General features: G+C 38.6%; 3 protein-coding genes across 6 annotated transcripts; 2 read left to right on the forward strand and 1 right to left on the reverse strand.

Moving 5' to 3' along the window:
• The first annotated feature begins 4,840 nt into the window (after window positions 1-4,840).
• LOC131429046 (uncharacterized) lies at window positions 4,841-9,031 on the forward strand. Its single transcript, XM_058593097.1, has one exon. The coding sequence runs from the start codon at window positions 4,841-4,843 to the stop codon at window positions 9,029-9,031; it is 4,191 nt and encodes a 1,396-aa protein (XP_058449080.1).
• A 62-nt stretch (window positions 9,032-9,093) lies between these two features.
• LOC131429047 (uncharacterized) lies at window positions 9,094-10,629 on the forward strand. Its single transcript, XM_058593098.1, has one exon. It carries the CDS (start codon window positions 9,094-9,096, stop codon window positions 10,627-10,629), a length of 1,536 nt encoding a protein of 511 aa, XP_058449081.1.
• A 26,853-nt stretch (window positions 10,630-37,482) lies between these two features.
• On the reverse strand, window positions 37,483-165,404 carry LOC131432736 (uncharacterized). 4 transcript variants are annotated; one of them, XM_058599217.1, is made up of 4 exons: window positions 165,271-165,404; window positions 164,602-164,889; window positions 92,067-92,267; window positions 37,483-37,817 (listed from the first exon to the last, which is right to left on the reverse strand). In XM_058599217.1, exons 2-4 carry the CDS (start codon window positions 164,779-164,781, stop codon window positions 37,731-37,733), a joined length of 468 nt encoding a protein of 155 aa, XP_058455200.1. In that variant the 5' UTR covers window positions 164,782-164,889; window positions 165,271-165,404; the 3' UTR covers window positions 37,483-37,730. The 4 variants fall into 4 exon arrangements, with proteins under 4 accessions (XP_058455200.1, XP_058455201.1, XP_058455202.1 ...); XM_058599218.1 differs by having other exon boundaries at window positions 165,260-165,360; XM_058599219.1 differs by having other exon boundaries at window positions 164,602-164,846; window positions 165,260-165,357.
• Between the last annotated feature and the right edge of the window lie 122,954 nt (window positions 165,405-288,358).

Consider the following 288,358-nt stretch of genomic DNA (forward strand, 5'->3'; position numbering starts at 1 on the left):
GTTGGTTATAGTAAATTGGAATGCTTGCTCACTCAGGAGCAAAACTGCTGAATTGTCCGACTTTCTTCAAGAGAAGAATGCCGATATTGCTATTTTAACTGAAACTCATCTTAAACCTGAAATTTCTATTTATATTTCCAATTACAGGATTCACAGGCTCGACAGAGCAACTACCAGAAGAGGGGGAGTTGCCATTGCCATTAAACGATCCATTCAGCACAGGCTTCTGTCAGCCTTTAAATTGCAACTCATAGAAGCCATCGGAATTGAGATTACAACGACAATGGGACCCATCATCATCATTGCAGCGTACTGCCCCAAACAAACCAATCTTCGAGATGGTACGTGTGCATCATTGAAGCGAGATCTGGCTATGCTCACTCGACGACAGAACAAATTCATCATTGCTGGGGACCTGAACGCACGGCATGAGCTGTGGGGAAACAAAAGACAGAATCGAAACGGATTCGTACTTGCCGAAGATTACGAAGATGGACAGTACAACATCCTCGCTCCGGATCAACCAACGCGACTTTCCAGATCGGGAGTTAATTCCATGTTGGATATATATATATATATATATATATATATATATATATATATATATATATATATATATATATATATATATATATATATATATATATATATATATATATATATATATATATATATATATATATATATATATATATATATATATATATATATATATATATATATATATATATATATATATATATATATATATATATATCAGCAACATCGCCATAGACAGCTTTCCGGTTGTCTTCAACGAGCTATCTTCCGACCACTTTCCAGTAATATTGACGTTGGGATCTTCACCAGAAACAGTGACTATTCAACCTCGGAGGAACTATTATCGCACCGATTGGGTCCAATTTCAACATATCGCCGACCAACTTATTAATATCGATTTGCCACTTGATTCCCTGATGGAAATCGTTGCAGCCCTATCTTCCTTCCAGCATTCAATCACAGTCGCTCGTGATAGGACGGTGCCAGTACAACATATGCCGAGTTCCTCTCTTCAAATCGACAGTGTCACCAAGAAACTCATCCGACTTCGGAATATCTACCGGAGGCAGTATCAACGAACTGGCATTCTAGATAGGAAGACTACTTATAACAACTTAACTAGGATAATCCAGGAAAGGATATCTGAGCTTCGCAACAGGAACTTCCAGCAAAAGCTTCGAGAAATTCTCCCACATTCAAAGCCTTTCTGGTCCTTAACGAAGGTGCTTAAGAAAAAGCTGAAGATTATTCCTCCTCTGATGTCACCCCAGGACGCAGCTGAAGGAATACCTTTAATCACACCAGTAGAGAAAGCAAATGCGCTAGGCCAGCAGTTTGTGTGTTCTCACAATTTAGGACTTAACATTTTTAGTCCATATGAAAGAGCCGTTGCTGATAGCGTAGCTGAGGTTGACCAATCAGACAGCTTGGTTCCTGAGGAAAGTAGAGTCACTGCAAATGAGCTGATGGCTATTGTGAAAAAATCCAAAAATATGAAGGCCCCCGGTTTCGACAACACATTCAACATTGAGCTGAAACATTTGAGTATTCGCTCATTTGTCTTCTTAGCTGAAATTTTTAACAGGTGCTGGGAGCTTGGTTACTTCCCTTCAATGTAGAAGTTAGCTAAAGTTATCCCAGTTTCAAAACCGGGGAAAGATCCTTCCTTTTCCAAGAGCTATTGGCCCATCAGCTTACTCTCTGCCCTATCCAAGCTGTTTGAAAAGTCAATACAAAGGCGAATTCTTGCTTTCGCAGATGAACAGGATATATTTCTGGAAGAACAGTTTGGGTTCCGGAAAGGAAGATCCACCATCCACCAACTCACAAGGGTTAACAACGTCATCCAGCAAAACAAATCAGTGTCCAAAACGACTGCCATGGCAATATTGGATATTGAAAAGGCAATCGATAATGTGTGGCACGATGGACTGGTGTTCAAACTGCATCGATATAATTTTCCCATGTATCTTATTAAAATTATCAAAAATTATCTTGCAGATAGAGCATTCCAGGTTTGTCTGAATAATGCACTTTCAGAAAGATTTACTATTCCTGCTGGTGTACCCCAGGGAAGTATCCTAGGTCCCATTCTATACAACATTTTCACATCAGACATCCTACCTCTTCCAGGTGGTGGTGTTCTGTCACAATTTGCTGATGATACTGCCATTCTTTACAAAGGTCGTGTCATTAATGCTCTGAAGAATAAACTACAGACAGGTCTGGACGCTTTAACGGAATATTTTACAAGCTGGAAAATTGTGATCAATGCAGCAAAAACTCAGGTCATCTTGTTTCCACATTCAAGATCTCCAAAACTTGTTCCATCAGACGAATGCAGAATACGATTCGGTGATGAGGTCATTCAATGGTCCGATGAATCTATCTATCTAGGACTCACCTTTGACAGACATCTGATATTCAGGTCACATGTTGACAAAATCATTTTTTTTTAATGTGGAACACATTTTTGTTTTCTATATAGCGGTGCGAACTAGAAACTCAAGAAAAATACACGTAGAAATGTGGTCAGGTTTTGAACAATTACAGCTCAGTCAATTTTGTATCAATGATTAATATTATGTCACCATTTGATTGGAAATATTTCTACGTTTTGATTTGAATGTTCATAGCCATGTATTTTTAATTTTATATCATTGAAATGTTGATTAATAGCTAGCAGTGTCCTATTTTGGCTGCAAAAAAATCTCCGGCATACCGGATTTCCCTGCCATAGACGACGGTTTAGAAGGAGTAAGCGATATATCAAAGGGAAAGCAGCGCTCTGATTGGTCAATCGATGCAAAAGTGAAGCTGTTGGAAGCACGCGAAGCTATAAATATAAGCAAAATTATAGCTAACGTTTCAGTCCTACACGTAGCTTGCTAGAGGTAGGTTGTTGCTACACAGCAAGATAAAAAGTGCCATAAACGATTTGAAGCTTCTATTGGTATGCTCTGATCTTGTGTCATGCAAGATTGGATGAAACCCCATGTTATGTCGTTTCGCCTGATAAATTGACAACTACCAGGGTAAATTTTGAGTGCATAAGGTTAATTTCTTATTTATATAAGATGAACTCGATTGAAAATGAGAAAAAGTTTATCGTTTCAACCGAAATCGCAAAATGGTAGTAATGGTAGAGAAACGCTATAAAAATAACTGCTTGCATACAAAACTTGAACACAAGCTTGGTGAAGAGAAGCTTAGAGCTTAGAAGCTTAGAGTCTATATTCTGGGTTCGCGTGTTCGGTGTTGATTCCTAATAAGGATCAATCTAAGCAGACTCTTGTGCATTTGCGGAATCAAGTGTGACGATTAATTGAAAATATCAATCATTGGAAATTTTGGTTGCCATGTTAAACATCAACGGCTCGAACAACCCCATGGGCTGATCCTTGTAGTTTTTTTTTTAATATCGTTTATTTGTTTAAAATACTATTTACATTTCATAATTCATATCTAAGATTGAATTCCAATTCATTAATGTTAATTACAGTATTGGATTTGTTAACAAAATTTATATAAATTGTAAATAATTTCAAGAGTTTTGCTTTCGTTGCATGATTTATTCCGTTTAGCACAGGTACCATCAAGTGGTCGAATTCCAATCGTCTCCAAGCGTATAGTGATGAAAGATGTCGTTGAAGTAATCGCCAGGCTGGTGCAACTCTCGGGCATTCACAAAATTTGTGTCGTAATGTTTCCACTGTCGCGGTGCAATGTAAGCAATTCTCGCTGTCGACGCATTGCATCACTTGTAGCAGTTGTCTGTGCTCGGTTTTCCCATTCACGAATAGGTAAAGATCGCTTCGCTGTTGCGAAGTTAGACCTTTAGTGCAATGTATATTGTTCCATGCCTTATGCCATTCTCGAATCCAGTTCTCTCGTTCTATTCTAGGTTCCTCAGTGTCTTCTATGTAGAAACGGTGTATGAGATCGGACGAAGGATTATGTTGTAGTTGCTCCGGTAGCAGTGGAAAATGTGTGTGTATTAATTTCAGACAGGGACAATTGGTTGGTAGAATTACTTGGTTGGGATTGTTTAGGAATACTAGCGATTTATAGTACGGCATTGAGTCTTTTTCCTGTGCGTGACGGTTGATTAGTAATGCCTTGCATTTCAAAGCGGGTAACTGCAACTTAAGTCCACCTTGGGCTTTATCTCGTGCTAGTTGTTGTATTGGTACTCGCGCTGGTATTCCTCGCCATAGAAAATTACCCATCGTAGATGTTAATTTCGCTATGTGGATACTTGATGGGGGAACAGTAGAGGCTACGTACCATATTCTAGCAGTTATAAATGTGTTGAGTAGTGTGACTTTTTGAAAAAGCGTTAAAGATCTCATCGAGTGTAGCCAGATTAGACGTGTGAATTTCACCACTAAGTTGTCCCAGTTTAGTTTTATCATGTCACGAATAGAATTGGTGAATATTATGCCAAGTACCTTGATCGTTGTTGCTGTCTGTAGCCACGGCACTACTAAGGGGTCCCGATTAATGAATCCAACGTCTATCGATGTTGTTTTAGATAGATTCAAAATCGCCCCGGATACACGTGAGAAACGAGTGAACAAATCGTATATTTACTCGACTTGTGGGTGGGTGGTAGCAATTACACTTATGTCATCAGCATACGCGACGACCAGATCATTCCCGCATACTTGTTCTATTCGTTGTAGCAAAGGATGAATATACAAGCTGAACAGTATACTGGAGATAGGGCTGCCTTGGGGAACCGAACGCTGGATGGGAAAAGCGGCGGATAGGTGTCCGTTTATGAGCAAGCGAGACGAAGATGCGTTCGAGAATCTGCTTGTACTGTAGGCAAGCGGAATCCGATGATGTTGATTGGGTTCAATGCGAAAAATGTCAGCGGTGGGCTCATTTTTCTTGCGCGGGTGTTGATTCGGAAATAGTCAACATCAACTGGTCGTGTCAACGATGCAAAGTGTTGAGCGTTCCAGATACTGCACCGAAAAGGCGTGGAAAGAAATCGGTCTCTAATAGCGATGCAGGTTCCGATCGTGGAGGTAGTTCCGTCCAAGAGCCGACTGAGAAGCAGTTGGAGGAGGAACAGCTTGCGATGGAAATGGAATTCGCGAAGCAGATGGATTTACGGAAAGCGCGTCTTGAAAGACAGCAGGCATGGAACGAGTTTCGTTTGAAGCAAGAGCGGGAGATGCGCAAATTGGAGCACCAAGCACAGCGAAAAATGGAGGAGCAGCAGTTAGAGCATGAGCAGGAAATGCTGGATAGGCAAATGGCGGCAGAGCGAGAATTTCTCCAGAAGCGTGATGCGATTAGGAAGCAATTTGATAACAGTGTTATGAAGGTTAAAGCACTGAAAGATCAAAGTGGTCCTGTTCGCAATTCATCGATGATTAAACCAACGAAAATGGTAAATCAATGGCTCCATGGAGATAATCGGGGTGCTCACCGCAGAATGAATGATGGCGAAGATCCAAAACGAACAGGAATGGGCCCTGTCGACGATGAAGGCGATTCTGAGTGGAATCATGAAGTTAGCGACGGTAGTGATGTGTCGGAAGTTCCCAGGAGTAGAAACAACCGTAGTAGAGTCCGCTTGAGTGAAGGAACAAACGGGTCGGGGTGCAGAGTTGGTCGAATCACGAGAGATCAGCTAGCCGCTAGAAAAGCAGTTTCTCAGAATCTTCCGAAGTTTAAGGGAGAGCCAGAAGTTTGGCCATTGTTCATTAGCAGTTTCGAATTCACCACCGCTGCTTGTGGATTTTCGAATCTGGAAAATCTGAAACGTTTGCAGGATTGCTTACAGGGTGACGCGCTTGAGGCGGTCAGAAGTCGGCTAATTCTTCCAGATTCCGTACCAGATGTGATCGGTGATCTTCGTAATCTTTTTGGAAGACCAGAGAAGTTGTTGAAATCGTTACTGTCGAAGGTAAGAAGCGCTCCAGCTCCGAGAGCTGATCGACTGGAGACATTTTTGCATTTTGGCATCACTGTTAAGCAATTATGTGACCATCTTGAGGCAGCACGGCTTAATGATCATTTAAATAACCCAATGCTAGTACAAGAGTTGGTTGACAAATTGCCACCTAGTTACAAGCTGGATTGGGTCCGGTACAAACGAGGAAAGGTGGATAGTTCTCTGCGAATGTTTACAAATTTTATAAATGACATAGTCTCGGACGTGTCAGAGGTCACAGAGTTTTCTGCTTTGTCAATGAGCGATGCCGGGCATTCTGGAAGAGGAAATCTTCGGAAGAAGGAGTTCGTGCATCTACATGATTCGGATCAGAAAAGGACTGAAGTTCGGAATGACACAGTCAGTAAGCAGTGTTGGATTTGTAAACGAACGGATCACCTCATCAAATTTTGCGAAGATTTCAAGCGGATGAATGTTGCAGAGCGGTTGAGAGAAGTCGAGCGACACCAGTTATGTAGCATTTGCTTGAATAAACATGGTAACAGTTGGTGCACATCGAAGATTCGATGCATGGTGCGGAATTGTAAGGGAAGTCATCACTCTCTGTTGCACAGAGTGAAGGAATCAGTACGGCTGCAGAAGGTTGAGTGCAACACGATCGGAAATCCGGAGAACAATGTAATTTTTCGGATGATGCCAGTGACGTTGTATGTTGGAGAGCGTCAATTCGATACAGTGGCGTTTCTGGATGAAGGGTCATCCGCAACTCTGGTAGACGACGTAGTTGCTAAGCGATTGAAAGCTAGAGGCACAGTAGAGCCGTTGATAGTCACATGGACGGGTAATATTAATCGCTACGAAAACGATTCGATGAAGGTAGAACTAATGATGTCGGCAAAGGGATCGAAGGATAAGTATTCGTTGTTTAATACCCGAACGGTGTCTGAATTAGTGCTACCGAGACAGAACGTACGATTTGCAGAAGTGGTGAAGAGATATTCACATTTGACTGGTGTACCAGTGAAGAATTTTCCGTCGGGCAAACCGAGAATTTTACTTGGGTTAGACAACATCCATCTTTTCGCGCCGCTAGAGTCACGTGTCGGTAAACCGAATGAACCGATTGCCGTGCGGTCAAAGATAGGCTGGACAGTCTATGGAACGGAGAACAGTGCACCGAGTGCTCATACGTACTTGAATCTACATTCAGTCGAACCGATGAGCAATCAGTATCTTCACGATATGTTACGAGAACAATACGTGCTAGATGAGACAGCTGTTACAACCTTTGCGATACCTGAGCCTGTGGAAGATAAACGAGCTCGAGAAATACTCGAATCTACTACGAAGCGTGTAGGTGACCGCTATGAAACGGGGTTGTTGTGGCGTGAAGACGCAAGGCGATTTCCGGATAGCTACTCGATGGCAGTACGACGGATGAAAGCTCTCGACCGAAAGCTAGAGAAAAGTCCAGAACTGAAGCGTAATGTGTGTCTGCAGATCGAAGACTATCAGGTCAAAGGATACACACATAAAGCGACCAAAGCAGAGCTAACCGATACTCCGAGGAATACGGTATGGTATTTGCTGCTAAATGTGGTGGTGAATCCAAGGAAGCCTGGCAAAATACGCCTCGTTTGGGACGCTGCAGCGTCAGTAAATGGGGTCTCCTTGAATTCGGAGTTACTCAAAGGTCCAGATATGTTGGTTCCCCTGCCTCGAGTAATTTGTCATTTCCGGGAACGTCCGGTCGCGTTTGAAGGTGACATACAAGAGATGTATCACCAGATACTGATCAGATCGGAAGATAAGCAAGCACAATGGTTTTTGTTTCATTCAAACGCAGAAGAGTCTCCGCAGGTGTACGTCATGGATGTGGCTACATTTGGTCCCACGTGTTCCCCGTGTTCAGCTCAATACGTAAAAAACTTGAACGCAGAGCGGTTTGTCCACGAGTATCCGGCGGCGGTGGAAGCCATCGTAAGACGTCATTATGTGGACGATTATTACGACAGCGTAGACACGCTCGAAGAAGCAGTGCAACGTGCAAACGAAGTGAAGTATATTCATTCGTGCGGAGGATTTCATATTAGGAATTGGGTGTCGAACTCAGCTAACTTTCTTGAAGAGTTGGGGGAACAAATCGCTGATTCTGCCGTGCATTTCAACCGAAATAAGAGCACCGAACACGAACGTGTGTTGGGGATCACGTGGGATCCGGTTCAGGATGTTTTCTATTTTGCTTCAATATCAAAATCGGAGTACAATCAGGTTCTTCGCGGAGAAGAACACCCGACTAAGAGAGTCGTACTCAGCATTGTGATGGCACAATTCGATCCTGTAGGACTTCTCGTTCCAGTCACTATTCTGGGAAAAATGCTGGTTCAAGATCTTTGGCGAACAGGATGTGAATGGGACGAAACTATCGATGATTTATCGTTCAAGAAGTGGCTACGCTGGACGAACATCTTGTTAGACGTAGAATCATTTAGGCTACCGCGAAGCTATTTCGGAAACGCAAGATCAGAGGAGATCGAAGACGTACAGCTTCACATCTTTGCAGATGCTAGCGAGACTGCATATGGATGCGTGGCGTATTTCCGCGCAATCGTGAGAGGCAAAGTAGTATGCTCGTTAGTGATAAGCCGAGCGAAGGTTGCTCCGTTAAAACAGCTTTCTATTCCGAGGCTAGAGCTTCAAGCAGCAGTGCTTGGAGCCAGACTATCAAAAACAGTGCAGGATAATCACAATTTTTCGATAAGCCGTGTGGTGTTTTGGATCGACGCAGAAGTTGTGTTGTCGTGGATTCGTTCTGATCAGCGCCGCTATAAGCAATTTGTAGGTTTTCGAATCGGAGAAATCCTTAGTCTAACGAAACTGACAGACTGGTACGGTATTCCAACGAGACTTAACATTGCAGATCAGATTACAAAATGGGGTAAAGATCCAGAGATACACCCAAATAGTCCGTGGGTTCGTGGACAACCGTTTTTATACAACGTGGAAGATTGGCCAAAAAAAGCTTACCACCGGGAAACACCACTGAAGAACTACGCTCTCACTTGTTGTTACACGACGTGAAAGTGGCAGATGTTCTTGTGGATACCAATCGTTTCTCTAAATGGACTGTACTCGTGAGAGCGATGGCGTGCGTATTTCGATTCGCTTCAAACTGTCGGCAAAAGGTTAAAGGTCTACCGATTCACACGTTGCGAGCAACATGCAGACAGTTGAAAGTGCTGAAGCCTAGTAAAACCTCAACAGTTCGTATTCCGCTGCAACAAAGCGAATACGAGAAAGCAGAATTGTTTCTGTTCAAAATGGCACAGACCGAGAGCTACATCGATGAGTTGAAAGTGTTGACGAGGAATAAGGATCGTCGAATGAACGAGTGGTTAAAGATCGAGAAGTCTAGTCCGTTGTACAGATTGACACCATTAATCAACGAGAATGGGTTAATTCGAATGGAGGGCCGTGCCGAGAATGCTGAATTTCTATCGTTTGATCTGCGTTTTCCGGTGATTTTGCCACATGACCATAGAATCATGAGGTTGATTGTGCAGCATTACCATGAAAGAAGTGGTCACGGATACCGTCAGGCGGTTAAGAACGAGCTTAAGCAGCAGTTTCATATTCCACATATCGACGCAATTGTCCGAAAGGTATCGTCATCTTGCGTATGGTGTAAGGTTCATCGTTGTCGTCCTGAAGTCCCACGGATGGCTCCACTACCGGTGCAAAGACTTACACCAAATCTACGACCGTTTAGTTATGCTGGCGTAGATTATTTAGGACCATTTGACGTGACAGTTGGACGCCGCTCGGAAAAGCGTTGGATTGCGCTGTTTACTTGCCTAGTAACTCGTGCAGTGCATTTGGAGGTGGCCTGCGGTCTAACTACACAATCGTGCTTAATGGCAATACATCGATTCATTGGACGTCGAGGTTGGCCGAGAGAGTTTTTGTCCGACAACGGAACGAATTTCCAAGGGGCAAGTAAAGAGCTTGCGAGAGCCGTTCAAGCAATAGGAGCTGACTGCGCGGACGAACTCACAAATGCAAGAACGAAATGGACTTTCAATCCGCCTTTAGCTCCTCACATGGGAGGCGTTTGGGAGCGTCTGGTTCGTTCTGTAAAGGAAGCGCTCACTGCACTAGATGACGGAAGAAAGTTAACGGATGAAATCCTGCAGACAGCGATCGTCGAAGCGGAGGACATGATCAATTCGCGTCCTCTTACATACGTATCGGAGCAGTCTAACGAGGCAGAGGCTCTTACCCCGAACCATTTCTTGCGGGGATCTTCACCAAATCAGCCATGTGTACATCTTCCCCCACCTCACCCAGCCGTAGCACTTAGGGACGCCTTTCAGCGTTCCCAGCAGTTGGCTAGTCTGATGTGGGAACGATGGATTAAAGAGTATGTGCCGTCGTTAAGTCAAAGGACCAAGTGGTTCGATGAGTCCAGAGTGCTGAAAGTCGGAGACCTGGTGTACATCGTCGAAGGCAACAACAGAAAGTGTTGGGTCCGCGGGGTAATCGAAGAGATTATACCGTCATCAGACGGCCGAATTCGACAAGCGTGGGTACGCACCAACAGTGGGCGGTACAAGCGAGCAACAGTGAAGCTGGCCGTGATGGAGATTGGTAACTCTACGCTGGATGTAACATCCGGATAGGGTTACGGGTCGGGAATGTTCTGGCACCACTGGCCAACATAATGTTGCGTCGTCATCGGTGAGATGAAGTAGCTGTCAAATGATGTGATAGTGAAAGAGAGAGGGAAAATAGATACAAACGTCAATAGATAGAACATAAAACTGTAAACAAATATGTACGTGAAAGTTGCTAGAGAGTGAATGTTGATAGCGTGGAAAATTCAACTTATATATTTAAAGGTAGAAAGGTCTGGATTGAGTTCAGATTAGAATAGATCTATACAGATAATCGCCAGACGGGTTTAATTTGGAGAGTTCCTGGATAAAAACACAAAGATAGTGTGGTTAGGAGACAATTCAACAATACCAAAACGAATACAACGGGAAGAGAAGGGAAAGATTCGAGCAGAGAAAACAAACAATTGTAAGTAGTAGAAGTAAGAATGAGAAATTTCGAATAATAAAGTGAATTTTATTTAGTTTGATCTGCCAATACAGAATAGCAGATTTCCGAAAATATTGTTTTCAACTGTCGTCCGAACACGTGGTCTAGGTCGAAAGAGATCAGCTTACCTCGTCGACGGTGGTTGATCAGCTGTGCTATTCGATCCTTAAGTGACAGAGTTGCCTGAAAAATATTGTTGTTGGTATTGGCACATTTTTGTGTGTTACTCAAAACCCGATGCCTTTTCATTACGTTCTCTATTCGTGCCTTTAAGATTCGTGATAAGAGCTTATAGTCGAAGTTCAGAAGTGTGATGGGCCTATACGAAAGGGCAGTATTATTTGTTCCCTTCTTTTTTACCAGTACTATCACGCCTTCCACAAATTCGTCAGGAAAGTTTGAATTGAGCGCCTCGTTGATTACAAGATTTAGCTCTCGGTGGATAACATCAAATGTGTGTAGGTAAAACTCCTTCGGGATTCCATCGGTTCCAGGAGATTTTTTCGAAGCGCTAGTTTTAATCGCCTCTTTTATCTCGGCAGTTGTGATTTCACTCGTGCATGCTTCGTTCGATTCGTCGTTCTCGGGTATAGCTCTCTCGCAGGCGAAATATTCATCTCTTTCTTCGGTCGTCTCGTTCGCTGTATAGAGTGTCGTATAGTACTCTAGTAGATGCTGCTCGATGTGTTCAGGTCGATCGATGATTTCGTCTTCCTCACTCCTAAGTTGCGTAATCATAGTTCTTTTTCGTCTTCTTTCGCCTAGTTGGAATGTGGACATTGATTCACCTGCAATGTGTGTTCCGTTAATACGCACAAACATGTGCGTGAACTGTCTTTGGTGGTTTAACATTTCCGCTTTGATGCGATTTATGGTTGTAAGCATACTTTGGTTTTGATAATAGCTATCGTATGCTAGACGTAGTTGCGCGTAGAGTCTTTGATTTTCACGGTGGAAGTCTTCGAAGACTAGTTTAGATTTCCAACGGAAAAAGGATTTTATTTTTGGTTTAGCGTACGCCATCCACCAATTCATCCACGACGAGAAGTTTCGACGTTGTCGGGTCCAATACTGCCAGTTGTATCGGAATTCTTCGATATTGTCAGGAGTGAGCAGATGGGGGCGAAGAGACCAGAAACCTCGTCCCGGCTCCCTACCCAAATGGGGTAAGCAAACTCGGGTGGTCAGCGCTTTGTGATTTGTGAAGGAGCATACATGTATATTCGCATTACGTAGTTTATCACACAGACCTGAGCTCACGTAGATGCGATCAAGCCTAGAAGTGGAGTTGTGAGTAATATACGTGTGGCCTGGCATTTGTGGGTTCAATTTGATCCACACGTCGTGAAGCTGCAGCTGTTGGATGGTTGCTCGGAGAGATGAGCTTGTGTTGTACCCGGTAGCATCACAAGGTCGTAGGACGCAGTTGAAGTCTCCAGCGAGAATCACATGTTCGGTGCTTTGACGAAGATAATACGCGAGAGAATTGTTGAAGAACCTTTCACGCTCAGCGCGCACAGCTGAGCCGGAGGGAGCATATACATTGCACAATGTGGTATTTGATATACGTAACGTCACGAGGCGCCCATCGAGACTTTTTTCGACGTGAGAAAACTGTATGTGTTCTTTTAGGGCTATCGCCGTTCCAAGCCGTGATTGGTCTACATTACAAATTACGTTGTATCCTTGTAGATTGAATTGGTTATTCTCTATCTCTTGCAAGAAAATGATAACAAGATCCATCATTCGGACAAAGGTTTGGAGTGCATTGGTCTTGGTCGGGTTTGTAATCGTATTTATATTAATTGTAGCGATATTGTAGCTGTTGTGCTCCATTAGGTTGCGCAATTTTCTTCCATAGACTCGTCACCGTCTTCTTGTCGTGGCTTCTTTCCTGGAGGCCGGCGGAGCGATCGTCGGCTGCTCGTTGAAGTTGTGGATCTATCCGTGTCATCGCCATCATTTTTCGAATTGGATGGTGCGGGTCTGCGTGTAACATCTCCTCCGGTCAGCAGTGGTTTTTGTGGTTTTTTAAGGGTAGAGTTGCTCGGGTGGCGATCAGGAAGATGTTCGGGCTCTGTATTTTGTTGTGGTGGTTTTTCACTAGACGGTAGTTTTGACTGGTGTAATTGTGTCGTCGGTGTTGCTAACGACGGTGTTTCTGTAGTAGGGGTCTTACTGGGAGTATTCCTTTGTGTAGGTTTGCGTTGAATCGGTTTTTGGTTCGATTGTTTGACGGCGTTCGCGTACGAAGCGTTGCTTTGGTCAGCGTCCAGTTTTTGGACTAGCAGTTTTTTGTTCTGTATGCAAGAAATCCCACTGTGAACGGATTCATGGCAGTGTCGGCAAGTTTGTTGTTGGCCGTAATAGCTCAGAGCTGTGATTTCACCGTCGATAGTGACATATGAAGGAATGTTTGTTTTAACAATCATTTTAGCTACTCGGACACCAGTTGGGATACCACCAAATGCATACTTTTCATCCCATAACATTTCATGGATTGAAAGAACGTCCCCATACGCTTGAAGAAATCGAATTATTTTTTCGTTCGTTACATCTTCGGAGAGATCGAAGAGTTTTACCTCCACTGCCCCATCCTCCAATGTGATCCTCAATTTATAAATCTTATCGTCGATCTCGGTCTCGTGTACATGGTCGTGTTTCTCGACAATTCTTTGTGCCAATTCGAGTTCATTGACCTTGATGAACGCGCATCCCTGACTTCGACTTGGCTGAATTCGTACTACTTGGTGTTTTTGTAACTCAAGAACGGTACTGACAAAGTGGTGAAGCTCTTCGTATGATGGTTTCCGTGGTAGGAACGAAACGTATTCTCGCGACGTTTCATTTTGATACTATCCGCGAGAAAACACTCAGAACTGGGCTGTATCACTGCACCTCGTTAATAGAAAAATTCAATATAAAGTCCGTGCACGACTTCCGATGTCTAGCAGAAACGCGTGTGCTCGACTCGGAGGTTGAGCGCTAACTGAAATCATTCAAAAATGCAGCATACTCATTAGGTCTCTGTATCCGCTGATTTGTAGAACATCTAAACTATGCCTGAAGAATCAGATGGCTGTCTATAAACAAATCATCTACCCCGCAATTGAATACGCAGTCCCTGTTTGGCGGGGCTTTGCACGAACACACAAACTTAGGCTTCAGCGCATTCAAAGTAAGATCTTAAAGATGATTCTAAATCTACCCCCTTGGACAATAACTAGTGAAGTACATGAGATGGCCTCACTGGATATACTAGAACAAAAATTCGAACAATACTGCACGAAATTTGAAGAGAGGTGCTCAATCACTGAAGTACAAATAATTCAAAATTTGTACGTATTAGGTTAGGGATAGTTATAAGTAGGTAGACATTTTATAAATAATTAAAATAAATATTATGATTAAACATTAGTATGTAAAACAAGAGTAACTAAATCACTTAATATTAATAACGAATCGTATGAACAACAAAGATGAAAGGCCAAAGGGTCAAAACACTTGTACTGTAAAATGTTGATGTAATACACAAAAATAAGATTAATAAACAGATATTTATGCAAAAAAAAAAGAAAATGCGAAATTCGATCATTTCTTCTTGCGCGTTGGATGCAAGCACCAGCAGCTTCGGAGAGTGGGACCAGCAGCTTCGGAGAGTGCACCTTCTGCGTGGTTGAACACCTCAAACGCTCAGGTCGCAACTCTCATTTGGACTTCAGTCGTCAGGTGAAGCAGTCGGCAATGAAAGCAGACCATTTGCGTGGTATAAAGCCACAAACGCTTAGGTCGTGCTTCAATTTGGACTTCAATCGTCAGGAGCAGCGGTCGTCAATAATGAGAGCAGACCTTTTGCGTGGTGCCAAACCTCAAACGCTCAGGTCGTACTCTCATTTGGACTTCAATCGTCAGGTGGAGCAGTCGTAATGAAAGCAGACCTTTTGCGTGGTTAAAAATCTCAAACGCTCAGGTCGTAGTTATCATTTACCTTCCGGTCGTCAAGGCGAGAAGACGCATTAGACCAGTTTCGCATCATTTGGCACTGCGAGCGGATGTGTCGATTTGTACGCAAAGCTAAGCTAGTTTCAATTCAAGCAAGAACGATTACATCAGCTATTAGTGCTTTGCATTGAAGAGAAAGAAAACAAGAAACGAAAAGTGGACAACATTATATAAAATCAGCCGTTCTTATGGCTCTAAATGTTATCTAAAGAACTATTAAGATTACTTCTTTGCAAATCGAAGATATAAATCATCAGTTTAGTGAAAATCCGAAATAATTTGATTTGCTTCGTCCACTTTTCGTTGTGCGAAAATCGTTCGTGATAAATGTTCCGAACTGTGCTAAATATCGTAGAGAATTCTACAATTTGGTCCTTCTAAAAGGCAGAAATGAGTCCTGTACAGCATCTTGATAGTTTCTTTAAATGAAATATGCAATTCCGAAAGGAGATAATCGACGTCAAAAATCGTTGAAAACTTTAGCAGTGAAAAGGGGGAAAGTTTCGCAATTCACACAATCGATCAACTATCAATTCGAATTCGAAAGTGTAAAGAAATCGTGGCAGTTTTATTCGTATTCACCACATCCAGTTATGTCTCTGACATTACACACCCGTACTTTTTTTCTGCCTTGTTCACTATTCTCGCTGTAAGAAAGGCTTCGTCGTCTGCTTTGTACACTCTTATGGACAAATTCGACAACCATGTGCTAGAGAAACTAGATGCACCCGCAAACCTTTGGGATTCTGTACTCGTAGAATGTTTGAGTAAACGCCTTGATCAAATAACGTAAAGGAATGGGAAAATACTTGCGAATGTGATGCAAGACCAACTTATCAAAATCTGATTGATTTCGTTCGAAAATCATCCAGAATGCTGCAATCAGTAAAATTACTGCACAGTTGCAATCATACCGCTGACGTTAAACCTGTCAAGCCCAAATCGGTTTCCGCACATGTGACAGCTGAAGTCACGAATAAATGTCAATTATGTAAATATGCCCATCCTCTATTCAAATGCGATCAATTTCTCGGAATGGAAGCCAAACAGCGTTTGTAGCAGCGGTAGTTGCATGAATTGTTCAAAAAAACATCACACGCTGTTGTATTTGCCTCCACTTAATGGGGCCTCTAAAACTTCTACACAAATATCTTTGGCATGTTAAGTAGTATTCAACAACGCGATTCCTTCAGAACAACAGTTGTCGCATGCAAGTTCGTACGCATCGCAATCGTTCCCATCACCACCTCCGCCGCAAATTATCACGCGCTCGTCGGTGCCTTTGTCGGATTATTCGTATTCGGTCGTCGTTGCTCCCTCCCCGTCGCCGGTTGGTGCGTCCGTGTTGTGTTCGATAAAAAGTGATCTCGAATAGGGCTCTACTCCTATGATGTCATGCATATCTCCGAAGAAGGAATCTGTTAACGAGAATGAAATATTTCCGTCCACTGTGGTTGTGAAAGCTCAAGATATTGCTGGTAATTTTCACTTCATTCGTGGAATTTTGGATAGTTGCTCCCAAGCAAATTTTATTTTGGAAGCCTGTGCCAGAAAGCTCTAATTAAAACGCAATAAGACAAACATGGATGTAAGCGGTATTAGACAAGGAGTTGTTCATATTCGGTCGAAAGTGCATATAAAGATTTTCTCGCGCTTCGGAGAATTCGATTACTTTCTCGAATGTTTTGTAATTTCTCATATTATTATAACTCTTCCAAGCAAGCATGTCGACATTTCTCGATGGAATATTCCTAGCAATATACCGTTAGCGGATCCGCGGTTTAACATAAGTGCTGGTGTTGATTTACCTATCGGCGCAAAAATGTTCTATTCGCTGTTGGAAGGTCATAAAGTTCAATTGTCCGAAGGTTACCCGGCACTGCAACGCATAGTCTTTGGATTCGTTGTTGCGGGTAAACTATTACAGTCCTCTCCGATTAGCATCGTGTGCGCTTCAAATGTTTTGGATTCTGCATTGCAACGTTTCTGGGAGGTGGAAAACTTTGACAATGACAAGACCATGACGACTCTGAAGCAAGTCGAACATTCGCAATTTGTCTTGCCGCACCATGCCATCCATCGACCAGAGAGTTCGACAACGAAGACACGAGTAGTATTCGACGCCACATGCAAAGGTACATCTCAGTTGTCTCTAAATGATATTCTACTTGTTGGACCGATTGTTCAACCATCGCTCTAACCCTATAGTGTTAAACTCTCGAGCGCCAAAATTCGTATTTATACCAGATATTTGGATACATCACATGCTTTTCAACGGTACCAGCTCACTACAATTACCTATGGCACCGCAAGTGCTCCGTATTTGGCAACTCGTGTCCTGAACCAACTCGCAGAGGACGAAAATATAAATTTTCCTCTTGGTGCTAGTAACGTTAGAAAGGGATTTTATGTAGACGATGTACTTACCACTATTGACGACATAGACGAATTAATTGCGTCAAGCAAACAACTCTCGCGCCTTTTTTAGTTGGCTGGCATTCGGCTAAGAAAATGGTGTGCTAATAAGCCGCAAATTATAGCTCCCATTCCCAATGAATTGAAGGAATCTTTACCGTTACCGGAGATCGATCATTCCGCCACGTTCAAAACACTGGGTCTTCTGTGGTCGCATGACTCGGATCATTTCGGATTCAAAATTTCGCATCTACCGAAGTTGCAGATTTTAAGCAAGAAAATTGTAGTATTGGAGATGGTGCAGTTATTTGATCCTCTTGGGTTAGTTGGAGCTGTCGTAGTTAGTGCAAAGATATTCTTACAGCAGCTGTGGGCCATGAAACTTTCTTGGGATGAAGAGCTGGCGATGAAACAACGAGACTGGTGGTTTGATTTTCGAAATGAGATTACTAAAGCTGAACTGAAGATACCACGGAGAGTCATAGCGAACACTGAATATCGATTTTCATTGCATAGCTTCTGTGATGCGACACAGCGCGGATACGGCGCTTGCGTTTAAGTTGTATAATCGGATGCTTCGAACGTTTTACACAGCTATTTACTTATATGAAAATCACACGGCGCCCCCCTTCGTGGTCTTACGATACCGAAGCTAGAGTTATGTGCTGCGTTACTTGGAAGCCAGTTTGTTGATCAAATCAGAAAGATAACTCAATTCAACGGGACCGTAACTTTCTGGACCAACTCCAGCAATGTTATACATTGGATAAGATCACCCCAGACATCGTGGAAGGTTTTTGTGACAAATTTTGAATTGCTGAGCTACAAAAATTATCAGAACTCAATAGCTGGCGTCATGTACCAACTCATTCAAACCCAGCTGATTGGCTTTCCAGAGAAATACTACCATCACTCGCAATTAAAGACACTGTATGGTGACATGGACCTGATTAGCTCGAACTACGCTGGATAACGTGGCCTGAAAACTTTGTGAGATTAACTAACACTTATGCACTAACAACAGAAGCAGAAGCTCGGAAGGTGCTAACCGGTGTGGTGTCTCAGGCTGTAAACCCCATTATTTCGTATTATCCTGATCTCGGAAAGCTTTAAAGCATTATTAGCTATTGTCTACGATTTTGTCGAAACAGTAAGCGTCCAAACGAACCTCGTGTAATTGGTCCTCTCCATCCTTTAGAAGTGGACTCCGCATTGAAATCACCTATAAGTTCGGTACAGTCTGTTGAGTTCGCAGAAGAAATTCGATATCTCACTTCAACTCCTCGACGGATTCTTACAAGCAAGATAGAAAACTCAAATCACCAATAAAGGTTTACATTCCGGTTTTTGATCAGACTGGACTACTGCGAATATCGGGACGACTATTCTATTCTATCCCGGAACCTGGTTACTCTGAACAAAAACCCATTATTATTATTATTATTATTATTATTATTATTATTATTATTATTATTATTATTATTATTATTATTAATAATAATAATAATAATAATTATATTAATATTAATAATAATAATATTAATCATAATAGGTTTTTGTTCAGAGTAACCAGGTTCCGGGATAGAATAGAATAGTCGTCCCGATATTCGCAGTAGTCCAGTCTCATCATATTATTATTATTATTATTATTATTATTATTATTATTATTATTATTATTATTATTATTATTATTATTATTATTATTATTATTATTATTATTATTATTATTATTATTATTATTATTATTATTATTATTATTATTATTATCACCATTATCAACCCATAAGTTTTGAACCGATGGAGAGGTCAATCCGACTCACGACTGATTTTTAAAAAGGGCGTATGTATTTTTGCATTTTACAAAAATTGCCTTTTTCAAATCGTTGTAATTCGGTAACCGTTAATTGTACAAAACTGGCGTTCAGGAAAAAGTTGTAGGGAATCGATTGGGCACTTTATAAAAAATATACACTGCAAAAATTTTTTGAATTTTTTTCTCAATAATTACAAAATAATCCGTAAAGTTAAATAAAAAAAATCAGGGTTTTAATTTTTTTGATAAAAAGCTGTTAAAGCTGTTACTAAAACATACAGCTTGATGGCTATCCTATCCATGCCTTCTAAAAATGAAGAAGTTACAGCTAAAACAGTTTACGGGTGCATGCAAATGATCAAGTTCTTCTCGTAGTAATTCGGAAACCGTTCATTGTACAAAAATGGCGTCCAGGAAGAAGTTGTAGGGAATCAAAAGGGTACTCTAAAAAAATATACACTGAAAAAAATTTAATTTTTTTCTCAATAATTTCAAAATGAACCAAAAAAATTAAATAAAAAAAAATCAGGGTTTCGATTTTTTTTGATAATTTTTTATTTTACAGCTCTTATTAAAACCTACAGATTGATGGCTATCCCATCCGTGCCTTTTGAAAAATGAAGAAGTTACAGCTAAAACAATTTACGGAAGTTTTTTTTTGTGTTATACCTTCAAGAATCGAAGAAATCTATTTTAAAGAATACCACAGTATTATATATGATAAGCATGATTGATATGAGAGAGGCATCATTACACCAGTAGGTAGATTAAAGCAGTTTTTCGCCTGTGCGTGTGTGTATGTATGTATGTAACAAAAATATGCACTCACTTTTCTCGGAGATTGCTGAACATCTCAACAATTCATCCGGATTCGACCTTTGCACCAGTGGTTTGAATCGACAAAAACGTGAACATAATTCTCTAGCTGCTAAACCGTTGATCCGATATACATAGTTTCTTTGGAGAACTCATTCACAAAAATATACTTCGTAATTTGATCACAATGAAAATGTGCAAAGCCTACTACGATAAAAGTTCATTTCAACAACTTTTTTCCCTTAAAAGATAGAAAAAAGATGTTTTCTACAAAGTTTTAGAACTTCTAACGAAAAAAAACTTTGCCGAAAAAGCTAAAGGTCTAACGCATATAGTTTCGGATATATGAAGAATTTTCGTTTGAAACCACTTAAAATCAATTTTTTGTACATAACTTTTTTCGCAATTATTTTCAGTGTCTACTATGTTCGAGACAATTACTAAAAACGTAAAATTACACATTTCTGTTGAAGACTGTTCACGGTTTGGCATTTTCCCTAAAAAGGTATTTAACATTTAAACTTATATATACACTAATTTTAACTACTACTAGGAAGCAGGGTCGTAGACCAAAAGGCACATACATATACGTATTGGAAAGCTTAAATCAAGTAATATAAAGTTACGAAGTGTGTAGAGTGGCCTTTTTAAATTGTGTGAAAGAGACAACAAAATATAGAGTGCTTTTTTACCATTTTCTTAGGAAAAACGTACATTAATAAAATTGTTTATCTTCATATCACGCGTTATTTGTGATATCGACCGATAAGTTATCTTTAGGCAAAAACTTTTGCAAGAAATTGCAGTCGAGGTATAAAAAATAGAGCATTAGTTTTAACACCAGACGAAAGAGAAGACTTTTCACTATAGCTTACTATTATGACTTACTCTTAGCGAGTACCGAGTCTTTCGAAATTCCTCTTCAAAGTGAATGTTGATAAGTGTCTTATTAACCGTTATCACAAAAAAACGCGAGATATTACTGACTTCAGTAGAAACCATTTTCTTAGGAAAAACGTACATTAATAAAGTTGTTTATCTTCATATCACGCGTTATTTGTGATATCGACCGATAAGTTACCTTTAGGCAAAAACTTTTGCAAGAAATTGCAGTCGAGGTATAAAAAATAGAGCATTAGTTTTAACACCAGACGAAAGAGAAGACTTTTCACTATAGCTTACTATTATGACTTACTCTTAGCGAGTACCGAGTCTTTCGAAATTCCTCATCAAAGTGAATGTTGATAAGTGTCTTATTAACCGTTATCACAAAAAAAACGCGAGATATTACTGACTTCAGTAGAAAATGTAATAGAATTGCAGTAAGGCAACAGATTAGTTACAAATTCCCTGAAACCAAACAAACTTGATTTCTTCTTCTTCTTCTTCTTCTCCTTTGATGTGACAGCTGTCACATCTGTTTATGGCACAGCTATTTGCTATAACGCCAGTCAGTTAAACTTGTTTTTGTTGGTTATTATTCTTTATTCTTAGTCCGTGCACGTTTTTATACTCGAGTTCAGGCATTTCTCTTAAAAAAAATGTCTAGACTCATAATTTACATAATTTGATTTGATACTTTAACGTGTACGCCTGTATGTAACGTTGAACCATTCACGCATTTTATTGTAATATTATCATCGACCAAATGCTCCAGCATTTGTATTATCAACCAACTCTTTTGTGTTCTTATAAATAATATGCAGCGCTGCTCTCACCAACAGTGCATATTTGGAGCAGGAAATTTAATATACAGTTACTTCACTGTGCTTCATTATTCAATATACTTAAAAAGTAAAACCAATCGTCAATATGAATAAACGGTCATATTCATTGAAATCAATGTATTCCAACTTAGTTTTTCATCGAGGATAGTTTTGAATCAAATTTTTTATTCAAATGATGTTATTTTAATAGTACTATTTATTTAGAAATCGTGTGAATTTAATTTTTTTTTTCAGTGTATGGCTCAATTCATAAGAACGTACTTCGTAGAATGACATGATTTTACAAAAAGGATTCAGCCTTTCAAGCAGGCTACACTTACACATTTCAACACATAAAAATTAATCTCAGAAGACTTAAATTTAAACTATGTTTTGGGCGTACTGGTAATGGTGTAGAATATCATCCTTGAAATGAATGAATTAATTAAATTAATTATCAATCATAACACCATTGCACCAAAGCTACACTAACGACCGATTTCAATTTTTGAACATTTCCTACAAAGCTTTTTAATAAACCAAAAATAGTCGTTTTAGTAAATGTTTTTGCTAAAAAAATGGCCAAAAAAGCTCTCTATATTTCGTTTTCTTATTTACACAATTTTAAAAGGCCACGTTACTCACTTCGTATTTATATATTACTTGATTTAGGCTTTCTAAAATGTATATGTATGTGCCTTTTGTCTGCGACCCTGCTTCCTATTAGTAGTTAAAATTAGTGTATATAAAAGTTTAAATGTTAAATACCTTTTTAAGGAAACTGCCAAACCGTACACAGCCTTCAACTAAAATGTGCAATTTTACATTTTTAGTAATTGGCTCGAACATAATAGACACTGAAAATAATTGTGAAAAAAGTTATGTACAAAAAATTGATTTTAAGTGGTTTCAAACGAAAATGCTTCATATATCCGAAACTATATGGGTTAGACCTTTAGCTTTTTCGGCAAAGTTTTTTCTCGTTAGAAGTTCTAAAACTTTGTAGAAGACATCTTTTTTCTATCTTTTAAGGGAAAAAAGTCACATTCCTTTCGTGACCGCCGTATCGATCGGATGGTAGTTTGCATTAGAGCAGCTGTGCGTTAATCCATTCTAATCCGTTTCAAGGTCATTTGATATCAAATCTTTTGTATTCGTGAGCTTGTGTAGTAGATCAATACAGTATAAACAATAAATACCGTTAGACAGTACCGGGTGTTATTGGATTAAAACAATACGAACAGTGAACGGACGTTTAGTGTGGTGCCGTGAACTGGTGATGTGTGCTTATTAATTCTCAGAGGTCGTTGTAACTAACGCTTGGCCTCAGCGGCCGAGTTGCTACGGATCAATAGCTAAGTATAAAACCCTTCGTGTCCCTTTACCGGAAAAAAACCCTTCGTGTCCCTTTACCGTCAACTTATATTTTGACTCCCTCTATAATTTGCGCGGAACCTCAACCGCGCTATGGCAAGTCCATTCAATTCTCCCCTGCCCCCCGAAAATAAAATGGTAACAGATTCTAAATCTGCTCCAAATAGTAAGACTCACCGGGTTAAACAATATCCCGAAGAGCCTTCACCCTCAGCCGGCCTTTATGTGGTTTATTTTCGGACCAAAGATAAGAATAAACCGCTTAATATTTTAAAAATCTCTAAAGACTTGGCGTCAAAATATACAACCTTGAAATTTATTTCAAAAATTCGTCCCGATAAGCTCAGGGTCTCGTTGACCAGTCTGAAACATGCTAATGAGATCGCTCGAAACGATCACTTTACGCGGGACTACCGCGATTACATACCAGCTCGCGAAGTCGAGATAGACGGAGTGATCACGGATCCAAGTCTGACATGCGAGGACATTCTCAAACATGGGGTCGGATGTTTTGAAGATCCCTTGCTTAAGAATGTCAAGATACTGGACTGCAAACGTTTGCATTCAGTATCGATCGCCGCGGATGGGATATAGTCTTATCCACACTCGGACTCGTATCGGGTGACCTTCTTTGGCTCGGCTTTGCCGAGATTCGTTCTCCTGGACATGGTTCGTCTGCTGTACGACTTTTCGTACCACGGGTAATGAATTGCACTAGTTGTCAACAACTAGGACACACAGCTTCCCATTGTGGAAATCGGCCCCGCTGCTCGAAGTGTGGTGAGAGTCATGTGGATGGCGTTTGCGACAGAGACATTGAAAAGTGTCTTTACTGTGGGGCGGCCCCGCATGACCTCACAGCATGTTCTGCGTATAAATTGCGTGGAGATCATTTGAAACGATCTCTCAAGCACCGATCAAACCGCTCGTTCGCAGAAATGTTGAAAATCGCCACACCACCTGGACAGAACCCCTACACCTGCTTGTCTGCGGACGATTGCGACTCTGACGATCCTCAAGAAGGTACATCTTCAACTGTCCCTTGTAGTTTTAGGAAGAGGAAAAATATATCATCTCCTAAACTCCCTAGCAAGGGTTCGAAGATATCTCTTGAAGGCCCTCCAAAAGTAACAGCAGAAGGAAGTGTTGGTAAAAAAACGAAAAGACGAAGCCAAAAGCTCCTAGTTCCGGAGACTTGAAATCTGAGAAAGAATATCCAACACTTCCGGGGACACCCAAAACCCCGAAAGTCCCCAAGAAACCAGAAAATACATCAAGTGCTGGACTTGTAAAATTCACCGACATTGTGGATTTTATATTTTCCGTCTTCAACATTTCTGACCCCCTAACAGGTATTTTGATGACTTTCCTACCAAAAGTTAAAATGTTTTTGATGCAGCTGACTGCAAAATGGCCCCTCCTCTCAGCAATCGTTTCCTTCGATGGCTAATTTTTCGAACGAGGTCAAGGATTCGATCACTGTTTTACAGTGGAACTGTAGAAGTATCATCCCGAAAATAGATCCTTTTAAATACCTAGTAAATAATCTGAAATGTGACGCATTTGCATTGTGCGAAACTTGGTTAACTTCTGATGTATCACTAAACATCCACGATTTTAACATTATTCGCCTGGATCGAGATAATCCGTACGGAGAAGTACTTTTGGGGATCAAAAAGTGCTATTCCTTCTTTCGAATTAACCTCCCCTCGATACCAGGTATTGAAGTTGTCGCATGTCGTGTCACAATTAAAGGCAAGGACCTTTGTATTGCTTCCATATATATTCCCCCTAGAGCCTGGCTCAGCAGTATCATGCAACTTCTTCCCGCACAGACGTTAGTTTTAGGAGACTTTAACTCTCACGGTGCAGGATGGGGTTGTCTTCATGATGATAACAGATCAGCTATGATCCATGATATTTGCGACAACTTCAATATGACAATCTTGAATACGGGAGAAATGACACGAATTCCCGCACCACCAGCAAGACCAAGTGCGCTGGACTTATCCCTTTGCTCGACATCGCTACGGTTGGATTGCACGTGGAAGGTAATCCCTGATCCCCACGGTAGCGTTCATCTGCCTATCGTAATTGCAATCGCCAGTAGATTAAGATCGTCGGAAACAATCAATGTATTGTATGACCTCACACGAAATATTGATTGGAAATGCTACGCAATATCGATATCTGAGAAACTAGAAACAACACAAGAACTTCCTCCGGAGGAAGAGTATACGTTTATGGCTGGCTTGATTCTCGACACTGCGATTCTAGCTCAGATGAAACGTATACCCGGCGCGAATACTAACATTCGTCCTCTCAACCCGAATACTAACATTCGTCCTCAAATTCCCGAGGGTAATATGGTTCCACACGACTGGAGACAAGAGAGAGTTATCGCCATTCAAAAACCTGGGAAACCAGCCTCCGATCACAATTCGTATCGGCCGGTTGCTATGCTTTCCTGTATCCGGAAGTTGTTCGAAAAAATGATTCTCTTCCGTCTAGACAATTGGGTCGAAAATAATGGCTTGCTTTCAGATACACAATTTTCTTTTCGCAGGGGTAAAGGAACGAACGATTGTCTTGCGTTGCTCTCAACAGAAATTCAAATGGCATTTGCTCGTAAAGAACAAATGGCATCAGTATTTCTAGACATCAAGGGGGCTTTTGATTCAGTTTCCATAAATATCCTATCTAAGAATCTGCACCAGCATGGTCTTTCACCGGTTTTGAACACCTTTTTATATAATCTATTGTCCGACAAACACATGTATTTTGCACATGGTGACTTGTCGACAATACGATTCAGTTACATGGGTCTTCCTCAGGGCTCATGCTTACCCGATCAACAGAGCATAACAGGATTCTATCAAAATTATATATGATCCTGATATTTATATCTCATTATGTTATAAATATGATTCCAAATCAGAAGCAAACATTCAGATTTTATTAAGATTATAGCAAGTCTAGATATTATATTGAGGGCCGTTATATTTCAGATAAAACTATAATAGAGAATTGAGAAAAAGATACACCCAAACCTCCTTTTACGAACCTTATATATGTATGTATGTATGCTTACACACTCACTCGTCTGCATATATGTGTAAATATTTATACATATAAATGATCGCTTTTACTTCACCAATATTTATATGTATTAAGAAATACAAATATTTGCACACATGCGTACGTATATTAATACATATATACATATATAAGTTACGTAAATGGAGGTTTTGGTGTAGTTCAAACACTTTTGTCGATCATGTTTTTGACTTTCAACCCGAAAAATGCTATACTTCAATAAACAGCAGTAACAAACATATTTTCCAATTTCACATTCCTAAAGATGCTTTTGAAAACAATAATTTGATATTTGATTTCAAAATGACGGCCTAAATTTTAAATGTGAGAAAGTTCCTAAGTAATTCCTACTTAAATTGTGTAAAGTTTTTATTCAAATATTAATTTTAAATTGAAAATAAATATTCTTCAAGATGATTTTTCCCTTTTTCTCTCAGGAACAAAGAATGGTAAGGCAAAAGCTCTAAAACTCGACTAAAAACGGACTAAACGGAAAACAAAATCTAAACTAGGCTCAAAACCAAAATCTAAACTCAGACCCTGGCCCCTCCCTAAATCAAAAACAGATATATAATTATTTAGAAGATCTCAGACATGTGTTACACAAATTACAAGACAGTAAACGTAATGAAATGTAATGCAATATCAGTTCAAATGAAAAAGTTTAAAGTTTAACACCCGTAAAAGGCACACCGAGAATTAGGTACATAAGCAATCTTCGGTAAAATTATTTTTAATTATTACCTTCGATTTGAAAAGTTCAATCTATCCATATCTGATAAATTTATGATAGCCTCATTTCGTAGTACTTTGATTACTTCCAATTTGGAACCACGAACTGGGATTCCAAATTTGCCATGAGAGTTTAAAACAACCGCATTATGAGATTTTCCATTTGAATCATTTTTCTGTGAGTCAATCTAAGTAGATATCTCATAATCAAACCGGAATGAAAGCTCAATTTTGGTGGTTTTTGAACATTACTTGCTGGGCTTTTGGCTGCGGATATCGCAAACTAATGTGACTAGGCAATTGGTTGATGATCAATCATAAAAACTTGCTATTCGAATCGATTTTATATACACTTCTTCTGATTTTTCACTGTCTTTCAAACGAATTTTTATTCTAATATAAATTTACGAAAATCGATTCAGCCATCTCCGCGAAAATAGAGTGCACATTTTAATCAAATATGCCCGCCAATACACACATGCACATACGACACACACACCGACAGAAAATTCACTACTTCAACGGAATGAGCGAACTGATTCGAATTTTATTGGAAACTCGGCCCTCTTGGTACAAAGAAGAAAAAGCTGAAAAACTATCTTTCATTAGTTAATTTCCTCAGATTCTATAAGGTAGTTTTGTTTCACTGAATTTAGTCATTTTCGTTCATTCACAACTTTTCTTTAGTACCAAAAGAAAGCTTGCTCATAGTTCTAAAATAGCCCCTTTGTCATTCATATGCCGGTTGGAAGGGAACAACAAAAGAGGGAGTGAGAAGAGCTATATATTATTTTTGTAGTAATATAGACTAGTGTATTATTATATGATGCCAAAATATCCTTCCAACATCAGTTGGTTCTCATGCCCCGATGCAATCGTAGCGTATGTTGACAACTCAAAACTTCCCGGTTCGGAACTAGTTGCTTAACCGTGCATGACTTTTTTTATGGCAAATCAAATCGCCTAAAGGTATGCAATTTCATCTCTCTTCTCGAAATCTATTTTTAGAATTGCACGGTAAAGCCTGTCCCCCCAAAAATGGGTAATAACAGCTGATAATTCGTACTAAATATACAACAAATATAGATATAATATTGATATTTACATATCAAGGTTTGTAACAATTTTGTTATCACCTAGGTTAAATTCAGTTATAATTTTTGTTATTTTAACTATTAACGAGGCCAAGATTATGACTAGTTTAGATAGAAAAAACAAAACAACCCCAGATACAATTTTGTTCTCCCTTGTTGATCGGGTAAACCCCCTTTTATACAACTTTGACGTAAACAACATTGATGAATGTATCAACACATCTTGCACGCTAAGACAACTTGCCGACGACAGCGTTGTGTCCATTATAGGACCCAAAGCTGCCGATCCCCAAGGACCATTACAAGATACCCTCGACAACTTGTCGACATGGGCTCTACAACTTGGTATCGAGTTCTCTACGGAGAAAACTGAGCTGGTTGTATTTTCAAGGAAGCGAGAACCAGCACAACAACAGCTTCAACTAAGGGGTGAAACTATAGCTCAGGTCTTCACATTCAAATATCTCGGGGTCTGGTACGACTCCAAAGGGACGTGGGGATGTCACATTAGGTATCTGAAACAAAATTGCCAGCAGAGAATTAATTTTCCTCGCACAATAACCGGAACTTGGTGGGGTGCCCACCCAGGATATCTGATCAGGCTGTACCAAACAACTATATTGTCCGTAAAGGAATATGGATGCTTCTGCTTCCGATCCGCCGCGAACACCCATTTCATTAAACTGGAAAGAATTCAGTATCGTTGTTTGCGTATTGCCTTAGGTTGCATGCAGTCGACTCATACGATGGGTCTCGAAGTGATAGCGGGTGTCTTACCGTTGAGAAATCGATTCTGGGATCTCTCATTTCGATTGCTAATCCGATGCGATATCTTGAATCCAATGGTGATTGAAAATCTCGAAAGGCTTGGCGAGCTCAATTCTTAGACCCATTTTATGTCCTTGTATTTTGATTACATGGCTCAGAATATTAATCTTTTTTTTTTTTTTTTTTTATTTTTTTTAAATAACTATTTATTGGAATATGAGTTAAAATTAAATTATTAAGATTTAAATTGGGTGTTCAGCCACAAGTGGTGACTTTTCAGCCCTGTTATATATATATATATATATATATATATATATATATATATATATATATATATATATATATATATATATATATATATATATATATATATATATATATATATATATATATATATATATATATATATATATATATATATATATATATATATATATATATATATATATGATTTGGTTATTACCATGGAGACATCATTTGCTTCCGCAATTCTGAGATTTTTGTGTAGGGAAAATTCTAAACCTACTTGTATTGTGTAATGGGGAAAAGGAACTTATATACTAACTTACTAACTAATACAGAGAGCGAATCGATTCAATTGAAGATTGCATCGGTTTTTGTCGGAATTTGCTTATAATATTATGTGACATTACATCTAATGGTTCTATATTTGTGAGTCTGTGTAACTCATTTGTACTAAACCAGGGAGGACGCTTCAGAATCATTTTCAGAATTTTATTCTGAATCCTTTGAAGCGTTTTCTTCCTGGTGGAACAACAGCTTGACCAAATTGGTACCGCATAAAGCATGGCTGGTCTGAAAATTTGTTTATAAATTAACAATTTGTTTTTTAGACAGAGCTTAGAATTTCTGTTTATAAGAGGATATAAACATTTAATATATTTATTACACTTTGCCTGGATTCCTTCAATGTGATCCTTGAAAGTGAGTTTTTTGTCATACGTTAAACCTAAGTATTTAGCTTGATCAGACCATGTCAATTCCAAGCCATTCAATTTGAGAATGTGATTATTGTTTGGTTTAAGAAAAGAAGCTCTTGGCTTGTGAGGAAAGATAATTAATTGCGTTTTTGCTGCATTTGGTTTAATTTTCCATTTTGACAGATAATCACTGAAAATATTCAAACTTCTTTGTAGGCGACTGCAGATCACTCTTAGATTTCTACCTGTGGCTAACAGACTTGTGTCGTCACAGAATAGCGATTTCTGACAACCAACGGGTAGATTTGGAAGTTCAGAAGTGAAAATATTATACAAGATTGGAGCTACACTCGAACCCTGCGGAACACCGGCTCGTACGGGTAGCAATTCAGATTTACAATTCTGATAGCTAACCTGTAGAGTACGATCAGTTAAATCATTTTGATCAAATAAATAGGAAACTGGAAATCAGACATTTTTGCTATTAAACCTTTGTGCCAAACACTGTCGAATGCTTTTTCTATGTCTAGAAGAGCAACTCCAGTGGATAACCCAGAAGATTTATTTGATTTTATCATGTTCGTTACTCTGACAAGTTGATGAGTAGTTGAATGTTCATGACGAAATCCAAACTGCTCTGGTAAAAAAATTGAATTCTCATTTATATGAGTCATCATTCTTAACAAGATAATTTTTTCAAAAAGTTTACTGATAGAAGAAAGTAAGCTAATTGGGCGATAACTTGATGTTTCTGCTGGGTTTTTATCAGGTTTTAGGATAGGAATTACTTTAGCGTTTTTCCATCTTTTTGGGAAGTAAGATAATGAAAAACACTTGTTGAAAATTTTAACCAGGAGTCTCAAGGCAACATCGGGAAGATTTTTAATAAGAATATTAAAAATTCCATCATTACCAGGAGCCTTCATGTTTTTGAGTTTCCTAATAATTGATTTAATTTCATCAAAATTCGTCTCAATAATGTCATCGTGTGATAACACTTGGGTTGAAATATGATCATACTTCAGTGAGACTTCATTTTCAATAGGACTCACAACGTTTAAATTAAAATTGTGGACACTCTCGAACTGCTGAGCTAGCTTTTGAGCTTTTTCACCATTTGTAAGAAGTATTTGATTTCCTTCCTTGAGAGCAGGAATTGGTTTCTGAGGTTTCTTAAGAACCTTAGAAAGTTTCCAGAAAGGTTTAGAATATGGTTTAATTTGTTCAACTTCTTTAGCGAAATTTTCATTTCGCAAAAGAGTAAATCTATGTTTAATTTCTTTTTGTAAATCCTTAACTATGTTTTTCATAGCAGGATCACGAGAACGTTGATATTGTCGTCGACGAACATTCTTCAACCGAATGAGCAGTTGAAGATTGTCATCGATGATAGGAGAATTTAATTTAGTTTGAGCTTTGGGAACTGAAAGATTTCTAGCTTCGATAATATAATGATTCAAATTATCAATTGCTGTGTCGATGTCCGCAGAATTTTCTAAAATAGTTTCATGATCCACATGATTTTCAATGTGAGATCTGTAATCCAACCAATTAGCTCTATGATAGTTGAAAATAGAACTAATTGGATTAATTAAAGCTTCGTTGGAAAGTCTGAATGTTACAGGAAGATGATCTGAGTCAAAATCAGCATGAGTAATCGGTTCACTACAAATGTGACTTTGATCTGTTAGAACCAATTAGAATCAATTGTAGACGGGTTTTTCACGGAAGAGAAACAAGTAGGATTACTGGGATGAAGAACTGTAAAGTAACCAGCTGAGAGTTGATTATGCAGTATTTTACCATTACTGTTATTTTGCCTACAATTCCACTGGACATGCTTAGCATTTAAGTCCCCTATTACGAAAAATTTCGATCGATATCTTGTAAGTTTTTGCAAATCGCCTTTAAAGAAATTTAATAGTTCGCCGGTGCATTGGAATGGCAAATATGCTCCAGCGATGAAATAAATTCCATGAATGGTTTCAACTTCGATTCCCAAGCTTTCAATAACTTTAGTATTGAAAGAAGGTAAAATTCGATGTTTAATTTGCCGTTGGACAAAAATGGCAACTCCACCACCAATTCCAGTAAACCTGTCAAATCGATGAACCACATAATGTGGATTACTTTTCAATTTTACATTTGGTTTAAGAAAAGTTTCTGTCACAATGGCAATATGAATTTTGTGAACTTTGAGAAAATTATAAAATTCATCTTCACTCGATTTCAAAGATCGAGCATTCCAATTTAAAATATTCAAATAATTATTTAACATCACTGTTAAATTTTAAATTCATTATAATATTATTTGCAAATTTCCATCCGATTTGAAATGCTTCAAAAAGTGATGAAGTCGAATTCATTTGGATGATCATTTGAAAAAGTTGATCTTGTAGGTAGATCATTTTATTTTCAGTTATATCGCCTAAATCGACTTCATTTAAAGAAGCGAATGGCATTGAAGGAATATTTGTAGGTAGACTGCCATTAGAAGAAGATGATTTGGCCGGTCTACCTATTAATAAATTGTTTTCGTTAGAAGAAGAACTGCAAGGCGGTCCTGTGTTTTGGTTATTTACATTAGAAGAAATAGGAGATAGATTTCTACCTAATATACCAGCATAACTGACATTAGAAGAAGATGATGACGAGGTCGATCTACCTGTCAATAATTTGTTTTCGTTAGAAGACGAATTGGCAGGTGCCTTAGAAGAATTTTCAGGTATGTTCTGTAAATTTAAGGTCGTTGATTTGACTTGTTGTCTAAGCGAACGAGCGTTTAAAATTTTTTCCCTGACAGGACATTTCAAATAATTGGATTTATGATTTCCATTGCAATTTGAACATGAAAATTTATCAGTGGTTTCATTCATTGGACAAACGTCTTTCGAATGCGATTTACCACAATTCAAACACCGTATATCCATATGACAATTTTTGGTTCCATGACCGAAGCCTTGGCAACGACGACACTGCGTTAAGTTTGCAATACGATTATGCCGTTTATAATGTTCCCAATGAATTTTAATGTGGGAAATGAAACGTACTTTTTCTAAAGTTTTCAAATTGTTTACATCACTTCGATTGAAGTGTATTAGGTAAAGTTCATGGGAAATTCCAGAGCGTGGTTTAGAAGTACCATTCGCTCTTTTTTTTTCATAAGTATTACTTGGGAAGGGGCAAAACCAAGCAATTCTTTTAGTTCATTTTTAATTTCATCAATACTTTGATCATTTGATAATCCTTTCAAGACAGCCTTGAAGGGTCTGTCTGATTTTATATCATATGAATAAAATTTATGAAGTTTTTCGGACAAATATCGAATAAGACGTTCGTAATCTTCCAATCCATCCACCAAGACTCGACATTCTCCTCTTCGTCCGATTTGAAATGAGACTTTTACTTCCGGGAGAAAAGTAGAAAGCTCAGTACGGAATGCTTTGAAGTCGGAAATCATCACCGTCACTGGTGGCATAGATTGATGTTTCTTCCCAGAACGACAAGCGTCCATTTTGGGAATTTTTGAAGAATTTTCTTCTATGTCGCTACAATCGGATTCAGGAAGAATCTCGTAAATATTGTTAGACGGCATAGGATCAACGGAAGGGAAATCCGTCCGTTGTCTTTTATTTTTACATTCAGATTCTATAAGATCGTGAATGTTATTAGAAAAATGTTGAATAACGGATTGTGATTTATTCCGTATTGAATTATTTTCAGCCTTAGGCTTGATGCCTTTCCGGTTGGACGCAGGCATTTTTGAAATTAATGAAATTTTAAATTAAATTAACTAGGCTAAATTAGTCTTCGATTAGACTCCTAGCTAGCCTTAAAAAAGGCTGATTAATTTCTTAGTCACTCTAATATCACTCTTTGTATCACTTAGTCACTCTAAAATCACTCTTTGTATCACTTAGTCACTTAGTTAGTGATTCAGGTAGCCTTGAAAAAGACTGAAGCCTTGAATCAATGAAACTCTAGGTAGCCAGAAAAAAATTCCAGGAGCCAAGAGCTATACGCGTGCGGTGCGAACGACTGTTCAACACCGACTGAATATTAATCCTTCTTCGTTTGTTTCCAACCGTGTTCATTTCTTGGATACTTCTGATTCTACTGTGTTTTTCGACACATCCATGAGAGAAGAAATTCGTGGAATTCCGGAGCACGTGCGCCCTCAAGTGGCCCCAAATATTATTTATAATAAATTCAGAACAGTCAACTGTGAAAAGGTATTTTACACTGACGGATCAAACATCAACAGGTCCACAGGCTTCGGCATCTTCAATCAAAACATCACCGCTTCTTACAAACTCAGTGATCCGGCTTCAGTTTACGTCGCAGAATTAGCTGCTATTCAGTACACCCTCGAGATCATTGAAACCTTGCCCAAAGACCATTACTTCATTGTCACGGACAGTCTAAGCTCAATAAAAGCTCTCCGGGCAATGAAGCCAGGAAAGTATCCCCCATATTTCCTGGGGAAAATACGGGAACACTTGCGAACTTTACTGAACGGTCTTATTTAATATCGTTAGTCTGGGTTCCTTCGCATTGTTCCATTCCGGGAAATGAAAAGGCAGACTCATTGGCTAAGGTGGGCGCATTAGAAGGTGATATTTATGAAAGACCAATCTGCTTCAATGAATTTTTCAGTATCTCTCGTATAAAAACTCTCGAAAGTTGGCAAACTTCATGGAACAATGGCGAACTGGGACGATGGCTGCATTCCATTATCCCTAGGGTATCGACGAAACCTTGGTTCAGGGGGATGAACGTGAGTCGTGACTTCATTCGTGTGAGGTCTCGGCTCATGTCAAACCATTACACATTCAACGCGCATCTCCGCGTCACTAACTTTTCGTTCCCCCTTTCCCCGTCTCTTCACCATCTCGATGGCAACTAATTAGATCTCTGTAGTTTTCAGACATTTTGTTTCCATACCTTCTTTTTACCTCGGTTTCGGTAAATATTGACTTTTTTTTCATTCTCTTCCTAACATCACCATCACCGCCTACGGTCCTACGGTCCAGTCGATGTCCAGCATGCGGGCCACCCGCCGGGCCTTCGTAGCCTGGGGGTGTTTCCCGCGGACCCACACGAACCGAAAGGAAGCGGCCATAGATAGCGTCATCTGGAAGTCATGCAATATTCAATACTGCCGAACGCCAGCTGATCTTCGAAAATTCGAGACGACATAATCTAGTGATACTATTCTAGTTTTAAGTTAGTCGTTAATTAAGATTAGAAAATACCCTTGGCATCTTAGAGCTTAAGCAGTGTGCCTAAAAATATATTATACTATTGAAAAAAAGGGAAAAAAGTTGTTGAAATGAACTTTGATCGTAGTAAGCTTCGCACATTTTTATTGTGATCAAATCACGAGATATATTTTTGTGAATGAGTTCTCCAAAGAAACTATGTATATCGGATCAACGGTTTAGCAGCTAGAGAATTAAGTTCACGTTTTTGTCAATTCAAACCACTGTGCTTTGGTGTCGGAACTAGAGTACAATAAGTGGAAAATTTTCAATTTCATGTGTTTTTGTCGTGAATACGGCTTACTTTACTATGGGGTGCATTTTCAAAATTAGCCATATAGAAAAATAAGCAGAACTTAATCGTGAATATCTCGACTTGTATTAATGACAGCAACATAATTCTTTGACTATTTAATCAAAAATATGATCAGGAATTTAGGATAATATTTTGAACAGTGTGAGATAACCACAAATAACTGAAAAATTAAGTTTTCTGAAAATTTTAAAACTACGCGGAACACTCTTCACTTCTACTTGGGTTTTTCGCGCAAAGACGACGATTTTGAGGTAGTCAGGTAGTTCAACTGAACGTTATTAAAGGGGAACCGTGGTCGAAAATCGATCATTTCTTCTTGTGCGTTGGATGAAAGCAGACGTCGGGGCGAGTAGACACTTTCAAACAGCGGCATCGGAGTGTGGACCTTCTGCGTGGTTAAAAACCTCAAACGCTCAGGTAGTAGTCCTCATTTACCTTCCGGTCGTCAAGGCGAGAAGACGTATTAAACCAGTTTCGCATTATTTGGCACTGCGAGCGGATGTGTCAGTTTGTACGCAAAGCTAGTTTCAATTCAAGCAAGAACGATTGCATCAACTGCTGATGGTTTGCATTGAAGAGAAAGAAAACAAGAATCGAAAAGTGGACAGCATTATATAAAATCAACCGGTCTAATGGCTCTAAATGTTATCTAAAGTACTATTTAGATTACTTCTTTGCAAATCGAAGGTAGAAATCATCAGTTTAGTGAAAATCCAAAATAATTTGATTTGCTTCGTGCACTTTTCGCAGTGCAAAAATCGTTCGAGATAAATGCTCCGAACTGTGCTAAATATCGTAGAGAATTCCACAATTTGATCTTTCTAAATGTTAAAAAATGCTGTACAGCATCTTGATAGTTTCATTCAATGAAATATGCAAATCCGAAATGAGATAATCGACGTCAAAAATCGTTGAAAATTTTAGTAGTGAAAAGGGGCGATTCCGGAACCATCGAAAATAGTGTTTGTATACTCCTGAAACTCAGACTATTCTCTCTAAAATGGTTTGTTCGATTCTCATGAACTTAGGTTTAAGTAGAAGGTGTTATAATCTCAAATAAAATTCCTGATTTTCATCTGGATCCGACTTTCAGTTCTGAAACTATTGGGTTAGGCGTTAAAAATTTTAGCAACGAAGCAAAGAAGGAAAATTTCTTTTCAATTTTCAATTCTTTCGAATATGTTGGAAATAGTGGTCAAAACCTGCAGTAAGGATCTACTTTACTTTTCTGCTAGATGTCCAAATCGATTTTCACAGACTTGTATATTCGAATGAAAAGGCTAACGTTTTCATAAATAATCATTGAATTCGTTGTGGATAAAACATCCAGTTCCGGCACTATAGGGTGTTTTGATTCGTAGATTTTGTTAGATTACGTATGAACAAATTTTCTTGTCCGGATGGCCGAGTGTCATATACCATTCGATTCAGTTCGTCGAGTATGCAAAATGTCTGTGTGTATGTGTGTGTGTGTATGTGTGTGTGTGTGTGTATGTGCGTATGTGTGTATGTAACGTGTTTTAGCACTAACTTTTCTAACACTAACTCCCATACAAAATTCCTGAATATTATTTGGATCCTACTTCCGGTTCCGGAATTATGGGGTAAAATGTTCAAAAAATTGTGAAAACAATTGCATTAACTTTTCTCGGAGATGGCTGAACCGATTTTCACAAACTTAGATTCAAATGTCTTGTGGTCCTATACAAAATTCCTTAATATTATTTATATCCGACTTCCGGTTCCGGAGTTATGGGGTAATATGTGCAAAAAAATCGAAATCTGTTTTAACTTTTCTCATAGATGGCGTGCCCGATTTCCACGAACTTAGGTTCAAATGAAAAGTCCTGACTTCCCATACGTAACTCCTGACTTCCCATACGTAATTTCCGACTTCCGGATCCGGAAATACAGGGTGAAGTGTGTTAAAAATTTTATACCATCACTAAAAAGAGCGAAAACCGTAAAAAGTTTTCTAAGTCGATTCTGATTTCGGTTATTTTTTTAAGAATCGAAGAAAATTAGTTTGTAGAATACCACAGTATTATATATGATAGTATGATTGATATGAGAAAGGTATCATTACACCACTAGGTGGATTAAAACAGGTTTTTTATTTGAAACGATAATAGCTTTCGATTTTTTTTAAGTTCATAGATGAAACAATGACAACTCACTTAATCATTTAGTGTATAGAAATGTCTAAGTACTACATTAGCATACGCAGCAATGGTTAGTTATCCCATAATGTTCGCTTCAATATCATCTTCATTTCCATCTGTTATGTCATACTATAATTGTATCCAGAAATGTGCTGAAATGCAAACATGGGCTCATCCGATGTTATGTAAGCATTTTGAAAAACATGATCGCCAAGGCTATATTTATTATTAACACCAGCACTACGAGCTGTTGCCGGGAGAACCAATCCTGTAAAAAAAAGCACATGATGTTATTTCATATATTGATGTGAATTAATTTAAATATATCCGTGATAATTAGTTTTAAATGGATTCATTTGTATTGCACGGTACTGTTTGTGGCTATAATTATTGAAACCTATCATTTTGTCTTCAAAAGTTTTCGCGAGTTTTTTTATGCGGAAGTATCGCGTGTACGTTCCAGCTACACGGATAAAAATCCACTGCCGGTACCATGATCATAAAAAATTATGAAAATCATGAAAAGTGTTTTCTCATGAGATCATTCCTATTATTAATGATATTATGAGCAAAATCATTTAAATTATAGGAGTTTTATGGGATCATGATTTTCTTGATTTCGGCAAGGGATTTGTATCCGTGTAGATAAGTATAAAAAAGACGTGATATTCGATACAAGTTTGAATTGCGAGGACATTTCTACGAACGGGATGGGTTGTTTTGAAGAAATCTTACTTAAGAAAACTATTGCATCTAGTATTTGTTATCTCAGAACTGTTTCAATTTGTAGGTTGCGTCATTGGCTGTCCATACCAACCGACCTCGACTATACCGGTTCCTAGTTCTCTGCATTTGAATAAAAGTCTATTCACACTATTCCGGGACGGCCGGGACGGGACCATCCGGGACGATCCGGGACGTTTTTTTTCCTCATCAGTGATGACTGAACTGTCGGCGTGTGCATGTATTGGAATACCAGATCCGGCATAAAATCCATTTGATTTCCACAGATATTCCTCACCGATGAGGAAAAAAACGACCAGTATAACTCCGGATCGGCCGTCCCGGTATAGTGCGAATAGACTTTAAGTGGTAAAAAATTGAAAAAACTCATTTGATTATGGATGCTGGATCGGATATTTTCTCAAAGATGGCTGGACTAGTCCTATAATCTCATATGCTAATATTTCAAAATCAGTCTGATTTCCGGTTCCGGAATTACAGGGTGAAATGAGTTGAATGTTTCATACCTAACTTAAACGGACTACACTATTCTACTAAAATTTGTTCAATCCTACAATAATATGAGAAAAGCATCACTACTAGGTTTACTAAAACAGGGGTTTGCATTTGAAAATACTTCAACAGGGTTTTCAACTTGTTAATACATGAGTCGTGATTATTTTTTCACATTTCAATGCTGCACTGTAATCTTCTTTAAGCATTCATCTATAAATTAATTTATTGTGTAAAAATATGTCATGAATTTTTGTGTGTCCTTTACTTTACGTATTTTCAGTTGAATCCACCGAAAAAAAACGAAATAGTTCACAGCTTACGAGATTATTCTTTATGCGGATTATTCATAGATTCATAGAGTATTTTAATTGTGTTTCGATTATACTGGCTCGTGAGTTATCTGATCCAGGTAGTTAAAACTGCTGGTGCTAATCGCAAATGCAATATTCAGGGCGTTTCCAGACTGGAAAGCTAGCAACGAGGGCCATCCCGTTCATACGCACAGAGGTGTAGAGACACAGAGGTGCGAGCGCATAGAAGTGACGAGTCACAGAGGTGCCATCGCATAAAAATACGAAGACGAAGGGGTGCAAAGGCACAGAGGTGCTAAAGAAACCCAGTCCTGATTCACCAGGTACCAGAATTTGTACGCTGCGTAGGATCGAAAGAGACGACATATATCGCGAGGTGCTACACGGTAAGCATCACATTTGATCGCCGCCAAGAGCAATAGCACTATATCTGGGGTCAGGTACAGGCAGGCACACCAAGTTCAGTGATGACCACAACGACGGCAGAGCGACTGAGATAGCAGAAAGCGATACTAAAAGACTGCCAATTGTAAATCGTAAGATGAGCTTTATGTCGTTCTTTACGACAGAGGAACAGAGACAACAGCAACAAGGTAGATTTAATTTAATATAACTATTTTATTTCTCTTATAACTGACATTTTTACTATACATAAGTTTCCATTTTGATATTACCAATTTACAAAAAAAAGGCGGGTGGGCAATGTCAGAGACATAACTGGATGTCGTGAATACGAAAACAACTAACATGTTCCTTAACACTTCCGAGTATCAATTGTATGAATTATGCAAGCATTTCCCTTTTTCACTACTAGAATTTGAAATGATGCACCTGAAATAAAGTACAGATGAGTTACATTGAACATTCTGAAACACAAATATTATGAATTAACCAGTATAGTTCTTTATAATAAAATAATTATGGCTTTGAAAAGAATCTCTTATGGAGGCGTTCGTGTTGGAGAATGATGAGTTGAATTCGAATTTCGGTGGATGCCGCTGACTTCCGTCATCTATTTCTAGGCTGACCTGTTGTCCATGGGTGCGATACTGATATGGTTGGTTACACCTACACAACGTTCACAACCGATTATAATCTTCCAATGAAGAAAACATTAATTCGCTGGATTGATCAATGATACAATAGGCCTGTGATATGTAACTGGACCGCCTGAACGTGCTTCCGAGGGGTGTAAGCGGTGTGATTTATGCGCCACTCTCGATGAGAGACCACTCGCCAGATGTGTGGCTGCCCGGCCTTTTGAGACTTCTCGGGAGAAGGTTCCGGTTCCAAAAGCGCGTCCGAGTCGCGCGTATCATACAAACTACGTCACGCCCGAAAGGTTCAATGCGATCTCAGTCCGAAAACGAAATTCTCACACGATTGATATCATCACGGGCAAAGTTCAACTTGCCAGATTAACCAATCTGCAGAAAACTTGAGCGTTGTTCCGGTTGATTTTCAGGGTCAACCTCCCCAGTAAAAACAAAATTCAACAAAAACTACAATCTGAAAATTGGAGAACTACATTGAATCACAAAAAAACGGTTTTTACAAATTAACAGAATCCATCATTTATTGGCCTTTATCTGTTTTCCCGATCATGTTCTCTGTTCGCTCCATTCTGCGCTAGCTAGCTATTTTCATTCTTTCACCTTTCCCTCATCTATCTTAACTGGCGATTTATTAATTGTCTGCGGTGCGTGCTTTCGGTGTTCATCGTTCATCTCACTCGTGTGCCTCTTATCTCCATTGTGCAAAATCACTTGGCAATTTCTTAATATATTACATGCATATCGATATACAAATTAGACGGTAGGGTGAGGCCGTCAATAGTGACCCCATGCGCATGGACTTCACAACAAATATATATTGTACTCACGACCTAGGATTTACGTGTTGGCGGGAGACGGCGGCTCCTACTGCTGCTGATGATGACGATGATAATGCTGACGATGCGACGCGATGCTACGGCGAGAGCGTTTCCCTCGATCGAGCAGAACGGGCGACACTGGTCTCCCCCGCCGATTTGTGGACTTACGACGACGGGATACTGCCGCCGAGTTTTCCGATCGTTACCAGAAAGCTTAACCGCGTCGATAACTGCGACGATGGTTGTCTACTAACCCTGCCAAGGCGCATGATTGACGGATGCTGCCTTCTTCCGACCCAGTGTATCGCCGGGACCAAATCTTGAGACAGATCGTGGGGTCAAGAGCGGTCTCTTATGTACGGGTGTGATGTGTCGGGTACTTCGACGGTAGCCACAAACCTGTGAAAGAAATTGCCATTGCACAGAAAACGCGTAAGCACGTGCACCTTGGTAGTGTCTACATTTGTGAGTTTACCTTAATTTCTTGGTTTCAACACACACGCGAACCGTCAAATTAAATGATAGGGACTCTAACGGAGTTTATATTCTGTTTAAGAAGGAACAAATTTACATTTTGATGGAGCATTTCAAGTTACATTTAAATTTACCAAATTTAACACAACACGGCGCGAACCACTCTTGCCTCTTCCACTGATAAGTTCCAAGTGATTTATTGGGCTTTGAGAACCCTCAGAATAACCGCGGTTTGTACATCTTCGTTAGCGGATCTGACGTATTTTTCACGAAGTGAGTAATAGCAACAGTTCCGAATTTGCATTGATCATCCCGAACTTCCCCAGTCGCATGATCGTATCTCGTTTCTGCGAACGACCCCAGTCAAATCAACCCACCGCCAGACCAGTCATCAGAGCGAAACAGGGCATTCTCCCGAAAGATTAACGCGATCATGAACGTTGTAAAGGTCATATTGTGGTGATTCGATTTTGTGAATCTCTTTTAATATCGTTTCGTATATTTATTATATTATATTAAATTTCTATACAAGAGTCTATAAACAATACTATTGAAAAACTTAACGGGATTATTCCGACGGAAAAATCGATCTGAATTGCAAAAATATCGATCGAATTAGTGTTGAATTCGCGAAAACAAATGGCGACTGATGGATTGACTGGAGCCCGAATAAGGAGAGTAAAACCATTATTCGTTCCTTATTAGGTGTAAAGTTGTTCTTTTTTTCAGGTTAGACTTTGCAGTCTAGGCAACCCGCTAGCGTGAGTACGAAGCTAAAAGACTGTATACCGCTCCCGACTTATCAACCCCTGCAGTAGACTATATTGTGGATTGATCTGGGTAGGAGGATGTCAAAAACCGATCAGAAAAGGCGTTTGTTTCTATGGGCTGTTGGCTCCGTAAGGAATAGACCACCGGGTAGGACTATTAGAAATCATACGAGAAACGGTTTCCGATCCGGTTGAACGCTAATGCCGTTGCTACGTGGGATACTTGCGCGCTAGATACATGAATCAGATATCTATTTAAAAACGGAAACTAATTTTGTGTTTTGTTTACGCAGGAAACTTTTGCGTGCAAATGCAAGTTTGCATCGATGGACAAGTATCCCCACAGAAGGCTGGGAGTATGCCAGTAAACTGATTGACTCTTCTGCGATTGGCAAACATTCCATTCGAAAAAAAACTGTGTTTGGAGAACCGTGAGTTTTATATGAAACTAACCCTAAAACTAGATACTAGATAGTCATGCTATCGTAAGTGCTAGGAGGCTAAGGACTAATAAACTAAACTACTATTTACAATATATCCTTACAACGATTATTTACATACGTGTCGCGATCTCCTTCGGTTTTCTTTGTTGTCGCGAAGAAAACGGTCTTCCGTGTCGGGGTAATCGCGCATCGCGAGCTCTGTCGGTTTTTCCCAAAATTTGTTAACGCGTTTTAAACCAATCCCGATACACTCAAGAACAGATATGTTCATGTTTCTGTCCGAGTCCTTCGAGATTGTGTCAAAGGAAGTATGACCCTTAATGGTGTTTCTTTTGTCGTGAATACGACTGACTTTAATATGAGATGCCTTTTCAAAATTAGCCATATGGAAGAATGGGTAGAACTTAATCGTGAATATCTCGACTTGTATTAACGGCAGCAACATAATTCTTTCAATATTTCATCAAAAATATGATCAGGAATTTAGGATAATATTTTGAACAGTGTGATATAACCACAAACAAATCAAAAATTAAGTTTTCTCAAACTTTAAAAACTCTTTCCTTTTGCTTGCCTTTTTCGCGCAAGGACGACGAGATAGTCTGACACATATCTTCAACTGACTGGCAATCCATGGTCGAAAATAGATCATCATCTTCCTCAAAAATCCCTCCTGGATGGGGCAATAATTAACCACAAGCGAAGGATGACTCTGGTGATTTATTCTCTGCTGAACAATTGATCGTCATTTTTGAAACAATGACAACGAAACTACGAAACTGCAGAACGCGGTTAGATCAAATCAACGCCTTAGGCAAATTCATCGTCGAATATGCAATATAATGAGTTAGTTGTAGTAAATTGGAATTCGAACTTGCCGAAGATTACGAAGCTGGACAGTACAACATCCTCGCTCCGGATCAACCAACGCGACTTTCCAGATCAGGAGTTCATTCCATTTTGGATATATTTATCAGCAACATCGCCATAGACAGCTCTCCGGTTGTCTTCAACGAGCTCTCTTCCGACCACTTTCCAGTAATATTGACGTTGGGATCTTCACCAGAAACAGTGCCTATTCAACCTCGGAGGAACTATTATCGCTCCGATTGGGTTAAATTTCAACAAATCGCCGACCAATTTATTAACATCGATTTGCCACTTGATTCCCCGATGGAAATCGATGCGGCTCTATCTTCCTTCCACAATTCAATCACAGGAACGGTTCCAGTACAACATATGCCAAGTTCCTCTCTTCAAATTGACAGTGTCACCAAGAAACTCATCCGACTTCGAAATATCTACCGGAGGCAGTATCAACAAACTAGCATCCTAGATAGGAAGACTTCTTATAACAACTTAACTAGGATAATCCAGGAAAGGATATCTGAGCTTCGCAACAGGAACTTCCAGCAAAAGCTTCGAGAAATTCTCCCACATTCAAAGCCCTTCAGGTCCTTAACGAAGGTGCTTAAGAAAAAACCGAAGCCTATTCCTCCTCTGATGTCACCCCAGGACGCAGCTGAAGGAATATCTTTAATCACACCAGTAGAGAAGGCAAATGCGCTAGGCCAGCAGTTTGTGTGTTCTCACAATTTAGGACTCAACATTGTCAGTCCACATGAAAGAGCCGTTGCAGATAGAGTAGCTGAGGTTGACCAATCAGACAGCTTGGTTCCTGAGGAAAGTAGAGTCACTGCGAATGAGCTGATGGCTATTGTGAAAAAATCCAAAAATATGAAGGCCCCCGGTTTCGACAACACATTCAACATTGAGCTGAAACATTTGAATATTCGCTCGTTTGTCTTCTTAGCTAAAATTTTTAACAGGTGCTGGGAGCTTGGTTACTTCCCTTCAAAGTGGAAGTTAGCCGAAGTTATCCCAGTTTTGAAACCGGGGAAAGATCCTTCCTTTTCCAAGAGCTATCGGCCCATCAGCTTACTCTCTGCCCTATCCAAGCTGTTTGAAAAGTCAATACAAAGGCGAATTCTTGCTTTCGCAGATAAACAGGATATATTTCTGGAAGAACAGTTTGGGTTCCGGAAAGGAAGGTCCACCATCCACCAACTCACAAGGGTTAACAACGTCATCCAGCAAAACAAATCAGTGTCCAAAACGACTGCCATGGCAATGTTGGATATTGAAAAGGCATTCGATAATGTGTGGCACGATGGCCTGGTGTTTAAACTGCATCGGTATAATTTTCCCATGTATCTTATTAATATTATCAAAAATTATCTTGCAGATAGAGCATTCTAAGTTTCCCTGAATCATGCACTTTCAGAAAGATTTACTATTCCAGCTGGTGTACCCCAAAGAAGTATCCTAGATCCCGTTCTATACAACATTATTACATCAGACATCTCATCTTTTCCGGGTGGTGGTGTTCTGTCACAAGTTGCTGATGATACTGCAATTCTTTACAAAGGTCGTGTCATTAATACTCTGAAGAATAAACTACAGACAGGTCTGGACGCATTACCGGAATATTTTACAAGCTGGAAAATTGTGATCAATGCAGCAAAAACTCAGGTCATCTTATTTGCACATTCAAGATCTCCGAAACTTGTTCCATCAGACGAATGCCAAATACGATTCGGTGATGAGGTCATCCAATGGTCCGACGAAGTTATCTATCTAGGACTCTCCTTTGACAGACATCTGATATTCAGGTCACATGTTGACAAAATCGTTCAAAAATGCAGCATACTCATTAGGTCTCTGTATCCGCTGATTTGTAGAACATCTAAACTGTGCCTGAAGAATCAGATGGCTGTCTATAAACAAATCATCTACCCCGCAATTGAATACGCAGTCCCTGTTTGGCGGGGTTTTGCACGAACACACAAACTTAGGCTTCGGCGCATTCAAAGTAAGATCTTAAAGATGATTCTAAATCTACCCCCTTAGACTAGGACTAGTGAAGTACATGAGATGGCCTCCCTGGATATACTAGAACAAAAATTCGAACAATACTGCACAAAATTTGAAGAGAGGTGCTCAATCTCTGAAATACAATTAATTTAAAATTCGTACGTATTAGGTTAGTGATAGTTATAAGTAGGTATATATTTTATTAATAATTAAAATAAATATTATGATTAAACATTAGTACGTGAAACAAGAGTAACTAAAACACCTATTATTAATAACGAATCGTATGAACAACAAAGATGAAAGGCCAAAAGGTCAAAACACTTGTACTGTAAAATGTTGATATAATACACAAAAAATAAGATTGATAAACAGATATTTATTCAAAATACGAAAATCGATCATTTCTTCTTGTGCGTTGGATGGAAGCAGACGTCGTGGGAATGATTTAATCAACCAGCAGCTTCGGAGAGTGCACCTTCTGCGTGGTTAAGGAGTGTATCGAAAATAAGCTATCCACATACATTTGTGTTGTACGCATGTATTTGTGATGGTTTTGTCGTGAATACGACTTACTTTACTATGGGGTGCCTTTTCAAAATTACCCGTATGTAAAAATGGGCAGAACTTAATCGTGAATATCTCGACTTGTATTAAAGACAGCAACAGAATTCTTTCACCATTTCATCAAAAATATGATCAGGAATTTAGGATAATATTTTGAACAGTGTGAGATAATCACAGACAACTCAAATATTAGGTTTGCTCAAATTTTGAAAATAACGCGGAAAACTCTTTACTTTTGCTTGGCTTTTCCGCGCAATGACGACGATTTTGAGGTAGTCAGGCACATATCTTCAACTGACTGCGTATAACAGGGGAACCGTGGTCGAAATTCGATAATTTCTTCTTGTGCGTTGGATACAAGCAGACGTCGTGGGACCAGCAGCTTCGGAGAGTGCACCTTCTGCGTGGTTAAAAACCTCAAACGCTCAGGTCGCAACTCTCATTTGTACTTCAGTCGTCAGGTGGAGCAGTCGTCAATGAAAGCAGACCTAGGTCGTGCTTTCATTTGGACTTCAATCGTCAGGTGGAGCAGTCGTCAATGAAAGCAGACCTTTTACGTGGTGCCAAACCTCAAACGCTCAGGTCGTGCTCTCATTTGGACTTCAATCGTCAGGTGGAGCAGTCGTCAATGAAAGCAGAACTTCTGTTCTTGGTTCTAAATATAGTTCTTGAACTCAGGTCTAGTTCCTTATTCTAGAATTCCATTTGGTTCTTTCTAGAACCATGCTTTACTGTACTCTATACAACCCATTTTGATGGTAGAGGTTAAAAATCGTCTTCAAGTTCCAGAGCTTAGTTCCGAAATATGGGTTAAGAATTCAGAACCTGTGTGCTGAACTGGATTCTGGAAAAAGATTTCGGAACTGATTTCAGTTTTGAAATTGTAGTTCTAGAACTAAAATCCAACTGAATTCTGAGTCTGTTCTAAGTTCTGAATTTAGTTCCTGATCTCAGGTCCAGTTCCTAATTCCAGAATTCTTCAAATCGGTTCTTTTTAAAACCATAATAATACTCCCAAAGAATTATGCGAAAATTTACTTTACTGTACTCTATACGGCCATTTTTATTATAAAGAACTAGGGTAACAGAGGTATTTTGGCCCACTTTAGGATTGATTTTATTTTGGCCCACTTTATAAAAATATCCACCAAATATTATAATATCTTTAAAAACCCCTTCCGCAATAGGTAATTTAATGTGATTAGCTTCAAATTGATGCAAAATGAGTTACTTAACATCGATAAAATCCGATGAAATCGATAAAGTTTGTTAGATGGGCCAAAATATATGAAGTGGCCAAAATACCTCTGTTACCCTATCTAGTTATTTCATTATATTTAATTGCGTTTCAGAATGTTTAATGTAACTATTCTGTAATTTAGTCTATGCGCATCGTTTAAAATTCTAGTAGTGAAAAAGGGGAAAGTTGCACACAATCACACAATCGATCAACTACCAATTCGAATTCGGAAGTATAAAGAAAGAAAGTCAGTTTTATTCGTATTCACGACATCCAGTTATGTCTCTGACATTACACACCCGTACTTTTTTATGCTCAGATCGCAGCATGCTGTACGTTTGGCTGGCAGCTTTCGATTTTTTACTTGTTTGTGCGGTTGAAATTCTGCGTTTTCAAAATGTCGCGTATTGAAAAGGAAGTGGAAATTAAAGTTCTGGACACATGGCTAAGTGAGAAGGGTATTACTATGCGAAAATCCTGCGGTTTGGAATTCATCATGCCAGTGTTAAAAACATAATTAATAAGTTTGGAGAGCATTATTCTTAGGATGAGTTACCAGGAAGAGGCAGAAAACAGCAGAAAGTTGTATTTCTAATCATGAAGAACAAATCAATGCCAATACGTGATTTTGCCAAAACAGCAGGAACGAGTGTCGGAATGGTACAGCGTATCAAGAGGCGAAATCACCTAAAGACCTACAAGAAGCAGAAAATCTCGGAACGAAGTGTAAAACAGATGCAGCAAGCTGCAACAAGCGCCCGGAAATTGTATTCGCGTCTTTTGCAGGGTCCGGATGCATGCGTTTTGATGGACGATGAGACTCATGTTAAAGAGGACTCAAAAACCCTTCCAGGTCCACAATACTTTACTACAATACTCTCAATTGGCTTGCGGAAAAGGATATACATTTCATTGAGAAAAAAGGCGGGTGGGTAAAGTCAGAGACATAACTGGATGACGTGAATACGAAAACAACTGACATGTTCCTTAACACTTCCGAATATCAATTAGTTGATCAATTGTATGAAATTATATGTAGACTTTGAAACGATGCACCTAAACAGATTAGTTACATTTAACATTCTGAAACACAAATATTTTTTTTTTATAATTAAATTTTTTTGGGCTCATTTGCGTTAGCTTAACGTGGCCGATTACCTTGTTGTTAGGTAGATAAGAGTGGAAGCCGTATTATGGGGCGACCTGCTCCCCTAGAGTTAGTAAAGGAGTGTCAGGAGGGTGGGACCTATACTGTATTGATTTTGAACATATTTTGATATTACAAATCATTCATTAATAGCTTGCATCTTCTAAACACACTTTGCATTTCCGGGTTCTCGACGTGCTCCAGATTGTAACGAGGAAGAGACTATACTAAACTCGGATGCTTTGTTGGTGTACTTTGATGTTGGTGTGTCATTTATGGATGGTTTCCAGCAATTCAGCTTGACCAGTGTTTAGTTCGTTTGGGGTAGGACCGCTGTAGAAGAAAGAAAGAGAAAGAGAGGGCACTAGATTTGCACGTTTATAGCTTTGAGGAAGTTATAGAGGTAGGTCATGTAACGGAGATCTCGGGTTGGAATCAAGCTTTCGTCGATACCTGCGGTATAACGGAATGTAACCACCGTCCTAGATATCCATAATTCCAGGAGGTTTGCCAGCTGACGAGTGCCTCTTGACGAGAACGACTGAAAAATTCATTGAAGCAGACTGGTCTTTCATAGGTTTCACCTTGTAATGCGCCCACCTTGGCCAGTGAGTCCGCCATCTCATTGCCCCTTACGGAACAATGTGATGGGACCCAAACCAAGGTAATCCGGTATGATTTTTCAGATAAAGCACTCAGTTGTTCCCGTATTTTCCCCAGGAAATACGGCGAGTACTTTCCAGGCTTCACTGAACGAAGAGCCTCGATAGAGCTGAGACTGTCCGATACAATGAAGTAGTGGTCTGTGGGCAACGTTTCAATGATTTCAAGGGTATACTGAATTGCAGCTAGTTCTGCGACGTAAACTGAAGCCGGATCACTGAGTCTATAGGAGGCGGTGAAGTTTTCATTAAAAATACCGAAGCCAGTGGACCCGTCGAGATGTGATCCGTCAGTGTAAAACATTTTACTACAGTCGACTTCTCTAAATTTGTCATTAAAAATATTTGGGATCACTTCAGGGCATACATGATCCGGGATTCCATAAATATCTTCTTTCATGGATGTGTCGAAAAGCACCGTAGAATTAGAAGTATCATGGAAACGAACACTGTGAGGATTGTCGGAAGAAGAATTATTGTTACGTGACATGAAATCAAAGTACAATGTCATAAATCGGGTCTGAGAATTAAGCTCGACCAGCCGTTCAAAGTTATCGATAACCAACGGGGTTAAGACGCTACATCGAATGAGTTGTCGATGTGAGAGGTCCCACAAACGGTTTTTCAACGGGAGAATTCCCGCCAGTACCTCGAGACTCCCCGTATGAGTCGACTGCGTACAACCCAAGGCTATACGCAAGCAACGATACTGGACTCTCTCCAGTATGATAAAGTGTATTTTCGCGGCTCAACGGAAACAGAAACATCCATACTCCATCACAGACAGTATCGTTGTTTGGTACAGCCTTATAAGATCTGTTGGGTGAGCTCCCCACCAAGTCCCGGTCACTGTACGGAGAAAGTTGATTCTTTTTTGGCATTTTCGTTTCAGATACCTAATGTGACATCCCCAGGTACCTTTGGAATCGAACCAGACTCCGAGGTATTTGAATGTGAAGGCCTGAGCTATGGTTTGACCCATTAGTTGAAGCTGTAGTTGTGCAGGTTCACGCTTCCTGGAAAATACTACCAGCTCAGTTTTCTCCTCGGAGATTTCGATACCCAGCTGTAGAGCCCATGTAGACAAAGTGTCTAAGGTAGTTTGTAATGGTCCTTGCAGGTCGGTAGACTTGGATCCTGTAATAGACACCACGCCATCATCTGCAAGTTGCCTTAACGTGCAAGAATTTTCAAGACATTCATCGATGTCATTGACATAAAAGTTATAAAGAAGGGGGCTGAGACATGAGCCCTGGGGAAGGCCCATGTAACTAATTCGTGAGGTCGTCAAGTCTTCATGTGTAAAAAACATGTGCTTTTCCGATAATAAGTTGTTCAAAAAATTGTTGAAACGTGGAGAAACACCATGCTTGTGCAGCTTCTCCGAGAGAATTTTTATGGAAACTGAATCAAAAGCCCCCTTTATGTCCAAGAATACTGATGCCATTTGCTTCTTGTGAGCGAATGCCATTTGAATTTCTGTAGAAAGCAGCGCAAGGCAATCGTTCGTTCCTTTGCCTTTACGGAAGCCAAATTGTGTATCTGAAAGCAAGCCACTTATTTCCATCGATTCATCGAGACGAAACAGAATCATTTTTTCCAGCAGGTTCCGAATACAGGAAAGCATTGCAATCGGCCGATACGAGTTGTGGTTGGAGGCTGGTTTGTCCGGTTTCTGAATAGCGATAATCCTCACTTGTCTCCAGTCTTGAGGAACAAAGTTCTGTTCGACGAACTTGTTGAACAAGTTCAACAGACGTTTTTTCGCGATATCGGGAAGACTTTTAAGCAAGTTGAATTTAATTTTATCACGCAATGGGGCATTGTTGTTGCACGATAAGAGGCAAGAGAAAACTCCGTCATCGTAAAGGGGGTATCGTTTTCAGTGTATCGAAAGGACGCGACGCGATAGGTATTCGATTCCCGAACAAATTCCGGGCAAACTTTCTTGGCGAAGTCAAATATCCAGCGATTTGAATATTCTACGGATTCGTTATTAGTGGTTGCATTTCTCATACGACGGGCTGTATTCCACAGAGTGGTCATCGATGTTTCCCTAGATAGGCCATTGACGAACCGACGCCAGTAACCTTTTTTTTTATTTAATCAGATTTTTCGTGGTCTTTTCTAATGATGCATATTTTTCGTAGTCTTCGCGCTTGCCACTGTTCCCGAATTTTTTATACGCGGATGATTTTGTTTTATATATTTCCGAGCATTCTTTATCCCACCATGGGGTTGAAGGTCGCGTAGTGATTGTAGTTTTGGGTACTCGTTTGGCCTGGGCTTGAATCGCGGCGTTGATGATCAAGTCAGCTAGGGATTTGTATTCTTCTTCTAGCGAATCTGGTTGTTTCGTTTCGAGAGCTTGGGATATCGCGGTCGAGTAGGGATTCCAGTCGACGTTTTTCGTGAGATCATATGTCATATCGACTGATGTCGGTGTTTGTGCACCAGTGGATATTGAAACCAAAATCGGCAAGTGATCACTACCGTGGGGATCAGGGATTACCTTCCACTTGCAATCTAGCTGTAGTGATGTCGAGCAAAGGAATAAGTCCAGCGCACTAGAGCAGGCTGGCGGTATTGGATTGCGTGTCATTTCACCCGTATTTAAAATTGTCATATTGAAGTTGTCGCACAGATCATAAATTAACGAAGAACGGTTATCATCATATAGGCAGCCCCACCCCGTACCATGCGAGTTAAAGTCTCCTAAAACTAACCGCGGGGTGGGAAGAAGCTCAATGATGTCTGCCAGTCGTCGATGCCCTATTCGATAAAATGAATAGCACTTTTGGATCCTTAAATGAGCCCCTCCATAGGAGTCTCCTCGATCCAGGCGTATAATGTTGAAATCGTGGAAGTCAAAGTTTATATTTGAAGTGAGCCATGTTTCACACAATGATAATACGTCGCAGTAACGCGAATTTATCTAATATTTGAAAGAATCTAATTTTGGGATGATACTTCTGCAATTCCACTGCAGTATAGTGATCATATTCTCGATTTCTGTAGGTATTTCAGCCATCGATAGATACGATCGTTGCAAGGAGGGGCCGTTGTTCTGTCAACTGTTTTAAAAATGTTCTTACTGTTGGTAATAAAGCCGTTAGAATACTTTTAAGAGGATCAGTTATATTGAAGGCTGTCAATATCCAGTCCACGATATCAGAAAATTTCAGCATCGCAGAATTTGTTTGACTTTCTGGTTGTGATTTGGGGTTACTTGGGTTTTTCAGTGTCCCTGGAAGTGCTGGAAATTCCTGGTTGTAATTCGATTTTCGAAATCTAGGAGGTATTGGCTTCGGCTCTGTGACATTGTTGTTTTGGTTCCGTTTTGATATTTTAGTTTCTAGTACTTTAAGACCTTTGCGAGGAAGCTTAGGAGAGGACATAATTGGTCGTTTCCTGTTTGTTCCTAGCTGAACAGAAGAAGGTCCTTCGTCGGGGTCATTTGAAACATCAGCGTCATCACTAGGTTTATCATCATCTTCCCTGAGGTTCCCCTCATCGGAAGACATATTTTCTGTGCAGGAGAAACAAAGTCTCCCACACTATCAAGGAAAATAGGAAAAATAGATAGGATAGTGAGAAGTAGGAAAAAATTTGAAATATAAAATGAAAAAACTACTTCACCGGTATGGTTTGTTGAGCTGATGGGTGAGTTGGTCCTTTGCTTGGATTATTTCTCTCGCGTGACCTTGATGATCCAGTCACTCACTGCTGGTGCCGATGCTATTGAAGCGACAGGTAGAAATGGTCACAAGTAAGTGTGTACACCACTGTCTGCTGCCGGTGTCTATCACTCGATCAACCACTAGATCTAAGAGAACAAAAAAATGTTTCCTCCAGCCCTTGCTAGGGAAACACATTCGCACTCGAGGTTTTGTAATCGATACCGTCCCGATACGGAGCGAAAAAATAACAAGTGTATCGCAGACGACTGCTTGGATACGAAAGAAACACAAATATTATGAAATATAGTATAGTTCTTTATAATAAAATAATGGTGATGAAAGCGTTTGTGATGGATAGTGATGAGTTGAATTCGAATTCCGATGGATGCCGCTGACTTCCGTCATCTAATTGCAGGCTGAACTGTTGTACGTGGGTGCGATACTGATATGGTTGGTGTAGGTGTAGCGTTTACAACCGATTATAATCTTTCAATAAAGAAAACATTTATTCGCTGGGTTGATCAAAGATACAATAGGCCTAATTTATTGAACGAAACTATCAATATGCTATAGGGATTCGTTTCTAGCATTCAGAAGGGTCAAATTGCGTAATTCTCTGCGACATTAAACTCTGGAACATTTTTCTCAAAAACAAAGAAAGCTTCACTTGATCTAGATTACTGTGAATTTAACACAGCGAAAATTGCATAAATCTAACCAAGCTGTTCTAGATTTGCACTAAACTGAGGATATTTACCATCGATTTGCGAACAACAAATCCTAATAGTTCTTTGGAAAACTTTTGAGCTATTAGAACGGCTGATTTTGGGTAATGCTCTCCACCGTTGTTTTTTCATCAATGCAAATGACTGCACGGAATGACCGAAATTAGCTCTGCGCCTAATTCGTATTACTGTTTTTGAATTAGTTAATTTTAACAACAAAATTTCCAAAATAACTATAAAATTAGTTAAAATTGAGAATTTACTTTACTAAAAAAAACTCTTATTTTTAGAGAATGTGTTTAGTTGGCGAATATTCTGGACACTAACCACCAATATTTCAATCCAACACGAAATTCTCATTGACAACTAATTTCGTTATTAAAATCAGAACATTTGTTTCTATTTATCTATCACCGACCACCGTCATTACTGAATGACAGGACAAAGAAAACAAAAATGAAATTGGTTTTATTAACAAGTTTATTAGCCAAAAACTCATGAGAAGTGTCAAATCTAAACAATCCATTAAACAGCTAAAAGGGACAGTCTTGTTGAAACTACTTGCAAATTGTTTAGATGTTTTTCGCATGTGTTACGATATATCCATATATAGATTTTTAAACCGATATGTAAAAATGATGTAAACTGTTAGTGGAAAGTGTATTTATTCAGTATTTGTGCGCATTGGAAGCGATTGTGCGCAATGTTTTTACGCGGAACAGTGAAGTGAGTTTCGAATGTTGCACTCTAATTGTACACGTCAAATGATGTTTTTTGTATCTTCTAACATTCCGGGCTACGCCGTCCGGTGTACTACTTGTATTCGGTTTTTGTTTTCCGAGTGTTCAAAGTTTTCAGTGACAGAGTCGATTTCGAATGAAGAAAACAGCGATTTAGAAGTAAATTTTTTAAAAAGAAGTTTATGTTTCGCTTATGTCTTTTTTCCAATACAACATCGTGTTTATACCTACCAATATAGAAAAGATAACCGCGACTGAAATTTTTTTCGGTAGTAGTGTGCCATCAAGTGGCTAGTAGTCATTACGGTGTTAACGTTTTTTCGGTGACAGAGCGCCATATAGCTGCAAATTGCAGAAACCAATTCAACCATTTATGTTGGTTGAAAACAACGTTTTATTTCTCTAATTAAACTAAAAATTAATTGATAAAGGATATAAAGTGTGCCTTAGCTAAGAAATGACAGCACGATTAATTGGTGAATTCAACTAAAAGAAATAGCCATTTCAACAAATATTTTATTATTATCAAGGGAACTAGAATTAAAAAGGTGGGTGGGTAATGTCAGAGACATAACTGGATGTCGTGAATACGAAAAAACTGATACGCTCCCATCACTTTTCCGAATATCAGTTAGTTGATTGATTGTATGAATTGTGCAAGCTTTCCTCTTTTTCACTTATAGAGTTTGAAGCGATGCACCTACATTAAAGTACAGATTAGTTACATTAAACTGCTACTATTCTACAACTATATATTCCAAACTTGAAACAATTCCTTTTCAATTTGCTAATATAGCAGGCTAGGTACGACAAATTTGTAGTTTATTTTTATTGATGCTACAAAGTTCAAAGATATCTGATTCTTCTCGAAATTTCACTACGAGACATGTATCAACGATTTTCGGTATGCAAGAGTCTTTCTAATAATAATAATGATAGTAATAATAATAATAATAATAATAATAATAATAATAATAATAATAATAATAATTATAATAATACAGATTAACCTGTATATATGGCAACCCTGTTTCGCATGGCATATTTTTACACGACCCCATACTAGTATAAAGATGTGTTCAACATTCGCTTTCGCATTGCCGTTCGTAATTGAATGTGTTAGTGACGGTACAAATCTGCTTTTCTACCTGTTTTCGGTGCCATCGTTCTGACGGTTTCTCGTACGTACAGAGTAGCTGCTTTAACTTAAATGACGCTATTTCTCACATCACATTTCATTTTATACTGGTAGCGGTGTACGGACCTCCTCTTCGCAGAACGAGAAACAGTGAGACGATATAAAAAAAGAGTTAGTAGAGCGGCAGTCAGTGATACTGAATTGGCTGTCTAACTGTTAACAGCATTTTGTGGAATTTTTACGAGGAAACACGCACACAGGAGGAACAGTTAAGGGCATAGCAAAGTCCCGCTCGAACCGTGCTGGTCTGCAGTTCCCAGTTGGCAAAATCCATCGTTTGCTCCGGAAGGAAAACTACGCAGAGCGTGTCGGTGCCGGTGCATCGGTCTATCTGGCGGCAGTGATGGAGTACTTGGCTGCCGAAGTGTTGGAATTGGCCGGTAATGCTGCCCGTGACAACAAGAAAACGAAAATCATCCCTCGCCATCTGGAGCTGGCCATCCGTAACGACGAGTAGATGAAAACCCCGTCCTTTTCAGGACGACCACATAGTTATGATAAAGAAATATTTAGGATTGCTTTAAGGTTAGCCAGTTTTGATACGCCTGCAAAGTAGAATGCGCAAATCAAGCAAACATTTGTTCTAACAATTTGTTCATCTCTTTCATTTGTTCAATTTGTTCAACTCTGTTTCGTACGGCATAATTGTATACTAGTATAAAGATGTGTTCATCATCATCACTTCCACTTTCGCATTACCGTTCGTAATTGAATGTGTTAGTGATGGTGCAAATTATTTTAACTCCCATCTTGATGAATCTTTTGGTAGGAAATATTGAGATCTGAGATGGTTCTCGTGTGTGTCTTGTTTCGGCAATGGACCTTGCTGGACTTTTTGGCTACCTTTCTACCGATTTTCGGTGTCGTGCTGACGGTATCTCGTGCATTCATATCGGGAAACAGTGAGACGACAGGTCTTCGATGTTGCTCTCGTGTGTCTTGTTTCAAAAAGAGTTGCTCAGCAAATGGTAGGAAAAATGAACCATTCAACTTTTATATGGATGCTCTTGTGTAGATGACGACATCTCGCGTTCTGATTGGCTGGTGCTGTCATGGGTTAAATCAAACAGGTTTTTCAATAGTGTACTATTGAAAAACTTCAATACTGTTGTAATACACGTCCAAGTTGAAAATTTTCGATTCTATTGGTAGTTAGATTATATAAATCCTTCTACAGATCACTGAGTTATGAGCTTTCAAAATACGAGAAAGGCAAACGCACCTTATGAATTATCTTCTTTGATACTCGTTTAAACCAAACATTTCAGAAAAGTTTAATTTTGAACTATTTGAGAATATGTCACACAACTGAAAGTTTTATCATAAAATTGTGATCATATTTCCGATGGCATGTAGCAAGAATTATGTTGATTCATTAGATATAACAGAAGATATTCACGATCAAAAACTTATCACTTTCTCAGAGAATAAATTTTGAAAAGGCGCCCTATAGTGAAGTAAGTCGTATTCACGACAATAGCCGCATACAGGATTTTAATGTCGTTTATTTCATTTCGGATTTGCATAATTTATTGAAAGAAACTATCAATATGTTGTAGGGATTCGTTTCTAGCATTCAGAAGGAGCAAAATGAGGAACTCACTACGATATTCAACACTTTTCGGAAACTTTTCCTCGCACGATTTGTTGTACAGCATCAGATATTTTGTTCTCTTCCTTAGAATGCGTTCTGATTGGCTGGTGTTGACATGGGTCAAATGAGACAGGTTTTTTAATAGTGTACTATTGAAATACTTCAATGCTTTTGCTATACACGTTTAAGTTGAAAAATTTCGATTCTATTGGTAGTTAGATTATATACATCCTTTCACTTATCAATGAGCTATGAGCTTTAAAAATACGAGCCATATGAATTATCCTCTTTGATACTCGTTTATACCAAACAATTCAGAAAAGTTTTATTTTGAATTATTTGAGATTATGTCACACAACTGATAATTTTATCATAAAATTGTGATCATATTTCCGATGGCGTGTAGCAAAAATTATGTTGATTCGTTAGATACAACAAGAGATATTCACGATCAAAAACTAATCACTCTCTCAGAGGGTAAATTTTGAAAAGGCACCCCATAGTAAAGTAAATCGTATTCACGACAAAATATCAATCCACCAAATTGGCCTCAGCTTCGACCCATCGAACGTTACTGGGCAGTCGTGAAGAGGGTCTTCAAGAAGACTGGTTAGGCAGCTGGGAACATGCAGTAGTTCAAAAAAATTTGGGCTCAAGCGTCTAAAACATGCGATGCAAAACTTGTTCGGAACTTGATGAAGAGCGTTCGATCAAAAGTTCGAAAACTAGTGAAGGAATAACTTAAATTTCATCCGGTTTTCTTTATGATCAAGTTTAACCTCGTACAATAAAGGATCAATTTTAAGTTTGAATAAAATATCGTTTTTCATCATAATTTGAAAGAAAAATTTGTGGATAGCTTATTTTCGATACACTCCTTAAAAACCTCAAACGCTCAGGTCGCAACTCTCATTTGGACTTCAGTCGTCCGGGGCAGCAGTCAGCAATGCTTTCATTTGAACATCGGTCGTTCGGTGGGGCAATCGTTAACCTTTTTCGTGGTATAAAGCAATTTGGCCTTTCTAGGATGCCAGAAATAAATCCCGTACAGCATTTTGATAGTTTATTTTACTGAAATATTGAAATCCGAAATGAAACAATCGACATCAAAATTCTCTACGGTGCCATTCAGAACCATAATTTTATACCCAAAGAATTATGCGAAATTTTGCTTCACTATACTGTATACAGCCCATTTTTCAACCAGTTGTAGTTTGTAGTAAACTTTCTGCTGATTTGCTATATAAAATGCATAACACCGACTCAGAAGCCATTCATTTCGAATTTGGCTGTCGTTGTCATCGTGTTGATTATGGTGCGATCGAGGAATCTCTAAGCGAAATACAAAACTTGTTACCGCAAGCGGAAGAAGCAAGAGACTCCAACAGAACACATATCAGTATCGCATTTACGGACAACTGGAATTAGATGACGGAAGTCAGTGGTATCCATCGGAATTTGAATTCAACTCGTCACTTTCCATCACGAACGCCTTCATAAAAGGTTCTTTTCAGAACCACCATTATTTGATCATAAAGAACTATACTGGTTATTTCGTAATATTGTACTGTAGTTTAGGTGTATCGTTTCAAATTCTAGTAGTGTAAAAGAGCCAAATTTCCACAATTCACACAATCGATCAACTAATTGATATTCGGAAGTATAAATAAAGAGTGTCAGTTTTATTAGTATTCACGATATCCAGTTATGTCTCTGACATTACACACCTGTACTTTTTTTCATCGTAATCTGGTCTTCCCTTTTTAGCAGTACATAGCTGAAAAAAGATACTTTAAAAACCTGCTCAAACCGTTTAATTTTGTTTACCCCAGCTGGACGGGTGAAACTTTTTTAGTTTATTGGCGAAGTAGACCCCAAGTCTTTTCCCCGTTAGATCTTCCACCTCGTAAGTGTGAGAACCCAGCACTTTGCGGACTACTGCTGGTTCATATTTAGGGGACAGCTTTTTGCAATACCCTTTCCCCTTATCTGATAGGTCGAAGACCTGTTTGAGCACCTTCTCTCCGACCGTATAGGTTGCACATTGTGAGTTGGACCTAGCATTTACGTGTTGGCGAGAGACAGCGATTCCTACAGCTGCTGCTGATGATGACGATGATAATGCTGACGATGCGACGCGATGCTACGACGAGTGCGTTTCCCTCGATCGAGCTGAACGGGCGATATATATCTACGGATTTCTACATTGATGTTCCTAGCAAATCCGAGATCAATATATGTGCATCCAAGGGTAGTAGCTTGTGAAGGAGCAGATTTCATATCCAACTTCATGAAATCAATGAATTTAATATTATCTTGTTTTAAGGCATCTGTATTGCAATCCCCCACAACTATCATCGGCGTAATTTTACGTGAATATAAAGATAAATTATGCGTGATGAAAAATTACTTCTCTTTGTAGGTGGAATATATTTAACAACCAACAGTATTTTTATGCATTTAGAGTAATATCAATTGCACATATGTCACCGAAATTGTCAATGAATGAATGAGGAATCGCTATTTTTAGAAAATTTGCATTCAGTTGAGGAGTTCAGCACCATGTATTTTTTTCTCAAGTTAAAAACTTCTCTCTTTCTCTCTCTCTCTCTCTCTCTCTCTCTCTTTTAGAGGGTACATTGCGGTGTTAAGGTGAAATGTAGCGAAATGCGAAAATCGCGTTTTTGATCAATTATTCAAAAACTAGACCGATTTTCGAAAAACCAAAAACACTTAAGTTTTCGAAATCAAATTTATCATAACTAAGTATTCTTAGAATTTTGAAATTTTGCTTTGCCGAGCCGTAATTGGTTTTTGAAATGTATAAACGGTCACTGTTCCGTCCCACGGGGATGATTTTAGAACTGAAAAGTAGTATTTGTAGCAGAATTTCACAAAGAATCTGAAAATGCAACTCAAAATTATAAAATTTTAGCGAAAACAACCGAAAATTGAAAAAGTTTTCATAAACTTTTTTGCATTTTTTTTATTGCTTGCGCGCTGCTGTTTCGTATTGAGGTGGTGTGAGAAATGCACGGTGGGCACGGTGGCATTATATCGTGAGCAAAAAATAGATATGAAATAATGACGCGAATTTATGCAGCATTGGGTTTTTTGTTGAAATAAAAACGACTTGAATACAATAAAATGAGTATTGTAAGAAATCGTTTATTTTCTAAATAGCTGTCATTTATACAAACAATGTGATAAACATTGAGGGCCAGCTTCGAGCCAGTCAGCATGGAAAACTTATTGGAATTCATTGGTTTTTCAATTATTATGAATACAATGAATCAACGCTTGATTTTGCTTTCAAAATCGATTGAATAATAAGGAACTACGAAATAACTTTATATTCAATTTCGTGCCCCAAATATGTGCTTGAGAAAAGATTCACTAAATAATTTTAACTGCATGGTATGATGAACTATTAGTTATAATTGGAATGTATTCCAATAATGTAATCTAAGAAATTATTAAACTATTGATGATTTCTGGCACCGGAGGCCAGAGGCTGTTTGGTCTTCGGTTCGTTATCGTTGAAACAGACATTTCTAGACTCATCATGCTATACAATTCCGAAAGTCACTTCCGAAAAAAAGTTAATGGTGAATACTTTTACGTAAATTCTATCTCATCGGCGGGAAGGGCCTGGTGAACGACTGGCAAAGATATCGAAAATACTTGAATGTTCTCTTGTCTTCAACCGTTCTTTTGAAGGAGAACCGATGCTTGCTACTAAAATCAGGCATATACATGGTTAGCAAGTTAGTCAATACATATACATATAACCTCAAGTTAATCATTCATAATTACTCATGATTTATAGCTCTAGTGTAAGAGTAATCACTAACAATGATGATTGAATCAGCATATATTCAAAGTGTGAAGAATTCTAAAATCCATTACGTCCCGTCTTTTTTACAAGCCAATATAACGAGAGGTAAACCCACTGCGCTCAATCATTGAAAAAAGTTCTTGTTTCTATGTGGCCGTTTTTCTTGGTACGCTTTGTGCGACGGTTCGTTCAACTGAAGCGAATAAAATTTTGCGCGCATTTTATGACGCTACATTTCACCTTAAGGAATTCTTTCTGTTACTCTAGGCAACAAGAGTTCGAGATCAGTATTTCCGAAATTTCAGCAGGCGGCCCTATATGTCCGTTCGGAGCAATAATGGGTAGATTCACTCGATTCACGCCAAACTTTAATTTTCTAATAACAATAATTAAGTTCAATTTGAGTTTTTAATTGAGGTTATAATAATTTCTTACGATTAGTGCCCTTACTCGTCGTTTATACAGGCAAGATTCTGATCGGTATAACGGTCGCGTACCACCTTTGATCACTAAATTAATTTATAGATTAGCATTATAATTCATGAATAGTGGTGAATATTACCTTCGCTTTTAGAGTTCAAGAGACGCACTACTCTTTTGTGAAGATTTAGATTTACGTTAATTGTAAGTGTATCTCTAAACATAGGTTATTACAAATTAAAATTATAGAAAATGCCTGAATCAATTACAAACCTCAACCAAGGAACTGCGGTATAGATTTTTTCGTAAATAAATATATAAAGATTAAATTCGCGCAGCATCAAAACGTGCTTTCAACTGAGAACAATAGTCCTCTCTACTGACGATTGTTTCGTTCTTATACCTGTCTTCGCTGTGTATGGCCGTTATCGTTCGCTATAAATCTAACGGGTAGACTTTCCGAGAAGGATGGCAGTGTTATCAGTTATCTGTGACGAGGGGTTCGATGACACTCCACCCCAGTTCGGCAACTCTGTCCCTGGGTTGGCTAACTCTTCCTTAGACTTTACATCGAGCACCGCGACTTTGACTGCCGGTCTCTCGTACACACCTGTGTTTGTCTGGATCGTTACACTGCGTACCTGGCCACCGCTGTTTACTGTCCTTTTGGCCTGCAGTTTCTCGGAAGATCTGGATCCACAACCAGCACAATGTCGCCTTCTCTTATCGGATTCACCCTTTGATGCCATTTGGAACGATCGGTGATCTCTGGTAGATACTCCTGGATCCATCTGCGCCAGAATCGATTGGCCAATACTTGTGACACGTGCCAACCGCGCCTGAGTGCCACTGAGTTATCGTTTAAGAGTGTTAGCGGTTTGGAACCATTAGAAGCACCTAACAGCCAGTAATTAGGAGTCAACGCGGGAGCTCCCTCATCCTCTATCGGTACGTGAGTTAATGGCCGCGCATTGATAACTCCTTCGATCTCCGGTCGCCGAGATAGATTCAGCTCTGACAGGTTTCGCTTAACGCTTTGAATTAGCCATTCCCAGCTCCCCCCATATGGGGAGATGCTGGAGGATTAAAGCGCCAGGATGTACTTGACGATACCAGCTCTTTTATCATCGCATTTTGGTTGACATCACGCAGAGCTACTTTCAACTCACGGTCTGCGCCAATAATATTGGTCCCCCTGTCACTATAGAAAACAGCCGGAGTTCCACGACGTGACATAAAATTACGTAGTGCCATTATGCACGAAGCGGTATTTAAAGAGCTAGCTACTTCTAGCGGATGTTTGCAAAACGCAAAACGTATGCTGTTACGCGGACCAAGTGTCTTCATTTGGAAAAATTTTCAGCTGGCAACACAGTATAAGAACTCTCAAAATGCGCATGTACACTGGCGCGTAGTTATTCAGACGTACTCCCTATTTTAACAGGCATTTTTGGCCAATCAACTTCAGATGTCCATAAGAACTCGGGACCTTTGTACCACCTACTGTCGCTGGATAAGGTTGGCTGACGTTGCCATTTTGTGCCTTCGTCAGCAACGTTCCATTTCGTTGGAATCCATCTCCAATCGGAGACGTCCGTCAGCGCAAGGATTTCGCTAACTCGCGCTGCCACGAACTGGCTGTATTTGCGGTGTTCCGATCGTAACAAAGATAGCACGTTTCGCGAGTCGGACCAGAAAACACGTCGCTTGATCTCGATTGATAGCCCACGGATTGTAGAGTCCGCGAGTCTTGCCCCGAAAAGAGCCGCTTGGAGCTCTAATCTTGGGATTGATAAATACTTAAGTGGTGCCACGCGGGTTTTGGCACTAACCAGCGTGCATTCGACCGTTGTCCCCTCGACGTAGCGGAGATACACTAGAGCTGCCATACCGTTTTCTCCTGCATCAACGAAGGTGTGAAGCTGGATCTCTGTTTCAGTACGCGTTGAAGTGACCTGTCTATAGCACCTCGGAATGCTAAGAATTTCGATTTGAGGAAGAAGTTTTATCCACATTCGCCATTTTTCAAAGCATGGTAGGCTGATTTTCTCATCCCAGCCGACAGCAATGCGCCAGATTTCCTGAAGTAGCACTTTTAGGAATATCAGATAGTGTGATATTAGGCCAAGCGGATCATAGATGCACATTAGAGTGCGTAAAACCTCGCGCTTAGTGGGGCAACGAGTTCCTTCCAACAGGTCTTGCCCCAGTCTGAACCGATTCAACTTGAATGTAAAACAATCGCTACTGGTGTTCCACCACATGCCAAACACCTTTTCTGTGGCCGAATCCGAAGAAAAGTCAAGGCTTTTATCTGTTGATTCCTTGCCACAAATTGCAGAGAGAACCGTTGGAGAGTTTGTCGAGCAATTTCGGATTTCGAATCCGCCTTGCTCGTTGACGAAGCTGCATAGCATGTCATTAACGTAGGTGTTCTCGATTATTGCTGTCGTAGAAGCTGGAAATAATCCTCTAAAGCGTTCCGCGTTGAGGTTTTTCGTGAATTGTGCATTTGTCGGGGAGCAGCACGCCCCAAAAGTCATGACTTCCATGACGTATACACTTGGTTCATTCTGGTCCTCGTTGTCCCTCCACAGAAATCTCTGACCATGCTGGTCTTCACCGCGAATGCGTACCTGGTGAAACATTTCACGTATGTCACCGGCTATAGTGAAACGATACTCCCGGAATCTATACAGAACCGATGTTAACGGGGTAGGTAAATCGGGTCCTGTTAACAGGACATAATTTACCGAAATTCCATTCGACGTGGCAGCAGCGTCCCATACCAGCCTTATTTTGCCAGGTTTGTTGGGATTAGAAACTGGGAATACTGGCAAATACCAGGAACGTTGATGGCTTTCCGCTAGCTCATCGTTTGTGAGTCTCCGTATATAGCCTTTTACTAGATATTCTGCCATCTACTTCTTCATAACACAAGCCAAGTCACGGTCCTTTTTCATACGGTGTTCCAGATTGTAGAAACGTTTTAGAGCCATTTGCTTGTTATCTGGCAGCCTGATGTCGTCTCGTTCCCAGAGTAATCCGGTTTCGTACCTCTTCCCGTTGAATATGGTGAGATCTTGTAGAAGTTTGACCGCTCGCTCATCATCACAGGAACGAGTTTCCCTTGCAGGGCGTGTTATGCCTAGACTATCGATATTGAAATAGTTTTTCATAGATTGTTGTAAACTATCATCGCTTTCATGGTCACATAGGCATACGTGATACGTGTAGTGAAGCATATTCATTGTCTACTCTGTTGTAGCTCCACCATAAACTGTCCATCCGAGGTTCGTCTTAATCGCGATAGGTTGGCCATACTGTCCTTCACGACTCTTTCTCACGAGGGTGGCATTAGCGTGTTTCACTCCAATCAGAAGTCGTGGTCTAACGTTTTGGTTAGACTGTAAAGGAATATTTTGAAGATAACGATACTCGGCTTGAAGTTGTTCAACGTCGAGTGATTGCGATGGTAACTGAAGGTCCTTGACCGTCCGGACACCTTCAAGCGAAAACCGTCTTCCGTTTTGGCCGGAGATATCGAAACTGACGATATGCGAATCCTCCTCAAGTCGGTGGGTCCCCAGTCCACTTTAAACACAAAGGGCGAGGCCCCCCGGAAAGGTTGAGTTCATTCGCAAGATCTTGATTTAAATGATTTAATGATGATCCATCGTCTAGAAAAGCATAACAATGAACCGATACGCCGTTACCGTAAACTACTATCGGAATATAGCGAAAAAGAACTGAGCTCGATCCACCTCGGTGAGTATTGCATGATTGCTCATCACGTCGTGGATTATATGGTACAGACGGATCCGATGTAGCAATGGGTGGTGCTTAAAGGTACACTGATTCACACCACAGTCGTTAGACTCGCATCCTCCTTTGTGCCTTTTCAAGCATTTACGACATGTTCTTGTTTCACGAATCACCGCCCATCTTCCATCATAGGAAAGATCCAAAAAACGCTTACATTCGGCAAATGATGCACAATTTCCTTTGCATACGACACATGACGTAAAATTGAGCTTAGATGTGGCACCTGGGGTTACTCCGCAGTGTCCACTTTTCAATGATCCGGACGGATTCATTCTCCGTACCTGAAATTCATCATGTGTGTTTACGAAATCTCTCGCACCTTTGCGTATTTCCTTATTTGAGAAATATTTTTGCACTGTAGGGGGGTCGGCAACAATACTAGCGTCCTCCGCCATATCAAAGATCCAATCACTGAATGCTAAGATATTTACCTTTTGTAAGTGTTTACTATGCCTGGCCCAATCTAACTTCATCGATGCTGGTAATTTCTTCACTAAACTATCTACCATTGACATATCCTGCGTGTATTCCTCGTCGCCACAAACGCTAATTGTAACGGAAAGATTTTGAACAGCAAAGGCAAAATCAATCATTTTATTAATTGAATCGGCCTTTAATGGGGGCTGCGACATGATCTTATTCTTCAACACTCGAATTATATATCGCGGATGCCCAAAACGTAGCTTAAGGGCCTTTATCGCTTTGTCGATCGTTGACGGATGTAGTAAGAAATTTCGTACTGCCGTGAGTGCATCTCCACGCAAACAATTTCTCAAACGAAGCATGTTCTCTTCATCTGTTAGACCGCACATCCGCGTCGTGCTCTCATAGGTAACGAAAAACATCGGCCATTGCTCAGTATTCCCATTAAACAGCGGCAGTTCCTTTGGAACAACCTGACGAGCGGCTATCTGGTTACGGGAAAGATTGCAGGCGAGTTGGTTACTGGTAAACCGTTTCTTCGCGGTCTTCGGAGTAGATCGCTTTTTGGGTCGAAATTGGACTTCACTGTACCTGCTTCTTCCTCGCCCACGCGGAATGATTCCCTACCATCTTGACTTGATTGCGCTTCGTCGTCAGATTTTGCATCAGCGGAATAGGGTTGCGAACTATTTACATCAGCGTTGTCTTGCAGCCAATCCGTTACTTTAGTATTTCCATCGATACCGTCATCGTGTTGCTGCTTCTCACTGTCTGCGTTTGGTTCATCGACGTCAGCTAATTCTTCTAAAATTTGATACCGTTTTTCAATTAGCCTTTTCATCTCGACTAACAAGGTCTGTTCCGCTTCTATTTTTTGTAATTTCATTTCCAAACGCATTTTGGAAGAATTTCGCGACACTGATGACATTGCTGAGCCGACTCAGAACGATGTGACAGCACTGTGGAAGATTTTTTCGTGACCGAAGACTTGACCGACGCGGACGTTGCCGATTCCGGCTCAGACGCATTGGACACTGCTTTGGATGATTTATTTAACATCGATGACGTCACTGAGGCTGGCTTCGTTGGTATGATAGCAGTGTTAAGAGGATTCTGCCGCAACATCGAAGGTTTCGATTGTTGGCTCGCCGTGTTTACGGTCTCCTGTTGAACTTTTGTTAATTTAGGTTTCCTTGCCGGTTTATCAGTTTTCATGAACCTTTCGTTAGGCGTTCACCATCATCACTGAATATCATCCCAGCACGAAACTGACTCTTCTTATCACCATTGTGCGAAAGAGCTTTTCTAACGATTTGTCTCGTTTCCAAATTCAGAAGATTTATAAGCACTTGTAGAAGGGGGATCATGGAAGGGGCCTACTGTGCCTGCACATTTAGATTGGATAGCTGAGCTCTTACCTTGTGTGGTTGCGGTGACTGCGGCGATAGCCTTTTTATCGTTAACTTGTTCCGACATCTTGCATATGATAAACGAAATTAAAGATTTGTTACTCTAGGTAACAAGAGTTCGAGATCGGTATTTCCGAAATTTTAGCAGACGGCCCTAGATGTCCGTTCGGAGCAATAATGGGTAGATTCACTCGTTTCACGCCAAACTTTAATTTTCTAATAACAATAATTGAGTTTAATTTGAGTTTTTAATTGAGGTTATAATAATTTCTTATGTTTAGTGCCCTTACTCGTCGTTTATACAGGCAAGATTCTGATCGGTATAACGGTCGCGTACCACCTTTGATCACTACATTAATTTATAGATTAGCATTATAATTCATGAATAGTGGTGAATATTACCTTCGCTTTTAGAGTTCAAGAGACGCACTACTCTTTTGTGAAGATTTAGATTTACGTTAATTGTAAGTGTATCTCTAAACATAGGTTATTACAAATTAGAATTATAGAAAATGCCTGAATCAATTACAAACCTCAACAAAGGAACTGCGGTATAGATTTTTTCGTAAATAAATATATAAAGATTAAATTCGCGCATCATCAAAACGTGCTTTCAACTGAGAACAATAGTCCTCTCTACTGACGATTGTTTCGTTCTTATACCTGTCTTCGCTGTGTATGGCCGTTATCGTTCGCTATAAATCTAACGGGTAGACTTTCCGAGAAGGATGGCAGTGTTATCAGCTATCTGTGACGAGGGGCTCGATGACACTTTCCTTTCGCAACATTTAAGTTTATATTTTTCAGGAGAAGTAAAATGCTGATTAATTTGCATATGTGACAATCTTGTTTCGCACGGCATATTTCGAGGCGACACTCATACTAGTATAAAGATGTGTTCTATATCAATATTTACGCATTGCGTGAGTCGTAATTTAATGTGTTAGTGACGTCTATTTCCACTTTGATAAATCTGATACTTTTGGTACGAAAGCGAAAATTCAACTAATTGTTTATGATGATCTGTAACACTGAAAAGTGCTTTGAATTGTCTTCTTCTTCCTATTCTTCTTCTTATCTCCCTTGGCGATCTTTTCTGGGCCTTGCCGGGCTGCTCATGTACTTCACTAAGTTTGTGCGTTCGTGCACAACTCCGCCAAACGGGGACTGCGTATTCAATTGCGGGGTAGATGTTTTGTTTATAGACAGCCATCTGATTCTTTAGGCACAGTTTAGATGTTCTACAAATCAGCGGATACAGAGACCTGATGAGTATGCGGCATTTTTGAACGATTTTGTCAACATGTGGCCTGAATATCAGATGTCTGTCAAAGGTGAGTCCTAGATAGCTAACTTTTTGCCTTTCTCATATAGAAAGGTCACGCAATCACTTGAAAAACCGACTAGTGAATAGTGTCATATACCATTCGACTCAGTTCATCGAGCTGAGCAATGTGTGTGTGTGAGTATGTGTGTGTATGTGTCAAATAATCTCACTAGGTTTTCTCGAAGATGGCTGAACCGATTTTGACAAACTTAGGTCCCGTGGTTCTATACGGAGTTCCTGAATTTCATGCGGATCCGACTTCCGGTTCCGGAGTTGTAGGGTAAAGTGTGTTCAATATTGTACACCATCACTTAAATCGGCGAAACGAAAAACGTAAAAAAATTTCTTAACTGGACTCTAAACCATTATTCCCAATCTAAGGGTCAATTGAAAGGTCTTATGGTCCTACCAAAAATTACTGCATATTTTCGGATCCAACAAACATTTAAATCGTAATTTAGGGTGCGTACTAGTAGAGTTTGTATATCATGTTAGTTGGTGGCCGTACGAACCGACTTTGATTATACCGGTTCTCGGGTTCAGGAAGTGCATATAACAGTGAACCCACTTCGTTTTCTTAAGGATGACCTACGCAATCAAAGCACTGTTTTATTCTGTATGTTATGCAAAAACAATCTCTTGGTTTCTTTCGAAAATCTAAGAGAATAATATTGAATAGAATACCACAATATTTACATGAGAAAGGCATCATTACACCACTAGGTGGATTAGAACAGGTTTTACCTTTCTCTATAGAAAGGTATTAGAATTGCTGGAAAAACCGATATTCGAACGGAGCCTCAGAGACCCATGGTGTTATATACCATTCGACTCAGTTCGACGAGATCGGAAAATGTCTGTGTGTGTATGTATGTGTGTGTGCATGTGTGTGCACTTTTCGAAGATATTTGAACGCGCTCAATTTTCTCAGAGATGGCTGAATCGATTTTACCAAACTTGGGCTCGTTTGAAAGCTACTATCGGGCCATTGATCAAATGGCTGTGACTGTTGGTTCCGAAGATATGATTGTATAAGTGACGTAACCAACAAAAAGCGTTGTATTTGAACGCGCTCAATTTTCTGAGAGATGGCTGAACCGATTTTAACAAACTTGGGCTCGTTTAAAAGTTACTGATGGGCCATTGATCTAGTTCGAAGATCAAATGGCTGTGACTTTTGGTTCCGGAGATATGATTGTTTAAGTGACGTAACCAACAAAAAGCGTTGTGTTTTAACGCGCTTAATTTTCTCAGAGATGGCTGAACGTATTTTAACAAACTTGGGCTCGTTTGAAAGCTACTGTCGGGCCATTGATCAAGTTCGAAGATCAAATGGTTGTGACTTTTGGTTCCAGATATATGATGGTATATGTGACGTAATCGACAAAACACGTTAATTTTTACCGCTCGTATATATAAGGGTGCCCAAATTTTGGAATCACCTATATTTTTGTTAAGCTCTAGTGCTCAAAAAAAGCCTTCATGCAAAATTTGAGCTAAATCGGACATGCGTAAGGAGTGCTGCCCGGTGGTAAAGATTTGACAATTTTCCGAAACTCTTAAAACTGCATAAAATATCAACATTTAGTGTCATCTAAATCTCGACGTATCATGCAATTCTAAACCTTTTGGCATCAACAATTTTTTTTCGATTTCAAAAATTTCATGTACTATGGTGATTTCCCTATGGTGATTTTTCCATATATATGAAAATTCATTAAGTGGACTGAGAAGGGTTTTTTTTTAGATTAGCATCACTGTTTTCTTACAAATAGGCAACGCAAATGCCAAGCACTGGTTTGGAAAAATGATGCTGACTATGTGACATAAACACTGAAGCATGCTTTTGTGAACTACTCGAATCAATCTGAATCAAATAGTGTCATAACTAGTATCCAAAATTATTTAATAAAAGTATGAAACATATTTTCATGAGACTGTTATGAAAGAAAAGAAAGGCATTATCACACCACTAGGTAGATTAAGAAGGGTTTTTAAGTAACGTTATTGGAATATGAGTTAAAATTAAATTATTAAGACTTAAATTGGGTGTTCAGCCACAAGTAGTGACTTTTCAGTTTTCAGCCCTATTATATACATGATTTAGTTATTACCATGATCCCCGGCGAACGACCGCAACTTGGTTAAAGCCGGGTATAAATAAACGATATAAAAAAAAAGATATATTACCATGAAGACATCATTTGCTTCCGCAATTCTGTGATTTTTATGTAGGGAAAATTCTAAACCTACTTGTATTGTGTAATGGGGAAAAGGAACTTATATACTAACTTACTAACTAATACAGAGAGCGAATCGATTTAACTGAAGATTGCATCGATTTTTGTCGGAATTTGCTTATAATATTATGTGACATTACATCTAATGGTTCTATATTTGTGAGTCTGTGTAACTCATTTGTACTAAACCAGGGAGGACGCTTCAAAATCATTTTCAGAATTTTATTCTGAATCCTTTGAAGCGTTTTCTTCCTGGTGGAACAACAACTTGACCAAATTGGTACTGCATAAAGCATAGCTGGTCTGAAAATTTGTTTATAAATTAATAATTTGGTTTTTAGACAGAGCTTAGAATTTCTGTTTATAACAGGATATAAACATTTAATATATTTATTACTCTTTGCCTGGATTCCTTCAATGTGATCCTTGAAAGTGAGATTTTTGTCATACGTTAAACCTAAGTATTTTGCTTGATCAGACCATGTCAATTCCAAGCCATTCAAATTTCTTTATTTCTTTATTTGGGAGCAGATAAAAGCCCGATGGAGATGAAATTTGGCAATATCTCTCTCTTCAGCAGGCATAAAACCTCCTCATCAGTATCAATATATTACAATGATCCAACAGATACATTTGGACTTAACACTAACAATTAGAACTAACAATAAAAACTAACAATTAAAGCTAACAATTAAATCTAAATCTTTAACCCTATAACTAGTTGATGACACCAAGCATTATATGGCAGTAATAGTGCTCTCAAAGGTGAGAGAGAAGAAAAAAGTGGGTAGGCGAATGGGTACGAGGGTTGGTGGAGGAGGTGGTAAAGAAGCGTGGACTAACGACGATGTTAGAATCGGCATGTAGATCTAATTAGTGATTGAAAGATGGTGGAAGGAAAAGAGAACGACGATGTTAGAATCGGCATATAGATCTAATTAGTGATCGAAGAAAGCATGGTGGAAGACAGAGAAAAAGAGGAAGGGACGACCGGGTTCATTTCTGCGAACAAATCTAGTTAGTGTCCAATGAAGATGGTGGAGAGACGAAGTGGGGGTTGAACGAAAAAACAATCGTTTAATCATATTTCGAGATAAACGAAAGTCGAAAACATTGGAACAGTTGTTGAAAGTTCGGCACATACTGGAGAAAGGTTCGTTGTACCCATAATTTGTTCTTGCAATAGGTAATCTGAGCAAGGGGTGGGAACGTAGATTACGTCGATGAATGTCAAAATTAATTAACTGCAAAAGCTCGGGACAGTCGATATGTGATTGAAGTAAATCAGCAACGAAAGTTGCCTTGGAGATATTTCGACGAACAAAAAACCGATCCAAGTCAATAAGCTAACTGCGATCTATGTAACTAGGAAGATTAGTAGGATCTCTCCAAGGTAGGTTACTCAGGGCAAACCTAACAAATTTATGTTGAATGGCTTCAATCCGCTCTATGTCGATTTGATGATGAGGTGACCAGACAACAGCTGAATATTCAGCTGTGTCGAGCGGGCTAAAGAACAATATAATGCTTTTAGACAGTGTACATTGAAAAAGCTCTTGGTGATGCGGAAAATGAAAAAAAAAGCTGGATGCCTTAGAAATCACATAGTCGATATGACTTTTGAAATATAGCTTTATATCAAAAATGATACCTAGATCTTTAACGATAGACTGACGTTTGAGTGTATTCTGCGAAATGTTATAGTCGTACCTAATTAACGAGTGTTTGCGAGTAAATGACATAACGGAGCATTTCGAGGCATTTAAAACCATTCTATTGCTAATACACCAATTCACGAATATATCAAGCAGTGACTGCAAAAGTATGGTGTCGTCAGGTGATTTTATTGGATATAGTTTAAAATCATCTGCGAAAGATAGTTTGTGGCATTTCAATATAAAATTGAGATCGATGAGGTAGAGCAAGAATAAAAATGGTCCTAAGTGACTCCATTAAGGGACTCCAGAGCAGATTCAATTTGAAAATGTGATTATTGTTTGGTTTAAGAAAAGAAGCTCTTGGCTTATGTGGAAAGAAAAAGATGCTTATGGGCAAAGTTGCGTTTTTGCTGCATTTGGTGTAATTTTCCATTTTGACAGTAATCACTGAAAATATTGAAGCTTCTTTGCAGGCGACTGAAGATCACTCATAAATTTCTACCTGTAGCTAACAGACTTGTGTCATCACAGAATAGCAATTTCTGACAACCAACGGGTAGACTTGGAAGATCAGATGTGAAAATATTATATAAGATTGGAGCTACGCTCGAACCCTGCGGAACACCTGCTCGTACGGGTAACAATTCAGATTTACTATTCTGATAGCTAACCTGAAGAGTGGGACCGGTTAAATAATTTTGAATCATTTTGATCAAATAAATAGGAAACTGGAAATCAGACATTTTTACTATCAAACCTTTGTGCCAAACACTGTCGAATGCTTTTTCTATATCTAGGAGAGCAACTCCAGTGGATAACCCAGAAGATTTATTTGCTTTTGTCGTGAATACGACTTACTTTACTATGGGGAGCCTTTTCAAAAGGGCGACGATTTTGAGTTAGTCAGGCACATATCTTAAACTGGTCGTTATAAAAAAGGAACCGTGGTCGAAAATCGATCATTTCTCGACGCATTCACACAACGGCATCGAAGAGCGCACCTTCTGCGTGGTTGAAAACCTCAAACGCTCAGGTTGTAGTTCTCATTTGCCTTCGGGTCGTCAAGGCGAGAAGACATCTTAAACCAGTTTCGCGTCACTTAGCACTGCTAGCGGATGTCTTGCGCTTTGTACGCAAAGCTAGTTTCAACTCAAACAAGAGCGATTGCATCATGCAACAGAGCGAAAAATGAAAAGTGGACAACATTATATAAAATCAGTCGTTCTAATGGCTCTAAATGCTATTTGAAGAACTATTAAGATTACTTCTTTGCAAATCGAAGGTAAAAATCATAAGTGTAGCGGAAATCCAAAATAATTTGATTCGTTCCGTGTACTTTTCGCTGTGCGAAGATCGTTCGAGAAAAATGTTCTGAACTGTGCTAAATATCGTAGAGCATTCCACAATTTGGTCTTTCTAAAAGGCAGAAATGAATCCGGTAAAGCATCTTGATGGTTTCTTTCAATAAAATATAAAAACTCGAAATACGATAATCGACGTCAAAATATGTGTGGTCGTTGGAACCGCTTATTTGTGAAAAAGCTATAAATGAAATCACGTAAAAAACCTTTAGAGAAAAAGTACGGGTGTGTAATGTCAGAAACATAACTGGATGTCGTGAATACGAATATGACACGCTTTATTTATGCTTCCGCATTCGAATTGGTAGTTGATCGATTGTTTGAATTGTGCAACTTTCCCCTCTTTCATTACTAGAAATTTAAACGATGCGCTTAGACTAAATTACAGATTAGTTACATTAAGCATTCTGAAGCGCAAATAAATATTATGAAATAAGCAGTATAGTTCTTTATAATAAAATAATGGTGGCTCTGAAAAGAACTTTTTATGCAAGCGTTCGTGATGAAGAGTGACGAGTTGAGTTAGTTCAGTACGCAGACTCTGAATTCTAGCCCCATATTCCGGAACTAAGCTCTGAAACTTGAAGACGATTTTTCGCCATGTCTACAAGAATGGGTTGTATAGAGTACAGTAAAGCAAATTTCCGCACAATTCTTTAGGAGTATTATTATGGTTCTAAAAAGAACCGAATAGAAGAAGTCTGGAATAAAGAACTGGATCCTGAGTTCAAGAATTAAATTTAGAACCAATAACAGACTCAGAATCCAGTTTCAATTCCAGAACTCCAATTTCAGTTCCGAAATACAGTTCCAGAATCCAATGGTGGCTCTGAAAAGAACTTTTTATGCAAGCGTTCGTGAAGGAGAGTGACGAGTTGAGTTAGTTCAGCCCGCAGGCTCTGAATTCTAAACCTATATTGCGGAACTAAAATCAGGAACTTGAACTTCTCGTTACGACTACCGAAAAGCAAATAAGAGTTGCGACCTGAGCGTTTGCGGTTTTAACCACGCAGAAGGTGCACTCTCCGTCGCTGCTGGTTGATGGTTTAACTCTCGCGATGGCAATATTCTCGCCTTGATGGCCAGCAAGCGAATGAGAGTTGCGACCTGAGCGTTTGAGGTTTTAACCACACTCTCCGTCGCTGCTGGTTGAAGGTTTAATTCTCACGACGTCTGCTTCCATCGAACGCACGAAAAGAAATGATCGTTTTTCACCACGGTTCCCCTTTTATACGCAATCAGTTGAAGATATGTGACTGACTACCTCAAAATCGTCGTTCTTGCGCGAAAAACTCAAGCGAAAGTAAAGAGTTTTCCACATTGTTTTCAAATTTTGAGAAAACTTAATTTTTGAGTTGTTTGTGGTTATCTCACACTGTTCAAAATATTATCCTGTCCTTGTATTTTGATTACATGGCTTAGAATATTAATTCTTCTTCGTTTGTTTTCAACCTTGCTCATTTCTTGGATATTTCTGATTCTACTGTGTTTTTCGACACTTCTATGAGAGAAGAGATTCGTGGAATTCCGGATCACGTGCGCCCTTAAGTGGCCCCAAATATTTTTTATAATAAATTCATTACAGTCAACTGTGAAAAGGTGTTTTACACTGACGGATCAAACATCAACAGGTCCACAGGCTTCGGCATCTTACAAACTCGGTGATCCAGCTTCAGTTTACGTCGCAGAGTTAGCTGCTATTCAGTACACCCTCGAGATCATTGAAACCTTCATTGTCACGGACAGTCTAAACTCAATAGAAGCTCTCCGGGCAATGAAGCCAGGAAAGTATCCCCCATATTTCCTGGGGAAAATACGGGAACACTTGCGAACTTTATTTGAACGGTATTATTTAATATCGTTAGTCTGGGTCCCTTCGCATTGTTCCATTCCGGGCAATGAAAAGGTAGACTCATTGGCTAAGGTGGGCGCATTGGAAGGTGATATTTATGAAAGACCAATCTGCTTCAATGAATTTTTCAGTATCTCTCGTCAGAAAACTCTCGAAAGTTGGCAAACTTCATGGAGCAATGGCGAACTAGGACGATGGCTACATTCCATTATCCCTATGGTATCGACGAAACCTTGGTTCAGGGGGATGAACGTGAGTCGCGATTTCATTCGTGTTATGTCGCGGCTTATGTCAAATCACCATCCACCTGTCCGCCATCTTCATTGGAACTAACGGGATCTTTTTTTTTGTCACTAACTTTTCGTTCCCCCTTCCCTGTCTCTTCACCATCTCGATGGCAACTAATTAGATCTCTGTCGTTTTCAGACATTTTGTTCCCACATCTCATTTTTACCACGTTTTCCACAATATTTACTTCTCTTTCATTCTCTTCGGCAATATCATCATCACCGCCCACGGAAGACCGTTCCAGTCAAAAACCAGCATACGGGCCACCCGCCGGGCCTTCGTAGCCTGGGGGTGTTTCCCGCGGACCCACACTGACCAACGCCATCTGGAAGACTCATGCAACACTCAATTCATCGACGACTGCCGATCGCCAGCTGAAAGCTGGATTTACGAGAACCCGAGATAACATAGTCTTATGATACTATCCTAGTTTTAGGTTAGTCGTTAATTAAGATTAGAAAATACCCTTGGCATCTTAGAGCTTTAGCAGTGTGCCTCAAAATAATTTGATTTGCTTCGTGCACTTTTCGCTGTGCGAAGATCGTTCGAGAAAAATTTTCTGAACTTCTAAAAGAAATGAATTCTGTACAGCATCTTGATAGTTTCTTTCAATGAAATATGCAAATCCGAAATGAAATCATCGACGTCCAAATTCGTTTAAAATTCTAGCAGTGAAAAGAGAGAAAGTTCCACAATTCACACATTCGATCAACTATCAATTCGAATTTGAAAGTATAAAGAAAACGTGTCAGTTTTATTCGAATTCACGAAATCCAGTTATGTCTCTGACATTACACACTCGTACTTTTTATCATGTTCGTTACTCTGACAAGTTGATGAGTAGTTAAATGTTCATGACGAAATCAAAACTGCTCTGGTAAAAAAATTGAATTCTCATATATATGAGACATCACTCTCAACAAGATATTTTTTTCAAAAAATTTACTGATAGAAGAAAGTATTTGTATCATTTTGGGAAGTAAGCTAAAGAAAAACACTTGTTGAAAATTTTAACCAATAGTCTTAAGGCAACATCGGGAAGAATTTTAAAAAGAATATTAAAAACTCCATCATTACCAGGAACCTTCATGTTTTTAAATTTTCTAATAATTGACTTAATTTCATCAAAACTCGTTTTAATAATGTCATTTCGTAATAACACTTGAGTTGAAATATGATTATATTTCAGTGAGACTTCATTTTCAATAGTACTCACAACGTTCAAATTAAAATTGTGGACACTTTCGAACTGCTGAGCAAGTTCTTGAGCTTTTTCGCCATTTGTAAGAAGTATTTGATTTCCTTCGTTGGGAGCAGGAATTGGTTTCTGAGGTTTCTCAAGAACCTTAGAAAGTTTCCAGAAAGGTTTAGAATAAGGTTTAATTTGTTCAACTTCTTTAGCGAAATTTTCATTTCGCAAAAGAGTAAATCGATGTTTAATTTCTTTTTGTAAATCCTTAACTATGTTTTTCATAGTAGGATCACGAAAACGTTGATATTGTCGTCGAAGACATTCTTCAAGTGAATGAGCGGTTGAAGATTATCATCGATAAATTTAATTTAGTATGAGCTTTGGGAACTGAGAGATTTCTAGCTTCGATAATGTAATGATTCAAATTATCTATTGCTGTGTCGATGTCCGCAGAATTTTCTAAAATAGTTTCATGATCCACATGATTTTCAATGTGAGATCTGTAATCCAACCAATTAGCTCTATGATATAGAACTAATTGGATTAGTTATAGCTTCGTTGGAAAGTCTGAATGTTACAGGAAGAAGATCTGAGTCAAAGTCAGCATGTGTAATCGGTTCACTACAAATGTGATTTTGATCTGTTAGAATCAGATCAATTGTAGAAGGATTTTTCACGGAGTAGAAACAAGTCGGATTACTGGGATGAAGAACTGTGAAGTAACCAGCTGAAAGTTGATTATGAAGTATTTTACCATTAATGTAATTTTGCCTACAATTCCACTGGATATGCTTTGCATTTAAGTCCCCTATTAAGAAAAATTTTGTTCGATATCTTTTGAGTTTTTTGCAAATCGTCTCTAAAGAAAATTAATTGTTCGCCGGTGCATTGGAATAGCAAATATGCTCCAGCGATGAAATAAATTCCATGGATGATTTTAGCATCGATTTCCAAGCTTTCAATAACTTTAGTATTGAAAGAAGGTAAAATTCAATGTTTAATTTGCCGTAGGACAAAAAAGGCAACTCCACCTCCCATTCCAGTAAACCTGTCAAATCGATGAACCACATAATGTGGATTACTTTTCAATTTGACATTTGGTTTAAGAAAAGTTTCTGTCACAATGGCCATATGAATTTTGTGAACTTTGAGAAAATTATAAAATCCATTTTCACTCGATTTTAAAGAACGAGTATTCCAATTTAAAATATGCAAATAATTATTTATCATCACTGTTAAATTTTAAATTCATTATAATATTATTTGCAAATTGCCATCCGATTTGAAATGCCTCAAAAAGTGATGAAGTCGAATTCATTCGGATGATCATTTGAAAAAGTTGATCTTGTAGGTTAGATCATTTTATTTTCCGTTATTTTGCCAAAATCGACTTCGTTTAAGGAAGCGAATGGTATTGAAGGAATCTTGGTAGGTAGAAGTCTACCTTTTACACTAGTGTAACTGCGATATGATTTGGTCGATCTACCTATTAATAAATTGTTTTCGTTAGAAGATGAACTGAAAGGCGTTCCTGTGTTTTGATTATTAACATTAGAAGAATTAGGAGGTAGTTGTCTACCTGTCACCAAAGCGTAACTGTCATTAGAAGAAGATAACGACGAGGTCGTCTTACCTGTCAATAAATTGTTTTCGTTAGAAAATAAATTGGAAGGCGAACCTGTTTTGCCTTTCTCTATAGAAAGGTATTAGAATTGCTGAGAAAAACGACTTCCGAACGGAGCCTCGGAGACCCATAGTGTTCTATACCATTCGACTCAGTTCGACGAGATCGGAAAATGTCTGTGTGTATGTGGGGGTAAGTTAACCGAATGGAATTCAATGCAACCCAAATGTATGTACAATTCTGAATCTGTCTTGCAAGCGGTTTTGAACGCAGTCGATAATAACCCGATCAGCAACACCGGACGACTTCAACATCAACGACACTTGGTCACGAGTAGCTTGGTCAGCAGTTAGATTCTAGAAGTTAGGTTCGATTATGTGAAATAAAACGAACAGCAGTCATTAAGTTCTGAGGTTTTGTAGAGGCGACACGCGTTATCTTTTTTTAAATAGTCCGAAAACAAGTAACCAACTTTAACTGGCGCAGTCGTCCCGGATGTGTTAAGTGCTTTTTAGAGAAAAAAACAAGTGTTTTACCGTGAGTTAGACCATCCACGACGGTTTATCGTGGGCTTGATAATTCCAGGTAAGCAAACTCAAACTTAATCCAGAAACGGAAGATAAGTACCTACTGGATACAAAAGAGGACTTATCCTTCCAATTTACCAATTAACCCTTACTAATTCAGAGACACAATCCCCTACTCTGGTAAGCGGAGGTCTTAATATCACATAAGATAAGAAAAAGCTAACATAATACAAATCAGTTAATCGATGGAAAAATAAAACGACAGAAAATAGTGATTAACTAGTTAAATTTAAAAAAATGGAACATTTTCAATCCCAATTTCAATTTTCAGGAAACTTCTCACCAACATCAAAGGACTCGAAAACTTTCAGCACAATGACGATTACCTTACACTCAAAACTTAGCAGTCTAGTACAAATCAAAATTCAAATACTGATTAACGAAAATAATGAGTAACAGCAAATCAATATACAACTACAGAATAGGATCAATAAAATAATTCTCGAATTAGACATCCAACTCAATTAATCAAAAATAAATATTATCGTAGCACGTTACGAAAATGAAGTTAAGAAAAACTTTATACTTATCCAGGAAACCTTTAGAATTAATTTCAATCTTGATCAACTTCAAACTCATCAAGAAAACATAGCCGAAGCCGTCAAATTTGCCAAGCTAAAAATCATCTCTAAACATATCCTCTCTACAAAAGAAATTGAATTCGCCTTTATGAAATTAGAAGAAAGGGGAATATTCTTATCTAACAAAGAGAAAACTTACGCCAAATACTAACCAACAACATTTGTTCACCGGACAACCTACTAGATGTCACAAGAGATACCTGCTTTTCAAAAGTACTTCAAGGCTTCTCCGCTAAATGTACATTCACCGACGTTACTAAACCAACCGAAATAAAATCAATCTCAAGAAACCACATCATCTTAAAAAACAGCAACAAACCTCCAGACAACATGTGGGTTATCAACCCGAAAACTAACTGGAACATTCCTGATTGAGTATCATAACTGTTCCGTTGCATCAATGGATCGAAATTCGAAAATACCGAATTAACCATAAACGAATCACCAATTGTATTGCCTCTGGGTGGGCTAACCATAAAAGAGACTCACTTCGAGCCCATCATTAAACTCGAAGAACTACACATCAAAAATAGACACTTTCTAGAGGATTTTACTTCTAAGCAAGAAGCACAAACATACACTTCATTAACCTTGTCCAGCGTTTGCATCATATTCGGAGTAATAGTTATCCTAACTATGAAGAAGAAATCTCTCCAGAAAATAATGGTTTTCTAACCAAAAACTTAAAATCCCGAAGCATTAACCATTGACCATAAGGAACAAGTAAAAACTCAAACATCAGCAACTCTAGTTCAACAAAGTACCATAAAGGAACCACCTAGCAACAAACCGGGATGGTTTGATATCTTAAGGAGGGACGAGTTAACCGAACGGAATTCAATGCAACCCAAATGTATGTACAATTCGGAATCTGCCTTGCAAGCGGTTTTGAACGCAGTCGATAATAAGCCAATCAGCAACACCGGACGACTTCAATATCAACGACACCCGGTCACTAGTAGCTTGGTCAGCATCTTTTTTTAAAAAGTCCGGAAACATGTAACAGCTTGCCCTTTTCGAATTTTCTCAGAGATGTCTAAACCGATTCTAACAAACTTATGCTCGTTTGAAAGCTACTGTCGGATCATTGAACAAGTTCGAAGATCAAATGGTTGTGACTTTTGGTTCCGGAGATATGATGGTATAAATGACGTAATCGACAAAACGTGTTGTTTTTTACCGTGCAAGTTTCTCAGAGATGGCTGAACCGATTTCAACAAACTCAGGCATATTTAAAAGTTATTATTAGGCCATTGATCAAGTTCAAAGATCAAATGGCTGTGACTTTTGATTCCGGAGATATGATTGTATAAGTGAAGTAACTGACCAAACGCGTTGTTTTCTTACCGCGTAAATTTCTCGGAGATGGCTTAACCGATTTTAACACGCTTAGACTCGTTTGAAGGCTACTATTGGCCATTTATCAAGTTCGAATATCAAATGGCTGTGACTTTTTGTTCTGGAGATATAATGGTATCAGTGACGTAACCGACAAAACACGTTGTTTCTATCGCTTTAATGTATATAAGGGTGCCAATATTTTGGGATCACCTCTAATTTAGTTAAACGCTAATGTTCAAAAGTTTAAGTACCTCGAAAAAAGTCCCCATGCAAAATTTGACCCAAATCGGACATAGGTCAGGGGTGCTATCCAGCGATTAAGGTTTGAAAATTTTCAATCTTGAAAAATTACCATAAGGGTGAGTACATGAGATTTCCGAAATAAAAATGTTTTTTTTTATGCTAAACGTCTTGAAATTGCATGAAACGTCGAGATTTAGTGTAATCTCAAAAAAAAAATTTTTTGACTTTCTCGACTTTCTGGGACTTAGAAAAATTTTGAGAAGTCCCAGAAAGTCAATTTTCCGAAAAAATTTTTTTTTCAAGATGACTCTAGTTTATTCTTTAGAGCATTAATGACACGACCTTTGCAAAGAATGGCAGTATCATCAGCAAATTGTGACAGAACACCACCACCCGGAAGCGGTGGGATGTCTGATGTAAAAATGTTGTATAGGATGGGACCTAGGATACTTCCAGCTGGAATACACGGAACGACCGAAATTAGCTCTGCGCCTAATTCGTATTACTGTTTTTGAATTAGTTGATTTTAACAACAAAATTTCCAAAATAACTATAAAAATAGTTAAAATTGAGAATTTATTTGCTGAAAAAAACTCTTATTTTTAGAGAATGTGTTTAGTTGGCGAATATTCTGGACACAAACCAGCAATATTTCAATCCAACACGAAATTCTCATTGACAACTAATTTTGTTATTAAAATCAGAAAATTTGTTTCTATTTATCTATCACCATTAATACTGAAGGACAGCACAAAGAAAACAAAAAAGAAATTGGTTTTATTAACAAGTTTATTAGCCACAAAATTCATGAGAAGTGTCAAAACAAAACAATCCATTAAAAAGCTACAAGGGGCAGTCTTGTTAAAACTGCTTGCAAATTGTTTAGACGTTTTACGCATGTGTTACGATATATCCATATATTAATTTCTAAACCGGTATGTAAAAATGACGTAAACTGTTAGTGGAAAGTGTATTTATTCAGAATTTTTGCGCATTTGAAGCGATTGTGCGTAATAATGTTTTTACGCGGAACAGTGAATTGAGTTTCGAATGTTGCACACTTATTGTACATGTCAAATGATGTTTTTTGTATCTTTCAACCTTCCGGGCCACGCCGTTCGATGTACTACTTGTATTTGGTTTTTATTTTCCGAGTGCTCAAAGTTTTCAGTGAGAGAGTCGATTTCGCGAAGTCGAATGAAGAAAACAGCGATTTAGAAGAAAAATGTTCAAAAAGAAGTTTATGTTTAGCTTATGTCTTTTTCTCCAATACAACATCGTATTCATACCTGCCAATATAGAAAAGACAACCGCGACTGACATTTTTTTTCGGTAGTAGTGTGCCATCTAGTGGTTAGTAGCCATTATGGTGTTAGCGTTATTTGGGTGACAGAGCGCCATATAGCTGCAAATGGCAGAAATTAATTCAACCATTTATGTTGGTTGAAAACATCGTTTTATTTCTCTAATTCAACTAAAAAATTAGTTGAATGGATATGAAGTGTGCTTAAAGCTAAATGACAATTGGTGAATTCAACTAAAAATATAGCCATTTCAACAAATATTGTATTATTATCAAGGGATTTAAAATAAAAAATCGAAATTAGCAAAAGTAAGATTTTTTTAGTTGTCTCAAAAAATAACTAACTAAAATCAGAAAATCAACTAATTTTTTCGCCAAAATGCTGATACCGGTCTTTCCGTGTAGTTAATCTTTCCGAAAATGCATTATTCAGAGAAACCTGGAATGCTCTATCTGCAAGATAGTTTTTGATAATTTTAATAAGATACATCGGAAAATTATACCGATGCAGTTTAGACACCACGCCATCGTGCCACACATTATCTAATACTTTTGTCGTGAATACGACTTACTTAACTATGGGGTGCATTTTCAAAATTTACCCTCGGAGAGAGTGATAAGTTTTTGATCGTGAATATCTCTCGTTGTATCTAACGAATCAACATAATTTTTGCTACACGCCATCGGAAATATGATCACAATTTTATGATAAAATTATCAGTTGTGTGACATAATCTAAAATAATTCAAAATTAAACTTTTCTGAAATATTTGGTATAAACGAGTATCAAAGGGGATAATCCATAAGGCGCGTTCGCCTTGCTCGTATTTTTAAAGCTCATAGTTCAGTAATCTGTAGAAGGATTTATATAATCTAACTACCAATAGAATCAAAATTTTTCAACTTAAACGTGTATAGCCAAAACATTGAAGTTTTTCAATAGTACACGGAACGCCCGAAATTAGCTCTGCGCCTAATTCGTATTACTGTTTTTGAATTAGTTGATTTTAACAACAAAATTTCCAAAATAACTATAAAATTAGTTAAAATTTAGAATTTACTGTGCTGAAAAAAACTTTTATTTTTAGAGAATGTGTTTAGTTGGCGAATATTCTGGACACAAACCAGCAATATTTCAATCCAACACGAAGTTCTCATTGACAACTAATTTCGTTATTAAAATCAGAAACTTTGATTGTATTTATCTATCACCGTCATTACTGAAGGACAGCAGTGTCAAAGCAAAACAATCCATTCAAAAGCTAAAAAGAACAGTCTTGTTGAAACTGCTCGCAAATTGTTTAGATGTTTTTCGCATGTGTTACGATTTATCTCTATATAAATTCTAGTTTTTACGCGGAACAGTGAAGTGAATTTCGAATGTTTCACTCTAATTGTGATGAAGTTTTTTTGTATCTTCAAACCTTCCGAGCTGCGCCGTCCGGTGTACTATTTGTATTCGGTTTTTGTTTTCCGAGTGCTCAAAGTTTTCAGTGAGAATGAAGAAAACAGTGATTTAGAAGAAAAAAAATTCAAAAAGATGTTTACGTTTCGTTTATGTCTTTTTCTCCAACACAACATCGTATTTATACTTGCCAATATAGAAAAGACAACCGCGTCTGAATTTTTTTCGGCAGTAGTGTGCCATCTAGTGGCTAGTAGTCATTAAGGTGTTACCGTTTCGGTGACAGGGCGCCATATAGCTGCAGATTGCAGAAGCCAATTCAACCATTCATATTGGTTGAAAACAACATTATATTTCTTTAATTCAACTAAAAAATTAGTTGACTGGATATGAAGTGTGCCTTAGCTAAGAAATGACAGTACGTTTAATTTGTGAATTCAACTAAAAAAAATAGTCATTTCAACAAATATTTTATTATTATTATTAAGGGAATGAGAATAAAAAATCTAAATCAGCAAAAGTAAGATTTTTTTAGTTGTCTCAAAAAATAACTAACTAAAATCAGCAAATCAACTAAATTTTTCGCAAAAATGCTGATTTCGGTCGTTCCGTGTACACTTTTGAAAATCCTGTCACATTTGACCCATGTCAACACCAGCCAATCAGAACGCGTTCTGAGGAATAGAACAAAACTTCTGCTGCTGTACGACAAATCGTTCGAGGAAAATGTTCCGAACAGTGTTGAATATCGTAGTAAGTTGCACAATTTGGTCCTTCTGAAAGGCAGGAATGTCCCGTACAGTATCCTGATAGTTTCTTATATGAAATGCAAATCCAAAATAAAATAATCGACATTAAAATTCTGTATGCGGCTATTTTTATAGCCGTTAGAACCGCCCATTATTGATAAAGCTACAAACGAAATCACGCAAAAAGGAAGCTCTTAAAAAAAATTGGATCAGTTTGGATTCTATCGCCAATGCGAGCAGATGTATTTTGTGCCGTTTGCAAAGCTAGTTTCGCTTCCGACAAGAGCGATGACGTCACAGCTGCCAGTCATTTGCATGGATGAAAAAACAACGGTGGAGAGCATTACAGAAAATCAGCCGTTCTAATGGCTCAAAAGTTTTCGAAGGAACTATTAGGATTTGTTGTTCGCAACACGGAAAGACCGAAATCAGCATTTTGGCGAAAAAATTAGTTGATTTTCTTATTTTAGTTAGTTATTTTTTGAGACAACTACGCTATCAGCAACGGCTCTTTCATGTGGATTAACAATGTTTTGTCAATAGTACACTTTTGAAAAACCTGTCTCATTTGACCCATGTCAACACCAGCCAATCAGAACGCGTTCTGAGGAAGAGAACAAAATTTCTGCTGCTATACAACAAATCGTTCGAGAAAAATGTTCCGAACAGTGTTGAATATCGTAGTGAGTTCCTCAATTTGGTCTTTCTGAATGTTAGAAACGAATCCCTACAGCATATTGATATTTTCTTTCAATAAATTAGGGAAATCCGAAATGAAATAATCGACATTAAAATTCTGTATGCGGCTATTTTTATAGCCGTTAGGACCGTCCAGTAGTGAAAAAGCTACAAACGAAATCACGTAAAAAGAAAGCTCTTAACAAAAATTGGATCAGTTTGGATTCTATCGCAACTGAGAGCAGATGTATTTTGTGTCGTTTGCAAGGCTAGTTTCGCTTCCGACAAGAGCGATTACGTCACAGCTGCCAGTCATTTGCGTTGATAAAAAAATGGATCAAAAGTTTTCTAAACAACTATTAGGATTTGTTGTTCGCAAATCGAAGGTAAATATCCTCAGTTTAGTGCAAATCTAGAACAGCTTGGTTAGATTTGTGCACTTTGCGCTGTGTGAAGTTCACAGTAATCGAGATCAGGTGTAGCCTTCTTTGTTTTTGCGAAAAATGTTCCAGAGTTTAATGTAGTAGAGAATTACGCAATTTGACCCTTCTGAATGCTAGAAACGAATCCCTATAGCATATTGATAGTTTCGTTCAATAAAATAGGAATATTGTATCATTGATCATCCCAGCGAATTAATGTTCTCTTTATTGGAAGATTATAATCGATTGTAAACGCTACACCTACACCAACCATATCAGTATCGCACCCACGTACAACAGTTCAGCCTGCAATTAGATGACGGAAGTCAGCGGCATCCATCGGAATTCGAATTCAACTCATCACTCTCCATCACAAACGCTTTCATAAAAGGTTGTTTTCAGAGCCGATCTCGATCTCTCAACCAACGATCAAACCGCTCGTTCGCAGAAATGCTGAAAATCGCCACACCACCTGAACAGAACCCCTACACCTGCTTGTCTGCGGACGATTGCGACTCTGACGATCCTCAAGAAGGTACATCTTCAACTGTCCCTCGTAGTTTTCGGAAGAAGAGAAATATATCATCTCCTAAACTCCCTAGCAAGGGTTCGAAGATATCTCTTGAAGGCCCTCCAAAAGTAACAGCAGAAGGAAGTGTTGGTAAAAAAACGAAAAGACGAAGCCAAAAGCTCCTAGTTCCGGAGACTTGAAATCGAAGAAAGAATATCCAACATTTCCGGGGACACCCAAAACCCCGAAAGTCCCCAAAGAACCAGAAAACACATCAAGTGCTGGACTTGTGAAATTCACTGACATTGTGGATTTTATATTTTCCGTCTTCAACATTTCTGACCCCCTAAAAGGTATTTTGATGACTTTCCAACCAAAAGTTAAAATGTTTTTGATGCAGCTGTCTGCAAAATGGCTCCTCCTCTCAGAAATCGTTTCCTTCGATGGCTAATTTTTCGAACGAGGTCAAGGATTCGATCACTGTTTTACAGTGGAATTGTAGAAGTATCATCCCGAAAATAGATCCTTTTAAATACTTAGTAAATTATCTGAAATGTGACGCATTTGCATTGTGCGAAACTTGGTTAACTTCTGATGTATCACTAAACTTCCACGATTTTAACATTATTCGCGTAGATCGAGATAATCCCTACAGAGGAGTACTTTTGGGGATCAAAAAGTGATATTCCTTCTTTCGAATTAACCTCCCGTCGATATCAGGTATTGAATTTATCGCATGTCATGTCATAATTAAAGGCAAGGACCTTTGTATTGCTTCCATATATATTCCCCCTAGAGCCTCAGTTGGGTACCACTGGCTCAGCAGTATCATGCAACTTCTTCCCGCACCGACGGTAGTTTTAGGAGACTTTAACTCTCACGGTACGAGATGGGGGTGTCTTCATGATGATAATAGATCAGCTATTATCCATGATATTTGCGATAACTTCAATATGACAATCTTGAATACGGGAGAAATGACACGAATTCCCGCACCACCAGCAAGACCAAGTGCGCTGAACTTATCCCTTTGCTCGACATCGCTACGGTTGGATTGCACGTGGAAGGTAATCCCCGATCCCCACGCTAGCGATCATCTGCTTATCGCAATTTCAATCGCCAGCGGATTAAGACCATCGGAAACAATCAATGTTTTGTATGACCTCACACGAAATATTGATTGGAAATGCTACGCAATATCGATATCTGAGAAATTAGAAACAACAAGAACTTCCTCCGGCGGAAGAGTATACGTTTATGGCTGGCTTGATTCTAACATTCGTCCTCCCAACCCGTGGTGGGACAAAGAGTGCTCATCACTGAACGCGGAAAGATCTTTAGCATTCAAAAAGTTCAGAAAATATGGAACACCTGATAATTACAAAAATTACGCAGCGCTAGATAAGCAAATGAAGAATTTAGTTAAAGCAGAGAAACTAGGTTACTGGCGACGGTTTGTTGACGGATTAACGAAAGAAACATCGATGAGCACTCTTTGGAACACAGCCCGACGAATGCGCAATCAAAACACAACGAACGAAAGCGAGGAATATTCTAACCGCTGAATATTCGGTTTCGCTAAAAAAGTATGTCCTGATTCTGTTCCGGAACAGAAGATATCCTACGCCGCGACTTCGAATACAAACGAAACACCGTTTTCGATGGTAGAGTTCTCACTTGCGCTCTTGTCGTGTAACAATAAAGCCCCGGGGTTATACAGAATTAAATTCAACTTGTTGAAAAATCTTCCTGACTCTGCCAAAAGGCGCTTGCTGAATTTATTTAACAAGTTCCTCGAGGGTAATATTGTTCCACACGACTGGAGACAAGAGAGAGTTATCGCCATTCAAAAACCAAGGAAACCAGCTTCCTATCACAATTCGTATCGGCCGATTGCTATGCTTTCCTGTATCCGGAAGTTGTTTGAAAAAATGATTCTCTTCCGCCTAGACAGTTGGGTCGAGACTAATGGTTTACTTTCAGATACACAATTCGGCTTTCGCAGGGGTAAAGGAACGAACGATTGTCTTGCGTTGCTCTCAACAGAAATTCAAATGAAATTTGCTCGCAATAAGCAAATGGCATCAGTATTTCTAGATATCAAGGGGGCTTTTGATTCAGTTTCTATAAATATCCTATCTAAGAAGCTGCACCAGCATGGTCTTTCGCCGGTTTTGAACACCTTTTTATAAATATAATCTATTGCCCGAGAAACACATGTTTTTTGCACATGGTGATTTGTCGACAATACGATTCAGTTACATGGGTCTTCCTCAGGGCTCATGCTTAAACCCCCTTTTATACAACTTTTACGTAAACAACATTGATGAATGTATTAACACATATTGCACGCTAAGACAACTTGCCGACGACAGCGTTGTGTCCATTATAGGACCCAAAGCTGCCGATCTCCAAGAACCATTACAAGATACCCTCGACAACTTGTCGACATGGGCTCTTCAAATGGGTATCGAGTTCTCTACGGGAGAAACTGAGCTGGTCGTATTTTCAAGAAAGCGAGAACCAGCACAATTACAGCTTCAACTAGGGGGTGAAACCATAGCTCAGGTCTTCACATTTAAATATCTCGGGGTCTGGGTTGACTCCAAAGGCACCTGGGGATGTCACATTAGGTATCTGAAACAAAAATGCCAGCAGAGAATCAATTTTCTTCGCACAATAACCGGAACTTGGTGGGGTGCCCACCCAGGAGACCTGATCAGGCTGTACCAAACAACGATATTGTCCGTAACGGAATATGGATGCTTCTGCTTCCGATCCGCCGCGAACACCCATTTCATTAAACTGGAAAGAATTCAGTATCGTTGTTTGCGTATTGCCTTAGGTTGCATGCAGTCGTGTAACAATAAAGCCCCGGGGTTATACAGAATTAAATTCAACTTGTTGAAAAATCTTCCTGACTCTGCCAAAAGGCGCTTGCTGAATTTATTCAACAAGTTCCTCGAGGGTAATATTGTTCCACACGACTGGAGACAAGAGAGAGTTATCAGTTTCTATAAATATCCTATCTAAGAAGCTGCACCAGCACCTTTTTATATAATCTATTGTCCGAGAAACACATGTTTTTTGCACATGGTGATTTGTCAACAATACGATTCAGTTACATGGGTCGGATGGGGCTATGGGTAAATTTGCATAAAAAAAACTTCAGTGTATAAAGATGTGTTCAACATCAACACTTTCGCTTTCGCATTGCCGTTCGTAATTGAATGTGTTAGTGACGGTCCAAATCTGCCTTTCTACCGGTTTTCGGTGCCATCGTACTGACGGTGTCTCGTACGGTCAGAGTAGATTCTTTAACTTAAATGACGCTATTTCTCACATCACATTTCATTTTATACCTGCTACTGGCAGCGGTGTATGGACAACCCCTTTGTTAGAATTCCTTTCCTGTACGCAGAACGGGAAACAGTGAGACGATATAAAAGAGAGAGTTAGCAGAGCGGCAGCTAGTAATACTGAATTGGCTGTCTAGCTGTTCACAGAAGGGGAACTACGCCGAGCGTGTCGGTGCTGGTGCATCGGCGGCAGTGATGGAGTATTATAAAATTCGTTAAGATTATCTTTTGCACTAAAAAGTGCTTTTGAATGGGCCTTGCTGGACTTTTTGGCTGCCTTTCTACCTGTTTTGGGTGCCATTCTCACATCACATTTCATATTATTCCTGCTACTGGCAGCGGTGGAGTTGTCCCTTTGGTAGAATTCCTTTCCTGTACGCAGAACGGGAAACTGTGAGACGACAGGTCCTCGATGTTGCTCTCGTGTGTCTTGTTTCGGGAACAGTTGCTCAGCAAATAGTAGGAAAAATGAATCACTCAACTTTTATATGGATGCTCTTGTATAGATGCAGACATCTCGCGTTCTGATTGGCTGGTGCTGTCATGAGATAAATCAAACAGGTTTTTCAATAGTGTACTATTGACAAACTTCTATGTTGTTGCAATACACGTTCAAGTTGAAAATTTTCAAGCTTTCAAAATACGAGAAAGGCAAACGCGCCTTATGAATTATCCTCTTTGACACTCGTTTGTACCAAACATTTAAGAAAAGTTTAATTTTGAACTGTTTGAGATTATGTCACACAACTGAAAATTTTATTATAAAATTGTGATCATATTTCCGATGACATGTCGCAAGAATTATGTTGATTCATTAGATACACCTGGAGATATTCACGATCAAAAACTTACCACTCTCTCAGAGGGTAAATTTTGAAAAGGCGCCCCATAGTAAAGTAAGTCGTATTCACGACAAAAAACGGGAACACTTGCGAACTTTATCTTATCGGTCTTATTTAATATCGTTAGTCTGGGTCCCTTCGCATTGTTCCATTCCGGGAAATGAAATGGCAGACTCATTGGCTAAGGTGGGCGCATTAGAAGTTGATATTTATGAAAGACCAATCCGCTTCAATGAATTTTTCTGTATCTCTCGTCAGAAAACTCTCGAAAGTTGGCAAACTTCATAGAACAATGGCGAACTGGGACGATGGCTGCATTCCATTATCCCTAGAATATCGACGAAACCTTGGTTCAGGGGGATGAATGTGAGTCGTGACTTCATTCGTGTGATTTCTCGGCTCATGTCAAACCATTACACATTCAACGCGCATCTCTGGAGTATTGGAATCGTGGAGAGCGGTCTCTGCGCTTGTGGCGACGGTTATCAGGACATCGAGCATGTCGTATGGACGTGTACGCCAGGTCTTTATTAAAGGACTCCCTAAGGGCCCTAGGTAGACCACCTGAAATTCCGGTCCGAGATGTGTTGCCTAGTCGGGATATCTCTTATATACTTCTCATATACCAGTACCTATATCCTATACACATTAATATACACATTAATATCCAAGTGTAATCTGTTATACCTCGCTCAGAAAGTATAATCTCCACCTACAGGTTCGACACTAACATCCGCCCGATTCTCTCGATCACCGTCCCTGTCCACCATCTTCATTGGAACTAACAAGATCTTTTTTTGTCACTAACTTTTCGTTCCCCCTTTCCCCGTATCTTCACCATCTCGATGGCAACTAATTAGATCTCTGTAGTTTTCAGACATTTTGTTTCCATACCCCCTATTTACCTCGGTTTCGGTAAATATTGACTTTTTTTCATTCTCTTCGTAACATCACCATCACCGCCTACGGTCCTACGCTCCAGTCGATGTCCAGCATGCGGGCCACCCGCCGGGCCTTCGTAGCCTGGGGGTGTTTCCCGCGGACCCACACGAACCGAAAGGAGGCGGCCATAGATAGCGCCATCTGGAAGTCATGCCATATTCAATTCACCGACCACTGCCGAACGCCAGCTAAAAGCTTTTTTCGAAAATTCAAGACGACATAATGATACTATTCTAGTTTTAAGTTAATCGTTAATTAAGATTAGAAAATACCTTTAGCATCTTAGAGTTTAAACAGTGTGCATAATAATATATATTATACTATTGAATAATAAAAAAAATAGCTGTAATTGCTCATTATTCTCTGGTTCACCTAATTTATATAATTTCGTTTCCATGAAAGTACCACATTTCCGCAATACCATGACTGATTAAATATTTCTATTTTAATTTGAAAATTGACGTGGGGCATTGAAATTAATTCATCACTATGTTCATTTCCATCATCTTCGTTCTCATGCATTCATTCAAAGATTTTTTAGGTATATGTGAAATACTAACCTTAACTTTTGGACTGACTAAATATAACAATGGATTAGCCTTTAAACGCTCGGTTTCATCTATCTGCCTCCGTAATTCTTCTCTTCGTGCAGAGCCAAGAATTGACACTTCTTCTCTGCTCATGGTACTAGTAGCAAACGGAAGCTGCTGGACATCCGGTAGAGACTTTTTCCGGTGTAGAGCGGTATTTGCTGGAATTGTCTAATACAGTAGACAAAGTTAGTGATAATTATATCAATCAAAAAGACTAATAAAAATTTATGACGGTAACAATATATTCAAGTCTATAAACGAAAAATGATTCTTTCAAATGTTTTATCACTACAATAACAAAGTACTGCTCAATGCCCCTGGCATCTTAGAGCTTACGCAGTGTGCCTTAAAAATTATATTATTGAATAAAAAAGTACGGGTGTGTAATGTTAGAGACAAAACTGGATGTCGTGAATACGAATAAAACTGACACGATTTCTTTACACTTTCGAATTCGAATTGATAGTTGATCGATTGTGTGAATTGCGAAACTTTCCCCCTTTTCGCTACTAAAATTTTCAACGATTTTTAACGTCGATTATCTCATTTCGGATTTGCATATTTCATTGAAAGAAACTATCAAGATGCTGTACAGGATTCATTTCTGCCTTTTAGAAGGACCAAATTGTGGAATTCTCTACGATATTTAGCACAGTTTGGAACATTTTTCTCGAACGATTTTCGCACAGCGAAAAGTGCACGAAGCAAATCAAATTATTTTGGATTTTCACTAAACTGATGATTTCTACCTTTGATTTGCAAAAAAGTAATCTTAAAAGTTCTTTAGATAACATTTAGAGCCACTAGAACGGCTGATTTTATATAATGTTGTCCACTTTTCGTTTCTGGTTTTCTTTCTCTCCAATGCAAACGACCAGCAGCTGATGCAATCGTTCTTGCTTGAATTGAAACTAGCTTTGCGTACAAACCGACACATCCGCTCGGAGTTCCAAATGATGCGAAACTGGTTTAATGCGTCTTCTCGCCTTGACGACCGGAAGGCAAACGAGACCTGTGCGCAGAATTGCCAGGTTGCCGGATTTGTCTGGCAAATGCCAGATTTTTCTCGTTTCGCCAGACACTCAAACCAGCCAGATCTTTTGCCAGATTTTTCAAATTTTCCCAGATTTTCCTAGATTTTGTCAGATCTCGCTAGATTGTTACGGTTTTGGCCTCTATACGATAGGTGGAGAGACCTTGTTGTGCTCACTGAAAATGAAGACCGATAAAAATTTCCTTGTATATAGTAGACCCAGACAAATCCAGATGAGCTTTTGAGTTTTGACAGATTTTTGAAAAAACAACCTGGCCACTCTACCTACACGTTTGAGGTTTTTAACCACGCAGAATTTGTGCTCTCCAATGCCGCTGTTTGGATGCGTCTTCTCGCCCCGACGTCTGCTTTCATCCGACGCACAAGAAGAAATGATCGATTTTCGACCACGGTTTCCCTTTTATAACATTCAGTTGAGGATATGTGCCTGACTACCTTAAACTCGTCGTCCTTGCGCGAAAAACCCAAGCAAAAGTAAAGAGTTTTCCGTGTTATTTTAAAATTTTCAGAAAAATTAATTTTTGAGTTGTTAGTGGTTATCTCACACTTTTCAAAATATTATCCTAAATTCCTGATCATATTTTCGATGAAATAGTGAAAGAATTATGTTGCTGCCATTAATACAGGTCGAGATTTTCACGATTAGGTTCTGCCCATTCTTCCATACGACTAATTTTTAAAAGGCGCCCCATAGTAAAGTAAGTCGTATTCACGACAAAATATACTGCTCGCTGATATGTTATCAACCAATTAGATCTCTTCTTTCTATTTGTATTATTATTTATTTAATAATGTAATTTTTTTAGGCACACTACTTAAGCTTCTCTATTTGTATGTTATCATTCGTGGAAAGAATTTTGTTGAATCGCAACCATTGTAGTGTTCATATTTAATAATATGAATATATATTCACAAGCATGTAAATTATTCGACTTATTTGAATGATTTCGAAAAGCCAAGTTTCTCGGTATGTGATAGAGAAATGATGAACTTGTTGTCTCATAAAGAAGGGATAGGTAATTGTGGGGTGTATGCATGACTTGATAACTGTACTAACGAAATAGTTTCCCACCATTTCAGTGATGCGTCAGTCGATAGCGAGACATCGCACAGTGATGCCTCTCCATACAAAAGTTGGTAAAAACCATAAATACGTCGATAAACGTCAGATGGATGATTATTGCCTTGCTCATATAGAAAAACTATACAATCACGGCAAAAACCGACTTTTGAAACGAGGCCCGGAGGGCCGAATGTCATATATTATTCGACTCAGCTCGACGAGCTTAGCAAATGTCTGTGTATGTGTGTGTGTTGCAACCAATGGGTTCCAATCTCACAAAAAAGGCCCAAACCAAAAAAAAAGAAAGTATATGTTTCCTTTAATTATATTATTTTATTGAATCGTTGAAATAATAATTAGAGAGTGATCTAAGGTTAGTTAAAATTAAATATTCTACGGGCAAACTTTTAACTCTTTTTTGGATTGTATACGATAGAATAAAATTGGAATGTTTATGAACTTAATTGAGAAAAAACTCGTTAATTCCTGATAATTATTAGCTAGGAGCGAAACCAAATCAAATCATTTAAAATCACTCTCTATATGAATATTTAGGAAATAAGCTAGGGTAGGATAACCGTCAATTTGAAATTTGTCGCAGAAGCTATCTGAGAAGGAGTTTACCTGTGGAAGTTGGCGTCAACTGGATGCTGCAGATAGAGATAGTGCGTTCTATTACTTTCTGGATGAGAGAGTGAGAGTTCCGGTTTGGAGGCGGAGAGTCAGGGATATAAAAGGAGGTGGTATGACTCAACACGGTCTCTTTTTTGCTAATAGCAAAGTTCGACATTAGTATGTCGGGATCGCGGTTCCTCGAGCGCGGGTTTACTGAAACCGAAACGTTACATTCGGGCGAAGTGATAGTGTGCCACTATTTGAAGTGATAAAACAGGTGGGATTTCATGTAGTGAGGTCAACAGGACCATAGAAAAGCGCGACTATATGGATCGGCAGTGAACGGGTCTTAAAGTTAGAGATCCTATAGTCAGTCGCATGCCCGAATTTCCGTTCTTAGTAAGAAATCCCTCTCCCGAAATAAAAGTTCGGATAGTGCACCGGTAAAATCTACTGTCCGCTCGAGTACGCCTGATCGTACATCAACACACGATCTCGCTTTCCGTCGAGTGTTCATCCCGAATGGGTGAGCAAACTTTGTCGATTTTCCCCTCATGGTCGACAAATAATACGTCTGCGGACGAAGACACGTGGAATGGCCTCATCACTCAGAAAGGCCTCCAGATACCTCCGTTTCATTCCGGCACCCGAGACCGGTGCTGTATAGGAAGCTGTGGAACCCAACTGTCCAGCACCACCATCACGACCGGCGAGTCGCTCATTAAGGTATGTGAGAACTCTATCTGCTGATCGCCCGTTCGGCTCGGACCAGTCAGTCCGGCAGCTTCAACTCATCAAGGTGCCCACCCTACCGACGGCCGCACCATGCTAGCCAACGATTAAATTTTGTAAATATGTATAATATAATTCGATATTTTGATTCTTAATTTCCCAACTATATATATTTTTGAATACTAATTTTCTTATAAGTTTAAAATAAATTTAACTAAAGTGAATTTAATTAAAATATATATTTTGTTTAGCTTAATGATATATTAATAATAACATGCTACTGAATGATACTGTGTTCGTTATCAGTGACTCCGAGAATAATTATTGTGAGGTTGTTTTTGGTGAGAGAATAAGTGCCAATGTGTCGTTCCCTTCTCTAGTTTGCCCTGTGATTGAGTACTTTGTCGAGCTTTAACATTCAAGAAGTTATACCCGAAAGAGGGAAACTTACAATTGGCGCAACAGCGTAAAATAGAACACAAAATATTTCATTGAAATATTTTTTTATTTGTGAAGGGGAGGAACGATAAATTGGCACCGCATTTATCGCGTCTGTTTAGACTCGGTGAAAAAATCGTTCTCGGTGACGTTATTGGCATATCGATGACTCACGTTAAAAAATTGACAGACTTTTGTGAGGTTTTATTCTGTTGTTTTTGTTTTCCCTCAAGAGCTTTCATGATCATTCTAGGTCGTTTTCCGTGTTTAATTTGAAAATGGAGTCTTACGGCACTTTCCCGGGGTCACTCAATCGGGACAAAACGTTTGATAAACGGTATCAGGATATTCGCGTAGATTTACTTACTGATGATGAATTGGCCTTCGAGATATCAGTTAGAGAAATTGCAGTGGAAAATGACCGATCGCAAATGAGAAGATATTTGAGAGCTAGATTGAGAGTAGAGAAGAAGGAAAGAAATAGGAGCATGACATTGAAGACTAACCCTCTGGTTCAGGTTGTATTGTGTAAAAAAAAAGTTAGAGGAAATAGAGCAAATTTTGCGGGAAAAGAAAAGTGATAGCCCGCCCGCTTGCAAAGACCGTCTACTTCATCTCGGTGCAAGGACACAATTAACCTTACACTATTTACCCGATTGCGTAATAGATGATTTAGTTTCAATATTTGCGATTATGGCTGATCACCTCTATTATTTTTATAACAAGGCGGTTACTTTCCATTCTTCGGAAAGTTCGGATGAAGAAGATGATGAGTGGCAAGAAGAAAATATTCCGTGTTTAGCCGAAATTCTCGCACAAACACCAAAGGATTTGGAAAAGTTATAAGTAGATGTAAAAATTTTGCACAATGAGTTAGAAAAGCTAAAGAAAGCCGAAGAGCTCGAACAGGCATTGAGAAATACAATCGCCGATCTAGAGTATCGTTTGCAAGAATACCAGGTCTGTAGAACTTATACTAAAGAAAAACAAGTTCAAACAGAAGAAAGTAGAGAGTCTCTTTTACCAACCTCAACAATTTCCTCATCAAATACATGGCCATATGGGCAATCAACTGTGACTAGTAATCAGTGGTGTTTTAGCAATCCCATTCCCCTCGGTGTAGGTTTCGGAAACACTAACTCATTTCCAACTAGTGGTTACGTTCCGACCAATTCTTTCAATCAAACAATACCCTCAGTATCAATTCAGCCATCGTTATTTAATATTACAAACACCTCGGCAACATACCACCCAGGCGGAAGTAAGGCATTTATAAATTGGGGAAACTCTACGGCAACCGTACCACCTCACTTTGGTGAATTATCAACATCCGACTCAAGACCGGGCGAACAAAAAAACCCATGGAGTTTCCAATCGCAAATACCCTCACAACACACCCTTCCAGTATCTAAATGGGCGATTGATAAGTATGCTGGAGACGATCAAGGACTATACTTGAATGAGTTTCTGTTCTAAGTTAAAAATTTAGCACTTTCGGAAAGAGTTTCTAGTGCGGTACTATTTGATTCCGCCATACATTTATTCACAGGGCCGGCATTGAACTGGTACCATTCGATGAGGTCCACTGGTCGGCTCTACAACTGGGATCATTTAGTTATGGAGTTACGGTGTGCCTTCCTGCACCCGGACCTCGACAACATGATAAAAATGAAAGTGAACATGCGTAAACAACAACGGAATGAATGTTTCCTGTCATATTACTATGACATGGAAAAACTTTTCCGATTTATGAGTGGAGAAATTTCAGAAGATGAAAAAATGAAAATAGTAAATCAAAATATGCGCAGTGATTATCGCAAACAATTAACGTTTTTACCTATTTACGATCTTCCATCTCTAATCGCTGCAGGAAGAAAAGTGATGCAAATAACTTTTCCCTGTATAATGAATTGTTTGGTGAAAAAACTAGTACTGTGGCATCATTTCAAGAAAAAAAAAAGCGGAAGCTAAGAGACCACCAACAGGAGTTAGTAATAATTCCTACAATCAAAATTTTCAGAAATCTCAAAATCCAAATAATCCACGAGACTCTGACAACCCCCGTGCTCTTCAAAACAACGGTCAATCGAGCCGAGGTTTTCAGAAAAATAACACGAGTGAACCCCCTTAATAGCGCGGGTCACACTACGCATGATACCGCGGGATACAATACAACAAGAAGGTTGTCAAATACACCTTCAGCCCTGGAGAAGTTGATTGATTCTTATAGACCTCTTGGAATGCATACATGTTATAATTGGAGAAAACTGAATCATAAACACGAAGATTGTCCCGACCAAAAGAGAGTTTTTTGTTTAATTTGTGGGTTCAGAGGTTTTGAAACAGTTAACTGTCCCTACTGTAAAAAACGGCATTCAGACGGATCAAAGTCGCGGTTCGTCCACTCCAACTACCCGCGCATAAATCCCGATCAAATTAACCACCTTGAAGAAAGGGAAATGACTACCGAAAATATGTACACCCTCCCAGAAGAAATAAATTAGATTACACTATCAAGTAAGGACGATAACCGTCCATATGTTCATCTTAAACTCTATGGTATCTCCACTACTGCTTTACTGGACAGTGGGAGCCAGTTCACGTTGATAAATTACACAACTTACAACAAATTAAAGTCTAAGTTACGACCTTTAGATCACCCGATCATTTTGAAGACAACCAGTGGTGAAGTTTTAGACATTAAAGGGCTCCTTTACATACCTTTCACGCTAGACGGTCAGACGAACATTGTCAGAACGCTAGTGGTACCCCAACTTGCAGTAAATTGCTTGTGTGGAATGGATTTTTTGTATAAATTTAACATAGTTCCTAAAATGGAGTATACCGCATTCGCCGAAGAGTTGGAATCTGCTAAAATGTCTCAGGATTCAACATTGAGTCACGCAGAGCAAGTGAGAATTGACCAAATCAAGCAAACGTTTAGTTGCTGAGCCAGGTCGAATTTCCGCCACCCCATTAATATCTCACAGTATTGAATTGAAATCGGAATGGCTAGGTAAGCCGGCCGTCGGAAAATTAATGAGAAAACCGTTCGAGATTCCTACCCTTTGCCCCATCCAGGACGAATACTTAGCCAACTTCCTCGAGCCAAGTACCTCTCGACCATAGACCTGTCAGAGGCATTCCTTCAAATCCCCCTGGAAGTGAGGTCACGCAACTATACATCGTTCTGTGTGCAGGGTAAAGGGCTGTTCCGGTTTACTCACCTTCCCTTTGGATTGATAAACAGTCCAGCGACTCTATCTCGTTTAATGGATCGCGTGTTGGGATTTCGTGAACTGGAACCGAACGTTTTCGTTTGCTTGGACGACATAGTCATAGTGACGGAAACGTTCGAGGAGCATGTACGGTTACTTTCAGAAGTTTCGCGGCGTCTCAGACAAGCCAATCTAGCCAATAACTTGGAAAAGTCACGGTTCGGAGTATCGGAACTACCATTTTTAGGGTATCTTCTGTCGACAACTGGACTGCGTTTTATTCTTGAAAAAATCCGTCCGATCGTGGAATACGAACGACCGGTAACCATAACCAAGCTAAAAAGGCTAATTGGAATGACAAATTACTACAGGCGCTTTATCCTAGATTTTGGTGGGATCATATCACCCTTAACGGAATTACTTAAAACAAAAAGCAAAGTGATTCAATGGTCAGAAGAGGCCGAGAAAGCTTTTAATGCCATTATGGAGCGCCTGATCACAGCACCGGTTCTGAGAAGTCCTGACTTTAATCGGGAGTTCATCATCCAAACCGGTGCCTCGGACGATGCCGTCGCGGCGGTGTTATGTCAGAACCAAGATGAAGAAGAACATGTTGCATCGTATTTTTCTCATAAATTAACAACTTCTCAGCGGAACTATCATCCGGCGGAGAAGGAAGCGTTAGCGGCCTTGCTGCCATCGAAGAATTTCGAATAAATGTGGAGTGCAGTCATTTCATTAGTGACTGCTCTAGTGCTCTCACTCATATACTTACCACTTCCTGGAAAGTGATATCACGCTGTAGTCGGTGGAGTTTGAAATTGCAGCAATACGACATGACAATCATCCATCGCAAAGATAAAGAAAATGTTGTAGCGGATACATTGTGACGAAGCGTTGCTGCGATTTCAAAATCCGCCGAGTCCACGTGGTACACCTCGCTAAGACAAAAAGTTCAGGAAAACCCTGACGATTATATCGATTTTCGCGTTGTGGATAATCAAATTTTCAAATTCGTATCCGCGAGAAACGATCCATCTGACGGACGCTATGAGTGGAAATTAATTCCCTCACCCGAGAGTCGGTTAAACGTAATCAAATCTAATCATGACGAATCTATGCATCTCGGCAACGATAAATCTCTTGCCCGAATCCGGCAACGATATTTTTGGTCAAAAAAGTATAAAGAAATTATCAGGAATCAGGAATCAGAACAAATTGGCTCGAATGGCACGTTCCCCTTGATATTTGGAGATTTGTGCCTTGCCATCCATATTATTTGTTTTCATCATTTTCCCGATGTGTTAGAGGGAGGGATCGAAGGGAAATGGTAAGGTTTGGACTAGGAGAATGGGGGAAATTGACGACACAAAAAACATAGAAAGCAGAAGTAAATTCTGCACCCCTGAGGGATGCTGAACAATCTGCTGGGGATCACATTTAGTGAAAGCAGAAGTAAATTCTGAACCTTTGCGAGGTCCCGAACAGTCTGCTCTTAAAGCCTATTCAGGTTTGTTACTATGTACGTTTTTCTGATGAACGATACGTACATAGATTTTCTGAAAACCATAGTTCAGACGGAATTTTGTTTTCTCTAGAAGGCTCATTGAGTCATCGTCGATACTGCAGAAAAACATGCGTTTTCCCACAGTAACCGGACCCGCCTTGAGTAACATCCACCGATTCAACAAAATCCCCGGATTTTGCAGATCTAATCTCATCAGAACATCGGATTCAGCCAACCCTTCCTCAGTATCCCAAGGAATAGGAAGGCAAACCCGATTTTGATGTAGACTGTAGGGTTCAATAATGAACTTACTATCGCCAGCCTGCTGGTTTATCAAACCAAGCTTCTGCTTGAGCCAGGCACTGCTCATCTCATTCTCCGGAGAGAACCAGACGATGCCGTACCTAAGTCCACAGCCTTTGAAGCTTGGTATAAACTCCGTAGACGGCGTTGTGAAGAGACATTTGTTCAAGTCTCTTAATAAATGGGCTTTCAGGTCCTCAGTGAACATACCGTTCAACATCCGGACCTGAAAGCGCTCAGTTTGTTCGGACAAGTGGCCTCTAGAAGCAGAAGCCGCCTTTCCGAGAGCTTGTCTTTTGCGAATCTTCTTTTTTAGATTTCGCTCAAAGTTTTTACCTTTGTCTTCGCCTTCTGTTTCAACGGTGGAAGGCGAAGGACCGGGTTGAACATCCATCGCAGTCTGACTACTCTCGAATCCATTCCCTCTGACTTCCATTTTCTGGTCGTTCCGACACTTTGTGACGGAACTCCCAGGTTTCTGGCCATCAGACGGTTCGGAATGAGAGCAGTCAGATGATTGGATGTATTTTGTATCCATTTTCCGAAAAATAAAAGAGAAAAAAGCGATACGAATTTAAAGCGTGAAAGCGCGCGAGGAAATACTCAACCTTTCGCTAGTGCGATCCAAAGTAAAAGAAAGCCGAAAGTCCGTTCCAAAAGAACAGAGTTGGATACTCACTAATACTTTAATCCTAATTAGGTAATCCCAAATTCTATGGCAGAGAATTTGTACGCAATTATATTCACAAGTAAATATAAATGCTTCGTATGGACGAGTGTGACAAACTGTCCAAATCTACACACACTGACCAAAGATACACTTGAAGTGTTAAATCGGAGTAATAAATTGTACACACAGTGGTGCAAACGTTCGAGACATGCTCGGCAAACCTGCAGCCCAACTGAAAATCCCAGAGCAGCCCCCCCAAAAGCTGTTATAAACCAACAGAACAATAAATACCACAGAGGTCAAAGTGCAAAAATGACATCTGATTTGCATCCAGTGCACTGTCTCCACAGCCAAGGGAAAAAGGAAGCGACTAGGACATCAATTTGAGCAGCACTGTTCGCGAGCAGTTCCCAAACCGTCCACACCGCGGTGTACAATTTAACACTCCTGTATCTATATAGAACAGCTAGCGCTGGCTTACCGCGCAGATTCCCTGCATGGCGCCAAGTAGTAAAGGGATATAATTTAAATCCAACGATCACACAGCGACAGATCGTGTGAAGATGAGCCAAAATGCTATTTACACATATAGCGAGTGCCCAAACAAAAAAGTTTGAAACTTTACTATCTTACCGGTATTGACCAGTACAAATAGTTTTACAACACCAGTTGCGATTGAAAGGCAACCGATGGGTGTGTATTTTGCATCTGTCACATACCTAAGTGCCCAAAGGCACCGAATGTAATGTGAAGATAGAGTGCAAAAACATTTATTTTTCCTCAGTGACACACATAGGAAGAATAAACTTACCTGAATGGTATGAGTTCATATCAAACCTGTATACTAGCCAAAGGGCTAATGGAATCCTATATACCGATGTTTGACCGGCAATATAATAAAAACACAAACACTGGCTTGCGAAGACGCGATGATCGAAGCGACCATGGCGAAAAAAGATCAGCAGCCATCAATTTGGCTGATCGGCACTTTAAAATATGCTGTTTCCAGCCACTAAAATGCACTCATTGCATCATTATAGGGTGCGACAACCCTTTAAAAACACTGAAACCACTTCTATAGCTTCCACTCGCGCAGTTTTCACTGTTTCAACCGACTTTTATTTCGGAGGGTGTTTGTGGTGTTGTGTCCACTACCCGATCACTCACTACACAACGAAGCGTTGCTGCGATTTCAAAATCCGCCGAGTCCACGTGGTACACCTCGCTAAGACAAAAAGTTCAGGAAAACCCTGACGATTATATCGATTTTCGCGTTGTGGATAATCAAATTTTCAAATTCGTATCCGCGAGAAACGATCCATCTGACGGACGCTATGAGTGGAAATTAATTCCCTCACCCGAGAGTCGGTTAAACGTAATCAAATCTAATCATGACGAATCTATGCATCTCGGCAACGATAAATCTCTTGCCCGAATCCGGCAACGATATTTTTGGTCAAAAAAGTATAAAGAAATTAAGCTATATGTGCAAAACTGCGACACATGCAAGGAGGTAAAAGGGCTGTCCAGTCCGGTCACACCTCCTATTGGAGAAATGCGATTGTCTGACCATACGTGGCAAATTATTTCTGCTGATTTTGTTGGGCCTTTACCACGTAGTAAGAAAGGTAATCAATACCTTCTCGTAGTCTCTGATATTTTCAGTAAATGGTTATTATTACAACCCTTGAGACGCCTTGATAGCGCAAAACTTTGCTCACTACTGACAGAAACTTGGTTTTATAAAAATTCCGTTCCAGAGGTAATTATTACCGATAATGGTGCGAGCTTTTTATCTCGATACTTTAAAAACCTGTTGGAGAAATTTCACATCCAACATTGGTTGAATTCGCGTTACCACTTCCAAGCTAACCCAGTGGAACGCGGCAACAGAACTGTAAATGCTTGCATCCGAACCTACGCCCGGAATGATCAACGATTATGGGACACACGGTTGACCGAGATAGAAGTCATTCTAAACACCAGCTCATCGCCGAGCGAGGCAACAAATCAATATATCCACGGGAGAAGTAGAGAAAGCGAAAATAAACCACTTTGGGGCAATCTATGACCAAGTGAAAAACAATTTAGTTACGGCTCATAATACTTGCCGTAAACAATAAAACCTTCGTCAGCAAAGATTTCCCAAGGCTTTCCAGGTAGGGCAATTAGTTTACCGTAAAAATATGCGACATTCTAGTGCCGTTGCTAATTACAACGCTAAATACGGCCCACAATATTTGCCTTGTAGAATCAAAGCTAAGATTGGCTCTTCATCGTATGATCCCGAGGATTTGGATAAAAAATCCTTGGGCATATGGCCGGCAGTTCATCTCAAACCTGGTTGACGACTTCGAATTTAAGAAAAAGCGTCACTGGATAGTTAAGATTATTTGCTCCTTTCTACTATATTTACACTAATACCTGAAATCAGTGTCATATTGAGATAGTTTGTCCGTCACAACTCTACGCTCAAAACCTAAAAGCTCATCATCACCCATATATTAATTCAGTTAGGTTATTTCTGTGAATTAGCATTCTCATCCATTGAACTGGATGTTTGTAAACACGGAAATCCGTTCGAAACAATCCTTTCAAGATTAGAAGGTAAGGTACCAACTGTCTCTAAACAGGAATAGACTCAGTTAATAAGATTGAGTTACTGTGAGTAACGATCACCCAACTGGCGGTTATGGAGTGATAGTCCTCCACGCACAGTTACAGTTACAGTTACACAGGACGCGAAGCTAGATCGATTTAGAATACGATCATCGGGATATTAATGCGGAACTCTACCCGATTAGAACATTGAGAATAAGACGTGGCACTCATTTGCCACACATCGATGTAGGTTGAAATTTATAGTAATAAGTTCGCTGATAGGAATATTAGTTAGGTAAACACAGATAAGTACGAAAACGAGTGAGATATGAGTTAACGAGTTAGTATTCAGAGGCCTCTACTGTGGAATGATTGGGTTAGAATAAATGATAAGTATGAGTGTGATAGATATACAGTAGAAATCAGTGGCGGATAACGCCTATGATATAGGTTTTGGTTTTGTTTTGATCCCATCGTCCTGTACCGAATACTAAGAGAGTTTTTTTAAATGATCTGGTCGTCTCATTTCGAATGCAGGATAGTGGAGGTTTGAATATCACGAGCTTACAGTCTCACTTAGGGTTTATCTGGACAGAGAAGAGATCTGGCAGCGAGTTGGTGGATTTTTGCGTGTGCTGTGTAATTGATATGCTAGAACGTTCTCGAGGAGATTAGAGTAATCCGATATGAACGTTTGACAAAAAAACATTCGTTTTTTTTTATCCCGGCCCGGGGTGTATTGTAACCAATGGGTTCCAATCTCACCAAAAAATGGCCCAAACCAAAAAAAAACTATTTTAATCCACCTAGTGGTGTAATCATGCCTTTCTCATATTACTCATTACATCATATATATAATCGTGAAATTCGCAAAAACAACTGTTTATTGAATAGAAATAGGATAATTTGTTCGGATCTAATCTCACAAACTCTATTAAACCTGTTTACCCTGTAGTTCCGGAACCGAAAGTAGTATCCACAACAAATTAAGGAATTCCGTATGAAACTGTAAGACTTTACTTTTGAATCTATAAGTTTGTGAAAATCGATTTGGCCATCTCCAAGAAAAGTAAGTGAGATCCTTTTTGCAGTTTTTGATCACTATTTCCAATTTTTCCGAAACCGAATTTAGATAAACGGAATAGCCAAAGTTGGTTCGTTTACTACAGTTTTGAACGTAGTTAAACCGATACTTACTATCTCATGCTCTATTTCGATTAAACCCATTTAACGAAATCTAACAAACGGAACGAACCTGCGTTTCTGTTACTTATGCATATGTAAGTCAAGCTTAACAGCATCAAACATGTAATAGGATTATTTTTATAATTATTATTATTGTTAATATTATTATTATTATAATTATTAACGACATCACTACACAACGTGTACGAAATAGAACAAAGCACGCCTTGTTCGTTTTGTGTTTTCTTCTTCTTTCGGTTTTGTACATATTGTCACTCTATATGGCGATTTGAAAACTTTGACACTCATCGCCCTGCAACTGCGGAACCGGAAGTCGGATCCGGATGAAATTTTACAGTAGGTTTAAAGACAGTTTGAACTTTAATTCAAATCAAGATTTGTGAATCGGTTCAAGCATCACAGAAAAATCGAATTGAATTTAGTTTTAGTTGTTTTTCTTCTCCGCTTTCGGTGCTCTCGGAACAGGAAAAGTGGCGACCAGTAGTGCCGAATTAAGTTATCATGCCCACAAACTAACAAGCTCTGCAAACTAGAAGAATTAACAGACAGTTTTATGGGATTTGTACCTGTTTTTAACCATTGTTCGGGGAAAAATACTAATAAAATTGGTAATTTTCCACTTATCACGCTTTAGTTCCAGAACCAGAAGTCGGATCCAGATAAAATGTTCTACAAATTTTCAGGATATTATAAGACCTTTCATTTGAATCTTAGTTTGCGAAAATCGGTTGAGTTGTTCCAGAGATAATTGAGTGTAAACTTTTACTCAAATTATCACATATTACCATATAACTCCGGAACCGGAAGTCACATTCAAATGAAATTTAATAGCGAGCTATGAGACCATAATACCTTTTATTTGAGTTTTAGTTTGTGAAAATCGGTTCAGCCATCTCTGAAAAATGTGAGTGCATATTTTTTTCACTTTTTTGGTACATATCATCCTATATCTCCGGAACCGGAAGTCGGATCGGAATGAAATTCTATAGCAGGTATGGGACTATGGGACGTTTCATTTGAATCTTTGTTTGTGAAAATCGGTTCAGCCATCTCTGAGAAAAGTGAGTGCATATTTTATTTACATACACACACACACATGGACACATACACACACAGACATTTGCTCAGTTCGTCGAGCTGAATCGAACGGTATATAACATTCGGCCCTCCAGGCCTCGGTTAAAAAGTCGATTTTCACAGTGAGAATTAGAATTATGAGAAAGGCAAAAAGAAAGTATATGTTTCCTTTAATTATATTATTTTATTGAATCGTTGAAATAATAATTAGAGAGTGATCTAAGGTTAGTTAAAATTAAATATTCTACGGGCAAACTTTTAACTCTTTTTTGGATTGTATACGATAGAATAAAATTGGAATGTTTATGAATTTAATTGGGAAAAAACTCGTTAATTCCTGATAATTATTAGCTAGGAGCGAAACCAAATCAAATCATTTAAAATCACTCTCTATATGAATATTTAGGAAATAAGCTAGGGTAGGATAACCGTCAATTTGAAATTTGTCGCAGAAGCTATCTGAGAAGGAGTTTACCTGTGGAAGTTGGCGTCAACTGGATGCTGCAGATAGAGATAGTGCGTTCTATTACTTTCTGGATGATAGAGTGAGAGTTCCGGTTTGGAGGCGGAGAGTCAGGGATATAAAAGGAGGTGGTATGACTCAACACGGTCTCTTTTTTGCTAATAGCAAAGTTCGACACTAGTGTGACGGGATCGCGGTTCCTCGAGCGCGGGTTTACTGAAACCGAAACGTTACATTCGGGCGACGTGATAGTGTGCCACTATTTTAAGCGATAAAAGAGGTGGGATTTCGTGTAGTGAGGTCAACAGGACCATAGAAAAGCGCGACTATATGGATCGGCAGTGAACGGGTCTTAAAGTTAGAGATGCTATAGTCAGTCGCATGCTCGAATTTCCGTTATTAGTAAGAAATCCCTCTCCCGAAATAAAAGTTAGGATAGTGCACCGGTAAAATCTACTGTCCGCTCGAGTACGCCTGATCGTACATCAACACACGATCCCGCTTCCCACCGAGTGGAATGGCCTCATCACTCAGAAAGGCCTCCAGATACCTCCGTTTCATTCCGGCACCTGAGACCGGTGCTGTATAGGAAGCTGTGGAACCCAACTGTCCACCACCACCATCGTGACCGGCGAGTCGCTCATCAAGGTATGTGAGAACCCTATCTGCTGATCTCCCGTTCGACTCGGACCAGTCAGTCCGGCAGCTTCATCTCATCAAGGCGCCCACCCTACCGACGGCCGCACCATGCTAGCCAACAATTAAATTTTGTAAATATGTATAATTCGATATTTTTATTCTTAATTTTCCAACTATATATATTATTGACTACTAGTTTTTTTATAAGTTTAAAATGATTTTAACTAAAGTGAATTTAATTAGAACATATATATTTTGTTTTGCTTAATGATATATAAATAATAACATGCTACTGAATGATACTGTATTCGTTATCAGTGACTCCGAAAATAAATATTGTGAGGTTGTTTTTGGTGAGAAAATAAGTGCCAATGTGTCGTTCCCTTCTCTAGTTTGCCCTGAGATTGAGTACTATGCCGAGCTTTAACATTCAAGAAGTTATACCCGAAAGAGGGAAACTTACAGTGTGTGTGTGTGACAAATAATGTCACTCACTTTTCTCGGAGATGGCTGAATCCATCGATTTCCACAAACTTATATTCTAACGAAAGGTATTATGGTCTCATACAAAGTTATTGAATTTCATTTGGATCCGACTTCCGGTTCCGGAACTACAGGGAAATATGCACCAAAAATGTTAAAATAATGCCATTCACTACTCTCGGAGAAGGCTGAACCGATTTTTAAAAACTTAGATTCAAATGAAAGGTCTCTTGGTCCCATACAAAGTTCCTTAGTTTCATTTGGATCCGACTTCCTGTTCCGGAACTACAGGGTGATATGCTACAAAAATGTGAAATTAATGCACTAAAGATGTGAAAACTAACTTTTCTCGGAGATGGCTGAACCGATTTTCATAAGCTGAGATTCAAATGAAAGGTCTCATGGTCTCATACAAAGTTCCGGCATTTAGTTTGATTCCAATTTCCGGTTCCGGAATTACAGAGTGATATGATCAAAAATGTGAAAATAATGTCACTCACTATTATCGGAGATGGCTGAATCGATTTTCACAAGCTCAAATTCAAGTGAAAGGCTTTACGGTCCCATACATAGTTCCTGAATTTCAATTGAATCCGACTACCGGTTCCGGCATTACAGTGTGATACGCACTAGAAATGTGACATTATTGCACTAAATATATGAAAATAATGTCACTCACTTTACTCGGAGATGGCTGAATCGATTTATATAATCTTCAATTCAAATTAAAGGCTTTATGGTCTTATACAAAGTTCCTGAATTTCAATTGCATCCGACTTCAGGTTTCGGAATTACATGGTAATATGCACCAAAAATGTGAAATTTATGCACCAAATATGTGAAAATAATGTCGCTCACTTTACTCGGAAATGGCTGAACCGATTTTTATAAACTTTGATTCAAATCAAAAGTCCCACAGTCCCATACAAAGTTCCGGAATTTCGTTTGAATCTAACTTCCGGCTCCGGAATTACAGAGTTGTATGCACAAAAATGTGAAAATAATGTCACTCACTTTTATCGGAGATGGCTGAATCGATTTTCACAAAACTCAAATTCAAGTGAAACGCTTTACAATTCCATACAAAGTTCCTGAATTTCAATTGAATCCGTCTACCAGTTCCGGAGTTACAGGGTGATACGCACCCAAAATGTGACATTAATGCACTAAATATATGAAAATAATGTCACTCACTTTACTCGGAGATGGCTGAACCGATTTTAATAAACTTCGATTCAAATGAAAGGCTTTATGGTCCTATACAAAGTTCCTGAATTTCAATTGAATCAGACTACCGGTTCCGGAATTACAGGGTGATACGCACTAGAAATGTGACATTATTGCACTAAATATATGAAAATAATGTCACTCACTTTACTCGGAGATGGCTGAATCGATTTATATAATCTTCAATTCAAATTAAAGGCTTTATGGTCTTATACAAAGTTCCTGAATTTCAATTGCATCCGACTTCAGGTTTCGGAATTACATGGTAATATGCACCAAAAATGTGAAAAAATATCGCTCATTTTTATCCTAGATGGCTGAACCGGTTTTCATAAACTAAGATTCAAATGAAAGGTCTCATGGTCTCATACAAAATTCCGGAATTTAGTTTCAATCCAACTTCCGGTTCTGGAATTACAGGATGATATGCACCAAGAATGTGAAATTTATGAACCAAATATGTGAAAATAATGTCACTCATCTTACTCGGATATTGCTGAACCGATTTTTATAAACGTTGATTCAAATAAAAAGTCTCACAGTCCCATACAAAGTTCCGGAATTTCGTTTGGATCCAACTTCCGGTTCCGGAATTACAGAGTGGTATGCACAAAAATGTGAAAATAATATCACTCACTTTTATCGGAGATGGCTGAATCGATTTTCACAAACTCAAATTCAAGTGAAAGGCTTTACGGTTCCATACAAAGTTCCTGAATTTCAATCGAATCCGTCTATCGGTTCCGGAGTTACAGGTTGATACGCATAAAAAATGTGACAATAATGCACTAAATATAAAAAATACTGTCACTCACTTTACTCGAAGATGGCTGAACCGATTTTAATAAACTTCGATTCAAATGAAAGGCTTTATGGTCTCATACAAAGTTCCTGAATTTCAATTGTATCCTACTTCCGGTTCCGGAATAACTGGGTGATATGCACCAAAATTTGAAAAATATATCACTCACTTTTCTCGTAGATGACTGAACCGATTTTTATAAACTTAGATTCGAATGAAAGGTCTCATGGTCTCATACAAAATTTTGGAATTCAGTTTCAATCCAAGTTCCGGTTCCAGAATTGCAGAGTGATGTGCACAAAAATGTGAAAATAATGTAACTCACTTTTCTCGAAGATGGCTGAACCGATTTCCACAAACTCGAATACAAATCAAAGGCTTTACGGTCCCAGACAAAGTTCCGGGATTTAAAATTAATCCGAATCCCGGTTCCGAAATTACAGGGTGATATGAACCAAAGAGTGAAATAATATCACTTACTCTTCTCGAAGATGGCTGAATCGATTTCCACAAACTTCGTTTTAAATGAAGGTCTCAAGATACCATAAGAATATTCCAATTTTCTTTCCGCTTAAATTTCTGCTTCCAAAGGTAGCTTAGTGTAAAAATGTCAGTTTCAGGGATATTTTGTTGTCATAAGCTCCCTTTTTATATTTGCTAGTTAATTTCTCTAGTTTTCAAACCATGAGAGTCTGTAACCAAATAAACCATTGGTAATCCCAGTGCGGAAGTACCAACATTGTAATAAGATAACAGGTATTTTAGCTACTTCATATATTTTGGCCAACCTAACAAACTTTATGGATTTAATCGATGCTAAGTAACCCAGGTTGCGTCAATTTGAAGATATTACAACATTTTATGGATGATTTTACAGAGTGGGCCAAAATAAAATCAATCCTAAAGTGGACCAAAATACCTCTGTTACCCTAAAATGTAGCTCACTTCACATTCACAGGTTTTAATTAATGATTTAAGGTCTCTGAATATATTTCCATCTTGATAATGTATGGAAATATATTCGATCCTACTAGAAGTTACAAGAAGCACCGATCGCTACGGACCGGAAAATGACGATTTGTTGTCGTGAATACGACTTACTTTACTATGGGGCGCCTTTTCAAAACTAGCCATATTGAAGAATGGGTAGAACTTAATCGTGAATATCTCGACTTGTATTAATGGCAGCATTATAATTCTTTCACTATTTCATCAAAAATATGATCAGGAGTTTAGGATATTATTTTGAACAGCGTGAGATAACCACAAACAACTCAAAAATTAGGTGTTCTCAAATTTTGAATACAACGCGGAGAATTCTTTACTTTCGCTTGGGTTTTTCGCGCAAGGACGACGATTTTGAGGTAGTTAGGTACATATCTTCAACTGAACGTTATAAAAGGAAAACCGTGGTCGAAAATCGATCATTTCTTCATGTGCGTTGGATGAAAGCAGACGTCGGGGCGAGAAGACGCATTCAAACAGCGACATCGGAGAACGCACCTTCTGCGTGGTTAAAACCCTCAAACGCTCAGGTCGTAGTTCTCATTTGCTTCCGATCGTCAAGGCGAGAAGACGTATTATACCAGTTTCACATCATTTGGCACTGCGAGCGGATGTGTTGCGGTTTGTACGCAAAGCTAGTTTTAACTCAAACAAGAGCGATTGCATTATACAACAGAGCTTCTGGTCGTTTGCATTGGAGAGATAGAAAATGAAAAACGAAAAGTGGTGCAGCGCCCTTAGCAAATTTTCCTTTGAATTTGCTAATAAAAAGGTAGGAAGTTATGAAGGAAACTTGTCAAGCGAACCATCATATCGGGGTAACCGCAGCCTTGTTGTAGAACCATTAGTCAGCACAGCGATGTTGTAGAAACAAACAAGAAAGTAAATGATAGGAGCTTAAAAACCCATAATTGGGAAGAGTTAGCAGCTAGTCAGTTTCAAAGAGTTCGTGGTAGATAGCCGTAAGTCTCGGGCGTTGACCCGTAGAAGGTCAAGGATCAGTTAGTTCTCGTATAGTTTACGGATAGTAGTCCGTCAATCAGTCAATCAGTTTCAGAGAGTCGCAAGTCACGGTCGTCATAGTTTAGAGCATAGTCAGTGAAATTTTACGACGAAAGGGAAACATAATTCATTGTGCGATTAACACTAAAAGGAATAAGATCGTTCTCGTGTTAATAATCGTTTTTCAAGTAGTACCATTCCGTGTACAATATCGTTGTAGGAAAAGAATCCGCTGGCTGACAGAAAAGCATGAAACAGTTTTGCATAGTGATGAGAAAAAAATCCGCTAAATGTGGCTGACAGAAAAGCATGCAAGCAGTTTTTAAATAGTTATTAATAAAAGTAATATCGGATTTGTCAGCACATAGCCTGATGGTAGCAAGTGGAAGGAGAAACATTCACTGAGGGATAGTAGCTATTTTTCGTGAACAAAACATACAGCACAAGTAGCGTAGATCCACTTTAGTGTTACCGAGAAAAGATAACAAGTGATAACAGTTTTTGCAAAGATTTTTCTTCCATTGTGTAGTTTGCTGCCATTGTGTAAAAACCTTGATTGTGAAGTAATAAAAGTAAATAAAGCAGAACAAAAAATAACGAGATTATTATATCTTATTGTGAAAAACACCCTTCTTATTGTGAAAAACATCCCCCTGAACGCATGCCGCTCGGACTGCTCGGCAATACAGGCTATTCATCTGGTGACAGCGGTACTTTGCGCTGGGAGGAAAGAAGCAGGGAGCAGAGAAGCGCCAATAGTGCTAGAGGATAAAAATTGGAGGCCAAAATGACAATCAACTTATTAATAATAATAGGGTGAGAAAAGTAGAATTGATTATCGTTATAGTATTTACTCTGATCGGAGCTGGCATGAGCTCGAACAAGTTTCAAGTTCGTTAGAAACAAAAAACATAGAGATTACGTTTGCATTTTAATTGTTTACGTTTTTGACCACGGTGAACACGGAGCACATGTACCAGGGGAACATGTACTAATGATGAAAAAACTGCGAGTAAACTATTGAAGTGACCATCCTGGCGTTAATCTTAGCAGAATAATCTTTTTTTCTCCTCCTTAAATGAACAATAAACCACGACCAGTAAAACAGTTGGCATTGGTAATATATTTATAAAGTCATGGTGACTGCGAGGGGGGCCAACCGAACCTTACGCGAGTTAGCAACGGAGCTACCCGAACGAGGATAGCGAGAATTGCTGACGAACACGTTAGCATCGGCGCAAACCTGACGGGACAGACAAGAACGCTGACGGAACATTTCACACCTGAAGACATCGATCTATGGGAACGGAGAAAAGTCACGTCCCCTGAAAAGTGCAATTTGGCATTATGAGCTGTAGATACAATTGAATTGAAGAATAAAGTTAGTTAGATTTTAGCGAGTGTAACGAGTGGTTGTCTTTTTTGTCGTGAATACGACTTACTTTACTATCGGGTGCCTTTTCAAAATTAGCCGTATGGAAGAATGGGCAGAACTTAATCGTGAATATCTCGACTTGTATTAACGGTAGCAACATAATTTTTTTAAACATTTCATCAAAAATATGATCAGGAATTTAGGATAATATTTTGAACAGTGTGAGATAACCAAAAACAACTCAAATATTAAGTTTTCTCAAACTTTGAAAACAACGCGGAAAACTCTTTACTTTTGCTTGGCTTTTTCGCGCAAGAACGACGATTTTGAGGTAGTCAGGCACATATCTTCAACTGACTGCGTATAAAAAGGGAACCGTGGTCAAAAATCGATCATTCGTCATCTAACACTCGATGTGGATAGACGAGTAACCTACTACGGCTAATTCCGATTTTGTTTTATTTTTTATTCGCAGTTGTCTACCTACCCAAGCTATGGGTAAAAACCGCCATAGATCCGAGAAGGATCCAAAGGATGCTAACCGTCTGAAGCCAAGTGATGTACAGGTAAACGACCGTTTGCTGAGTAAAAACCAACATGCTGATCTGCCAGTAGATGTCGAAGAGGAACTGCAGAAGAAGGAAAAAATGCCGCCTTTCTACCTGAAGGGCTTCCCACCAACTCTACGCTCGGATTTCAACACACTGATCAGCAAAGGACTACAGGTAACATTCCGTTTATGTACTGAAGGCTACAAAATAACTGTTCCGGCTTTGAACCACTACAAAGGAGTGGAATGTTATCTGAAGCAGACAAAAGCGGAATACTTCACACACGATATTGCCGCCAACAAAACTATGAAGGTCGTACTTCGAGGACTTCCCGACATGATGGTAGCCGAACTAAAGCAGGCACTGTCGGAGGCTGGACTAAAGCCTTTGATGGTGTTTAAAATGAAGCGACATAATACGGACAAAAGGTTTAGAGATCAACTGTACCTGATTCATCTGGAGAAGGGCTCCATCACCATGAGTCAACTGAAAACGATTAAATCGTTATTTCACATAATCATCGAATGGCAAAAGTATAAACCGGGACATCGGGATGTCACACAGTGCACGAACTGTTTGAACTACGGCCATGGAGCGAGGAATTGCCACATGAAAAGTCGGTGCGGGAAATGTGCCGAATCACACAATACCAACGATTGCTTACTAGATGACATCGCTGTAAAATGTGTGAACTGTGATGGCGACCATCCATCTACTAGCAAATCGTGTCCCAAACGTGCTGAGTTCACAAAAATACGACAACAGGCGTCCCGTAAACAATCAACGCGCAAGAATGTTCCACAGAAGGATTAAATTAATTTCCCACGGCTCCCAACGAAGAGGGATATTCCGAATTTGCCGCCACTTCCTCGCAGCAACCCAAAAGATTCAACCGCTGGATCACAAAAACGAATCTTCTTCAAAAATCCCTCCTGGATGGGGCAATAATCAACCACAAGCAAAAGATGACTCTAGTGATTTATTCTCTGCTGAACAACTGATCGTCATTTTTGAAACAATGACAACAAAACTTCGGAACTGCAGAACGCGGTTAGATCAAATCAACGCCTTAGGCAAATTCATCATCGAATGTGCAATATAATGAGTTGGTTATAGTAAATTGGAATGCTTGCTCACTCAGGAGCAAAACTGCTGAATTGTCCGACTTTCTTCAAGAGGAGAATGCCGATATTGCTATTTTAACTGAAACTCGTCTTAAACCTGATATTTCTATTTTTATTTCCAATTACAGGATTCACAGGCTCGACAGGACAACTACCAGAGGAGGGGGAGTTGCCATTGCCGTTAAACGATCCATTCAGCACAGGCTTCTGTCAGCCTTTAAATTGCAACTTATAGAAGCCATCGGAATTAAGATTACAACGACGATGGGACCCATCATCATAATTCCAGCGTACTGCCCCAAACAAACAAATCTTCGAGATGGTACGTGTGCATCATTGAAGCGAGATTTGGCTATCCTCACTCGACGACAGAACAAATTCATCATTGCTGGGGACCTGAACGCACGGCATGAGCTGTGGGGAAACAAAAGACAGAATCGAAACGTATTCGTACTTGCCGAAGATTACGAAGCTGGACAGTACAACATCCTCGCTCCGGATCAACCAACGCGACTTTCCAGATCGGGAGCTCATTCCATTTTGGATATATTTATCAGCAACATCGCCATAGACAGCTCTCCGGTTGTCTTCAACGAGCTATCTTCCGACCACTTTCCAGTAATATTGACGTTGGGATCTTCACCAGAAACAGTGCCTATTCAACCTCGGAGGAACTATTATCGCACCGATTGGGTCCAATTTCAACAAATCGCCGACCAACTTATTAATATCGATCTGCCACTTGATTCCCCGATGGAAATCGATGCGGCCCTATCTTCCTTCCAGCATTCAATCACAGTCGCTCGTAATAGGACGGATCCAGTACAACATATGCCGAGTTCCTCTCTTCAAATTGACAGTGTCACAAAGAAACTCATCCGACTTCGAAATATCTACCGGAGGCAGTATCAACGAACTGGCATCCTAGATAAGAAGATTTCTTATAACAACTTAACTAGGATAATCCAGGAAAGGATGTCTGAGCTTCGCAACAGGAACTTCCAGCAAAAGCTTCGAGAAATTCTACCACATTCAAAGCCCTTCTGGTCCTTAACGAAGGTGCTTAAGAAAAAACCGAAGCCTATTCCTCCTTTGCTGCCACCCTAGGACGCAGTTGAAGGAATACCTTTAATCACACCAGTAGAGAAGGCAAATGCGCTAGGCAATCAGTTTGTGTGTTCTCACAATTTAGGACTCAACATTGTTAGTCCACATGAAAGAGCCGTTGCTGATAGCGTAGCTGAGGTTGACCAATCAGACAGCTTAGTTCCTGAGGAAAGTAGAGTCACTGCGAATGAGCTGATGGCTATTGTGAAAAAATCCAAAAATATGAAGGCCCCCGGTTTCGACAACACATTCAACATTGAGCTGAAACATTTGAGTATTCGTTCATTTGTCTTTTTAGCTAAAATTTTTAACAGGTGCTGGGAGCTTGGTTACTTCCCTTCAAAGTGGAAGTTAGCTAAAGTTATCCCAGTTTTGAAACCGGGGAAAGATCCTTCCTTTTCCAAGAGCTATCGGCCCATCAGCTTACTCTCTGCCCTATCCAAGCTGTTTGAAAAGTCAATACGAAGGCGAATTATTGCTTTCGCAGATGAACAGGATATTTTACTGGAACAGTTTGGGTTCCGGAAAGGAAGATCCACCATCCACCAACTCACAAGGGTTAACAACGTCATCCAGCAAAACAAATCAGTGTCCAAAACGACTGCCATGGCAATATTGGATATTGGAAAGGCATTCGATAATGTGTGGCACGATGGCCTGGTGTTTAAACTGCATAGGTATAATTTTCCCATGTATCTTATTAAAATTATCAAAAATTATCTTGCAGATAGAGCATTCCAGGTTTCTCTGAATAATGCACTTTCAGAAAGATTTACTATTCCTGCTGGTTTACCCCAGGGAAGTATCTTAGGTCCCATTCTATACAACATTTTCACATCAGACATCCCACCTCTTCCAGGTGGGGGTGTTCTGTCACAATTTGCTGATGATACTGCCATTCTTTACAAAGGTCGTGTCATTAATGCTCTGAAGAATAAACTGCAGACAGGTCTAGACGCTTTAACGGAATATTTTACAAGCTGGAAAATTGTGATCAATGCAGCAAAAACTCAGGTCATCTTGTTTCCACATTCAAGATATCCAAAACTTGTTCCATCAGACGAATGCCGAATACGATTCGGTGATGAGGTCATCCAATGGTCCGACGAAGTTATCTATCTAGGACTCACCTTTGACAGACATCTGATATTCAGGTCACATGTTGACAAAATCGTTCAAAAATGCAGCATACTCATTAGGTCTCTGTATCCGCTGATTTGTAGAACATCTAAACTGTGCCTGAAGAATCAGATGGCTGTCTATAAACAAATCATCTACCCCGCAATTGAATACGCAGTCCCTGTTTGGCGGGGCTGTGCACGTACACACAAACTTAGGCTTCAGCGCATTCAAAGTAAGATCTTAAAGATGATTCTAAATCTACCCCCTTGGACAAGGACTAGTGAAGTACATGAGATGGCCTCACTGGATATACTAGAACAAAAATTCGAACAATACTGCACGAAATTTGAAACAAGGTGCTCAATCTCTGAAATACAAATAATTCAAAATTTGTACGTATTAGGTTAGGGATAGTTATAAGTAGGTAGATATTTTATTAAATATTAAAATTAATATTATGATTAAACAGTAGTATGTAAAACAAGAGCAACTAAAACACCTATTATTAATAACGAATCGTATGAACAACAAAGATGAAAGGCCAAAGGGTCAAAACACTTGTACTGTAAAATGTTGATGTAATACACAAAATAAGATTAATAAACAGATATTTATGCAAAAAAAATGCAAAAATCGATCATTTCTTCTTGTGCGTTGGACGGAAGCAGACGTCGTGGGACCAGCAGCTTCGGAGAGTGCACCTTCTGCGTGGTTAAAAACCTCAAACGCTCAGGTCGCAACTCTCATTTGGACTTCAGTCGTCAGGTGGAGCAGTTGGCAATGAAAGCAGACCCTTAGCATTGTACAAAACCTCAAACGCTCAGGACGCAGTGCCAGTTTCCCTTCGAAGAAGATCGATTACATCATCCTGTTGGTGGTCGTTTGCATTGGAACAAAATACTACGGGAAATGCACAACAATGTGGAACATTATGCAAAATCAGCGTTTCTAATGACTCTAATGTTACCTAAAGAACTATAAAGATTGCTTCTTTGTAAATCGAAAATTAAAATTAGCAGTGCAGTGCAAATCTAAGATAATATGATAAGTTTTTTTTGCAATTTTCACAGTTCTAAATTCGCAACAATGTTCAAAATCGTTTAAATCTAATCAGTGTTTAATATCTTAGAAAATTATACAATTTGGCCCTTCACGCACGCTCTCATAAAAGGTTCTTTCCAAAACCACCAATATTTTATCATAAAGAACTATACTGGTTATTTTGTAATATTTGTGTGTCAGAATGTTTGATGTAACTAATCTGTATTGTAGTTTGGGTGTATCGTTTCAAATTCTAGCAGTGAAAAATAAGAATCAACTAATTGATATTCGGAAGTATAAATAAAGAGTGTCAGTTTTATTCGTATTCACGACATCCAGTTATGTCTCTGACATTACACACCTGCAGTTTAAAAAAAAATTTAGATAACTAAACATTTAACTGGAGGCTCCGGCGAGATCCTCGCGGACGGGAATAAGTGATCGTGTAGTGAAAACAATCCTTTAAGGAAAAACTTAGTGATAAAATTCTTCAAAATTGATTAGTGCTAAGTGCAGGTAATAAGAGCCAGGTCACAAACCTGTTAAAGGAACCTGAACTATAGATCACGAAGCGAGTGATGAAACACTGTGTCGCTGGACCGATCGGCACCGCTAGACCGGAGTAACGTGACGTAAACCGGAGCAACCCAAACGTGCCTGCTCACCGATTCCCCCGCCCCGAGGACAGCCAACAAAAAAAGACCAACGGACCAAATGTTGGCCGCACCGAGGACACGGTCCTTTGTGTGAGTCATAGTAAATTTTCAATAAATAGTGAATCAAAAAGATAAGTGTTAATTAAAGTGACTGATTTTTCCTGATCAGTAAAAATATTCCAAATAGACAGAGAAACGTTTTTAGATAGTTGAAAAATAAACTTACAAACAATGGCGAACCCAAGGCCAGCATTAGCTCCAGAATTGACCATGCAACAATTCATTGAGCGATTACCTACATTGGGAGATTACCTGATTTTGTAAAGGATCTCCAACCTTTCGACGGAAAGACGGATGAATTGTCATCCTGGCTGACAGATGTTGAATGAATTTTTGATATGTACCGAAAGGCCGAAGCGACTGTCTCTCAAACACAGTTAATTGAAAGATCAATTAGAAGGAAGATCAGAGGCGAGGCCGCAAAACCAACCGCAGATGGACTTAAAACGTCCACATCCGCCGTCGTACCAAATATTTTCCTTCAAGAGACAGGCACACCCCGTGGAAAATTCATTCGAGTATGTCCAAGGTGATTTCTTCGACGATTACGAACATGATTATTATCATAAGTTCGATCAATATTACAATCAATGATTATCAAGATTTTCAACCACCGGCTCCACCGAACAATAAAAATAGTAACACACCGGCCGAACAACATCAAAACAATTTTGACGAACCCAAACCCACGACATCTAATACAACGAATTTTATAGAGTGGAATCCAAGTTGGTGAGGCCGATATTGCCGTATATCAACTTGAAAACGACAAATGGATGCTTCATTTTTTTTAGTAGACACGGGAGCAAACATCAATTTAATTGACCCAAAACTGGCATGGTCATACAAAGCTTCAAGATCATACAACTTTGATGCCGCTAATATAACTTGTGCTAATGGCACCTTCAACGCTACTTCAGCAATCGACATCAATTTCTTTTACCCTAAAATAAATCATGTGGCTAAATTTTTGTTAAATAAATTTCATTCATATTTCTGTGGAATCATTGGAACCGAAATATTAACCGCTTGAAACGCGACCATTGACTTTAGCAACAAGACATTGACTTTGTATTCTGGCAATGAGAAACTCGTCGTCCCATTGCAAGAATTCAACCAGAAAACTCGACAAATAACATTTTCCGTACAAAGCATCTCTCCGAAGAAGAACAGGTCAAATTAAATCAGATTCTCGAAACTACGAAAGAAGTTTTTCACAAACCCAACGAAAAATTAACTTGTTCAACAAACGTTGAATGCATCATTAACACTGCAGATGACATTCCAGTACATCAAAAAATATATTCTTACCCTGCTGCTTATGCAGATGAGGTCTGGAAACAAATCAACAAACTTTTAGATGATGGTATAATTCGACTATCGCGATCCGCCTGGACAGCAACGGTTTGGGTCGCACCAAAAAAAAAAACCGATGCGGCGGGTGAAAAAAAGTTCAGAATGGTTATTGACTATCGGAAGGTCAATGAGAAATCCATTGCTGACAAATATCCAATGCCCGAAATCAGTTATGTTTTAGATCAACTAAAAGGCCAAAAAAATTTTACGACACTCGATCTAGCATCTGGATTTCATCAGATAAAGATGAGAGGAAAAAATATCGAAAAAACAGTTTTTTCAATCAATAATGGAAAGAAAGAATTTACCCGGATGCCATTCGGCTTGAAGAATGCTCCCACAATCTTCCAGCGAGCAATTGATGATGTCTTAAGAGACCACATATGAAAAATATGCTATGTGTACATCGATGATATCATCGTATTTGGAAAATCACTAGACGAACATTTGATAAATTCGAAAACAATTCTAGAAACACTAAATAACGCAAATCTAAAAATTCAATTAGATAAATGTGAGTTTTAACATCATAAAACTGAATTTCTAGGATTTATTATTGGCACAGAAGGAATTAAACCTAACATTAAAAAATCGAGGTGATAAATAATTACCCTGAACCTAGAAATCTCAAAGAACTCTGCTCGTTCCTTGGAATGATGAGGTACTACCGAAGATTTGTAAAAGACTTTGCAAAAATGGCAAAACCTCTTACAAACCTTCGACGGGGGGAGACCAATCCCGCATCGAATCGTAAAATTTCTTTGGACGAAAATGAAAAACGTTGCTTCGATTGTTAACTGTCAGATCTGTAATGAAAACAAATATGACAGAAGACCAATAAAATACCCAACTCAAGCCACTCCAATTCCAAACGCTCCTTTCAAAATAGCTCACATCGATATCTTATTCCTTGAAAGCGGTCATTTTCTTGTATACGTAGATAAATTCTCCAAATTCGCTCAAATAAAATCCATACCCTCCAGAGCCGCCATTGATATTGTCCCAGCTGTGAAAGAAATTCTTCTGAAGTATAATCCTCCGGAAATTTTGGTTATGGACGGAGCAAAATCCTTCGCAACAGAAGACTTGGTAAACTTTTACAATGCTCATCATATTAAACCTTACGTCACAGCAACAGGGCGAAGTGAAATGAACGGTATTGTGGAACGTTTCCACTCTGCCATTTTGGAACTATATCGAATAACCAAACAAGAAAATCCTGAAAAATCAGTCACCGACCTACTCTCTAAATACAATTCCTCCATCCATAGTTCCACAAAACACACTCCTTGCGAAGTCATACTACCTTCTCCTCGCACACCCACGATAATAGAAAATGTTTTCAAAAACATTACAGAAAAACAAAAAAAGGATTTGGACTTCCATAATAAGGTCAGAAAACACACAGAAATAGACGGTAACCAGGACGTATACGAAAACGCTAGACAACGACTAAAACACAAAAAAAAGGTTCAAGAAAAATAGAATTAAAGAAGTAAATAAAAGTACAGTAACTATGGATGATGGAAGAAAAGTTCACAAAAATGATATAAATATTAGAACCTTTCCTCTTTTCAGAGTATTCATACTATTGGAGATATCAGCAGGCGAAAAATTGGAAATAAAAAAGGCGGATGGGTAATGTCACAGACATAACTGGAGGACGTGAATACGAATAAAACTGACATGTTTCTTTCTCACTTCTGGATAAAGATCATCATTCGTATTGGATTGTGTATATTTTTCAACTTTCATTGCTTCGCTTCCAGAATTTTAACGATGCATCTATACTACAGTACGACTAATTGACGGCAAACATACAATCAAATAACACGGAACAAATACAGTTTTGTAGATTTAGATACTAGTAGAAATAAACTTCTCAAAATCCTTTGGAAAAATTTTAGTGGGTCTAAAAAACCGCTTTGCGTAATTTGTTAAATGGTTATAACTGTTAAAATTAAAGAACTAATATATAAATCAGGGGCACGCTCCGATTTCAGCTGCAAATTTTCGGAATCGAGATCAAAAACTCAGGTCATAAATTTAGTTCTAGAAGTAAGGAACTGGAGTTATTTTAAGCAATTTTTAATTCAGTTTTTAAATCAAGGTTCGGTGTTCAGACTCAATATTTAGTTTCAGAATCCAGATCTAAAATTCATATCTTGAATTTTGTTCATGAATTCTGAAAAATCCTAAATCATATCTCTGGATTCGAGTCCCTGAATAAGGAACTAAATTTGAAACCATTTTCCAAATCCAGAAATAGGATTCAGTTTTAGAGTCATAGTTTTAAATTCTGAACCTGTAATCTGGAACTAAATAGAAGTATGAACTTAAAATTAACTTCAGAATTCAGGTGGACCAGAATCTAGATTCTGAAATTAGTTCTTGAATTTAAATAAAAATTCAGTTCTCTGCTACTGCTGGTTTACTGCTAGCCACGACGTCCGAATGCGAAGAAGAACTACATTGATTCCACCTGAGCATTTGAGGTTTTCACCACCTCATTATTACTGATGTTGGTGGAAGAACCTCAGCACGATATCCAGTTCCATCTAACGTACTAGAAAAAATGAACAATTCTCGGTTAAGATTTATCTATTACACTCGGTCAGTAGAACATCGGAACTGATATGTGCCTGACTACCTCAAAACCGTCGTCCTGGTGCGAAAAAGGCAAGCAAACGTGATGAGTTTTCCTCGTTGTTTCCAAAAGTTCGAGAAAACATAGATTTTGAGTTATGTATGGTTATTTTACACTGTTGACAATTTAATCACAAATTCCTGATTATATTTCTGATAGCATGGAGGAAAAATTATGTTGTTGCGTTAAGTATAGCAAGAGATATTCACGATCAAAAACTTATCACTCTCCCAGAGGGTAAATTTTGAAAAGGCGCCCCATAGTAAAGTAAGTCGTATTCACGACAAAAGAATAGATCATCTCCCTATAATTTAATTTCATTCAGGAACAGCTAGGATTCAAATTCTAGCATATTATTATGTACACCACTTCAATGTTACGGCAAAAAGAATACATGTAGAAAATCTCAGGATACAATTTGATTAATTAAAATCTAACCAATTTACAGAGCTCACAATTCAGAAATTCGAACAAATTTATCAAACCTTACACAATTTAGCACCAGGAACAGTTTGGAAGTTCATAACAGATAGTCCCGAAGCCAATGACTTAAAAATAATAAATTCTTCCATCAACGACCTTATTTCCAGTAACAATCAACAAGTTAGAATAAACCGAGCCTTAAACTTACAGATGAACGAACTAGTATACAAAACCAAAGAAGCAATAGAGCTTTCAAACACAAAATCAACAGAAATATATTCCATTAACATTTTCATCAATTTAAGATATTTGTCAGAAAAAGTAGAACAAATCGCAGACAGCATATCATTAGCTAGAACCGGAGACCTAAATGAGAAAATTCTTAGTCAGGAGGAAGTAAATATTTTGTATCAAAATATAATCAACCAAAATGTCACAGTTCATAATATCTTGGATGCACTCAGTTATGCAGACACCACGATTGCCACGAATGGCATAAAAGCTCCCATCTTGGATAAAAGGATGTTTAACAAAGTTTACATCTTTCCTGTCATAGCTAACCACAAGCAAATACATCTGATGAAAAGAAACTACCTAAGTCACGAAACTGGCAATTTCATCGTTAACAAGAATATCTTATTCACATCAAATTGTGGAATCATCAACCGTACTCTGAGCGGCACATTCCTAATAACTTTCCAGGATTGCGAAGTAAACATCAATAATATCAGTTACTCTAACCGAATGCAGGATATAGTTAGTAAACCAATTCAGCTTCCCCTGGAAGGCCTCACAATACACAAACAATTCACCATAGTCAACCTAAGTTTAGGATTACATCCGATTAAATCAAACCAGTATTCAATGGCCAGTTTGGCCTGTTTTCGGGGGACTCATTTCTCTCCCATGTATAATAATAGTTATCATGGTTTTATTCAAAATTTTCTCCTGCAGATCAACCGTTTATAAAATACAGCAAGTAACCGAGACCACATCAAACCAGGAGCCAGAGAGAGACATACAACCCAAACTTAGATCCTTGACACTTAAGGATGTGGTTCGTACGGAATCTCATTTCTAAGGAAGGACGAGTTAGCAACGGAGCTACCCGAACGAGGATAGCAAGAATTGCTGAAGAACACGTTATCATCGGCGCCAACCTGACGGGACAGACAAGAACACTGACGGAACATTTCACACCTGAAGACATCGATCTATGGGAACGGAGAAATTTCACGTCCACTAAAAAGTGCAATTGGGCATTATGAGCTGTAGATACAATTGAATTGAAGAATAAAGTTAGTTAGATTTTAGCGAGTGTAACGAGTGGTTGTCTTTTTTTAAAAAGAAATTTAGATAAGTGAACATTTAACTCGCGTATGAGCGAGAGAATCGTATTTTGACGCATCATTTTGCGAGTAAGCAACGCCAGCCGTTCTTGGACTGACATAACAAATCAAGTCAGCGAATTCGGCAACAGGAGTGCATGCCACGAAGTATATATATTTAAAAAAGTGAAAGCCAGCGCGTATGGGCGGAGCCTACAACAAAATACGTTGCTAGGCCATATTTGCAGCTAGAAGGCTAGCAAACCAAAATAAGAATAAGGTACGGTGGGAAGAAGCGGTAATAATAATAATGAGTCGACATTGACTTTGAGTATGATATGAATCGCATACGGTAAACAATAGCAGTGGTACGGTGTTTTGGTACAGCCTATGCCTTCGACCTTTATTGCGGTCCAGGGAATTATTCTTGTTTGGAAATGACCTTGTAGTAAAATCAATAACATTGGTACATTGGTACTAATAAAAGTGGATCGTATTCGCATATTATGTTTTCGGGCCACAGCTCGCAATATTTTAGGGAAAGAAAGTATGGAATCAGTACACGTGACGCGACGTCATTAATACAAGTTGCACGTATACCGCAACAAGAATCAAACGGCTCCATCGAGCCTAATGAGCCGATCGAATATCGGTTGCACGACTTCTATCACAATAATGAACGACAAAGATAGTTTGGCATTTTGTGCTGATCGGAATTGCGCACACTGCTTGGAGGGCAAATTTAAGAGCACCGAGTTGGGCTGGTTCAATAATAAATAAAAATGCAAACGCGAACGAGAAACGCTCGCGCAGGGCTCATTGCAGTTGAAACATTGTGCTAACAGATCGGCTGAAAAGTTCGTATCGTTTCTATGAGAGGGCGCCACTAGAATTAAATCCATACCATTTTCAGTTAGTACAAACCTTCAAAAGATACGTGTATGAATTTGACAGCTGTCTGATTATTAGTTTGTGAGATATTGCATTTTGAGTGAAGCTACTTTTGTTATTGTGAAAAAAATGGGATAAAGAAATTTCGTGTGTTGATGAAACACTACTTTTTAATGAAAAAAAGTGCCGCTGATACCAAAAAATGGCTTGATGAGTGTTATCCAGACTCTGCACCGGGCGAAGCAACAATTCGTAAGTGGTTTGCAAAATTTCGTACTGGTCATATGAGCACCGAAAACGATGAACGCAGTGGACGTCCAAAAGAGGCTGTTACCGATGAAAACGTGAAAAAAATTCACAAAATGATTTTCAATGACCGTAAAGTGAAGTTGATCGAGATAGCTGACATCCTAAAGATATCAAAGGAACGTGTTGGACATATTATTCACGAATATTTGGATATGAGAAAGATTTGTGCAAAATGGGTGCCGCGTGAGCTCACAATCGATCAAAAACAAAGAATTTATGATTCTGAGCAGTGTTTGGAGCTGTTATATCGAAATAAAACCGATTTTTTTCGTCGATATATAACAATGGACGAAACATGGCTCCATCACTTCACTCCGGAGTCCAATCGACAGTCAGCTGAGTGGACTGCACGCGATGAACCGAACCCAAAGCGTGGAAAGACTCAACAATCGGCCGGTAAAGTTATGGCGTCTGTATTTTGGGATTCGCATGGTATAATTTTCATCGAAGTCGGAAGTCGGATCCGGATGAAATTCAGGAATTCCGTATGGGACCGGAAGACCTTTCATTTGAATCTAAGTTTGTGGAAATCGGTCAAACCATCGATGAGAAAAGTGAGTGAGATCCATTTTGGTATATATGACCACTATTTCCGGTACTTCCGGAACCGGATACCGGGAACCAGGATAGCCGGAATTGATTTGTTTAGTTGCCTACTGATAATGACTATCGATTTGTGTAGTTTTGAGACCAGTTTAGAGTTTTTTTACGTGTTTTGTTTCGCCGGTTTAAGTGACGGTGTACAATATTGAACACACTTTACCCTATAATTCCGGAACCGGAAATCGGATCCGGATGAAATTCAGGAATTCCGTATGGGACCGGAAGACCTTTCACTTGAATCTAAGTTTGTGGAAATCGGTCCAACCATCGCTGAGAAAAGTGAGTGAGATCCATATGGTATATATGACTACTATTTCCGGTACTTCCGGAACCGGATACCGGGAACCAGAATAGCCGGAATCGGTTTGTTTAGTTGCCTACTGATAATGACTATCGATTTGTGTAGTTTTGAGACCAGTTTAGAAATTTTTTTACGTTTTTTGTTTCGCCGGTTTAAGTGAAGGTGTACAATATTGAACACACTTTACCCTATAATTCCGGATCAGGAATCAGAACAAATTGGCTCAAATGGCACCGAGAAAACCTAGTGAGATTATTTGACACATACACACACACACACAGACATTGCTCAGCTCGATGAACTGAGTCGAATGGTATATGACACTTGGCCCTCCGGCCCAATTTTCACTGGTCGGTTTTTCAAGTGATTGCATAACCTTTCTATATGAGAAAGGCAAAAATGATTCTGATTTGGATGCTGCCTGGGAAAAAAACAGTATATTTGAACACACGGGCTAGATCGCTACAAGGCGTGTTAAAGAAAATCTCCCAAAGAAGAATTGGAAGAGTTTGTATACACATGGGATGAACTGACGGACATATACATTATAGTTGAGGCTAAATACAAAGCACCTAGAAATATATCAAACAAATCAGAAATCATATCCTGCGATAATAGAAGCCCATCAGACAGCGAGAGTAATATCGGAAGCATAGTACAACGATTAACAAGATGGCAAAAGAGCGAAACTGAAAACTACGCCAACCAAAGGAAACAAGAAAATGTAGTACAAGTCTAAACCGAAATTAAAAAGGAAAACGAAGTCAGGATGGCTAGAAATAACGGTGGGTACCAATTCCCAATGCTAGAGGCAATACAATGTATCCCGGAATTCCATGGGTCAGTGGACAAATTAGAGCCAATTATGGTGCAAATAGAGTATTTTGCAGATGACATCCTGGAAGGGGAAAACCAGAAATCACTACTAAATGTAGTACTAATGAAATTAAAAGGTAAAGCGGCAACCTTTATTAATAGAATAAGAGCCCACACAGTAAAGGCTATGTTCAGGAATTTAGGGGACATATTCAGTTTGAAAATCACAGTAGGAGAGATTTTTGTGAGGATCGAAACTCTCGAACAACAATATGGAGAACCTTTTGAAGAGTACACTGAAAGAGCGCTACGAATAATGGAATATATTGACACTTAGCAAGGGAATCAAGGCCAAGAAAAAGCAGAAAACGATTAACGATTCATTTTATACCAGGATTACCGAATGAAAGCTTAAAACATTTAACGAAAAATCACAGACAGCTTAGGTTTCAAGAATTAATAAGATTCCTAAAAGAGGAGGGGGATCTCACCTATATATTATCAAATATTGAAAATCGGCTGCTATCCTACCATGCAATTGATAAACCAAAACTCTGGACAAACAATAAACATAAATGCTACCCAGAGGGACAAATCGAAAATTCTCATAAGCACAACCCAAGCCTACACAACGAATATTATCGCAACGACGGGAGCTTACTCGAACATAACAATTTGGATAATAATAAGCGTTTAAAAAACAATGCGAAACAACTATGGGTAAACTGCATGACATACAGTAATAGAAAAATATTTCGAAGATATGATCATAATATCAGGACCAGAAATATGTCTGATAAAATGAGATATGGAGCATCAAGAAACCCGAATGCAAATTTAGTCAAGCAAACATGTCAAATGTAAAATTGGGATTGATACGATAATAAAAAACCAATGAAGAGTGATGCGAACAATCACAGTGAAGAAAAAGATGGCAAAAAACGTAAAGAAGGGATATGAGTCAAATTACATAACACGAAAGACAACGAATTTAGGATGTTGTTGAGATCGGCAAACGAACCAAATAACGATGTGCAGTTGCTGGTAGACACTAGAGCATTTGGAAACTTGATAAGTAGACGAAACGCAGAGTACATGGGAGCATATACAATTACTGATAACGAAATCCGAGGTAACAGGTACTGTTAGAAAAACATTAGGTACCGTAGAACTAAACTTCATCATCGCAGGAAGAATTTTCCAAACGAAGTTTGACGTAGTGGAGAATTTGACTCCAGGGGGTATTTGGCGAATGGGATTTATGAATAAGTATGTGACTAGCATACACAATGACCAAGGTTGGATATGCTTACGGAAAATACCTCTTATCTTCGAAGCAAAAACAGAGTCATATGAAGCTCATCAGAAACAAGAGAACAGAGTCTCAAAATACGAGGCAGGTAACAAGGTCAAGGTACACGAAAAATACCAAGCGGATGATCAAACCAAGCGTAGTCCACAGGGTACGCAGTGTGCAAAAACGACACAAGATTACACGGGGCAATGGCAAGAAGGTATGCCGCCTCACGAAATGATAAAAAAGTACGGGTGTGTAATGTCAGAGACATAACTGGATGTCCTGAAAACGAATAAAACTGACACTCTTTCTTTATATTTTCGAATATCAATTAGTTGATCGATTGTGTGAGTTGTGCCAGCTTTTCACTACTAGAATTTGAAACGATACTTCTGAACTAAACTACAGATTAGTTTCATTAAACATTCTGACACACAATTAAATATTACGAAATAACCAGTATAGTTCTTCATGATCAAATAATGGTGGTTCTGAAAGGAACCTTTCATCAATGGCTTCTAAGTCGGTGCTATGCATTTTATATAGCAAATCAGCAGAAAGTTCTACTACAAACTACAAGTGGTTGAAAAATGGGCCGTATAGAGTACAGTAACGTAAAATGTCGCATAATTCTTTAGGAGTATTATTATGGTTCTAAAAAGAACCTATTTGTAGAATTCTGGAATTAGGAACTGGACCTGAGTTCAAGAACTAAATTCAGAACTTATAACAGACTCAGAATTCAATTGGACTTGTGTTCTAGAACAACAATTTCGAAACTGAAATCAGTTCCGGAATCTTTTTCCAGAATCCAGTTCAGCACACAGGCTCTGAATTCTAAACCCATATTCCGGAACTAAGCTCTGAAACTTGAAGACTATTTTTCTCAACGACCATCAAAATGGGTTGTATAGAGTACAGTAAAGCAAAATTTCGCATAATTCTTTGAGAGTATTATTATGGTTCTAAAAAGAACCGAATAGAAGAATTCTACAGGGTCCGGCACTCGAAGTGTAACCAATTAAAAAGGCCATAAATTCAGTTTGGAAAATTACTTTTACTTAATTCAAAGTACAAAATGTGTAAAAATAATACAAAATTCAGAATCAATTCACTTTTGCTCGATATGACCACCTTTTGCCTTGACTATGGCCTTGAGACGGTCAAAAAACGAATCGCAAGTTGCCGAATGTGACTTGCAGGTATTTAGGCCCACTCGCGGACAATAACTTTTTTCAGCGCCCCGAGACTGGTGTATCTTTTAGTTCGGACTTTGCTCTCCAAAATGGCCCAAAAAGAATAATCCACTGGATTCGCATCTGGTGAATTCGAGAGCCATTGTGTGGACGTGATGAAGTTCGGAACGATGTTTTTCAGCCATTCTTGGTTCACTCGAGCTTTGTGAGACGGTGCCGAGTCCTGCTGAAACGTCCATGGTCTGCCACCGAAATGTTTGTCTGCCCACGGCTTCAAAGCAACCTCCAGAATACTTTCCCGATAATATGTCGCATTTACCTTGACGCCAAACTCGATGAAAACGATTGGAGAGCGCCCATCTGCGGTTACAGCGGCCCAAACCATTATCTGTTGCGGGTGCTGCCTCCTGGTGGCCAATCGATGACTCAAATTCTCGTATGAACGATCGGTCAAGTAAACCCTATCGTTTTGAGAGTTTACGAATTGCTCAATTGGAAAAATTTTCTCGTAAGAAAATACAATGTTCGGAAATTGACCGCTTTCGGCCAAACGAAGCAACTCCTTCGCTCTCTCAAGTCAAGATTTTTTTTTCGCGTTCACTTTTGGCAAAATGCTTTCTTGCGCTTGTAAACAATACAACTCCGAACTGTCATTTGGCAAATTTCTAGAGAGCTGATGCCCGTGCGTTACACTTCGAGTGCCGGACCCTGTAGAATAAGGAACTGGACCTGAGTTCAAGAACAGACTCAGAGATCAGCCGCAATTCTAAACCTATAATTTCGAAACTGAAATCAGTTCCGGAATATAGTTCCAGAATCCAGTTTCAGAACGCAGGCTCTGAATTATAAACCTATATTCCGGAACTAAAATCTGCTAACTAATTATTGACGACCGCTGCTCCCGACGATTGAAGTCCAAATGAAAGCACGACCTAAGCGTTTGAGGCTTTATACCACGAAAAAGGTCTGCTTTCATTGCCGACTGCTCCACCTGACGACTGAAGTCCAAATGAGAGTTGCGACCTGAGCGTTTAAGGTTTTTAACCACGTAGAAGGTGCACTTTCCGAAGCTGCTGGTCCCACGACGTCTGCTTGCATCGAACGCACAAGAAGAAATGATCGAATTTCAGTTCAGTTAAATTTATCTTTATTTGCTTTTTCTTTACATCTCTGTATAATTTACATTTTAAGTGATACTATTTTACATATTGCATCTTTGTTACAATGCAGTTTGGTTTGTTTTGTTTCATATTTCGTATATAAATCTTGAAGTTCACTAAAGTAGTGACGTTTTGGTTTAACGCTTAGCCTAACTTAATCCTACTTATAAGTGCCTCGACTACTCAAGCCAGGATTCTAATCAGATCGAATTCTGAGTGACTATATTTCTGTATGAATTTGTTTATAATAGCTGTGAATTTTTCTCTTAGCATTGGGATACCTGCTTGTCTGTGAACTTCTACAGTACTGGTATAATACGGGAGATTTAGAATCATTTTTAACATTTTGTTTTGGATTATTTGTAACTTGTTCTTGTGTGTATTTGCGCAATTGTCCCAGACTGGACATGTGTACGATAAAACTGGTAAAATGATGGCTTTATACACTGCCAACTTGTTAGTTAGATTTAATTTAGACCGTCGATTTATCAGGGGATAAAGACTTCGTAATAGTTTTGTACATTTCAGTTGTATCTTCTCGACGTGTGCTCGAAAGATGAGTTTGGGATCCATCGTCAGACCCAGGTAGATTGCTTCTTCGGACCAGTCCAGAGGTGTATCGTTCAATTTTATCCTGCAATCATTCGATGGCACCAGGCGAGTGGATTTCGAATACGGAAACAGGATGACTTGAGTTTTGGTGGGATTTATCTTGATTTTCCACTCATCAAAGTATTTAGCTAAGATGGTAAGATAGTTTTGTAGTTTTTTCGTCACATGACGAGTTATCCTGCCTTTAACCAGCACCGCAGTGTCGTCTGCGAATAATGATAGTATGCAGTCACCCGGGAAAACTGGAATATCTGCGATGAATATGCAATACAAGATAGGTCCAAGAATGCTACCTTGGGGCACTCCCGCTGGGATCGAACGCGGTTCTGATACGATGCCATTGATTGCTACTCGAAAGGATCGGTCGGATAGATAACTTTTAACTACCTTGATAAGGTAGTTGGGAAAATTGTAGCGGTACAATTTATGCAGGAGCCCTTTATGCCACACATTATCGAAAGCTTTCTCTATATCGAGAAGAGCTGTCGTTTTGGCAACGGATTTATTTCGCCATATGTCTTTCGCTACGCGAAGCAGCTGATGGATTGTGGAGTGACCACGACGGAATCCGAACTGTTGTTTCTCTCTACGTGAGCTTACATCCGAGCGTAAATGAGCCTCTCGAACACTTTGCTCAACACTGATAGAAGGCTTATCGGTCTATAGCTACTTGGAGCTGTTGGATCTTTGCCGGGCTTTAATATCGGTACAACTTTTGCCGATTTCCACTCTGACGGAAAATAGTGGAGATCTAAACATCGATTGAATATGTTTTTAATGTGAGTTAGAGTACGTTCGCTCAGGTTTTTCAGTTCAAGATTGAAAAGACTGTCAAATCCTGGAGCCTTCATATTTTTCGTATTTTGAAAACGGACCTGAGGCAGTGTAATTTTTTGGTTGTCAGGTACATAACAACGAGTGTCGTTTAATGTCCTGATTATTTCCTCTACTATCGCTTCGTGTGGACTGGTCATATGAGCACCAATGTTATGAGAAGATACAAACTGTTCGCCTGTGGCGCTAACTTTTTGAAGTGGGGTAATGAGAATCTCGTTATTTACATTGAGAGGAGGGATGGGCCAGGGTTTTGTTTTCAATATTTTAGCTACCTTCCAGAAGAGACGGGAATAAGAGTTCATTTTTGCTATATCTTTGCTAAACCTGTCATTTCTAATAATTTCGATACGTGATGCAATGATTTTACTAAATTTAGTGGCTAAAAGTTTCTTAGTACGGTTACCAGAACGCTGATATTGCCTACGATAGATGTTTCTCAGTCTGATGATATTTCGTGTAACATTATCTAATTGGAACGGTTTACTTACACACTCCACTGTTCTGACGCACGCTTCCTCCGCAACACGGATGGCACGGGTGAACGCTGTGATCTCACGGTCAATATCATCGGTTGTCACTAGCTCCGCATCGGCGTTGATGTGTCGATCCACTACACGTTGGAATTGTATCCAGTTTACTCTGGTGAAGTCGAGACGAGTCTGCTTTTGCCTTGTTTTCGCTGTTTCACCCACTTCCACCACCACAGGATAGTGGTCGGAACTGAGTTCGGTGATGGTGACAGGAACCGAGATGTTTACGTAGTTGCTTATACAGATGTCCAATGTGGAGTGAACTCCGGAACTTGACAGGAACGTAGGTTCGTCGGGTACGCTGATGACATAGTGACCCGATTGCGAGTCTCCGTAGAGCAGTTTACCATTGACGTTTTCACGTTGATTGTTCCAGCTTCGATGCCTCGCATTGAGATCTCCGGCGATGATGAACTTTCGGTTTGTTCTGGTCAGCTTGATGAAGTCGTTACGGAACATATTTTTCAGGCCACGCGTGCACTGACCGCGATGATGTCAACTTTTCCAGTTCGAAGTTCGATTTCCACTCCAATCGCTTCAATTATGGTGGTGCCGTAATGATGTAACAATCGGAATTTGATGTTGTTTTTAACGATCACAGCAACGCCGCCTCCTTTCGTTGCAATCCGATCCAGTCGTACCGTCGTATACCCGGGAATACGAAAGTTTTTGTCAGGCTTGAGATGAGTTTCACACAAAGTCACGATATCGATGTCTTCACGTTGAAGCATATGAGCTAGCTCTTCGCGTTTGCGAAACACAGAGCGGGCGTTTCACTGTACAATCTTCACTGGTTTATCGTCCATATTGGATGAATATTTGAGCTAACTGTAGCATTTGTGCTTGGCACTGTTGAAGTTTAACACACATGTCTGTAAACATAGCATGGAGGTTTTCTAACGATACGGGTGGGCGGTTTTGCTCTTGTTCTGGTACGATTGGCGGTGCACTGGTTCTCATAAATCCCGAGGGGATTCTTGGATTTCCTTCTGATTGACAGCGTCTTTGGTTCAGGTTACCACCCCACGGTTGTATGCTCGGAATTTGCTGATATCCGTAGAACTGTGAATTTTGATTTCCACCGAGTGGTGGGAAATTTTCGGGTGATACGGCAGGGACTTTATCCTTCTTCCTTCCCGGCTGGTTAGACGATGATGCTTGTTTTCTGATTTGCTTATATTCGTTCCGTTTCGGGCACTGCCTGTCATTCTCCTGGTGGGCGCCTCCACAATTTGCGCATCGGTATGCAAGCGGAGAATGCCAGACTTTGCATCCGTCCGACGCGTGACCCCCACCGCAATAATGACATCGAGGTTTCAGGTTGCAATTTTTCGTTCCGTGACCGAAGTGAAGACATTTTTGACACTGTGTAATGTCACGATGGGCACCGCGATACGCTTCCCAGCGTATGATGATGGAATTAATGCTTCGAACTGCTTGAAGATTACTGAGAGTGACGGTACCTTTCTTGAAATGCACCAGATAGAGGGAATCACGCCACACATTAGCACCATTTGCTCTTCGTGACAATGGAAATACTGCGACTGGTTGCAGCTTGTAGTGGTTTCGAAGTTCAGCTGCTATTTCCTCCTTGTCCATACTGGGCAAGCCGCGGATTACGGCTTTGAATGGTTTTTCTGCCTGCACATCCTGTGTAAAAAACTCTGCTTGGGATTGTTTCAGATATGTCATAGTGCGATCATAATCACTCTTCGTTTTTGTTACCACTTTGATACCAATTCTGCACAGTTTAAATTCTGCTGCGATATTTGTTGACTTTAGATCCTTAGCCAGCTTTTCAAGTGAAACCGATTTCACCATCAGCGGGGCATCTTTTGGTTGACTACTTCTGTCTCTCTCTCGTCGATTTCATCGATGCCTCCACCGAAGCCATTCATTTCGCTATTATTGGTAGCTGTTTGGTTCTGCTCACTTAGCGCTCCATACGTATGCACAGAAATAATGGATTCCGGTTTTCCTTGTTTTCGCAGTCGTTTCGATTCAGCTTGTCGCGGACTTATCGAAAAACGATTATTGTTCGAGCTGTTGCCCGATCTTCGGTTGCGTTTTTTCCCCATCGGGGCGTTGCTCTTATCAAACTCTTTGCTTTAACTTCGCAACACTCGCTGTGTGATTACTGCGTGCTATACGTTTCACAGCTCACACTCAACTGATGTGATGATCGAATTTCGACCACGGTTCCCCTTTTCTACGCAGTCAGTTGAAGATATGTGCCTGACTACCTCAAAATCGTCGTCCTTGCGCGAAAAAGCCAAGCAAAAGTAAAGAGTTTTCTGCGTTGTTTCCAAAGTTTAAAAAATTTTAATTTTTGAGTTGTTTGTGGTTATCTCAAAATATGTTCAAAATATTTTCCTAAATTCCTGATCATGTTTTTGATGAAATGGTGAAAGAATTATGTTGCTGCCTTTAATACAAGTCGAGATATTCACGATTAAGTTCTGCCCATTCTTCCATATGACTAATTTTAAAAAGGCACCCCATAGTAAAGTAAGTCGTATTCACGACAAAATAGAGTATGCTAAAACAATCAGTTATTTGTAAAAGTTGCTGCAGCAAATAGACCTAACGAAACAATTTAATTAAACATTTTATAACGTAGTGAGATGGGATACTGTCACGAAAATAGCATCAGAGAAAATAAACTATAAAGATAATTTATACATTGCAGGCTTTGATGGAACTCAATCACAGACTATTGAGTCAGTGAAAGTCACGATGGTGATTGGAAAAGCTCATTACAGAGTTCGATTTTATATAGTAAAAGATTTGTGTGTTCTTGGAATCATTGGAGCAGAGTTTTTAAAGATATACACAATTTATGTCACTCAGAATTTCGAGTACATATGCCTAAGTGTACCAAACGAGCACAATAATGTAGCAAATATACCAGTAACAGGAAAAGAAATGGTACACGTAACTGAGCATAATGGGATGCGTCCTGTAGATAAGGATGAGTACAAGATTGAAATATTAACCCGCATGAATAATGAAAGAAATAACGAAGTAAATGATAATAATGAGAAGCCAAAGATGTTTCCAAACAGTGAAACTAAAGCAAACAATAATTGTGAAATAAAAAATCAACAAGTAGAGAGAGGATAACCAAGAAACATATTAAAACTGATGTAGAGAGAGACAGAAATAAAGTTACTATCGTGAATGATGAAGTCTTAGAGGTCAGTTTACCAAAGCATAATAGATATGTGATGAACCAAAAAGTGAATATAAATAATAACATTAAAGCACCGTATCAGAACAACTGTGATATATACAAAAAAGACGATCGTTCAGATAGTATGCTTCCCTGTTGTGTGACTAACAGTACTAATGAAAAACCTGTTTCAATCCATCTAGTGGTGTAATGAAGTCTTTCTCATATCAATCATACTTTCATGTACAATACAGTGCTATTCTTCAAAATAATTATCTTCGATTCTCAAAAGAATAACCGAAATCGGTTTATTTGACCGTCTTTTGATAAAAACTATCAATTGGAGAAGATTCGAGGTCGATTTAGAAAACTTTTTACGGTTTTCGCTCTTTTCAGAATTTTTAACACATTTTACCCTATATATCCGGATCCGGATGAAATTCAGGAATTACGTATGGGACCAAAGGCTCGTTCATTTGAATCAAAGTGTGTGAAAATCGGTCGCGCCATCTATGAGAAAACTTAGAACACATATTTTCATTTTTTTGCACATTTTACCATATAACTCCGGAACCGGAATTCAGGAATTTTGTTTGGGACCACAAGACCTTTCATTTGAATCTAAATTTGTGAAAATCGGTTCAGCCATCTCCGAGAAAAATTAGTGCATAAAAAAACGTTACATACACACATACGCACATACACACACTTACATACACACACAGACATTTTGCGTACTCGACGAACTGAGTCGAATGGTATATGATGCTTTGCCCTCCGGGCCTCGGTTTAAAAGTCGGTTTCCACAGTGATTGCATAACCTTTCTATATGAGAAAGACAAAAAGAAAAGATTTTATAGCTAGAGAGTGTGACGAGGAAGACAAATGTTTCCTTAATTTAGATACAGATCAAGACATAATTCTTACGGAAAATAAATGATACGGTCTAATAGCGAACAAGAAATACAGAATCGTGGTTGACTTCAGGGCTTTAAATTTAGTTACAAAGCCATTTGTATACCCAATTCCACTAATTGACGAGATTCTAGATAATCTTGGAAACAGTAAATATTTTGCTACCTTGGATTTAAAATCAGAATTTTATCAAGTACCAATTAACTCAAAAGATGCAGCTAAAACAGCGTTTTCAACTCCAAAAGGCCACTTTGAATTCACAAGAATGCCTATGAGCTTGCGTAACAGCCCGTCGACTTTCCAAAGATTAATGAATACGGTACTTCATGAGACAGAAGGGGTTAAAACAATCGTTTATCTGGATGATATAATTGTTTTCGGTGCTACCATCGAAGAACACGATGAAAATTTACGCGAAGTTTTAGAGGCTCTGCGCCGACATAATCTGAAAGTCAAGCCAGGTAAATCCAAATTTTGAAAAATGAAATAAAGTATTTAGAACATGTAATTGACAAAGAAGGAATTCGTCTTATGGAATACAATATAAATACAATAAAAGATTTTGGATGGGACGAAATGGAAGATTTGGGAGCACTCTCGTATTTCGAAGAATATAAAATAAGTATGAACCAATAATTACTTTCATAGTAGTAAAAAGTAGATAGGCGTACAAAGAATTATCCGAACTGATAGACCTACCACATGGTTTGAAGAACTATCTGAATGGAAGAGTATTTGTATTTCCAGAACGCGAAATATGGGGTTTGGTTCTTAACGGCTCGAGTAGATCAATAACCGACACAATAGTTCTAATAGATGGGTTAGTAGACGCATTCACTAACTGCCATGAAGACATGAAAAATGCAAAGAACATTCAAATTATTTCTTTTCGAAACATGCAGAAAATTCCTGAGACAAATGTACTGAGGTTCATCGCAGACAAATTTGATAAAATTTTCACACTATACACTCCGGAAAAAGAAAGGATGTGGGTGCCAGAAAAATACCGCGAAATTATATTAAAAGAATTCCACGATGCTCCTCTAGGTGAACATGTTGGAAGCAAACAAATGTTGAAGGGAATGAGTCCGTTATTTCATTGGACTAATATGCGAAAAGATATTGAAAATTATGTTGAACAATGTAACTCGTGTCAACAAAATAAAATCGATCCATCGAACAAAATTCCAATGAAAATTACTACGACATCGTCCGAACCATTTGAGAAATTGTATATGGACATAGTAGTATTACCTGAGTCAGAATGGGGTAACAGATACGCAATGGGGTAACAGATGTTATGCAAGACTAGATATTTAATTGTAGCACCGATGGAAAATCAAGAGAGTGCCACGGTCGCGCAAACTTTCGTAAATAATTATATATGTAAATATGGGACACCCGCCGAATTAGTAACCGATAATGGAACCAACTTTGTTAGTTATCTTATGAAAAATGTATGTAAAATTTTAAAAATTAAGAAGATTACCACGTATCATCCACAAGCAAATCTGGTGGAACGATCGAATGGGGAATTGAAAACCTATCTACGACAATACGTAGGTAACGAACCGAAAATATGGGACCAATTACTCCCATTCTTCAGTTTCGAATATAATACAACTGTAAATTCCTCAACGGGTTATAAGCCGTTTGAATTATTATACGGAAGACGGGCGAAACAAACACGTTTACAAATACGATAATGATGGTCTCTACCATGAGGACTACGACAATGAAATGCGATTGACATTTAAACGACTTCATCATCAAGCCCGGGAACATGTAATTGTGTCTAAACAAAAAAATTGTATGATAAAAACTCCAACGAATGGCAACCAATGTGGGGAGACTTAGTGCTAGTCAAAGTCTAATCCACAGGCACAAAACAAAAATTACAATCACTTTGGAGAGGACCGTATGAAGTAGTTGCTCTCCCTAGCGAAAAAACAACAACCATAAAAAATGGGAATAGATTAGAAAAGGTTCACAATCCCCGATTGAAAAAGTCTACGGATTGAGGAACTGAATTTTAGTTCCAAATATCAAGATAATTAAGAAATTATCAAAGAAACATTACAAAAGTAATAAAAAGGTTCAAAATGTATACAAAGTAATATATGAGAATAAATATATTGTATTAAGAATTCAACGAAAACTGAACTCCCAAGTGTAAGAAAAACACTGAATAAAATAAAAATATGTAAAATATACCAAGAAGCCATAAATAACAGTGAAATAAACACAAGAAATAGTAAGTCTAAATGAATCAATTATGACACGAGAAAGGATAAATGCTAAACAAAGGGGTGTTATAACTGTTAAGAGGACAATACTCATATGTTTTACGATGTTATTGGATAAAAAAGTACGAGAGTCAATAAGAAATAAAATTATACTTATGCGATGAAACGAACATAATGATTTGATTAAATGGGCATCAAACGGAAAAAGAAAAATAAGGTGAAATCGATGATTATTAGCAGACAAAAAAATGATAAATTGAAGAGGAAGATTATAGATGTGAGAAAAATGGCTTCTTGGGAGGAAGCTATAATGCTACAAATTAAAATGAACTGGGTAAAAGTTACATTACACAAGGGAGGTAAACATAATGGTATAGAATACGGAAATAATGTTATAAATAAGGAATACTACTATGGTGAAATAAGATGGTTTATCATTAAATAACATAAAACTAACACTGAAAAAGACATTAAAGAAATACTTCGAACAATAAAATAGGGTTGAGATATGACACTAATTACGAAGAACGGATGGACAAGAAAAGGATAAAACACAAGCCAACAGACTATCTAAACGACGCTGGCCAGCAAATAATGCCTAACTAATGTATGCATTTATGCAATGATCTTAGTATGAGTGATTAAGTGTGTGTGGACAAGGGGATCGAGACCCCGGAATGCAAAAAAAAGAGGAGGATTTCTTAAGTGCAAATTACGCACTCAAATTAAGATGTCAATAAAATACAGATATGACACTATGGACATGTAAAAATTTACCACAACACAATGAAATAGGGAGGCAACAAATAATTAATATATTATATAACAAAGAACAAAGAAATCATTGAGCATTAAAATTGTCATATATAAGAAAATTGTGTTGCTAACAAACAATAATTACGGAGATATAAACGATATTATGAAACAGAATTAAATGCGGGCCTACATATACGGGTTAAAAAGGTGCACAAAGATATGACAATGAAAAAAGAATATGATGCACAATGCAATTGTGAAAAAAAATTTGTATAGAAAAATAATAATAATAACAATCATAGAATAGAAAATAGATTACATTAGAGGCACAGAATCATACAAAATGGCTAGCAGTTTTTTTTCCCAATTTGGAGTCCTAAACTGTGTGTGTGCCCGAAAATAGTCGTAGCAGAAGGAAGGATGTCGGTAGCTTAGCTAAGCTACCTAAGAGAACAAGAGGGTGCGGTCGGATGCGGTGGCAGATTGAAAACAAACGGAACCGTGGAACCACCAAGATGTCAAAAGGAAGAACAGCAGAGTTGAAAAATCGGGACAGAAAAATTTACGAAGACTTAGTATGGAAGACTGTGATAACGAATTGAAGTAAGGGCAACACCACAAAATGCTACATCGACAAGTACAATTAATAACAAAACAAGAATTACTTCCGCAGTCAACACAGTTAAAGATGACTTGCGTGGGTAAGCCACAACGTTACAAATTGCTACCCCATATTTAAGTCAGTGAGCATCGCCAATCTCAACTAAATACCATAAACAAACATAAGTTTTTTAATGCGTAAAAAACTAAAAACACTACTAAGAAAACAAAATGCTACATCGACAAGTACAATTGATAACAAAACAAGAAGGAAGTAAACGCAGTCAACACAGTTAAAGATGATTTGCGTGGGTAAGCCACAACGTTACAAATTGCTACCCCATATTTAAGTCAGTGAGCATCGCCAATCTCAACTAAATACCCTAAACAAACATAAGTTTTTTAATGCGTAAAAAACTAAAAACACTACGAAGAAAACAACAAAGAAATCAAATGAAATACATGAAAAACCGCCTCAACACATTTTACCCAACGAAGAAGCTTCATCACATTTGTCGGAACGATTTTTACTACCGGCAGTAATTCCAACGATGCCCAAAACGCAAATGAGACAACTAATTCGAAACTATGGTCAATAAACCAGATGACTAATTAACGAGAAGCTCTAATTCGAATCACCAACACAACAGAACGAGTCATCAGGAATGAAAACGACACGGTACCCAGAGTCCGCGACTAGCAACCGTTCGATCACCCCACAGATAAAGCAACGATAGAAGCATACCATGGAACAGAATGGCGTCAAAGGAGACATGAGGACATGAGGACCACCGTAAGGTTGGGAAATTTAGTTCACCTATAGCAAAAACGAGAAAAATCCCATGTGTAAATAAGTTAGGCAACAGTAATTAGAAACACAGAAATTTGTGATCCAGCTACAAATCGCAATGTTATAAGCCGACGCATTCGACTTAATGTTCACCCTTCAGGTAACATCAAGCTCAGTAAATAAGGGGGCATGCAGCGCTCTTAGCAAATTTTCCTTTGAAGTTGCTAGTAAAAAGATAGGAAGTCATGAAGGAAACTCGTCAAGCGACCCCTCATATAGGCGTAACCGCAGCCTTGTTGCAGAACCAAGTCAGCGCAGCGATGTTTTAGGAACAAAGTTATTTTCAAGGACACTAGTCACTGCCACTGGCATAGTCACATTGTCTCGGCTGTTCGGTAGAACTTCGGGAGAAAGTCGGATGAACCTCCGACTTAAAATCGCAAGCTCAGCTTGTACTAAAATCTTCGGGTTTTACCCGAAAGTAAATGGTAGGAGCTTAAAAACCCACAGTTGGGAAGAGTTAGCAGCTAGTGAGTTTCAAAGAGTTCGTGGTAGATAGCCGTAAGTCTCGGGCGTCGACGGTTAAGGATCAGTCAGTTCTCGGATAGTAGTCCGTCAATCAGTCAATCAGTTTCAGAGAGTCGCAAGTCACGGTCGTCATAGTTTAGAGCACAGTCAGTGAAATTTTAGGATGAAATGAAAATATTGTTCATTGTGCGATTAACACTAAAAGGAATAAGGTCGTTCTCGCGTTAATAATCGTCAAGTAGTACCATTCCGTGTACAATATCGTTGTAGGAAAAAAATCCGCTATGAAAGTAAATAAAACATGTTTAAAGAAGCACACAAAATAAAGAGATTATTATTTCTTATTGTGAAAAACACCCCTCCAATCCTCGACGCACGCCGCTCGGACTGCGCGGCAATACAGGCTATTCAGTGGACAACATTATATAAAATCAGCCGTTCTAGGCTCTAAATATTATCTAAAAAAATATTAAGATTAGTTCTTTGCAAATCGAAGATAAAAATCATCAGTTTAGTGAAAATCCAAAATAATTTGATTTGCTTCGTGCACTTTTCGCTGTGCAAAAATCGTTCGAGGAAAATGTTCCAAACTGTCCTAAATATCGTAGAGAATTCCACAATTTGGTCCTTCTAAAAGGCAGAAATGAATCCTGTACAGCATCTTGATAGTTTCTTTCAATGAAATATGCAAATCCGAAATGAAATACGCGACGTCAAAATTCTACAAGCGGCCATATGTGTGGCCGTTGGAGCCGCTCATTTATGAAAAAGCTGCAAACGAAATCACGTTGAAAAAAACCTCTTGAGAAAAATTGATTCTGTTTGGCATTGCGAACGGATGTCTTGCGGTTTGTACGCAAAGCTAATTTCAACTCAAATAAGAGCGATTGCATCATACAACGGAGCTTCTGGTCGTTTGCTTTTGGAGAAAGAAAACGAAAAACGAGAAGTGGAAAGTTTAGTGAAAAACCAAAATAATTTGATTTGCTTTCTGCACTTTTCGCTCTGCCAATTTTACAATTTAGTCCTTCTAAAAGGCAAAAATGAATCCTGTACACAATCGGGAAAGTTTCTTCCAATGACATATGCAAATCTGAAATGAAATAATCGACGTCAAAAGTTTCACAATTCACCCAATCGATCAGCTATCAATTCGAATTCGAAAGTATAAAGAAAGTGTGTGTCAGTTTTAATCGTATTCACGACATCCAGTTATGTCTCTGACATTACACACCCGTACTTTTTAATAAATTAACGTGTGTATTGTTATTTATTTAATTATTTTATTTGTTTGATTTAGAGCTGATGAAGTTTGAAAGTAACAAACAAGATGATGAAGGGAAAGTAACAAACGAAAAAATGTTTATTTTTGTTTTTCACAATGGTATTGATATTTGGAAAATGTTCTGTAGTTTGCATTTTTTATGTTTTTCGATTCGATTTTATGAAAGAACACAAACTTTTAATAAAGTACAAAACAATATCTGGTTGAATGCTACCGCTTTACTAATAATAGTGGATTTTAATTATGTTAAAGTATCTTATTAAATTATGTAATAAAGTGGTTTTCGCAATTCAAATTTGAGAGCTAATATGTGTTCTGGACAACAGAAAAAACGCATGTGGTGGTATCAACTGGGCGCTATTTATTATGAGCTGCTCAAATTAGGTGACACTATCACTGCACAGTGGTTCAAAAGCGCCATTTCACGATCTTAATTGATAACTCATTGGAACGTGGTTTTTGGGGTTCAGTATCTTCAGCAAAGTCGCTCATAATGATAGACGTCATCTGTTAGCAAATTTTATTTATGTGATTAATCCCTCTAAAAGTGAGATACAAATATTATTTTAGTTCATGGCCAACATAGAAGCTAAATTACTTCGACAAAGCTGTTCAAAAAGTTATTTCAAAAAAAATTTGCTGAAGGTACTAATCTCATAACTAGAGTGTAATTCATGATATAATGTGTTTTCTGAAAAGGGTGCCCTAAAACCAGTTTTTGTAATAAAATACATATATTTTCAATTTATATGAGTTTTTCATGTTATACAAAGTTTTTCATCATTAAAAACTACACAACTTTCTCAAACATACTATGCTGCTATCATTTCAGTTCAAAGTAATAGAGCCATCATTCATGTTTTTTTACAAAATTTCAACTTGTATATCATCAAATGGCGCAGAAAGGTGCAGATGAGACTATTTACATATTACCGAGATTGAATTACTCGTCTGCGATCGTCTGCAGGCGAGATATGTTCTTTTCAAATATCCTTGTCCCTGACATTTGCAATGATAAGGTTCACTTCATGTCACATCAAATTTCAGTATATTTTCATTACTATGGTACTTGCACAAAATATGATTTTTTTGCACATCGAAGTTGATATTGAATAGTTTAGTAACTGTTTTGTCACGACTTTTAAAAAACGCAATCATCAAATCGAATTAAGTTATGTCCTTTCTGGTAGAAAAAAGTATGATCAAAACTCATTTTTCAGTTATTTGTATTTATTTTATGATAGCTGACAATGTTCTTAACCAGCAAAAAGACTCTTAGCATCGTCCGACAGATTCTTCTTGGACTGTTTTGGCCATTCACGAATATTTTTAACCAAAGAATCCGATGAAACTAATAATGAGATCCCGATTCGTAAATGATCTGTATTGCTCGCGTGTATAATACTCTCGAAATCAGTATGAAAGAAACTTCTTAATCAATTTTCGACATTTTTATAAGCAATCGTCCATTTTAATGACTTTTGCTATTACTGTAGGGTTTTCGTTTGGTTTTTACGTCATACTTCTAAATATTGAGGACGCATAGAACCATTTCTAATACGCAGACGCCTAAAATTTCACCTGGCATCGCTGCCAGAAAATTAGACAGTTGTTTTAACCCCTTCGCTGTCTGTTGTATTGAAATTAACTAGCATTAGAGCCAAAAGAAAAATTAATCGGCTGTTGGGTTGAGGCCAATTGCATTTTCAACTGCTAAATTCCTTTTTTTTATTCAATAGTATAATATAAATTTTTAGGCACACTACTTAAGCTCTAAGATGCCAAGGGTATTTCCTAAACTTAATTAACGACTAACTTAAAACTAGAATAGTATCATTAGATTATGTCGTCTCGAATTTTCGAAAAAAGCTTTTAGCTGGCGTTCGGCAGTGGTCGGTGAATTGAATATTGCATGACTTCCAGATGGCGCTATCTATGGCCGCTTCCTTTCGGTTCGTGTGGGTCCGCGGGAAACACCCCCAGGCTGCGAAGGCCCGACGGGTGGCCCGCATGCTGGTCATCGACTGGAGCGTAGGGCCGTAGGCGGTGATGGTGATGTTACGAAGAGAATGAAAAAAAAGTCAATATTTACCGAAACCGAGGTAAATAGGAGGTATGGAAACAAAATGTCTGAAAACGACAGAGATCTAATTAGTTGCCATCGAGATGGTGAAGAGATGGGGAAAGGGGGAACGAAAAGTTAGTGACGCGGAGATGCGCGTTGAATGTGTAATGGTTTGACATGAGCCGAGACCTCACACGAATGAAGTCACGACTCACGTTCATCCCCCTGAACCAAGGTTTCGTCGATACCCTAGGGATAATGGAATGCAGCCATCGTCCCAGTTCGCCATTGCTCCATGAAGTTTGCAACTTTCGAGAGTTTTCTGACGAGAGATACTGAAAAATTCATTGAAGCAGATTGATCTTTTATAAATATCACCTTCTAATGCGCCCACCTTAGCCAATGAGTCTGCCTTTTCATTTCCCGAAATGGACCAATGCGAAGGGACCCAGACTAACGATATTAAATAGGACCGTTCAGATAAAGTTCTCAAATGTTCCCGTATTTTCCCCAGGAAATATGGGGGATACTTTCCTGGCTTCACTGGGCGGAGAGCTTCTATTGAACTTAGACTGTCCGTGACAATGAAGTAATGGTCTTTGGGCAAGGTTTCAATGATCTCAAGGGTGTACTGAATAGCAGCTAATTCTGCGACGTAAACTGAAGGAGGATCACTGAGTTTGTACGAAGCGGTGATGTTCTGATTGAAGATTCCGAAGCCTGTGGACCTGTTAATGTTTGATCCGTCAGTGTAAAGTATCTTTTCACAGTTGACTGTTCTGAATTTATTATAAAAAAAAGGCGGGTGAGTAATGTCAGAGACATAACTGGATGTCGTGAATACGAAAAAACTGACACGCTCCCATCACTTTTCCGAATATCAGTTAGTTGATTGATTGTATGAATTGTGCAAGCTTTCCTCTTTTTTACTAATAGAATTTGAAGCGATACACCTACATTAAACAGCTACTATTCTACAACTATATATTCCAAACTTGAAACAATTCCTTTTTAATTTGCTAATATAGGAAGCTAGGTACGACAAATTTGTAGTTTATTTTTATTGAAGCTATGAAGTTCGAAGATATCTGATTCTTCTCGAAATTTCAGTACGAGACAATTGCAATGGCCTGGTCTGAAATGTATCTACGATCTTCGGTACGCAAGAGTGATTCTAATAATAATAATGATAGTAATAATAATAATACAGATTAACCTGTATATATGGCAACCCTGTTTCGCATGGCATATTTTCACACGACCCCATACTAGTATAAAGATGTGTTCAACATCATCATTTTCGCTTTCGCATTGCCGTTCGTAATTGAATGTGTTAGTGACGGTACAAATCTGCTTTTCTACCTGTCTTCGGAGCCATCGTTCTGACGGTGTCTCGTACGTACAGAGTAGCTGCTTTAACTTAAATGACGCTATTTCTCACATCACATTTCTTTTTATACGTGCTAGTGGTAGCACGGTAGGACGTCCCCTTTGTTAGAATTCCTTTCCTATACGCAGAACGGGAAACAGTGAAACGATATAAAAGAGAGAGTTAGCAGAGCGGCAGCCAGTAATACTGAATGGGTCGTCGAGCAACAACACAGCATATTGTGGAGGAACAATTAAGGGCAAGGCAAAGTCCCGCTCAAACCGTGCTGGTTTGAAGTGCCCAGTTGGCGGCAGAATCCATCGTTTGCCTCGGAAGGGGAACTACGCCGAGCGTGTCAGTGCTGGTGCATCGGTCTATCTGGCGGCAGTGATGGAGTACTTGGTTGCCGAAGTGTTGGAGTTGACCGGTAACGCTGTCCATGATAACGAAAACGAAAATCATCCCTCGCCATCTGCAGCTGTCCATCCGTTGAAAACCCCGTCCTTTTCAGGATGACCACATTATGTGATAAAGAAATATTTAGAATTGCTTTAAGTTTAGCCAGTTCTGATACGCCTGGAAAGTAGAATGCGCAAATTAAGTGGAAACATTTGTTCTAACAATTTTTGTTTTCGGCCGCATACTAAAGTACTCGCGACAAAAATACATATTGATCTGTGGCAACTCTGTTTCGCACGGCATATTTGTAAACTAGTATAAAGATGTGTTCAAAATCATCACTTTCGCTTTCGCATTGCCGTTCGTAATTGAATGTGTTAGTGACGGTGCAAATTATTTTAACTCCCATCTTGATGAATCTTTTGGTAGGAAATATTGAGATCTGAGATGGTTCTCGTGTGTGTCTTGTTTCGGCAATGGGCCTTGCTGGACTTTTTGGCTGCCTTTTTCGGTTTCATTGTGCTGACGGTGTCTCGTGCATTCATATCGGGAAACAATGAGACGACAGGTCCTCGATGTTGCTGTCGTGTGTCTTGTTTCGGGGAGAGTTGCTCAGCAAATGATAGGAAAAGTGAACCATTCAACTTTTATATGGATGCTCTTGTATAGATACAGACATCTCGCGTTCTGATTGGCTGGTGCTGTCATGGGTTAAATCAAACAGGTTTTTCAATAGTGTACTATTGAAAAACTTCAATATTGTTGTAATACACGTTCAAGTTGAATATTTTCGATTCTATTAGTAGTTAGATTATATAAATCCTTCTACAGATCACTGAGCTATGAGCTTTCAAAATACGAGAAAGGCAAACGCGCCATATGAATTATCCTCTTTGATACTCGTTTATACCAAACATTTCAGAAAAGTTTAATTATGAACTATTTAAGAATGTGTCACACAACTGAAAGTTTTATCATAAAATTGTGATCATATTTCCGATGGCATGTAGCAAGAATTATGTTGATTCGTTAGATATAACAGGAGATATTCACGATCAAAAACTTATCACTCTCTCAGAGGGTAAATTTTGAAAAGGCGCCCCATAGTAAAGTAAGTCGTATTCACGACAAAATATTTGGGGCCACTTGAGGGCGTACATGATCCGGGATTCCACGAATTTCTTCTCTCATGGATGTGTCGAAAACCACAGTAGAATTAGAAGTATCTAAAGAATGAGCACGGTTGGGAACAAACGGGGTTAATATTCTGAGCCATGTAATCAAAATACAAGGACATAACACGGGTCTGAGAATTAAGCTCGAAAAGCCTTTCGAAGTTTTCAATCACCATTGGATTCAAGATATCGCATCGGATTAGCAATCGATATGAGAGATCCCAGAATCGTTTTTTCAACGGTAAGACGCCCGCGAACACTTTGAGACTCATCGTATGAGTCGACTGCATGCAACCTAAGGCAATACGCAAATAACGATACTGAATTCTTTCCAGTTTAATGAAATGGGTGTTCGCGGCGGATCGGAAACAGAAGCATCCATATTCCATTACGGACAATATCAATGTTTGGTAAAGCCTGATCAGGTCTCCTGGGTGTGCACCCCACCAAGTTCCGGTTATTGTGCGAAGAAAATTGATTCTCTGCTGGCATTTTTGTTTCAGATACCTAATGTGACATCCCCAGGTGCCTTTGGAGTCGAACCAGACCCCGAGATATTCAAATGTGAAGACCTAAGCTATGGTTTCATCCCCTAGTTGAAGCTGTAATTGTGCTGGTTCTCGCTTTCTTGAAAATACGACCAGCTCAGTTTTCTCCGTAGAGAACTCGATACCCATTTGAAGAGCCCATGTCGACAAGTTGTCGAGGGTATCTTGTAATGGTCCTTGGAGATCGGCAGCTTTGGGTACTATAATGGACACAACGCTGTCGACGGCAAGTTGTCTTAGCGTGCAAGATGTGTTGATACATTCATCAATGTTGTTTACGTAAAAGTTGTATAAAAGGGGGCTTAAGCATGAGCCCTGAGGAAGACCCATGTAACTGAATCGTATTGTCGACAAATCACCATGTGCAAAAAACATGTGTTTCTCGGACAATAGATTATATAAAAAGGTGTTCAAAACCGGCGAAAGACCATGCTGGTGCAGCTTCTTAGATAGGATATTTATAGAAACTGAATCAAAAGCCCCCTTGATATGGTAAAATTCCTTTGCGACAATTGTTATTTCATTGTTCATCGAAAGCATTTGTTGATGTATATCTGTCAAAGACGACCAACCGTTTAGAGTAGACAAATAGCACAATCGAATAAAGCACGAGGTTTTGAAAACCAAGGCGTCGATTAATACAAAATGTAAAGGAAAAGGGAACATACTAAACACAAAATAATCATTATGTACGATTCAGACGATCCCTCTTCTTTTGTCACAGTCAATCTCCGCCATTGGCACCGTCAACATTAACTACATGCATTCTTATGGAGCAATTCATACGTAACGTCACCGTCACGGAACGTCTTGACGAACGGAGCGTGTGAACGTTCCGATAAAGAAAGTATTAAAATAATTTTGACGGAAGCTGACGTTCCGGTGGCGGTGACGGAAGGAGGCGGATCGTCTGAATCGTACATTATGTCAAATAAATAGCAAACGCTTAAAAAATCCGTGCAAGTTGTAGCCGTAATCTGCCACATACGCATTATCAATATGAATTCATTATGACTGAAGTTTTCTTAAAAATAAATAAAATTAATAGTCATTGTAACGGTCAATTTAAAACATATTTTTTTCTGGATTGTGGTCTCGAAGGGGTTGAATCGATGCGAATGACAGTTTCGCTATCTTTGCGGCATTTTGTCGCTATCTTATCGCATCGCAATCTTTTCTAGCCGACAGTGAAAATCACTATATAGCAAGATTTATCGATCTCCACTTCAATTGATGAATAGAGGATATTTATCCGCAGAGCTTTTCTATAGAAAAACTTACCAAAAAATGACATAACGTAATTCGACATGATGATTACCTTTATTCAAAGTCGTGGCTTCTTATCTCTTTTTCAAAAAATGTTTCACAGTTACTTTCAAAAAAGTCTAATTATTACTACACTTTTCTATTTGTAGACTTCGATGTCCACAAAAATCATTCATTGTAGGAGTTACCATGGTAACGAATATATACTGAAATCTGATCCGACATGAAGTGAACCTTATCATTGCAAATGTTAGGGACAAGGATTTTTGAAAAAAATATATCTCGCCTGCAGACGATCGCAGACGAGTTATTCAATCACGGTATGAAAGCTCTTTTGAGGTAGTTTAATATGTAATTAGTCTCGTCTGCACCTTTCTGCACCTTTTGATGATAGACAAGTTGAAATTTTGTCAAAAATCATGAAAGATGGCTCTATTTCAGAAAATAAATTATATCATGAATTACACTCTAGTTATGGGAATAGTATCTTCAGCAAATTTATTTGAAATAATTTTCTGAACAATTTTGTCGAAGAAATTTAGCCCCTATGTTGGCCATGAACTAAAATAATATTTGTATCTCACTTTTAGGGGGATTAATCACATAAATAAAATGTGCTAACAGATGGCGTCTATCATTCCGAGCAACTTTTCTGAAGATACTGTACCTCAAAAACCACGTTCCTATGAGTTATCAATTAAGAGCGTAAAATTGCGCTTTAGAACCACTGTGCACTGGTGCCATATACAGATTACACTTGCAGAGTTTGGTCAGAACATTGCATAAAAAGCGGATGCAATATGAAAATCTTTATGACATAGTACTTTTGCCTCATGACAATGCAAAACCCCATGTTTCGAAAGTTGTAAAAGCTTATTTTGTAATCGCTGCAATGAAAAGTTCTGGCGAAGCCACCATTTTTGTCGTGAGACGACTTACTATATTATGGGGCGCCTTTTCAAAATTTACCCTCTGAGAGAGTGATAAGTTTTTGATCGTGAATATCTCTTGTTGTATCTAATGAATCAACATAATTCTTTCGACATGCCACCGGAAATATGATCACAATTTTATGATAAAATTTTCAGTTGTGTGACATAATCTCAAATAGTTCAAAATTAAACTTTTCCGAAATGTTTGGTATAAACGAGTGTCAAAGAGGATAATTCATAAGGCGCGTTTGCCTTTCTCGTATTTTGAAAGCTCATAGCTCATCGATCTGTAGAAGGATTTATATAATCTAACTACCAATAGAATCGAAAATTTTCAACTTGAACGTGTATTGCAACAACATAGAAGTTTTTCAATAGTACACTATTGAAAAACCTGTTTGATTTAACCAATCACAGCACCAGCCAATCAGAACGCGAGATGTATGCATCTACATTGCGAACAGGAAAGGAATTTTTGCAAAGGGGCTGTCCGTACACCGCTGCCAGTAGCAGGTATAAAATGAAATGTGATGTGAGAAATAGCGTCATTTAAGTTAAAGCATCCACTCTAAACGTACGAGACACCGTCAGCACGATGGCACCGAAATCCGGTAGAAAGGCAGCCAATAAGTCCAGCAAGGCCCATTCAAAGCACCTTTCAGTGATAAAGATAATCATAAAGAACTAGTTGAATTTTGGCGCTTTCCTACCATTTTCCGAGCAACTGTTGCCGAAACAACACACACGAGAAGTTTAAATAATTTGCACCGTCACTAACACATTCAATTACGAACGGCAATGCGAAAGTTGAAGTGATGATGTTGAATACATATTCATACTAGTATGGGGTCGTGTGAAAATATGCCATGCGAAACAGGGTTGCACAGATTAATCTTTACAATAATAATAATAATAATAATAATAATAATAATAATAATAATAATAATAATAATAATAATAATAATAATAATAATAATAATAATAATAATAATAATAATAATAATAATAATAATAATAATTATTATTATTATTATTATTACTATTATTATTATTATTATTATTATTATTATTATTATTATTATTATTATTATTATTATTATTATTATTATTATTATTATTATCATTATTATTATTAAAATTACTCTTGCATACCGAAGATCGTCGATACGTTTCAGACCAGACCATTGCAATTTTCTCGTACTGAAATTTCGAGAAGAATCAGATATCTTCGAACTTTATAGCTTCAATAAAAATAAACTACAAATTCAAGAATTTATGAATTGGAGTGATAAGCATCTGATATGCATCTCTACAAAATCGACTTATCACAAATAGAGAATAATATTCATCTAAAGTTTAAAATCAATATCCTTGACCCATCACAACTACGTAAAGAATCATCAGATTAACATAGTATAAAGTACTTCTCTATTTCCAGTATATCCGGGGTCCGGTAAAACTGAAGTCGCTATTTTCAATCTACAACTAAAGCTCTTAGACATCGAAAAAGTATTGAGCTGAGTTTCGATTTTGATTTGAGCCCAGTTTAGATTTTGTTTTTCGTTTGTTTCAGTTTATTAATTCAAGTATTAATTTGACTCCAAGCTTATGAAAATCATCTCTGAGGAAACATTGCAGATTTCAATGAACTGAGTCGAATGCCATATCACTTTATCCAATATTTATGACTCGAATTTTAAAGCTTTTGCCTTACCCTTCTTTGTTCGAAGGAGAAAAAGTGCAAAATCGCCTTGAAAAATATTTATTTTCAAATTAAAATTAATCTATATATATAAAAATGCAGAGATCATTCTTTGTAATGGCATCACGTAAGAACGGATGGACGGATTGAGATGATTTTTGTTTTTTTTTGGTCAGTTTTTACCCCCACCGGGTTCGTACATAAAAAAATTGAGAAAACTTACCGGAAAAGTGGGAAAAACCAATAAAGTTATTTTGTATGGACAATGGAATTTTCCACTGAAAAAGTCGCCAATGATTGCTAGATTTACGATAGATGTTTGGCGCATAACGAGTTGCATAAGTGTTTGGTCGTCGAAGAAAAGAATACTAGGGCTGTGAACCATTTCACGGTTAATTTTAACTTTTGGTTAAAATCTGACATTTGGTTAAAATCTGACAGTGATTATTTGGCGTCGAGTAGTTAAATTTGACTAAAACTGTGGCCCATTTCAATATTTGACGGATGGAAAGTTATTTGGGTTTATTTTCCACTGGAAACAATTTCAACTAAAGAATTAGTATTAGAATTTTCATCGCGAGATTTTTTTCAGTGTTGGAAAATAACTATCGATCTGTCAAAAATAACCATACTCCCCAGTGAAATTTGTAGACCCGCATAAGTCCGATCATCGGTCCGATTATCGGACCGATTGAGCACGATATAGGGTCGATCGTAGCGCTTCGATCGGCCCGTCATCGGACAATTCTGCACCATTTGCATCAACCGCGCTGACCTAAAAAAGCTTTATGTTTACATTATGTATCGCTATAGGAACAGAGCGAAGGAACATCAAACAAGGCATTTTCGAGCCGACGTCTACCCGATAGGGTTTGAAATACAATATTTTGTTTTGATCATAGAGGCTTTAACCTTTAGGTCATTCGCCTCTTAGGGCCAGAAAAACTCTGGCCCTATGTTCGGAGTTGGAAATCCAACCCCGACATATCCCATCCCCTGAGTATCAGACATCCGCTCTCTGTTTTGGTATTTCTTCACTCTTTTGTTCTACCGATACACTATGTAAGCTCGAAACGCAATCAAAAGCTTTCTTGCACGATGCGTCCGATGTTCGGATTCACTGGGTCTCGAGCAGGGTTATTTTTGACAACATCAAATTAACCACTCGAGTGTCAGATTTTAACCAAAAGTTAAAATTAACCGCGAAATGGTTCACACCCTAGATTGTTGAAAAATTCGTTTGGCGCGCAACGAATAGTTTTGTGTGAAGATTTCACATGCACTCTTGATTCATGTTATTTGGTATTTCGAGCCACGTGCTTAATTGGATATCAAAATTTTGGCAGATTTATTGATGGAACGCATATGAGTGTTCTAGCTATACCGTAAACAGGATCAAAAGTTCTGATATTGTTTACCAGAAGATGCATTGTGTGCAATGTAATCAGTTAGACGATTAATGTTGGCCATCGTAGGTGTGAGTTGAACAAATCACATTATAGAACGATTTTTGTACGAATCAATGATAGGATTCTGCTGTTTAAATATTGAGATCGAACAAAGAGGTTTGCCTTGCATTTAGCATGCTGAAGTTCGTTTGCGTCGGGATTGAAAACCATTAGTTGTGAGATTTTATGCATTGACTCGAACGATAAGCTGAATACTGGTACAATCACTCCTCATGTTCACTCCGCTATAACAGAAGAATTGCACATTATTTTCATGTAAAACTTTCTGATATAGATTCTCAGTACCGAACTCCACCATTCGTTAATCGTAGGTGGGTTACTAAACAAAATTATGTGGTGTCGACTAATGAGACGACTATTAATATATTGATATACTATTGCCTTTCTCTACAGAAAGGGTATAGAGTTGCTGGTAAACCCGACTGTTGATTGGAAACCTCAAATGTTATATACCATTCGACATAGCTCGACAAGATAAGATAATGTATGTGTGTATGTGTGCATCTTTGAACAATTTTTTTATCTGCTCAATGTTTTCGGAGTTGATTGAACCGATTGAAGTTTGAAGTTGAACCGATTGAAGTTCAATAATTAAATGGCCAAATTCCGGTTCCGTGAATATAATGGTATAAGTGGCGTAATCTACAAAACAATTCTCCGCTAAATTTTGTCCACATGCATATCTTGAAGATATAGCCACAAAAATGCATTGATAATGTTTCTATATCGATTTTCATTCACGGTAACGCGTCGCCCTTTCTCATTTTTGAAGAAATAAGGACCTATGATTCCACAAGCCGATAGACAGCACTAAAACAGAACATTTATCGATATGGATCGGTAATTCTTGAACGGCGTGTGGTTATAAATTTTGCTTGTTGGCGCATCCATTCAACCAAAACTTCTCCTCATCACTGAAGAGAATTTTACGCTATAAACATTTTAAATTAAACACTGATTTTGAAAATAAAATTCCACAATTTGAAAGCGATGTTCTGGAAGAATTTTACAGCTATTTGTATAAATTTGGCTCCATTCTTCCGTGTCATGTATAAAAACATGATCCTAAAAAGGAATTTTTTAAACTTATAAGCTTGTAATTCCGGAAACGGAAGTCGTATTCGGTAGGGTTATTGTAAGATCTTTCTTCTAAAGCTAAGCTTGTGAAAATTGGTTGATGCATTGGTAGCTCTTGCAATGCTTCTGGCTGGTCTTCACCTCCAGGTGCGGCAATTTTGCTTGTTGACGTATCCATTCAACCAGAAATGAGCTTCGTCGCTGGGCACATTTTTTTCCGATAAAAAAAGTGGATCTTCCTCCAACTTTGCCAGTGCCCATTCACGATCAAATTAAAAATGAAATGACGATTCATGATTTTATTATAGACCAAACTGAAGAAGTTTGACAACGACACAAGACAAGATTCACGCGTGATTTGTCAAAAACAGTGTTGCCAAAGAGATACCAGCAAAAAAATCACCCTTTACCATTCGGATCAGTTTGTCGAGATCGAAAAATATCCGTGAGTGCACGAGGGGCAGGGGTCCACTAGGAGATTGATAGTACCTATTAGCTCTCTCCGGACTGTACCAGCCTAGATGCCGTGTGGAATCCGGCGGAAAAAAATGAACCAAGAATAGATCCACTAAATTATCTCTTTATTCAACCTATCAATTTCCGTCTAGCTTCGGAGAAAAGTTTTATTAGGAATGATTTCCTCTTCCATGTTATTGATTGTCTTTCAGGATTATAAAATGAATGATAAAAATCAACCATTGCGCAAATCCGTTTATATTACAAAGTTAATAACAGAGATAACATATATTGGTATATTGAATACATAGTAAAAATATACTCGATGCCTCGATAAGTAGCCGGCTGCCCAGATCCACCAATATAACTAATTATTAATGTTAATAAATAATTAGAGTAATAAAGCAGAAATAATACAGAATCAAGACGCGTGTGAAATCTGTTGACCTTTGTTTGGTGATTTAGAATGATTTTATAATAAATGTTTAGAATATTTCAATGCAATGAATCAACTTTTTTGTCTAAATCCTATTCGCTCGTTTATTTTGTGATAGAGTAGTTTCATTTAATAAAAACAATAGGGAAGTTTTTATTCTTTACGCGATAGTATTGCAAATTATTCTTCAGTTTCCTCGAATAAGAGCTGTGAATCAAGACTTCCCGGGACTTCAATATAGGATATTGTTGAATCGTTCACTCGGGAAGTCAGTGTGTTTAGTGGTGCATCCGAGCATCTTCAAACCGGAACATACTGAGTCGCGCGCGAATAATACCAATACTGAAATTTTTACTAACAAATATCCTCCTCCCGTGATACTTGTGGAGTGCGCAGTAGTATATACGGCCTCTAGTAACATTCCTTAGACGATCTACGTTCGAGCCTGGCCGGCGCCGGTACTGATCAATGATTTTTGGGATTACCATCGAAGGATGATTTACCAGTCCCAGGTCGGATCATCTAAAAACTCCCTGTACAATTTCAGCTAATTCCGATCAGTAACGAAGTAGCATCCAGGGGTGGTCGTTCAAGCTCAAGCTCAATAAAAATAAACTACAAATTTGTCGTGCCTAACCTCCTATATTAGCAAATTAAAAAGGAATTGTTTCAAGTTTGGAATATATAGTTGTAGAACAGTAGCTGTTTAATGTAACTAATCTGTACTTATATGTAGGTGCATCGCGTCAAACTCTATTAGTGAAAAGGGGAAAGCTTGCACAATTCATACAATCAATCAACTAACTGATATTCGGAAAAGTGGTGGGAGTGTGCCAGTTTTTTCGTTTTCACGACATCCAGTTATGTCTCTGACATTACCCACCCACCTTTTTTTTATCAGAGATTGCTCTATACGGCTGCCATTTGCTCCAATCCATCGCGCATAACTTGTCAGGTCAGTTTCATAAACTACGACAACACCAAAAATTGGATAGATTCATTCGTCGATTCTGAGGAAAAGGTATTTTTCAAACGTGGTATCACCACCAATTTACATGGGGTACAAACTCTATCAGGTGTACAACTTTGCTTCCGCCGTTTTCCGATAGGTGGCTGTACCGGCTGAGACTGGTTAAAATACATAGATGATAATGCCTTTAAAGTGAATGTGTACAGTGTCTAACGAATTGTCATCGCCGTTTCAGTGACAGTTGCTCTTTTTTTTGTCGTGAATACGACTTACTTTACTATGTGCTGCCTTTTCAAAATTAGCCATATGGATGAATGGGCAGAACTTAATCGTGAATATCTCGACTTTTACTAATTGCAGCAACGTAATTCTTTCACTATTTCATCAAAAATATGATCAGGAATTATATATAATATTTTGAACAGTGTGAGATAACCACAAACAAATCATAAATTAGGTTTTCTCAAAATTTTAAAACAACGCGGAAAACTCTTTACTTTTGCTTGGCTTTTTCGCGCAAGAACGACGATTTTGAGGTAGTCAGGCACATATCTTCATCTGACTGCGTATAAAAGGGGAACCGTGGTCGAAAATCGATCATTTCTACTTGTGCGTTGTATGGAAGCAGACTTCGTGGGAATGATTTAATCAACCACCAGCTTCGGAGAGTGCACCTTCTGCGTGGTTAAAAACCTCAAATGCTCAGGTCGCAACTCTCATATGGACTTCAGTCGTCAGATGGAGCAGCTGGCAATGAAAGCGTGGTATCAAACCTCAAATGCTCAGGTCATGCTCTCACTTGGACTTCAATCGTCAGGTGGAGCAGTCGGTAATGCTTTCATTTGGACTTCGGTCGTCAGTTAGCAATGAAAGCAGACCTCTTGCGTGGTATAAAGCCTCAAACGCTCAGGTCGTACTTTCATTTGGACTTCAATCGTCGGGTGCTGCAGCCGTCAATAATGAGAGCAGACCTTTTGCGTGGTATAAAACCTCAAACGCTCAGGTCGCAGAGCTAGTTTCCCTTCGAAGAAGATCGATTACATCATCCTGTTGGTGGTCGTTTGCATTGGAGCAAAATACAACGGAATATGGACAACAATGTGAAACCTTATACAAAATCAGCCCTTCTAATGGCTCTAAATGTTACTTAAAGAACTATAATGATTGCTTCTTTGCAAATCTAAAATCAAAATTAGCAGTGTAGTGCAAATCCAAGATAATTTGATTTCTTTTTGCGATTTTAACAGTGCTAAACTCGCAACAGTGTTTAAAATAGTTTATATTCAATCAATGTTTAATATCTTAGAGAATTAGTGTTAGCATAGCACCGACTCAGAAGCCACTCACTTCGAATTTATCTGTCGTTGTCATCGTGTTAATTATAGTGCGATCGAGGAATCTCCAAGCGAAATACAAAGCTAATACAAATTACCGCAAACGGAAGAAGCACGAGACTCCAACAGAACACATATCAGTATCGCATTTACGGAAAACAGGTCATCCTGAGCATAGATTACAGAAGCCAACGGTATCCATTGGAAGTCAATGGTATCCATCGGAATTTGAACTAAACTCGTCACTCTCCATCACGAACGCCTTCTTAAAAGGTCACCACCATTATTTTATAATAAAGAACTATACTGGTTATTTCGTAATATTTGTGTGTCAGAATGTTTAATGTAACTAATCTTTGCTGTAGTTTAGGTGTATCATTCCAAATTGTAATAGTGTAAAAGGGCAAAACTTGCACAATTCACACAATCGATCAACTAGTTGATATTCGGAAGTATAAAGAAAGAGTGTCAGTTTTATTCGTATTCACGACATCCAGTTATGTCGCTGACATTACACACCTGTACTTTTTCATAAATACGTTTATTTTATAGGCAATATACATAAGTTTTTCTTCGCCGTGGCATCCACATTACATAGTACTTTAAACCTAATACATTTCGAATATCATATTTACGACTTTTCATATGAATCTGAGTTTGTAGAAAATGGTTGAGTCATTTAGAAAAAATGAGTGAAAATATTTGTCACACACACATTTGCTGATCTCGACAAACTGATTCGAATGGTATATGGGTGTTATGTTCTTCCAACATTAATTGCTGTTAGTAGTTTAAAACAATATAATTATGGAATTGCTTTCAACTCGAAAATTCTGTCATCATCTGGTTTACATATGGCATATTCGAACGATTATGTTGCCTTGAACGAACCGTGCTAAAACCGGTCCGAGGCGAAATGTCATGAAAAAGGATGCTGTACACAGTCTTTTTGGTATTTAGAAACAATTGTATGTAACAGTATAAAAATTCGTGTTTCACGTAGCACCCAAGCATTGGTTTGTCATACAGCGCTCAAAAATCCAACTACTGAAATAAGGCGAGAAGTCGCTTACACAAAAATATCGAAATCTCCGTTAAAAATGGACGGATTTCAACAATCTATGGCTCGATGGATAGATATTACCGTGCGGAATCAAAGTCTAAAAACATATTCTGTTCTCAAGGTCAATTATGACAGATGTTGACAAAAAACTGAAAATTTTGACAAAAAACTTCGTATAACTCAAAAAGTAAGCATCCGATCTCAAAACCATTCAATAGCGTTTTTTGGTGACGGGAAGACCTTTCATTTGCTACTAGTTTGATCAAAATCAGTCCGCCCATCTCTGAGATCTCGACCTCTTAGTTGACAACACACATACACGGACATTTACTCAGTTAGTCGAGCCGAATCGAATGGAATGTATCAATATGTATTTTAGTCGTGAATACTTTAGTAAGCGGCCGAAGACAAAAAAAAAGAACAAATTGTTAGAACAAAGGTTTCCACTTAACTTGCGCATTATTCTTTCCAAGCGAATCAGAACTGGCTAAACTTAAAGCAATTTTAAATATTTCTTTATCACAGTGATGAGGTCGTCCTAAAAAGGACGGAGTTTTTGTTCAACTCCTTGTCGTTACGGATGGCCAGCTGCAGATGGCGAGGGATGATTCTCGTTTTCTTGTTGTCACGGGAATCGTTACCGGCCAATTCCAAAACTCCGGCAGCCAAGTACTCCATCACTGCCGCCAAATAGACCGGTGCACCGGCACCGACACGCTCGGCGTAGTTTCCCTTCCGGAGCAGATGATGGATTCTGCCAACTGGGAACTGCAGACTTGCACGGTTCGAGCGGGACTTTGCCTTGCCCTTAACTGTTCCGCCTGTGTGCGTGTTTTTCGTAAAAATTCCACGAGATGCAGAATACTTCACACACGATATTGCCGCCAACAAACCTATGAAGGTTGTACTTCGAGGACTACCCGACATGATGGAAGCCGAACTAAAGCAGGCACTGTCGGAAGCTGGACCCTTTGATGGTGTTTAAAATGAAACGACACAACACGGACAAAAAGTATCGAGATCAACTGTACCTGGTTCATCTGGAAAAGGGCTCCATCACCATGAGTCAACTGAAAACGATTAAATCGTTATTCCACATAATCATCGAATGGCAAAAGTATAAACCGGTACATCAGGATGTCACACAGTGCACGAACTGTTTGAACTACGGCCATGGAGCGAGGAATTGCCACATGAAAAGTCGATGCGGGAAATGTGCCGAATCACACAATAAGAACGATTGCCTACTGGATGACATCGCAGTAGAATGTGTGAACTGTGATGGCGACCATCCATCTACTAGCAAATCGTGTCCCAAACGTGCTGAGTTCACAAAAATTCGACAACAGGCGTCCCGTTAACAAGAATGTTCCACAGAAGGAAGAGTTTAATTTCTCACGGGTCCCACCGAAGAGAGATATTCCAAATTTGCCGCCGCTTCCTCACACCAATCCAAAAGATTCAGCCGCTGGATCACAAAAAGATTCTTCCTCCAACATCCCTCCTGGGTGGGGCAATAATCAACCACAAACAAAGGATGTCTCTGGTGACTTATTCTCTTCTGAACAACTGATCATCATTTTTGTAACTTTCATCTTGATGAAATCTGATGGCTATTGTGAAAAAATCCAAAAATATGAAGGCCCCTTGTTTCGACAATACATTCAATATTGAGCTGAAACATTTGAGTATTCGCTCATTTGTTTTCTTATCTAAAATTTTTAACAGGTGCTGGGAGTGTTGCTATTTCCCTTCAATGTGAAAGTTAGCAAAAGTTATCCAAGTTTTGAAACCGGGGAAAGATTCTTCGTTTTCCAAGAGCTATCGGCCCATCAGCTTACTCTCTGCCCTATCCAAGCTGTTTGAAAAGTCAATACAAAGGCGAATTCTTGCTTTCGCAGATGAACAGGATATATTACTGGAAGAACAGTTTGGGTTCCGGAAAGGAAGATCCACCATCCACCAACTCACAAGGGTTAACAACGTCATCCAGCAAAACAAATCAGTGTCCAAAACGACTGCCATGGCAATATTGGATATTGAAAAGGCATTCGATAATGTGTGGCACGATGGCCTGGTGTTTAAACTGCATAGGTATAATTTTCCCATGTATCTTACTAAAATTATCAAAAATTATCTTGCAGATAGAGCATTCCAGGTTTTTCTAAATAATGCACTTTCAGAAAGATTTACTATTCCAGCTGGTGTACCCCAAGGAAGTATCCTAGGTCCCATTCTATACAACATTATTACATCAGACATCCCACCTCTTCCGGGTGGTGGTGTTCTGTCACAATTTGCTGATGATATTGCCATTCTTTACAAAGGTCGTGTCATTAATGCTCTGAAGAATAAACTACAGACAGGTCTGGACACTCTAACTGAACATTTTACAAGCTGGAAAATTGTGATCAATGCAGCAAAACCTCAGGTCAACTTGTTTCCACATTCAAGATCTCCAAAACTTGTTCCATCAGACGAATGCCGAATACGATTCGGTAATTAGGTCATCCAATGATCCGACGAAGTTATCTATCTAGGACTCACCTTTGACAGACATCTGATATTCAAGTCACATGTTGATAAAATCGTTCAAAAATGCAGCATACTCATTAGGTCTCTGTATCCGCTGATTTGTAGAACATCTAAACTATGCCTGAAGAATCAGATGGCTGTCTATAAACAAATCATCTACGCAGTCCCTGTTTGGCGGGGCTGTGCACGAACACACAAACTTAGGCTTCAGCGCATTCAAAGTAAGATCTTAAAGATGATTCTAAATCTACCCCCTTGGACAAGGACTAGTGAAGTACATGAGATGGCCTCCCTGGATATACTAGAACAAAAATTCGAACAATACTGCACGAAATTTGAAGAGAGGTGTTCAATCTCTGAAATACAAATAATTCAAAATTTGTACGTATTAGGTTAGTGATAGTTATAAGTAGGTAGATATTTTATAAATAATTAAAATAATTATTATGATTAAACATTAGTATGTAAAACAAGAGTAACTAAAACACCTATCATTAATAAGGAATCGTATGAACAACAAAGATAAAAGGCCAAAGGGTCAAAACACTTGTACTGTAAAATGTGGATGTAATATACAAAAATAAGATTAATTAACAGATATTTATGCAAAACAAGAAATAGCGTCATTTAAGTTAAAGCAGCTACTCTGAACGCACGAGACACCGTCAGTCCGATAGCACCGAAAACCAGTGAAAAGGCATAAAAAAAAGTCCAGCAAGGCCCATTCAAAGCACTTTTCAGCGCTTTTCAGACAATTCAAAGCACTTTTCAGTGCTAAAGATCATCATAAAGAATTAGTTGAATTTTATCGCTTTCCTACCATTTTCTGAGCAACTGTTGCCGAAACAAGACACACAAGAGACCAACATCGAGGACCACACGAAATCCAGTTCCAGCCGGGCCGGTACACAACAACTATATCACACCAGAAGGCATCAGACGTCTTGGAAGTGCTGCTTAGTTAAGTTGTGGAAGAACAATACGCTGGAAAGAAGGTGAACGCCAGACGGGTCCCGGCACCACGTCAGAAGCGAACCACACCAAAAGCCTGCCAGTTGAAGCCATCAGTGTACATACCAAGAACCATCTAAATGCAGATCTTGTTGATTGTGACAATTCAAGGCACCTTTTAGTGCAACAGATTATCAAGAGTTAATTAAACTTTCAATATTTCCTACCGAATGATTCATCAAGATGGAAGTTAAAATAATTTGTACCGTCACTAACACATTCAACTACGAACGGCAATGCGAAAGCCAAAGTGATGATGTTGAACACATCTTTATACTACTATGGGGTCGTGTGAAAATATGTCATGCGAAACATGATCAATCAACTAACCGATATTCGTAAAAGTGATGGGAGCGTGCCAGTTTGTTCGTATTCGTAGTCTCTGACATTACCCACCCGCCTTTTTTCCCCGAACAAAATGTTGTTCGAATGGTACTTTGTATTATGCAAAACGTTTGAGTTTATTTTGTTGAACGATGATTTTGAAAAAAATGCAGACATGATGTTTATCATACATAGTTGATCATATTTCCGAAGGCATGTGACAAATTTTATGTTGATACATTAGATACAGCAAGAGATATTCACGATCAAACACTTATCACTCTCCCAGGAGACAAATTTTAAATTGGCCTCTATAGTAAAGTAACACGTATTCACGTCAACATAAATGAAGTGAAGTAAGTGGTCAATTTAAATACCGTTTATTTACCTTTTGCGTTTTTAGAAAATCTATATAAATTCACGGTCGAATTATTAGCAATCTCGAAATCTATTTGATTTGCATGGTTAGAAATGGTGTTATTGAAATATTGAATATCCAAGACAAACGAAATCAGTTTAACCGATTAAATAATAAGATAGTTGACAAATCGCGATTTTATAAATATTTTAAAGCGATAATCGGTTTTGTCATTGATTACGTGCTAATACCAATAATTTAAAATGTTATATACCTCTACTGGTGGGGTATCTATCCAACTCTCTGAAGCTCTTCGCGCTAATATAGCGGGCGAGTACAAAAGATAGTCCTCGTCTTCTTCTTCTTGGTACCATGGCATTTTGATATACAGTAGTGTTAAACTTTTAAGTAAGATTGTTAACGGTTGATTAAATCCATGTCCCAAGTTTAACATAAAGTGCTATGTATTAGATTTGTCATTATTCTGTAGCTCAAAAGTTCACTTTTACACTAAGAATGCTTTAAAAAAAACGTTTACTGGAAAATCGCCCTAATATTTTAACTGAAATTCAAAACACCAGTTTTTTGCTAATTAATTCACCACCGTATCAAAAAACTTGTCGAAATCGTGAAGTACTGTAGTGTCCCATTTCTATTGCAAACCATTGGAATTGCATATCAACACAAAGTACACAATTATCTACTTTAAATTTCGTTTTTCGATTAAAACGTTACAAGATATTCAGTTTGTATGTATGATTATAATTTTCTATCTAGATTTTACGAAGTTTTCTCAATGTTAATTGTAAATATTTTGAAAGAAACAAATCATTTAGTTGAGGACAATTGATCTTTAAATTTACTAAAATTAATCACAATGACACTCATTGAATACGGACTATGAAAACAATAATAAACAAGTACTATCTCACTATATTTTTACCAGGCACGAACACTGAACAGTAGAAAATTATTGATAGTTCTTTGAAAATCTGTTTTACGCTATACTGAGTGAAGCACGTCGTAAGTAGTAACTGAAAAAAGTTATTTCTAGCTGTGCAGAGAGACCGCCAGAGAATAAAAAAAAATAAGCTCGCTGCCTCATTCATGTAACGATACTAGAATTTAGAATATCTGAGCAAAGAAAATATGCAATGAAATGAACTTTCCTACAAATTCTAAAATTCAAAACTAATTAATAAATGATTAACTACAATTGTAATATGGGAGCAACATGGAGATATTATTAAATATATATTGAATAACATTTATATTTATTAATCTATCATTTTCACACCGTGCTACAAATCAAATCAGGGTAACCGTTTGCTCCTGTGCGCATGAGTCTAAGTAACTGAAATCGGGGAGTTTACTACGGCAGTAGTGCCAGTTACAAATGTGATTACCTTTAGTGGATTCGATCTTCCCTTCTAGAAAATAAAAATATATCCCAAGCAATGTGAATAACAATTGCTGGTCAATTCTAATTTTGGTCGAGTACATTTTACAATTAGGATGGTTAATTAAATAATGAATTAAATTACGTACTTCAAAGAACAAGGTTTCACGAATCATTTGTATGGTCGAACCACAACCTAAAGTTTCAATATCAACGGAATGTTAACCAGTTTCCTTTTCACAAATTATCGATGTAGTAAATTAATCTTATTACATTAAAAGCCCAATTTATCTAATACAGCATACATTAGGACGGACGCTTGCAGAATTGAACCTTTTCTCACTCAATAATCCTCGACAATGCCTTTTTCTTGTCATTCAAATAGTCACATAAAAACATTTATACGAATATATCTTAGGAACAACATTGTTCGCCTTGAGCATTGGACCATAGTCCTAAGCTTTATATTAGCGAGACAAAAATATTATCTCTATTAAATATTATTTTTTGGTGATTCGTGTCTTCACAATAAATATTTGTAATCCAATGGCGGCTCCTTTTATGTGAAAAGCCATTAGGGTGTTCCATGTTTGGATAGAAATATGGTCTAACGTCCTTAGGACAAATACGGGCAAAATATCGAAACTTTTTAAATATAGCTATTTATTCGAAACTATTCAATGCATCACAACTTAACTTCTTGTATACTTTATGTTACGTCTTCGACTCGTCAGTGCACAACAGCTAATGTTGAATTGTTATACTAAAAAGCAGCTTAAGGGGCGGGTAGGGTCTAACACATTTGAAAAATCATTTATTATTTTCTTTATATTTTCTTATAGTAAAACATTTCAAGAATATTGTGTGAAATTTTCAAGTCTATCGGAACAAAACTCATCAAGTTATGGGCCTTTATCTTTCCTCATCTCATACTGTGAAGAAGTAAGAGCTCGACGCACAGACCCAAGATTTCTGCTTCGATTGACCATAAAACTTGACAGATTCTTGTAGATTCTTGAAATGTTTCATTATAACAAAATATAAAAGAAAAAATATAATGATTCGAAAATGTTAGACCCTACAGACTCCCTAGAGTAATAAATTGTTTCCTTAGATTTTATAGACAAAAACCTTTGAACGCGTTTTTGTTCTTCTTATTTCTATTCTTTGAATGATGATTTGTATTATGCAGATCATTTAGAACCTACCCCCCCCCCCCCCCCCCCCCCTTTCCCCTTTGTAATTAATTATTAATTAATATAATTTTTCGGACATCAACACAACACAAAGCGATACTATATCGTCATGGCTCAAGTGCCCCCGAATAAACTGAGCGAGCTACGAACTATAATCGAAGCGACACCGGCCAACGATAGGTACGCGTACATCAAGGGCAAGCTGATCGATCACTTCACCGATAGTCAGCAGAGACGCCTAGAGCGCGTACTGTCCGACATGCCGCTTGGTGACACGAAACCCAGTCTATTATTCATCGAGATGCTTCGAGTGGCAAATGAATTCTCTGTGTGAACAAGTGCTTTTGGATTTATGGAAATTGAGATAGGAGATGCAGCACAGAGAACTACCATCGCCGATTTTTATCAGTTAATGACTATTTGCAGCTCGAGCTTGAGTGGAGTGTTATTCTTAACATTTGACTGCTAATCGCATTGTGAATCACGTTCAGTTGTGTTCTGTCTACGGTTAGCATGTTTGCCGCAGTTGTGTTGTTGTTCTTATAACAAACAATATCGTTTACCGCTGTGCTTTGTATAAAGCCTAACTGAAGGCGTTCTATTGCATTCATTATGAGCAAGGTTGCTGATCCTATCAATGAAACATTACTCGTGAACTATTCTTTTCACCGGCGATGCTCTACCCGTGCGGCGAGCAGTTTGTGTATATTCCGTGTCTGCTTTATTCATTCTTTCCTTCCACTCAGAGAATTGAACCGCTTGGCAAAGCAAGCAAGCATCTTATATGCACTCTGTTGGCTCACAGTGAGTTCGTTTCGAAGCATTTAGGTAGAAAGCTATTCGGTGGTGCTGATGACTCGCGTTGAGTCGAATTTTCTACTCACGGTGATTCGTTCTCTGCGACGTATGGCGGTACAACTGAATGACCGCCCAGGATAAAATTTTATTCCTTTATAAAGCTTATAAGAAAGATGTCGAATCTTTTTGAATTGTCTTCACTGCACATTTCTTCGGTGTTTGCTATACTTCAATCGTGATTTGTAGCGTTAGGGACAACTTTGATACCTGCCAGAATATGTTATTGATTAATCATCAAACTGTAAAGGGTTATTAATGGAGCGTTTTTGTGTGTCGTAAATATGTAATTTTCACTCCTATTCCGTAGTTCTATAACAAATTCATTTTGCGTTTCGATCGAGTTCGACTTTTCCAAACAAATTATACCTCATTCGAAATGCCAAATTGGTATTTTTCATTCGGTCGAATGTAGGGTTGTTTATTATGCCTGAGAAGTAATAGTCTCAAGTTTTTGTCAATTATTATTGTTTCTCATGATCGTGAAACTATTTATATACCGATTACAAAGCCATTCGACGATCGTTACCTTAATAATTATAAACATATGTGATGACACTAATAATTGCTTATAATTTCATGTTAATCATTCATAATAAACTAATAGTATTTGTATTGACTTCGAGACAAGTTGTGTCGAACCAAGTCAACTACCAAAAAGATTGAGACCAACTTTGATGATAAACACTATCAGTTCGTACAAATACTAGAAGAACCATAAACACCAAATAATTCCGTCACATTCAATATACAGGGCGTTAGAGCTACAATATAATAGAAACTAAAACCGAAATAGAACTTCTATAATTTTGTATAAGGCACTAATTTGGAGGCCCACATAAGATTTTACTGAAGAATGATATTTATATTATTATTAAAAACAAACAAACTCTCTACAGTTACTTGTTGGAAACTGTGCCATGGATAATCGTGCAATGAAGACCTTCCGCAGTTTCCTATAACGAAATAAATATCTAAAAATCAAGTATCATACAATCAAACACAACAAAACTATCTGTCTCGTGACATTAGTGACGTTAAATAAAGTGGAATTAAATGCATTTTTTTTTCTTGATCCTATATTCTCCTACTATCTCCTGATTATGTGATAACAGAATTATATTTCATTTGGACTCTTTGTATGTGATCCTTGAAGTATTCACGTGAAAATTTTTTTGCTCAACATAGTTTTAAGGTAAATAATACAATGAGTAGTTTCAAAACTGAATGTGTGATATGAGTAACAAAAATTCTAAATCGCACTATCTGACAAATCGATAAACCACGCGGATTGTGTTATTTTTCAAATTGAAATCGTTTCCTCTGTAATATGAATATTGTAAAATGTTATGAAATTGAATTTACAATTTCTTCTAGCGGAGGTTCTTTTTTAAAAAAAGGTTAAACCGATCACTTCGGGAGTCAAATGTAGAACATTTTATTTTCAATACATTTTTGACAGCAATATCAGATTGTAATCTTAATTTGATTTCAGCTCATTAATATCTCAACTGATATCACATTACGTTATTATTTTGCTGTTTGCTTTTGGAAAAAAAAACTTACGAGGCAATAGTTTTGTGAAACTCCAAAAATGATAATATTAAATGCAAAAATTTAATGAATGCATTAAAATAGGACTAAGTTAATAAGGCGATAAAAAATGTAAAAGTAAATTTCAATGGAACATCTATTCCTCCAATTTTATGTTGCGTTATACAAAATGCTTCGACATCCTGTGGCAGTTGGCCGGAACCACAACCGTGATTCTCAATTTAAAAGTCTTAATTTCCTGATCTAACTGTACTACATTCTAATCGATAATTTGCGTAGATGTATGGTAAAAGATGCTGAATGAGTATTTAGTTAGTAATGACTATTTCTTTGTTAGCCATTCTTCTTAATTGCTTTGATTTTTGCAGAGCAAGCAGTTACATGGCGTCTCAGTAGGTTCAAACGTTGTGGAAAACCCTGCACTCCTATTACTTCTATAAATCAAATCTATGCGAAGAAGCGTTAAATTGTGTTTAATATAATAAAAACATGAGAAAATAAATCATCCCTGGAATTAAAAGATTAGACTTGCCTCTATAATCAATATTCAGAATATATTTTTGTCACTCTATTTGCATTGCATATTGATATTGCGTATTGGACTTGATCATTCATAATCATATGTGATTTTAAAAAATATCACTGTAGAGATTTCAGTCCATTTTCAAAATCATAAATAAAATAAATATCAAACCAACCCGAAAGAGAATCAAAAGTGTTGCTACAGTTATATGTGGGAAATAATTCCTTTTATTTTATTTCTTATATAAGCCATATAAACTGCAAAATTTTCACTTTACAAAAGTGATTGTCCTCAGGTGATTCAACTCCAGCTTTTTTAAAATCTATCTGCTATTACTTGCCGCAAAATTTCAACAGCACGGAGTACGAACGTGAGAATAGTATTCGGTGAAATCTGAATAAACTGTTTCATTAGTTTTATTGCAGTAGGAAGTACATTATATGTACATTAGTATACGATTTTAAACGACGTTTTGAAGTGGACTATAAGTTTTATTTATCAGTTTAATTTTTATCCAACCCAATCGTTTCGCCATCTTCCAATGATAAGTAATGATATTACGTTTAAAGTTTTCCAAGCTAATTTGTGATGTTCAACGCACACTTTTTATCAGGGCAATATCTACGAGACAATTAAACTAAGCAAAATAAAAAATTGCTTCCATCGCATCGCTAATTTTTGTCTTCAATTTTTTTCGTACACTTGCATTCATGATTGCTGGCATTTTGACTCGCAGTGAATCAAAAATTGACTCAATGTAAGCGCTATTCGTGCCTGATGATACCTGCTCTTGAAATGGTAGAGAATGGCTCACGGCGGAATAGCAACCAGCACGAAAAAGCAAGATCTCTTCTCTCTTGCGAGTCTCTCAGGCAGTCACATATTAAGCATAGCTTTTGCCTCGTCCGGCATTACATGCTTTGCTGTCTTCGTTCTTGAATCGTTCGCAGGCGGTGAACGTTAATGAGTTGCGTGAGGCGAATTTCAGCAAAGTATGGAAAAAAATCTGTGGACACTGCAGTCAGATTATCACTGGCATTGATTCCGTTGCTTGTCGCGGCTAGGGTGGATGTATGTTCCATTCGGCATGCTCGGGTGTTTTCCGTGCTGTGTTGGGGTACTTTACATCGCATCAGAAACATCTATTTTGGATGTGTGATGAATGTGCCAAATTGTTTGAGAACTCGCATCTCCGATCTATCATCGAATCGGCAGGCGAAAATTCGCCACTTGTGTCACTTAGGGAAGCTATCAATGGTCTACACAACTAAATCAAATCGTTATCAAAACCGACACCATCACAATTAAATCTTCGCTGGCAATCTATCGACCATCGTCTCGCGGGCCTGACTTGAACGTTTCTGAGAGTATAGCTGGATCGAAAAGAATCGTAGAGAACGTCGTCAGCGTTCCAATCTGCGAACAACCAGCAGACAAATTTTTTGCTGAATTTATCTCGTATACGACCGGATGTCACCAACGTCGAAATTTCTGCTATGGTGCGAGCCAATCTTGAGCTGAGTCAGGACCCAGTGGTAGTTGAACTGGTTGCCAAAGGTTCTGATATTAGCAACATGACCTTTGTTTCTTTCAAAGTTGACCTTGACCCTGCATTGCAATTCATCGCTTTGGATGCTTCAACTTGGCCTCAAGGAATATATTTTCGATAATTTGAGGAAAATCGACCCAAACATTTTGCAAACTTTTGGTGAGTCCATCTCTAACGCCCTCTCCAGGAATATCTCAGCATTGACTGAATGCAGCACACTGGGACGCACCGTAAATTATACTATGGAAGCCTCTGACTTTCCTGCCTCAATCGTGCCACTGCAGCCTGCGTTCGACAGCCGTCCCGGTCCTGAGGGCACGTGCGGAGAAGGGGCTTCCAAAATACTAGCATGGGTAAGTATCTATTCGTTTCCAGTATTTCAAACGCTGAATCGTGTTCTAGTTCCAGTTTGATGTCATCAATCCTCCGGCCACTGGGACGCACCGAAATTGGTATAATGGAAGCTTCTGACCCTCACGCCTCAGTCGTGCCACTGCAACCAGCGATCGACAGCCGTCCCGGCCCTGAGTGCGAGGGCGGAGATGAGGTCTTCCAATCAGCCACTGCCGGCAAGTACAATAGTACCTTGTACAGTTCAAGTATTCACTACCTTCCTGATTCCAGCACAAATCGGCCTCATTCATGCTCTCAGTCAGTTTTATGAAACATCTTATTGTATTATCAGAATGTAAGAGGGCTACGTACGAGGATTGACGATTTGTTTACTGCAGCTTCTGATGTGAAATATGATGTAATTGTGTTAACTGAAACGTGACTGAATAGTGAAATTAATTCACTTCAATTATTTGGCTCGATGTACACGGTGTACCGTAACGATAGGGATCCAGTAAGCAGCGGTTGACCGTGTAGATCATACGCTCTTGATTGCGAAACTGGAGTGTCTAGGTGCATCGTCTAGTTTCTCTCAGTGGCTTAAACCATATCTCGTAGGCCGAATTTTATCAGTGAACCAAGGAAATGTCGAGTCACACAACTTCATTAACGAATCAGGTGTTTCTCAAGGAAGCAATCTCGGACCATTGCTGTTCTCATTATTTTTTAATGATATTTCGTTTGTCATTCCATCAGAATGCAGACTTATGTATGCGGACGATTTGAAACTGTTTCTTGTTGTGCAATCGACAGCTGATTGCATGGTACTTAAGCAGCACCTAAACAATTTTTGTGAAAGGTGCAATCTCAACCTCTTAACTATAAGTGTGTCCAAATGCTCTGTGATTTCTTTCACACGTAAGAAAAGTCCGATAGTCTGGAACTACACTATTACTTGGGAAACAATTGAAAGAGTAACTTTTTTCAAGGATCTGGATGTGCTTCTTGATTCTCAGCTCTCCTTCAGACATCACTACTCGCATATAATTGCTCAAGCATATAGAATCTTAGAATTGAAGCAGTACAATCACCATTCCTACGATTTGCTCTTAGATCTCTGTCATTGCCGTCAGAGCTTCCACCATACATTGAGCGCTGTCGTTTGTTCGACATGGACACACTAGAAAAACAACGAAATATACTCAGACCTGTATTTTTAGCGAAATTGCTAAAAGGACAAATTGATGCTCCTGAGATTCTCTCGCAAAGATGTATTATGCGACTCGACTTACGAACGGAGTATGTCCAGAACGAACCGATTAGAGCAATGTGTAATGTTTTGAATAGTGTGTACGACCTTTTTGACTTTTGTGTATGTAGTGTCGTTTTCAAGAATAGGCCTAAGAGACTCAGATTGATTATAAGTAGAACTTAATTATTTTTTAGCACTGGACAATGTTTGTACTTTTATTCGTTAGGCTAATGTTTTTGAATTGTAATTATGTGAACAAAAATGTAAAATGTTAAAAAGATGATGGGTTTTTTACGCGCATATGATGAATTTCAAATGGGCTTTTCCCACTCCACCAAAAACTCCATTGAGATCAATCCAGGTCAGATGGAAAGAAATAAATAAATAAATAAATAAATAAATTAGGTCTACGCAATATCACCGTTGCCACAGCAGCAATAGGTACAAGCTCACACAAATCAACGACGGTATCTATGAGCTTTTGGTTCAGAGACCTCTTGTACTATAGGAAGTTTGCAAAAGGAAATTTCGCAGCGCTCGAAAAGGTTCGAGCGGATACCCTCTTCGCGAAAAAAAATCCGCAAAATCGATCAAGATCCCGCAGACGAGACACATCGTGCTATTAGACCAGTAAATCATCTAGCGAAACATGCTGATATCATCGCACATTCGGAAGCGAAGAAAGGCACTGCCGAAAACTCTGCTGTTTCGGACAAGCCTCTAACAGTCAGCAATGACGCCAGCAGACTGAGGCTGTATCGGAAATAAACAAAATATCCGACACAGTACCAGCCTTTCGTCTAAAAATTTCAGACACAACCACTAACATGAGATTTCTAATCGATATCGGTGCTGACGTATCTGTGATCTCGAGAAGATCCGATTTGAGCCGATCGAAGCCAACTGATATCAAACTATTCACCGCAAATGGAACGCCAATTAAAGTGTACTGAAGGTAAACCTCGGCCATTGACGTGAGTTCCTATGGAACTTTTTCATCGCAGATGCTACATCAAGAATCATCGGATCATTTGGTCTGATAGCATCGCTGCCTGATCGACAATATAACGAATCTAGAAGCAATGAGAGTTCTAGCACGAAGCAGTAAACACTCTGTAAAGACCTTCATCACTACAGCACCTTACATAGAATAATTAGCAGAGCTCCCATCCATAACATGATTGCACGATCACCAAATCAGATGTTGATCACCGGCTTGCGCCGGAGAAACTCACAGCAGCACGCAATGAGTTCGAATATCTGATAAAACTGAAAATTTTTAGTCCTTCATCCAGCAGTTGTGATAGTCCTCTTCATATGGTAAATAAATCATGGCGGTTCATGGCGCCTTTGAACGCGGACTACATCCTGAAAACTGCAATAACAACTCCATTTAGATTCGAGCTGCTCTAATCTTCCAACGACTGATAAACGAGGTGTTGAGAAGATTTGATTCCCATACATCGATACTATCTTCATCGCTTCGTCATCCCCAGAAGAACACCGTGATCATCTGCGACAGCTATTCACCCGATTACAAGAACACAAACTAGCAATCAGCATAGCCAAAAGTGAATTCGGTTCTACCGAAATTTCTTTCGTCGGTCACTCAGTGTCAACCGAAGGAATACGTCCATATACCGATCGTGCAGAAGCCATTCGAAACAACAAACTTCCATCTACTGTGAAGGAACTCAAAAGCTTCCTTGCCATGATTAATTTCTACCGTAGGTTCATCCCGAACGCATTGCACCGATTACAATCCGACCGTGTGCACATTTCGGTAAAATCCCGAAAAGCCAGCAATCGCCCTGTTCGACAGTTGAACTATATTGGACAACTCACCACCGATATACGCCACGTATCATGGAAAGCGAATATTGCTGCCTACTTACTCTCTCGCATAGAAGCAGCTGTATTGCGACTGTTTACGAAGCCGCATCAGCCTAGTATCACAAAACGATTTCGAAATATTTGGAAGCACACAATTTGTCTCACCCAGGAACTCTAGCGACAATTAATCTTATGACGCAACGATTTGTTTGGCCAAGCATCCGAGAGGACAACATCATTAATCTAATGACGCAAATATTTGTTTGGCCAAGCATTCGAGAGCACAACATTACCTTTGCAAGAAGGTGCATCCAGTGCCAGCGGTCGAAGGTGAAATGTCACACGCAATCATCACTTAGCCGGTATTCTGTATCTGTTAGCAAATTTTCCCACATAAACATCGTCATTGTTGGGCCATTTTTGTTGAGTAACGGTAACTGCTTCTGTCTCACCATCATCGATCGTTTTTCCCGATGGCCCGATGCAATAACAGTTCCAGATGTTACAGCTTATACAATCGCTCAAGCATTGGTTTCTGGATGGATATCGCGCTTTAATGTGACGAGTTACTTCAAATCCGATCCAGGACGCCAGTTCCAGTCAACTCTCTTCACAAAATTGGCCCGAACACTTGGTGTGATCCATTTTCGAATCATAGAGCGTTGGCAACAAACTTTAAAGTCAACTGTTCTATGTCAACATCCTAGACACTGGACCGAACATCTTCTAATGATACTCTACAGATTACGTACCATCCATAAAGAAGACGTCAGAGCATCACCAGCAGGAATGGAACCAATCTCCGAATACCATCAGAGTTCTTCGCTGAAAACTCACACAACAGCACCGAATCGGGATTTGCGAACAACTTTCGTTGAACCATGAGTGAGTTGCGACCATCGGATACGTCTTGGCATAACAAATACAATGTGTTCATCCTGATCTCAGAACTAGCAAACACGTGTTTATCCGCAACGATTCTCGATCATTTCTTTCTTTACCGTATGATGGTGCATACGCAGTACTGGGACAAACCAACAAACACGACAAAATTGACATCAACGTACGGACAACGAACATTTCGATCGACCGATTGAAGCCTGCATAAACAGTTATGAATAATCAACCACAGCAACCTTCCATCTATCGTTCAGTTACAAGTACACGTCCAGCTAACTGTAGTGACTCGCTTTGGACAATGAGTTAAGATTCCTCTTCGTTATAATTGATCGTCGCCCAGTCTAGGGAGGGAATATTTGCTCTGGTCATCGCAGCGCATTTCAAACGACATCATCCATGTCTACCCAAACAGAATTCAAAAGGCAATTGTTCCGTATTTGCCGCATCCTTTGCACGTAATATTCAAATTGAATCTATTGTATATTAAGCTATTGATTGATTGATGCACAGAATAAATCAGTATAACTTTAATATCGTACACATAAACCGCGACCCGAGTAGAGTGTGTGATCAAAAAGGCGGGTGGGTAATGTCAGAGACATAACTGGATGTCGTGAATACGAAAACAAATGACATGTTCCTTAACACTTCCGAATATCAAATAGTTGATCAATTGTATGAATTATGCAAGCATTCCCCTTTTCCACATTTTTCGCAAAAACAAAGAAGGCTTCACTTGATCGCGATTACTGTGAATTTCACACAGCGAAAAGTGCAAGAATCTAACCAAACTGTTCTACATTTGCACTAAACTGAGGATATTTTCTTTCGATTTGCGAACAACACATCCTAATAGTTCTTCAGAAAACTTTTAGAGCCATTAGAACGGCTGATTTTTTATAATGCTTTCCAACGATGCTTATTCATCCATCGAAATGACTGGCAGCTGTGACGTAATCACTCTTATCGGAAGCGAAACTAGCTTTGCAAACGGCACAAAATACATCTGCTCGCATTGGCGATAGAATCCAAACTGATTAGATTTTTGTTAGGAGCTTTCTTTTACGTGATTTCGTTTGTAGCATTTTCACTAATGGGCGGTCCTAACGGCTATAAAAATAGTCGCATACAGAATATTAATGTCGATTATTTTATTTCGCATTTGCAAATTTATTGAAAAAAAAAACTATCAATATGCTGTAGGGATTCATTTCCAGCATTCAGAAGGGACAAATTGCGTAATTCTCTACGGTATTAAACTCGGAACATTTTTCGCAAAAAAAAGCTTCACTTGATCTCGATTACTGTGAATTTCACACAGCGAAAAGTGCACAAATCTAACCAAATTGTTCTTGATTTGCACTAAACTAAGGATAATTACCTGCGGTTTGCGAAAAACAAATCCTAATAGTTCTTTAGGAAAATTTTAGAGCCATTAGAACGGCTGATTTTTTATAATGCTCTCCAACGTTGCTTTTTCATCCATCGAAATGACTGGCAGCTGTGACGTAATCGCTCTTGTCGAAAGCGAAACTGGCTGTGCAGACGACACAAAACACATCTGCTCGCAGTGGCGATAGAATCCAAACTGATTCAATTTTTGTTAAGAGTTTCCTTTATGTGATTTCGTTTGTAGCTTTTTCACTAATGGGCGGTCCTAACGGCTATAAAAATAGCCGCATACAGAATTTTTATGTCGATTATTTCATTTCGGATTTGCATAATTTATTGAAAAAAAACTATCAATATGCTGTAGGGATTCATTTCCAGCATTCAGAAGGGTCAAATTGCGTAATTCTCTACGATATTAAACTCGGAACATTTTTCGCAAAAAAAGGCTTCACTTGATCTCGATTACTGTGAATTTCACACAGCGAAAAGTGCACAAATCTAACCAAATTGTTCTTGATTTGCACTAAACTGAGGATAATTACCTGCGATTTGCGAAAAACAAATCCTAATAGTTCTTTAGAAAAATTTTAGAGCCATTAGAACGGCTGATTTTTTATAATGCTCTCCAACGTTGCTTTTTCATCCATCGAAATGACTGGCAGCTGTGACGTAATCGCTCTTGTCGAAAGCGAAACTAGCTGTGCAGACGACACAAAACACATCTGCTCGCAGTGGCGATAGAATCCAAACTGATTCAATTTTTGTTAAGAGTTTCCTTTATGTGATTTCGTTTGTAGCTTTTTCACTAATGGGCGGTCCTAACGGCTATAAAAATAGCCGCATACAGAATTTTTATGTCGATTATTTCATTTCGGATTTGCATAATTTATTGAAAAAAAACTATCAATATGCTGTAGGGATTCATTTCCAGCATTCAGAAGGGTCAAATTGCGTAATTCTCTACGATATTAAACTCGGAACATTTTTCGCAAAAAAAGGCTTCACTTGATCTCGATTACTGTGAATTTCACACAGCGAAAAGTGCACAAATCTAACCAAATTGTTCTTGATTTGCACTAAACTGAGGATAATTACCTGCGATTTGCGAAAAACAAATCCTAATAGTTCTTTAGAAAAATTTTAGAGCCATTAGAACGGCTGATTTTTTATAATGCTCTCCAACGTTGCTTTTTCATCCATCGAAATGACTGGCAGCTGTGACGTAATCGCTCTTGTCGAAAGCGAAACTGGCTGTGCAGACGACACAAAACACATCTGCTCGCAGTGGCGATAGAATCCAAACTGATTCAATTTTTGTTAAGAGATTTCCTTTTATTTGATTTCGTTTGTAGCTTTTCCACTAATGGGCGGTCCTAACGGCTATAAAAATAGCCGCATACAGAATTTTTATGTCGATTATTTCATTTCGGATTTGCAAAATTTTTTGAAAAAAACTATCAATATGCTGTAGGGATTAATTTCCAGCATTCAGAAGGGTCAAATTGCGGAATTCTCTACGATATTAAACTCGGAACATTTTTCTCAAAAAAAGGCTTCACTTGATCTCGATTACTGTGAATTTCACACAGCGAAAAGTGCACAAATCTAACCAAATTGTTCTTGATTTGCACTAAACTGAGGATAATTACCTGCGATTTGCGAAAAACAAATCCTAATAGTTCTTTAGAAAAATTTTAGAGCCATTAGAACGGCTGATTTTTTATAATGCTCTCCAACGTTGCTTTTTCATCCATCGAAATGACTGGCAGCTGTGACGTAATCGCTCTTGTCGAAAGCGAAACTAGCTGTGCAGACGACACAAAACACATCTGCTCGCAGTGGCGATAGAATCCAAACTGATTCAATTTTTGTTAAGAGATTTCCTTTTATGTGATTTCGTTTGTAGCTTTTTCACTAATGGGCGGTCCTAACGGCTATAAAAATAGCCGCATATAGAATTTCAATGTCGATTATTTCATTTCGGATTTGCATAATTTATTGAAAGAGACTATCAATATGCTGTAGGGATTCGTTTCTAGCATTCAGAAGGACCAAATTGAGGAACTCACTACGATATTCACCACTTTTGGAAACATTTTTCTTGAACGATTTGTTGTACAGCAGCAGCTATTTTCTTCTCTTCCTCAGAACGCGTTCTGATTGGCTGGTGTTGACATGGGTCAAATGAGATAGGTTTTTCAATAGTGTACTATTGAAATACTTCAATGCTCTTGCTATACACGTTTAAGTTGAAAAATTTCGATTCTATTGGTAGTTAGATTATATAAATCCTTCCACAGATCACTGAGCTATGAGCTTTCAAAATACGAGAAAGGCAAACGCGCCATATGAATTATCCTCTTTGATACTCGTTTATACCAAACATTTCAGAAAAGTTTAATTTTGAACTATTTGAGATTATGTCACACAACTGAAAATTTTATCATAAAATTGTGATCATATTTCCGATGGCATGTAGCAAAAATTATGTTGATTCGTTAGATACAACAAGAGATATTCACGATCAAAAACTTATCACTCTCTCAGAGGGTAAATTTTGAAAAGGCACCCCATAGTAAAGTAAGTCGTATTCACGACAAAAGAAAACTCAATTTGATGTTGTGCTGTTCGTATATATCGATTACTTAATTTGCTATCGTTTTGGTCGTTTTAACGGTTAAAATATCAAAATCGAAAGCAAAAAAAATGCTGTGTGACATCAAGCTGAAAACTAGTTTTGCTTTCAGTGAAAGCATATTCATAGCATAAGCTAAAAATATATTAGTAAAAAAGGTCCAGGATAGTATACATTTAGGCGATTTATTCGCTATGGACTGTAAGTGCTAGCTATAAGGAAACGGAAAACGTTCGGTTATATGACAAGCAGTGTTGTTTCACAAAGTTGTATGCAGTTAGTTTCAGTCAATGCACTTGCGTCGCTTCCATCCCGCATCCACCGTGAATATCAGTGTGGCTATTTGAGCATAGTATAAAAATGTTCTCTTTGTCCTTCTCATATCCAAAGCTGTAGCATTCAAATATTATAACATTAAATTGAATTATCTACTTGATCTCACACAATTAGCACATGTGATCACTTTGAAATACGAATTTAGAGGCTCTGATACCGAACGTTTCACAGTGAAGTCTTTTGCAACACATGGAACGTGAATTAGGAATCCGAGAATAAGGTATCCCAGATCATTTGTTCGACTAATTGGGACAAATAACGATTTTCTTGCTTCTGACCACAGATAGAACCATAATCTCTTCAGTAAATTTTTAGTTCTTGTGTAGGCTTATAATGTATGATCATTTGATGCAGAATTAGTTCTGTGACTCAAAATTATGAAGATTTAGTTAGACGGTTTCTTTGGAAAAGTTTATTAAAGCCCAAGATCGATTAGATGATTGATAAAATACTTCTCATAATATCTAGCGTTAGTGAGTTGAAGCGCCTTCACAAAAGTCTTTCATTGAATCTCATTGAACTTGCAGCATTGCAAGAATAGCAACCCAGCCGTGAAAAAAAAATCGTCACCTTTCAGGCAAGCATTCACGTCAGCGTAAACGCGACGAGCGACAACCAAAATATCTTTTCACGGGCACCGGTCACTGCCATTGACGTAGTGACAGTGTCTTCGGTTTGCGGTTCTCGGCGTTTTTGGTAGAAATTCGGGAGAAAGTCGAATGAACTTTCTGCTTAAAATCACAAGCTCGGCTTGTACTAAAATCTTCGGGCTTCACCCGAAAGTAAATGTTAGGAGCTTAAAAACCCATAGTTGGGAAGAGTTAGGAGGTAGTCAGTCTCAGAGTGTCCGTTAGTCTCGTGCGTCGGCCCGTAGACAAGTTAGTTAGTCGGTTCCAAATAGTTGACGGTAAATAGCCGTTAGTAATGAGTCAGTCTCTAGCCATTAATCGGAGTTGTTGCACAGCTGATCAGCTCCGAAACGCCAACGTGATACGCGATAACCGATCGTGACTAGCGGGTTCAACAAAGTGGCAATCACGACAAGCGGTCGAAACTTGACTAAAACAAGCAAATTTGATTTAATCACGCGCGAGTGTTCTGAATTTCAGACTTGCAGCTTTGTTTAGTTATCTATGTTCTCATCTCACTAGAAACGAAAAGTGCATCTCACTAGAAATGAAAAGTGCATCTCACTAGAAAAGAAAATGCATCTCACCAGAAGAAAACAAGTCTATCAATTAACTTCTGCTGTAAATAGATTAAGGTAAGAACTGAACGAAAAGTGTAAAGGTTCCGGTATTAAATTGATCCAAAGAATCACTCAAGAGTGTAGCCAAATAGAATTGAAGAAATACAGAAAAGAAAAATGGTTTATTGACAAAGAGAGTTACGATTTTCCGTATAGAACAGAAAGAAACACCCATTTCGATCTTTTCTCCCGCCGCCGCTCGGCCGGGAAACGCTTGCAGAGTATATGAAGTTCTGAGCATTTATAATTAGGAATGAGAATTGTTTTGAAGCATGTCTTCGACACAGTTTGTGTACTACTTAGGAAAATACAAATTAAACACATATTTTCTTGGTGGCTCCTATAAGCCACTAAAATATTATTAAGAATTATCTCTAGGTTCTGAAATCTCAGACATTCAATACTCGATGTTCGAACTTCGTAACCAATGAATTTTTCCATACTGTTGAATATAAAGCTATGGATATTTTCCGAACGGGTTTGGCGAGAAGATTATTATCGCCATCCAGGTCTTCGATTTCTGGATGCACTGAAAATAATGGTCTAGAACATTTGGAATTAACTTCGCGACGTCTTATAATTACAAATATTGAAACATTTTTATTAAACTGAACGCAAAAATTGTTACAGGACCGAATACTTAACGTATCTAGAAGGAAATCGATGACGTCAAATATATTTCTCATATCAAATTTTGAAATAAGCTCCTTCTACGGCAGACGATCAGCGAGATGGGAATGCCAAAGCCACTATTCATATTGACCTGCTTCAGACAAAGGTGGTGCCGATGATCATCAATTTATCTCTTGCCTCCCAGACGTGTGGTTTGACACCAATATTCTTGTGGTTCAAGAGAAGGAGCATTATTTACGTAAAAGTTGATAAAATGTTGAAAAAATCGTTTCTTCGCGGTTATGGTTGCGGTCAACTGCCACTCGGCAGGATGTCAAAGCATTTTTGTAAAAGGCAACATTGGATTGAAGGAATAATCCTTACATTGAAACAGAACTTTGTATTTTTGTGTTGCCATTTGAAATTTGCTCAATTTCAATGGATTCATTAAGTTGTTGATTTTAATATTTTCATTTGTTCCTTTCTCATATAAAAAGGTTAGTGAAAAGTGAAAATTGGCCCGGAGGGCCAAATGTCATATACCATTCGACTCAGTTCATCGAGCTGAGCAATGTCTGTGCGTGTGTGTGTGTGTGTGTGTGTGTGTCAAATAATCTCACTAGGTTTTCTCGGAGATGACTGAACCGATTTTGACAAACTTAGATTCAAATGAAAGGTCTCGTGGTCCCATACGGAATTCCTGAATTTCATCCGGATCCGACTTCCGGTTCCGGAGTTATAGGGTAAAGTGTGTTCAATATTACACCGGGGTAAAGTGTGTTCAATATTACACCGTCACTTAAACCGGCGAAACAAAACACGTAAAAAAATTCTAAACTGGTCTCAAAACTACACAAATCGATAGTCATTATCAGTAGGCAACTAAACAAACCGATTCCGGCTATCCTGGTTCCCGGTATCCGGTTCCGGAAGTACCGGAAATAGTGGTCATATATACCAAAATGGATCTCACTCACTTGTCTCAGCGATGGTTTGACCGATTTCAACAAACTTAGATTCAAATGAAAGGTGTCTTGGTCCCATACGGAATTCCTGAACTTCATCCGGATCCGATTTCCGGTTCCGGAGTTATAGGGTAAAGTGTGTTCAATATTGTACACCGTCACTTAAACCGGCGAAACAAAAACGTAAAAAAAAATCTAAACTGGTCTCAAAACTACACAAATCGATAGTCATTATCAGTAGGCAACTAAACAAATCGATTCCGGCTATCCTGGTTCTCGGTATCCGGTTCCGGAAGTACCGGAAATAGTGGTCATATATACCAAAATGGATCTCAATCACTTTTCTCAGCGATGGTTTGACCGATTTCCACAAACTTGGATTCAAATGAAAGGTCTCCCGGTCCCATACGGAATACCTGATTTTTATCCGGTTCCGACTTCCGGTTCTGGAGTTATAGGGTAAAGTGTGTTCAATATTGTGCACCGTCACCTAAATTGGCGGAACTAAAACTGTACAAAATGTTATAAACTGGACTTGTTATTCCCAATCTTAGGGTCAATTGAAAGGTCTTATGGTCCTAACAAAAATTACTGCATATTTTCGGATAGAACAAACATTTAAATCGTCATTTAGAGTACGATGATAAAATTGTATAAAATCTTCAAAATTTGAATTAAAACTAGTAGAGTTTGTATGTCATGTTAGTTGATGGCCGTACGAACCGACTTTGATTATACCGGAACTCGGGTTCCGGTGCCGGAAGTGCATATAATAGTGAACCCACTTCGTTTTCTTAAGGATGACCTACGCAATCAAAGCACTGTTTAATTATGTATGTTATACTAATTAATGCACAAACGATCTCTTAGTTTCTTTCAAAAATCGAAAAATAAATTTTTGAATAGAATACCACAGTATTATACATGAGAAAGGCAGCATTACACCACTAGGTGGATTAAAACAGGTTTTTGAGTTTCACAAAACTTTTGCCAGCACAATGATAACATAATGTGGTATTAATTGAAAATGTGATGCGTCGATATCATATTAGGATTTCGATCTGATGTTGCTATCATAATCAGATTTCAATTTGTTCTCATTTTGATGTTAGACTTTACTCGGGTAGACAGACACTTTTGTTATACGCTGAAGTTTAACGTCTAAACTGACGTTTCGGACGAAATAAATTTCGGCTTACTAGACGTCCAGATTGTGGTAATTCGGAAGGGAAAAAATTCCACCCGCAATTCCAAAGATTTTGTCAGAGATAAACTGGATGTCGTTAAGACGAATAAAAGTGGCACGGTTCCGAATATCAGTTAGTTGATCGATTGTGTGAATTGTGCAAGCATTTCCATTCTTCATAACTAGAATTTGAAAAGATGCACCTACACTAAAGTACGGATAAGTCACATCAAACATTCTGACACAAAATTAAATAGTACAAAAGTTATTTTTATAGCTCTTTATAATAAAATAATGGTGGTTTTGAAAAGAACTTTTCTTTAACGCGTTCGTGTTGAAGAGTGACGAATTAAATTCGAATTCCGATGGATGCCGCTGACTTCCGTCATTTTTTTTAAGCTGGCCTGTTGTTCGTGGATGAGATACTGATATGGTTGGCGTAGGTATAAGCTGTGTTGGACATACTTCACATGTTCATAACATTTCATTTCATAATAATATCAATCCAATTTTTAATATGATCAGTATCTAACGGGGAAACAGATTGGAAAACCGACATGTGAACACAATGATGTAATGAAAACCGCGAAAATGTTACCGCAGAGACGGGACTCGAACCCGTAGCTAACTCCTAACCGGGGAAATTGTTTTACCAAGTATACTACCCTGCATATGAAAACACATGAAGAGAAAGTCCAATTGATTGGACGAAACTAAGCATGCTTCGCTCTACTTAGCCACTACGGTATTCACTTACAGTCCCGTATCGACGGAAACAAATTCAACAGAAACACATACAATGATCACGAGTCTATTTCTACCCATTTGCTTCTGCCGCACGATACTGATTTGAGACTTTTGTTTTTGTCTATTTCGCTATCTACGGGATTATTCACGATAGTTTCATCCATCGATTTAATGGATCTCCACTAGTGTGTGGTAGCAGCAGTGACGATTGTGTGATCTCAAACACAATGGTAAAGGTAGACAAACCTTTTATTGTCCCTCAACTATTTTGTTTTAGGCTTTGTTAAGACGTAAAGCCGTCTTGAGCTAGTTTTAATATGATCAGTATCTAACGGGGAAACAGATTGGAAAACCGACATGTGAACACACAAATAGCGAAATAGACAAAAACAAAAGTCTCAAATCAGTATCGTGCGGCAGAAGCAAATGGGTAGAAATAGACTCGTGATCATTGTATGTGTTTCTGTTGAATTTGTTTCCGTCGATACGGGACTGTAAGTGAATACCGTAGTGGCTAAGTAGAGCGAAGCATGCTTAGTTTCGTCCAATCAATTGGACTTTCTCTTCATGTGTTTTCATATGCAGGGTAGTATACTTGGTAAAACAATTTCCCCGGTTAGGAGTTAGCTACGGGTTCGAGTCCCGTCTCTGCGGTAACATTTTCGCGGTTTTCATTACATCATTGTGTTCACATGTCGGTTTTTCAATCTGTTTCCCCGTTAGATACTGATCATATTAAAACTAGCTCAAGACGGCTTTACGTCTTAACAAAGCCTAAAACAAAATCATCAATCCAATGTCAAACTATTCTAGAACATACTTTGTATGAAGCATGCGGCTTGATTCCATTAATAAATTGTATCATTTCCTCTGTACGATTTGTTGCATCAGCACTTAACAATTCATAAAAGTGCTAGGGCACATAACCGTTTTCATTATTTTTACGTTTCTTCTTTGACTCATCAGTGCAGAGCAGTTCAAATTGATCTGCTTAGTTCTAAACTCGGCAGTTCAATTTGAATCGCTAAGCAGACGTAAAGTTTCTGCTACTTACAGAACACTTTTTGTTTTGCAACGAAGTGCAATATCTTTTCTGACGTGCCGAACGAAAACGTGTTTTCGACTATTTCTGGCCGATGCAGGTATGGTCATTTAGGGGTTAGAAAAATTTTGTGCTAGGGCACATAACAGTTTTCATTATTTTTACGTTTCGTCTTTGACTCATCAGTGCAGAGCAGTTCAAATTGAACTGCTTGGTGCTAAACTCGGCAGTTCAATTTGAACCGCTAAGCAGACGTAAAGTTTCTGCTACTTACAGAACACTTTTGTTTTGCAACGAAGTGCAATGTCTTTTCTGACGTGCCGAACGAAAACGTGTTTTCGACTATTTCTGGCCGATGCAGGTATGGTCATTTAGGGGTTAGAAAAATTTGGTGCTAGGGCACATAACCGTTTTCATTATTTTAACGTTTCGTCTATATATATATATATATATATATATATATATATATATATATATATATATATATATATATATATATATATATATATATATATATATATATATATATATATATATATATATATATATATATATATATATATATATATATATATATATATATATATATATATATATATATATATATATATATATATATATATATATATATATATATATATATATATATATATATATGGTATTGACAAGTTCTGTGTAAATTTATTTAATTCGCTAATTTTGTTAAAAACTTCGTTCTTATATTCGGTTCCCTGATCTGTTCGCATAATAGACGGTAAAGTCTGTTTATTAAAATGTGTCCGCCTATTGCAGAATCATGGTTTTCGTGAATGATAGTGTTCATTAATCCTTTATCGTCTATCTCGTACTGCGGATGATAGAGTAAAATTTGTTATGTTCTGAGGTTTTTCTTACACGCTATTTTAAATTCGATAATACTAGGGTAACGGCTCCCTATTTCATCTGAGCTCCTATTTCTATCTCATCCCTTCACCTCATTACTTTGAACATGAATAATATTTTAAAACCTACCTGAACCAAACTGTGAAATGTTTTAAAATGATTATAAAAGCTATTTTCACACTTTCCTATTGAAAGAAATGGTTTTAAGTTCCTCGGTTATCGTTTTTTTCATTTCAAATAAACTCAATTTTCAATTTAGGACACATTTTCGTCTCAAGATTTACAGTTTGTCATGCTTCTGATTATCTACTAATCGATTCGTCTCGAAACATGATCACTTTTTCGCACAATTACACTACCATTGAATGCTGGATGACTTCATAATTAGTAATGTTCATTTGCTACTTGTTTAATTAACGATTTAATACTTAAAAAACTACCCGACAAACAATAAAAGTCTTTAAAAATATGAGATGAAAGTTTTTCACTTAGTTCACTTGATTGCGCTTTGTTTTCATCTCATTTGGTTTCGCAAAGTTGCCAAGTTATCTCATAATGTTACAAAACAAAAATTGTTTTTCTTCAAAATCTCATCAAAAAGTATGTTTTTTTGGTATCCGTGACATTAGTTTAATTTTATTATTGATATCAATATTTCAATAAAACTGTTTTGGCTTCGAATATTACCAGGAAGAGCATGTTAAATACAAATGAAATAACCATTGTGGCAAATTTAGTAGCACTGGTTTCATTCCGCTATACGTCAACATAACGCTGTGAAGTGTGTGTGTTTCATCGGCTGTGCACAGAGATGCCAGATATTTTCATAGAAAATATGTATTACGTTGAATAGAAACTCTATATCTGGTCTATCTGTTTTCACTAATAAAATGATGTTAAATCTGTTTTCACTAATAAAATCTGTTAACATCATTTTATTAGTGAAAACAGATAGACCAGATATAGACTTTCTATGCAATGTAATACATATTCTATGAAAATATCTGGCTTCAAATAGTTCAAATTGGTTCCAAATTTTAATATAAATGTTTGTCAGTGTTCATAATCAATTATCTGCATAAAAGATTTCCACTTTAACATGTGATTTGTCCGTTGATTAATAAACTTTTGAAGAATCACTGCAATCAAATACTAATAGATACTCAGAAAGAAAAGTTTAATATTTTACTTCTTTCTTTATATGAACCTGTTCAAAACTGTATTAAATTTAGGAAATCTTTACAAAATCGGTACTTTGATTTAAACCAGTATGCGAACGCAAAAATCTATACAATACATATAAATCTGTATAAATGGCTTCTCTGGCTCTACACTTCGTTTTAAGAAGGACTAATGAATAAATAGTAACAATCACAGTTTTGTTTTTATTTGAAGTTCACCAAATTAACTTTTCAGTAAAATTTTAAATTTAAAGCGAGGGGTAACGAAAACGACTGAAAAATTTTTAAACGTGGAAATGATTTCAAACTGGTTCTAAAAATATCGTATATTGTCTCATAGTTGGAATTAGGCCGTTTTTAAGAAGAATTCTGACATTTTGAACCTGAGAGTGTAATAGTGGAATATTTCGTTTTGATTGCTGTCGCCATTGCTAATTTATAGGATGAATAAAGGATCAACGATAGGATGGATAAAAATCCATTGAGATGAAATTAGGAGCAGAGTAGTGAACATTTCATATATGTTTTTTTGCTGTTTTATGAACATTATTTCAATTTCCAAGTAATGTGAATCAAATCTCAATGTGGAGCAAGGCGAATGAAGCAGTAATATGAAATATTTACAGTGATTTTAGTGGCTAAATCGAGGTTTGAAGGCGACGTCCTTACAAATGAGATGAAATAGGGAGCCCTTACCCTAATAGGATTGAAAATTGCATTCGAGAGCGCTAGAGCAGTGTTCCCAATATTTAACTTATTAGCTTTTTCTTCTATAATGTTTAAAAATCTCTCGAGAGCTTCATTCATATTTTATAGCTTACTAGGGTAAATGACACTCAAGTAAAATTATTTTTGTAGATTTTATTTCTAATTGATACTTTCAGGCCATTTAAATTGTGCGTCGGCGTCTTTTCAATATTTAATTTTTTCATGTCATGTACCTCATTTATATTAATCGATTCGAATACCTTGTGTTGATCTGACTCAGTGTTGGAATTTTTAGGGTCTTTGTTCTCTTGATGAGCAATAGTTTTTTTTTCATTTTGCTAGAGTTTCTTAGTATCAGCTCTTGTTTGAACCTTTAAAATGTACATGTTATTTATAATGTCTGAGTTAATCTTAACTCCCAGTAGCACGTCCGCTGCTACATTTGTTTTGCTTTGTACATATTCTATATTGAAGTCAAAATCTTCATTGAATTTTTCATTTAAAACAGATAAACCAATGGTTTATATTCTGCATTGACATAACACATGGGCTGATCCCGGGCCTAACACATATATGGCACTAGTTTTATTGCAGTCACATTTTTCAGTTGATACTAACCTTTAAAAGACAGTTGTAAAAATTTCATGATATTCTATTCATTAGTTTGTGAGTTATTGTGTTAAGAGTGACGCTACTTTTGTTATTTTCAGAACAATGGATGAAAAACAATTTCGTGTATTAATTTTACACTGCTTCTTGATGGGAAAAATACCCTTCAAGCAAAGCAATGGCTTGAGAAGTGTTATGGAGACTCCGCTTCATCGGCAACAACAATAAAACGTTGGTTTGCTAATTTCAAACGTGGTCGTAGAGAAACCGAAAAGTATGGGTATTGTATTATTTTTGGTGTAATTAGTTGATTCTTGAGTGTGTTAAAAGCTGTTTCACATTTAGGAGTAATAATTTTGATTTTTTGTCGTGAATACGACTTACTTTTTTTTCTTTTTTTTTGCATAAACATCTGTTTATTAATCTTATTTTTGTGTATTACATCAACATTTTACAGTACAAGCAAATACAAATTATAGTACGGAATACTTCGACAAATTTTCAAGGTCACATTTTGCATCGTGCGGTACACTGTCATGATACACTGTCAGAGTGACAATGTACTTTAACGAGTTTTCTATAAAACTAGCAACACTGAAGGTTAAAAACAAGTTCACCATAGTTACTGTTTATTATAGTGAAAAATAAATAAACAAACAATTTTTATCTGATAATCAAAAATACAAGCGAAATGTAAGTTAAACAATCTAGAATGGTTAAGCCACCATGAATGTATTGATATTTGTAGATTCGTGAACGATGCGTTGCCAGAAACGATCTTCTTCCACATTTTCAGACTATCGCAATGAAAGGGAGTAATTTGCTAGGCTTACTTGTTCAGGCTGTGAACCAAACATTGGCGGTTCGTTGGTATGGGACTTAGGGGTATTATTATTTGTATTTGGTACAAGTGTTTTGACCCTTTGGCCTTTCATCTTTGTTATTCATACAATTCGTTATTAATAATAGGTGTTTTAGTTACTTTTGTTTTACATACTAATGTTTAATCATAATATTTATTTTAATTATTTATAAAATATCTACCTACTTATAACTATCCCTAACCTAATACGTACAAATTTTGAATTATTTGTATTTCAGAGATTGAGCACCTCTCTTCAAATTTCGTGCAGTATTGTTCGAATTTTTGTTCTAGTATATCCAGGGAGGCCATCTCATGTACTTCACTTGTCCTTGTCCACGGGGGTAGATTTAGAATCATATTTAAGATCTTACTTTGAATGCGCTGAAGCCTAAGTTTGTGTGTTCGTGCACAGCCCCGCCAAACAGGGACTGCGTAGATGATTTGTTTATAGACAGCCATCTGATTCTTCAGGCACAGTTTAGATGTTCTACAAATCAGCGGATACAGAGACCTAATGAGTATGCTGCATTTTTGAACGATTTTGTCAACATGTGACCTGAATATCAGATGTCTTTCAAAGGTGAGTCCTAGATAGATAACTTCGTCGGGCCATTGGATGACCTCATAACCGAATCGTATTCGGCATTCGTCTGATAGAACAAGTTTTGGAGATCTTGAATGTGGAAACCAGATGATCTGAGTTTTTGCTGCATTGATCACAATTTTCCAGCTTGTAAAATATTCAGTTAGAGCGTCCAGACCAATCTGTAGTTTATTCTTCAAAACTGTAATGACACGACCTTTGTAAAGAATGGCAGTATCATCAGCAAATTGTGACAGAACACCACCACCCGGAAGAGGTGGGATGTCTGATGTAAAAATGTTGTATAGAATGGGACCTAGGATACTTCCTTGGGGTACACCAGCAAGAATAGTAAATCTTTCTGAAAGTGCATTATTCAGAGAAACCTGAAAAGCTCTCTCTGCAAGATAATTTTTGATAATTTTAATAAGATACATGGGAAAATTATACCGATGCAGTTTAAACACCAGGCCATCGTGCCACACATTATCGAATGCCTTTTCAATATCCAATATTGCCATGGCAGTCGTTTTGGACACTGATTTGTTTTGCTGGATGACGTTGTTAACCCTTGTGAGTTGGTGAATAGTGGATCTTCCTTTCCGGAACCCAAACTGTTCTTCCAGAAATATATCCTGTCCATCTGCGAAAGCAAGAATTCGCCTTTGTATTGACTTTTCAAACAGCTTGGATAGGGCAGAGAGTATGCTGATGGGCCGATAGCTCTTGGATAGGGAAGGATCTTTCCCCGGTTTCAAAACTGGGATAGCTTTAGCTAACTTCCACTTTGAAGGGAAGTAACCAAGCTCCCAGCACCTGTTAAAAATTTTAGCTAAGAAGACAAATGAGCGAATACTCAAATGTTTCAGCTCAATGTTAAATGTGTTGTCGAAACCGGGGGCCTTCATATTTTTGGATTTTTTCACAATAGCCATAAGCTCATTCGCAGTGACTCTACTTTCCTCAGGAACTAAGCTGTCTGATTGGTCAACCTCAGCTACTCTATCTGCAACGGCTCTTTCATGTGGACTAACAATGTTGAGTCCTAAATTGTGAGAACACACAAACTGATTGCCTAGCGCATTTGCCTTCTCAACTGGTGTGATTAAAGGTATTCCTTCAGCTGCGTCCTGGGGTGGCAGCAGAGGAGGAATAGGTTTCGGTTTTTTCTCAAGCACCTTCGTTAAGGACCAGAAGGGCTTTGAATGTGGAGGAATTTCTCGAAGCTTTTGCTGGAAGTTCCTGTTGCGAAGCTTAGATATCCTTTCCTGGATTATCCTAGTTAAGTTGTAATAAGAAGTCTGGAAAGTCGCGTTGGTTGATCCGGAGCGAGGATGTTGTACTGTGCAGCTTCGTAATCTTCGGCAAGTACGAATCCGTTTCGACTCTGTCTTTTGTTTCCCCACAGCTCATGACGTGCGTTCAGGTCCCCAGCAATGATGAATTTGTTCTGTCGTCGAGTGAGCATTGCCAGATCTCGCTTCAATGATGCACACGTACCATCTCGAAGATTTGCTTGTTTGGGGCAGTACGCTGCAATGATGATGATGGGTCCCACCGTCGTTGTAATCTCAATTCCGATGGCTTCTATAAGTTGCAATTTAAAGGCTGACAGAAGCCTGTGCTGAATGGATCGTTTAACGGCAATGGCAACTCCCCCTATTCTGGTAGCTGTCCTGTCGAGCCTGTGAATCCTGTAATTGGAAATAAAAATAGAAATTTCAGGTTTGAGATGAGTTTCAGTTAAAATAGCAATATCGGCATTCTTCTCTTGAAGAAAGTCGGACAATTCAGCAGTTTTGCTCCTGAGTGAGCAAGCATTCCAATTTACTATAACCAACTCATTATATTGCATATTCGATGATGAATTTGCCTAAGGCGTTGATTTGATCTAACCGCGTTCTGCAGTTTCGTAGTTTTGTTGTCATTGTTTCAAAAATGACGATCAGTTATTCAGCAGAGAATAAATCACCACAGTCATCCTTTGCTTGTGCTTGATTACTGCCCCATCCAGGAGGAATTTTCGAGGAAGATTCTTTTTGTGATCCAGCGGCTGAACCTTTTGGATTGCTACGAGGAAGTGGCGGCAAATTCGGAATATCCCTCTTCGGTGGGAGCCGTGGGAAATTAATTTCATTCTTCTGTGATACGACTTACTTTACTATGGGGCGCCTTTTCAAAATTAGCCATATGGAAGAATGGGCAGAACTTAATCGAGAACATCTTGACTTGTATTAATGGCATCAACATAATTCTTTCACTATTTCATCAAAAATATGATCAGGAATTTAGGATAATATTTTGAACAGTGTGAGATAACCACAAAAAACTTAAAAAACAAGTTTTCTCAAAATTTGAAAACAACGCAGAAATCTCTTTACTTTCGCATGGGTATTTCTCGCAAGGACGACGATTTTGAGGTAGTCATGCACATATCTCCAACTGAACTTTATAAAAGGGGAACCGTGGCCGAAAATCGAATATTTCTTCTTGTGCGTTGGGTGGAAGCAGACTTCGGGGCGAGAAAACGCATTCAAACAGCTGCATCGGAAAGCGCACCTTCTGCGTGGTTAAAAACCTCAAACGCTCAGGTCGTAGTTCTCATTTGCCTTCCGGTCGTCCAGGCGAGAAGACGCATTTAACCAGCTTCGCATTATTTGGCACTGTGAGCGGATGTCTTGCGGTTTGTACGCAAAGCTAGTTTCAACTCAAACAAGAGCGATTGCATCATACAACAGAGCTCCTGGTCGTTTGCATTGGAGAGAATGAAAACGAAAAACGGAAAACATTATATAAAATCAGCCGTTCTAATGGCTCTAAATGTTATCTAAAGCACTATTAAGATTACTTCTTTGCAAATCGAAGGTAAAAATCATCAGTTTAGTGAAAATCCAAAATAATTTAGTTTGCTACGTGCAAAAATCGTTCGAGCAAAATGTTCCGAACTGTGCTATATAACGTAGAGAATTCCACAGTTTGGTCCTTCTAAAAGGTAGAAATGAATTCTGTACAGCATCTTGATAGATTCTTTCAATGAAATATGCAAATCCGAAATGAGATAATCGACGTCAAAAGTTTCACAATTCACAAAATCGATCAGCTATCAATTCGAGTTCGGAAGTATGAAGAAATCGTGTCAGTTTTATTCGTATTCACGACATCCAGTTATGTATCTGACATTACAGACCCGTTTTTTAGTAATTTGTTCAATGGGTGCACACAAACGGTTAATCCGATTTCAAAATTTATTTTTTCACTTTTTCTTTTTTTAACGACTAAGTTTAGTAGTCAATATTTCTTTTTGCGATATTCTCCTAACCAGAGATAATTTTTTTTTGTAGAAACAGACAATGAAAATTATAGAATGATAGTACTCAAGGGAGAGCAAGGATGTGAAAATATAGAATATAGGAAAATATAGGCACGGCCGGTTCGGATAGTAAATGGTAAAAGATCTTTATCACTACTTTCCGACATACCAGAGACTTGGGTGATTCGCATTGTTCAGATGCCTAAGCCCAACTCCTCTGGTAGAAGGTAAAAGTTAAGTTACTAGAAGATTTCTTCTTGCTTAAATGACCCTCTGTCACGTCTCATTTTTCCGTTCTATATTTTCACATCCTTGCTCTCCCTTGAGTACTATCATTCTATAATTTCACTGTTTGTTTCTACAAAAAAAAATGATCTCTGGTTTATTTTTTCATATTAAAGTACAATCCTTCCGGTTAATTGTGGAATATAATTTCATTCAAATGGCTGTCTCGGCTGGCCTTGCAGTACGCCATACGGTCGGTTCAGTATAGTCCATCCCAAAGATAATAGTCTAACGGCGTCAAATCACAGCTCCGAGGCGGCTAAACGACATCCAAATTTCGACCAATAATTCGATCTTCGATGACTGTGCGCAGAAGATCGATCGTAGCGTTGGCTGTGTGACACGGAGCGCCGTCTTGTTGGAACCAAATGGTGTCCATTGACCGTGGCGGCGGCTCCTGCCTCATTTTCGAAGAAAAGAGCAAAATCCGCACCAAATCGTCCCTCACTGAGGATGTATCGGCTTTTTCATGATAACGTGCGGATTTTCCGTCCCCCAGATGTGACAATTTTTGTTTATTAACATACCCACCGAGATGAAAATGTGCCTCATCCGAGTAGATTATTTATTGGAAAAAATCGGCGTCTTTTTCGTCTGGTTTTCAAAGTAAAACTGCACTATTTTCACGCGTTCCTCAAGCGTATACACAACCATTTTCGTTCAACGGAAGGATAAAACTAAGTTTCTGTCAAATCAGAAGCGACATTAAGATTACCAATGTCGAAATAACCGCTAGTTGTTAGATGGCGGACCCTGTACAAGGAGGCGACATCGCCCCCGGGAGGTTACTAAAACGTAGATGGTTTTGAAGAAACCTTTGGATACCGACAATGAGTGTTTTACTCCAACAACAGGTAAGTGTTTGAACAGAATCTAATAGGATTATTTGATTTTCAGGAGCAACCGGACATGGAGGAAAAATTGTCACGAGGAATTCCGTGCTACAGTGACCCAACGATTATTAGACCGTCCCTATGTAAATAGTGTTGGATTTAAACACTATAGGTCATAGTAAATATTTAGTATCTTAGTATTTAGACAGACTAAACTACCAAAAAAATCTTTCTATACTAAATAAGTTTTATGCAGTGCAATATATATTCACACAAAACATGTTTAAAGAGAAAAAAATATCAAAGAAAAAAATCACAAGCATGCACAAAAGTCATATACATGCCGAGAAAGAAAAATAAATAGCATATAAAAAATAAAAATATCCAATCCAATAAAAAAAAATTTGCATAAAAAAAATTAATATGCAATATGAAAAAAATCTGAATTAGCATCCAAAAAAAATCATGCGTATTCTATTTTAAAAACGTGCTTAATCCACCTAGCAGTGAGATGATACCTTTTTTTTATCAATCCGCATGTGTTTTTTGCATGAATAATCTTCGGTGTTTCAGTTTTCATGACATTATTTTAATGACCGTCGTTTTAAGCTGTAATTTGATATTTTAATCACTCATTACTCTATCTAAAAGTGGGATAATCGATTAAACATTCCATGATATGTCGAAGTAAGTTTCACTTTAGAGTTCACAGTAATTTAAGGTACTTCCAGAGCCGGTATTCAGGAACCAGTATAACCTGAATCGATTCGTATGGCCATATGACGAATAAATTGTAATAGTTTTGAGTCCAACTTTAAATCTTTTCGGGATTATCATCTTCTATATCGGTTTGAATTTTAAAAATTCATCCTCCTGTAATTCCAGAATCGGAAGTCAGCATTGGATAAAATTAATTAATTTTGTGTGGGACTATAAGTTTATTTTAATTTGAATTTTGTTTCTGAAATTCTATTTGGCTTTCTTTGAGAACACGATTGAGCTTTGAGAAACGATTCGATACTGGAGCCGGAATTCGAAAATCGGTGTAGCCGAAGTCAGACAAATTTACCTGAGTAGTTTACATTTGTTTCAAAATGTTTAAAAATCAGTGTAGACATCTTTGAGAAATCGTAGTACGAGTTAAATTGTTGGGTGCCTTCCGAATCGTAAACTGAATACCACTAAAACTGAAATACCTTTATTTGGTTGTCGACTATTCTAATCAGCAAATCTTAGATGATTCTTAGATTTCATTTGAATCTTAGATCGGTTCAGCCATCTACGAGGAAAATGAGTTACACAATTTTAATTTCGTTTCACATATCATCCTGTAGTTCCGGAACCAGAAGTTGGATCCAAACATAATTCAGGAACCTTGTTTAGGAGCATACGAATTTTCTTATGAATCTGAGTTTGTAGAAAACGGTTGAGTCATCTTCGAAAAAAAGGTAAAAAATTGAGTGAAATTATTTGTCACACATGCATTTGCTGATCTCGACGAACTGATTCGAATGGTATATGAGTGTTATGTTCTTCCAGCATTTATTGCTCTAAGCAGTTTAAATCAATATAATTATGAAATTGTTCTGAATTCGGAAGTACTGCCATCTTTCCAATATGTCATATTCGAACGATTATGTTGCCAAAAACGAACCGTGCTATAATCGGTCCGAGGCAAAATGTCATGAAAAAGGATGCTGTACACAGTCTTTTGCGTACTTAGAAAAAATTGTATGTAACAGTATAAAAAATCGTGTTTTACGTTGCTCCCAAGCCTTTCTTTATCATAGCGCTCAGAACTTCTATAGCTGGAATATGGGAGAAAAGTCGCTTACACAAAAATTTCGATATCTCTGTTAAAAATGGACGGATTTTAACAATTTATGGCTTGTTGGATAGCCTTTACCATGCGGAATCTGAAAACATATTCTGTTTTCAAGGTCAATTGTGACAGATACAGCCAAAAAACTGAAAATTTTGACATAAAACTTCGTATAACTCAAAAAGTAAACATCCGATCTCAAAACCATTCAATAGCGTTTTGGGTGACGGGGAGACCTTTCATTTGCGACTAGTTTGATCAAAATCGGTTCAGCCATCTCTGAAATCTCGACCTCTTAGTTGAAAACACACATACAGACACACACACATACACACGGACATTTGCTCAGTTCGTCGAGCTGAATCGATTGGTATATGACATTCGGCCCTCCGGGCATCGGAAAATTTTTCGAAAGTTTGAGCGAATTCTATACCTATTTTTTATATATATAAAAAAAAGGTAAAAACTGTGCGAAAAAATAATAATTTAATAAATAATATTTAAATAAATAAATAAAATAATATAAATATCTAGTTCTAAGTAGCAGGCTATATCTAATAAATTACAGAGTTAGGTAATAACTTAGAATTAAGACTCGATGTAGTGTAAAAACACTAACATTATTTACACCGAAAGGGAAAATATTTACAATTTCTGGGGTGATTGTGAATAGCACTACACCTCTTCTATATCGGTCTCGGAAAAAAATACCGAACTAATCCCGACAGGCAGTCCTACCCGTCCTCAAACTTTCCCGCGGATTTCTTTCGGAATACGAAAGCTTTCCTTATTTTTGGTAGTTTGCCAGCTCGATTGACTTGTGTTTGCTCGTCATCGATCTTGTGAAGGTCATCCGAATCTTATACGGTCATCATTCAAGCATCCTCGATCTTGAACTCTCGCTAAGCTTCTCATTGCTGGCACTCCTCTTCAACGCCTCATTGGCTAGGAGTTTCTGGTATTAATAGCTCATCGCTCCGGCTAACGTGAAGAAGTTGCTCTGCCTTCTGGCCGAGGGGATTGGGTATACGGGCAATAACAACTAACAAGAAAGGTTGATTTCCCATTCCAGAAGTCCAATTGAACGATTCAATCCAAGCGTCCCCAGTAAATGAATTTTGTTGTGGGGTGCACGTCACATGGTTGGACGTATTTTTGGCAACCAGAGTTTGCGCATCATGGTGCATTTGTCGCCACTCACTAAGTGAGGGAAACATAGCTCGAAAAACATGGGTTTTCCTAAATTATTTTCGTACATCGTTAGATGTATTGTTGCCTCACTAGGTAGATTGCTTCAAAAAACGGCGGGTGGGTAATGTCAGAGACATAACTGGATGTCGTGAATACAAAAAAAACTGACACGCTCCCGTCACTTTTCCGAATATCAGTTAGTTGATTGATTGTATGAATTGTGCAAGTTTTCCCCTTTTTCACTAGTAGAGTTTGAAGCGATGCACCTACATTAAAGTACAGATTAGTTACATTAAACAGCTACTATTCTACAACTATATATTCCACACTTGAAACAATTCTTTTTTAATTTGCTAATATAGGAGGCTAGGTACGACAAATTTGTAGTTTTTTTTTATTGAAGCTATGAAGTTCGAAGATATCTGATGGTTTTCGAAATTTCAGTACGATACAATTGCAATGGCCTGGTCTGAAATGTATCGACGATCTTAAGTATAATAATGGTAGTATAATAATGGTAGTAATAATAATAATGATCTGTAATCTGTATATATGGCAACCCTGTATCGCATGGCATATTTTCACACGACCCCGTACTAGTATAAAGATGTGTTCAACATCATCACTTTCGCTTTCGCATTTTCGTTCGTAATTGAATGTGTTGGTGACGGAACAAACGGAAATATTGAATGTTTAATTAACTCTAAATGATTATCTGTGGCACTAAAAAGTGCCTTGAATTGTCACAATCAACAAGATCTTCATTTAGATCATAGATGGTTCTCGTGTGCGTCTTGTTTCGGCAACAGTTGCTCAGAAAATGGTAGGAAAGCGACAAAATTCAACTAGTTCTTTATGATGATCTTTAGCACTGAAAAGTGCTTTGAATAGGCGTTGCTGGACTTTTTGGCTGCCTTTCTACCGGTTTTCGGTGCCATCGTGCTGACGGTGTCTCGTACGTTCAGAGTAGCTGCTTTAACTTAAATGACGCTATTTCTCACAACACATATCATTTTATACCTGCTACTGGCAGCGGTGTACGGACAGCCCCTTTGCCAAAATTCCTTTTCCTGTTCGCAGAACGGGAAACAGTGAGACGAGAGGTCCTCGATGTTGCTCTCGTGTGTGTCTTGTTTCGGGAACAGTTGATCAGCAAATGGTAGGAAAAATGAACCACTCAACTTATATATGGATGCTCTTGTATAGATGCAGAAATCTCGCGTTCTGATTGGCTGGTGCGGTCATGGGTTAAATCAAACAGGTTTTTCAATAATGTACTATTGAAAAACTTCAATGTTGTTGCAATACACGTTCAAGTTAAAAATTTTCGATTCTATTGGTAATTAGCTTATATAAATCCTTCCACAAATCACTGAGCTATGAGCTTTCAAAATACGAGAAAGGCAAACGCGTCTTATGAATTATCTTCTTTGATACTCGTTTATACCAAACATTTCAGAAAAGTTTAATTTTGAACTATTTGAGATTATGTCACACAACTGAAAATTTTATCATAAAATTGTGATCATATTTCCGATGGCATGTAGCAAGAATTATGTTGATTCATTAGATACAACAGGAGATATTCACGATCAAAAACTTATCACTCTCTCAGAAGGTAAATTTTGAGAAGGCGCCCCATAGTAAAGTAAATCGTATTCAAGACAAAACATGAACATTTAAGATGGTGAGGAGGAGAAATTGGACGATTAGGAATCGAGATTTTTTAAATATGCGCAATTAAAAATGCCTAATCGTTTTCCCTTCAAGTCCTCCAAGTCGTAACAATTCGCTTTATCACAGCTAGCATATATTTCGGAGCTAACTTAGCGCAGAAACCCTTCTCTTTGTCCGATTGCTCGGTATTCTTCTTGAGGACTCGTTCTCCAACAGAGTAGTTAGCGCAGTTGGCATACGACCGAAGGTTGTAGTACGAAGAATACTTCTCGTAGGCCGACTTGAGGTTCTTCCGGACATCTGCTAGGAGTTTATCTCGTTTATCTTTCAGTTGCCCATCATGAGCACAAGGTGCATCTCGGAGGTGCCGATATTCACGTCCATCCGACACCATATTCCTCCCGAATAGCACAAAATATGGGGTATACCGCGTAGCGTCATGTACTGAGTTTCGTACCGCAGCGGCAATTTGTTGTAAATTGTTGTATGGCGGTGGTGATCACTCGGTTAACTCGTTCGGTGTCATTAATCTGCGGATGGTTGCTTGATGTCCTCCAATGGGTAACATGGTACCGAGTTAACAGTTTTCGGAACGAAGTAGACACGAATTGAGTTCCGTTGTCCGAAAGAATAACTTCTGGCACGCCAAACAAGAGAAACAGTGAGTTTTCGACGAAATTTACTAGAGAGTTAGCGGTCACTTGTCGAAACGGCTGTACAATGACAAACTTGCTGAAAAGGTCAGTTATTACCAACATTATCAAGTACTCCGACCTTTCCCTAATCCTGGAAGCGGACCGACGTAATCCATTACGAGAAATTGCCAGGGGTACTGAACGATTTACGTTTGCTTGTTCATCTGTGCGGTGGTGTTTTGGTTTGTGGCTTTGCTGGTCTGACAAGTCAAGCATCGTCGACAGAAACGTTTTACTTCGCTACTCATCCTCGGCCAACAATGTTTTTTCTGCGCCCAGACGGGGCCTTTCGTGTACATCGCGAATTAACTCTTCTCGTCCTGTCATTGGAGGGTAACGTTTCCATTGGAATCGTGCATCCTCTATTTTGCTATTCTGCTTTACGAGCTTCCAAGTCCGTTAGTCTATCACACGAAAGTCCAGGAATCTGGCGTGTTCTTCATATATTCTCGTTTCAAGATTCCGATATTCCAGATCTGCCTGCTGAAGGAAGATGGTCTCGACCGATCGAGAAAGACAATCCGCTAGAATATTGTTTTAACCTTTCTTATATTCTATCTCGATATCGTAAGACTGAATTTTCAGTACCCATCGTAGCAGTTTGGCGTTCCCGGATTCTACCCCGATGGTAAAGAGCCAGAGCAAACTACGCGCATTGGTGACCACTTTGAACCGAGTGCCTTCGACGTAGTGACGGAAGTGTTTGATCGCCAACAATACTCCCGAACATTCCTTCTCCACGCTAGCATATTTCCGCTGAATACTGCTTAGTTTTTTGCTGAAATAAGCGATTACCTTCTGTGTCGTTTTGTTGTTGAAGAAGGACTGCTCCAACTGCATTGTCAAAAGCATCCGACTCGATCGTAAATGGAAGAGAAAAGTCCTTCCTCGAACGCATTTTCGACAGCATCAATCCATCGAAAGCTATTTTTCGTTTTCTTAAGCAGGTCAGATATCGGAGCGACAATTCGGCTGTATCCTTTACGTTCCTTGGTCGGGCATAATCGAGAATTGGAGAAATGCGACTGTTGTCGATCGACACTCCGTCCTCCGTAAGCAAATAACCCAAACAAGTTACCTGCTTTCGACAAAAACGGCTTTTATTAGGAGAAATCGCGAGGTTGGCTTTGGTTAGGCGATCCGCCACAATGCGCCAAAGTCGCACATGCTCGCTAAATGGTTTCGTTGCAATTACGATGTCGTCAAAATATTAGGTTCTAGATCGAATCTAATTACGCGGTAAATCAAACCTCACATCGTGAACGGTACGTTTGTCAACCCGAATCTTCAAACTTTAAAACGGAACAGGCCTTGTGGGGTTCTGAAGGCGGTATAAACCCGGCATACCTCTTTCAACGGAAATGCGCATCCTTCAGATCCACAACAGAATAATATGTAGCCTTACTCAGGCAGTGAAATACACCTCCCATGTTGCGCAACGGGTAGGAGTCCTTTTTGGTTCACGCATTTATTCGTCGGGAATCAAGACAGACCCTAAGTTTTCCGTTCGCTTTCCGATCGGGAACTAAGGCACTTGACCACTCGCTGGTACACTCTTCGATGGTATCACTCCGTTTATATCTCACCAGTTCTGCTTCCATTTCGGCCTGTACAGCCGGGAAACAACGGTATAAAGGCGTTTGTATTGGCTTGGCTTCGTCTCGCAACACGATCTCATGTGCAATAGAGATGTCCTCCCTAGCCGATTCTCGGTAGTGCACGGGAACAACTTAATTGCTTCCACGAGTTGTATACGCTCCCCTTGTGTCAATTCGTGCTCTTTTTCGATAGTTTCCGGTGTGATTGTTGAAACTTACGGTAACTCCAAAGCAGAGATATCCACTGTATCGTCCGGCTCACCTTGTTGCAAAACGGGAAGTGTCAGTACTGTCTCGCGACCGGGTTTCCCACGGTCGATCTCCTGGATCGTACTAATTTGTTCGAAGCCGTTTTCGCCCAATACCATAGGCTGAATGTCGAACCTTTTCCAAAAATCGTAACCCAGAATTAACGCTCTGGATACTTGTGGCACTACGAGTGTCGGAATGATTTTTGTTACGCCCCGGAATCTTATCGGCAATTGTACGTTACCAAGGCTCTCATGTACTGTTTTGTCAACGGTCACAATTTTTAAAGGACTCGGTTCTAGTTTCCATTTCGTTTCGCGATATCTTTAATATTGGTAATGCTATTGCTGGCTCCAGAATCCAGTAGAGCGTCGTAATCTGTATCGAATACCTTAACAGAGATGTGTGGGCAGCTTTTGGTTTGAGCTCTAACCTCACAGACTCTTCGGAAAGGGCCATCGAAAGGTAAATTAATGGGAACTTTCATATTCGTAGGAATGCCATCGTTACATTCCTGGTCTAGTTTCCCACTAACCTGTTGGTGTCCGTCGGTGAACTTCTAGGGTGGTTCTCGCATTTACACGCAAAGTCTCCGCACTTTAAAACTATCTTCTAACTGCGCGCACGTGACTATTACACTAGCCTATATTATTAAATTAAAATGAAATTGTTACCAGTTCAAAATAAACAGTTTAAGATTAGTAGCTGTGTAATCTCTGTACTGTAAGCTAATCTGTACTTTAGTGTAAGTGCATCGTATCAAATTCTAGTAGTGAAAAAGGGGAAAGTTTGCACAATTAACACAATCGATCAACGAACTAGCGATGGTTTGACCGATTCCCACAAACTTGGATTCATCTGAAAGGTCTCACGGTATCATACGGATTCCCTGAATTTCATCCGGATCAGACTTTCGGTTTCGGAGTTATAGGATAAAGTATGTTCAATATTGTACACCGTCACTTAAACTGGAGAAACAAAACACTGATCTGAAATTACACAAATCGATAACCATTATCAGTGGGCAACTAAACAAACCGATTTCGGCTATCCGGGCTCCCGGTCATCGGTTCCGGAAGTACCGGAAATAGTGGTCATATATTTCAAAATAGATCTCACTCACTTTTCTCAGCGATGGTTTGCCCGATTTCCACAAACTTAGATTCAAATGAACGGTCTCATGATCCTTCACGTAATTTCTGAATTTCATCCGGATCCGACTTCCGGTTTCGAAGTTATAGGGTAAAGTGTGTTCAATATTGTACACCGCCACGTAAACCGGCGAAACAAAAACCGCATAAAAATTTTACACTGGACTCAAAACCGTTATTCCCAATCAAAGGGTTAAACGAAAGGTCTTATAGTTCGTCCAAAAATTACTTCATATTATTGGATACAACGAAATTTTCAATCGTCGTTTAGAGTTCGATGGCAAAATTGTATAAAATTTTCAAAATTTGAATAAAAACTAGTAGAGTTTGTACGTTTTGTTAGTTGGTGATCGTACCAATCGACTTCGATTATACCGGCTCTCAGGTTCCGGTGCTGGAAGTACATATAATAGTGAACCCACTTCGTTTTCTAATGGATGGCCTAACCGATTAGAGAACTGTTTCATTAAGTTTTCTCAAAATTTGAAAACAATGCGGAAAACTCTACTTTCGCATGGGTTTTTCGCGCAAGGACGACGATTTTGAGATAGTCAGGCACATATCTTCAACTGAACGTTATAAAAGGGGAACCGTGGTCGAAAATCGATCATTTCTTCTTGTGCGTTGGCTGGAAGCAGACGTCGTGGGAATGCTTTAATCAACCAGCAGCTTCGGAGAGTGCACCTTCTGCGTGGTTAAAAACCTCAGATCACAACTCTCATTTGGACTTCAGTCGTCCAGTGAAGCAGATGGCAATGAAAGCAAACCTTTTGCGTGGTACAAAACCTTAAACGTTCAGGTCGCAGAGCCAGTTTCCCTTCGAAGAAGGTCTATTACATCATCCTGTTGGTGGTCGTTTGGAGCAAAATACAACAGAAAATGGACAACAATGTGGAACATTCTGCAAAATCAACCCTTCTAATGGCTCTAAATGTTACCTAAAAAACTATAAATATTGCTTCTTTGTAAATCGAAAATTAAAATTATCAGTGTAGTGCAAATCTAAGATAATTTGATCAGTTTTTTGCAATTTTCACAGTTCTAAATTCGCAACAGTCTTTAAAATGGTTTATATCTAATCAGTGTTTTAATATCTTAGAAAATTGTATAACTTGGCTTTTCTGGGATGCAAGAAATTAATGCCGTACAGCATCTTGATAGTATCTTTTACTAAAATATTGAAATCCGAAATGAAATAACCGACATCAAAAGACAACCGACACCAAAGCGGAAGAAGTAGGAGACTTCAAAAGAACACACAACAGTTTCGCATTCACGGACAACAGGTCATCCTGGAAATAGAAGACGGAAGTCAGCGGTATCCATCGGAAGTCAATGGTATCCATCGATATTCGAACTAAACTCGTCACTCTTTATCACGAACGCCTTCATAAAAAGTTCTTTTCAGAACCACTATTATTTGATCATAAGGAACTATACTGGTTATTTCGTAATATTTGTGTCAGAATGTTTAATGTAACTAATCTGTACTGTAGTTTAGGTGTATCGTTTCAAATTCTAGTAGTGTAAAAGGGCAAAACTTGCACAATTAACACTATAGATCAACTAATTGATATTCGGAAGTATAAAGAAAGAGTGTCAGTTTTATTCGTATTCGCGACATCCAGTTATGTCTCTGACGTTACACACCTGTACTTTTTTTGTATTCACGACATTGAGTTATGTCTCTGACATTAAACCATCCGCCTTTTTTCACTCAAATAACCATTCGCCACCTGATCTTTACCAATCCGACCAAAGTTCGTGTTTGCTCCCTCTCACATAGCCATTTACCGCCCGACTTGTACCTCCTCCGTCTAAACCGTAGTGCACAACTTCATGGTTGGTCCCGCTCATATAGCCATTTGCCTCTCGCTTTGCACCTATCCAACCAAACCACTTCATAGTCAGCCTTACGTTCAGAATGATTTTGTTTGAGTCAAAAATCAATATTTTCAATGAATACGTTCCGAATAGATAGATTCGTGGTAATTTTATTGCATCGGTCCACCGACGACGTCTTTCGGTACCGTCGGTGAGGCAAACATGCCTCGCATCATCATACATGTCAAGACAAAACAACTTTATCGTGGGTTGGAACTTAAATAACTTTATCGTGGGTTGGAACAAGATCGAAACGTACTATGCAGTCCTAGTACGATACCTCTATTAGGCCATGTACTACCCACGGGACCGATAACCATAGTAGCATCAGTATGTAAGAAACATAGAATGTCGCGCAGTATCATAGTGCTAAAAGTTTTACTGTCAGTCATGAAAAAATCGTAATCACAATAGTGACTCGAGTCTGCATTGCGACAATACAAATCTCATCGTTCATCGAACTACGATAATCGCCAATTGAATCATAACAAGCTTTATGACTGCACAAACTTTTTCAGTATCATTAGAAATTGATTTCATGAATACATAAACAAAAGTAATCCCCTTAATATCTCGCTAAGAATCAGTGATCATTTGACATTCAGCTGAGTATCAATGGTATTATATACATTCCTGAGAATCATCGTCAATCGGGTCGATTGGGTCCTTCCAATAATATACAGTTGCCAGAGCCTAGTGTAATAACTCCTTGTTTAATTTAATAAACTGAAAGACCATTCAACAGAGACTTGGTTCGATGGTGTTGCTACTGCATATAGCTCTGGATGCGTAGTCTTACGGCGCAAAGAATGGTTCCACACGTTGTAGTTATATTTTTGGTGTGGCACTAGGTCTTGAGATTTAACCTGCTGAAAACACCCAGTTTCGCATCCTAGATTCACGAATTCACCAAACATTTGTGTGAGATACTCACTAAAACCATCGATAGACCCTGACAATTCCCTACTTGTAGTAGCCGGTGCTTCACCCAGTTGGCAGATACGTTCCTAAGTTTCGACTATGTATTGCTGAATTTTATCTTTTTCCTTAGCTGCGAATATTTTTGAGACTCGATAATTAATGCATTGATTCAGGTATATAGGCATCAAATGGCACAAAATGTTCAATAGAAGTATAGAAGTCAGATGACGACATGTGCTTTTCTTACATTTATTTGTGCAGATGTATAACGACATAAACATATCATTGCAAAGTTCAATGAATGGCCAATGATTGGAAAGTCTAGTTCGGGAAAATTATCGAACAACTGGTTAAAGAACCTTTTTCGATGTTCGAACGATTCCATCATTTTGAATATATCACTCCATCGTGTCCGACTCCAGACGGATTCAAAGCCTGAGCTTTCAAAGTCTGAGCGATATACTTTACTAGTTTACATTGGCACATAATCCTCTCGGACAGTTCATTTGCTAGTTCAGCAGTAATGTTTCGTTCACATTGTTGATCATCCTCTATCACATTCGACTCATCCAGCTCATCTATGTTCCCATCATCAGCTGGTTGCTCTGTAGGTATTGCGTAGGTATCGCTGTTTAATTTTCTAACCGTTGTCACCATATTAGCCCCATTGTCGCATGTCACGAAAACTATGTTCTCAAGATACAGCCCATAGTCGGCCAAAGTATCCATAACTTTTGATTTCAAAAGTGCCGCCGTTTGATTTTCATTCATTTCAATCATACCAAGGGTACGAATGACCACCTGCTCATGTAGGACACACTGGTCATTGATGCCTAAAAAATGGCGATTGTATCGGGCAGCAGAATCTATTTCCAAGGAGGCGAGCTCGCCTTTCATTTCATCTATCAACATTTCTTACAGACGACGGGTAGTCTTCGGGTGATGACATTTTAGTGTGACACGGTTCAAAGTGCACCCAAGAGTCGTAAACAGTTTAAGTTAGTCTTTAAAGCCTTCCCACTCGAAGCATGAAATAAACAGATGATGGGCGATCGTCAGCTTAACTGCTGGCGCAATTAGTGACTGCTAGCAAATATATTATATATCAATATGGATCACTTTAACGAATTTAATACAAATCGAAAAAGACATCACAGTAACACCATCTCGTGACGGAAAAAGCTATTAGTTCAGTCATGTTTAATAGTTTGCGTTTAGCATGATTCCCACATAGAGGTGTAAACATTTTCATATTGAAATTATGTTTTCTTCTGACGAAAGTGAATATCACTTATAAATAATGCAGAATTACGCTCTTTTAGACCTATCGTCTCCGCTTTCAAGAGTTATGAAGTAGTATTTAACTTCTCACATGAATGTTATGAATAGTGCTGAAAAGACGAAACCTATAGGCTGTGGAGGCAATGTTTGGCAGATCACTTCTGATATATAGAACAAAATCTAAATGATATAAACGGTGTATTACAAGCAACTTTGACTGCGATATTTTTCCATTGCATTCATGCCATTGAATTATCTTTTAATGTGGAATACTTTTTTGTTTTCTATATAGAAGCGCAAATTAGAAACACAAGAAAAATACACGTAGAAATGGGGTCATGTTTTGAACAATTACAGCTCAGTTAATTCTGTTTCATTTATTAATATTATGTCACCATTTGATTGGAAATATTTCCACGTATTGATTTCAATGTTCATAGCCATGTGTTTTTAATTGTATCATTGAAATATCGATTAATAGCTAGCAGTGTCCGTCGGTGTTGAACAGTCGTTCGAATCGCACGCGTATAGCTCTTGGCTCGTGGAATTTTTTTTGGCTACCTAGTTTCATTGATTCAAGGCTTCAGTCTTTTTCAAGGCTACCTAAATCACTAACAGTCTTTTTAAAGACTATCAATTAGTCAGCCTTTCTCAAGTCTATACAAAGAGTGATATTTGAGTGACTAAGTGATACAAAGAGTGATATTAGAGTGACTAAGAAATTAATCAGCCTTTTTTAACGCTAGCTATTCAAAGAACTATTCTTCGAACTAATCAGTATTTATTAAGACTACCACAAAATCAGTCTTTATCAAGACTTTTCCAAACTAGGAGTCTAATCGAAGACTAATTTAGCCTAGTTAATTTAATTTCAAATTTCATTCATTTCAAAAATACCTGCGTCCAACCGGAAAGGCAACAAGCCTAAGGCTAAAAATAATTCAATACGGAATAAATCACAATCCGTTATTCAACATTTTTCTAATAACATTCACGATCTTATAGAATCTGAATGTAAAAATAAAAGACAACGGACGGATTTCCCTTCCGTTGATTCTATGCCGTCTAACAATATTTACGAGATTCTTCTTGAATCCGAATGTAGCGACATAGAAGAAAATTCTTCAAAAATTCCCAAAATGGACGCTTGTCGTTCTGGGAAGAAACAACAATCTATGCCACCAGTGACGGTGATGATTTCCGACTTCAAAGCATTCCGTACTGAGCTTTCTACTTTTCTCCCGGAAGTAAAAGTCTCATTTCAAATCGGACGAAGAGGTGAATGTCGAGTCTTGGTTGATGGATTGGAAGATTACGAACGTTTTATTCGATATTTGTCCGAGAAACTTCATATATTTTATTCATATGATATAAAATCAGACAGACCCTTCAAGGCTGCCTTGAAAGGCTTATCAAATGATCAAAGTACTGATGAAATTAAAAATGAACTAAAAGAATTGCTTGGTTTTGCCCCTTTTCAAGTAATACTTATGAAAAAAGGCGGGTGGGTAATGTCAGACATAACTGGATGTCGTCAATACGAAAAAACTAGCACGCTCCCATCACTTTTCCGAATATCAGTTAGTTGATTGATTGTATGAATTGTGCAAGCTTTCCCCTTTTTCACTAATAGAGCTTGAAGCGATGCACCTACATTAAAGTACAGATTAGTTACATTAAACAGCTACTATTCTACAACTATATATTCCAAACATGAAACAATTCCTTTTTAATTTGCCAATATAAGAGGCTAGGTACGACAAATTTGTAGTTTATTTTTATTGAAGCTATGAAGTTCGAAGATATCTGATTCTTCTTGAAATTTCAGTACGAGACAATTGCAATGGCCTGGTCTGAAATGTATCGACAATCTTCGATAGGCTAGAGTCATTTTAATAATAATAATGATAGTAATAATAATGATAATAATAATAATAATAATAATACAGATTAATCTGTACATATATGTATGTATAAATAAAATACAGATTAACCTGTATATATGGCAACCCTGTATCGCATGGCATATTTTCACACGATCCCATACTAGTATAAAGATGTGTTCAACATAATCACATTCGCTTTCGCATTGCCGTTCGTAATTGAATGTGTTAGTGACGGTACAAATCTGCCTTTCTACCGGTTTTCGGTGCCATCTAGCTGACGGTGTCTCGTACGTTCATAGTAGCTGCTTTAACTTAAATGACGCTATTTCTTTTTTTTTGCATAAATATCTGTTTATTAATCTTATTTTTGTGTATTACATCAACATTTTACAGTACAAGTGTTTTGACCCTTTGGCCTTTCATCTTTGATGTTCATACGATTCGTTATTAATAATAGGTGTTTTAGTTACTCTTGTTTTACATACTAATGTTTAATCATAATATTTATTTTAATTATTAAAACATATCTACCTGCTTATAATTATCCCTAACCTAATACGTACAAATTTTGAATTATTTGTATTTCAGAGATTGAGCACCTCTCTTTAAATTTCGTGCAGTATTGTTCGAATTTTTGTTCTAGTATATCCAGGGAGGCCATCTCATGTACTTTACTAGTCCTTGTCCACGGGGGTAGATTTAGAATCATCTTTAAGATTTAACTTTGAATGCGCTGAAGCCTAAGACCTGAATATCAGGTGTCTGTCAAAGGTGAGTCCTAGATAGATAACTTGGTCGGACCATTGGATGCCCTCATCACCGAATCGTATTCGGCATTCGTCTGATGGAACAAGTTTTGGAGATCTTGAATGTGGAAACAAGATGACGTGAGTTTTTGCTGCATTGATCACAATTTTCCAGCTTGTAAAATACTCCGTTAAAGCGTCCAGACCTGTCTGTAGTTTATTCTTGAGAGCATTAATGACACGACCTTTGTAAAAAATGACAGTATCATCAGCAAATTGTGACAGAACACCACCACCCGGAAGCGGTGGGATGTCTGATGTAAAAATGTTGTATAGAATGGGACCTAGGATACTTCCTTGGGGTACACCAGCAGGAATAGTAAATCTTTCTGAAAGTGTATTATTCAGATAAACCTGGAATGCTCTATCTGCAAGATAATTTTTGATAATTTTAGTAAGATACATGGGAAAATTATATCGATGCAGTTTAAACACCAGGCCATCGTGCCACACATTATCGAATGCCTTTTCAATATCCAATATTGCCATGGCAGTCGTTTTGGATACTGATTTGTTTTGCTGGATGACGTTGTTAACCCTTGTGAGTTGGTGGATGGTGGATCTTCCTTTCCGGAACCCAAACTGTTCTTCCAGAAATATATCCTGTTCATCTGCGAAAGCAAGAATTCGCCTTTGTATTGACTTTTCAAACAGCTTGGATAGGGCAGAGAGTAAGCTGATGGGCCGGAAGGATCTTTCCCCGGTTTCAAAACTGGGATAAATTTAGCTAACTTCCACTTTGAAGGGAAGTAACCAAGCTCCAAGCACCTGTTAAAAATTTTAGCTAAGAAGACAAATGAGCGAATACTCAAATGTTTCAGCTCAATGTTGAATGTGTTGTCGAAACCGGGGGCCTTCATATTTTTGGATTTTTTCACAATAACCATCAGCTCATTCGCAGTTAGTTCCTGAGAAAAGTAGAGCCTGTCTGATTGGTCAACCTCAATCACACTATCTGCAACGGCTCTTTCATGTGGACTAACAATGTTGAGTCCTAAATTGTGAGAACACACAAACTGCTGGCCTAGCGCATTTGCTTTCTCTACTGGTGTGAATAAAGATATTCCTTCAGCTGCGTCCTGGGGTGACATCAGTGGAGGAATAGGCTTCGGTTTTTTCTTAAGCACCTTCGTTAAGGACCAGAAGGGCTTTGAATGTGGGAGAATTTCTCGAAGCTTTTGCTGGATTATCCTAGTTAAGTTGTTATAAGTAGTCTTCCTATCTAGGATGCCCGTTCGTTGATACTGCCTCCGGTAGATATTTCGAAGTCGGATGAGTTTCTTGATGACACTGTCGATTTGAAGAGAGGAACTCGGCATATGTTGTACTGGAACCGTCCTATCACGAGCGACTGTGATTGAATGCTGGAAGGAAGATAGGGCCGCATAGATTTCCATCGGGGAATCAAGTGGCAAATCGATGTTAATAAGTTGGTCGGCGATTTGTTGAAATTGGACCCAGTCCATGCGATAATAGTTCCTCCGAGGTCGAATAGGCACTGTTTCTGGTGAAGATCCCAACGTCAATATTACTGGAAAGTGGTCGGAAGAGAGCTCGTTGAAGACAACCGGAGAGCTGTCTATGGCGATGTTGCTGATGAATATATCCAAAATGAAATGAACTCCCGATCTGGAAAGTCGCGTTGGTTGATCCGGAGCGAGGATGTTGTATTGTCCAGCTTCGTAATCTTCGGCAAGTACGAATCTGTTTCGATTCTGTCTTTTGTTTCCCCACAGCTCATGCCGTGCGTTCAGGTCCCATGCAATGATGAATTTGTTCTGTCGTCGAGTGAGCATAGCCAGATCTCGCTTCAATGATGCACACGTACCATCTCGAAGACTTGTTTGTTTGGGGCAGTACGCTGCAATGATGATGATGGGTCCCATCGTCGTTGTAATCTCAATTCCGATGGCTTCTATAAGTTGCAATTTATAGGCTGACAGAAGCCTGTGCTGAATGGATCGTTTAATGGCAATGGCAACTTCCCCTCCTCTGGTAGTTGTCCTGTCAAGCCTATGAATCCTGTAATGGGAAATAAAAATAGAAAATTCAGGTTTAAGATGAGTTTCAGTTAAAATAGCAATATCGGCATTCTTCTCTTCAAGAAAGTCGGACAATTCAGCAGTTTTGCTCCTGAGTGAGCAAGCATTCCAATTTACTATAACCAACTCATTATATTGCATATTCGATTATGAATTTGCCCAAGGCGTTGATTTGATCACTAAATTTCTGTTTGAGCTGTTAGTAGAATGTTCTCACTAATAGTACTGTTGTTGTACCGTTGAATTCCACTATGTTATATCACGTCATTACACTCTCACAAAGTCACTATTTTCACAGTCACTATTTTTCCGAAAGTGTTTCAAACGCACACATGAGGAAGAGTTAAGGGCAAGGCAAAGTCCCGATCAAACTGTGCTGGTCTGCAGTTCCCAGTTGGGGGCAGAATCCATCGTTTGCTCCGGAAGGGGAACTACGCAGAGCGTGTCGGTGCCGGTGCATCGGTCTATCTGGCGGCAGTGATGGAGTACTTGGCTGCCGAAGTGTTGGAATTAGCCGGTAACGCTGCCTGTGACAACAAGAAAACGAAAATCATCCCTCGCCATCTGCAGCTGACCATCCGTAACGATGAGGAATTGAAAACCCCGTCCTATTCAGGACGACCACATCACTGTGATAAAGAAATATTTAGGATTGCTTTAAGTTTAGCCAGTTCTGATACGCCTGGAAAGTAGAATGCGCAAATCGAGTGGAAACATTTGTTCATCTCTTTCATTTGTTCAATTTGTTCAACTCTGTTTCGCACGGCATATTTGTATACTAGTATAAAGATGTGTTCAAAATCATCACTTTCGCTTTCGCATTGCCGTTCGTAATTGAATGTGTTAGTGACGGTGCAAATTAATTTAACTTCCATCTTGCTGAACTTTTTGGCTGCCTTTTTCGGTGTCATTGTGCTGACGGTGTCTCGTGCATTCAGATCGGGAAACAGTGAGACGACAGGTCCTCGATGCTGCTCTCGTGTGTCTTGCTTCGGGAACAGTTGCTCCGCAAATGGTAGGAAAAATGAACAACTCAACTTTAGTATGATTGCTCTTGTATAGATTCAGACATTTCGCGTTCTGATTGGCTGGTGCTTTCATGGGTTAAATCAAACAGGTTTTCAATAGTGTACTATTGAAAAACTTCAATGTTGTTGTAATACACGTTCAAGTTAAAAATATTCGATTCTATTGGTAGTTAGATTATACAAATCCTTCTACAGATCACTGAGCTATGAGCTTTCAAAATACGAGAAAGGCAAACGCGTCTTATGAATTATCTTCTTTGATACTCGTTTATACCAAACATTTCAGAAAAGTTTAATTTTGAAGTATTTGAGAATATGTCACAGAACTAAAAATTTTATTATAAAATTGTGATCATATTTCCGATGGCGTGTAGCAAGAATTATGTTGATTCTTTACATATAACATGATATATTCACGATCAAAAACTTATCACTCTCTCAGAGGGTAAATTTTGAAAAGGGGCCCCATAGTAAAGTAAGTCGTATTCACTACAAAAGCGTTCGACAGTGTTTGGCACAAAGGTTTAATAGCAAAAATGTCTGATTTCCAGTTTCCTATTTTTTTGATCAAAATGATTCAAAATTATTTGATTGATCGTACTCTTCAGGTTAGCTATCAGAATTGTAAATCTGAATTGCTACCCGTACGAGCCGGTGTTCCGCAGGGTTCGAGCGTAGCTCCAATTTTGTATAATATTTTCACTTCTGATCTTCCAAATCTACCCGTTGGTTGTCAGAAATCGCTATTCTGTGACGACACAAGTCTGTTAGCCACAGGTAGAAATCTAAGAGTGATCTGCAGTCGCCTACAAAGAAGTTTAAATAGTTTCAGTGATTATCTGTCAAAATGGAAAATTAAACCATATGCAGCAAAAACGCAATTAATTATCTTTCCTCATAAGCCAAGAGCTTATTTTCTTAAATCAAACAATAATAACATTCTCAAATTGGATGGCTTGGAATTGACATGGTCTGATCAAGCAAAATACTTAGGTTTAACGTATGACAAAAAACTCACTTCCAAGGATCGCATTGAAGGAATTCAGGCAAAGTGTAATAAATATATTAAATGTGCATATCCTCTTATAAACAGATATTCTAAGCTATGTCTAAAAAACAAATTGTTAATTTATAAACAAATTTTCAGACCAGCCATGCTTTATGCAGTACCAATTTGGTCAACTTGTTGTTCCACCAGGAAGAAAACGCTTCAAAGGATTCAGAATAAAATTCTGAAAATGATTTTGAAACGTCCTCCCTGGTATAGTACAAATTACACAGACTCACAAATATAGAACCATTAGATGTGATGCAAATTACGACAAAAATCGATGCAATCTTCAATTGAATCGATTCGTTCTCTGTATTAGTTAGTAAGTTAGTATGGGAGCGGGTCATTGCGCCGAAAGCCATTTCGCCGAAAGTCGTTTCGCCGAATGCCATTTCGCCGAAAGGCGTTTCGCCGAATAGGTCATTTCGCCGAAAGTCGTTTCGCCGAAAGGGTCATTTCGCCGAAAGAGTAATTTCGAATACATCAAATTTTTTTTGTGTTATTATGCCTTCTGTATAACTGATGTGGCGCAGCCACATAACCGAAGCCAAGATGGCTCGGCGGCATAAAGCCGCCGAGGCGACGCCGGCTGAGTTGGCCGCCGACCCGCCGTCGGAAGCGGCGGCCTCTTGCATACAAACCTGTAACCGCCTCGTTTGCCCGGTCTACTCAAAACTAGGTTTCTTTGCTTTAGTTAGGTCCGAACGAGCGGTAGCGAGGTCGGACAGTACACGAATCAAATCGATGTGGCGAAGCCGCATTAGATATTTTTTTATTTAGTAAACGGAAAATACCACATACTTTTGCTTGGTAGATACCTATGGAATTGCTTTGATGATTAGTGGGTAATAGTCAACAAGTTTCTTTGGGAACTCCGTTCTGAGGTTCATGAATCAATCTTTATTCAAGATGTACAATTGTAGGTCAACAAAACGGGCGTTAACGTTATCATCTTTAATTTGTCTTTATTTTAAATCAATTCCCATTACGATTTTAAGACAATTGCAGGAATCGGCGAAACGACCCTTTCGGCGAAATGGCTTTCGGCGAAATGACATTCGGCGAAGTGGCCCATTTGGCGAAATGACATTCGGCGAAATGACCCTTTCGGCGAAATGACTTTCGGCGAAACGGCTTTCGGCGAAATGGCTTTCGGCGACATGACCCTGATCCAGTTAGTATATAAGTTCCATTTCCCCATAACACAATACAAGTAGGTTTAGAATTTTCCCTACACAAAAATCTCAGCGTTGCGGAAGCAAATGATGTCCTCATGGTAATAACCAAATCATATATATAATAGGGCTGAAAAGTCACCACTTGTGGCTACCATACCATACAAAAAAAATTAAAAAAAGCTAGCAGTGTCCTATTTTGTCTGCAAAAAATCTCCGGCATACCGGATTTCCCTGCCATAGTCGACGGGTTTTGAAGGAGTAAGCGATATATCAAAGGGAAAGCATCGCTCTGATTGGTCAATCGATGCAAAAGCGAAGCTGTTGGAAGCACTCGAATCTATTAATATATAAGCAAAATTATAGATAACGTTTCATTCGTCATCTAACACTCGATGTGTATAGACGAATAACCCACTACGACTAATTTCGATTTTGTATTATTTTTTATTCGCAGTTGTCTACCTCCCAAGCTATGGGTAAAACGCGCCATAGATCCGGGAAGGATCCAAAGGATGCTAAGCGTCTGAAATCAAGTGATGTACAGGTAAACGACCGTTTACTGAGTAAAAACTAATATGCTGATCTGCCAGTTGATGTCGAAGAGGAACTGCAGAAGAAGGAAAAAATGCCGCCTTTCTACCTGAAGGGCTTCCCACCAACTCTACGCTCGGATTTCAACACACTGATCAGCAAAGGACTACAGGCAACAATCCGTTTATGTACTGAAGGCTACAAAATAACGGTTCCAGCGTTGAACCACTACAAAGCAGTGGAATTGTACCTGAAGCAGACAAAAGCGGAATACTTCACCCACGATATTGTCGCCAACAAACCTATGAAGGTTGTACTTCGAGGACTACCCGACATGATGGAAGCCGAACTAAAGCAGGCACTATCGGAGGCTGGACTAAAGCCTGTGATAGTGTTTAAAATGAAACGACATAATACGGACAAAAAGTTTAGAGATCAACTGTACCTGATTCATCTGGAGAAGGGCTCCATCACCATGAGTCAACTGAAAACGATTAAATCGTTATTCCACATAATCATCGAATGGCAAAAGTATAAACCGGTACATCGGGATGTCACACAGTGCACGAACTGTTTGAACTACGGCCATGGAGCGAGGTATTGCCACATGAAAAGTCGGTGCGGGAAATGTGCAGAATCACACAATACCAACGATTGCCTACTAGATGACATCGCTGGAAAATGTGTGAACTGTGATGGCGACCATCCATCTACCAGCAAATCCTGTCCCAAACGTGCTGAGTTCACAAAAATTCGACAACAGGCGTCCCGAAAACAATCAACGAGCAAGAATGTTCCACAGAAGGATGAAATTAATTTGCCACGGCTCCCACCGAAGAGGGATATTCCGAATTTGCCGCCACTTCCTCGCAGCAATCCAAAAAATTCAGCCGCTGGATCACAAAAAGAATCTTCCTCAAAAATCCCTCCTGGATAGGGCAATAATCAACCACAAGCGAAGGATGACTCTGGTGATTTATTCTCTGCTGAACAACTGATCGTCATTTTTGAAACAATGACAACAAAACTACGAAACTGCAGAACGCGGTTAGATCAAATCAACGCCTTAGGCAAATTCATCATCGAATATGCAATATAATGAGTTGGTTGTAGTAAATTGGAATGCTTGCTCACTCAGGAGCAGAACTGCTGAATTGTCCGACTTTCTTCAAGAGAAGAATGCCGATATTGCTATTTTAACTGAACCTCATCTTAAATCTAAAATTTCTATTTTTATTTCCAATTACAGGATTCACAGGCTCGACAGGACAACTACCAGGGGAGGGAGAGTTGCCATTGCCATTAAACGATCCATTCAGCACAGGCTTCTATCAGTCTTTAAAATGCAACTTATAGAAGCCATCGGAATTGAGATTACAACGACGATGGGACTCATCATCATCATTGCAGCGTACTGCCCCAAACAAACCAATCTTCGAAATGGTACGTGTGCATTATTGAACCGAGATCTGGCTATGCTCACTAGAGATGGTCGGGTCTCGGGTATTTTACCCGAAACCCGACCCGTACCCGTACCCGACGGGTTTTTGGTCGGGTACGGGAAAATTTTTTTATTAATGTGGAACACATTTTTGTTTTCTATATAGGGGTGCAAATTAAAAACTCAAAAAAAAAAATACACGTAGAAATGTGGTCAGGTTTTGAATAATTACAGCTCAATCAATTTTTTATCAATTATTAATATCATGTCACCATTTGATTGGAAATATTTCTACGTATCGATTTTAATGTTCATAGTCATGTATTTTTCATTGTATATCATTGAAATGTTGATTATTAGCTAGCAGTGTCCTATTTTATCTGCAAAAAATCTCCGACATAGCGGATTTCCTGCCATAGTCGACGGTTTTGAAGGAGTAATCGATATATCAAAGGGAATGCAGCGCTCTGATTGGTCAATCGATGCAAAAGCGAAGCTGTTGGAAGCACGTGAAGCTATAAATATAAGCAAAATTATAGCTAACGTTTCAGTCCTATACGTAGCTTGCTAGAGGTAGGTTGTTGCTAGACAGCAAGACAAAAAGTGCCATAGAACAATTTAATTGCTATGCTCTGATCTTGTGTCAGGAAAGATTGGCTGAAATCCCATGTTATGTCGTTTCGCCTGAGAAATTGACAACTACCCCAGGGTAAATTTTGAGTGCATAAGATTAATTTCTTATTTATATAAGATGAACTCGATTGATAATGAAAAAAGTTTATCGCTTCAACCGAAATCACAGAATGGTAGTAATGGTAGAGAAACGCTATAAAAATAACTACTTGCATACAAAACTTGAACACAAGCTTAAATATCGCATACAAAACTTGAACACAAGCGAAAAAAAGCTTAAATATCGATATGTGTATCGCTAGCTTTTATAAACATGTAATTGCATATATTTGGGCTATTGATGTAATTTCGTCGGCTAAAAAGGCGGGTGAGTAATGTTAGAGACATAACTGGATGTCGTGAATACGAAAAACTGACACGCTTCCACCACTTTTCCGAATATCAGTTAGTTGATTGATTGTATGAGTTGTGCAAGCTTACCTCTTTTCACTAATAGAATTTGAAGCGATACACCTACATTAAAGTACAGATTAGTTACATTAAACAGCTACTATTCTACAACTATATATTCCAAACTTGAAACAATTCCTTTTTAATTCGCTAATATAGGAAGCTAGGTACGACAAATTTGTAGTATATTTTTATTGAAGCTATGAAGTTCGAAGATATCTGATTCTTCTCGAAATTTCAGTACGAGACAATTGCAATGGCCTGGTCTGAAATGTAACTACGATCTTCGTTATGCAAGAGTGATTCTAATAATATTAATAATAATAATGATAATAATAATGACAATAATAATAATTATAATGATAATACAGATTAATCTGTATATATGGCAACCCGGTTTCGCATGGCATATTTTCACACGACCCCATACTAGTATGTATAAAGATGTGTTCAACATTCGCTTTCGCATTGCCGTTCGTACTTGAATGTGTTAGTGACGGTACAAATCTGCAATCTTTTCGGTGCCATCGTACTGACGGTGTCTCGTACGTTCAGAGTAGCTGCTTTAACTTAAATGACGCTATTTCTCACATCTCATTTCCTTTTATACGTGCTAGTGGTAGCGGTGGACGGACGTCCCCTTTGTTAGAATTCCTTTCCTATACGCAGAACGGGAATTAGTGAAACGATATAAAAGAGAGTGTTAGCAGAGCGGCAGAAAGTAATACTGAATTGGCCGTCGACCCGTTAACAGCATCTTGTGGAATTTTTACGCAGAAACACGCACACAGGAGGAACAGTTAAGGGCAAGGCAAAGTCCCGCTCAAACCGTGCTGGTCTGAAGTGCCCAGTTGGCGGCAGAATCCATCGTTTGCCTCGGAAGGGGAACTACGTCGAGCGTGTCGGTGCTGGTGCATCGGTCTATCTGGCGGCAGTGATGGAGTACTTGGTTGCCGAAGTGTTGGAATTGGCCGGTAACGCTGCCCGTGACAACAAGAAAACGAAAATCATTCCTCGCCATCTGCAGCTGGTCATCCGTTGAAAGCCCCGTCCTTTTCAGGACGACCACATTACTGTGATAAAGAAATATTTAGAATTGCTTTAAGTTTAGCCAGTTCTGATTCGCCTGGAAAGTAGAATGCGCAAATCAAGTGGAAACATTTGTTCTAACAATTTTTGTTTTCGGCCGCATACTAAAGTAATCGCGACAAAAATACATATTGATCTGTGGCAACTCTGTTTCGCACGGCATATTTGTATACTAGTATAAAGATGTGTTCAAAATCATCACTTTCGCTTTCGCATTGCCGTTCGTAATTGAATGTGTTAGTGACGGTGCAAATTATTTTAACTCCCATCTTGATGAATCTTTTGGTAGGAAATATTGAGATCTGAGATGGTTCTCGTGTGTGTCTTGTTTCGGCAATGGGCCTTGCTGGACTTTTTGGCTGCCTTTTTCGGTGTCATTGTGCTGACGGTGTCTCGTGCATTCATATCGGGAAACAATGAGACGACAGGTCCTCGATGTTCCTGTCGTGTGTCTTGTTTCGGAAAGAGTTGCTCAGCAAATGGTAGGAAAAATGAACCATTAAACTTTTATATGGATGCTCTTGTATAGATGCAGACATCTCGCGTTCTGATTGGCTGGTGCTGTCATGGATTAAATCAAACAGGTTTTTCAATAGTGTACTATTGAAAAACTTCAATGTTGTTGCAATACACGTTTAAGTTAAAAATTTTCGATTCTATTGGTAGTTAGATTATACAAATCCTTCTACAGATCACTGAGCTATGAGCTTTCAAAATACGAGAAAGGCAAACGCACCTTATGAATTATCTTCTTTGATACTCGTTTATACCAAACATTTAAGAAAAGTTTAATTTTGAACTATTTGAGAATATGTCACACAACTGAAAGTTTTATCATAAAATTGTGATCATATTTCCGATGGCATGTAGCAAGAATTATGTTGATTCGTTAGATATAACAGGAGATATTCACGATCAAAAACTTATCACTCTCTCAGAGGGTAAATTTTGAAAAGGCGCCCCATATTAAAGTAAGTCGTATTCACGACAAAAACAAATACAAATCATAACAAATTTAGTCTATATTCTGGGTTCGCGTGTTCGGTGCTGGTTCATAATAAAGACTAAGCAGACTCTCGTGCATTTGCGGATTCAAAAGTGTGACGATTAATTGAAAATATCGATCATTAGACATTTTGGTTGCCTTGTTCCACATCAATGGCTCAAACAACCCCACGGGGCTGATCCTTGGGGGGTAAAAGCTCTTTACCTCTCAAACTTACCAAAATCTGTACGGCTAGTAAGCCGAAACTTGTTTCGTTCGGAACGTCGGTTTTGATATTACACTTAGGTGTAATATCAAAGGAGTGTTTTGCAAATAGCGTTAACTATACGTCTGCCTAGCGGTTTATGTTGAACCGTCAGGTCGGAGGTAGCAGTTCAACATAAACTGCTACGCACTGATGCACTCGGGTACGGGTCGGGTCGGGTAAAAAAATTTACTGCTCACATGGGTACGGGTAATTTTTTTTCTGATCGATTACCCGACCATTTGTACTTCACATAAATATGTTAACACGTTAACGAGAATTTTTTATTGCAAACCAGTTCTTCCGAAAAATACACAATTTGATTCAAGGTGTTTTAACATTCGCGCCTATTACCAGACCTGACAACTGGCATATATTTCCAGAAAAAAACATTTCTTTTCTTCATTTAAAAAAAAAACGATCAATCATAGTTACGTTAAAAGTTATGTGAATATTTTCCACCCTTCTTTTTATAACATATTCAATAAGACACACTGCCTTAGCTCTAATACCATTTTCGTTTTTGAACCTAGACGCGGGCGACTCTGACTCCGAGCAAAACGAACACGTGGTACGCGCCATAAACAACGACTCATGAAAAAAGAAAAAAATAAACAAACTTGCATGGATGCGTGGTGCGACCCGAGAATATTTTCAGAGCGAAACTATGCGATTGGAGTCCGATCTAGAGCGACCGCAGGTTGCTAAAACAAACATATCAAACGTTGTTAGGCGACTCTGGGTCAGCTTTTGGGCTGCTCTGATAAACTGAAACGGTATAAGATGTTACGGTCAGACCCTGCGTTTCACGTAGGTTTTAATGGACTGTCATTTTAAAGCTGTTTAAAGCACAATCCAGTAAAAATTATTTGATTCATATATAAAATGTAGTGTAGTACTCATATCACATTCAGATACCAGAAAACTGTTATTTTAAATATTGGTTGAAGATTTCAAAATTTTCATATAAATCATTAGGATTCTAATCATGAAAACATGAACATTTATTTCAGAGAATCTGCATAGAAGTTCTTCTTATTCTTCACTTCTGGATGGTGTCACCTCACTTGAAATGACACCGATTGATGGCACAGTAAGTTGGGCTATATTGCCAGTTAATTTTCGTTTCTTTTCACTGGACTACAAGTGAAAATCTCAATGCGTGATTTTTCACCGTGTTCACTCGTTGAGGGTTCCACAGGAGGTGGCACAAAAGTTCAATGGCCGTAAAAACCACTGTTTAGTAAAAACCATACCTATCCAAAATTGAATACAATGGGTATTACGACATTTTTGGTAAATATGCTTCTCGAAAAATTTGAGTAGATATCACTACCTTTTGTTGATATTTGTAAATGAGTATAAAGTACCAAAGACATTGAAAATCTATTCATGCTTCACAATGTATTTATATGTTTAAATGTAAACAAGCATTTTAGTGTATTTTACTTACCAACTGGAGACTGACATGGCTCGCTATCTAAAACACTTTATTTTTTCCATCCTAAATTTTGGTAAAATTTTTACTACTCATTCGGGTCGGGTACGGGTACAGGTAATTTTTAATCGGGTACGGGTCGGGTACGGGTAATATTTTAAATTTATAATCGGGTACGGGTCGGGTACGGGTAATTTTTTTTGCTGATCCCTCGGGTACGGGTCGGGTTCGGGTATAAGAATTTCTATACCCGACCATCTCTAATCTTCACTCGACGACAGAACAAATTCATCATTGCTGGGGACCTGAACGCACGGCAAGAGCTGTGGGGAAACAAAAGACAGAATCGAAACGGATTCGCACTTGCCGAAGATTACGAAGCTGGACAATACAACATCCTCGCTCCGAATCAACCAACACGACTTTCCAGATCGGGAGTTCATTTCATTGTGGATATATTCATCAGCAACATCGCCATAGACAGCTCTCCGGTTGTTTTCAACGAGCTCTCTTCTGACCACTTTCCAGTAATATTGATGTTGGGATCTTCACCAGAAACAGTGCCTATTCGACCTCGGAGGAACTATTATCGCACCGACTGGATCCAATTTCAACAAATCGCCGACCAACTTATTAATATCGATTTGCCACTTGATTCCCCAATGGAAATCGATGCGGCCCTATCTTCCTTCCAGCATTCAATCACAGTCGCTCGTGATAGAACGGTTCCAGTACAACATATGCCGAGTTCCTCTCTTCAAATTGACAGTGTCACAAAGAAACTCATCCGACTTCGAAATATCTACCGGAGGCAGTATCAACGATCTGGCATCCTAGATAGGAAGACTTCTTATAACAACTTAAATAGGATAATCCAGGAAAGGATATCTGAGCTTCGCAACAGGAACTTCCAGCAAAAGCTTCGAGAAATTCTTCCACATTCAAAGCCCTTCTGGTCCTTAACGAAGGTGCTTAAGAAAAAACCGAAGCCTTTCCTCCTCTGATGTCACCCCAGGACGCAGCTGAAGGAATTCCTTTAATCACACCAGTAGAGAAGGCAAATGCGCTAGGCCAGCAGTTTGTGTGTTCTCACAATTTAGGACTCAACATTGTCAGTCCACATGAAAGAGTCGTTGCAGATAGAGTAGCTAAGGTTGACCAATCAGACAGCTTGGTTCCTGAAGAAAGTAGAGTCACTGCGAATGAGCTGATGGCTTTTGTGAAAAAATCCAAAAACATGAAGGCCCCCGGTTTCGACAACACATTCAACATTGAGCTGAAACATTTGAGTATTCGCTCATTTGTCTTCTTAGCTAAAATTTTTAACAGGTGCTGGGAATTTGGTTACTTCCCTTCAAAGTGGAAGTTAGCTGAAGTTATCCCAATTTTGAAACCGGGGAAAGATCCTTCCTTTTCCAAGAGTTATCGGCCCATCAGCTTACTCTCTGCCCTATCCAAGCTGTTTGAAAAGTCCATACAAAGGCGAATTCTTGCTTTCGCAGATGAACAGGATATATTTCTGGAAGAACAGTTTGGGTTCCGGAAAGGAAGATCCACCATCAGCCAACTCACAAGGGTTAACAACGTCATCCAGCAAAATAAATCAGTGTCCAAAACGACTGCCATGGCAATATCACAAGTAGCAATCCGCAACTAGTTCTGATGCGACTAAGTCCAAACTATGTTGCAACAAGAGCACGAATATGTTTTTTTTATGTTATACTGGTTAATAGGGATGGTACTCGGAAGGTCAAGTATCGATACCTAGGATATCGGGATATCGAAATTTTGGGTATCGATACAAAGTATCAAAAGCCAATAAAGTCAAAGCAAAGTCTTGGCATTACATTCCTTCCGTGGAATTTGGCCTTTCTGCTTCAACAGACTTCGCAGCCGATTCTTAGCGTACAGAATCATTGCATGGCTAGTACTATGGATCCTACTGACACTAAGAATGAAGGCAATAAAGTATCGATACCTGTAAGTATCAATTGATACTTGCGCAGCAATCATTTCAAAATAAAATTATTGACTGTGGCATTATTTTCTGATGTACATAAAGATGTTTCCACACAGCAAAAAAGAAATTCAATCTCAATGTGATTATTAATCGATGTGAAAAAAATTAGACGTACTGAACATCAAAAGCAATAATTTTCTGTTTTCAAGAAATATTGCAGATAAATCACACGTTATAACATCGAAACAACGTATTTAGTAAATTACATCCGCTTGACTGAATACGATTCTGATGGGAAATTATGCATCTTTTCATGTAGTATTACAACATTTAGATCAACACCAAGATTGTTGTGATATTACATTGTAAACGCTGTACATACGTAGTGAGCATAATTTCCTACCAGTATCGTCTACGTTTTTAGTCAAGCAGATGTAATCTACTCAATACGTTGTTTCGATGTAATAAAGTATGATTTATCTGCAATATATTTTGAAAACTGAAAATTATTGCATTTGAGAAGATTTTTAAAATTCTTTTTTGTGCTGTACAGAAATATGTTTTTCCACCAGTATATGCATATTCCTTGCCACATAGTTGGCACTTCACCTTTCGCGACTTTTGGTCCACGTCAAAGAATTTCCGCACGTCGCTTTGAGTTGATTTCACATTTCACTTATTTTCTCGACAATTTACATATCATAACCTTTATGTCGATACACGAATACTACACTAAAAGCCAATTCATATTGCTAATATTCCATCGCTATTAGGCGCACTGAAAGAAAATGCAATGAGTGTGATAAATTGAAATGATTGAATCTTTTGAGAGTATGACCTTTATGTGCGTGTTTTGCACATTGCATTCTCTTTCAGCGCACCTGTTGGAAAAGTGAAATTATCGAGAACGAATTTCAACGACAGCTAGTCCACGTCATACCAATACATGTGCCAACTTGGCGCTTCGTCGAAGTCAAAGAAATAAAAATGTTCCATTGGGGACGGGTATAGCGTCCAAAGCTTAAAATTGTCACGCATTCTGAATGAAAGAATTCAATCCAAGAGCCTTATTTTCAATATTTTACTGTCACATTCGTAAATGACCGACACCATAACAAATGAAAAGAAACGAATCATTCTCGATTCTCATTGAAAAAAGATAGAGTATAATTGCCAACGTCACTCTTTCCTCTATGACAAGACGAAACTAAACTAACGTTTTCAGGGAGCATCAGTAGAATTTCAATTCTCATTCTTTCATCGATGTATCGACAATGTGTTATGTTTGGTTATAAAGAGGGACAAATCGAAGTAATTACATCCCAGAACCTCTACGGAACCTAAAACTACTACAAATTCGTGCAGTAACAGGTAAAAGTCATTGTGAAACCTTTTTCTGTCATTTTCGATTCTCAAAGCGTCGGTTGAATATCGACACTGCATACTATGGGATTTTCACTGAAACCCATAAATGATTGAAAGAGCAAATGAAAGAAAGAACACAACTTTGTAGCTACTGTCCCGCTTATGTCATTGACTGGACATGGATTTCGTTCTCATAGTTTGCAAGCGAAGCTGAGAGTGACAGTAATTTATTGACGTTTTCGTCAAGTTTTGGTCAATGAAAATGACTTTTATCAGCTCTGATAGCGTCCCTTTCACGCAACCCACTTGGGTTTGATTCCCAACCCCGCACGTTGAATTAGAAAGTTCTTCTGGCTCGAAGAGGCGAATGACCTTAAGGTTAAAGTGTCTATAATTGAAACAAAAATATGTCCCATCGTAATAGGAATTGTCTTCAATCTGTTGCGATACCGTAAGTATCGAGACCAAAAGTATCGATACTAACAGTATCGCTCTGATGGGATATCGATACCAAAAATACCCGATCCCTGAAAGAAAGTATCGATACCTCAAAGTATCGGCTTGGTATCGGACATCCCTACTGGTTAAAACAAGGTGACAGCAATGTTTCTTCATAACATAATCAGTTACGAAATAGTTATTTAGGTTTCAAATCACCACATCTTTTTGTCATATTGAATTAATTATAAATTATAAGCTATCGTAACTTTATCCAAACATATCTTTAATCACAACTTTATTTCTAGCTACTAATTGAAAATAAGTTTATTTGACTCCAATATTGGCAACCCGTAACTAGTTCTGATACCACTTAGCCCAACTATGTTGCGACAAGAACAGGAACATGTTTTTTATGTTATGCTGGTTAAAACAAGGTGACGGCAGTGTTTCTTTATAACATAAACATTGAACTAGCTATCATTTGTAAGTAATCGTTACTTGATTCTAACATATCTTTAATCACAGTTTTGGTTTTAGCTACTAGTTGAAAAAAGGTTGCGAAACTATTATAAATACGTAAGCGTATATGTAAATCGTTACTATGTGAATTGATGTAGTAATAACTTAGATATAATAATATTATAACATATTATTTCTTCATTGATTCAGATAGTTATCGGTAGGTTTTCCCAACGTTATGATAACGAAAATGCAAACAAAACAACCTTTGTTGGCTTGAATATGGCGAACACAATATGGAGTCTCAAGAAGTGTATGAAACATAAATAAAACCAGGATATTACTTTTTTCAAAACTACTTTTTGCCGAAAATTATGAAAGGCAGAATAGTCATTTTTGTTCTATGCACTCTCATAAACACGAAGAAAATAATATAGGAATTGAACATCGATTGTGATAATTCTATAATTCTCATGATATATAAATTTAAAATGATGAGAAATCACTCTACTTGGAATAATTTGGAGCATTCTGAACATGGCGTTATTTTGTTGTTTATTTTTTATATCTTTATTAACAGATTTCGATTGAAGGCGCATGAAAAACAGTTAAGTAAAATTGAATTCCGCTCGACAGTTTTAAAACCGTTGTGAAATTTGTACCTTGTATCAAGTTTGTGAGTTGAAGTACTCTTCTGCTTTTTTATTGATGATAGAAAAGTATTCTGGATTTATTCTATGTTTATAATGTCGATGGTGACTAAGTTTCAACTAGTTTACTTGAAAACAAGTTATTTTCAAGTTATGAAAAGATAAGTTATTTCAGTATGGCATTACAACGTAACAACAACTTATTTCTAGCTGACTTAACAATTAGTAGAAACTGCGCTTTTTGAGTCATGCAAGCGGTTAGATGTTAGTAACAATCACTCAAATATCTGGTAGCAAACTAGTCACAAACAAGCTAGCGTAACAAAAATTGTTACTTGGGATTGGATATTAAAAAGGCATTCGATAATGTCCGGCACGATGGCCTGGTGTTTAAACTGTATCGGTATAATTTACCCATGTATCTTATTACAATTATCAAAAATTATCTTGCAGATAGAGCATTCCAGGTTTTTCTGAATAATGCACTTTCAGAAAGATTTACCATTCCTGCTGGTGAAAATATTATTAAGAATTAACTACAGACAGGTCTGGACGCTTTAACGGAATATTTTACAAGCTGGAAAATTGTGATCAATGCAGCAAAAACTCAGGTCATCTTGTTTCCACATTCAAGATCTCCAAAACTTGTTCCATCAGACGAATGCCGAATACGATTCGGTGATGAGGTCATCCAATGGTCCGACGAAGTTATCTATCTAGGACTCACCTTTGACAGACATCTGATATTCAAGTCACATGTTGACAAAATCGTTCAAAAATGCAGCATACTCATTAGGTCTCTGTATCCGCTGATTTGTAGAACATCTAAACTGTGCCTGAAGAATCAGATGGCTGTCTATTAACAAATCATCTACGCAGCCCCTGTTTGGCGGGGCTGTGCACGAACACACAAACTTAGGCTTCAGCGCATTCAAAGTAAGATCTTAAAGATGATTCTAAATCTACCCCCTTGGACAAGGACTAGTGAAGTACATGAGATGGCCTCCCTGGATATACTAGAACAAAAATTCGAACAATACTGCACGAAATTTGAAGAGAGGTGCTCAATCTCTGAAATACAAATAATTCAAAATTTGTACGTATTAGGTTAGTGATAGTTATAAGTAGGTAGATATTTTATTAATAATTAAAATAAATGTTATGATTAAACATTAGTATATAACACAAGAAAAACTAAAACACCTATTATTAATAACGAATCGTATGAACAACAAAGATGAAAGGCCAAAGGGTCAAAACACTTGTACTGTAAAGTGTTGATATAATACACAAAAAAATAAGATTAATAAATAGATATTTATGCAAAAAAATAGATAAGAAAGAAATATTTATTAAATTTAAATTTTTAGACTCGGTTTTTGATTTGAAATAAACATGAAAAATGTTTTGGTGAATTTTTTTATTATTTATCAATGCTTAAAACAATTAATTGAGCATTGATGACAAAACACGAAATATCTCATGTTGAACGCGAAATCGAATCCATTGTTGACGTATTACCGGATCTTTAAGAAACCAGAAAAAGTCAAGTTTGGATAAAAATGCTTAGTGTGACCACAATGTGGAACACTACAGTTCATTCTTCTCGTATAACTGAACACACTTTCGAGTTTACACTTATTTAACAAATCGTTTTTGGTTACAATTTAATTCACTAAAAAAACGGCTTGATGCTGATTTTAATTACACAGTGCTGCCACTATAGACATTTATTACAAATAAGATTGAAAAAAAGTGGAACATTCTCTGAAACTTTTTTTTGTGATTTTCTAATTTTCTGTATACTTGGCATCATTGCTCGCGTTCCCTGCAAAAGTTTTTTTTTCACAATGTGCGGGTAGCAACATCAAAATCAAATTGTCTATGAATTAAATTGTCATTTTTATAAATTGTCTATGAACTGTTTTGCGAATAATTTGAACTTTTATTTAAAATTTGACATTTTGATATGTATTTTCTAAAAAAATAATTGAATTTCATTCAACAGAACCATAATAAAATTTGACAAGTTTGTTTAGAACTGCAAAAATGTTAATAAATAGTATGATAAGTGTATTACAGTAAGCAAAAGAACAAGTTATACTTCTACTTCAATCGATAGCTCTCGTTGAAGCGAATTACGGTTTGTTCATATACTAAATTGTTTTGTTTTGAAGCATTTATTTATTTATTAAACAACCTGTTATCGTACATTTCTATCACCGTCACCGAAATTTTTCAAATCAATAAATTGTAGTACATAATTCGGATATGTTTGTAAAATTCTGGAACTAACATTGAGATTAGTTTGTTTAGTTCTGCGTGCACATTTCACACATATTTATATAAATAGAGATTTTTAAAAACAGAATGTTCTCATCCGAGTTAGTATCAGATTGCTATTCTAAACCGTATTTACAGCTTATTTTTTCGTTGAGAAATATTACCTTTATTTGGAGTGGTTTAGTTCAGTGTACTGATTGGGAAAATTTTCATATATGCATTAAAAAATTTGTAGTGCATTAGTAACAACTATTAAATGCTTGGGAGTTATACTCTCTTTCTTCGTCATTCGTTTGGAAATAGCAAACAGATTGTTTGCACCCTAATGCAGGCTCGATATTGCAGATTGCTTTATCGCCCTGTCTTAGTATCAATGATGACGCAATGTCCATCAGTGATCGCTGCAGCTTACTGCGGTCTGCTCTAGTTGTAGGTGCCATCGATTAATCACCACACAAATTTTAGTCGTGAACCGTTAAAATAACTTGATATACGCTCCTCTATCTAACACACGCACTTTTTTATTTTGAACTGCCCACCACACTCGCCCGCACCAAAAAGCTCAACAAGGAGCCCATTGGTAATTGACGCAACTAATCTCAGTTCATTAACACTTGTAATTTTAATACTAACAAAAAAACCTGTTTTAATTCACCTAGTGGTGTAATGATGCTTTCTCATATCTCACACATTCTCATATATAAATGGGTGGTATTCACTTCCGGTGAGGCTCTCAACGTGCACACACGCACTAGTGCGATGAAAATTTGTGTATTTCTTGTTCGAAGAAGAAATATTTTTACGTCCTGGAGTGAACCAGTGTTGCGACGCCGCGAAACTATCATCGGTAGTCACTGTAAAACTTTACAATCGAAAATAATAAAATAATCGAAAATAACATAATCGAACATAATATAACCTCAACGGGCGAGATAGATCTCTATAGGTCCCAGCCCTGTCAAATTGACACGCCAGCAAAAAAATATGTGGTATTCTTCAAAATATTTTTTTTTATACTTAAAAACCAAAAAGGTTTGTCCATAAACTAGTATAAGCTACAGAAAAAAAACCAAAAAGATTTGTCCATAAACTAGTATAAGCTACAGAGTGAAACAGTACTAAGGTCAGTTAGGGAACTGGTATAATGGTATGGTTCGAAAAAAGTGACTGGGATCCATTTTTAAGTCTATGGCTACAATCTTCGGTCATGTATCAAAAACCCAAGAACAAAATTAGCCAAATTATTGTTTGGCCGTCTACTGACAACGACTACCGATTGGAATAGTTTTGAAGCAAGTTTAGAAATTATTTCATTCTTTATTTTTCGGTGTTTCCGGAATCAGAATCCGAGAACCAGCATAGCCAGAAATGGGTTGTTTGGTTGTCCATTGAAAATGGCTACCAATTCGAATAGTTTCGAGGCAAGTTAAGAAATTTTTTACGTGTTTTGTTTCGCCGCTTAAAGTGATGGTATCCAATTTTTAACCCACTTCACCCTATAATTCCGGAACCGGAAGTCGAATCCGGATGGAATTCGGAAGTTTTGTAAAACCTTTATTTTGAATCTAAGTTTGTTGAAATTGGTCACGTCATCTTTGAGAAAAGTGAGAAATAATTTGAAATAAGATTTTTTTCACTTATCACACTGTAACTCCGGAACCGGAAGTCGGATCAAAATAAAATTCAAATTCAAATTGTAAAACCTTTTATTTGAATCTAAGTATGTTGAAATCGGTCACGCCATCTTTGAGAAAAGTGAGAAGTAATTTGAAATAAGAATTTTTTCACTTATCACACTGTAACTCCGGAACCGGAAGTCGGATCAAAATAAAATTCAAGAACTTTGTATAGGACAATTGTATCTTTCATTTGAATCCAAGTTTGTAAGAATCGGTTCAGCCTCCTTTGAGAAAAATAAGTGCACTTATTTTCATTTATTTTGGGCATATCATCCTGTAATTCCGGAACGGAAAACCGGATTCGAATGATATTCAGGGAACTTTGTGTGGGGTTACAAGACCTTTCATTTAAATCTAAGTTCATGAAAATCGGTTCAGCCATCTCCGAGAAAAGTGAGTGCAAAAAATATCACACACACATACATACATTCATACATGTAGACATGTTCGATGTTCGACAAACTGAGTCGAATGGTATATGGCCTCGGTTCAAAAGTCGGTTATCACAGTGATTGCATAACCTTTCTACTTAAGACAAAAAAATTTACGGGTGTGTAATGTCAGAGGCATAACTGGATGTCGCGAACACGAATAAAACTGACACTCAATTAATTGATTGATCGTGTGAATTGTGCAAATTTCCACCTATTTCACTAATAGAATTTGAAACGATACACCTAAACCAATGTGCAGATTAGTTACATGAAACATTTGGCATACAATTAAATTATATGAAATAACCAGAAGAGATGGCATTTCACCAGAGTGATACACGCTAGAGTCAGATTTTTGTCACACCGAGGATGCAAAAAACGAAGCACCGCACAAAGAGGAAAGCGCACTTCTTCTCAGTGTCGAATAGACAGCATTTGAGTGTGCGCTTGTGGTTAAAGCAGCTAGCGCGAGTGAAACACATTCTCTTCGCATGAATCGCTCACACGCGCTCTCGTCTAAATACACCCAAGTGACCAATGGCGCGTGATGGTGAGCGTACACTTCTGTGAACTTCAATTAATAGAGAGTAGATCTGGCCTTGCTATGAAAAATTTGCAAGGAAAACCGAAAATTTTACGATAAATTATTTTATTTTGCTGATTTTGCGTGTCCACGCTTCATCTACGAAAACCATACAGCAGAGTGCTCACCGGCGTGTACACCTCTGTGAAAGTATCTGCATCCACCTCAGAGAATTTATTAGCTAATGCTCTAGCACTTTAGTGCGATTCAGTGGAAGAGGTAAAAGGAAACAAACAAACGCACCCATGATGCGTGCACACTTTACACAACAGTGGTGTATAAATGTGAAAGAGAAGAGCTCTCGTTGAAGGTGTCAGTGCGAGGGGAGAAATTTTGCTTGCTCTTCGTCACACAGAGGAGATAGACATCTCTGATAACCAGTGTAGTTCTTCTTTATGATATAAATGACATTAAACACTAACGAATTTTGCACTGCGAAAACTGCTCAAAGCTAATTAAATTATCCTAGATTTGCACTACACTGATGGTTTATATTTCCGATTTACAAAGAAACAATCTCTATAGTTCTTTAGATAACATTTGGAGCCATCAGAAGGGCTGTTTTTGCATGTTCCATTTTTCGTTGTATTTTGCTCTAATGGAAACAACCAATAGCAGGATGATGCAATCGATCTTCTTAGAATCGAAACTTGCTCTGCGACCTGTACGTTTTGGAAACATGCAAAAGGTCCGCTCTCATTACTGGCGACTGCAGCTCCCGACGATCGAAGTCGGAATGGATCTGAGCGTTTCAAGCTTTATACTTGGTTTGTTCTTGCTGTTGTTGGTGGGAAAACCTAACTTCGACATCCAGTTCCGTCTGAAGCACTAGAAGAAATTAACGATTTTCGATCAAAGTTTACCTTTTATACGCGTCCAGTAGGAAATCAGATCTGATCTGTGCCTGACTACCTCAAAACCGTCGTCCGGGTGCGAAAAAGGCAAGCAAGCGTGATGAATTTTCCTCATTATTTCCAAAAGTCTTAGAAAACTTTGTTTTTCAGTTATTTATGATTATCCCACGCTGTTTAAAATTTAATCACAAATTCCTGATCATATTTCCAATAGCTTGTAGAAAAAATTATGTTGTTGGGTTAAGTACATCAAGAGATATTCGTCCATTCTTGTACAGGGTAAGTTTTGAAAAAGCGCCCCATAGTAAAGGAAAGACTGTCCCAGAAATGGACGCAACCAAAAACCGCTGCCATTTCAAAATCGTTCAGAATCTGTTAATTATTATGCCTGCATCCTGTTGTTTACACTCTTCTCTAACCACTTGTGCAGTTGTTTATTCGTTTTTCATTAGTTTGTTTTGAAATGCGTGGACTTTCAGCAGAACAACGTCGAAAAATTGTGTACTAATGGTGCACAGAACGCGGACTGTGACTGAGAAAGATAGCAAAAATGGAAGGAGTAAGTGAAAAAGCCGTGCGAAATGCAATCAGGAAGTTCGGTGAGGATAACACTATTGATGATAAAAAAAACGGGTCGAAAAATCAGTCGGTGTTGAACAGTCGTTCGCACCGCACGCATATAGCTCTTGGCTCCTGGAAATTTTTTCTGGCTACCTAGAGTTTCATTGATTCAAGGCTTCAGTCTTTTTCAGGGCTACCTGAATCACTAACAGTCTTCTTAAAGACTAACAATTAGTCAGCCTTTCTGAAGGCTATTCAAAGCGTGATATTAGAGTGACTCAGTGATACAAAGAGTGATATTAGAGTGACTAAGTGATACAAAGAGTGATATTAGAGTGACTAAGAAATTAATCAGCCTTTTTTAAGGCTAGCTATTCAAAAGAACTATTATTCAAACTTCAAAATTCCATTCATTTCAAAAATGCCTGCGTCCAACCGAAAAGGCAACAAGCCTAAGGCTAAAAATAATTCAATACGGAATAAATCACAATCCGTTATGCAACATTTTTCTAATAACGTTCACGATCTTATAGAATCTGAATGTAAAAATAAAAGACAACGGACGGATTTCCCTTCCGTTGATCCTACGCCGTCTAACAATATTTACGAGATTCTTCTTGAATCCGATTGTAGCGACATAGAAGAAAATTCTTCAAAAATTCCCAAAATGGACGCTTGTCGTTCTGGGAAGAAACAACAATCTATGCCACCAGTGACGGTGATGATTTCCGACTTCAAAGCATTCCGTACTGAGCTTTCTACTTTTCTCCCGGAAGTAAAAGTCTCATTTCAAATCGGATGAAGAGGAGAATGTCGAGTCTTGGTTGATGGATTGGAAGATTACGAACGTCTTATTCGATATTTGTCCGAGAAACTTCATAAATTTTATTCATATGATATAAAATCAGACAGGCCCTTCAAGGCTGTCTTGAAAGGCTTATCAAATGATCAAAGTATTGATGAAATTAAAAATGAACTAAAAGAATTGCTTGGTTTGGCCCCTTCCCAAGTAATACTTATGAAAAAAAGAGCGAATGGTACTTCTAAACCACGCTCTGGAATTTCCCATGAACTTTACCTAATACACTTCAATCGAAGTGATGTAAACAATTTGAAAACTTTAGAAAAAGTACGTTTCATTTCCCACATTAAAATTCATTGGGAACATTATAAACGGCATAATCGTATTGCAAACTTAACGCAATGTCGTCGTTGCCAAGGCTTCGGCCATGAAACCAAAAATTGTCATATGGATATACGGTGTTTGAATTGTGGTAAATCGCATTCGAAAGACGTTTGTCCAATGAATGAAACCACTGATCAATTTTCATGTTCAAATTGCGATGGAAATCATAAATCCAATTATTTGAAATGTCCTGTCAGGGAAAAAATTTTAAACGCTCGTTCGCTTAGACAACAAGTCAAATCAACGACTTTAATTTACAGAACATACCTGAAAATCAAAAAACCGTTACAAATGCCACGCCTAATTCTTCTAAGGCACCTATTTCTTCGAATTTAAAACATAAAACAGGTACGCCTGCCAATTCGTCTTCTAACGAAAACAATTTATTGACAGGTAGATCGACCTCGTCATTATCTTCTTCTAATGTCAGTTATGCTGGTATATTAGGTAGAAATCTATCACCTTTTTCTTCTAATGTAAATAATCAAAACACAGGACCGCCTAGCAATTCATATTCAACGAAAACAATTTATTAATAGGTAGACCGGCCAAATCATCTTCTTCTAATGGCAGTCTACCTACAAATATTCCTTCAATGCCATTCGCTTCTTTAAATGAAGTCGATTTAGGCGATATAACTGAAAATAAAATGATCTACCTACAAGATCAACTTTTTCAAATGATCATCCAAATGAATTCGACTTCATCACTTTTTGAAGCATTTCAAATTGGATGGAAATTTGCAAATAATATTATAATGAATTTAAAATTTAACAGTGATGTTAAATAATTATTTGAATATTTTAAATTGGAATGTTCGATCTTTGAAATCGAGTGAAGATGAATTTTATAATTTTCTCAAAGTTCACAAAATTCATATTGCCATTGTGACAGAAACTTTTCTTAAACCAAATGTCAAATTGAAAAGTAATCCACATCATGTGGTTCATCGATTTGACAGGTTTACTGGAATGGGTGGTGGAGTTGCCATTTTTGTCCAACGGCAAATTAAACATCGAATTTTACCTTCTTTCAATACTAAAGTTATTGAAAGCTTGGGAGTCGAAGTTGAAACCATTCATGGAATTTATTTCATTGCTGGAGCATATTTGCCATTTCAATGCACCGGCGATCAATTAAATTTCTTTAAAGGCGATTTGCAAAAACTCACACGATATCGACCGAAATTTTTCGTAATAGGGGACTTAAATGCTAAGCATGTCCAGTGGAATTGTAGGCAAAATAACAGTAATGGTAAAATACTTCATAATCAACTCTCAGCTGGTTACTTCACAGTTCTTCATCCCAGTAATCCTACTTGTTTCTCTTCCGTGAAAAACCCGTCTACAATTGGTCTGGTTCTAACGGATCAAAGTCACATTTGTAGTGAACCGATTACACATGCTGACTTTGACTCAGATCATCTTCCTGTAACATTCAGACTTTCCAACGAAGCTATAATTAATCCAATTAGTTCTATATTCAACTATCATAGAGCTAATTGGTTGGATTACAGATCTCACATTGAAAATCATGTAAATCATGAAACTATTTTAGAAAATTCTGCGGACATCGACACAGCAATTGATAATTTGAATCATTACATTATCGAAGCTAGAAACCTTTCAGTTCCCAAAGCTCAAACTAAATTAAATTCTCTTATCATCGATGACAATCTTCAACTGCTCATTCGGTTGAAGAATGTTCGTCGACGACAATATCAACGTTCTCGTGATCCTGCTATGAAAAACATAGTTAAGGATTTACAAAAAGAAATTAAACATAGATTTACTCTTTTGCGAAATGAAAATTTCGCTAAAGAAGTTGAACAAATAAAACCATATTCTAAACCTTTCTGGAAACTTACTAAGGTTCTTAAGAAACCTCAGAAACCAATTCCTGCTCTCAAAGAAGGAAATCAAATACTTCTTACAAATGGCGAAAAAGCTCAAAAACTTGCTCAGCAGTTCGAGAGTGTACACAATTTTAATTTGAACGTTGTGAGTCCTATTGAAAATGAAGTCTCACTGAAATATGAGCATATTCCAACCCAAGTGTTATCATACGATGACATTATTGAGACGAATTTTGACGAAATTAAATCAATTATTAGGAAACTCAAAAACATGAAGGCTCCAGGTAGTGATGGAATTTTTAATATTCTTACTAAAAATCTTCCCGATGTTTCCTTGAGACTCCTGGTTAAAATTTTCAACAAGTGTTTTTCATTAGCTTACTTCCCAAAAAGATGGAAAAACGCTAAAGTAATTCCTATCCTGAAACCTGATAAAAATTCAGCAGAAACATCAAGTTATCGACCAATTAGCTTACTTTCTTCTATCAGTAAACTTTTTGGAAAAATTATCTTGTTGAGAATGATGTCTCATATAAATGAGAATTCATTTTTTTTACCAGAGCAGTTTGGATTTCGTCATGAACATTAAACTACTCATCAACTTGTCAGAGTAACGAACATGATAAAAGCAAATAAATCTTCTGGATTATCCACTGGAGTTGCTCTTCTAGACATAGAATAAGCATTCGACAGTGTTTGGCACAAAGGTTTAATAGCAAAAATGTCTCATTTCCAGTTTCCTATTTATTTGATCAAAATGATTCAGAATTATTTAACTGATCGTACTCTTCAGGTTAGCTATCAGAATTGTAAATCTGAATTGCTACCCGAACGAGCCGGTGTTCCGCAGGGTTCGATAATATTTTCACTTCTGATCTAATATTTTCACTTCTGATCTTCCAAATCTACCCGTTGGTTGTCAGAAATCGCTATTCTGTGACGACACAAGTCTTTTAGACACAGGTAGAAATCTAAGAGTGATCTGCAGTCGCCTACAAAGAAGTTTAAATAGTTTCAGTGATTATCTGTCAAAATGCAAAATTAAACCAAATGCAGCAAAAACGCAATTAATTATCTTTCCTCATAAGCCAAGAGCTTTTTTTCTTTAACCAAACAATAATCACATTCTCAAATTGAATGGATTGGAATTGACATGGTGTGATCAAGCTAAATACTTAGGTTTAACGTATGACAAAAAATCACTTTCAAGGATCACATTGAAGGAATCCAGACAAAGTGTAATAAATATATTAAATGTTTATATCCTCTTATAAACAGAAATTCTAAGCTCTGTCTAAAAAACAAATTGTTAATTTATAAACAAATTTTCAGACCAGCCATGCTTTATGCAGTACCAATTTGGTCAACTTGTTGTTCCACCAGGAAGAAAACGCTTCAAAGGATTCAGAATAAAATTCTGAAAATGATTTTGAAGCATCCTCCCTGGTTTAGTACAAATGAGTTACACAGACTCACAAATATAGAACCATTAGATGTAATGTCACATAATATTATAAGCAAATTTCGACAAAAATCGATGCAATCTTCAATTGAATCGATTCGCTCTCTGTATTAGTTAGTAAGTTAGTATATAAGTTTCTTTTCCCCATTACACAATACAAGTAGGTTTAGAATTTTCCCTACACAAAAAATCTCAGAATTGCAAATAATATCCTCAAGGTAATAACCAAATCATATATATAATAGGGCTGAAAAGTCACCACTTGTGGCTGAACACCCAATTTAAATCTTAATAATTTAATTTTAACTCATATTCCAATAAATAGTTATTAAAAAAAACGGGTCGAAAAAAAGGTCATGCTAACCTTCAGTTGGATAAACGTATACTGAAGGCGTTTGAGCAAAAGAAGGAGGCTTCAGTTGAGGATGTGGCTAAAAAAGTGGGCACTTCGAAGTCAAATGTACTTCGTGCTAAAGAACGTTTGAATCTTCGAACCTATAAGAAGCAGAAACAACCAAAACGTAGTTGGAAACAAAAAGCATCGATCAGGCCGAGGGTTCGAACGCTGCACAATACGATTCTTGCTTGAAATTTGAACTGCATAATCACGGACGACGAAACCTACGTGAAACTCGATTACAAATCCTTGCCGGGACCGGTGCGAGAAGGGCAAGTGTTAAACCAGTCCGAGACATCGATTTAAGTCGAAAAATTTGGTAAGGAAGCTATGGTTTGGTAAGCAATGTGTAGCTGCGGTAAGATTTCGAAACCCTTCATCACCACTGCTTCAATGAACAGCGAAATATACATCAAGGAATGTTATGTTTACAAAAACGACTTCTACCCATGATTCGAAGCCACAAGGATCCTGTTGTCTTCTGGCCAGATCTTGCTTCTTTCCACTACTCGAAATCAACGGTAAAATGGTATACTACCAAAAATGCCACTTTCGTCCCAAAAGACATGAATCCACCAAATTGCCCACAACTTCGACCAATTGAGGAATTTTGGGCATTAACGAAGGCACATCTTAGGAAACATGTCTCGGCAGCCGAGACCATTCAATAGTTCGAAAAAGATTGGAAAAAAGTGTCAAAACTTGTCGCCAAGAAGTCTGTTCGGAATTTAATGAGGAACGTTCGCAAGAATGTGCGCCAGCTAGTCTACAATGGCTAAGTAGCATCATTTAATATCTGTCTAAAGTAGTGCTTCAGAGCAGATCTAAATATGGTACGGGTGTGAGAAAATGCATTACATTTTGTAGGACCAACAAAGAGAATACGCCCAGAGTTTTGGTTGTTCGAACGGGTTGCAACTTGCCATTACGGCGCGTCGCGTACGAATGGTTTGGAGTTGAAAACTGTATGTTACAATGTGTCGTGGCATGCAAGGTGTCATGAACGAACAACAAGGTTTGCATGTCATATAAGTAAGCTATTGGTAGAGCACTTTGAGCTTGGTCGGAGTACAATAAAACCTTTTTAATCTACCTAGTGGTGTAATGATGACATTCTTGGAGATGAAAGTTGGCATCACTGGGAGTGCGATGCGGTGTCCTGGTGCTACTTTTAAAAAGTATAATTTCAATGTGTTGTTTGATACGTATAGTTAAAAATTTGGCTGAAACAGTTATTTTTAGTGATAGTGGAGATGTGGCAAGTAGTGAGAGTGCTATTTATTGAATAATGTTGATCCGCGATTCTAAAGATGCTCAAGCGGCGGAAACTGAGAATTTACCGCCCCAAAATTCAACGATGTTAACCTGTTATTTTGTTAACCGATCGAAGCGCCGTCTGTATGTCATTGTCGGTGTTGTCGGATTTCCATGGAATGTGTGAAAGTTTACAAGTCGATCGTGTCACTAAAACTGAAGGTCAAGGGTTTGATCTGCAAAGGACCCATTCGCGAGTGTTTTTATTTTATTCTTTCAGTGGTCGTGTTTCATCTCGCGTTGTTGACAGCAGGGCGAGTGGGAGAAAAAAGAGATACTGGTGAGATCGTTCCTTGGAGATATACTATCGAGAATCGGGTTTCGTCGAGATCATATTGTTTACCAAAACATATCCGGATCTCTTTCCCTCCCTACTAACAAATCTCCTATCTCGTGATGCTCGTGGAGATGCTACCTTCCCCTTAGTAGCACAACCTTTTTTTCGTAGCCAGCGTCGTTATTGATCATTAAATAAGAAGTTAGGAGTGAGTGGGTATGTACAGTGAAAATGATTTGCTTCTCCCAAGCTTCATTTTCTTGGTTTTATTTCCACTCATTCGGTCAATCACGAAGTGCAACTACGGGTGATCTACTTCAGCTCAGCTCAGCTCTAGTGGTGTGATGATGACATTCTCATATTACTGATATTTTCAAAAATATCACTTGAAGATTCTGTGAGGAATTTTTTTTTTTCAATTTTGATTGAAATAAGAAATTTTCTTTGAGTATAAACTAACATAATCTTTTCAATTTATAAACAGTTATATCAAGTTAATAAGAATTTTTCTTCATTTTGCATCGTCGCACTAAATTATTAAACACATTTTACCCTATATCTGGAAAAGGAAGTCGGACTCGGTTAAAATTAACAGCAACATATTAGACTATAGGAACTTTTATTTGGCCTGTTTGTGGAAATCGATGAAATCATCCCTGAGAAAATTAGGTGAGTCTAGTTTAAAACTTTTTGACCATCATTTCCGGTACTTCTGGAACCAGGAACTTGGAACCAGTATATCCGAAGTCGGTTCGTTTAGTAATTAACTAATATAGCCATTTTTGGATCGTCGCTCTAAATGGTGGTGTGAAATTCAATAGCAACTATGAGACTACGAGATTTTTTATCAGTTATTATGATCTCATCATGAGGAAACGAAACGTCAATGAAGAAGTGGAAAAATTCTATCCAATTATTAACAACTTAATTTCGAAAATTGTACCAGTAAAAAGAAGAAGAAGAAATTACAATAGCAAATTGCCTGACTGGTTCAACCCGCAATTTGAAAACCTGAAAAATAGAAAGCAGAAAGCACATAAAGCTTATAGAAAAGATAAATGTGTTATCAATCTACAAAACTACCTCGATATTTGCAATGACCTGAAAATAGCAATCGACTCGACACACGAAGAATAAAATCTTAAAGTTGAAAGCGAAATCAAAGAGCATAATAAAAATTTCTTTGGCTATATTAAAACAAAACTGAAGGATAACAACCTTCCTTTCCAGATGAACCTAGACGGAACTACTGGAACTAATAGCACTGAAATTTGCAGTTTATTATAATATGCCGAGACAGATCGTGCACGTGACTACTTTTCCTTCATACCGGAGCTTTCTAATGACATCAGTGTCAATCAAATATCAAATCAAGAAATATTCACTGCACTTGAAAACCTCAACGCAGCAAAGGGATCTGGATCTGACAGAATATCACCAATATTTTTGAAACAACACCACCATCATCACCATCTCTTCAACTTATCTCTAAGAAAAGGAATATTTCCAGGAACATGGAAGTCCTCCTTCTTAGTACCGGTCTTTAAAATAAAGACTCAAAATCAGACATACGTAATTATCGAGGAATTGCCATTATCTCGTGCATTCCAAAATTATTTAAAAAAATTACCAATGGATAAATATTTCAATAAGTAAAACATTACATACTTCCAAAACAACATGGCTTTTTCAAAGGTCGTTCTACGTCAACAAATCTCTTGAAATTCATTAAATTCTTTTTGGAAGTTATGGACAATGGAAATTATGTCGAAACTCTCTATACTGACTTCAGCAAAGCTTTCGACCGAATTGACATACCATTATTACTATTCAAAATTAAAGAATATGGCATTTAACAAAAACCTTTGGCATGACTTGAATCATATCTCACAAAACGTAAACAAATTGTACGCTATCAAAACACATACTCCAAATAAATAAATGTCACTTCAGGTGTTCCCCAAGGTTCACATTTAGGCCCTCTTCTTTTTATCTTGTGCGTAAACGACATTTCCTTCTTACTCAAACATCTAAAAGTACTTGTATATGCTGACGACATGAAGTTCATTATGGAAATAAAAAATGCTGTAGATGCTGAAGTATTCCAATATGAAATTAATGTAACGAAATTAACATTTGGTGCAATAAAAGCTTACTCCAACTAAACGTTAAGAAATGTAGTTCAGTAACGTTTAGTAGAAAAATCATGTCTCCTATTACATATATTTAGGGAACCAACCTGTAGGAAAATGTGAAATTATTAGAGACCTAGGCGTAATTTCAGACTCAAAACTTACTTTCGTGAAGTATTATAAAACAATTGTCAATAAAACAAACAGTATGTTAGGCTTAATTAAACGTTTCAGTCATAATTTACAGGACCCTCACACAATTATTATATACAACTTACGTCAGGCCAATTTGTGAATACTGCAGCATAGTATGGAACCCATGTACCTCCGTACATGTCGAACGCATCGAATCTGTCCAAAAACAATTTCTACTGTATGCGCTTCGTAGACTAAACTGGACTACATTTCCTCTTCCATCATAAGGAGTGTATCGATAAGTAGTTAGCAATATTCAAACAGTTATTAATCTGAAATGGCTTAATTTTTGTAGCGTGTTTTGCGGTGACATGTTTGTTTACATGTCAATAACAGCTGCGCAATCGATTGGTTTCGGTACAGTTTATCGTTTCAATGATGAGTCGAATTGATCCGGAAACGCGAAAGAAAATTCTGCACACTTGGTGCTCAGAAAGTGGTGTCACGTACAACGAAATTGAAAAACGGGTGAAAGTGCACCACACCAGTGTCAAAAATACTATCGAGAAGTTCGGTAAGACTCTTTCCATGAAGGATTTGCCCCGATCCGGTAGGAAAACGGGTCCCAGCCAGCCCGAGACTTAAAAGTGGTTGAGTACATCAGGAAAAACCCATCGGCGTCGACGCGGGATTTGGCCAAGCAGTTAAAAACCAGCATCAGGATGATTCAGCGGATCAAAGTTCGGAACTCCCTGAAAACACACAAGAAACAGAAGATGCCGAAAAAGTCCTGGTATAGCAAGTTCAGGCCAAAACAAGAGCGCGAAAACTGTATAACCGGATTCTACAGAATAAAGACGGATGCATCCTGATCGACGACGAAACCTACGCCAAGGAAGAGTCTCGAGCGCTGCCCGGAATGCAATATTATACTAAATCGGTGTACCAGGACATGGACGACGCTGACACCACGGTGGCGATGAAAAAGTTTGGGCAGAAGGTGTTCGTCTGGCAAGCAATTTGTACCTGTGGTTTGCGGTCGTCGATTTTCTTCACGAAGGGCACAATTAACGCCAAGGTGTACGAGGAAGAATGTTTGAAGAAGAGAATGTTGTCACTGTACAGAAAGCATAAGGCTCCTCCTCTCTTCTGGCCGGATTTGGCTTCAGCCCACTACGCCAACTCCGATCTACAGTGGTTGTCAAAAAATAATGTACAATTCATAGAAAAGGACATCAACCCACCGAACTGCCCGGATCTTCGGCCAATTGAAAGGTATTGGGCAATTGTCAAGTGGCACTTTCGGAAGGAAGGTACAGTGTCCCAAAACATGCAGGAGTTAAAAAACTGGAAAGCTGCCACCAGGAAAGTCACAAAAGTAACTGTGCAGAATTAAATGAAGAATGTCAAGTCCAAAGTGCGAGCGTTTCACAGAAACTAGGAATTTCTACAATATAATCAGTGAAATGTAATTTTTCTAAAATATATCGAAAACTGATGCCAAAATATGTTTTTTTCGCTTTTTTAATCAACAATCAATGTTGCTAACTACTTTTCGATACACTCCTTATAAAGCGCGTTGTATGCTCATAAACTTACAAACACTCGAAGAACGCCGCAGAGCTACAAGGCTTTATTTTATCATTCAAGACAATTCAAGACGAGTACAATCTTTTTTTTGTCTGCATTTTACATTTGATTGACGAATAAATAAATAGATAAATTTAATAACATAAACAAGTAGGTACAAATTGAATAAAAGAATTAGAAATTTACATGTGACAAACGGGACCGAAAATCGGATCCAAACGAAATTCAAGAAAATTATGTCGAGCCATAAGACCTCTCATTTGAATCTAAGTTTGTGAAAATCGGTTCAGCCATCTCTTAGAAACGCGTGTGACTATTTTTTTCTTCTTTTGGTTCATATTACCCTGTATTCCCGGAACCGGAAGTCGGATCCTAATGAAACTCAGAAACTTTGCATTGGACTTTAAGATCTTTCATTTTTAATTTAAGTTAGTGAAAGTCGATTCAGCGATCTCTGAGAAAATTGAGTGACATTATTCGTCACATACACACATGCACACAGACAGACATTTTGTGATCTCGACGAACTGAGTCGAATGGTATATGACACTCGTAAAGTCGGTTTTCACAGCGATTGCATAGCCTTTCTATATGAGAAAGGCAAAATCAATATTAAATTTCGTTTTTCGTTTGGGAGCTATTTGTTCTGGTGATGAGAGAAAAGAGTTATCTAGATTATATATATATATATGTATATATATATATATATATATATATATATATATATATATATATATATATATATATATATATATATATATATATATATATATATATATATATATATATATATATATATATATTCCCTTAGTACAGGGTCCGCCATCTAACATTTTTTTTGAGCTAGCATTTATTTCGACATTGGTAACCCTAATGTCTTTTCTGATTTGACAGAAACTTTGTTTTATCCTTCCGCTGAACGAAAATGGTTGTGTATACGCTTGAGAAACGCGTGAAAATAGTGCAGTTTTACTTTGAAAATCAGCTTGAAGAAGATACCGATTTTCGCCAAAAAATCATCTTCTCGGATGAGGCACATTTTAATCTCGGTGGGTGTTCGAAACTTGTAGAAATAAACCTCTTTGTATCAGCCGTTTACCTTTAGCAGATCAAAGCTATAAGCGTTCAAATTTATTGGTATTATTAATCGTAGGGTAATTTAGTATTTCGAAACTTACATTTGTTTGTTTCCCCTTTTTCAATTCAACCTTTTTGTCACCTCCTTAGCGCAATTATTCAAGTTGATTCGATTCAACTACGAAAACCTGTTTTCCATCTACAATGATACGTATTTTATAATCTTTCCTATTGAGGAATCCATATCGTATTTAACAATAAACTTTAAACTCACAGCTTCCAAAGATATAAATTCCTTTGTCGTGCAAAGTCTCGAGAAACGGCATGTACCAGTCGCTTTCAATCCACGTTATGGTCCAAGAAACTATCTTTAACTATGTCTTGAAACTAATCTGTTCTCTTTCTATCTACGATTTATTTTACATTATTTCCTCTATCTGACATTTGCTGCTAATTTATATCGTTTCACTTCTTACTTTGCCCTCCTCACTTTGTTTGTTGTCATGCCCTATTCGCACTATCATTCCTCACTCATGAGGGATATCTCTGCATGTTTTCCCGCAGGGCAGGCGAACAGGGGTCTAACATTTTCCCCGGCCCGTAAACCTGGTCTAGGAATCGTTTCCGGTACAGGTTTACCTTCGATCTCCAACACTGCTAGTCTAGCTGTCGCTCGCTTGAAAATTCCTGTCTTGGTTCGAATCCACGCTTGGCGGATTCTCCCATCACCGGACACGATTGGATTCTACTCCACGTACCCAGTACTTTCGGTTTGCACCTTCTGTCACATATATGAGATCTCCCGATTTCAGCGGTGTAGTTTCACTAAACCACTTGGTTCTCTTATTTACCGTTGGGACACACTCTCTTATCCATCGATGCCACATCTCATTAGCCAAATGTTGTGACCGCTTGTATGCATCACGAAGAGCTTCAGCTGGGGACGGAGCCGGAGGAACTGTATTAGGCTCATTAGGTGAAACCCCTCGAAGAAAATGATTAGGCGTGAGTGCATCAGCCTCCAGTGACTCCTGCGAAACGTATGTTAACGGGCGAGAATTAATCATGTCCTCAGTTTCAACGACTACAGTTTGAAGGATTTCGTCAGTAAGACGTCTTCCGTCATCAAATGTTACCAAAGTTTCTTTTACGGAGCGGACTAGTCGCTCCCAAACACCTCCCATGTGGGGGGCCGCGGGAGGATTAAACGTCCATTTAGTCCGTTCCGTTGTGTATTCTTCAGCACAATCTTCACCGATTTTCCGAATTGCCTGAACCACTTCTTTGCTGGCTGCTTTCAGATTCGTCCCGTTGTCTGAAAAATATTCAGCCGGCGGTCCACGACGGCAGCTAAATCTTTGTATCGCCATTAAACATGCTTGTGTCGTCAGCCCGTGTGCTACTTCCAAGTGCACAGCACGAGTGACGAAGCATGTAAACAAAACGACCCATCGCTTCTCCGTACGACGCCCGACAGTCACCACAAGAGGACCCAAGTAATCAACACCAACGTAGCTAAAGGGCCGAAGATTTGTAGTAATACGGTGTACAGGAAGGGAAGCCATTCTAGAAACTTGAGGACGATTTCGATGTACTTTGCACCATATACATGATGACGACACTTTCCGAACAACGGCATTAACTCCCGTAATATAAAATCGCTGTTTTAGCTCATTTTTCACCGTCTCTTTGTAACCGTGTCCGAACCTTGTATGGTAATGTTGAACTAATAGCTTTGTGATCGCGTGCTTGCCTGGTAATATGATAGGAAATCTTAAGTCAAACGGGAGGAATTCCGCTCGCTCACTTCTTCCTTCCATTCTAATTAAACCGTGTTCGTCTAACAGTGGAGTCAGCCTATACAATGGACTGGATTTATCAAGTGTCAGCCACTCACAAACGGAACGATCCTTGTTTCTTTGTAAGACTTTCATTTCGTCGATGTATTCATCAATCTGCGCCATCTTCAATAAACTTCTCTCTGCTTTTCGATATTCCTCCTGCTGCAGAGATTGACGCGTAGATAGCGGAAGGTCGTATTTCGTATGTATCGAGGAGAGAATGGTTTTCTGAGAATTTGTTGCCCTTAAAGCTTCGATCGGTAAACCACAAGTCTTCTTCCTGCAGTTTGAAACAAATCGGTAAACGCATGCGATTGTTCGCACAAGTATCGTCCACTTCGAAAAACGTTCGGGAGTCACAACTACTTCTGCAACTACCACTTCATGCAATAACAAGTGAACTCTAAGTTCTTCCATTGTGTTCGCTGGTGGGAGAGCCCTTTTCGGCCACTTCTCTTCATCATTGTACATAAATTGAAGCCCTTGTACCCACGGGCTAGCGGGATGTATTTCTGGATTATCGCCCCACTTTGTAATCAGATCTGCCAAATTAAATCTTGTTGGCAGCCAGCGCCAATCCGACAACTTCGTGGAACTCAATATCTCCCCAATACGAAAGCCGACAAATTGTTTATATCTGCGCTGTGCCGACTGAATCCATGACAAAACTGTAGCCGCATCGATCCAGATTACCTGCTTTGTAATCTCTATGTTGTGGTGTTCGCGCACCGTACGCGTAATGCGGGACGCCAACACTGCCGCCAAGAGTTCAAGTCGTGGAATTGTCAACTGCTTAATAGGGGCCACTTTAGCGATGCTCATAATCAGAGTACATACTATTTCACCTCGAACTACTGCACGAAAATAGGCCACACATCCATACGCAGTCTCACTTGCGTCAGCAAATACGTGGAGTTGTACGATCGAGCGCTCCCAAATTAGCTACGGGGAAGCCTAAATGATTCAACATCAAGCAAAATATTGGACCAGCGCAACCACTTTTTAAATGACAAGTCGTCAATCAATTCATCCCAGTTACATCCCGTCCTCCATAAGTCTTGAATTAACATTTTTCCAAGTATGGTGACCGGAGTGAGAAATCCTGAAGGATCAAACTGCGCCATTACTATGCTCAGTACGACTCTCTTCGTTGGTCGTTGCTTTCCCTGAAGTACTTCGCGACATTCCCTTTTTGCGACAACTGCGAAACAAAACACGTCTTCAACAGGCTCCCAAACGATGCCCAGAACTCGCTCGTACTCTGTGCTTTTATCGCGGTTGAAGTGGATGGTCGTTTCCATAGTGCGTTCACCCATGGCTTCCAAAAGGTCTTTCGAGTTTGAGATCCAGTTCCTAATGTTGAAACCTCCTTGTGAATGAATGAATTTCACTTCTTTGGCCCGTTTTATCGCTTTTTCTACTGTGTCTACACTATCATAATAGTCATCTACATAGTGACGCCTAATAATTGCATTTGACGCGTCAGGATACTCTCCGGAAAATTGTTCAGCGTTGAGATTTTTCACAAACTGCGCTGAACTAGGTGAACACGTCGAGCCAAATGTTGCCACGTCCATTACGTAAACTTGCGGTTTGACAGTAGAATTTTCTCTGAAGAGAAACCGTTGCGCCTGTTTGTCGTCTTCTCTTATACAAATTTGGTGATACATCTCCTGTATATCACCACCAAGTGCGATCGGTTTTTCTCGAAACTGGCAGATCACTCTAGGGAGAGGCACTAGCATATCCGGTCCTTTAAGAAATTTGGAATTCAGAGAGATGCCATTTACCGTCGCCGCAGCATCCCATATTAAACGCACCTTGCCGGGTTTACGTGGGTTTAGTACGACAATTTGCGGTAAATACTATGCATCAGAACGACATGTCCGCTCGAGCTCCTCCTCCGTTGCCTTGTGAGCATAGCCCTTCATCTGATAATTCTCTATCTGTTCACGAACAATTTGTTTCAGTGCGGGATTTCTCTTTCCTCCTCCCGCCACAGTAAACCCGTTTCAAATCTGTTCCCAATACGTTTCGTAGTGTTTCGTAGAATATCTCGAGCTCGTTGTTCTTCAACAGGTTCTGGAATCGCATACGAAGTAATAGTTGTATCATCCAGAGCGTACTGCTCACGCATCATATCGTGAAGCTGCTCATTTGTTACTGGTTTCACCATATGAAGATTCAGAAATGTAGATACGGCTGGCTCTCGTTTCTCGGGCCCGTTAACTGTCCAGCCCAATTTTGATCGTACGGCTATTGGCTCGCCTTGCCTACCAATTCGCGAATCTACTGGCGCAAATAAATGAAGATTATCTAGCCCTATCATTATCGTGGGCTCTCCGTTAACATAATCCGTTACTCTGACTCCTGATAGATGAGGATAGCGTTTCACTATATCGCTAAATTTCACATCCTGTTTCGGCAAAACTAATTTAGATACAGTATGAACGTTTTCTAATTTAAACTTTTCTTTAGATCCATGAGATGACATCATCAGCTCAACGCGCCGAGAACCATTCTCGTATCGCTTGATATCGCCTGTCCAAGAAACGATTAGTGGCTCGGAATCGCCAACAACGCCCAACTGATTGGCAACAGCTTCCTCCATGAGTGTGCTAGAGGATCCTTCGTCTAAAAATGCCAGCGTATTGAAGGATTTGCTACCTGCGTACAATGTAATCAGAACCATGCGGAATATCACAGAACCGCACGCATTCCTATGTGTGTAGCAATCAACCCTTTGAAACTTGTCCGACCCGGCCGTCCTATGTAGAAAAGTATGATGGTTTCCGTGACAATTTCGCATAGAGCAACGTATCTTGGAATTGCAACGGTTATTTCCATGATTGTTTAAACATACATTGCATAGTTTCAACCTTTCCATGGCCTTTAACCGCTCATCAATTTGCATTTGTCTGAATTATCGCAGTTTCTCATCAAGTGATCAGTTTGCTTGCAAATCCAGCATGCACTACTAGCCTTTTCACTAGGTGTTACATATTTAGATGACGATTCATGCAGATGAACGAATTCGTTTTTTTTTTATTTTGCTAGTGCTTTGTCGTGCTGGCTCGCGCATCGACAGAGACGAGAATTCTGCAATTTCCGATACGTCTGCTACGATATCGGTTAAGAAATCAGTAAACATTCGCAGAGGAACTCCGTTCTTCCCGCGTTTTAACCTAACCCAGTCTAGCTTGTAATTCGGTGGCAGTTTATCCACCAGCTCTTGAACTAACATTGGATTAGTCATATGATCCTTCATTTCCGCTGCTTCTAAATGATCACAGAGCTGCTTGACAGTGATGCCGAAATGGATAAAAGTTTCTAAACGATCAGTTCTAGGTGCTTGCGCGCTCCGCACCCTCAAGAGCAACGCTCGAAGTAACTTCCCTGGTTTACCAAACAAATGGCGAAGATCGTTTATTACGTCCGGTACGGAGTCCGGGAGAACAAGGCGACTCTGAACTGCTTCGAGAGCATCTCCCTTTAGACTGTCTTGTAACCGCTTAAGATTATCCAAGTTAGTGAACCCACAAGCCGCTGTAGTATACTCGAAACTACTGATGAAGAGAGGCCACACTTCCGGTTCGCCTTTGAACGTCATTAAATGCTTTGACATCGCTTGTCGTGCAGCCAACTGCTCCTTCGTTATTCTTCCAAACGACTGTCTCAAGGGGTTGCGGGTTTGATTTCCCACGGAATTTGACTGAATAACTGAAACGCTGTCACATTTCTCGCCATACTCGTTATCGCTTTCATCAGTATCACTGGATATTTGCTGCGGATTTGGCAGCGGTTCGCTAAACTCAGGTTGAAAGATCTTGTACTGATCAAATTTCTCGCTTGTCGATGAGACCTCGTAGCTAGACTTTTGCTTACCTAACCAATCTTTCGTCAGTTGGTTTTGTCCTCCGGCATCTTATCTCTCAGAATTTCCATTTTCCTTTTACTCTCATGGACTTGTCGTCGGATCTTATTTTTCTCGTCTAGAAATATTTGCTCAGCGGCTCTTGATTCAACTTGCTTTTCTGCATCTTTTTTGCTAAAGCGAGTTCCTTCTCGCGCATCTCCTTCTCCGCTTGCAACTGTCTTCCGTTCCATTCCAACTCCATTTCAATTCGCATAGCCCGAAGTTGCATGTTCTCGGCCAACGCCTTTTCTTTAACCATCCTTTCATTTTCTAACTGTTTCCGTATCTTATCCGACACTGTATACCCTTGCCCGAGTCCTTTTTCAGGTCCCGGATCACTTTTTGGCTTCTTCGTTGTTTTCGTTGGCTTCGGCACTCTTAGTAACTGAGAACACTTCGGACAATGCCAATCCACGTTGTTGACTTCCTCCATGACTCCAGCACATCTGAAATGTGCCCAAAGCATACACATACCGCATTCCACCATATGAGAATCCTCTTCAGATAACCCATTGCAAATCAAACAGCTGACGGAAACGTCTTCATTCGGTGAGCTAGAGGCCATTCTGAAAGTGCATGATTCAGAGAAACCTAGAATGCTCTATCTGCAAGATAATTTTTGATAATATTAATAAGATACATGGGAAAATTATACCGATGCAGTTTAAACACCAGGCCATCGTGCCACACATTATCGAATGCCTTTTCAATACCCAATATTGCCATGGCAGTCGTTTTGGACATGATTTGTTTCGCTGGATGACCCTTGTGAGTTGGTAGATGGTGGATCTTCCTTTCCGCAACCCAAACTGTTCTTCCAGTGATATATCCTGTTCATCTGCGAAAGTTTTGTTTGGTTGGTAAACGACTGGACAATGCGCAATTCAGGCCCCAGTGTGGTTCTTAGCCTCTTGTCCATTAACTCCTATCACTACCTCCCCGCGGTGCCGGCTGGGGTACGAGCAACTATAGGAAAGATCGGGTAACCAACCCCGGTGGGACCTTGGTCGTTTGCTGACAGGGAAAGAGGTCCTCTTTAGAGGATGTCGGAGCGTCTATACTCCATGTTAGGAACGGCTTCAAACAGCGTCTGTTCTGGTATCCAGCGACTGAGTATGAAATGCTGCATCCCGTCCAGCTAAATCCAAGGTGGCAACCCCACCAACGGGATCGTCCTAGTGGTAGTTGGGACGTTGGGAGTAGCCCAAGACTACGCGCAGCAGTTGGCAGTGGCACCACCAACGGAAGAGCAGCTTGATGCAGCTACTCTCGAAGATGGCTAGAGAGACATCCGTTCTGCCATAGGTAGCACTGCATCAGAAACGCCAGATACGGCGGCACCGAACGTACGGAACGACTGGTTCGACGACGAATGTGAACAGTTAGTGGCCGAGAAGAATGCAGCTTGGGCGAGTAAGCTGAAACACCGGACGAGAGCAAACGAGGAGCGATACAGACAAGCGCGGAACAGACTAAACTCGGTATCCCGTAGAAAAAAAGCGCCAACAGGAAGACCGAGATCGCGAAGCGATGGAACAGCTGTTCCGTGCTAATGACACAAGGAAGTTCTACGAAAAGATGAACCGTTCGCGCAGAGGCCATGTGCCACAGGCCGATATGTGCAAGGACACCAACGGGGATCTTCTCACGAACGACTGTGAGGTGATCGAGAGGTGGCGGCAGTATTTCGACGAGCACCTCAATGGCGATGTGGCGGAATACGAAAGTAGCGGCGCGGTAATGAACTTGGGAACGCGTGCGGAGGACGATAGACTGCCGGTCCCAGACCTCCAAGAGGTGGAGGAAGTGGTAGGCCGGTTGAAAAATAATAAGGCCGCTGGCGTTGACCAACTACGAAGCGAGCTACTAAAACACGGTGGTAATACACTAGTGAAAGCACTGCACTGGGTCGTTACCAAGATCTGGGAGGACGAAATTTTACCGGAGGAATGGATGGAAGGAATCGTGTGTTTCATCTACAAAAAGGCGATAAGCTGGATTGCTGCAATTACCGCGCGATAACTCTGCTGAACGCCGCCTACAAGGTACTCTCCCAAATCTTATTCCGTCGACTTTCACCGATTGCAAACGAATTCGTGGGACAATATCAGGCAGGATTTATGGGCGAACGCGCTACCACGAACCAAGTGTTCGCCATCCGCCAGGTGTTGCAAAAGTGCCGCGAATACAATGTGCCCACACATCACTTATTCATCGATTTCAAATCAGCCTACGACACAATCGATCGAGAACAGCTATGGAAAATCTTGCACGACTACGGATTCCCGGACAAACTGATGTGATTGGTCAAGGCTACGATGGATCGAGTGATTTGCGTTGTTCGAGTATCGGGGATAAACTCGAGTCCCTTCGAAACTCGCAGAGGGCTACGGCAAGGTGATGGCCATTCGTGTCTGCTATTCAACATTGCTTTGGAGGGTGTGATAAGAAGAGCGAGGATAGACACGAGTGGCACGATTTTCAGAAAGTCCGTCCAGCTACGCATATTGTCAGGAAATCGTGCTTACCTTGGACTCCGCAGGACGCTTCGATCGAGTAAAATTCGCCGTCGTACGAAGTTAACTATCTACAAAACGCCGATTAGACATGTTCTCCTCTACGGGCATGAGTCCTGGACAATGCTTGCGGAGGATCAACGCGCACTAGGTGTTTTTGAACGGAAAGTGTTGCGAACCATCTTCGGCGGAGTGCGGATGGAGGATGGTACGTGGAGAAGGCGAATGAACCATGAGCTGCACCAGTTGCTGGGAGGACCAACCCTCGTCCAAACGGCCAAAGTCGGGTGGTTACGGTGGGCCGAGCATGTTGTTAGAATGTCGAAGAACAACCTGGTTAAAATGATTCTCGATAATGATCCGACCGGTATAAGAAGAAGAGGCGCGCAGCGGCAAGATGGCTCGATCAAATTGAGAACGACCTGCGGACCCTTCGCAGCTACCGAGGCTGGCGGCGAGCAGCCATGAACATTCCCCTTTTATACGCAATCAGTTGAAGATATGTGACTGGCTACCTCAAAATCGTCGTCCTTGCGCGAAAAACCCAAGCGAAAGTAAAGAGTTTTCCGCGTTGTTTTCAAATTTTGAGAAAACTTAATTTTTGAGATTTGTCGTGAATACGACTTACTTTACTATGGGGCGCCTTTTCAAAATTTACACTCTGAGAGAATGATAAGTTTTTGATCGTGAATATCTCTTGTTGTATCTAACGAATCAACACAATTTTTGCTACATGCCATCGGAAATATGATCACAATTTTATGATAAAATTTTCAGTTGTGTGACATAATCTCAAATAATTCAAAATTAAACTTTTCTGAAACGTTTGGTATAAACGAGTATCAAAGAGGATAACGAGTATCAAAGAGAAGGATTAACACCAGGCAATCAGAACGCGTTCTGAGGAAGAGAACAAAATATCTGCTGCTGCACAACAAATCGTTCGAAAAAAATGTTCCGAACAGTGCTTAATATCGTAGTGAGTTCCACAATTTGGTCCTTTTGAAAGGCAGGGATGCATCCCGTACAGCATCCTGATAGTTTCTTTGGATGAAATGCAAATCCAAAATGAAATAATCAACATTATAATTCTATATGCGGCTATTTTTATTGCCGTTAGGACCGCCCATTAGTGAAAAAGCTACAAACGAAATCACGTAAAAAGAAACCTCTTAAAAAATTGGATCAGTTTGGATTCTATCGCCACTGCGAGCAGATGTATTATTTGTCGTTTGCAAAGCTAGTTTCGCTTCCGGCAAGAGCGATCACGTCACAGCTGTCAGTTGTTTGCATTGGTGAAACAACAACGAAAAGAGGACAACTGTGGAGAGCATCACACGAAATCGAATGGCTCTAGAAGTTTTCTAAAGAACTGTTAGGATTTCTTCTTCGCAAATCGAAGGTAAAAAACCTCAGTTTAGTGCAAATCTAGAAATGTTTGATTAGATTTGTGCACTTTTCGCTGTGTGAAATTCACAGTAATCGAGATCAAGTGAAACTTTCTTTGTTTAAGCAAAATATGTGGAAAAGGGGAATGCTTGCATAATTCATACAATTGATCAACTAATTGATATTCGGAAGTGTTAAGGAACATGTCAGTTGTTTTCGTATTCACGACATCCAGTTATGTCTCTGACATTACCCACCTACCTTTTGAGTTGTTCGAGGTTATTTCACACTGTTCAAAATTTTATCCTGAATTCCTGATCATATTTTTGATGAAATAGTGAAAGAATTATGTTGCTGTCATTAATGCAAGTCGAGATATTCACGATTAAGTTCTGCCCATCCTTCCATACGGTTAATTTTGAAAAGGCACTTGGTTTCGGTAATAATTGCAAGCTTTCCCCTTTTTAACTAATAGAGTTTGAAGCGATGCACCTACATTAAAGTACAGATTAGTTACATTAAACAGCTACTATTCTACAACTATATATTCCAAACTTGAAACAATTCCTTTTTAATTTGCTAATATAGGAGGCTAGGTACGACAAATTTGTAATTTATTTTTATTGAAGTTATAAAGTTCGAAAATATCTGATTCTTCTAGAAATTTCTGGTCTGAAATGCATCGACGATCTTCGGTATGCAAGAGTAATTTTAATAATAATAATAATTATGAGAAAAATAATAGTAATAATAATAATAATGATAATAATAATAATAATAATGATAATAATAATAATAATAATAATAATAATAATGATAATAATAATAATAATAATAATAATAATAATTATAATAATAATAATAATATTAATAATAATAATAATAATAATAATAATAATAATAATAATAAGAATAATAATAATATTACAGATTATTCTGTATATAAGCAACCCTGTTTCGCATGGCATATTTTCACACGACCACATACTTATATAAAGATGTGTTCAACATCATCACTTTCGCTTTTGCATTGCAGTTCGTAATTGAATGTGTTAGTGACGGTACAAATTATTTTAATTTCTATCTTGATTAATCTTTTGGTAGGAATATTGAAAGTTTAATTAACTCTTAATGATAATCTGGGGCACTAAAAAGTACTTTGACATGTCACAATCAACAGGATCTGCATTTAGATCTGAGATGGTTCTCGTGTGTGTCTTGTTTCGCCAACAGCTGCTCAGAAAATGGTAGGGAAGCAACAAAATTCAACTAGTTCTTTATGATAATCTTTAGCACTGAAAAGTGCTTTGAATTGTCTGAAAAGCGCTGAAAAGTGCTTTGAATGGACCTTGCTGGACTTTTTGGCTGCCTTTCTACCGGTTTTCGGTGCCATCATGCTGACGGTGTCTCGTACGTTCAGAGTAGCTGCTTTAACTTAAATGACGCTATTTTTCACATCACATTTCGTTTTATACCTGCTACTGGCAGCGGTGTACGGACAGCCCCTTTGCCAAAATTTCTTTTCCTGTTCGCAGAACGGGAAACAGTGAAACGACAGGTCCTCGATGTTGCTCTCGTGTGTGTCTTGTTTCGGGAACAGTTGCCCAGAAATAGTAGGAAAAATGAGCCACTCAAATTTTATATGGATGCTCTTGTATAGATTCAGACATCTCGCGTTCTGATTGGCTGGTGCTGTCATGGGTTAAATCAAATAGGTTTTTCAATAGTGTACTATTGAATGTGTGTTGTCAACAAAGAGGTCTAGATGTCAGAGATGGCTTTTACCGATTTTGATCTAACTAGTCGCAAATGAAAGGTCTCTCCGTCACCCAGGACGCTATTGAATGGTTTTGAGATCTGATGTTTACCTTTTGAGTTATACAATGTTTTATGTTAAATTTTTTTGACAGTATCTTTCACATTTGACCTCGAAAACAGAATATTTTCCCAGATTTAGATTCCACACGGTAATAGCTATTCAATAAGCCATAGATTGTTAAAATCCGTCCATTTTCAACGGAGATATCGAAATTTTGGAGTAAGCGACTTTTCCCCCTATTTGAGCAGTAGAAGTTTTGTGCTTTGTATGACACAGCAATGCTTGGGAGCAACGTGAAACACGATTTTTTATACTGTTACATCCAATTGTTTCTAAGTACCAAAAAGACTGTGAACAGCATCCTTTTTCATGACATTTTGCCTCTAACCGATTTTAGCACGGTTCGGTTTTGTTCCAAAATAACGTATGTAATCCAGATGATGGCAGAATTTTCGAGTTGAAAGCATTTCCATAATTAATTTAAACTACTTATAGCAGTAAATACTGGAAGAACATAACACCCATATACGATTCGAATCAGTTCGTCGAGATCAGCAAATGTGTATGTGACAAATCATTTCACTCATTTTTTTTCGGAGATGACTCAAACGTTTTCTACAAGATTCATATGAAAAGTTGTATGTTCCCAAACAAGGTTCCTGAATTATGTTAGGTTCCGACCTCCGGTTCCAGAACTACAGGATGATATGTGAAACTAATGAATTGAGTAACTCATTTTTCTCAAAAAATGACCAAAAGTAACAAAAATTTAATTTGCACTGCAATTTCTCAAAGATGTCTACACTGATTTTCAAACATTTTGATACAAAGGTAAACTAAACAGCTACTCAGGTGAATTTACCTACATGGCTTCACCGATTTTCGAGTTCCGGTTTCAGTATCGAATAGTTTCTCAAAGCTCAATCGTTTTCTCAAAAAATGCCAAATCGAATTTCAGAAACAAAAATTCAAATTAAAATAAACTTATAGTTTCATACAAAATAATAAATTTTATTAAATTCTGACTTCCGATTCCTAAGAATATTCATGCAAAAAACACATGCGGATTGATAAAAACCCTTCTTAATCCACCTAGTGGTGTGATAATGCCTTTCTCTTCTTTCATAACAGTCTCATGAAAATATGTTTCATACTTTTATTAAATAATTTTGGATACTAATTTTAACACCAATTCGAGTAGTTCACAAAAGCATGCTTCAGTGTTTATGTCACACAGTCAGCATCATTTTTCCAAACTTTTGATGCCATAAGGCCTAGAATTGCATGAAACGTCGAGATTTAGTGTCATCTCGAAAAAAATTTTTTTTGAAAAAGTCCCAGAAAGTTAATTTAAAAAAAAATTTTTTTTGGGATGACACTAAATTTCGATGTTTCATGCAGTTTTAAGAGTTTCGGCATCAAAAAAAAATTTCGATTTTGGAAATTTCATGTACTCCCCCCTATGGTGCTTTTTCAAGATCGAAAATTGTCAAACCTTTACCACCGGGCAGCACCCCTCACGCATGTCCGATTTAGCTCAAATTTTGCATGAAGGCATTTTTAGAGGTGTTTGAACTTTTGAGCACTACAGCTTAACGAAAAAAGAGGTGATCCCAAAATTTTGGCACCCTTATATATATAAGAGCGGTAAAAATTAACGTGTTTTGTCGGTTACGTCACATATACCATCATATATCTGGAACCAAAAGTCACAACTATTTGATTTTCGAACGTGATCAATGGCCCGACAGTAGCTTTCACACGAGCCAAAGTTTGTTAAAATCGGTTCAGCCATCTCTGAGAAAATTGAGCGCGTTCAAACACAACGCTTTTTGTCGGTTACGTCACTTATACAATCATATCTCCGGAACCAAAAGTCACAGTCGTTTGATCTTCGAACTTGATCAATGGTCTGACAGTAGCTTTCAAACGAGCCCAAGTTTGTTAAAATCGGTTCAGCCATCTCTGAGAAAATTGAGCGCGTTCAAATACAACGCTTTTTGTCGGTTACGTCACTTATACAATCATATTTCCGGAACCAAAAGTCACAGCCATTTGATCTTCGAACTTGATCAATGGCCCGACAGTAGCTTTCAAACGAGTCCAAGTATGTTAAAATCGGTTCAGCCATCTCTGAGAAAATTGAACGCGTTCTAATATCTTCGAAAAGTGCACACACATACACCCACATACATACACACACAGACATTTTCCGATCTCGTCGAACTGAGTCGAATGGTATATAACACTATGGGTCTCCGAGGCTCCGTTCGAAAGTCGGTTTTTCCAGCAATTCTAATAACTTTCTATAGAGAAAGGCAAAAAGGTATCATCTTACTGCTAGGTGGATTAAGCGCGTTTTTAATCCACCTTGTGTAGTAATGATGCCTTTCTCATATTACTTATATTTTGAAAAATATCACTAAAAGATTATGTGAAGAAATTGTTTTTACAATCGTGATTAAAATAATAAATTTTCTTTGGGTATAAACTAACATAATCTTTTCAATTTATAAATAGTTATGTCAAGTTAATAAGAATTTTTCTTTATTTTACATCGTCGCACTAAATGATTAAACAAACTTTACCCTATAGCTGGAGCTGGAAGTCGCACCCGGATGAAATTAAACATGCCCAAGTCGGTGGCAGGCACAATCCAGTTGTTCACAGAATAAATGGAGCACCTAGCTTGAGGAAGCATGCAGCATACGGCGTGTCAGACCATCAACAGCACCACCACTATAGAGCCACACTGTAACTACCAACTGAAAAAATGCTCGCGGACTTGTACACGGAGATCGTTCTATTAGTCCGTTAAATTCGTCTCACTCAACCTCAGCAGCTAAGTGAGCAATCGCTATCAGTCAAGGAAACAGAACCTCTGTCTCCAAACAGAGCACCACCAACAAATAACAACACATCCGCTCAAAAGAACTCACGCCCTTACTGCTGGTATACAACGAGAGCCCGCAACACTCAACTGGTACTTTGAGAAGCGCTGCCGAAACGAAGGGCACTCTGCCACAGATAACGTACGGAAAGATATACTGAATCACTTATCCCATATCGCACACAATATCAATTTTTCGTCACACAAGACACTATTTGTGATGCACTGATAGAAGGAGAACACCGCAGCTGTTGAAGCTGTTCTTTAGTTTAAATTATTTCCAGTGGAAAATAAACCCAAACAACATTCCGTCCGTCAAATTTTGAAATGGGCCGCAGTTTTAGTCAAATTTAACTACTCGACACAAAATAAGCACTTAAGTGTCAGATTTCAACCAAAAGTTAAAATTAACCGCGAAATGGTTCACAACCTAAATACTTTTCTTTCTAAGCCCCAACATCGCCCCCACATTGAAATATTTACTTTCAACAAGTCATGCACAAATAATACACTAATTCTTTGAACATATGCAATTAAACTTAAGTAAACGTCAACCGGATCAGTTTTTGCTTGCGGTATCATTTGAGCCTTTGCTGCTTCTGACATCGGTGGTTTTGCCAACTATATTGGAGCTGTTCGTTGTAGGATCTTCGTTCGCCTCCAAAGGAATTAAACAAATTTTCGTTATCGATCGCTTTAGAATACCCCAAGCGGTTTTCAGTGTTACAACCCGTTTAAGCTGATCTATTCCACGATGGATGGAAATGATTCTCGCTAGTGGCCTCGTCTACAATAATTACCAGGCGTCCTACTCGAAAGTTTGTCGCAGTTGATTTTGTAAATTTATACATTTCTTGTAGATATTCGCTACGCCAGCGGTGCCAAAATTGTTGGAATGTACGTTGTATTGATTGGTAATGAGTTACTGTATGCAATGGAACATCAATAACATTTGCTTCTGGTATGGAGTGCATCGTTGTTCCAATTAAAAAATGAGCGGAGGTGAGACAACTTATATCATTCGGGTCTTCGGAAAGTGGCACCAATGGTCGCGTATTCATGGCTGCTTCGATTTCTGACAATGCTGTACTCATATCTTCGAAAGATAACTGACAATAATTTGCTCATATCTTCGAAGGATAACTGAGAACTTCTCAGTTGACGGTAAATGTGTTGTTTGGCTATCTTCACTGCCGCCTCCCACATACCACCAAAGTTTGGTGCCTTTGGTGAATTCAAATGCCATGTGATGCCTTCGTTGGCGCACTTAGTTTGTATTGATTTATTTTCAGTGCTTCTTAGCCAATTGTAAACTTGTTCCAGTTCATTCTTGGAGCCCTCAAAATTTTCACCTTTATCGGAATAAATATCAGATGACCGACCGCTCCTGGCAATGAAGCGCCGTAGTGTTGCGAGAAAAGCTGGAGTTGAAAGGTCGCTCACTAATTCAATGTGGACTGCTTTGGTGCTGAAGCAGACGAACAAACATATGTAAGCTTTGGCTACCGCTGCTCTTTTATGAATCGGTTTCAAATTAACAGTGATACGAGCTAGCGGTAGTTGCCCCTTATGTTGAATGGCAAACATGGTAACTTGTGCGTCTTTAGTGCTGTGCTGCTCAAATTGTGATAAATTTTGTGTGCAATTTTGTGATTTTTTTTCAACTAAGCAAGTGACTAATTGTGCTTTAAACGGATAAGTAGAAAGTGTTTTGTAAATACTTCTATTTTGTGCTGTAAATTGTGTCAATAATCGCCGTGTGACGATCGCTCAAACAAAGCGGCGACGTACCGTTGTATATTGAATGCGATGTCTATTGTTTTTGCATGGTTCACTTTGATTTAATTTCTCCCCCAGTTGTGTGTCGGGCCGGTTTGGTTTGAGCATGAATGATGGGTGAATGTGTGAAGTGTAATGAAAAAATAACCATATCGGATATTATAATTGCATGTTCAGTTTGCGAGAATGGATATCACCAGCGCTGTACTGGGCTTACGAGAGCCATGGCTGGTTGGGTTTCAGATACACCGGCGCTTTTGTTTGAATGTGCTGATTGCTTGGATGGTGTCGCGATGGCTAATGTGACGCCGAAAGATGATGTTCTTTCACTCATTAGCGATATGAAGAAGGAGATGGAAAAATTCTAATCCATCACTGATTCGTTTGCTGGTGTGGGGGAGAGCATCGAAGCACAAATTAATATCGCAATAGAAAAGGGAATCGTTAGACTGATCAGATCTTTCAATGATGCTCTGGAGAGCAAAATGGACTGCTTAGAAAACAGTGTGGCCAAAAGTTGGACGATTTGAAAAGTTTGTTAATTTTGAATAATCAGCAAAACAATAATGATTTGGTTGTAATGAATAGTAAGAAAATTGTTGCAAATAGGAAGACTCATTCGGAGTCGGAAGGAAATCCCAGACGAAAACGAAAAGTTATTTCAAATACTAATGATAAACCACTTGATAAGAATATTGTTAATGAAGGTAATGACGAAGTATTTGATAGAAATAACATGCGTCATACGCGGACGTTCTATCTGGGAAATTATCTAGAAACAAAACGGAAAGTATAAGAAAACGTAAGACTCGCTCGGTTATTATGATTAAACCTGTTGAGTCTTCGCAAACAAGTGATGACACGAGACAGTTTTTGAAGGGTAGGTTGGATCCAAAAACACATAAAATTAATAATTTCAAAAATGGTAAAGATAACTCGATTATTGTTGAATGATGTATTAATTGATCTTTTGAAAAGTCAGAATCAGGAAATTTCGATCGATGATGTAAAAGTTGTTGCTGACTTTGAGAATCCACGCTTCAAATATAACAAATGTAGTGTTATAATTGAGATTGATAAGAATATTTATTCCAGCTTGATGCAGCCGGCAAGGTTTGCGTCGGCTGGGATAGGTGTTCGTTTATCGAGTCGTTCAACGAATTGCGCTGTTTCAAGTGTGGTGAGTTTGGTCACAAGAGCACCGAATGTTTAAACAGTAAAAATTATTCCAAATGTAATTCCGCACATAGAATCTGAGTGTTCTTCAACTGAATTCAAATGCGTTAATTGTCTGAAAATGAACGAAGAAAGAAAATTGAATTTAGACATTCACCATCCAACATTTAGTAAGCAGTGTCCTGTATATCTGAGATTGCTTGAAACGAAAAAGAACAACATTATGTCACTGGAATAGCAACTAATGGATAAGAGGCATTCAGATATATTGTATTTGAACATAGCCGGTTTATCTTCTAATTATGTCGCAATGGGTCATCTTGTAGAGGATAGACATCCTTCATTAGATTTACTCTCAGAAACACATATAGTTGATTCTGACGCTTTCGATCAGTTCAGTGTGCCGGGTTACACTGTTGCTTTTTGTTTGTCCCATTCCAGGCACACGAGTGGAGTTGCAATTTACACCAAAGAATCAATTAAATTCACCATTCAATCAAACGAAGCAGTTGGAAATAATTGATTCTTGGGTATATCAGTTGAAAGAGGCATGCAGATTTGAAATTATGGGGTTGTTTACCCATCCTCCAAGTTCAAGCGACTGCCATTTTATGGAAATTCTTGAAAACTGGTGGGAGAATTTTGTCGATTTTGGTAAACTATATATTATTACTGCAGATTTTAATACTGATTGGCTCAGTGATCAATGTTCGAATCAATCGAAAAAGAATTCTTCAATTTGAAGCAAACTGTGAATGAATTCTCAAGAATTTCGAGATACAGTAGAACATTGATAGATCACGTGTATTCCAATTTCGACGGTGTTTATTCAAATGTGAAATCCGATTGCAAGATTTCAGATCATGAAACAATTGCATTTTCCGTAACGAGTAGCTCTAGAAATGAGGAAAATACGGTGGAAATCAAGTGATGGAAAAACTATTCAAAGCAAACCCTATCTCGACTTGTATCAAGAAGCTTGGGTTGTACACAGTTGACTGGAAATTTGGATCACAGGGCATCTATTCTTACTGACATATTGAAAAAGTGTACTAATGAATTAGTAACTGAAAAGTATGTTAGTTTGAACAGCTCGAGTGGTTGATACTCAAAAGACCTTTTACGGTTAAAACGGGAGAGGAATAAACAGTACAAGAGATTCTGTAGAACTAACATTGATAGTAACTGGAGTAGATATACATAAGCACGATATATTTATTCACGGGCCCTGAAGAAGACTAGATATGAATACATACAGAGGAAGATCAGTAAAAATCAACAAAACAGAAGAGAGTTATGGAAAGTTCTTAAACAGTTGATCAAGCCCACACATAGTGCATCGAAAACCATAACTTTTAACGGTATAGAAGTGCACACAGAACAAATTATATCTGAAAAGTTCAGCAGTTATTTCATAAATAGTGTTCAGCAGATCAATCAAAGTATTGAATTGGTAGGTGAACCTATTGAAATAACACAGCCGATGAATAACTATTGTAGACTTGATGAATTTCAACCAATCAAAAACTTTTGAACAATTGAAAAATATTTGTTTTAATTTGGGAAAATCGACTGGTATTGACAATTTCATCTTTTTGACACGATCTACTGGATTTGGTAATTGAATCGTTGTATACGGGACACGTGCCAAAATCTCCAAGGTTACTGGAACGGATAAAGCCGAGGAGTACCGTCCCATTAACACGTTGCCCACGCTGGAAAAAAGTCTTGTTGTTAAAGATCAGCTGATTAACTATTTGAACTCTAACAGTTTGCTAATACCGGAACAATCGGGATATCGTAAGGGTCACTCTTGTGAAACCGCTTTGAACCTAGTATCGGCAAAGTGGAAGGAGAAAATCGAAGAAAAATAGAGTATTTCTGCTTTGTTCTTGGATCTGAAGAGAGCCTTTGAAACAATTTCAAGACCTTTATTGTTGCAGACATTACGGCGTTTTGGCATCGGGGGAATGGCACATGAATGGTTTGAAAACAATTTGTGAGGTAGATCTTAAAAGACTGTTTTTAACGATGTAGTGTCTAGTTCCCTCGGTAATTCACTTGGTGTGCCTCAGGAAAGTGTGTTAGGTCCTGTTCTATTTATATTGTATATTAATTATATGAAACGAGTCTTACGTTTCTGTTATATAAATTTGCATGCTGATGATACTGTTCTGTTCATTGCGGCTAAAGATTTCAAAGAAGCTGTTACGCATTTGAACGAGGATCTAAGTTCGCTGGTTCGATGGTTAAAATTTAAGCAACTGAAACTAAATGTCGCAAAAACTAATATATGGTTATTTCTTCTGTTAGCACCGGTCATGATGCCAATGTAGAAATGGATGGTGAAACTATTGATCGCGTTAGAGAAATGAAGTATCTTGGAGTCATAATTGATGAAAAGTTAACATTCAATTCTCATATTAATAACTTCATCAAGAAGATTTCCAAAAAGTACGGTATATTGTATTGTTTGAGAAATGACCTATCGATCCATAGTAAGATTCTTTTGTATAAAACAGTCATTTCACCACACATTGACCTTTGCCCATCCATTCTGTTTCTTGCTAATAACACACAAATCTTGAGATTACAGCGACTGCAACATAAAATCATGCGATTAATTTTAGTGTTGATAGTAGTAGTGGATATACCTTCCCTGATTTTCTACTGAACGCATTACAATGGCTTCCAGTGAAACAGAGAATTTACTACTTAACTATGGTGTTTATTTTCAAAATTTTTAATGGCATGCTGCCTCGATATTTGTGTGATCGAATTGAAATAGGTACTGATTTGCATAGGTACAATACTAGAAACGCATCTGATGCTAGAACACCAAGCTTTCTGTTACTAGATCACAAAACTCATTATTGTACAGGGGAATAAGTTTTGTCGTGAATACGACTTACTTTACTATGGGGCGCTTTTTCAAATTTCCCTTTGGGAGAGTGATAAGTTTTTGATCGTGAATATCTCTTGTTATACTTAATGCAACAACATAATTTTTCCTCCATGCTATCAGAAATATAATCAGGAATTTGTGAATAAATTTTCAACAGTGTAAAATAACCATAAATAATTCAAAAACTATGTTTTTTCAAACTTTTGGAAACAATGAGGAAAACTCACCACGTTTGCTTGCCTTTTTCGCACCAGGACGACGGTTTTGAGGCAGTCAAACACATCAGTTCCTATGTTCTACTGGCCGAGTGTAATAGGTGAATCTTGACCGAGAATTTTTGTTTTTTTCTAGTAAGTCAGACGGAACTGAATATCGTGCTGAAATTCTTTCACCAACATCAGTAATAATGGGGTGGTAAACCTAGATTCTGGTCCACCTGAATTCTGAAGTTAATTTTAAGTTCCAAATTTAGTTTCATACTTCTATTTCAAAATTTAGTTCCAGATTACAGATTCAGAATTTTGACTATGAATCCTATTTTTGGATTTTTAAACTGGTTTCAAATTTAGATCCTTATTCAGGGATTCGAATCAATCCAGAGATATGATTGAGGATTTTATCATCAGAATTAATAAACAAAATTCAGGATATGAATTTTAGATTCTGAAACTAAATATTAGGTCTGAACATCGAACAAAACCTGTTTTAATCCACCTAGTGGTGTAATGATGCCTTTCTCATATCAATCATACTATCATACCTATATAATACTGTGGTATTCTTCAAAATTATTTTTCTTCGATTCTTAAAAGAATAATCGAAATAGATTTGTTTGACCGTCTACTGATAAAAACTATCAATTGGAAAAGATTTGAGGTCAATTTAGAAAACTTTTTACGGTTTTTCGTTCTTTTCAGTGATGGTATAAAATTTTTAACACACTTTACCCTATATTTCTGGATCCGGAAGTCGGATCTGGATAAAATTCAGGAATTACGTATGGGACCACAGGAACTTTCATTTGAACCTAAGTTTGTGAAAATCGGTCGCGCCATCTATGAGAAAAGTTAGAACACATATTTTCATTTTTTTGCACATTTTACCCCGTAACTCCCGAACCGGAAGTCGGATCCAAATAATATTCAGGAATTTTGTATGGGACCTCAAGAGCTTTCATTTGAATCTAAGTTTGTGAAAATCGATTCAGCCATCTCTGAGAAAAGTTAGTGCATTTATTTTCACAATTTTTTGCACATTTTACCCCATAATTCCGGAACCGGAAGTCGGATCCAAATAATATTCAGGAATTTTGTATGGGACCACAAGACCTTTCATTTGAATCTAAGTTTGTGAAAATCGGTTCAGCCATCTCCGAGAAAAGTTAGTGCAAAAAAACGTTACATACACACATACGCACATACACACACACACACACACACACAGACATTTTGCGTACTCGACGAACTGAGTCGAATGGTATATGACACTCGGCCCTCCGGGCCTCGGTTCAAAAGTCGGTTTTCACAGTGATTGCATAATCTTTCTATATGAGAAAGGCAAAAAATGAGTTCAGAACCAGAGTTTAATTCCTGAACTAAGTTTCAGAATTCAATTAATCAGTTCAGTTTCAACATTCATTTTCAGAATTCAGAACCTACATGTTGGAACAGTGAATTGTGAACAAGTGTTCTGGAACTAAATGCTGGAACTGAGCGTGCCCTAAATGTCTATATTAGTTCTTTAATTTTAACAGTTCTAAACATTGGACAAATTACGCAAAGCGGTTTTTTATAACCACTAAAGTATTTCCAAAAGAATTTGAAGAAGTTTATTTCTATTGAGTATCTAAATCTATAAAACTGTATTTGTTCCGTGTTATTTAATCGTATGGTAGAATATGTTTGCCGTCAATTAGTCGTACTGTAGTATAGATTCATAGTTAATATTCTGGAAGCGAAGCAATGAAAGTTGCAAAATATACACGATCTAATACGAATGATTATCTTTATCCGGAAGTAAGAAAGAAACATGTCAGTTTTATTCGTATTCAAGTCCTCCAGTTTTGTCTGTGACATTACCCACCCGCCTTTTTTTTCAATTCGATAACAAGAGAAATCAAACGCACAACGACATTGGAAGAGTCCAAAAAGTTATGTATTTCACACATAAAGTCCGCATCGTAAGCAAATATTTAGTTAGTTCAAATTTTTTAGATTTTTTATTTTTTTCCTTTCTCATATAGAAAGGCTATGCAATCACTGTGAAAATCGACCTTTTAACCGAGGCCCGGAAGGCCGAATGTTATATACCATTCGACTCAGCTTGACGAACTGAGCAAATGTCTGTGTGTGTGTGTATGTAACAAAAATATGCACTCACTTTTCTCAGAGATGGCTGAACCGATTTTCACAAACAAAGATTCAAATGGAAGGGCTCATAGTCCCATAGCCTGCTATTGAATTTCATTCCGATCGGACTTCCGGTTCCGGAGATATGTACCAAAGAAGTAAAAAAAATATGCACTCACTTTTTCAGAGATGGCTGAACCGATTTTTACAAACTAAGATTCAAATAAAAGGTATTATGGTCCAATAGCTTTCTATTGAATTTCATTTGAATGTGACTTCCGGTTCCGGAGTTATATGGTAATATGTGAAAATTTGAGAAAAAGTTTACACTCAATTATCTCTGGAACAACTCAACCGATTTTTTCAAACTAAGATTCAAATGAAAAGTCTTATAATATCCTAAAAATTTGTGGAACTTTTTATCAGGATCCGACTTCCGGTTTCGGAACTAAAGCGTGATAAGTGGAAAATTACCAACTATATTATTATTTTTCCACGAACGATGGTTAAAAATAGGTACAAATCCCATAAAACCGTCTGATAAATTCTTCTAGTTTGCAGAGCTTGTTAGTTTGTGGACATGAAAACTTAATCTTGATTTGAATTAAAGTTCACACTGTCTTTAAACCTGCTGTGAAATATCATCCGGATCCGACTTCTGGTTCCGCAGTTACAGGGCGATGAGTGCCAAAATTTTCTAATCGCCATATAGAGTGACAATATGTACAACACCGAAGGAAGAAGAAAACACAAAACGAACAAGGCGTGCTTTGTTCTATTTCGTACACGTTGTGTAGTGATGTCAATTATAATAATAATAATAATAAAAATAATAATAATATTAATAATAATAATAATAATAATAATAATAATAATAATAATAATAATAATAATAATAATAATAATAATAATAAAAATAATAATAATAATAATATTATTATTATTATTTTTATAATAATAATAATAATCCTACTACATGTTTTATGCTGCTGATTTATGCTATTTAGCTTGACTTACATGTGCAGAAGTAACAGAAACGCAGGTTCGTTTCGTTTGTTAGATTTCGTTTACAGTTTCATACGGAATTCCTTAATTTGTTGTGAATACTGCTTTCGGTTCCGGAACTACAGGGTAAACAGGTTCTATAGAGTTTGTGAGATTAGATCCGAACAAATTATCCTATTTCTCTTCAATAAACAGTTGTTTTTGCGAATTTCACGATTATATTTATGATGTAAGGAGTAATATGAGAAGGTATCATTACACCACTAGGTTGATTAAAATATGATTTTACGTATTACGTAGATTGTGTTTCCTTTTTGTTTATATATATTATTGTGAGACATATTAAGTTACTGTGGTTGGTAAACGACTGAACAATGCGCAATCCAGGCCCCAATTTGGTTCTTAGCATCTTGTCCAGTAACTCCTATCCCTACCTCCCCGCGGTGCCGGCTGGGGTGCGAGCAACCATAGGAAAGATCGGGTAACCAACCCCGGTGGGACCTTGGTCGTATGCTGACAGGGAAGGGGGGCTTGCCTTCTCTTTACAGAGAGCGAGCGTACCTGAGCGTCTGTTCCCCATGTTGGGGCGGCTCGAAACGGCGTCTGTTCTCCATGTTAGGAGCGACTGATTACCGTCCTGGTGTCAGTTTGGGAATCTTAACAGTGCTGACACGATGGCCCTCCGGCGAGACAGGAGGTTGGTGCAGGCCTAACAAGCCGCCCGGAAAACACTTGTTACGAATAATCAGGATATAAATACGACTCGGAATAATCGGCAAAGACCTACGCGACGAAATAAGGACTACGATTGGAAGCTTGGCACATGGAACTTCAAATCGCTTGGATTCCCAGGATACGACCGAATGCTGCATGATGAGCTTCAAATCCGCGGCTTCGATGTCGTAGCACTGCAAAAACTTTGTTGGACGGGACAGAAGGTGTGGAAAAGTGAGCATCGAGCGGCTACCTTCTATCAGAGCTGCGGCACAACCAACTTTCTAGGAATGGGATTTGTAGTGTTGGGCAAGATGCGCCAGCGCGTGATTGGGTGGACCCAATCAGTGATAGAATGTGCGTATTAAAGATCAAGGGCCGTTTCTTCAATTACAGCATCATCAACGTGCACTGCCCACATGAGACGAGACCCGATGACGAGAAGGAAGCATTCTACGCGCAGCTGGAACAAACCTACGACAGCTGCCCACGGCGGGATGTAAAAATCGTCATCGGCGACATGAATGCTCAGGTAGGCCGGGAGGCAATGTACAGACCCGTGATCGGGCTGGAGAGCCTGCACGCGGTAACAAACGACAACGGTCAACGATGCGTAAACTTTGCCGCCTCCCGAGAAATGGTAGTTCGAAGCACCTTCTGCCTTCGCAAAGATATCCACAAAGCCACCTTGAGATCACCTGATCAACATACGGAAAATCAAATCAACCACGTTCTCATCGACGGACGATTCTTCTCCGACGTCATCAGTGTCCGCACCTACCGCAGTGCCAATATTGATTCTGACCACTAGGTTGTCGCGGTTTGTATGCGCTCAACACTATCGACGGTGCACAATACTCGTCGCACAGGAACGCCGGAACTCAACCTCGAGCAGCTACGTAGCATTCGTACTGCAGAGGAATACGCGCAACAACTGAATCTAGTGCTACCAACGGAAGAGCAGCTTGGCGCGGCGACTCTTGAAGACGGCTGGAGGAACATAAGGTCCGCCGTGAGTAGCACTGCTGCAACCGTTCTAGGTACGAGATTATCGAATCGAGGAAATTACTGGTTTGACGGCGAATGTCAGCAGTTGGTCGAAGAGAAGAATGCAGCAAGAGCGAGGATGCTGCAACACCGCACGAGAGCGAACGAGGAACGATGCAGACAGGCGCGGAACAGACAGAACACGGTTTTCCGGAGGAAGAAGCGCCACCAGGAAGACCAAGATCGCGAAGCGATGGAAAAGCTGAGGTGATCGACAGGTGGAAGCAGTACTATGACGAGCATCTGAATGGCGAAGCACAAGATACAGAGAACGATATGTTACAGGAATGAATCTGGGTGCATGCTCAGCCGACGACAGATTCCCAGCCCCTGATCTGTCGGAGATAAGTGAGGAGATCGGCAAGCTGAGAAACAACAAAGCCGCGGGCAATGAGCAGTTGCCAGGCGAGCTGCTCAAACATGGAGGAGAAACACTGGCTAGAGCGCTGCACTGTTGCAATTACCGCGCAATCACATTGCTGAACGCCGCCTACAAGGTACTCTCCCAAATACTTTGCCGTCGTCTATCACCAATAGCTAAGGAATTCGTAGGGCCGTACCAAGCGGGATTCACTGGAGCCCGCGCCACTACGGATCATATATTCGCGATAAGGCAAGTAGTCAAGAAGTGTCGTGAACACAACGTACCCACGCATCACCTATTCAATGACATCAAAGCGGCATACGACACAATCGATCGAAAACAGCTATGGCAGATCATGCACGAATATGGTTTCCCGGATAAACTGACGCGATTGGTCAAAGCAACGATGGATAGAGTGATGTGCTACGTCCGAGTATCTGGGACGCTCTCGAGTCCCTTCGAATCTCGGAGAGGGCTTAAGGTGATGGACTTTCTTGTATCTTGTTCAATATTGCCCTGGATGGTGTGATTCGAAGAGCGAGGATCGACACGAGTGGCACTATCTTCCGAAAGTCCGTACAACTTTTTGGCTTCGCTGACGATATTGATATTTTGACACGTAACCTTGAGAAGATGATGGAAACCTATATCGGACTGAAAGCTGAAGCTAGGCGTATTGGACTGGCCATAAATGCATCAAAAACAACATACATGAGAGGAAGAGGCTCTAGAGAAGAAACATTACGCCTCCCACGACGAATATTGATAGACGGTGACGATATCGAGGTGGTTGACGAGTTCGTGTATCTGGGCTCACTGGTGACCGCCGATAATGACACCAGCAGAGAAATTTATAGACGTATTTTGGCAGGGAATTATGTGTACTTTGGACTCAGAAAAACCTTCCGATCGAGAAAAGTACGCAACCGCACGAAACTGACCATCTACAAAACGCTCATTAGACCGGTTGTTCTCTATGGCCACGAGACCTGGACTATGCTGGTAGAGGACCAACGCGCCCTCAGTGTTTTCGAAAGAGTGCAGATGGAAGACGGAACGTGGAGACGGCGTATGAATCACGAATTGCAACAGCTGCTAGGATAACCACCCATCGTACGGACAGCTAAAATCGAACGTCTACGATGGGCTGGGCATGTCATGAGGATGTCGGACGACAGCCCAGTGAAAATGGTTCTTGAATCTAATCCGACTGTTACAAGAAGAAGAGGAGCGCAGCGAGCAAGGTGGATCGATCAAGTGGAGGGTGATCTCAGAAGCATCCGTGCCTTGAGTTGCTGGCGACGAGCAGCCATGGACCGAATTATGTGGAGACGTATGCTTAATACAGCAAAGGACACCTCAGGCCTATAGCTGGTAGATAAGGTAAGGTAAGTATTAAGTAACTGTGTTCGGTATGATGATGATGGATTTTTAGTTTGTTTGAGAGTTTAAAATATTGAGCAGTCTACAAACGTTTGAGCCTTGCGCGCGAAGCAGGTAGTGACTATTTGGAAAGCGAACCGGACTGGCCAAAGAGCCTTAGCATTCATTGTGTTAAGTTTGCTCTTGACCTTGATCGCAAGGTTTGATTAATAATTTAAGGAATAGATTCGGGAAACTAATTGGGATGGACAGTTGTTGATGGAATTGGGCGTTTGAAGAAGAATCTATACCTGCTAGATTAATCAGATCGTTTTCTTTTGTTTACTGGTTAAGAAATGTGCAAAAATATAAATTATCCTTTAGATAACCCGTTCTGCTCACAGCTTTGTAGGGGTATGAGGTGGGATCATCATCATCATCATCATCATCATCATCATCATCATGTGCTGTGTCGCAGGAACGAGATTCGGAAACATCTTCCAATGAATCGGAAGCAGTATAGTGAAACGCGGATTTTGCAGGGTTTTGTTTGCTGGAAATATGTTTCCATTGCGAGCCTTGAGTAGCGGATTGGATGCCAGTCACTCGATTGGCTATGTAGGTTTTCCACGTGTTCGGTGAAGACTTTAACCATTGCAGCGTAACCATAGAATCAGACCAGAAGTAAGACGCTGTTATCGTAATTTGTAATGCTTGTACTATCTTGGAGTGGAGTTTTGCAGCAAGGCTCGCCCCACATATTTCCAATCTATTATTGCCTTCAGAATCGACGGACCGGGAGTAGGTGCAAGCTACACAAGCAGCTTCGGACGCATCTGAGAACGTATGCAGCTGTATCCTACGAGAAGAGCATCGTTTAGTGAATGTACCGGTGACGTCTTTGAGGATCCGTCAAAAACAACGCGAACTTTCGTGGTTGTGCTAAAGTTCATGACGACCGATGGGGGAGATAGAAGCTGTCGGAGTTTGAATTATTATCCAATACTAGTTGCACGTTTTCGAGTGTTAAGTATTCATGCATAAATTTAATGCATTCATTTCGCAAAGACTCATCACGATGTAACCTTTGCTGTAAAAACTAAAGTCGTCGAAATGCTGCTAACATAGAACTTCTAATCATTTCATGGAAGTTTGCATGCCACGGAAATAACGTCTTTCAAGGTCCATTGAGACATTTCTCGTATAGAACTCTTCGCAGTATTTCTCTTCTACGGATGAATTGGATTGATTTGGTAATTCTTCCGTTTCTCAAAATCTCTCAAGCTGTTTTGAACATGAAGTGAGGCTAAATGTGGGGCGTGCAGCGAGGATCTGGATACCAGCCTCCCAAATACACTGTCTACTAATATTGGGAGGGCTTCCGCTAGCTCAATCCTTGCATTGGTTTTGAAGAAAAAAAACAAGTGTTCGTTTCGGATGATCATATTAATGCTACAGTGTTTAAAATAAGAAAAAATATCCAAAGCGAAATTTCATATCCTAAGCGAACGGATTTGTTTCGACACAGCTTGAGTTACATGTTGTGGTTTGCTTCCAACGCCACGAATAAGAACGTTCGCGCCTTTGCGGTTTAGTCGAAGAATTTGAACCATTCTTTCAGAAATTATGTTTGTTTGCGAGCCACTGTCGAAATTCTCCTTTCAATATTTATAGACTATTATCAAAACTGCTGTTAACATGAAGACATTTTTTTCGTATTTTGTTGGATGTAAGTCAGGCGAGGGCCGCGTTGTGTCAGGGAATATTACAGCGGAGGACATTTTGGACTAGCTGAATTCCTCATAGTGCGCTCGTGTTGACATTGATTGGTGGTTTCCAGAGTTCGAAGTTATATTGCAAATGTTTCTATGAAATCCTTCGGCAAAAGCTGTGTGATTATGTTAATGATGCCGTCTTTTACATACTCTACAATTATACTTGGATGGACAGTTCCTAGAAAAATGATCCGCACGGACACAGTTCGAGCATAGTCTATTTAAGTTCATCAAACTTATTTTCTCATATATCGGAAGCCGATCGAATACTGAGCATTTTATTAACGGATGGCATTGATCGCAAGCATAGTACCTCTTTCAGTTGCAGCGCGGGATGAAGAATTTGATCAAGCATTTGTGCGTGGGTTTGTCTAACGTCAAAGCATGCTCTTCCCAAGCAGCTAAGGTGTCAGCGGGTAAACGCGTGCAAAGGAGATGTTCCAAAATTATACTCCATGAATCTGTCTGTTCGTCCAGTTGTGTAAAAATTTTAACATGTCGCTCAAAATCATCAGCAATCAAATGCAATGTAGATGCGGACTCCAGTGGCATTGCAGGGATATCAAACAACGCCTAGACATGACGCCTTTTTAATAAATACTCGTTTGCGTATCAACCGATTGAAGATTCCCATAGTAATTTGTAATTAGCTCCACTTATGGTTATAGATTCAATAAGCTGTGCTGCTTCCTCTTTCAAAGCTGCTCGGAGGTTATGGAATTTCGGGATGTCAGTCACTTCTGCATTCGAGTGTATAAGAGCAAGAAACGTGTGGTAAAAGGCTAGCCAGTCTTTATAATCACCGGAGAATTCGGGTAGCGATATTGTAGGTAGTTTCAGACCTTTGAGTGAGAAGGATGATTCGTTATTGGGGTTTGAATTGTGAGGGAATGTGCAGAATGAATTGATAACAGTTCGGCTGAAAAGTTCGTATCGTTTAATAGAAACACACATTTTTTTGCCAAAATTCGTTTTTATTATTCAACATAATTGCCATCAGATACCATTTTTGTAGTACGATTTGTCCTTTGCCTCAAAATAGGCCTCAGTTTCAGCGATTACCTCTTCATTGCTTCTAAATTTTTTACCAGCGGGCATTCTCTTGAGGTCTGAGAACAGGAAAAAGTCACTGGGGGCCAAATCTGGAGAATACGGTGGATGAGGGAGCAATTCGAAGCCCAATTCGTTCAATTTCAGCATGGTTTTTGATCGACTTGTTACACGGTGCATTGTCTTGATGAAACAAAAATTTTTCTTCTTCAAATGAGGCCTTTTTTTAAACTTCGTCCTTCAAACGCTCTAATAACGCTATATAATAGTCACTTTTGATGGTTTTTCCCTTTTCAAGGTAGTCGATGAAAATTATACCATGTGAATCCCAAAATATAGACGCCATAACCTTACCGGCCGATTGTTGAGTCTTTCCACGCTTTGGGTTCGGTTCATCGTGTGCAGTCCACTCAGCTGACTGTCGATTGGACTCCGGAGTGAAGTGATGGAACGAAGAAAAAAATCGGTTTTATTTCGATATAACAGCTCCAAACACTGCTCAGAATCATCAATTCGTTGTTGTTTTTGATCGATTGTGAGCTCACGCGGCACATTTTGCACAAAGCTATCTCATATCAAAATATTCGTGAATAATATGTCCAACACGTTCCATTGATATCTTTAGGGTGTCAGCTAAGTCGATCAACTTCACTTTACGGTCATTGAAAATCATTTTGTGAATTTTTTTTCACGTTTTCATCGGTAACAGCCTCTTTTGGACGTCCACTGCGTTCATCGTCTTCGGTGCTCATATGACCAGTACGAAATTTTGCAAACCACTTACGAATTGTTGCTTCGTCCGGTGCAGAGTCTGGATAACACTCATCAAGCCATTTTTTGGTATAGGCGGCACTTTTTTTCATCAAAAAGTAGTGTTTCATCAGCACACGAAATTCCTTTTTTTCCATTTTTTTTCACAACAACAAAAGTAGCTTCACTCAAAATGCAATATCTCACAAACTAATAATCAGACAGCTGTCAAATTTATACATGTATCTTTTGAAGGTTGGTACTAACTGAAAATGGTATGGATTTAATTCTAGTGGCGCCCTCTCATAGAAACGATACGAACTTTTCAGTCGTCGTAGTTCTACGGTTTGCCACGGTACTTGTTCGGGTGGCTTACTAATTTGTTTAGGGACATATTGGTCAATAGCATACATCAGAACATTGGAAAATGTTTGAGCTGCAAGATTAACATCGCCATTGTCAAGAATTTCACTCCAGTCAATGCTTGTAAGAAATGCAATAATACTATTGTGGTCAGCTCTTTTAAAATTATATCTGACGATGTGAGATATCTTGCAATTGTTCAACGATCGATTCCATTCAAACTCAATGTGCAGAGGAGGATGATGCCTAACGGACTTCACCAGAGGAGAGGGTGCTGCGCTGATTTAGGTGCATAGTCCGATTTGCTTGAAAAACAGAGATTGAGAAATCTATTGTGCTCATTTTTAACGTGATTTACTTGACGCAGTAAATTAAAACTGTACCGGTCAAGCAAGTTGATAATATCAGCGTGAAACGAGGAATGAATTGGATCTGCAAACAGAAAACCATCGGAAGCTGTGAGCCATTTCAGGCTTGGAAAGTTGAAATCACCGACGATAAGTATTTCATCTACCGGATGCATATGGGCAGCAATGACATCTTCTAATGACTGAATATGCGAGTCAATCAATGATAAATCACAAGTCCGATTCGGTGGAATATAAACCACACAGAGAAACAACGAACAGTCGCTTAGTTTAATTTGCACCCATACCTGCTAATTATTAGCGCACCTGGGAGTTGTGCTCCCAGGTGCGCTAATAATTAGCCGTCCTTTCAAGCGGCGGTGAATAGCAACGAGCACGCCGCCACCGAAACACTTCGAACTGTTGCATGGGTTACGATCGCCACGGAAAACTTCATAATTGGTACCAAATGCTTGCGTAGAGAGGGTACTATCACTCAGCCAAGTTTCCATTAACGCGATAATATCAAAACATTCATCCGAACAAGCCAGTAAGTAATCGTTCAGGCATGTATTCATACCGCCGACGTTTTGGTAGTACAATAGAACCGATTGCGGGCTGGAAGCAGGAAAGAAGTCAATGCTGGTATTGTCCAAACGTTTTGTATACTTGCCGGCGGTGGCGGGTTGGAAGACCTCATCGCCGATCTCGCACACAGGACCGGGACGTCTGATGAGCGCTAGCTGCAATGGCTCGACTGTAGCGAGCGGATCAGAGGTTTCCATAAAACCAACTGCGGTGCGTCCCGGTGTCTGGATTGAAAAAATCGAGCTAGAACCGGAAAACGACTCAGCACAAGCAAAACTAGAAGTTGACGAATACTTGCCAAGGTGGAAAGTTTGGAAGCCCCCTTCACCACATCCGCCCGCAGGACCGGGACGACTGATGAACGCTGGCTGCGACGGCAGGACTGGGTCGTAGGGGTCGGAGGCCTCCACATTGCCATCAACAGTGCGTCCCAGTGTTCTGCATTCAGTTATTGCTGAACGGCTACGTCCGTTACTTCCGCTAATGTAGGCGTTGGAGACGAATTCGCAGGAGTAAGGTTCCGAAATTTTTGAGTAGACTTTTCCTCGAATTCTCGAAAATATATACCTTGTGGCCAAGATGCTGGATCCAAAGCAACGGATTCCAAGGCAGGATCGAGGCCAACTTTAAACGTAACAAACGTCATGTTGCTAATGTAAGAAACCCCCCCCCCCCAATTTGGCACGTACCATAGCGGAAATGTCATTGTTGGTGACATCCGGGCGAATGCGTGACAAATACAGCCAAAATTTATCAATTGGTTGTTCACACACTGAAACACAAACGACACTTTCCCCTATTTGTTTCGACCCGGTTTGACACGCAAAACCTTCGAGATCAGGTCCTCGAGACCTCTTGGCTGGACGACGATATTCAGAGGATGGCCAGGGCCGATTGAACGGCTTAGGTGCTTGTGGTGTTGGTTTGGACAACGATTTGATCTCGCTTTGTAGGCCGTTTATTGCTTCCGTGAGTGACATCAATGGAGACTTTTCATCTGCCGCTTTAGTAATAGATCGAAGATGCGAATTCTCGAATAAATTCGCACAGTCATCACACATCCAAAAGAGATTTTTACGATGCGTAGTGAAATAGCCCAAAAGAGCACGGGAGACACCAGAACATGCCATATGAAACATACGACCGCTGTATCCACGACAGACAACTGAGTCGATGCCAGTGATAGCCTGGCAGCACTTGGCACAATTCTTCTCCATGCTCAACGGCAGGAAAGCGCCTTTAACTAGGCTTCACACAGAACAGGGGTATGCGGGGAGCTTGATCGAGTCGGTTGTTTATTGTTCAAATCGCAGCACAGCGTATAGCACTAGGCACAGAACGGAAGAATGCAAATCACTATCCGATTTACAGCTGACGGCCAAGAACAATACTTTAAACCGGTTCAGACAGCAAACGGTCAATCACTCATCAAAAACTTAAGCGAAACGATTACGTAGAAACAACTTAAAAACGCATAAAATACGGACCGAAAATCACAACAAACTCAAATTGAACAGTGTTCCCAAAATTAATGAAATAATAAAGAAGTTTCATGTAAGGAACGTCGTAAGGATTCCACGCACTTCGCGCTGCATGGATGTGTCGAAAAATAAAGTTGAGTCAGGGACGTTTAGGAGGCTGACACGGATAGAAATATATCTTGAAGGGTTGATTTCCTGTGACATATGGGTCAAATATACTGTCATGAATCTTGTTTGAGATTGAAGCTCAACTAGCCTTTCGAAGTTATTAATAACCAAGTGTATCAACAGTTGATATGTATAACAATTTATGTTATTTCGAGATATTTAACAAATGAAAACAGTTGAATGATAAAACATATGATAGCAATATAATAACAAAATCAGTTATGATGTTTTATTTTCTTTTTCAAGACTCATGATAAAGTTCATTAATAGAAAAACTACAAGGATCAGCCCAACCCCATGGGGCTGATCCTTGTACTTTTTGACATTCATAACATTGATATGGGGCAAGGCAACCAAAATTTCTAGTGATCTACAATCAAACAGTTCAATCGATCGTCAATCGATTTTTGAGTCCGCAATTGCACGAAATAATGCGCTTAGATTGATCTTGATTAGGAACCAACTCCGAACATTGTTTGTCTCGATTTGTATTTGTTTTATAGCCAACGAAATTACAAAAATATCTCAAATTTATGCAATTATCTCTTTGTACATACTTGCGATTGGGATTTCGATATTTAAACTTCTCTTCGCCAAGCTTGTGTTCAAGATTTGTAGGCAAGCAGTTATTTTTATAGCGTTAATTATCTCTACCATTCGGCGATTTCGGTTGAAGCAATTAACTTTTCCTCATTATCAATCGAGTTCATCGAATATAAATTAGAAACTAATCTCAAGCACTCAAAATTTATCCTGGGGTAGTTGTCAATTTCTCAGACGAAGCGACATAACATGAAATTTCATCGGAGCTTGCATGACACAAGATCAGAGCATACCAATTAAAGCTTCAAATCGTTTTATAGCACTTTTTGTCTTGCTGTCTATCTACAAGCTACCTCTAGCATGCTACGCGTAGGACTGAAACGTTAGCTTTAGTTTCGCTTGTATTTGTAGATTCGCGTGCTTCCAACAGCTTCGCTTTTGCATCGATTGACCAATCAGAGCGATGCTTTTCCTTTGATATATCGCTTACTCCTTCAAAATCGTAGTCTATGGCAGGGAAATCCAGTATGCCGGAGATTTTTAGCAGACAAAATAGGACACTGCTCGCTACTAATCAAAATTTCATTTGATTTGAATTTGATACATTCAAATCGAAACTTAGAAATATTTCCACTCAAATGATGAAATAATATTGATAATAGACTAAGCTGTAAGTGTTTAAAACCTGACCACATTTCTATGTGTATTTTTCCTTGAGTTTCTGATTTGCACCTTTATATAGAAAATAAAGATGTGTTTCACATCAAAAATGAGTTGTCAAATAACTAAAAGTTGATTGTAATATAGTTTTTCTGTGTTGAATTTGCTATCTAATTGATTACAATTATTGTTATAAATCTCTGCTTTCGAATTTCTGTAGTTATATCGAATTCAATAATAATTGTGATACAAACGTTTCAAAATATTTTACGATTTTGTTCTCGCTAGAGTCTTAATTGTTGATTTTTGTTATTTTAACAGCTTATCAGCCAAAAATATTTCAAAGTTTGCTACAAAATATTTCTGAAATAAATTACTTCAGTTGTTATAATTCTGTTATCACCATCTGATCGGGAAATGTCTGGTTCCTCGGCTAGAAGGTCAATCGAAAATCGAATTCATGGCACTGCAAACTGATGTGCCTCAAAACGGATTAACACCGATTTCATGGACTCAATTCAGAAGACTGTGTCGAAATTTCAGGATTGCAGTCGCGTAGTTTTCTGTTCCGCTGTTTAAAATGGCAATCGACGCTCGATATTTCGTTTGAGAGCGTATATATTTTTTTAATATACATAGAAACCAAAAGAGAGAAATACATAATCAAATGTAAATTACTTATATCTATCTTTTACTATACTACCCCTTTCCTGTACTAATCCGACACACAATCATTCTATCTCGTACGTGCTAGTTTGAGGCCTCAATATTTAAATCGCTTTTACACACATTCTCGTATGAATTTGCAATCTCTTATCTATCCTTATAACTAGTGCGCGAAGGTTTTACTACCCGAAAGTAAGTATCGTATGATCGATCGCATCCGGAGGATACGATGATGATTTAAATTTACGGTGTAACAACTACCATGACGGGAGCTCGGTTTTTAAATAAGGACAGCAAATACCGTCTTCGGCTAACTTGTAGGAAGACTGCAAAAGAAGCTGTAAAAACCGATTTCAGGAGAGTTTATCTATCATCAAGACCTACCTGATCTTCTAAGAAAAAAAGTAACTTTACTTGCCCGTACAACTTTGGGAAGAATTGTTTTCGAATTTCTTCTTCATTTAGGCTAGGATCAGTTCGCCGTTTTAGCTTATGATCGGAGCCCTGGAGAAACATTTCATGACCGTGGGTTACATAAAAAGGTCTGTAACTCGAACATCTGTGGACGCTGGTGTTAAGAATATACTCTACCTCCGATAGCTTGGTGTCCCACAGACGTTGATCCTTTTTTATATAGGTTCTGATTGCAGCATTTACTGTTCTGTTGTTCCGTTCTACGGGGTTGGCTTGGGAATGGTAGCGCGAATTCAAACAATGCTCTATTCGGAAGTGTTTCGAAAGACTTTTAAAATCTCTCGAAAGGAAACTTGCTTCAGCGTCAATGATAATTATTTCTGGGGTAGAGTTTTTGAAAAACCGCAGATCACGTAAAGTTACACATAAATGATAGCTTTCGACTCGTTTACCGGTTGTAAAAGTGTCCACTTACTAAAAAGGTCGCTTACGACTAGGATGTGTTGGTTTCCTTTCTTACTACAAGTTTCCTTTCTTCCTACAGTGTCGCAGGGCTGTTGATGAATCCGAAAGGATGTCGAGGAAACTGGAACAGACCTTTACTTTGTGAGCAGAAAGCTGTATACTTTCGAGATCGGGTATCCAAAGATATTTGGAGGAAGGCTTCCGATAGATCTATCGTTGACAGGTATTTAACTTTGGGTAATTGGCCTAAAATTCATGCCGGATGCGGCAAAGGGTAGGAGTCTCTCATCGTTCTCTCATTAATCCGTCGAGCGTCTAGACATAATTTGACCTTACGATTTGGTTTCACGATCGGAACCACATTGGAGGCTTAATCCGAGTTTGTACGCTTGATGATGTTTAAAGCACGGGTGGAAATACGATATTTTTTTGATTCCCAGTAAGAAAAAATAATCAGCATTATCTTTCCGTATCACATATTTATTGTAGATATTATAATGAATTTAGAAATGAATGACTTTTAATAAGATAAATTTTGGTTTTACACAGAATTTAAAAATTTCTTCATCGTTATTAGTATCACTGTCTTATTCGTAATCAACATTTCAACACATTCAAGATCGTTTTAATGTTACTCTGTGTTCATTGAAAGGCAAGACACTTTGCAAGCGTATGAGTAATGTCAACAATGTGTGCGTTAAAAGAAATTTCCTGCGCTTCTCCTCCTCCATTTAATCAATAAATCTTCCATATGGTTGAAAAGTAAACAAATCAGTTCAATTAGCCTAAAATTGCAAAACTCTTCCGTTTGCTAAAAACTGCTCGAGAAAAATTATTTCAGTTTCAGCTTATTTCCCGGGTAGAAGTGATTTGCAAACCAATACCAAATTCTGTCATTAAAATCAAACATCTCAATGGTAGAAATTAACTTTATTTAGTTTGGAATAAGAGTCAAAATATCAAAAATCATATCAAAGCTTGCATGAGAAAATAGCAACAAAATAAAAAATTCTGTCATTGTAATATCAAACCAAGAACAAAATATTTATAGAAGATGAATTTGTTAATTATTTTATAATCTAGCATTTAGAATAGAGTAATATCTTAAGTATTTCTCTTATCTGATTCTGATGCAGTTTATTCAATGGTATTTTATTTGAAGATAAAACTACTGGGTCAATTTACTTAATGAAATTGAAATAGCTCATCAATAACGAAATAAGATATTATAACTAATCTTGATGTTGAACAGATATTGTACAATGTCTTGATCCCTTGATGAAATATCACGAAAATATCAAGTATCGCTCTGACAACACAGAAACATCAAGCCAAGATATGATGGTAAAATTTGTTATTATTTTGCCCTTTGTTTGCTATTTACACCTATTCGGGTTCCGCTAACACATTTGATTAGCCACGCACACATTCATATCTGGATTCTCTCTTGCAGAAATTATGGCGAAACAAAGATTTACTTACCTTCTTCTAGTAATTCCTTTATTTTATCACGCAACAGAAGGCAATGGTTATGGATATCAATTTTCTTCGGATATGGATTATCCGATATCAGTAATTTTAAGCTCGTTAGGTGAGTGTATTTCGTCTGTTGCATCGAAATTCCATGTTTCGTGATGTATTTGAAATTTATTCAGTAATATCGTCGTGGTGGAGTTACATCATCAATAAAAACAGTTATTAATATTAACATACATGCTGCGATGAATACTAATTATAATGATAAGAAAAACATGCCCAATGACTATTGCTGTGCGTGCTATGCAGCTGATTAATATTACCCTATTCAGCTGGAATATCATACACAAAAGTAACAGGAGTGCAGGAATTTGCGCAAACGAGTTTTTGTGAAGGCAGCTAATGCTCTTCGCCTGCGCATGGTTGTCTACTGAAAATGAGAACACTGTCGCAGCGCAATAAAAAGAGTGCGTATGCATCTGCTGTTACTTTTTTAAATACAGTTCCTACAATTTAAAAAAAATGTAATTTTAGTTTTGTGATTCACAATCGGAAATCTTGATTCACATTTTCGTGCGCAAAATGGGCTTATTTCCACCTCTTGTTTAAAACTAACATTCTTTCGAGTTCCTCGGTCACCATTCCCTGAACACGAGGTGACACGACTTACGGAAATTGGCGTACGGCTGGCTTATTTTTACAATCGTCTTTTATGACGATAGAGGGACTTACCAGAGGTGTTACTGAAAAGTGGCCACTTTCAGCCACTTTGAAGTTTTGTTTAGTTGCTCAATTCTGCTCGCCCCTGTGTCGGAGAGTGTTGAAATCGGGACGAGTGTAATTGATTTTAATTCCTCCGCAAGACAGGTATACTGTACTACTGGAGCAATACTTGTGCCAGAAATCCATCCCGCATAAACATTCGACACTAAGCTTGGGAACTACTAAGGTTGGGATTATTTTTGTTTCACCATTAAATGTGAAAAGATCAAAAACCTGTCTTCATATATCAAGAGTCTCGTCACTAGCAGTCTTTAGCACAATGGGTCGATCTAGCGGTCGAATGCGATTTTAATCTTGGTAAATAAATGAGAATTGATCATAGTTCATTGGCTTCCGCTGTCTAGCAAGGCTCTTACAGTGAACCCATAATGTTTTAGATGGAATAAGGTCGATTGTCGTCGTTATCAGACAAAGTTATCTAATTAATCTCGATGAGAGGGGCATACATGCCTTCTGTACCCAGCTCTCACATGGAATCAAGTTCTAAACTTTGATGCGCTATTCGACGAATAGCGACTTGCATCCGCCTGAATCCCATTTTTTGCATTAGGGGAAATTTATGGTTTCAAACCTCTTAAAACCACAAATAAGACAACATACCTTTCTTGGCTCTCTACACTCGTCATATCGATGAGAAGGCCTGCCACAATTGTAACAAGTATTAAGGTCAGGTGACCTGTGGGCTTCGACTAGACGGTTGAGGGCCGACGCCGAATAGGGCTGTCCTCGAGAAGTATTGTTATAAAACTTCCCCCAGGGAATCTGAAGGGTTTCGATTAAATTGTCCTATCGCGAACGGCGGCGGCCTGGGCTGATTATGCCTATTCGAGTTGTTCGAGTGGATTATGGGAAGATTTTCAGGACGGTTCTTAGCTTATTTATCAGATATTTTATTCTGTTCTGTAACAATGTTTTTCGAATGCCGATTTTTCATTAACAAACATTTTATTGTAAAATTAAAAATTATTTGCATCAACTCGTCTATCGGTTGCTAACAGCGACGAACGATCGTAAATAGTTAATTACCGATGATAGTCAGATTGCATATTTCGATTGACAATCTTCATTTTTTCATTTTCGGGAACTCGAACGGTCATAGAACGGAATAATTTCCCTAGATGCGTTGTTCTTTGCGTAGATATATTTTGACTTTTATCATATTGTCTAAATCTGGGTATACGAAAGCATTTCGTAGTTCGAGAACTAAATGATCCCAATGATATAAGCGACCAGTGGATCTTATAGAATGGTACCAGGTCAATGCTGGTTAGCTAAATAAATGTAAAGCTGAGTCGAAAAGTTCTGCCTCGGAAACGCGTTCAGAAAGTGCCAGGCTTTTTACTTTGAAGAGAAACTCGTTTAGATTTAAACCCTGATCTTCTCCAGTGCATTTATCTTTTGCCCATCTGAAGACAGAAAGAGTATGATGTTGTGGAGCTGAAGGTGTGTTGAAATATCTACTCCCAGGTTGTCGAGTGCAAAAAGGATCATAATTTGGAATGAAAGATGGTGGAAGTGAAGAACCTGGTATGAAAGCTGAAGAAGTTTGATAGGGTTTCCCACTGAATATGTTTGGGTGGTACCTGGATTAAACCGAAAATCAAACAAAGGTGACTGTACTGACACTGCCGGTACAGGATTGGTGAAAACTGTCCACGAACCTGTTGAAACTGAAGGAACCGTGTAGTCAAACGTAGGTAAATACGGTACAAGGTTGTATGTTTCTGTGATCGTATAGCGGGTATCAAGATATGGTTTAGATTGTTCACTATCAGCTGTGGTTTTAGAAAATAAGTTTGCATTGAATCTCGTATTCTGGCTGTAACTAGTAAAAGGAATATAACTATTAGTTAAATTATCAGTTTGAACTTGTTGATCCCAAGTTTTACTAATTCGCAGTGAAATTTGTAATTGCTTTTCAAGATTGGTTTTTCTGCTCTGAGATGGTTTTATGACTCCTCTGCATGTATACGTCTTTCAAACTCGTTAACTAGTGTGGCCCTATTTACTAGAATAGATTCTTTATCGTTCGACTCTCTTTGTAGTAGTTCTTCTAATGTAGATAAAATGGATTCTGGTGATTCTTCTTCCACCGGATGGAATCTTCGTTTGGAAATTTAACAGATACGGTGATGCTGAAAATTGTATCTGAATCATCCTTCGAATTGCTTGGTACATAATTAAGTAATAGTTTAGCTCTCTCACCAGATGGTCCCATGTGGACTGATGATATAGTGCACGATTATTTCGGGAGCGAGAGTTAAACGGTTTCACATACCTCGAACAGCTACGCGCCGGTCGCTCGTGGTCTGGTATTGGTGTGGACAATTGCCGATACTTATCTCCGAATACAGCCTCGTATGCTGTGGGTGCTGCTGGGGCTTCGACGGTGATCGATAAAAGTTTTTGAGTAACCAGTATGTGGGTTCAAAATCGCGGGACCGTATGCTGATGAACGGTCGTGACGAACTCAGACGGACAATAGGTTTTCAGGGGTTATCACAGTGCACTAGAGCATTGAGTGGGTTCTTGAGTCATATCGGAAGGGTATACAATCACTGTAAAAACCGATTTTATAACCGAGGCCCGGAGAGCCGAATGTCATATATTATTCGGCTCAGCTCGACTAACTAAGCAAATGTCTGTATGTGTATATATATGTGTATGTGTGTGTGTGACAAATACTGTCGCTCACTTTTCTCGGAGATGGCTTCACACCGATTTTCACAAACTTAGATTCAAATGGAATGTGAAAATAATGTCACACTTTTCTCAGAGATGGCTAACCCGATTTTAACAAACTTAAATTCAAATGAAAGGTCTCACGGTCTCATACAAAGTTCCTGAATTTCATTTGGATCCGACTTCTGGTTTCGGAATTACAGGATGATATGCACCAAAAATGTGAAAATAATGTCACTCACTTTTCGCGAAGATGGCTGAACCGATTTTCACAAACTTAGATTCAAATGGAAGGTCTTACGGTCCTATACAAAGCTGCTGATTTTGATTTGGATCCGACTTCCGGTTCCGGAATTACAGAATGACATGCACCAAAAATGTGAAAATAATGTCACTCACTTTTCTCAAATTTTTAAATGAAAGGTCTTATGGTCCCATACAAAGTTCCTGAATTTCATTTGGATACGACTTTCGCCTCCGGAATTACAGGGTGATATGCACCAAAAATGTGAAAATAATGCTTAAAAAATGTGAAAACAATGTCACTAACTTTTCTCGAAGATGGCTGGACCGATTTTCACTAACTTAGATTCAAACGAAAGGTCTCACGCCTTCATACAAAGTTCCTGAATTTCATTCGGATCCGACTTCTGGTTCCGGAATTACAGGGTGATATGCACCAAAAATGTGAAAATAATATCACTCACTTGTCTCACAGATGGCTAAACCGACTTTCACAAACTTAAATTCAAATGAAAGGTTTCACAGTCCCATACAAAGTTCCTGAATTTAATTTGGATCCGACTTCCGCTTCCAAAATCACAGGGTGATATGTACCAAAAATGTGAAAATAATGTCACTCAGTTTTCTCGGATATGGAAGTTCTTTAAATGCCATAAGAATATCCCAATTCTCATTTGGATCAAACCCCTTGTTCCGAATATAGGGTGCTCAGTATGAATATGTCAATTTCAAGACTACTTTGTTCATAAGCTACCTCTTTATATTGGCTAGTGATTTTCTCTACTTTGCAGACCATGAGACTCTGTAACCAAATAAACCATTGATAGTCCCATAAATGATTTGCTGAATTTTATCCAAGTCCGATTACCGGTACATTTTTTCCAAAATTCAAATCATCATAGCGAATCGTAAAAAATCGTGTAGGTCATATTAGTGCATGGTTGAATGAACCGAACGTCAATATGCCAATATCCGGCTTTCGGTTCCGGAAGTACCGACAAGAATAATCAAATATGATAAAATTGAGCTGTGAAGTGAGCTATGGTTGAATAGATTTTCAATAACTTAAATTCAAAAGTAGTGTATCAATGTAGTAGTATTATGCAACAGAAATCTTCAAAACTATTTTCTGAACTTTTTTAAATTGAAGTATTTCGGGGACCCTCAAACGAGATCCAATTATCACTCCCGGGTCACTATGGTGCGTTCTTCGGTCCCTTAGGACACAAATTCCGCGATCATTCCCTCAAGTCTGTCACACGCGTTCGCACACAAACAGGTAATTGGTGATACACTTCACTCTTTTGCCCGATGTAACGCTTATCAAACCATTCCGGGATGATCTTGTCCAAGTATCCGCGATTCCAATTACTAGTGTCGACTTTGTTAGATACTACAAAATAGATCCGATCCATGTGCGTCGTTTTTTATCTTTGATGTTATAACATATTAATTAATTGGTCACATGCATCACCTAAATCGACAAAATTAGTTCAAAGAAATGCCACGTGAAAATTCGTTTGGTTTCGATTTCTTCTTTGCTAATAATCGGTCTCAGGACGCTAATCGATTATCTACAATATTGATATATTTTTAATTACATTGGAAATGTGCCTGATCAAACGATACGATCAGTTCTGCTCGATAGTTAGATAATCGTTTACCGTCAACTTCCTTTTAAACAAACTAGATATAGTGAAAACAAA

This window comes from Malaya genurostris, chromosome 2 (assembly GCF_030247185.1).
Source record: "Malaya genurostris strain Urasoe2022 chromosome 2, Malgen_1.1, whole genome shotgun sequence".
Lineage (NCBI taxonomy): Eukaryota > Metazoa > Arthropoda > Insecta > Diptera > Culicidae > Malaya > Malaya genurostris.

What these genes read in the sequence shown, in the direction of transcription:
- LOC131432736 (XM_058599217.1), bottom strand. Translation starts at nt 164,781, where the DNA reads ATGTTAAACTTGGGACATGGATTTAATCAACCGTTAACAATCTTACTT. An exon ending in TAGATACCCCACCAGTAGAG is followed by an intron (nt 92,268 to 164,601) that starts GTATATAACATT and finishes CTACTGTATTAG; the next exon opens with ACAATTCCAGCAAATACCGC. An exon ending in TAGTCAGTCCAAAAGTTAAG is followed by an intron (nt 37,818 to 92,066) that starts GTTAGTATTTCA and finishes TTTTTTTTACAG; the next exon opens with GATTGGTTCTCCCGGCAACA.
- LOC131429046 (XM_058593097.1), top strand. Translation starts at nt 4,841, where the DNA reads ATGCGTTCGAGAATCTGCTTGTACTGTAGGCAAGCGGAATCCGATGAT.
- LOC131429047 (XM_058593098.1), top strand. Translation starts at nt 9,094, where the DNA reads ATGGCGTGCGTATTTCGATTCGCTTCAAACTGTCGGCAAAAGGTTAAA.